This window comes from Echeneis naucrates, chromosome 1, assembly GCF_900963305.1.
Source record: "Echeneis naucrates chromosome 1, fEcheNa1.1, whole genome shotgun sequence".
Taxonomy (NCBI): domain Eukaryota; kingdom Metazoa; phylum Chordata; class Actinopteri; order Carangiformes; family Echeneidae; genus Echeneis; species Echeneis naucrates.
In genome coordinates this window covers 5,868,829-6,154,564 of record NC_042511.1, presented here as the reverse complement: position 1 = coordinate 6,154,564, position 285,736 = coordinate 5,868,829, and the positions used below count along the sequence as shown (strand labels likewise).

General features: G+C 42.8%; 16 protein-coding genes across 25 annotated transcripts; 9 read left to right on the top strand and 7 right to left on the bottom strand.

Moving 5' to 3' along the window:
- Positions 1-103,608: 103,608 nt before the first annotated feature.
- On the bottom strand, positions 103,609-137,064 carry bcl11ab (BCL11 transcription factor A b). Its single transcript, XM_029509560.1, is given in 4 exon segments — positions 103,609-106,166; positions 106,168-107,570; positions 133,349-133,741; positions 136,608-137,064. Coding segments are annotated over 4 exon segments (2,427 nt in total). The 5' UTR covers positions 136,663-137,064; the 3' UTR covers positions 103,609-105,590.
- Positions 137,065-141,688: 4,624 nt separating this feature from the next.
- cep170ab (centrosomal protein 170Ab) lies at positions 141,689-151,641 on the top strand. The gene is made up of 19 exons (XM_029509979.1): positions 141,689-141,793; positions 141,908-141,997; positions 142,540-142,618; positions 142,829-142,887; positions 143,327-143,489; positions 144,009-144,146; positions 144,348-144,809; positions 144,899-145,269; positions 145,375-145,512; positions 145,655-145,787; positions 146,489-147,254; positions 147,288-147,964; positions 148,078-148,306; positions 148,464-148,572; positions 148,758-148,886; positions 149,348-149,436; positions 149,768-149,861; positions 151,178-151,229; positions 151,418-151,641. Exons 1-19 carry the CDS (start codon positions 141,689-141,691, stop codon positions 151,639-151,641), a joined length of 4,107 nt encoding a protein of 1,368 aa, XP_029365839.1.
- An 11,303-nt stretch (positions 151,642-162,944) lies between these two features.
- pld5 (phospholipase D family member 5) lies at positions 162,945-170,496 on the top strand. Its single transcript, XM_029509861.1, has 10 exons — positions 162,945-162,977; positions 164,956-165,092; positions 165,684-165,867; positions 166,086-166,194; positions 166,656-166,783; positions 168,041-168,238; positions 168,839-168,990; positions 169,216-169,381; positions 169,514-169,604; positions 170,234-170,496. Exons 1-10 carry the CDS (start codon positions 162,945-162,947, stop codon positions 170,494-170,496), a joined length of 1,461 nt encoding a protein of 486 aa, XP_029365721.1.
- A 3,103-nt stretch (positions 170,497-173,599) lies between these two features.
- On the top strand, positions 173,600-188,440 carry ccdc88aa (coiled-coil domain containing 88Aa). Its single transcript, XM_029509734.1, has 28 exons — positions 173,600-173,677; positions 173,760-173,851; positions 175,336-175,441; positions 176,337-176,406; positions 176,937-176,995; positions 177,119-177,202; positions 177,288-177,428; positions 177,531-177,706; positions 178,651-178,732; positions 179,096-179,254; positions 179,477-179,623; positions 179,827-179,971; positions 180,219-180,866; positions 180,981-181,186; positions 181,285-181,479; positions 181,778-181,908; positions 182,003-182,144; positions 182,222-182,398; positions 182,561-182,722; positions 182,868-183,145; positions 183,235-183,378; positions 183,529-183,715; positions 183,796-183,941; positions 184,119-184,211; positions 185,044-185,252; positions 186,472-186,834; positions 187,000-187,065; positions 187,350-188,440. The coding sequence occupies exons 1-28, from the start codon at positions 173,615-173,617 to the stop codon at positions 188,438-188,440; spliced, it is 5,562 nt and encodes a 1,853-aa protein (XP_029365594.1). The 5' UTR covers positions 173,600-173,614.
- Positions 188,441-189,156: 716 nt separating this feature from the next.
- On the top strand, positions 189,157-192,104 carry mettl26 (methyltransferase like 26). Of its 2 annotated transcripts, XM_029503502.1 has the most exons (6): positions 189,157-189,468; positions 189,687-189,849; positions 190,668-190,727; positions 190,818-190,885; positions 191,117-191,195; positions 191,292-192,104. In XM_029503502.1, exons 1-6 carry the CDS (start codon positions 189,203-189,205, stop codon positions 191,346-191,348), a joined length of 693 nt encoding a protein of 230 aa, XP_029359362.1. In that variant the 5' UTR covers positions 189,157-189,202; the 3' UTR covers positions 191,349-192,104. The 2 variants fall into 2 exon arrangements, with proteins under 2 accessions (XP_029359362.1, XP_029359371.1); XM_029503511.1 differs by lacking the exons at positions 189,687-189,849; positions 190,668-190,727; positions 190,818-190,885.
- On the bottom strand, positions 191,204-194,535 carry wfikkn1 (WAP, follistatin/kazal, immunoglobulin, kunitz and netrin domain containing 1). Its single transcript, XM_029503464.1, has 2 exons — positions 193,800-194,535; positions 191,204-193,693 (listed from the first exon to the last, which is right to left on the bottom strand). The coding sequence occupies exons 1-2, from the start codon at positions 194,067-194,069 to the stop codon at positions 192,176-192,178; spliced, it is 1,788 nt and encodes a 595-aa protein (XP_029359324.1). The 5' UTR covers positions 194,070-194,535; the 3' UTR covers positions 191,204-192,175.
- LOC115044461 (ras-related protein Rab-40C-like) lies at positions 193,598-199,434 on the bottom strand. Of its 3 annotated transcripts, XR_003840827.1 has the most exons (7): positions 198,721-199,434; positions 198,554-198,614; positions 198,410-198,470; positions 198,255-198,332; positions 197,825-198,047; positions 195,359-197,429; positions 193,598-193,693 (listed from the first exon to the last, which is right to left on the bottom strand). XR_003840827.1 is itself a non-coding variant. In XM_029503489.1 (6 exons), exons 1-6 carry the CDS (start codon positions 198,872-198,874, stop codon positions 197,128-197,130), a joined length of 822 nt encoding a protein of 273 aa, XP_029359349.1. In that variant the 5' UTR covers positions 198,875-199,434; the 3' UTR covers positions 195,219-197,127. The 3 variants fall into 3 exon arrangements, 2 of the variants coding, with proteins under 2 accessions (XP_029359349.1, XP_029359337.1); XM_029503489.1 differs by lacking the exon at positions 193,598-193,693 and having other exon boundaries at positions 195,219-197,429; positions 197,825-197,990; XM_029503477.1 differs by lacking the exon at positions 193,598-193,693 and having other exon boundaries at positions 195,221-197,429.
- A 1,035-nt stretch (positions 199,435-200,469) lies between these two features.
- Positions 200,470-202,903, top strand: zp3c (zona pellucida glycoprotein 3c). The gene is made up of 8 exons (XM_029509291.1): positions 200,470-200,910; positions 200,983-201,089; positions 201,220-201,323; positions 201,910-202,084; positions 202,163-202,289; positions 202,359-202,447; positions 202,556-202,629; positions 202,731-202,903. Exons 1-8 carry the CDS (start codon positions 200,470-200,472, stop codon positions 202,901-202,903), a joined length of 1,290 nt encoding a protein of 429 aa, XP_029365151.1.
- Positions 201,585-205,364, bottom strand: LOC115046003 (inositol 1,4,5-trisphosphate receptor-interacting protein). Of its 2 annotated transcripts, none has more exons than XM_029506061.1 (2): positions 205,338-205,364; positions 201,585-204,941 (listed from the first exon to the last, which is right to left on the bottom strand). In XM_029506061.1, exon 2 carries the CDS (start codon positions 204,927-204,929, stop codon positions 203,049-203,051), a length of 1,881 nt encoding a protein of 626 aa, XP_029361921.1. In that variant the 5' UTR covers positions 204,930-204,941; positions 205,338-205,364; the 3' UTR covers positions 201,585-203,048. The 2 variants fall into 2 exon arrangements, with proteins under 2 accessions (XP_029361921.1, XP_029361912.1); XM_029506052.1 differs by having other exon boundaries at positions 205,276-205,362.
- A 616-nt stretch (positions 205,365-205,980) lies between these two features.
- calhm1b (calcium homeostasis modulator 1b) lies at positions 205,981-209,810 on the top strand. Of its 2 annotated transcripts, XM_029507909.1 has the most exons (3): positions 205,981-206,290; positions 206,956-207,543; positions 208,656-209,809. In XM_029507909.1, the coding sequence occupies exons 2-3, from the start codon at positions 206,998-207,000 to the stop codon at positions 209,163-209,165; spliced, it is 1,056 nt and encodes a 351-aa protein (XP_029363769.1). In that variant the 5' UTR covers positions 205,981-206,290; positions 206,956-206,997; the 3' UTR covers positions 209,166-209,809. The 2 variants fall into 2 exon arrangements, with proteins under 2 accessions (XP_029363769.1, XP_029363778.1); XM_029507918.1 differs by lacking the exon at positions 205,981-206,290 and having other exon boundaries at positions 206,300-207,543; positions 208,656-209,810.
- Positions 209,811-210,999: 1,189 nt separating this feature from the next.
- On the top strand, positions 211,000-217,979 carry LOC115045914 (RING finger protein 122). Of its 2 annotated transcripts, none has more exons than XM_029505890.1 (8): positions 211,000-211,131; positions 211,424-211,673; positions 211,868-212,239; positions 213,716-213,869; positions 214,498-214,540; positions 215,045-215,086; positions 215,771-215,853; positions 217,109-217,979. In XM_029505890.1, exons 3-8 carry the CDS (start codon positions 212,215-212,217, stop codon positions 217,227-217,229), a joined length of 468 nt encoding a protein of 155 aa, XP_029361750.1. In that variant the 5' UTR covers positions 211,000-211,131; positions 211,424-211,673; positions 211,868-212,214; the 3' UTR covers positions 217,230-217,979. The 2 variants fall into 2 exon arrangements, with proteins under 2 accessions (XP_029361750.1, XP_029361758.1); XM_029505898.1 differs by having other exon boundaries at positions 211,038-211,131; positions 211,227-211,673.
- Positions 217,980-217,981: 2 nt separating this feature from the next.
- On the bottom strand, positions 217,982-229,981 carry pdcd11 (programmed cell death 11). 4 transcript variants are annotated; one of them, XM_029505854.1, is made up of 36 exons: positions 229,920-229,981; positions 229,326-229,466; positions 229,005-229,151; positions 228,746-228,910; positions 228,479-228,640; positions 228,273-228,393; positions 227,984-228,159; positions 227,756-227,863; positions 227,307-227,519; positions 227,058-227,182; positions 226,910-226,970; positions 226,658-226,804; positions 226,296-226,547; positions 226,036-226,161; positions 225,725-225,919; positions 225,456-225,626; positions 225,159-225,372; positions 224,855-225,004; positions 224,545-224,657; positions 223,869-224,368; positions 223,696-223,758; positions 223,226-223,322; positions 223,042-223,131; positions 222,784-222,886; positions 222,488-222,665; positions 221,870-221,926; positions 221,675-221,797; positions 221,298-221,420; positions 220,857-221,025; positions 220,380-220,517; positions 220,156-220,302; positions 219,790-220,040; positions 219,273-219,441; positions 218,979-219,132; positions 218,644-218,809; positions 217,982-218,553 (listed from the first exon to the last, which is right to left on the bottom strand). In XM_029505854.1, the coding sequence occupies exons 2-36, from the start codon at positions 229,425-229,427 to the stop codon at positions 218,382-218,384; spliced, it is 5,448 nt and encodes a 1,815-aa protein (XP_029361714.1). In that variant the 5' UTR covers positions 229,428-229,466; positions 229,920-229,981; the 3' UTR covers positions 217,982-218,381. The 4 variants fall into 4 exon arrangements, with proteins under 4 accessions (XP_029361714.1, XP_029361738.1, XP_029361729.1 ...); XM_029505878.1 differs by having other exon boundaries at positions 220,156-220,299; XM_029505869.1 differs by having other exon boundaries at positions 229,326-229,448; positions 229,920-229,980.
- A 169-nt stretch (positions 229,982-230,150) lies between these two features.
- atp5md (ATP synthase membrane subunit k) lies at positions 230,151-231,689 on the top strand. Its single transcript, XM_029501643.1, has 4 exons — positions 230,151-230,232; positions 231,150-231,255; positions 231,374-231,467; positions 231,573-231,689. Exons 2-3 carry the CDS (start codon positions 231,169-231,171, stop codon positions 231,461-231,463), a joined length of 177 nt encoding a protein of 58 aa, XP_029357503.1. The 5' UTR covers positions 230,151-230,232; positions 231,150-231,168; the 3' UTR covers positions 231,464-231,467; positions 231,573-231,689.
- Positions 231,690-231,928: 239 nt separating this feature from the next.
- taf5 (TAF5 RNA polymerase II, TATA box binding protein (TBP)-associated factor) lies at positions 231,929-236,789 on the bottom strand. The gene is made up of 11 exons (XM_029501629.1): positions 236,372-236,789; positions 235,651-235,882; positions 235,234-235,549; positions 234,953-235,116; positions 234,130-234,265; positions 233,921-234,041; positions 233,693-233,822; positions 233,385-233,549; positions 233,120-233,297; positions 232,460-232,637; positions 231,929-232,301 (listed from the first exon to the last, which is right to left on the bottom strand). The coding sequence occupies exons 1-11, from the start codon at positions 236,787-236,789 to the stop codon at positions 232,087-232,089; spliced, it is 2,253 nt and encodes a 750-aa protein (XP_029357489.1). The 3' UTR covers positions 231,929-232,086.
- Positions 236,790-257,261: 20,472 nt separating this feature from the next.
- Positions 257,262-259,369, bottom strand: inab (internexin neuronal intermediate filament protein, alpha b). The gene is made up of 3 exons (XM_029500375.1): positions 258,308-259,369; positions 257,716-257,840; positions 257,262-257,535 (listed from the first exon to the last, which is right to left on the bottom strand). Exons 1-3 carry the CDS (start codon positions 259,352-259,354, stop codon positions 257,262-257,264), a joined length of 1,446 nt encoding a protein of 481 aa, XP_029356235.1. The 5' UTR covers positions 259,355-259,369.
- Positions 259,370-263,360: 3,991 nt separating this feature from the next.
- Positions 263,361-284,271, top strand: nt5c2b (5'-nucleotidase, cytosolic IIb). The gene is made up of 19 exons (XM_029505806.1): positions 263,361-263,373; positions 264,378-264,497; positions 269,529-269,602; positions 274,464-274,581; positions 274,814-274,909; positions 275,029-275,120; positions 275,204-275,261; positions 275,714-275,761; positions 275,876-275,969; positions 276,833-276,886; positions 277,039-277,122; positions 277,328-277,369; positions 277,475-277,582; positions 278,870-278,936; positions 279,013-279,183; positions 279,442-279,493; positions 279,767-279,827; positions 280,173-280,349; positions 280,927-284,271. The coding sequence occupies exons 2-19, from the start codon at positions 264,397-264,399 to the stop codon at positions 281,173-281,175; spliced, it is 1,746 nt and encodes a 581-aa protein (XP_029361666.1). The 5' UTR covers positions 263,361-263,373; positions 264,378-264,396; the 3' UTR covers positions 281,176-284,271.
- Positions 284,272-285,736: the final 1,465 nt, after the last annotated feature.

Below are 285,736 nucleotides of genomic sequence, written 5' to 3'. Positions count from 1 at the left end.
CTCTCCATCTGGGGATGTGCATGATACTCTTGTTCTCTAAGTATCATTTGTTTTATGTTTTATCTCTACTCTATGACCTCCTGTAGCCCTCTGCTGCTTGGATGGAGAGGGATGTTGTCCTTTCCGTCACGACCTCAGCGACCTGCACCCAGCTGGTCCCAACCAATCACAGAAAAGGTTTGGTTTGAGGGACACATCTAGATAGCCTGTCTGCTGCGATCAGGGTCCTGACACTTCACCCAGGCAACCTTGACTCCCCCATCCTCAACCACCTGCCGTAACCAGACCCATCACATGCTATTACCTGCGTACGCACTGAAGAGCATTTGAGGGAAGGTGGTAGAGGTCGTCTTTGGTCAATCTGCAAGGAAAAACGTCTTGATCCTTGCTGTCTTGATAGGACAGTCAGGATAAAGGGTTCAGGTTGGTTATGTGAGGAGAGTGACAAGTGTGTTTTGATGAAAATAAAAAGGAGGAGAAGAAGTAATTTTGCTGTATGTGTGATGCATATTGAAACCTCATTTTCAGTGGATCACTGAATCTCACATGAATGTTAAATAAAGGAAGCAAAGATTCACTTCTATGCAGAAAAATAAGTCAGAGAAAATGAGAAAGTCCTTCGGGGATGCAGTGACTGGATGAAAGACTTAAAACTTGGATGCTACTAGATGCTAGGGCTTCTTATATAAAAACGTAATGCTCCGATGTTCTCAGGGTGAAGGGAGAATCTGGACATGTGTCACTTAGTCTTGCTTCTGAGCCTCTTGTACTTCTCTCTACAGGATAATGGTGTTCCATTAATACAAATGCAGCAGTGACTACCTTTAATAAATCACATATTCACATTAAAACATTTGAATAAAACCCATAATGTCATACCAGAGCCAGACAAATGTGTCTCTTATGAGAAACTTGTGTAATAAACTGCATATTTTCAGAACAAACTGCAGGGTTCAGTGAAAGGAAAAATGTTTTATCCACATGATATGTCACATGTTGTATTGCTCTGGTAGCAACTGTTTATAAAACGCAAATTGCAAATTTAAAGTGAACTGAGAGCTTCAAAGATTTTTCATTTGACTTTCCCTTTTCATTTCTGATCCTCTCCTCCACAAGTTTACGCAAAATTTCATTTTATTCATCAATGAAATGACAAATCTTTTCAGCTCTCAATTATTCTGTCATCACCTGAATGGTTTTAATATGTTAAACCAACATGTCAAGCTCATTGTCATTATGACGCTGCAGTGTTTTCCTCTTCCAGCGGTGAAGTCCGTCTTCTGCCCTTTGTGTTTGAAATATCTTCTCCTCAGCCGCAGCTCACAGCCAGCTCTCATTACAAAATAACACACTCACCACTGGGCTTTGCTCTGACAAAGAGATCACCCTCAGCTAACATTTTACAGCTAAATGCCAAATTTTTTGCCTTTTGATTTGAATGGGAAAGTCTGTTTTCGTTTTTTTTTTTTTTTGTAGCCGTGTTTCTTTTATGAAGGTGGAAAATCTGTCTTAAAAGGCTTGGGTGGAATTCTAAACCATCATCTTTCAAGGCAATTGGCTGCACACGTTGTGGGAACTTTTCATTTTACTTTACTTCACTCCCCAATGACAGGTTTCTTTCACTTCTTTCTTAATATGTGTTTGGTCAGTTCAAGGTGTGGATGAGACTCAGAAATGTGTGGAAAAGGTTAACAACGAGGACCGCTTACTCTTTACTTACATACTTACTTTTCCCCAACATCATCTGTGGTCAGTGAGAAAGAAATAGCAAGAAACAACCATTTTCTGTCCACCCACTGAGCTCAAATCGGACTCTATTGATTTTTGCTCTGGTGGGTGAGAATGAACTCCCACAAAATGAATGACCAATAGAAAGGAATGTTTTTTTTTTTGTTTTTTTTTTTTTTTAGGTGGACGGGAGATTAAGGGTGGGAAAGACCAGCCTTAGTTTTGAGGAGGTGCAGCTCAGTGAGAGCACACTGTCTTGTTGAATTAGAAAATAATCCATAAAGCCCCCCCCCCAAAAAAAAAAAAATAAATAAATAAATAAAATAAAAAAAAAAGTAATTGTGTATTCCCACAATGTTTTATGGACATAAAAAATGATTGTGTGCAGTTCTACTAGATTATGTTTGCATCTCTATGGCAGCACAAATAGAAATGCATTCAAGTGATGGCATCTTGAAGTCATACATGCATTTAAATGAGTTCTTCGGCGCAGTGACAATCCTGAGGAGGAATAAAGGCAACAGTAACCATTAAACATCAAACAGTGACTTATCTCGCTGGTTCCATATACATGCATGGGAAAGCACATTTATCAGCACAATGAACACACACATATCTGGCCATCTATGCCACTCCATATGAACAAAGAAGCCACAATGAGGAAGAAGACAAGAGAGTCACAAATAAAATTCCCTGTTCTGTGAACACGCCTCACGCCTTTACCTTTCCACTCCTATTTATCGCCATTCTCTCTCCTCCTCCAGTCCAGCCATGCAGTCTAAAACTTAAATAGAGGAAACATTGTGCATTCTTCACAGCCGCAACACACCAATCAGTCCTGACACACACACAAAGAATTTCTGTACCCTGCACTCTACCAGCCACCAACACTGCTCAGATGCAAAGTCAAATGTCAGCTTTCTTTTTCCTCAAAGGCAACGTCACTTTGGTGAATGAGGAGGATCCTAAAGCCAGGTAACTGTTTCTGGCAGTCCGTTGTATTTAGTTACTGTATGGAGCCAACCTAACCTGCTGGAAGGTGCACAGACACATGGAAAATAGTGTTATGACCAGAGGTGAACCTGAGGACACAAAGACAACTGACAGACTCAAAGTCGAAACAATGCTTAACTGTGAGAAAACACCAGCTGAGCATTTCCATCCATACAAATAGAGCAGGTGATGAGAGGAGGGAGGACTAGGGTTCAAATGCTGCAATCAGGTTTTCAGGTGAACACGCGAAACGCTCAACACACTCAACTAAAGCTGTTAGGCTATATGCAGTCTTGGCTTTCACAAGCTTGTAAGCTTGAATTGAAGCTGAATTTTAGTTTGTAAAAAAAAAAAAAATTAAACAAACATGTACAACACACTCTCTTCCACTAATTAGCTGATTACAATTCAGAGTAGACAATCTGCTTGCTGTTCCCCCCTGGCTCGCAGATGCTTAGCGTATGTGGACGGTCGTCTATGTACATAGGTGTTGTGTGGACTGAGGTGTCTTTCTAATTTAAAAAATAAAAACAGTGTAGTGTGGGCCAGGGGCGTGCATGCATCATTACAAGTGAAAAAGTGTAACAATGAAATGAATATTAATATTTCTCCACTGATCTGTGCTATTGATGCCATTTCTCTATGATCCCAATTATTTTAAGCATTCTTATGATCAAAATAGGTGAATTTGTGCATTTCCTGCTCAAAGAGAGAGGAGGCACACGAGCTGGGCTGTGACGAGCTGTGCCTCATCTCAGATGGTGCAGTCCCTCACAAACTGGGTTGAAGGCATGTCTGTAGACAATTTTAATTTATTTTATTTTCTTTACATAGAATAAGTCATGCGTTTCATTTAGGTGTATGTGCAGAGCATATTGAGTCTTGCTGATGTGATATAGAACCACGCTGAAAAAGCACAAGGGAAGGCAAACAGTAGCTCTGCCTCAAAGAAGGGGGAACGCAAAAGCCCGTGGGGTGGGGCGTTTGCCACACACTTTAGAGTCAAGTGCACAACAGGAGTCTGTTTATTTTTATATTTTGCTTTGACTGCAAAAATGGATGGACTTCATTTACAATGTAAGGCCCTGCATACACTGCAGTATACTTTTATCTGAACATTATACATTTTTGGGGGGACAAATATGTACCTCGCACCATACCAGTGAAAGCAGACATCAATGTGCAAGTTGCCGGTTGAAAAGTGAATATAAGCTACTCTGTTGCATTATTTGAATGGGCCCAAATAGTTGCACACAAAGGTGTCTTCTCAGAGACATTTCTCATTTAAGGGTCATGCATTAAAGCCGTAGCTAGCCAGTCGGCGTGTGCCAAAAAATCGTCATTCACATTTACTACGATTCAGAATCGATTTTAAATGTTCCAGAATTGATTAAAAAATAATAAAACAAACAGATACAGTCAGAAGGTAAAATTGTGTTCGGATCACTCCCCTTGCTGACCATGAGCTCAAGTTTTGTTCTGCGGGCCTCTTCTGCTGAATACAAATTTCACTGCTAGCCACACCGCGCAGCTCTGTAGCCTACGCCACCCCAACATCACAGTCCGTTGTACGTGCATTATGGCTAAAATGTGCTCTGTTACAAAAAAAACAACAACTTACGAACAATTCAGGATACAAACGGCCTTTTGGAACGTAACTCGTTCTGTGCCTAAAAAAAAAAAAAAAAAAAAAAGCACATCTGCCAAAGATAACACTTGTCATGCATACAGAAAGAACTGTGAGGAAGGCAATCGTCCGACAAATTTTCCCAGTGTTTTTGTTTTGTTTTGTTTTGTCGACAGGAATAATCAGTAATCAGTAAATTCTGATAGAGCACAGTTAGGCTGTCAGGAAAATAGTCAGTATTTGCATATTGTCCTCAGGGTTAGTTTTCTGGGTGAAAACAAATCAGCTTGGATAATAATTTATACTTGTTGATGCGTTAGAATAACTTTATTTTTCCTTGCTATTTCATTGTACTGATTAATTTCAGGTTCATTGAGAATAGCTGCTGCTGCTGCTGCTGCTGAGTTTCTGTCACACGAAATAACTGTATTTTTCTCCTTTTGATAAATGGTTAACTTATTTGAAATTCTGTGCAGAAGAACCGCGGTATTCATTAAAGATTTTTTAGAAGGTGTAAAGCAAAATACACAAAAAAACAAAGCCTCTCTCCATTTTTCCCCCTCCCTTTTTCATTCACAGACACACACACACACACACACGCTCCCACATACGCAGCTCAAACTATGCCAGCATCAAAAGGCCAGCACAGTTATGCACAATTTGCTTCCATCTCACCAATGAGCTGGATTAATGTAATTTTCTCACACAGGCGTGCTCCCCATGTCACATCAAACCATATATCACCTCATCAATTTATCTTCCCCTGCACCACTGCAGACAGGTGATGAAGTTTGGGCTCACTCATAATCTTATTATTGCTGCACTTCCCTGCTCTGGACCAAGGCCAAAACACCTATTACACAAATAAAACAAGAGATGGACAGACTGCGGAGAGGAAGGTGCCTGTACCGCCCTCTGGTTCTCTCCCCTCGCACAGCTCTGTCACTGAATGTCACTGACCGGGATGAAAGATAGTCCTTGACATTTATGTCCAAATCCAGAGGGAGCCAAAGCAGTGCCGACTCAAAATAACAAACCCTGTTAAAACTTCTCAGCTTCAGTAGTTTGGCCTGTGATCAGATTTAAAGCAAAGTTATGAAACATCAAAGTGGATAAAGCCAGCGCCCAGTGCAGAAATGTTATTTGTACAGAGCTAACGTCACTAGTTGGCAGAAGCAGATAATTATTGTATATTTTCCATTGTAAGTGGAAACATTGAAAATATTGTGCATGATTTTCACTGTCCTGTATTCAGCTTGTGGTTATTTTCTCCTTGAAATGGAGGCTAGTTGGTTCGCTACTGTAACAAAACTGAACTCTATTGGTTGATTATTCTTCCAACCTGGGGGAGCAGCCTTCAAATATGTAGCATATACCACAAGACTGAATAATTTATTTACATCGTTTTGAATAATTCAGCAATTGTGGGAAAAGGTTAAATTTGGGGCTAACGTGCTGATTTAGCTGTCTTGGCTGCTGCTATATGTTACTTTATAAAATCTGTCATCAGATTTGATATTTGCTAACCACTGGATTTAGTTTCATGATGTTTTAAAAGCAAAAAAGAATTACATCTGTGCATGTCAATTATTGTATCCAGGGCTCATCCCAGGTGGGAACTATTAAAAACATTAAGTGACAACCCAGACTTCCACAGCTGCGCTTTCTTCCCTCCACATTATTCTACACGCAGCATTTGAACATTGGCATTGGATGCAAATTTTGTGGTACAGAATTGTGAACTCATAGTTCATGTAATATATGACTAATAATAAAACACCCAACAAGGTTTTGGCTCTATTTAAACTGATCACCGTCTAGACTGTTGCATAGCAGAGAGCTTGCATTATACTGCATAACATGCTGCTATCGGGTTGTCTAAATTACACACGACAGAGAATGAGCATAAATAGAGGTTAGGACCGCTGTGCAAGCTGATAATTATAGCAGTGATGTATGAGTGACGTGGATGGAGATCTGACCTCGGGGTGTCATGTACAGTCAGGAAAGGGAAGATATGGAAAAGGGGAAGACAGCGATCCGCGTAATAGCGCCTGACAGAAAGAGAATAAGAGATGGTGGAAAGCCACTCCCTGGGCTAGACTAAGGGTATGATTCTGACAGTGTGTACTTAAAGGGAGACAGACAAACTAATTCATGCAGACGAAGGCGAAAACAGCAATAGTGGCGCAGGTGCTGACACGAGAGTGCAAATAAGAGACAAACACGAGGAAAACCAAACACATGTTGGGCCGTTGCTGAGGCAGAGAGAGAGGAAGAAAGGCACGAGGTGGGGGCGGCAATTTACGGTGGTGTTTACATGTCATCTGCTAAGGTTAGTGTTGCATTGCTGGCAGCAGCAGTCTGCTGGGGTGATCACAGCTCAATCAACCCAGGCTCCAACCAAGGGTCACTGCCAGGAACCAGCCATTCATTATGACCCTCCAAATGGATATCTGGGCCTCATGGCAACAATAAATTACCATTATACGTCCCTCTCCCCTCCTCTCATCCCAGTCATCCGTCATCTTTCCTCCACCTTCCTCTTCCTCTTCCTTTTCCTTTCTGTTCTCTTTACGTCATCCATTTTCTCCAAGCACTAACTCCTGCACTACTTGCTTCTCCTTTTCAGCCTCTTCAGTGTTATCAATCACTATGATTCCAACCAAGTTCTATCATTAGTCCACCTGTCTTTGCCTCTCTCTGGCTTGTCTGAAATAGCGCAGTGTGGTATCCATGGATTCATAGTTCACCGAAGGAACAGAAAATAAAGTCCAAGCATTCACATGTAAAGCCAGTGTCTCTGCACACCTCCCAGGAGGCTCTGCCAAGCAGTCAGTATGTTATAACTGGCCTGTAAGTAGTGAGGCACAGGGATTTCAGAGGCTGCAGGTAAATCACATGAGCTCATCACTCCAGGGAGGACTGTACTGTGTGCTCATCAGAAAAGAATAAAGCCATATCCTTGCTATCGTTGCTCACAGTGGTAATTTTAATGTGTGTGTGTGTGTGTGCGTCTGTCACTGTTCAAACACGTCATTGTAGCAGGATTGCTTAGAGAGTTTTGGAAAGACCATCTCATCAAAGGACCCTTTAACATAACAAATGTGACGGCCACATCATGAAACACACATGTGCTTTGATGTACATATGCGTACACACACACACACACACACACACACACACACACACTCTGGGCACTGCAGGCGCCTCCAGCCATCAGTCAGGTCACACCCAGTTAGACAGACAAACAGACAGACAGACAGGCAGACAGGCAGACAGCTCTGCTCTTTATATAGCTTCTTTATGTCCAGGCGGAGTTCAGTGCCGATAAGAGGGGCATTTGGCAGCATGTCCTTTATTTAGATTCATGTCAAGCTACAGTAGACTGAGTAGGCTTCTCTTCAGAGATTATGTATTGTAAGCTTGTGACGTTCATTTTTAAATTCCTCATTTGCAAATCACATGTTGATTGTGCAGGACATGAAAATAAGTTTTTCTTTTGAAAATTTTTAAATCAATTTTGATTTTTGAGTGGTGATGTGGAACTCAGCAGTTACACCAGCAGGAGTCTCCTAAAAAGTGTCTGCGACAGTATATGGGAACAAAAAGCAATGGCTTTACCAGCCCATGTACTACACAAAGGCAAATGAATCAATGTTTCCACACATGTGAGTCTAGCATAACACGCACGCACAATCCCAAGGTCCTTCTGAATCAGAGTGTCTGTCATGGTGATGGAGGCATTCACATTTTAATGCAGCAAAGCCAGAGTGAGCCCTTAAACAAGTCACGATTACTGGCCCCTGAAGAGGTATTGTTCATTGTGTCTAGTTAGAAAACATCTCTCTGGGGATGCAACCTCAGCTGCTGACAGAGATTCTGACCTTTACATCATATTGTCTGTTAACACATCGCTTACTGCTGGGCAGACTACAACTTTACAGTATTTAACACTCTGTTAAAGGTCACACCAGATACTTTCTGCTTTAGGTGCACAGTCTGCAGGTATGTTGCACAGATGACCTTGTATACAGAACAGGCCCAAGAGTTTGGTGATGAGAGTTAAAATACATTGCCGTTTCCTTCTGTGCTTCGTATTCCTTCTCTCTGCAGCAGACCCTCGCTGAGTTTTCACCCTTATGCATCACCTTGTCATGTGACCTCCTACACAGCTGTTTCCCATCAACTCCTGCGCTCCAGTTCACACATTAGGTGTGGTTGCAAAGAAGGATACATGTGCTGGGTGTCACATTAACATATTCCCACCAACAGGACAAAATCAAGGTAAAATGCATTTTTTTGTAATAAATACACTAAAAGAAATTGAAACACATTTTCAGTTTGGTATAAAATAACTCGATAGTGTCCTGGTTAAAATTTACCCACTCTTTCTTCTCAAAAGTGGCTTGATAGCACCCGAGTGTAGAATTAGCACCACCAGCTGTTTTTCTTTGCCACTACCATTTACTTAACAATTGTGGACAGAAACACACATGTATTTACATTTATTTTCCAATGTGGTTTCAATTCATGCACTTACAATTCAAATGCATATGCTGACACGTTGTGCACCCATAAAAATATACACTGCAGTAATACAGATTCATGTTAAATGACACTGTGTAAGTAAGCAAATACTATTTTCTGGGACAAGGTAAGTCAATTTATTGGCTATAGTTAGTATAGTATAGGTTAAATTTTTTTGTGTTGCAGCACTCGCCTGATTCCATCCACGAGCTGCTTACGTTACACCCTAATGACTGCTTTATAGCCTCGTCTACCACAGTCTGGCTCCTGTCAGAGCAACATTGACTGAATTAGCCGAATAAATCAGCATATTTCAGATTCTGGGAGGGTTCGGCTTTTATTCAGTAACAATACTCAGCTAATTTAAGACCTTGTTTTCCTGCAAACAGGTATTTCACACCTAGCAAGTGCAGAAAATGTCAGCTTCCTAAACCAGATGGAAAACATCCCCTAACAACCCCACCGGCAGCGCTCACAAACAGCTGTTTCTGACACCAGGAATTTTTAAGAGCATTATTTTTCATGGCTACACCACAAAGGTAAATCCTAATACTAAATCACACGCTAAGTCCTGAAATAATGTCAACATTGACAGACTGTTAACAACTGCGCAAGTGTTTTCAAGGGTGGAATGTGTTTTAGGACCACACGCTGCAGTAGCTGGCGGTTTCCTGCTAATGCTGGCCCATTACCATATATCTGCTTGCTGTCTCCCAGTTGCAAATGTAATGCCCTTCAAGTGACAAGCTTGCATGCTGATATAAATCAAGAAATCCACTGCAAAAGGAATCGTTACTCAGAGTCTGACATCTCTCCTCACCCACTCATCCCTGTAGAATAATGGTTTATGTGAATGACGTGGCAGGAAGGTGCTGGGGGGGGGCCTGTGATTGATTGTCAGCTTGGCGTGCTCACCTGTGCAGCCTCCAAAAAGCCTCCTGCAGCCTCCTGGTAGATAAGCATATTCAGGGCTTCTTCGTCTTGACCTTTGCACAGTAATTAAAGGACTGAGCTGGAGAGAGCTGAGCGCACATGTGCTGCTCAGTGCTGCACTGGAGCATTTCCACCTCACAGCTCCAACTCTGGCTTTTAAATTCAGTGTGTGCTGTCAATGGGGCGTGACAGTAGCAAACATGGACTTACTGTTGGGCTACCACGCACATTAAACAAACAATAAGTGGTAGATTCATGTGCTGCTGTTGTTGGAATTCAAATGGGTGAAATGCAGCCTTGTTTGTTAAGATGACACTTCAAAATAATTAATAGTGCCAATGTTTTGACCTCAAACAGAGAAATGGCTTATTTTCCTGGAGAAGAACTTTGTGTTTAACACTCACTTGCCCCCTCACTCCGACCTTATACATGGAACATACCAAAAATTTAAATTGAACCTTTTAAATTGCAATTTGCTTTCAGAGAGATAATATAAGTAGCACTGGTCAAATTGTCATTTTGTGTTACCTACCTCTCCAGAGAAACACAATCTTCTTTTCATTCCTATTGTTATTGTTATTGCTGTCCCACTCTCTGAACTAAATCTTTACTGTGTGCCACAAGCTGCAGAATGATTGGCACATGCTCATGCAAACTGCATTAAATCCAAGTTTATAAAGTATAAAACTTCTCTTAGAAGTGAAAACAGGATTTGTAGAATATACGTTTGCCTGCAAGTAAGAAGGAATGATGTTCAAACCCTCTTTGGATAAAAGTTTCCAAAGGTTTTTGCCAAAAGCTCTTAAATTTCGGCTCCAATAAATCAGTTTTTTTCCAGCAGCCAGACTTTGCCCATCCTCTAAATCCTATCTTAAATTGAACTGTTCTGTTTCTCTACTTTAAAAAGTAACATGACCTCCACTTATTACTTGTCTTACCTCACACTGACCTTTAATAATGACAGAAATAAAGGGTGATGATTCCTCTCATGACGGTTTATGAACCTCAGAAAAGTCTCCTCTGAGAGGCTGAACAAGTGCTGCTGAGTTAAACAAAACTGGTAATTAAAGTAATAATATTAGTGTTAGCTCAATTTCTTTGATTTGCTGAGATAAAATCATTTCCAATTCAAATAAATTACAGCCCTCTGGTGCAGCTTTGATAAAACAGCTACATGGAAAGTATTTTCAAACTAAATAAGGAAAGAAAATCACATTTACTACAAACTAACCTTTAAAAACTCCTGGTAGGTCTGCATCCTGGCTATTACCATTAGGATTGCATGTTAGCAACATTATTCAGACCAAGTCCAGCCCTTCATGGAAACAGCATTCTCTAAAGGCAGTAAGTGCAACATCTCTGTCAAACCACTGTGCTCTCCTTCTGGCTCATTTTTTGAAATGAACAGCTTCCTTTGGGGTGTGAATGTTTTTTAATTTTGTTCTGTGTAAATAATAAAAGGCTCTTAGGTAAAATAAACTGGCATTTTTAAAGTTGATTGTAAAACAAGTTCAGTCAGCTAAGACCTCATGAGACCTTTCTCACGGTGAACATTTTGACTTTGTCGTAGCAGGAGAAGCACAGGTGTAACTACAAACATTAAAGACTGCTGTGCTCCCTTTATGGGTGCTGCTACAGTGCGGCAGAGGGTGCATCATACCAAGCTGCAGGTGTAACTTGATGAAAATGAGCTCAGGCAGACTACCACCGCCTTGTTAAGCAACCTCTTTACTCTGCGTTAAGATGTGTTGGGTGAAGAAATGATGGATGGGTGTGCGGGAAGGGGCTACCATGTGTCTATATCAGTGCTGACATTTACTGTCTGGATAGAAAGAGAGTGGTGTGTATGTACGAGGCAGTCATAGAGTTGGCCCAGACCCAGCACACCCCAACAGATCTACAGCTAGCGGCTTGTTTGTTGAGTGAACCACTGCAGGGCGCGTTGTATATCCTATTTAGTACTGCAAAATACATTACCTGCCCTCATTACGCTTCGTAGTAGCATTTCAGGAAGTTACAACACTGACATGCTCACATAGAGGATACGCTGATATGAATTTGCTGCATTTGTGAAGAGTGCTGAGCTCATCAACTTGCCTTGGGGACACATATCTCTCATGAACTGTTAGTGTTACACAGCCACCAGCAGTATTTACAATTAAATGGCGAGCAGAACTGCACCCTATATACAGAGTTATATTGGTGCAGTATAGCGTATTTGAAGTCAGGACGGGAGATGTGAGGCAGCCTTTTTTTGTTAAATGTTAAATGGGCAATAAAAGTGGAATTATTCATTTAACCACTGCGTATTTAAAGAATCAGGTTTGACTCTGCGGCAGAGAAACATTGTGCAGCCTCGTGAAACAGATCTCCGTCACTGCAGATGTCACAGGAAAGGCAGAGGTGTTGCTAATAACATTAAAGATGGCTCTGCTCCGCTCAAGTGCTCCTGTAAGTCATAAATGTTTGACAGTGAGCCAGCACAGACCATGTACTGTACCGGGCACCTGAAAGTGAAGCAGCAAATCCAAGTGGAATTGAAGCATCGTTAATTACGTGTTTCCACTTGTACCTCTCAATAAGCAGAATATAAAAATATCTATAGTTTCAGAAATCACTCTCTGACCCCCTAAGGCTTTAGTCCTGAACCCACAAAGACTCAATCGATATCACCTAATAAAAGGGATTGAGTGTGAAAGGAAAAATGGTGGTAATGGTGTTACCGTGATACCGTGAAGGCGCTGAAATCTGTTTTTTGATTTTCCACTTTTTATTTTCTCCCCGCACTCTGTGTTTCCAAATACAAAAGTGATGTTGGTCGTCACTGTAGGATCTAATGAAAGAAGACTTTGATGTCAACATCATGTCATCTTAAGTGAAGTAACTACGCAGAGGTGTGGCGGTGAATCACAGAGGGCCGTGTGTTAATATTTACATCTACGTTTCTTCAGTTAAGTTTGGTTTTTCCAGAGGTAGTTAATGATTTATTTACACTTCCAGCCATCCTCTGATAGCGATGATAGCGCTGTGGTCTGATCTCACAGCACGCTGAACATTGGCTCATTTCAGTTTAGCTCTAAACTGACACGTTGGACACTCATCTTGCATCATCACTAAGGTGTTGTGTAGAGCCTTTAAAGTGAAGTGCATTGCATTGTGGGATTGTTCATTTTGTGCGATCCAACCATAAGCATTTTAGGGTTTCCTTCTTCCAACTATTTCGAGAGGCTAATTTGCTAATTTGAGGGGGGCTGATTATTGTTCTGAGAATTTCTCTTTTCATGTCTGTTGTTTGTTTACATCTATGCGACTGTGTGGAAAGTCAAATGTGATAGTCGGCCCGCCCGGGACTGTTGACCTTGGAGGACTACCTTCTGGCAACAGATCTGCCTCCTGCATTGATTTTTATTTTCATGGCTGGGTTATTTGGGTTTCTGCCCTCCAGTCGCAGCTTGGCTGCCACCAAGGTCAGCTGGGGAGATGAGGAATCTCTTCTTGTCTCCATCAGTTTCACACTGTAAGTAGACATGAATGTGCTGTGAATCATCTTGTCTGTCTGCTCCATCTACTGTTTCCTTTGCGCTCCATGCTGCCGTTCTGTCATTTATGCTAACCCTAACCCTAAATCAGGTTTCTCTTTTTTGGAAGATTAGCATGATCCTTGTCCTAATTTATCCTAATGCCAATATAAGTTTAGCTGACCAGGAAGTGAACATGATGTGTGAGGTATAAACCTCAGCAGTTACAAGTTACTTTCCAGTCCAGAATTCTTGGCGTTAGAGTGGTTAGTGCTGTTGTCCCACAATAAGAAGGTTGCTGGTTCGGTCCCCGGCCTGGGGACATCCAGGCTGTACCCCACCCTGGACAGGACATTATTTGAAAAATGGGCCAAACATCACATTTCGCTCCATGTCACCAGGTGAGTTTTAAATTTTAAACTCTGCGGGCGGATGTGCACTGGGAATAAACATCCTGGGCGGAATATCAAGAATGTAAGCAAATGGATTTTATTTCAAGGGTTGAGGCCCCAGATGCTCTGGCCGATCAATACATTGGATTTATTCAAAGTTCCCAGTTGTTTCCCTCAGTAATACACATATTTATAGTATAACGACACCTCGTACCATGCTTTAAAAAAAAAAAAAAAAAAAATATATATATATATATATATATGTATTATCCACATTTGGACATCAGCCATTTTGGTAAGCTGTGTTGTGCTACCCATGATTGCTACCCTGGAAGAAAATGAAACAGCCTGCTTTCATGATCAGCAAATAAAGTGGTATACCTTCTTCAGCGCTGCTCAGAAATTAAACTCACGTGTGACTGTCTCCTCCTTCTTGAATTCCTCTCTAACACGCACACACAACCCGACTGTTGCGAGAAATAATTTTGTATTGTTTGATTTACAATGTGAAGGCCCTCTGTCGACATGAGAATTAGCTTCAGCTGGTGGAGACTCAGAGTCTGCATTTAGAAAAGTGATGGATGAAGAAACAACAGGAGAACATATAACGTGATCCAACACCCGGCACAATGACACTCTGTCTTGGGGATGAATATATACATCCTGGGAATCCAATCAAATCCCAATGATGATGAACTGAAGTCCTCGCCACCATCTCACAAACAGGCGTCATAAATCTCAATAATATCAACTGGGCAGAAACTGACCTACCTTTGACCTACTTCCACCACGAATCACCAACATCAGCCACGTTCCCTTCCCCCCATCCAGCTCCTCTCCCACATGCCCTGTCCTGTTAGGTCTAACCTCCATTTTCCACCTCGAGAAAAGCTGCCCAAGGCACCACTGAACAGGGCTAAGAAAAGAGAAAAGATCATGCTGCTGCAGCATGCAAAGACTGGCCCGCAGAAAACAATACGGAACGATCTGGTCTCTGATTTCTGGTTGTTCGTTTTTCTCAGGCTTTATTATTTCAGTGGACGATGCAGTGAGAACGACTGAAGTTTGACATTTAAAACATCCAAAAGCATAAATTCCAACAACAATCTGTCACTTGTGAGAAAGTGACAAGGTTGGGTGTCACTGCAGATTTTCTCTCTGCTCTCCGGTGTAATCTGTTTGCTGGCCCCTGGTGCATTTGGTTTCAAAAATCACTTATTGATCCATGTTCTCTTTTGTAACAGAATCAGTCAAAACACAGAGTCTGATGGACAAAATCCATAGTTTACAGTGTCTATGGCAAAATTATGTTTCTCATTGACTCACAATCAACCTCGCTGACCAATGGCCCATCTCTTTATTCATCTTCTAACCCGCTTTTCCTGTTCAGGGTGCTGAGGGACTGGACAAGACAGTGGCATCTGTTTTGACAAATTATTGAACGTCATTGTTGATGCTTATGTGTGGGAGGGAGCGAGGGGATAAAGTGACTCAATGCTGACTCAGCTACGACAGCAAATGATGGTGCTTCAATGATTAACAAGGGCCGGAACCTTCAGTACATCACCCCCAAGAGCTCATTTGTAATGTGGCTGTCTTCATGATACCCCCCCCCCTCACACACACACACACACACACACACACACACACACACACACACACACGCTCACTGCTGCCACTTTCACCAACATGCATAGTTGCATATGCTTTTATATAGTCGTGCTGCACATATACAATACTTTATGTTTACACAATACAAACAATTACCCCACAGCACTCCCCACAACGCACTCCCATACACCTACATTACAGGGGACACCGACTGTAACTCATGAGCATGTTAATGTGCGCCCAATGCAGCACAAACACCGCCGTCGTGTTTTTTTAGTGTAACCTTATTTACGATCCACATTTGGGCATTTTATTTTGATTGTTCGATTATATTACAATTTGAATTTATTATATTACTCATTAATATGACTTTATTGTGCCTAATCTATGATCTCATTACCACCTGCATTGCTTCATTATTTTGTCGAGGATATGTAGCTTGGAGGTGTAACATTTAAGCTGCCATAGTGTGGGGCTCTATATTCCTGCCTGCTGTTGTCGTTGGTGTTGAGTCTTTGGTGATGTGTATGAAGTCAGCTAAAAGAAAACTGCCTGAAACCTCAAACCAAGACCGAGTAAGGTTCTGATCTCATATTTGCCAAAACACCAACTGGCAGAGACACAAGTTATCAGACCGTCAATGGCATTTGAGGTCTGTTTTGAGGAGACACTCCAGAGAGACATCAGATGAGCTGGATCAGCTGTCTGAGGCTGTTCAGAGGGACATTAGTCAGTGGCACAGTGGAGATAAACATGCTGCCCTCTAGTGGACGCAGAAGGTTGAATAAGGCGGCCATTTGTAAAGCTGCAGAAATCATTCATTCATTCATCTTCTGCCACTTCTCCATTTCCGGGTAACGGGGGTGGTGCTGGAGCCAATCCCAGCTCACACTGGGTGAGGGCGGGGTCACCCTGGACAGGTCAGCAGTCCATCAGAGGGCCAACACACAGAGACAGACAGAGACCAACAGCCACTCACACTCAGACCTACGGACACTTTAGAGTCACTAGTTAACCCAAACATGATGTCTTTGGACAGAGGGAGGAAACTGGAGTACCCGGAGGAAAGCCACGCAGAGACGGGGGGACAGAAATGCCCCAGGAACCGAACCCACCACTTTCTTTATTGTGGAGTAACACAATAACTACTATGAACAGGGTTCATACACTGTAATACATTTTCTGTTAAAAATCAGATTTCTGTCATTACAATTAGTTTAGTTTGTGCATGTTGTTTTTCATCATTGCGTGATTTAAAAAACTTATTTTGGGGGTTTGATTTGGTATCTGGCTGTTTAATTTTTCAAGACCTTTCTAGTGGAATTTCTCTTAGGAATTAGAATGATTAATTTATGGGGAAATTATTAATGACTTCTATTTAAAACTACAAGCTGACTGACTAATTTTTAAATAAAAAAACACAACATAATGAGTGTTATTTTTACACAGTTGCCCAATGGATGAAGGAAAAGTATCATCGTAACCAAATACACATGCAATATATAATATATGTAATATAAATGATATACGTATGTGCATATATAGATAATGGACAAAATGACAAAATGTGTTTGTCACCATTAGATGGCGCTATAGCTACATCAATCCACCCAGGTCTTTCACTAGCGGTTCAAACTAAAATTGATGTAACTCAGTTAATGTTTTCTTCAGTTCATTGACGTGTAAAGTCTTATTGGACTGATATGGGCTTTAGGAGGTTTCACACATAAAACTTGTACAAGTAAACACTATGTGAGTATTTTTGGACTGCATGCAGTGGAGGAATCACTTTAGGATGAAAACCTTGGATGAAATATTGTAAAGACACCGGCTGGTCTCCATTATTGATCTCCCATAGACCATCCACCTACCTGCAATGGCTCCCCTGAGGCAGATGTCATAATGATGATGTCACCATGATGCCATGCCTTGATGGAGGAGGAGTCTGGCAGACTCTGCAGGTCAGTGTACTGGTTTTATGTCTTGTCAGCACCACCATCAACTATACCTAATGTCGTCCTAAATACATGCACACACAAACACGAATAATATGCACACAAACAAAATGAAGCTGGGGTCGTGTGATGGTTCTATGCTGCTCCTGATCTCTGACGACAGATTAAATGTGGAATTCCAGACATTCCTCTCCTCCAGTTCCTCACGTGGAGTTTATCAATCTGACCTCACTCTCATTAAGAAGGCAGCTAGCAGACTTTCTAAAAGTCCTGTGACTAACTAGATTTCACTGTTTATTAAAGTAAATATTAAAGTAAGTTTTTGAAATGCTTGACCACCTGACACAAATTTAGCCAACTACCATCCATCTTTTTATATAGCCATCATCGCCATTGTTGTTTTCATGATACAGTTATTATTATGTTTTTATAAAAATTGGTGAAACATAAACTTTTGCTTACATGTCTTGGCCACTAGGTGAGTTTTAATTTTTAAGATGTGCTGACAGATGTGCACTGGGAGTAAAAATCCAATGAGGAATATCAAGAATGTAAACAGCTGGATTCTATTTTGAAGCTTGAGGCCCTGAATTCTCTAGCTGATCAATACAATTGATTTGTTCAAAGTTCCCAGTTGCTTTCCTCAGAGATGCATGTTTTTAGGCCTGTGGATGCCACTGTTTATTTAGTTTCATCGATCATAAACCATAAACTGCAGTCAATGTGGCATCAAGCTTCAGATCCTTGAGTTTAGATTTACCAAGGTGGTATGAAGCCACAAAAGACCACACACACACACACAGAGTACAAAATCATCACATTAAATACTAATTTGCACTAATTTAATGCTAAAGAGAGACCCCAATGTTTCATCATGCACATAACTGACAGTATGTACATTAATAATAGAGCTGAGCTTTTAGTTGTTATTCACTGTGATGCTGCCTGCTCATTTAACTCATGCAGCTTGAAACTGTATTTTATGTCCAGACCTAATTTAACCTAAATGTGCTTAGTTCCTGCTCTGGGCTTTTGGTAGTGGGAGGACAGATTTCCTTAGTTCTACATTGTAATATTCATTATTCATCAGCGTCTTTCATTATGAATTAAATGGAGACTAAAGACTGATGGAACTATGTGAGAGTGTCTCCCCCCTGCATTTAACATATGTACGCATTTATGGTTAATGATGGCTATAATAAATCTGATAAGTGCTGACATATCTTTACACCTAAACAACTTCATATCAGTGTCATAATTTGCCAGTTCTTGATACGTACAAGCACGAATACTGAGGAATTTTTATCCTTTCTTTATATTGGGATGTACTTAAAATACTACTACTTGGACTTCTATTTCTCCAGTGCCACTGTAGTGCTTTTCCTTCAGCTTCAGTGTTGTATCAGTGGCTAATAATTACAGTACGGGCTTCTTTAACAATTTAGAACATTTTATTGGCTTTCATAAAAACTCATCTTATTAGCGTGCGGCTGTCCCTCTGTAGCTGAACAAAACCAAAGCTCGTTCTCGGATTTTCAATAACAAGTTCGGCCATGAAGAAGCATGGAAGGATCAACAGTGAGTTTGGTGTCCTCATATGAGGATTGTTAATGTTAACAAAGACTTGTTTTTCGATAACTGTGTTCTGCAATTTCAGCCTGTATGCAGCAGAGGGTGGTAGAACACTATTTAAAGAGCCGTGTACAGACACCATTGCTGGGCTCTAACACTATCACACACACATACTAACCATCTCAATTTGATCAATTTCTGACTTTTGTGGAAAATGTTTAGATTAACTACTGCTATAATATCTAACAGTTTTATGCAACGTTTCCATTTCCATGTTCTAGATATTAAATTTCATCTACACATTTTTTATAGTCACCACAACAGCAGTTTATTGGTGTCCAGTTTTGCACCGTGTATATTCTTGTTTGTGATGATGTACAAGAACAAAAATTCCCAAAACATAAACTGTGTTTCTTTATACCTACCAACAACAAGAACAACCACAATAATGATAATAACATTATAATATGTTCAACCAGTATTCATCCTCTTGGAGTCTGGTCCACCAATGAGAATCAACAACGTGACTCTTTTAACTTCTGTGCAACCGTCAGATCGCATCACATTAACTTTCCAGAAACCAATCCTCAGGCATATATTATATTACACAGACGCATACATACACTTCCAGAGTTCACGTACATACATACGCACACAGACTAACACACACTAATAAAAATTTAAATGTGCACGCAGTAGTGTCACAAATGCTGACACTGGCACACGCCAAAAGAAAAATCTTGGTCTGGCTCATGAAGTAAGAGAACCAACACTCCCAGTGATGTCAACAGGCCAACAGACACATACTCCCTCTCCCTCGCTCTCTCCATCCATCAGTGGAGAATGACTTTCTTTTATTTAATTTGTTTTCCTTCTTACACCCTCCAGCCAGGACACTGAACATGATACCAGTTTAAAGACAAACCTGCTCGGCTTTCAGCAAGAGCCAAAAAACCTGTGCTGCAGATATCACCCAGCAAATATGATCAAGCAGTGGATGCATGTGTCTAATACACAATGACCACTAAAACAGAGGGTGAATGGAAATTGCATCATCCCTACTTGGAGTCATCAATGGTCTATGATGCTCAGGTGTGTGTGTGTGTGTGTGTGTGTCAGGTTGGGGAGGGCAGCGCGGTCACAGGTGACTGTCATGTTTAATAATGATTATCACCACACACCTGCGCCCCCACACTAATTAACTGGACGCATATGCAAATGAGTCAGAGGATTTAAAAAAATAAATAAATAATAAAATAAATAAATAAATAACAGCTCGTACAGTGGCAGTCAGCGGTTGTTCAGCTGCTAGATTTGATTAAGGTAATGAATGGTCAGCGATGGAGGAACCAGTGGTGGTAAAAGGTGGCGAGAAAAAGCAAAAGGAGCATGTTAGGGTGAAAAAGGAAGACGGAAGGAGTATTAGAAAGACAGGCAGAAGGAGGAGGAGAGAGAGCGATATCACCGAGGTAGCATAATGGGAACAGGTGGATGAGTGGCCTGTTGACTGAGGGTATAAGAGGAGGAGTGGAGGAGGGAGCGATGTTGTGTTTGTGTTTTTTAATGCACCTAATTCAGGGCCACAAAGGTCTTTCCGTGTGTAGGAAAGCTGACGCATTAACCGTCAAACCGTTCCTTTTGTTATTGCTGTTTAAGTTTGTGTAATTATGAGTTAAAATTTTTTCGAAGGGATGAAACAGTGCTCTGTGTGAGAATATGTCAGGTGTATTTACACATACTGACAGATTCCTTTCCTCCCATTTTACATGTCAACCCAGCCTGTGCTGCGGTTTCACTTTAACTGAGTAGTGTGAAGAAAAAGAGACAGAAAACAAAGAGAGAGTGCTTTTGAACCTCCTTCATTTATTCCTGTGCATTCAGACCACGCATTCTATATCTCCATACTGCGATCTGGGCCACGCATACATATACACCTACCTCTAACAAAGCAAATTGCAGTTCATCCAACTCGATGGCCCCAATCTCAGTCGGGGGAGGCAGGCTCGTCACTCACACAGATAAGGGTGAATTAGGGTCTCGCTCTGGGTTTTACATTTCAATTTAGCCTCCGGCTTCAGAGCCATTAGGGGCCTAATCTAAAGCTTGGTCCGCAGGGTTCTCTTTCCCTACCAATTGCAATATTGTTTTATTAACTTTCCAGTATGCTGGAATGAAACTCCAAAAGATTCATTACTTTGCATTAAGCTCATATTAAGGTTATTTGTGATAGGAAGACCTCTTATTTAAGAATGTGCAAGTAGCCACTGTGTTTGTTTTACAGTGTTGATGTGTCACCAGCTGGTTTATTTGCGCGAATAGAATGGAGAGTGAGAATAATTACAAGTTTATAATGTGCCTGGACATGCAGAATGACCAAGACAGCTCTTGCCAACAAAGTGTGGAGGAGGGAGGGAACACTGTGCAGGTGCAAAGTCAAAAGGGGACCGTAACTCTTGAAATTACTCTCTGAAGAGCAGGCATGTTGCAGATGGCGGATAACATTTATATACACACACACACACACACACACTTATATATATATTGACAGTAAGTTGTTCTGGGGCTTTGGGCTCCAGTGTATGTAAACAAAGAATATAGCACAAACACAAGAGGACTGAATGTGTAAAGAAATTAAAAAAAGGAACATCTTAATAAAAGGCTGAGAAGGGACTACTCTATGACATGAGCTTTTTACATTTCCGATTTGTAGTACATCACTGATTGTAAGTTATTACAGCATATACATTATTTTGCTAATTACCCTACAACAAAAATAATCAAATACATTATTACTCAGAGGTCAGCACGGTGGCATAGTGTTTACTGCTGTTGCCCCACAATAAGAAGGTTTTGGGTTCGGTTCCTGGCGTGGGGCTTTCTGTGCAGTTTGCATGTTCTCCCCGTGCCTGTGCGGGTTTCCTCCCACAGTCCAAAGACATGTCAGTCGAGGTTAACCGGTGACTCTAAATTGTCAGTAGGTCTGAGTGTGAGTGTGAGTGGTTGTTGGTCTCTGTTGGCCCTGTGATGGATTGGTGACCTGTCCAGGGTGACTCCGCCCTCACCCAGCGTGAGCTGGAACTGGCTCCAATACCCCTCACGACCCTGATACGGATAAGCGATTGAAGATGAATGAATGAACAAATTATTATTTAGATTACCATGGTCCTAGATTGTCAAAGCTTCCTCTGAAATAATCCAAAGCCTCCACAGCGAGTTTGGAGGTATTTACTGATTGTTAACAGCTAGCCTAAAATTAGCCCCTTAATTCCACATACAGTCCTGACAGTGAAGATGTGTTTCTAAAGACCTTAGAATAAAATCCAGGTCATTCCTAAATGTAGTTATCAAGCTGGAATTGTCCCAGCTTCAAACTGGAGGTCCCACGTCCTAACAAATATCTACAAAACACGCACATGTCCCATTTCTCAACCTCCAAGCATATAAACATAAGCACTGCACCGTCCAGCACTGATTGGTCTGTATAGTGTCCACTTGTCACTCAAAACATACTTTTTTCTTCATAGAGGACTCACTAAGGGATAAATACAATCAGCAGCTGATTCACGTCAGACATTGCTTTTTAAGTCACAACATAATAAATTCTATAATTATTACCCGTTGTCGAGTGCATCTGCATCACATGGACCTGAAGCACAATACATTATTTGTTTATGAAACCATGGCAACCAAATAGCTATCCAAAAAAGTGAAGGTTGGCCCCTTCTAAAGCGCTCCAGGGCGATTACTCCTTCCTTCATAAGGTACCCAGAAACCAAAATGTGTTACTAATGGCGCTTATGGTCCAGATCACTAGTTTGAAAATGTGGACACCCTATTTCTGAATACAGCCTGAACAAAACTCAGATAAGAGAAGAATACGTACATTGGACAGAATTGTGATTAGATGTAATTAGATGCAGCTAATGGAAACTCACTGAACACAGAGCCCAAACACAACTCACTCTCATACAAGTGGTAATGGGGTGTTCCTGGAGTGACTGGTGGTGATACTAAATCCCAGAGTCATGTGTTGCAGCCCTGGCATTGTAACTAAGCACAGCACAAGTCCAACCCTCCCAGTGGAGCTGCAGGGTTTTAACACCTTTAACTTTGAAGAAATCCACACGGGCTTACCAGTGTCTAACCATTTTCAAGCCAGCTGATGACATAGCCTCTAAACAACAACACACTAACACCACCAAACTATCAGTTAGTGCAACAAAGGCAGTAGGCCCTACGGTGTTATAATTAGTAAGTGCCACGTAATTACTAAAATTCAATTTGAAACCACTTAAACAACTGCTATTACAAAGATTTCACATTGCTGAAACTCCCAAACCAAGGGGGAGACATTAAGGGCAGCTGACAATATAACCTGTGAAGCTGCTTTATCTACTGTCACTGATACGTAAGTGGAAATGTAAAACTTTCCATGTGAACTAACTGCAGTTTCTTTGCTTTCCTAAACTTCTGAGTGAGAAGGTCTGAAGCTGTTACTACTTATCTGAACTACCATAACTACACACACTTATTTATGTGCAGGTCAACCCACCCCGACGCCCCACGATGCATTTTTTTTCCTACACAGGTTGGGTCAGTTTACCCTGCTCTGGGGTTTTCAGCGAGGCCTGTGTTCCTGAGCCCAGCTAGCAATGGTGGAGGTGGGGGATGCTTGCCAACAACAGAAAGTGTGTGTGTGTGTGTGTGTGTGTGTGTGTGTGTGTGTGTGTGCATGGGAGAAAGAAAGAGAGAGGGGGGGGAACATGTGGTAGTAATCTGGTTGTTTTACTGTCTGGCTCTGGTGGTGAAAGTGTTGGGCAGGGGCTACGAGCGGTCTGGATCGTGTCAGAAGCCGCCGGAGTCATGTTACCCTGACAGACCAGACTGGGAGTGAGTACAGTGGGGGGAAAAAATTGAGAAAAAAGCGGGAGAGAGCGAGAGAGAGAAAGACAGAGAGATGAGCCGTAAACAAGTGAGTGAATGATGGGACTGGAAAATAAGCGAACGAGGTGGTGGACTTACGAGAGCCAACCTTCTGACTTGGTCTGTCCTCCCTCAGGACAGTTTTATTAATCTCAGTGTGTACGTACTTGTGTGTAATACCTCTTTGTGCACGTTTTTGTGTGTGTGTGCATGAACTGGGGCCAGAGAGCTCCAAAAGACGACCACTTGAACTAGCCCCAGCTGAGAAAACAAATGGCCTTGACTCCGTCTCGCCCTTCTCTTCTCTTCTTGTCTCCTCATCCAATTTTCATCTTTTTTCCTCGACGATGGGCATTTAATCAAGTAAGGGAGCTAATCAAACCCAGAGAAAGACTCCTGAACCCTCAGCTATCTCCTCCTTAATCCTAAAGCTCTGCTTCTCATTTGCCATTGACCTAGAGGAGCAGACTTGTCCACTGAACTCCGCCACAGGGACGTAAGGAGGAGCTAGGAAACTGCAGAGTTTAGTGTTTAGTAAGAGGTCATACAACGAGTGTTTGTGTGTGTGTGTGTGTGTGTGTGTGTGTGTGTGTATCTATATAAACCCATATATTGAGGCGTAGCAAAATGAAACGTCAACAACCCTCTCCAACTTTAGCATATAAAACAGGCAGAGGATGAGATGAATAAGGTCCAGGAATGAGGGAGTTGAAAGGGAGAAGTGTAGGAGACAGCAAAGGAGAGGAGCAGGGAGGATGTAGGAGGCACACAGGGTCACGGGGGTTGAGGTGATAAGTCGCTTGCTGGGGAATTAATAGGGAGCAGATGGTGCTACCTTTACTTAATGTAGGGGTGTGGATACAAGGGGAGAGATTTATCAGTCTGTATGAGAATGGAGTCTGCCGATGGCTGGAGGGCTGACTCCCCCACCTGAGGAGGATTTAGCACATTCCTGATTCACTGTTAACTGGGAGGTGTCTGTGGAATGGCAGAAGTTCGCTGTCAGAGAGGGGGATTTCAAATGATAAAATGTGTTGCTTTTCCTTTTTTCCTTGTTAAAAATCACCTTGGGTTCTTTTGGGGCCAAAGGGATTTCTGATTTTTATTATTGTTAGTTTTCTGATAATGAATACTTGAAATAAATAGCTGCAAATAGCATAGTTTTTCTGTAAAATTTGATTGAAGAAGTACGCGTGGTTACTAATTACAACTCAGTTTATAAGCATTCATTACTTTTTTAGTTGTTGTTCTTTTCTCGACCTTTTACTCACATACATAACAACTACATAAACTCAGGTTATTTCTCAGTATGATCCAGATAATTAAAACTGACAACTTTACTTTATCATCATTCTGAGGGAATATTAACTTGATTCTAAAGTAGCAGCATATGAAGTGAAGTATAAGCCATCAGTGTTTTAAGACACACTACAGGTGCCAATCAGGATTTTTCAGTTAAATCACCTCAGCACACTATAATTATAGAAAAAGCTTTGTCCAATTGCTATGGCAACGTCTTACCCGGCCATATTGCCATTTTTGGTCGTAAAGAAATTTATTTTATGACCTGTATGTAATGTCTTCCTCAACTTGACCCAGTCTCAGTTATTTCTATGGTTACTGCAGAGAAACCAGTGCCGGCTGAGTGGGTCTATCACTCTTATCACTTTAGTGATAATAGACACGACATAAAAGATGACACAGTGAACTCCACAAATGCCAGAGTGGCCCAATTAGCCACTATGCATTTCATACAATTTGCAAAGGGCAAATGTTCCCAAGCTGTAATTATGTACTCACATTGCCCACCTTTGGTGACCTGCCAACCAGTCTTGACGTCCGTCCCATGTAGAGGTCGCCATGACAGAACAGGCAAAAGCACAAAGAAAAATGAGCTGCGGGGTCTATCATTGTGTCCATAATTGGTCAAGTTGTGCTTGTTACCTAGTAGCAAATACATAATGGATAGTGCTGATTGCACGACGAGATGGACGGGGAAATATCACTGCGAGGGATGAATGCACTGTTGAATGGGAAGTTGCTGGTTATGCCTGCATATTAACTCTCTTTCATCACTATGAAATACAAAAAAATGTCATTTTAAAAGTGAGAAAAAAAAAATGAACACCTTGGATTTGTTCTTGGGTGCAAAGGTCTGCCAAAACCTGCCCCCTCTTGGCTGACCGCTGCCCTTTGCTTTTTTAGCAGTTCAAGGCGGCCTGGCAGGTGGGTACTGACTCCTTAACAGTGCAGCTCACTGAGCCTCGTTTTCCCCGTCTACTATGATGCTAAAATTATGGATTTGATCTCTACATTGCACTAATCGTCAGCATGAGCCCCTGTGAGGTGGGCACCAGACAGTGATGCTGAATAACTAAAGTGGGTCAGCAGCTGGATAAATGGACCGGTACAAAAAAAACAAAACAAAACAAAAAATGAACTGAAAGATTCTGAAAGACGTTTTATTTTTGGAAAAATGACCGGATACTTCCGCCTGTGCCTCTGGACGCACGTCAAGACGCTCGTCTCGCTCACGTGACACGGTGCATCAGAAATTAAGCCCGCAAACTAGCAAAAATTAGTAAAACACAAACGTCTTTGGAGAGCTTCTTTGGAAAGGGGAAGAAGGCCCAATGAGCAGACAGAAAAAGAAGACGAGCCCACGACTTCAGAGAAAACTGCATTTTTCAGGAGTCCTACTGAAAATACAGAATGACGCCACAGGTGATTCTCACACACCGAGCCGGCATCATGCAGGCAGCAAAACTGCTGTATCAGCGCCGAGGTCACCCTTCGCACATTCAGCCAAAGGGTGAGTTGTATTTTCATGCAATTTGTTTCTATGCCTGTCCGCGAATATATTGTTTTATATGGAACTGCTCCTCGGGGCAAAAGATGCTGAGGGCCGCTGCTGTAAACTACCAAAACCCACATTGAGAGCTCATCTCAGTGTACATATGGAAAGTAGGATTTAGTCAGAGTGGATAAGGCCTCTGTTAATGGCAGCTCCAGACCCTAAACAGTACCTTAAACAGTTCAGTGCGATTACTTGTCTCACTGTGTTCCAGGCTCTTCTGGAGCTGAGGTCCAGCAGTGCTCAGGAGATGCTGCTGTGAGGCAGACCCTCCCTAATCTCTCCATTGCCTGCACCTGACCCCGGTAGCCAGCAGTGGCCAAATTTAGTTTGGAAACGTGCCACCATGGGAGAACCGACAGGCCCATTAATCAGCAGGAGTCTCCCCCAACTCACCCCGCAGGTCAGAGAGGGAGCAGCACACACTCAAGTGAACACACACGGAGATACACAACTACCTTCGTGTGCAAACAATTCAAAATAGCATAAGCATAACACACGGTGACTCCTCTCCTCACCCCCACACTGCCAATCCTAAATCCTCCATCACCTCCTTTGCACAAACACACACACGTACACCTGGTCATGGCCCTGCATCACTCCCAGTCTGATCTTGTCTCGCATCCCAGTTCTCTTCATTCTCTCTGAGCCAGGTTTTCTGGCAGCCTGGGGCCCCGGTCGTAAGGGTTATCCACACACTGCTACCCTTGGCTGACACATACATTGAGGGGGAAGAGGGGAACACAACAGACACAAACCCAGGCGCAAACACTCATAGTGACCCTCAGGACCACAAACATAAAGATAAAAAGCACTTACACACAGAACATCTGCAAAATATGATGGATTGAAGTGGTGGATCAGAGCTGGAGAATCCATAGTTTTTGGAGGACCAGGATGGATGTGAGCTGGAAAAAAAGGCTTTGAATATATGTGGTGCAAGGCCAGGTTGAATGTGACATTTATTATCTTGTCTGAGATGAACTCAAAATGCTCTCGCCTCTGGGAATATGCACAGAAATCAGCAAAGATCTCCAACTTTGTCTGCAGGATTCCTTATTTCACCTGTTTTTGAAATGTGAGAAATGCAGCAGTGTCTTAGAAGCAGAAGTTAATTGACTTGTAATCAGTGTTTACTATCTCCCAATTAACACTCAGAGACATGAGATCGAAGGATGTGGCACAAGCAGAAGGCATTTATTGGGAAATATCCCCGAGGTGCGGGGAAGATGCCAGAAAGTAACCGCAGAGAATGTGTCTAACAACTGGTGAGCATTTATATGCAGTGTCACTGGTGCACTTTTCTTTTCTAATGGGAATCTCTGCAGGGAGATGGATAGCGGGATTGGGCTAGATTAATGAAGGTTACCAAAGTCCCCAGATGTTTCTGTGGTAATTAGAGGCCTTTGTTTATCAGGAAAACAAGTCACATCAAGAGCATAACATTCATTATAATTTTTCATAATCTTAATAATTCAAGTGTAGCTGCTTCATTTTGTTCCCAATTTATCATGCAAATGTTATGAATAAATCTACATAATTTTAGCAGGGCCTATTGGATTGGTGGGAAACAAAGATGGATAAAGCTAAATATCGAATTTATACTTTATCAGTGTAGGATGCATAGACCAAATGTGAAGGTAAAAGTTAAGTAAATGATGTTATAATATATAAATCCATTCAAGCAGTACATTGTTATAACTTTGTTGACTAGCCTAGATATTAATAATTAATCTCACTTGGCGTTCTCGCTTGTAAATTTGTTATATTCAAGGATAGTTTCTTCACAGTAATTAATCTGTCTGTATAGTAGATAAGATGCTCAAAGCAGCATTTAAATGCCCACTTGACTGCTATTATCACATCACTGAGTAGTTGTGCCAAGTACCTTCGTTCTCACGAAACACTGTAAACCAATGAGGGTCCTGACGGAGCTGTTAAACGTCAGCCCACATGATTCCCATTGAAGGGTTGATCTTTATTTGGATTCCTACAAGGTCATTTCGGTGCAGCATGTTCCCTTTGTGCAGACGGACGGGTCCAGCTGGACAGTGCTTGTTGCGTTTTTTCTCGCCCCAATTGTCTTGTCGGAAATCAATTGGAGATCACAACGTGGTTTTGCATCAGGAGGTCAGTCCTCACTACAGTGTAAATATTTCATCCCGGACTCGCGTCAAGGGGCTTTTAAAGATGTGTGCTGGACCATGCTCCCCTCTTGCTGCCCTCTGAAAGTGACAGGGCTTGCATTTTAGTCCACTTCAGGACCAGGTTAAATCAATTAAAATCTATTATTCATATGGCAGTGCAGTGACCCCACTGAAAGCCCCTATAATTTCGCGAATGGAAAGAAGAAAAGGAACTTGCAGTGAACTTTGGTTTTTCGAGTTTTCAAGAGAAAACGGCGCTTGTTTTAGAACTCTTGGCTTTAAAGTAAAATGCTGCTTGAAAATGATGTGCCAGGACAAGACCTGAATCACGTGCCGAGGAATGTTTTTTCCCCTAAGATGCTATTAGCCTTCATGTGCTAGATAAATGAATGCAGAATTGTGTTGCAGGGGTCTATAATGATCTGGACCTCGTGTGCATGTGCAACCAGTCGCCCCATGCCTATTTTAAAGAAAATTGGCTCCACATTTTGGATTGCAGATAAATACAGTCTCACTTAGGCTGGAACATATCATCTTTACCGCCAAGCTTTAAAACCACCCTCACAAGGTCACTCCTAACAGCTGTAGTTGCACTTTCAACCGTGGCAAGCCTTCACCTATTGTCCAACAAAGTGCAACTCTCTTCTTCTTTGTGTAAGGAAGATTTGCAGTGGTATAGGCTCCATATATGACAGTAGGCTGTTTGGTCAGATAATAAGCAGAGAGAGGAGTCAGAAGGAGAGAAGTCATTAAGACCTGCTCACATATAATCATCCCAATGCCATCACCATCTCTCTATCTCTATTTTTTTTCCTCTTCTCCCTTTTGCTCTACTTCTCCCTCTCAGATGAAAGGGTCTTCTGAGGCTCCATGGCGAATGAAAATGATGGAGAGGCTGATAAAAAAGAAAGAAGGCAAAAGATGAAAAGTGGTTTTGAAGTGGTTCGCCACATTAGTCGGCTTCCCCCTTCTGACCTTACAATTTAAGCAAACAATACGTTGACTCGGAGCTCGGGTATTCATGAAGATGGGAGTGCAGCTCACGGAAAATAGCTAGGAATTAGATGGGTGGATGGAGAGAGCTGTGCATAGACAGAAAGATATGGATTATAGTGCTCCTTTACTTATGAAATAATGTTTACGCATTCTTTTGCTTGTTTTTAGGGGGAACCTGGTTGTATCACATTTAATCACACATAATTATTTGGTGTATTGGAGAGTGTATGTTTGGGTGTTTGAGCATGTTTTGACATGGAGGAGAAAAGCTTAAGGCTTAGCATGCTAACCTGTTTGCAATGACAAACCTCACATTGGGGTGAGCTATTAGTTCAGTGGGTGTAATGTTTACCACCTTGCAAACATTTGTTATTTCGCACAATCAACTATTTGTAATTTTTTTCATTTTCCCAATTATGCCAAAAATTATTAATTCAACAATTAATTCAATCTTTATTGGAAATAAATCTTTGAATATCATATCCACAATGGCATTCCCTTTTTCACTTTTTTTTCACTTTTTTCACTTTTTGAGACATTTTCTTACAACTATAAACCCCATAGTAGGAAAAAAAAAACCCAAAAGCTTAGTGGGCATCATGAATATCTACACAAGCTTATCCACCTGCTGGATATTGGGATATTTTTCTGGATAGGGGAAATATATGACATCAGGATTCATCCTTTGGACACTCTGGATATCTACTAAATTTCATGGCAATTCATTCTGAAGCTACTGAAATATTTAAAGCTGATGGACCAACCAACTGACAGACCATGAAGTCACGTTTCCCTGAAGTCTTCATGTAATCTGATGGTTGCCAGTTAGTGCTTATAGGATATTTTTGCATGCATGAGCTAAACCTTTGAACGCGTGCTTTGCTTACATGCAGGTGCCTTTCGCCTTGTACCCCTTCGGGGCAGCATCAGTAGGCGACTGCTGTAAATGGACTCTCACTATTGCTTAAGATGGCGTAACACATCAGCCAATCACAGCATCCTCTCCCCCTCATGTCCTCTGGCCTCGGCTAGTAACATGGCATTATCAAAGGAGCAAAGCAGCCGTTTATACAAAAATTCACACATACTGTACATACACACTCAGATACACACACATGCACCACCTCCCTCATCTATGGCTTCAGGGCCATTCCAGGAATGTCAAAGATGGTTTCACCCTTTGTACGTCTCCTCTTTCACCAACACTGAATGATGGTTGCCTGTGTGGTTTGAGATTGTCATGGCCCAGAAACCCATTCTGAGTGCCTGAAATGTAATAAGGCCATCGAGCCTCTGTGGGTAAAATATGATGCCAGCAGAAAATGGTGGTAAAATTCTACATTGATGGTTGTCACAATGACAGTGTGAATTTTAAGTTGGTACAAACAACTGAAAGATTTGGTGTTATGATGTAAAGTGAGAGAGAAACAGATGTAACATCTTGGCTCAGAAAGTCTCAGATTCACAGTTTCATTTCATTTCAGCCTGGTATTGCAAGGCTTGCTCTACTTAAAAGGTACTATCCACTTACTCCAGTAGAGTAAGCATATTGTTTCTATCTAATTGACACTAAGCTCATGGCTATTACCATGTCAACACTGGATTACTGCTGCCTTTGAGCCTGTGGAGTGGTTGACTTGGCCCACATTCAGGCCTTGTTTTCCTTTCCACTCTGTCGTCTGCTGCTCACACACATATAGTTGCACAAGCGCACATGATCGTCGTGCCACATGCGCACACATGGAGGCACTCTCTCCATCATCTCTCTCTCTTTCACACGCACACACATACCACACTGTCTCTCTTTCTACTCCTGTCTCTCTCCCTCTTACACACACACACACACACACACCCACTTTATGTTTCAGCATTAGACGACTGTTCCAGGGCCAATTTCACCACTGCTGAAAGTCCCTCTCTCCCAGAAGCCCTTTTGGTTCAGAGGCTAGACCAGCCAGTGATTGGCCAGTCAGAGGCTAGACTAGTTGGTGATTGGCCAGCGAAGGCCCCTGGTACACTGTGACAGTAATTAGCACACGCCAACCATTAACAAACACAGATTAGGCATGAACCCGTATGGCATGCTGCCATCACTGCGCTGTGTGAATGTATGCATGTGAAGGGTGGCATTCCCCTGTGTGTGTCTGAGTAGGTCTTATTTTAGTGGTTTGTGTTTGTCTGTATTCAGGACTTGGCATGTGTGAATGTGTTTGTTGCTGGTATATCTTTTCTTTTTTTTTCCCACTTGTGCATTTTTCCAACCTGTCTGTATTCACGAGTGTATGTACATGCACAACAGCGTATCCGTGCAAGTGTGTGTTTGTGTTCAGCCTCATTTCCTCTGTGCCTGCTGGACAATTTTGGCATTTGGAAAGAAAGATGCTGTGCATTCCCCACGGCTCCTTCGCTTCCAGCGCTGAATTAGAGATGGGGGTATGATATGTGGAAATGATTTTTTAAACGCCACCAATCTCTGTTTCCTCCCCTCTCTTCCTTTTACTCACTCTCTCTCTCAGCCCCCCTCCCCTTGGGCTGGTGAATCCGCCCTGCTGTGTGAGCTTAATGAAAGATAAGAAGGGTCCTCTACCACTGACACTGAGCCACGGACCCTCAGAGGACTGCGCTAATCTGCTTGGTTCCTAATGGGGGCCACTTTGTGTCTGCCGAGGATCATTTCATATCAAACAAATTGTGTCCTGTGAAACCCATTACAATTTGGGCCCTTTGGAGATGCTTCGCCCTTAGCTGACACATAGAGGACATCTTCGGCCTGACTTTTGATGCCATAAATATTTGTTGAGACGGTCTTACTTGAGCATCTCTTTTCTCATGAAAGATGGGCTTTGCGCATCATTAAAACCTGTCTACTGTTTCATTAAACAGATGCGGAGGGACAGAGCTCAAACCACGAATGACAAAAGTGGCGAGAAAAAACAACAGAGGGATAAGATTGTGTTCTCATTTTACATGTTTTCAGTAGCGTAATTGTCTCTCTGCATGCGGTCTTGCAGCATCCGCCATCAGAAAATGTTTGACAAATGTTTGAAAACATCTTTATTTACGTTTAACGATGCCCTTGCGATTCTGTTAAGAAAAGGTGCTGACGATGCAGAGTTCAAACAAGAAGAAGTTCGCTGCTTCAACTTGGAATGTAAATGGTGTATTTTAGGCATAAAATACATATGTGCTATGAAATAGAGAACATCAGAAAGTGTGAAAACACCATCACAGACAACATGTTCCTAATACATCTCCGCTCACCCTGCACAGCACATCTGCCACCGTAAGCAGCAGCAGCTGCGACACATGTATAGTAAATTTCTATTTGTATTGACAATAGTGTAATCTGTCGGGACAGTGTTGCCCCTTGTGGAGGTCATCACTCTTAATGTTTATGTTATGTGTCTGTCTGTATGCATGTGTGTGTCTTTGTGCACATTGTCCAGTGTGTTTTTTCTCGTGTGCTTGTGTCTCTTGTGTGTATGCCATCAGTTCCGCAGGGGAGAAAACGGGGAGGGGGGTTAGAAAATGATCCGCGGCCGATACATATGAAACAGGAGGGCTCATACATAAACATAGCTCCAAGGCCCCGGGGCCAGGCAATCTACGAGGCAAATTGCTCACCAGTCAGCCATGGAGGCCGCACTGTTTACTATGCATGAGGTCTTGTGACATGCTTTAAAGCCGCCCCTAAAACAGGGTGACTGGGCCAGTGGTAGTGAAGAGTTGGCTTTTACTATTGCTATGGTATTCTTTCCTGTGAAAAATATGCAGTAAGTGGGGAGCGGATCATCATTTTACTCTGTGGAGCTGTTCTATGGTGTATCATAGATGTTGCATGAAAGGCAAAAATATGGGTGTCAGGGTGTGCCTGCCAGTCTGTGTGTTTATTTGTGTGCAAGTGTGGAGTGAAACCACACTTTTGTACACAATGGACTGACTTAACTGATGCTTGTCAGGTTATATGTTTTCAGAGTATTTTTGGCCGTTTTTGACAGCAGATTGTAAAGATGGCAAATAGAGGAAGAGAAAGACGACATTCAGCAAAGGTTCATGGTCACAATTTGATGGTGGATTTCTCATACCAGCATAACCCATGTAATGCTGTTGTCTGGGATGGAAATTTGAATACCTTCTGCCTGAGTGTCCAAAGCTAGAATATATGTATATATATATATAAGCAGTCAGGTTTCCATCCAAAAGAAACTTGAATTTCTACTACAATTTCAGAAAATTGGCGAAATAAAATGTGCGTTTCCATCCACTAAAAAAAAAAAAAAAAATTTGGACGGATCAAGATAAACATTTGGTAGTGCTAATCCTCCAGGAGGCTGCAATTAAAACGTCCCAAAGGAGGAGCAACCCACAAGATGACAAATTTAAAAGCACGCCTGTCAAACTTAAAAAACTGTCGAGTGTTTTGACGGAAATATCCATTTAAATTTGTTTCATGTTTTTATTTGAGGCTCGTCACCGTCACTTTGTTCCCACAACACAAATCCTTAGGTTTCTTTTCCAGCTCTTTTTTGTTATCTCTGTAGCAGAAGCTTGAATCACTGACAAGTCAAGGTTTTGTGCATGTAATGATTTATTTTATATGCATCACGTCTTGCTCTTTTCATATCCATCCCAGCTGAGCACAAAGACATATTTTGTTTATCTGATCCATAGGTGTAAATGAAATGTGCACAGAAATTGGCAGACAGAAACATGCTGTTTCAGTTGGTGTAAGACTTGATAAAATACTTGTTTTCTTTCGAAAGCACTAAAGAACAAAGTCAAATTTTCTAACTATTTTGACGCAAGTAATGATTTAGAGATGGAAGATAGAAATTTTGAAAAACACATGAAAGACAAGTCTTTGAAGATAAACTTCAAACACCCCGTTATTATGAATAAATACAACTGAGCTGGACGGAATAACAAAACCGAATGGGAAGAGACGTTAGCGTGTAAACAATCTGGAAGTACAGCTGCTCCAGCCTGCATTTACCCGCCCGCTTTCCCAGGGGGAGCCCTCCTCAATTCAATTTCAATCTGCCTGACCCCTGGGGTCCAAGTTCAAGTTCAAAGTCAGGCAACCGTGACACCAACAGGAGAATTGCCCACCCACGAGGCCCAGCCCAGAGTGAACTATTTTAACTATAGATGAGATCTGGACAAAATTCACTACCAGATCTATTCAAATGTCCTTTACAAGAATGTCTTTCCCCCAGTGTGTGTGTGTGTGTGTGTGTGTCCAGAGGGGGGGTGGGGGGGAGACTACTGTCACATTACAAACACCTTTACTGCCTCTCTCTCTTTTTCTCTGTCTATCTGTCTTTCTCCTTCTCTCTCTCTCAGGCTATAATTATGCTAATAGCATGTATATAGCAGTGGCCCCGGAGGCTTGGGGCGTATTGAAGGCTCCCAGGTCTTTCTCTCCTGTAACAGTATTAGGGTGCTATTGAAAAGCGGATGGTGGGTGAGAAGGGAGGCAGGATAGAGAGATAGCGCGGGGTGGCAAATGGGACATGACCACCGTGCTCTCTGTCACGACGCCGCCCATTGTCTGGCCAAAGAAAAGGGCCTCTGCCGCCAGTGGGACAATAATAAAGGAGCAAGAATGGGCTGTGCATATTAAACAACACAACAGACTGTGCAGACCAACCTGCATGGGTACGGTGAAGGGGGAAGAGGAGGAAAAACATGCTGAGAGAGAGATAGAGGAGGACGGGCATTAAAAATAGGGGGGGAGTGGTAGGCAGAAGAGGGAGGACGATATGAAAAAGGCACAAAGGGAGCCTGTAGTAACTGTAAAAACAGAAATGTTGCATTGTGACACCTGCTAATGTCATAGGTCTACTTCAGCTGACATGTCCTGGACAGGACAATGTGACAAAGTCCTGTGGCACTTCTGGACTGGACTGGACTGGAGGCTGCTACGTCTGGCTCTGTTGTCTCTGAAAAGTGAAACAGTGCAGAGCTCGTTTAAACCTGATTTTGTGTTTAGGATCCTAGAGTCCTGGCTTTTGATGCATCTATTGAGAGAAATTGGTACAGACAAAATGTTTTTTACACAGGTTAAGAACCGCTTTTCAATGAGATGAGTTTTGATTTTTCACCTTTATCGGATGCACTTCAATAATTTTTTCTATGATAGGTTTTGATACGGTCAGAAGAAAAGACAACACACACAGCAATAAGAACTGTGTAACAATTAGGAAGTAAAGGCTACTTAGTTCATGAGCTCAGAATAATTTTTTTAAACTCGTGCCAAAACTATTAAAGAATCTGTTAACAATATTTACACCATTCAGGGTTACAAAAATGTAATAACGACATTCTTCATTCATTTTCAAAAATATACAATGTCAAATATTTTCATCCTTCTTCAAAATGATGTGTTATGCCTTTATATGATCAACCATTTTGCTAATTTTACTAAAGCTCCCCCAGCGTATCTCCAGCACCATCTTTCATCATTTTTGGACCGGCCTGTCCTGCTGCTTTTACAGCCATGGACTCATCCTCTTTACCGAGCTGACACATGCTGTTGTAGCTGTGACGTTTCTATTTTAAAACAAAGCACTGGCCTGCACAACACAATGAGTAAGGTAATGTTACAATTTCAGTTTTTACACATGTGGGTGGGCTTTGAAATTGCGCTGTTTTTTCTAGCTGTTGATCAAAACACTGAAATTTCCTGTTTTCGCCGTGACTCCTCATCCACCCATCTCTTCCCCTGTTCTACAAACAGAAATGCCAGACAGCAAATCCTGCAACACCTCAGTTATCCTGTGCACAGTAGCCCCCCTCCACACACACACACACACTCTTCTCGCATTGCCTGAGTATATTGAGAGGTGTCAACAGTAGAGGCGTGGGTGTGGGAGGCTCTACCATGGTTCACGGCTATCGCATGTGCTTTGGTGACTATGCAGCGTGGGTACCATCTGTCCGCATATCACAGATTGAGCTACTCTCTCACTTTGTCACTTTCTCTGTCTCTCTCTCTCTCTGCATATCTTTTGCCCTTCTTTCACTCTCCCATCCCTTAATCCTTTATCTTGCTTCCTGTCCTCTTTTCTCTGTCTCATCTTTGCATCTATGGCTGCTGCTGTGGCATGAAGTTATCAGTTCATTAAAGCGAGAGTCGTGTGTGTATCTGAAACACGGGGCACTTTGGCTGAGAGAGGGAGACCTGGCCACTGCAAACACATGCCAGGCGTTCTCCTTTTTGTCTCGAATAACCTCAAATGATTTAAGATAAATGGAAACCCTAAGCACCACATTCCTGTCAACATAAATATAACTACTTTGTTTCACTTAACTGGTGGTGTACTTTTTTTGTCTGTATGAAGGGGGTGAAAAATGGACAGCTGCAAGGAGTGTGCATGAAACAAGATGTTGTGAGGAGACACAGCAGCACCTCTCACAGGCCAGTGAGTGGCAGTGTGCCACAGTTAGAGCAGACTTTTCTTCAAGGATTATGCAGTGCATATGTAAGTATGGTGAAAGAGTGAACAAGCATGTGTGTGCATCTCCGAAGCTGCTGTTTGTATCTTTTTAAATGTACTGGCACGTGTGTCCGTGAGGAAGATTGCCCAGCATATTGCATCCATGCATGTACTCTGATTTGTGTGCCATTGCCTTTGCGGGTGTGTGTATGTGTGTGTGTGTGTGCGCGCCCATGTGCACCCAGTCTGCAGACAGACAGGCAGAGAGAGCGAAGGCAGTAGCCAACCAACCATAATATTGTCATTAAAGAATTCAGCAGATTAATAGCCTTAAATACCTGGAAATGTCCTAAGATCTAGTGTCTTTAGCTTGTAATTTCCTCCCTGGGTCCTAAGCACTAAACCCGCTGTGTTGTTCTTGGCATTCCTCAGCCGGACCAGAGAACATCGCACGGACACTGATACCCTCCTCTGGGATCCATCCTCCTCTGCATTTGATGGAAACCAAAAAAGGGCCTTTGGCCAGGCAGGTCCCATTATGTCTCAATGACAGAGCTCGGGGGTGAAAAATGCTCTGTTCTTTCCTCAGCGCACCTTTGGGTCTCAGCAAAAAATGACATATGCCCCAATGAACGGAGAATGAGGCGGTTTTCCTGCCAAAGTCAGGTCAAGTTGTTTGTTTCAAGCCTGCACTTTGTTTCACCTCAAAAGTATTTTTCCTAGTTGTGATCAGAGCAGTTTTCTTACCTCCATCACTCACACAGTTTGAAACAATGGGCAATAATCAAAACCTCCTCCAATGGTGCACATTGACACACACACACACAAACATGTTATTTTTTATTAATTGATAGTTTAGCAAGCATCACAATAGGTGCTAATCATATCTGAGTCCAGAGCCCCCTTTGCTCTCTGTCACATTCCCACCTAATGACCTCATGACTGGATGTATGCATTAAACAGATGTGGCTGCCTATGAGGGGCCTGAAACAGGATAGGACAGCCTATAGCCTCTAGGCTGGTCTTCTTTGGCCTTGAAGCCAGGGGCCTCTGGGTCCAGAGGACAGGATAAACAGGATAAATGCGTGCACGCATGTGTGTGTGTGAGTGAGTGAAAGAGAGGCAGAGAGAGAAACCCCTTCCCCACATGCAGCCCATAAATGTTCAGCCTGCCATGTCAGCGTCATGTGAGAACACAGTTGATTTTCAGTATAAGATGCTGAAGCAATTTGCCTGAGCAGCAGTTACATGCTGCAGAAGAGTCATTTATTCACTCAGGACATTTATCCCAAATAACAAACTGTATGCTGGCACTCCGGAACATATACAGTGGTCTACTGAAGTAGCCTTTCGGCGTTCAGGCTCTGCTGTAGACCACAAATGTTGCGGTTATTGGAATGTGCTTTCAAACCACACTGTGCCAATCACTCTAGCTGTACATGAAAATGAACCTGGAAGGACAAGTGTGAATCAGGAAATCCATATCAAATAAGATCACACCACTTTTCTTATATTAGGCAATCATTCATTGATGTTGCAGCTTGTTCCTGTTAGATTTTAGTGCTCCTTTTGACACCATTGACCATTTTCATATTCTATTACGAAGGCTGAAACATGAAATTGGGATCAAACAAACTTCACTAAGATGGTTCAAATCAGACTTATCAGACAAATATGGGTTTGTTCACGTTAACAATGACTCTTCCTCACACACTTTTACTTAATCATGGCGTTCCACAGGGTCCTGTCCTGGGACCACTCCTTAATGTTTATATGCTTCCTTTAGGCAATATCATTTGGAAGCACAGCATCAATTTTCACTTTTATGCAGCTGAATGAAACCAATGAGTGAATTAGACTTCAGGCATGTCTTACAGACATAAAAACCTGGATGACCTGCGACCTCTGAACTCAGACAAAACTGAAATCATTGTAATTGGCCCTAAACACCTTTCAGAAGCATTATCTGATAATGTATTCACTCTGGATGGCATTACCTTGGCCCGCATATGAAACAAGTCTGTCGGACAGCCTTCTTTCACCTATGCAATATTGCAATGAACAGAAAAATCAATGCACAAAAATCTAGTCCATGCATTTAGACTAGAATGGAATATTCTAATTCATTACTATCTGGATGTCCAAACAAATCTCTGAAAAGCCTGCAGTTGATTCAGAACGCTGCCGCACGAATATTAACAGGAGCTAGTAAAAGAGATAAAATTTCTCCTGTGCTAGCTTCTCTTCATTGGCTCCCATTAAAATTAAGAATGGAATTCGAAATCCTTCTCCTCAGGTATAAAGCTCTTCGTGACCAAGCTCCATCATTTTGTTACACTGAGCACCCCTCTCTCCCCGTGCATGTACATTACAGCGTTACATGTCTCTAACTTTGTTTCTTCCCTTAGTATATGTTTGGTCCCTCCTGTTCTCTCCCCTCCCGCCCCCATCCTACAGGTTCTCTCTGTTCCATGTTCCCATTCAGTACCTGCTGCTGCAAGTTGCTACACTACAACTCACTTCCCATTGTAACCTCTTCTCCCGTACTGCTAATATTAACTGGCGAATAGGAGTTCACATTTAGAACTACCTGGTTGGAATCACTGTAGGTTCTGTTTATATTTTCCATGGCATCTTCTCTTCTCCTGATCTTGCTCTCTCTCCATCCCTCTGCAGAGTCCCCCCCTCCTCTCTTCTCCTCTCCTTCATGCTTGCTCTCACTGTGTCTCCCTCTCTCATCTCCCTCTCTCAACCCAACCAGTCGAGGCAGATAGCTGCCCTCCCTGAGCCCAGTTCTGCCTGAGGTTTCTGCCTCTTGAAGGAAGTCTTTTTTTTTTTTTTTTTTTTTTTTTTTTGTCATGGTCGCTAAGTGCTTACTCTTGGAGGGATATATTGGGTCTTTTTAAAAACTCTATAAAGAGTTTTCTAGACTTTATGTGTGAAGTGCCTTGATGTAACTTTGTTAGAATTTGGTGCTATATAAATAAATTAGATTTAATTTGATTTGAAGTTTCCACTGGACATTGGCCTGCTGTATAACATTTTGTTCAAAAAGTCTGCTTCAAACTTTAAAGACGAAAAAGTACAGGGACATAAAGTCAGTCCAAGTAATTACAAGAAAAATCAAGGTTGGGGCTTTCATCTGCATTACCTCTCCACACTTTTGAAGATAAAATTCCGATTCTTTTTCCAGGTTCAATGCAAATTTCTGCCATTTGAGCCCAAGGTGCGGACCACAAAAACCTGCTTCACCTGAATACCTTAATGCAGGATTTTTGAGAGGTCCAGTGTGTGAAAGTGGCAAGTGAGTCTAAGGAACAGTGTGAAAAAGAGACATGCGATCAGATGTAGATCTAAGAAAAACACATAATATTTGATGACAACAGATTTAATCTACCACAAGAAAAGGCCAACAAATGCTATGCTGACAAAGTGATGAATTTTGTTTGTAATCGCCCTTCCCCTGGAGAGAGGCCCAGTGTGGTTCATCGCTCTTGGATCTGCAGAAGACTTTACCCACTCACAACCATTGTCCTCTGCATCCCCTTTAGCAGACATGTCGTCCCTCTGAGTCAAATAAAAGCATTCAACATAATCAACATAGAAGATGGATAATGTCGCACAATGATGGTACGCTGAGCAGTTGCACACGTTTTCTTCCTGCAGGAGGTTCTGTCACTATGCTAGCAAGGAGAGCCGCTATTAGTGAGTCTGTCAGTGACCCAGGCGGCACACACTAACTAGCCCACAGCCTCAAACCCATCTATTCTCAATATGCCACATTTTTATTCATTTTTTTTTTCCCCCAAAACCTGACACGGCAATCTGATGATGAACCAGCCCCATTATTTTCTGTACGCCAGCAGGAAGAGATAGATCCCCGAACGTGGTGCCTTCATAGAACCAACATTATCCCTCTATGTCAGAGGTGGGTAATATCCTGGCGGTCTGGAAGTCCAGAGGTGCATACAGAATGATGTCATTAATCCTCTGGGGCAATCTCTCTCTTTCTCTCTCCTTCTCTCTCTCTCTCTAGCTTTCGGTGGTGATACAAAAACAGAGCCCCATTTGCATGCTGCATATGTTGCCAGGTGGCTCTGTGGGCTGTGGGTACAAATTAGATTTCCTGACAACAAGGTGTAAGAGAGGGAAGAATCGTGGGAGCTAGCAGGTTTGGTTGTTTCCTTTCCTTCTTTCTGTTTTACTGTCTGTTTTTTTTTTTTATTATTATTTCTTTGCTTCTGACAAAGCATCTTGCCTAATTCTTTTATAAATACTGTGTAAATTTCCATTCCAGTATGTCCATTCCTATAAAAGTAACAACACTGATAATGTGTTAATACAAGTGAAATTTACCTTTGGGGCCACAGAAGACTAAAGATAAAAAAAATAAATGAAAGAAAATTAGGTCTGCTGAGATTAGGTCCTGGTGGGTGGATGGGCATGTGGGACATTTGACTTCAACACAGGAAACTGGGAGCTTGGATCCCTTTTTACTATCGGCCAACAGTGATTGAAAAACAAAATCCTCCTCATAGTTCTGATAACAAAGAAATAAATACACAGGTCACCTTTCTGTAAAAGGTGATCTCCTGTTCAGATGATGTAAAAAAGCAGCTCGCCGAAATGAGGGGCCAAGCACACAAACATATAAAAAGGGCGATAGAGAGACAACCAAGGACTTCACCTTGATCCTTGGTAAAGATGGGTGTGGAAGTTGGAAAAAAAAAAGACAACTCTTGAATGGGGGCTTAAACTTTTCAGACTGGACCTGAAAGCTGAAAGCTGTGCGCCTGTCTGGTCTGTTTCTGCCCTGAGGGGGAATGACATCATCTGGGTCAGTCACCCTGGAACTCGCCTGGACGCTCAAAAACGACTTTAGCCACATTGTTTACTACCATCTCCTGAACGGCAGACAGGAAGGCGTGCCCGCTGAGGATGACATTAGCATTCCTTATATTCTTCATGTGGCCAAGGCCTTGATCCCTCAGGAGACGACGAGAAGGGGCATCAAAGCTCAGACTGTGCTCATTTGTGTGTGTCAGCACACTCATGCATGTATGTCTAGTCTCATGTTGTCCAAAAGCATCAAGAAGCAGAGCCTCCCGCCTCGTTTTTCCCAAATTCAACAGTCCACCATCATTGATCCACCCTTTCAATTAGTGGCCAGGTTTGTCCCCAATCAATTCCTATCTTGCCCTCTTTTCTCTGTTCCTCTATCCATCTCTCTCTACATTCCCCTTTCTTCATTTTTCACATTACCCCCTCGTGCCCCTCACTGCTCCCCCTCTCACACACTCCTACCTCACACCCTAAGGTCTCAGGGGTCACTCCCTCCAAGGTGATTCGTAAACAGCAGCTTGTGGAGAAATCAATACTTTATCAACAAGCCACAAGGGGCTTTTGCACTTATCCTATATGATCTTTGTGGTAAAGGCCTCTGAGCATCCATCTCCTGCTCTGGTCTGCTCCCTAAGCTCTGTTGCTAAGACAATCAGAAGAAAAGAGAGAGGGATGTAGACGGGAGGAGGGGCCGAAGGAGGGAAGGAGAGAGGCGAAGGGAGAGGGGATTGTGCGGGGTCTAGAGGCTCTCTGTTAGAGGGGGGATTTGCTGCTCCGCTGCTTTTAGCTTGATCTGCATCTGATTAAGGAGAGAGGGCAGAGTGTTGTCCTTCACCTCCATGCTCCCCTGTCCCACCATTATGTACCCTGGCACTGAGATCCATCATCCACCTACCACAGGCCAGGCTACCATAGCCTGGGGACTTATTAGACCAGCTCTGGTCTGTTCAACACAACCCCACTCTGCATACCGTGGAGGGTAAAAATCCTCTGCTGCTGTAACATACTGTATATTTACCATGCATCCCGATGACTCAGATGAGGTGAAAAGAACATACACAAAAGAAAGTACATTTTTGTTTGTGCTAGGATGGTGATATTTGCTAAATTAATTGGTTCAAAATGTTCTGTTTGGAGCTCTTAAGAACCTGGGGCTTCTTTAACAGTCCATAAATATTACTAAAATATCAATACTTAACGCTTTACTTGGGCACTGATTAATAAATGTACCAGCACTTTGACACTGTTTTGGCTGCGGTCTTCTGTGCTTTAACCCATCGCACATTTTCTTTAGCTTTTGTGTGAGCCAGTGAAGTGTTGGATGCGTCTCTGTGTTTGCAGACTCACTCACAACACATTGGTCCTTGAGGAGTAGGAGAAGTGTTTTGAATTGAATGACCTTTATTTTGAACTGGTGACTCAATTTACCTCTATTTGGAGTCTCAGAGAGTCCCGATTTAAAAAAAATAAATAAATAAGTAAATGAAATTAAAAAAAAAAAAAAAAAACTAAAAATTGAAAGTTGACTTTTGCAGCATCCATAGATCTCTTGGATGGTGATGATGATTTATGCAGATGCAGCTTTCACTCTTTAATCCCAAATATTTGGAGTTAATGGTATACTCATGAAAGATATAAAAGGTGACCTTCCTAGGATTTAATTGACTACAAATATAAGACATTGTCATCATTATGTTTTGGGGCTTTACCTTTTTTTGTCAAATTGAAACAAGTGTGAACACGTAATCAGTTGAAATGAATGTGAATGCAGTGTAAGTGTTTGAGACACGACGTGCTGTGATTGTGGAGCCAGCGATGACCATCTGTCAACGTTAAGAGTATCTTAGCTTCACGTATCGTGTTATTTTCCAATGTGGAGTTGGACAATGGCACAACTGGCAGATTGTGGTGCAATGAAGACTGTTATATTTGGAAGTCCAGCTCTGTCATAGCTCTGGAAACCAACAGGTCACATATCCTTGTATGACAATCTTTACCTTTTATAGGTGTGGGCCTTTTTAGAGGCAACTGCCAAGTGTCCTGAGAGTTAGTGTGGTAACAAGCAGGATGTCAGAAAAGGTTGAAAAGTTGACTCTTATTCACTTGTTTTTGCTGCCTCTGCTGTCACATGGGAGGAAAGCTGGGAGTTATCTTATTTACTGTTGTAGAATTAAACAGCTGCTTTTAACAAAACCAACACTTTATTGATAACTTAGCTGCAAGAGTAATTAACATAGACTAAATTATTGCTCTTTCCACATGCAGCTCAGGTGTCTGAGGCTAATGCAATAATACAAAAACAAGAAATCTATTCAGATACAAAGAAACCATCTATAAGCATATATATATAAATAAAAGTGTACCAAAAGCTCAAAGCAACTTGAAACCATAAAATTGGAAACATTCTCTCTCTTTAATGTGTTTATGCAAATATTAGAATGGTCTATACAAGCACTGAAATAATGTTAAGTTCAGGTTTAATTTGGCTGTAATTCACAAGGTTGTGGAGGATAGTCTCTGTTGTCTGAGCTGTCACACTCCCTGTGGGTCTTGTCCATAAGCCTTCATCAAACCCGTCAGACTGAGAGTGAAAAGTGGAGAAGCACCGCATGTGCAAACATCAATCCTAAATTTCCAGCCTCAATACCATCATGACCTTGGTTTGGAATGACATCTATTTGCTGGCTGGCTGCACACATCTCTTTGCAAATTGTATGGGCCAGGCTAATTTGTTTTTATGCACGTTTAGTCAAGAATGTGATGCCACGTTAGCTTTTGGGAGCACTGCCAATGTGGTGCGGGATTCCAAGTGACAGACAGAAAAAGGGTGATTGAGGATGATTGTTCTGCCGGTTGTGTTGATATATGAAAAGAAAGACTCAGTGAACGCATCCTGAAATGGGTTCATGGCAGATAGCAGTCCTTCTGGGATCACCTAAACTGAATATCATCACCTGTGCATGGAAATAAACAATGACCTTTAAAGCCCAAATCCTAGAGTGAAAACAGTTACTGGGAAGTAGCTTGAAAAATCTTACAGTGATGCGCAATCTACCGTGTCATAAATGCCCTACAAAACATTTCAAAGCATGAATCACCACGAAGTATAGAATATTTATGTACAAAAAGTGTACATGAAAAAGAAAAAGGAAAAAAAAAAAAAACTTGACAAGCCTGTCTGTGGTACTCTCCCTTGACCTGCCAGCAAAACAAATGCTGTACCCTCACTAAACTGAAATGTAAACACAGTTCATGCAGGAAAATATTTGCCTTCCTCATAGCTGAATTGACCTCTCAGCTCTGAGCAGTCAGCCTCAAGCTGATATTTTATTATCTCTTCAGCACAAAATTGAGTGTCAAGTTATGCTACCCTCGTACATGCTGCATACGTTCATATATGCCTTTTTGTTGCGTGTATGTTGCTTGTAATGCAGATAGAAAAATACCTATTCTCAGTGTGCAAAAATACAGATAAAAAAATATTTGATTTGGAAAAAAAAAGAGTAAATTCAGCCAGGGTTTTATCAGCCTGTTAGACGTGAATTTAGCAATGACAAGGAAGGAAAAAGAAATGTAGTTTTTTCTTCTGAAAGCTATAGAGAATCTCATATATATATATATATATATATATACACACTAAATTGCCAGACAGGCACATCTCCCTCCATAATCTAGATCCTGGTTACCCAGAACGATGACAGAAGTTGTCAGGTTTTTTGGCTGTAAATTATTTGCAAAATCAAAGTGTAAAAATCTAGTGGAAAGTAAATGTGCCGCTTCCAAAATTTCCTGTGTATGACAGCATCAAATCCCACCACAGTGCTGCCAAACACTTTTGATCTTGAGTGTTGAAAATAACCTTCTACAGCACAGTGAAGTCTTATTAGCAGGAGTTGAGCACAGAGTGGTCTATTTGAATGGGTTTGAACTCATATGTGTTTTGTCCTTGACTATGATAGTTCAACATGATCTCAGGTTCGCTGATAATAGATGTCCTTTCATGCATGGGAGGCATGATAGTCACACACTGGCCTCACCCTTTGGCTGCCCAAAGGCTGCTCCTCGTCTATATCAAGCAAAAAACGTTTGGCCAGCATTTGATTGAAAGTGGAATGAAGAAATACAAGAGTGTGCGCTATGGCTTCGGGGATGGAGTGCAGTTTCTGCGCAATCTCACAGATGGAGTGCTATCAGAAATATCAGGTATGCCGGTCTAGCCGGAGGTTATTCCATAGGATTAGAAACCAGCATTATCTCTCCGCAGCTTGAATGTGAAAATAGACCACACTGGGTTTAAGTGTGTGTCAGTCAAAGCAAACTCAGGCATGTTGCCCAGCAAAGGCTATCAAAGACACCATTTAGTATTCCAGGAGTCATATGCAAAAAATACATAATCCCTCAACATACAAGTCAATGCTTCAACTTAATCAATATTGTCGATGTATCAGATATATATGTTACATTTTTCGGAGGTTTGGAAAATGAGCAGAAAGGTTGGGGGGGAAAAACCCATCTTCCCTGGTAAACAGCAGGTAACCTCACTGTTTAAGCTCCAGTGCTGATTTACACTTCACAGTGAGCAAAAAGATGTTTCCTCACACAAGATTAAGAACATGGACGCTTACGGAGTTACCTGCATCTGTGTAGTGTGTTCATATGGTGAGGATAAATCCACTCCATATGTTAGCCAAGGACTAAGTCTGCTTCGGCCCTGTAGGGCAAAAGGTCCAAAATCACCAGCTGAATAATCACTCCTTTTATTCTTTACCTTTTTCTCTCACAGCATCCTCTCATATCCAGTTTTTCTAATTTACTTATTCTTTTTTTCTTTTTTGGTGTCTCTCAGTCCCATAATTTCCCGCTCATGTTGACATCTCTCAGGTCACCACTGATTCATGCTCTCCTCCTCTCCGACACACAGCTCCTCCATGCCCGTATCTGTCACTCTGCTGTCCTGAGGCGTGCAGGCAGGAGCTGGGAATGACTGTACAAGAGGACTTAGATGGGTGGCCACTCCCTGATGCCCGCTAATTATGCCCATTTAAGAGGGAAACGGTTGTGTCTGCGCAGTGAAAGGTAAAAGGTTTCAAATGCAGTTCTAATCATGTTAATTGGTAAGGACACATCAGTGAACATTAAACCTGTGCTGCAATGTACAGTATACAGTAACATTGCAGCTTAACCACGTGCCTCTCCCCTCTGGCCTGAAACAATACATAAACACCCATATTTCTACTTTGTCCTTACGAAGGCTTTTTGTTCCCCAAAATGTCATCCGCATGTAAAAATCAGTAGCTCAGTGACTGATGCAGCACCCCAAGGCAGCATCACATAAATATGCATTACAGAAGCATGGCAGCAAAGGAATATTTATATGAGTGTGAAGATACAATGTGTGGCCTCCTTTGTAATGACAGCTTGTTAAAATTATACTGCACTATCTCAATCCTGTTTTTCTTCCTCAGTTAGCTATTATACCGTGTCTTCATCTTCATCAGTGGGAACTCACTACCTGTGAAACCATGTATCTAGATTTTTATCCAGCTACAGGAAGGAAGGAACAGGAAGTATGTGGATAAATGATAAACATCTGATTTATACGCTCCTTCGCATCAAGACACTGACATGCTCTCATTTGCGCTGTAGTTAAGTCTCAGTTTCTGCTTGTTCAGGTTGGATAAACTCTCAGATTATTTGGGACACATTACAAATTAGGTTATGTTTATCTTTGTTAAACATCCAATATTTTTCGGGAAGTTGAGGACATAGCATTCACATATCATCTTAAGCATTTTACGCCTATTAATAGATCCAGAAGTGCAGCACATTCACTCTCTTTGTTTATGTTCTGCTTTTGGTGTCGTCCATCACCGCAGGGTAATAGCTGGCTCTTTAGCTGTGACATGTTCATTCCTAACCATAAATATAGGGGGCACCTAACTAGCAAACCCTACAAACATTAATTTGGACATTGAGCTGGTTATGCAGGTGTCTTTGTACAGTTGCGTGCCAAGCAGTGTAACAATAGGTTAAGATTTAATAGACAGTGACAGTTTCCTAAAAAAGTACAATTGCAAACATCTAACCAACGCGGTGAAATCTGTGCCTTTAAACTCAGCAGAGCTGCAGATTCAGATTTCTTTCTCTCAGTTATATTGTTACATTTTTATTCAGTAAACTATTATAAAGCATGAATATCTATTTTGACTGATCTAAGGTTAAGGAAAGGTAGAAATTTTGGTCATATGTTAAAAAATAAATGAATCTTGTCCCACGCTTGTAGTCAACATGGACCCGGTGCTTTGAATTAACTTAACCAAAAGTCATGAATCCTGCTTTCATGGCATTGAGTAAATTTAGTGTGGAAAATTGTTTGGCAAATCTCTTCAATGTGAACATTTTGCGACGAAAATGTGATCATGGCGGCATTGTGCTTTCTTCAAAACATATTTCTTGCTGCTGAAATGTAGTTACTTCGAAGTTTAATGGAACAACGTTGATATAGAGTCAAGTTACACAAAGCCCCAGCTAATTTATTTTTTAACACAATATGCGTTGATTTTTCCCATTACTGTAAAGTGGCTCCATTCCTCCAAGTATCTGCCGAGTGTTTGCCATTCAGAATGAAATGTTTATATAAATATAAACAACAGCAACTTTTGTAAACTTTTTCAGAAGATGCACAGTTGTGCGGTGAATATTAAGCAGTGATATCAGAAGATTAACTTCAAAATCCATAACCCTAATTTTTATTTAAAGACGTGGAAAGAGGAGATATGGTTGAATAACACTGAATATTTCATCTGCATGTTCCCACATTGGCCCAGCGGTTTTTGTTGTTATTGTGATTTGGGGCAGGCCAGGTCCAAAGTGGAAATTAGTTATTCTAACTTTAATGTCCCTATCCTGTACCATGCTTTATGGATGTCCGTGTTTGCATTGTACGCTGCTTGTAGTTTGTTTTATATTGTCTCTACTGTACTTATTTTACACGTGCCACAGATAAGAAAACAACTGTCCCTGTTAATGAATTGTGCGCGTACATTTCGGTAGGTTGGTGCAGTAAAATACAGATTGAAGGTTTACTGTTGCTTCTTGCACATGTCTTGTCTGTATGCCGATTAGCATTTTAGCCACTGCTGGACACGGTCATCCATGGACCTATAGCTATTAGTCTTTTCTCCATAAACCACAATCGCAGTCTCTCTCTCTCTCTTTCATACACACACACGCACACACATATCTAGGTCAAGGCAGCCAGGAGTAATGGGAAAAGCCTGAGGCGTATCTGCCAGGCAAATGATCTTATGAAATGATTAAAGAGTGGTTTCTCTCACCGAAGCCATGGATAAAACAAGACTAGTCGTGTGTATGCAGGTTTATGTATATGTGTCCATTGTGCATGTGTTTGTGTGTGAACAAGAAGCACTAATCCTGGCTCAACAGTATCCACCCAAAGGCTCCCTGGGAAGAAGTGGTAAAAAGGCAGTTCGGAGGAGCGTGGTGGTGTAGTTTCAATTGACTGCTGTATCCTGAAGCAATTGAGCAAGACAAAAAAATGATAAAACTACCTCCATAAGCACCTTTGTGACACCATAAGACAAAACATTGTGCAATCATTTGCCACTCTGTGTCATCATGTTGCCAAACCACCGTAAAGTATACTGTACTGTGGAAGAATTCACGGAGTGACAATGACATGTTTAATGCAGATTTTGATGCACATAATTTAGGCCATCCTTAGCCTGGGGGAGCCAGTCTCTCTTCTGCATGTGTTTGATCTCCTCATGAAAAAGGAAAAGCCTGGTTAGCAGGCTCTGACTGAAATTGCATAGACAAAAGCAAACTGCATCGCCAAATAACAACAGAGGTAGGAGATAGTATACTGACCCTTTAGAGCTGTAATCCTTAAGATATCAGACGCGCTCTAACATTACAAGTTTCCAATTTTTGCTTGATATTATGTGTTTATTGAGTGTTACGTAATCTCTCTCTCTCTCTAATATATATATATATATATTATATGTGTTTCCTTCCTGTGAATCTCTTCTGCATGTAGTAAAAGCGGCTCTTGAAAGGTGAACTCTGCCACTATTAACACAATAAGGAAAGGTAAAATGGTAAAATGAATGTAAAGGCTGCAACAGTGTAAAAGCAGGTCATCTGTAGTCTCAAAAATTTTGCTTTATGTGGAAATCTGAAGGTATATAGACCGGTTAATATTTTATCATTAAAAGGTCATATCCATGACTTGTGAAGAAAGCTAGCTTCCAAGTATTTGAAGGCTGATATTTTTCTACTTTTGGTGAACTGTACCATTTTGTATTTGCTCAAGAAATCAGTCCTCTTACAAAGTGCTGACATATGCAAACAAGTTGAATATGTGTTAATGACTGGTAGCTTAGTGTGTGAATAGCAAGGTGTTGATTAGTGCTGCTGCAAGCTGCTGGAGCCAAGACAAGCCTGGCCCACTATGGTGAGTTATAGCATGCACCCTCGGCCAACAATAACTAACTCCTGTCTGCAGAAGCAGTCCTGATAGTCACTTCTGCTCTTGTCCTGACAGAGGCAATGCCGTCTCATTGCAGAGCTGAAGTTTGCCCTCTGGCCATGTGGGGGAAAGAGGGGGAGGATAAACGAGACCCTTTTGGACAGTGGTGAGATGACCCACATGTTTTTCTCTGGTCATCTCTCCATCTCTCCTATTGTCCTCTTTTGTTTTGTCCTATTTCCCTATTGGCCATCTTTCTTTCTTTCTGCCTTCTTTTGCCTAGGCACGAATGCCAGCACCGCCATTAGTGTGGCCACAGTGACAGCAGACAGATGTTTGGTGCCACTTTCGGAGAGACGAAACACAAGACAGGAAGTCGAGTCCACACATGCAAATTTATACTCTAACACATCACACTGACAGCTGCACCGTGCTGTGTGTGAGAATCTCTCTGTTGTATGCAAAAGATTTTTCACTCAAACGCACATATGCACCCACACACACACATATATATTTGTATATATATATATATATATATATATATATATATATATATATATATATATATATATATACACGCACACACATGTACGTTTACGGTGACCACATCAGAAGAGTGAGGCTGTGTAGTTGTTCCCGGTGTCACAGAATCACCCTCACCACAGATGACAAACAGATATAATCAGCTCTCCAGAGACCCATCCTGCTGCTGCCACATTCATTACAGCTGGACTAATACATACATCAAACAACCAGGGGCCACTGGCCAACACGCTGCTCCGATGCACACACACTCATATTCAAGCACATAACTTCTACATATTTAACACACATGCAGGCGCGCACACTGAAGTACAGATAATTGCACGCACTGTCAACAGTCATTGTTGTCACATCAACACATATCTCATATCAAAGGAACTGTCCCTTTGACCCTAGATGGCACACAGAGCAGAATAATCGTATAATCTCCAAACTAAGGCACGATATACATATCTAATTGACTGTCTGAGCCGTCCTGTCATTCCATCAGTAAGGATTTGCATGTGTGTGATGTATTTAGTACGTTCTCATGCCTGATCCACCACACCATAATAACGCAGCATGTGAATCAAGCCGAGGCGGACCTGGAGCTAATTTATAGTCTTACCCTGGCTGGAGGCTCTGTCTGGGGTGTTTGAAGCGACATGCATGTGTCTGTGGGAATGAATGGATGCACATGGATATAGATATAGGTGTTTATGCATGGGTCTGTGTGGGTGGGTTGAAGGAATAGATGAGTGTGTGTGTGTCTGGGGGTTCATCTGTCTGATGCATGTCGTCTAGACAACATTTGTGCCCTGCGTCCGAAAGGGGTGATTGTCTTATGCAAATGAGGCCACGCTAGATGTGACATGCCGTCCAGCATGTGGGTCATGTGACGAGAGAGAGCAAAGCAAAGCAGTGACGGTTGATAGCCTGCTTTTTTATTTATTAGCATGGCCATTGTTCACCGTCACCTCACATAGACACTGAAGACACTAGGGAGGCATCCATGCCAAGAAAAGGAAGACAATGTGCATTCTAAATGATGTAGATGGGAATAAAAATAAATCATGAAGTTTAGTTTCTTAAAGAGGATTCACCCACAGATTTACTTCATCCAGTGGTTTCCAGCAGCGCCAGTAGTTTTGGTTTCATGCTGTACTTGGGTTTGAACAGATTTGCCTTGGACATTTCCGATATGGACACCAGCACAATGCAGGTGAATGAAATGTTATGCGTGGTTTTCTCTGCATTTTTTCATTCAAATAAAGCTGGCTAGAAAAATCTCATCATAAAAAGTGTCTAGTTCCGCTCTACTGACCTCATTGTCAATAGCTTTTTACCTCTTCGGTAGAAAGCAAAAAACCAATTGTTCACTGCCTGTTCTGCAGATTTTTCAGAGGAACCACAAGATTCATTTTCTAAAGTAATATAAATGTTTTGAGCGTACCTTTTCAATGCTGTAATTGCCTCAAAGAAATTCTTACTCACAGATAATCAAAACCTGCTAAGCCAAAACCCAAACTTTCAATGAAGCGAACACAAACAAAACAAAAATATGTTGTGAAAAGTGAAAGGTGTGCGCTGAAATTGGACAGTGAAAATGTTGTCTGAGTTGTTTGCTGATTTATTTGATGTGGGATTGTATGAAGTAGGCTACTTATCTGTGGCTTCAGGTTGGCACTATATCAACGGTGAACCATCACAGAAGCTAAGAAATGACTGATTGGAGCAGCATTAAGCCTCATTAAAGAAATGTCCACATAAACCCACAATCATCTTAATTTTGTGCTGGATTTTGGTATTTTTACAGTTTCATCTTTCCCTCTAACAGCTGTGACTCCAACTGTTAATCTGTTGAATTATGTGTGTAATTAAGAAAGTTTGGCAGTGAATGTAGCACCCAAGCCAATGTAAAATAATTCAAATTTCTGTAAGCGTGTCAACTGTAAGCTGTAAATCCATATTTCAGTGGATTGTAAATTACAGAAAGATATGCAGAATGGCCAAGAGAACTGTTCACATTTCACCACTGACACTTTTGACCAACACTACAGTTTTAAAGTTGAATCATGCAAAGTGAGGCGTTTTCACTTCACATCACTTTTACACTGAAACACATCTTGGATAAGGACCATAAACCTGAGTGGAGCAATAAAACAATTTAGCATCAGACTGTTCAGTGGTAATCTGAATGCAGATCTGAATACTTGAGTGTGCTGATCTGTGCTGTCAACATTATACTCAAGGAGAACGTAAGTTACTATACTTTGGATATTGGTCCTGATTTACCAAACAAACATATGACAGAAAATAGTTGTTTCTACGCAGAACTCAGCATTTGTCAATTTGGACATGAGCCAATCAAATCACACATCAAGTTTCAGCTCATGAATGCAAGTTTGAGTCAGCAGGGACGGATTTGGCAGAGGATTTTTATCAGATCATATCCGTCATCACTTGCCAAACAAGACAAGTTCTTTTTTCTTTTTTTTTCCCAGCCACATTCTGCTGCTCCATATCATAAATGTGAGGGGTGAGGCCCCTGAGCAGAGAATATTTAAAGATGTGCTGATTTAAATTATGATGGTTTTCGGCCGCCACATTTATCAACACGTTCATTCTCACACTGAGATTGTTTCATAAATCACACGCGAGCCCCATCACAAGATGATTTTTAGGCACAGATCTGCACTGGTTTCTACATTTGTTTGATAAATGACAGCCATTGTATGCATGTGTGTTTCAAAACATCAGCTTGTTGTGTTCTGTCCATGACAAACAGCATTCTTACAGATAATGATGAGGTCCTATGTTCGGCATCATGGGAAAAAAGCTCATCTTGGTCACTTCATACGCTCTTCGCCCTTCTACAACCATATGTGGCAGCCATTTTCTTGTTGATCCCAGTCAGAATGCTCCCTTTAATTATGGAAAGCCAGAAAGGGCTGCGGTGGAGAAGGCAAACACTGTAAGGGGTGGGATATTGGGAGTGGGGGGCTCTGGGAGCAATATGGACTTGAGAACCCAAGGCATGAATCGTGTAAATGGATTTCAAAACAGATGACCTGCATGCTGATCTCATGATCTGTGCCTTCCAGTCCTTCTTAAATGCAAGCTTTTACTTCTCATCTCTCTCACTGAAGTCGGCCTATTTTTTTTCTCTTTCTCTTGTGGAAATCCCACCCGCCCTCCTCCTCCCCCCAAACCCTTCCTCACATGACACAGCCTGGGGAATTATCATAGGATATGTCCAGAGGTCCATGCTGACCTTTACCCTCGGACTCTGAGATAGAAGGGGGCCCCGTACTCTGCCTGAACATAAAGAGTGGCGGGGCCAGCGGCGGTATTGTTGGCGAGGGCTGCTGACTGACAGGTCATTTTTCACACATTGTTTTTTTTTTTTTTTTCCATACAGCAATTTTATCTTGCAAAGTAACGCCTTGGCAACCATGAAAAGCATAGCTTCAGTGTGCTTGTTATTGTTAGGTGGTGATCCGATGCCATTCAGAACATAAAGGTAGCCAAGGTTTTCCGCAGGGTGAGTTTTATTTTGTTTAGCACTTGCAGTATTTGCCAAATTTATTACTGTCTGATGAGCAGCTTAAAAAACAGAGCAAGACCAAAGATAAAACCAGCTGTGAAACGTTACCGGACATGTTCTTCAGTACCGTACAACTACACCAGAAAATAAACCAAGTGGCCACAACACAACACATTTTTCACGTTTGTTTACTTGAAGTAATTGTGTGTTTATTTGGATGAACACACCAACGTGCACTCGGCTCAGTGTCCGCGGCTCTTCGTCTTCTTTTGCTATCTGGCGCTGTATCGAAGCAAGGGAATGAGACGCGCTCCAAGTTTTAAATTGAATTTCATGCTGGATTAGTGGCACTCCTCTGAAACGCATGTGAGCTTCCCCTAATGACGCGCTCATCTTCACACTCCAGAGACCCTCTGTGTTTGTGTGTGTGTATGCGTTTGTTTGTGTGTGTTTCTCCATCAATTAGTACAAGCAGGCGAGTGGCACATAACAGATATGTTTGCCTTATCAGTGGAAGTAATTGCTTTGCTAGGCTCTGCTGGCAGACTTCATCAAGCTCTGTACATATTATGACAGGGAATGCTTGTTATAATAAACTCATGTTCATTCATTCATTCATCCATTCATCTTCAACCGCTTATACATTTCCGGGTCATGGGGGTTGCTGGAGCCAATCCCTGCTCACACTGGGTGAGGGCAGGGTCACCCTGGACAGGTCAGCAGTCCATCACAGGGCCAACACACAGAGACAGACGGAGACCAACAACCGCTCACACTCGCACACAATTTAGAGTCGGCAGTTAACCTAAACATGGTGTCTTTGGACGGTGAGAGGAAACCCGCGCAGACACGAGGAGAACATGCAAAACGGGGGAAACTGGGGAAAATATAAAATGTTTGCTTTTAACCTGTGCTGGCTGTCTGCAGCACAAAAGGTTGTGAAATGTTTTATCCCAATAGCTGAAATTGTTGTGATAGAAACAAATCAAGAACACATATCCCAACTAACACACAGACATAGTGTTGCTGCTTTTCTGTTGTGTGTTTTGTCCACCCTCCCTTTGTGCCGAGGCAGGTCCGATGGGGTCCAGGCCGCCTTGGGTCTATCTGTCCTTTGCCATGTGTCCTCTTTAGCACTGACCCATGCTGGAGGAGCAGGGACTGCTGAGGTGGGAAGAAGTTTATGTGTGTATGTGTGATGAGGGAGAGAAGGAAGACGGGGTAGGGGGTGGCCTCCGCTAGAGGCAATGGGTGATCAGAGGGCAACAGTGTGGGGGTTGAATGTAAGCCATGCAAGCCTCTCCTTCCCTTCCATCCACGGCTCCACCCCTCCCTCGTGATCCTGGCCTGAATGACATGGATGAATAACAGAGATGTGCAGCAGTACAGGCTGCCCTGCCACTGACCCTGCCTGCTCTGGCCAGGCCAGGGACGATGTGTGTGTGTGTGTGTGTGTGTGTGTGCGAGTGAGTGCGACACCCTGTTTGAACTCCTTTGCATGTCATGTGTAGCTCTTCACTTATGTTCAAAGTCTGTTTTGACCAATATAAAATATCCATGTATGCAAGTTGTTGTATGTGTCCACTCTGCGTATCAATATTTGTCTGTGCTTGTATTAATGTGTGTGAGTGTGTGTGTAAGTGTGTGCATATGTGTGGCCAGCAGGGGAAAATAAACAATGTGCTCTCCTTGTCAAAGGCAAGGCCCCAGGGCTGTGGAATATCTCGGACACAGCTCACAGGAACAAAATCAAGCAAAGGGAAAAAAAATAAGAGGGTTCCCTCCATATGGCACATGGCTGAAGCATGTCACCATTGTGTGTGTGTGTGTGTGTGTGTGTGAGTGAGTGATAGCATGCAGGAGCATGCATGTCTTGGCATGGCTGTGACTGCATGTGTGAAGCCTGTTACCATTCTGTCCTGTTCATGCGTGTGCACATGCAGAGCTCACATCCTCTTCTGGTCCTTTCTTGTAAAAGTTTCGTACAGCTACAGAACACGAACTCCCATCTATCTCTGTGTCTGTGGACCTGTGCTCTCTTTCATCTGCCGATACTGTGCCGGGTCACAATATTGTCCACAGCACTGAGGGATGGGTTTGATACTAAAAAGAAAGAAACCACAGACCCTCCGAAAAAAAGCCTTTGATGCCAACTGATAAATGTCAATGAAGTGAGAAAGCAGAAAGTTGTGAGTCTACGTGGCAAACTATTCACATCATCAGTTTGTGTTTGAAAAAGACCAAAGTGCAGAAAGGCAGCAGATTTATTTCTACATTACACTGAAAACCAAAATTTAACTGCTTTGAAATTAGAGAGATAGATAACGTTTAACCTGCATTAAATTTTAGTTCCAGCCACCATATATTTTACAGCTTGCGTCAGTGGATTTATTTATTTTTTTTTATTTCCTCAAGCTTCTTAGCATCTTAACAAATTGATAATTAAGTTTGCGGCATAATGTTTAGCAAGCTGAAAGAAACCGAAAAACAGATCTCAGGATAAACTGGGTATGAGAAAATGATTTGCACCGAGGCTAATCACAATTATATTTATACTATAATCTGTAATGAGGCGTCACATTTCATAAGATTATCAGAAGATGTATGATGTAAATATGAATCAGTAGATTCTCTCCCTAACTGTCAAACACATTTAGAGACATTTATGGTATAATATTTTTTTATTGCAGTGTGACCATGAAGACCAGTTTTATGTAAGTATAGATATAAATAACTTGAAATGTAATAAGTAAAGTTAGCATTTATGTCTCAAATTTTTTACTTGATGAGTTAATATCAGGCCTAACTTTATAGACTGGCCCAGAGCAGGAACAGCGAAAACACCACATCATCAGTGATTTGAATAACTGTATGGAGTATCATATACTGGTGCCATGAATGAGCACTCAGTGTGCACCTTATTGCAGTTTAAAGGTGCTGAGTGAACTGGTCCTTTTGAATTCATTATTTTATGAACTTTTCATCATCTAAACAGATAACCAGGAAAAGAGCTTTTATCACTTTTTATTTCATCCTGAAGTACTGAAGTCTGGTCTATTTTGTTTACTCACTGTTTCTATCTGTGCTACTGTGCTACATGCTGTACCAGACTGTGTGGTCTGGTGATTAATGGGACAATAAAGATGGACATTTCCGACAACTGCAGTGACACGTGCTGCAGTAACGATGCTATGCAAATTTGTGGCAATCAATCTTGGCACAGAAGTGGTTAAGTTTCTGAGGGAGGTGGAACAAAAAGCCAGCCATATTGGCGGTGCTGTGTGCCAAGTGGTAGTCATGGCCCCTGCCCAGCCCTCCTATTACGAGGTTGGCAATAAGTTGGCCTGCCCGCTGGGGAAAACAGGGAGCTGACACCAGGAACATATGCAGTAACACCTGATTGCTGTGCCACTGCCATGGACCTGGCTGCCAGAGAGCACAAACACAGCACATGTAGATTCAACACACACACACACACAATGTTGCAGGAAGAAGATACTAGAGCTGTAGCTGTATTATAATGATATGTCCATGCACTCAGGCCAAATACCTGCAAAAATGCAAAATATATGTATTTTTAAAAAAACTGTCAGGACTGACTGTATATCTACCCTTATGCATGTATTTGATCATTGTCAGCAATGGTACACCCGAGTTTTACATCCAGTGGAACACACACATGCACAAGCGCATGCTCACTGGCTCACAGCGCAAACCCACTGGGGATTAATTTCCTTATTCAGAGAGTGTGTATGCACGGCTTGGCTGGTGTGCCAGTCGCCCGCGGTGCACCACACGCTGCCATGCTGTGCCAGCAAACAGCACTGATGCCCTCCATTTGTGGTGTCACATATATCAAATGCATGCTGCTATCACTTAGCCCTCAGTAGTCTAAACCCTGCCTGCCTGCCCACCTCGCTGTGCAACTCTGTGCCTGCGTGTTTGTGCTTAGCATCTGGTTTCATCCATTGCTATGCATGCCGATGAATTTGATTGACAACAGTCATTATGCCATGATTGGTTGTGTGAAAATCGGAGTGAATGAAAGTGTTTTCTGGATTATATTTGACCAGACGCTCACCCCGCTCTGCCTCAACACAAACTGACCTTTTTTGGGATTTTATCTCGGGTCATGTTATAGAACTTTATATCATCTTGCAAACCCGTGACCTGCTTAACAATCTTGCACACATACAAACACACCCCCAGCTGCAAAAGCACTGAAGTACGAGTGCACACTTCAAATTGCACACAGATTTTGTACCTCTGTGGCCTGTATATACTACAGTCAGTGCATCATTACAGAGCCATGTGTGGTGGAGGACCAGGAAGGTGGAGGAGTTGTTAGAGACTAGGCCTGCATTGTCTGCTCCCTCTCAAAAGGTCTTACTGTTGTTCATGGTCGCGTTGTGAACTGGATGCGACCCTACAGGTGTCCCTGCTCTCTAAATGTGTTCCCCAGACCCTTCACCAGCCCCCCTCAAGCCGCCCATCTGTGACCCCCTGACCCAGCAGACCCCGGGAAGTATGGGTAATGGCAGGCTTGTCAATAAAGTCCAGGGTCACTAATAGACTAGCTTTGTTGTGAGATGTCAGCTTCCAAAAAGGAAAAGACGAGGGGAGAAAAAAAATCTCCCTCTAACCCACCATCCTAACATATCTGGGTCTATTCAAATTAAAAATGGGTGCTTGTGATTGAAAGCCCACAACCCATCACCTTTCTCTCCCCCTCTCCCGCCCGCCTGCCTCTCCTTATCTTCTTCCGTCTCCTTGCCTGGTTGCTTTCGTCTTTAACTCCAAAGAGGTGCTTGTGCGCTGGGCTAAAAGGTCTTAATGTGTCTGCATTCATGGAAACAGACCATAGAGGGCTGTTTTTAACCCTGTTTACGGCCTTGCATCCATTTGGCCAGGAGTCCTTCACTCCGCGTCCCTCCCCCTCTCCATATTTCCCTCCATTTTTCAACCTCCTTCACTCTCTCCTGCTCTTCTTTCTCTCTTCCACCCACATCCCCATTCTTTTGTGATAGGATATGAATGCACTTTGCTAGTTGATAATTACACTCTCCTTCTCTGCCCTCCTCTCTCTTTCTGACAGTGGGATCCACAGGCAGTCCTTATTCAGCCAGTAATTTGCCTGTCTCCTCATTCATTGAGAAGGTACAAATTATCCCTCACACGGGCACTGGCTATTCTCCCTCTCAGCCAGTGTGATGAGGACTGCACCAAAGAGAAAATAGCCAAGAATATGCACTTTGTATCTGCTTTAAGTGTAATCGAAAAGAATGGATTTGTGTTTCATTGAGAAAGTACAGAATTCTGGTTAATATGGCAGCGAAATAGGAAGAAGAAATAATGAACAGCCATGATTATAAGGTGTTTTATAGTAAAAATAAAATCATGATGATTCGGGCATGCCCATAAAGTGGATTTCAAGCACTTTGTATCAAATGTTTTGATCATATCAAGTACAAAATCTTTATCTTGAGCACAATAATTGCAGTCAACACGGCAGTTAGCCATCTTGAGATAATTCCTGCAGATGATTTATGGCCCTACAGTGTCCAGGCCCAGGCTCATTTGGTCATTTGTTCCTCATCGCCTTCTCATCAATACCCATAGCTGAGGTCTCACCACCGACCTAACTGTGCTTAAGCTTCATCCAAAATAGTCAGAGTGACAAACAGATAGTTAGAGAATGAAAGGATTCCACGACAAATTACTTACAGGACTTACTTACAGTAAGTGTGTCTCCAGCCATTTATATCGCCTTTATGAAAGTATAGTTTTGTGAGGATTTATGGCTGTTGGATATGAATTGTGTACAATATAACTTCCCTTCCAGGCTGGGGTGTTTTGCATCCTCAGACAGGGTGGGTTTATTTCAGCATATCTGTGTGAATTTAATTACAAGAGCTTTGCTCAGTTAAGGCGTACGACAGCACCATGGGCCAATTTGGTAATTTATTTATGGGCTGCATTGGCAGCAGAGAGAAACATCTTCAAGCAGCCAGTGGCGATTACAGGGCGCATGTGACCACTGGACAGACAACAACTGGCCTGTGAAGTCAACAGGAAATACTTTTTTAAAGGCCATAATCATGCTTTGTCAAGTAATTACAGAACCAGAAAGAAAACTCGAAAAAATATGGCAATAATGGGACATTGCATTGATCACAAATTTACAGAGCAACGCCTGATGGCCATAGAGAGACAATGGAGTAAGAACCCATTGTTCTTTGACTCAATGAACTATGGAGCTCGTTAGGTGGAGCTTTCTAAGATTAAAGAGATGGATATGAGTGGAGGAGTCAAGGCCCGAGGTTAGAACTGGGGGCGGAAATCGACACTCTGCCACCGCAGAAATGATCCAGCTCCTGATTCCTTGACCCCACAGCAGGCTACAGTCTTTGATTCCTCTCCTCCTTTTTTTTTTTTTTATCCGCACATCAAGAACACACATTGTTTCATCTCTTTGCATATTATCAGACTCCACCCCGTTCTCCTCATCTGTAATAAGGAGTATCTGTCTTTCCTTCCTTTCCCCCTTTATTTTCTAGTTCTCTTACAACTGTTGTTGCCTTCCTCCCTGTGAGGGGTCCGTAATTGATGGATTTCAATGAAGGGTGTAGGTGTTGTATGTATATCTGCCAAAAGCACTGTGGCATTGATATTCTCCCCGAGGCAAAGGAAAAGAGAGGGAGAGAGGGGGGAGAGAGGGGGGAGAGAGGTGACCCTGCTGGCTGAGTGGCAGTGGCCGTCATGCATAGCATCTCTAAAATGGAGGGATGGGGGGGTGGAGGGAGGGTGAATGTCACTTTCAAGTGTCTCCTCGGCACTCTCCCTTAATGAGAGATGGGTTCTGCTCCACAGACAGTCAAGGGGACCAACGAAGGGCCCACCCCGCCTCCTTCTCATTCCTCTCCTCCACCCCTCAGATCTCCAATCCTCCAAGGAGCTGACAGCTCGAAGATCCGCAAGCGTGCATCTCCTCCACCTGCACAACCTCATTTCCTCATCATAACAACAACAACAAAGGTAGGAGGTTTTCTGTTTACTGCCGCTGTCCCTGCCTTCACGCTGCGCACTTCCTCTGCACATCACTCTTAATCAAAATGACCCTCACTTACATTTTTACAGGACTGGCTCGTTTGTAGCTTACTATCTCAATCTTGTCTTAACTGAGGGACACACTCTAATGCTATTTAGCTAGCCTGGCTAGTGATTCATCCATTCCAGCTGAAGGGAAAGGTGAGAGGAGAGATCTCCCAGGACTCCTTGCAGCCCCCATCTGTCAGACGCACCCGGCCCACTGATTTACATTTACCGCAAGGATTTATAGGATGCCCGCCACAAAACGAGTCGAAGCAGCAAGAATCATGGGGCGAGAGACAGAGCGGGGAAATTATTCAAAGCAGTGATTATTTTGGGACGGCCATTACGCATGCACACCTGATCAGGGGGTGTCACCCATGACTCCCCCCATCCACCATGATGGAGAGGGGCCTCATCCATGCAGCGCTCTTATTTTACCTGGCTTGCATAAAGGAGAATTCTCTTAGGCACCGGGAGAGCCTACCAAGGCTAAATTAGGCCCCCGGACAGGCAGAGGAGAAGGGAGAGAAGAGCGGATGAGGCAGTTATGTATGCACAAGGGATTGAGATGAGGGATACTGGTCAAACTCACGATCAATCTTAAACCTTACACACTATGGCTATACATTCATACAAATGCATATTTGCTACTGTTTTATCTCATCGTCCCTGTGTGAGGTTTTTCCTCGTCATTACCAGGCTGGATTCAGCAGCTTCAAAACACATTACAATGTTTAAATAGAAACTAAGTGCAGAGAACGACCATAAATGTGTGAATTTCAGCAAGTTTAGCAAATGACATTTGCTGGTCCACCTGCGCTCTCTGTAATTCAGAAGCCCAGAAAATGTCACAATGACAGCCCTCCTCTCAACACGGCTCTTAAGGCTCTGTTCACTTGCCACCTTCAGTGAGGATCATCACTTATAGTCATTACTTAGAGCACTTTGCAGTCAGCAGCAGAAAAGGTTAGCGTAGCCAAGTTTGAGCACATGCTTTTCTGCTGTAGCACTACAACTGAGGTCAGCGCGGCAGCAACTCTCGGCCTGCCTCCCTGCTCCTCCTCCCCGCTCCCCGTCTCCTCACCAAGTTCATTACCAGTGGCCCCCAGGAACGACCTGATTTCAATTCTGGCACTTTGTTCAATTGCCCTACATGGGAGAACTTGCCAGAATGGGGCCAGTTGATTATGCTCTACCACCACTATGCTTATTTTATTTAACACCCAAAACAGCAGATAATTTTAAAAATCTAGGCCAACTAATCATGAGATTTTTTTTCCCTTGCTCTTTCATTGGCTGCCTTATGTGTCCATTTCTTTCTCCTGTTTTTTTATACTCTGAGGCAACATGCTGAAAATGTTTCATGGTACACTTAACAAGTGTCTGAGTGGTGTCAGGGAGCAGCTGAGAAGAAGTGGTGATTAGCCGTTAGCAATTAGCTGACCTCCAGATGAAAGGAGCAAGGATACGATCTCAGCTGAAGTGATGAGGTCAAACATAACTGACCTCTCGTGTATCTTTTGACCTCAGAATGATGAAGAGATGACTTCAAATCTATGCTGAATGATAAGCAGCGCTGCTACAATGTAAGTGCCAAGTTAGCAGAGTGGTTGTTATTGAGTCTGCCACAGGCACTTTCCTTCTCCTTTCATGTTCTCCATGTGGGCGACGTGGTCTTCTGAAATTTTGTACGCCTGACGTCTTAAATAAGAGCTGTATTTTGATTTACATTTTTGTAAATTTCCCAATCCTTTAATGTACTCAAAATTTTTAATATTATCATTGCTTTACTCTGATTAAAGACTTTGTATTTTATCCAAAGCTCCAAAACACATTCGCACTAACTCACGTCCAAAAAAAAGAAGATACAAACTGACCCAAGTGCAGCGAGAGTTCAAACAAAGCTTTATTTTATAAAAACTGGAACTAGTCTGACTGAATCATTATGCCTTGCTTTAACAGTGTCTATTTGAAAATATTTTATATTTTATGGTTAACGTCTTTTTTATCCTCCATGCCAGCATGCAGACTGCTGACATTGAAATTGTGTTATGAGGGTTGTGATGTTGAATCTTGAATCCATTTGATGCGTCAGTTGTCAATCTGACATTGAGCAGGGAATATGTTGTTTCTTTTCTTAAGTAACCAAAAACCCAAATTATTCAAAATATCAAGGTAATCCTGGTATATAAAATCGAAAAAATCAATTTGTGAGCAAAACCCCAACTTCCTAATGTCTCCAAAACATGACACGTCTTTAAGCAAAATTTTATGTCCGTCTTTCATTAGTGTCTTTAGAGTTCATTTTATTGATATCCATTGTCTGTACGACTTTTTATATACTATTTACAATTGTCAAACTTTTTAGCTGACCTTAATCAAATGATTCTCATACCTAAACTTTAAAATCCACTTAAGTTTTTTGTTTGTTTGTTTGTTTGCTTTTTTCTTTATCTGATCCTTAAGCTTTACTTGAGTTGCTTTGGGCTTCTTTGCCAAAACCTTTACAGTTAGATACATCCACAAAATGCCTCGAAGGAACCACAGCATTATCGCTAAGAGGAAAACATTTTCTGTAAGACGTCTCTGTGTCAGAAGTATCATTGTGGCTCTCTGGCCAAGGCTATGATCTCCTTACCTTTAAGACACATTTACAGAACAGCATAAAGCTCAATATCAAGCAGTACAATATTTCTGTTTTACTACAGACTCTTTTCCCTACTCATCTACTGCCTGACTGCTATATAAGGGTCTTAACTGAGATGAAAAGCAGACTGAGAGTCACTATTTGAGTTTGATTCAAAGAGTCTTATTCGTTCTATGATAGTCTTTTTCCTGGCAGCGTGTGATCGGCCCACTAAAAACGGTCTGCTCTTTGTGCCAGCTGATCCACAGATGATGACTCGTTTCAGCGGGTCCAAAGGAAAGTTGATTTGCCCCCAAAACACAGAATCTTATTTTGTCTGTTTGAAAGTGGAACACAGAATGAGAAGTGACTGTAGTCCATTCATGCCACACTAAGACTCACAGAGAAAGAGGTGTGAGCAAAGCCTACTTTGGAGCTTAAAGAGGCGAGAGGGAGAAAAGCAGCTTGGACATGGGAAGCGTCGGACTAGGTGGGCAGATTAGTATCACAAGGATTCCTCAGAGGGATGAAGTGATGATGGAAAAGTCTGCTCTGCATTATATGCTCAAACATTGCTGCTGAAAAATCATCACACTGACAGATTAAAACAACATATTGCTTTAACCCCCACACGGAGAGTTGTTACAGTTGTCGAGGACACTGTTCTGGCACCATCCAACCAATGAACAATAACGAATGTAATGGCTATTAATCACAATTAGCATATTCCCCCAGCACCCAGGCCTCTCATACCGTTGTCTTTGTCACAAAATCATAGAAAAATCGGAGGACATGGTGGTGGTGAATATGTGACATAACATATGTGGGAAATATTCGAAGGCTTTTGTGGCCAGACAGAAGAACCACCTAATCTGTGGCAGTAGCTTTGCCTCAGATAGCAGGTCTGAAAGGCCCTTAAGAGAGATAGGACAAAGGAACTCTTAATTTCGAATACGGTTTTGTCGGTTGTCAACCCAATTAACATATCAGGAGGGATTGGTCCGTGACAACTGTCAGAGCACAACCTCAAGACAAAACCTGCATTGTGCCTGAAGGGAACTGACATGCCCTGGCAAGATAGAGGGTTAGAGAATAGGTAAAGCTGAACACGGGGTGAAGAGCTGCAGTGGGCACGTGAGTGTGGGCACGCACGTGTGTGGCTCTGTTCACCATCATCACGTCAGAGATCGCAGAATTGTGTCCGTGGTCGTACAGACATGGATGTGCTCCTGCTCCATTTCTTCACACTCTTTTCATTCAACTCCACAGCAGTAGGTACACACAGTGGACGCCCGCTGCACTGACGGTATTCGTGACGTGTTTGCGGCAGTGTTGAGGCTAAGCGCTGATGACAAAGAGAGATGCCTGGAGGACTCTTCAAATGTCCATCCTCACACAACATGAAGCGGACAATGTTTGGGCTGGGATGCCAGCCTAAACATATGTTAGACGGGGGACAAAGCACGAGGGAGAAACAAGGGGGCAAGGCAGAGACGGGGAAGCAACGGGGTTAATACACAAGGAATGATAAGGGAGATGGACAGACAGGTAGACAGACAGAGGAGTGTGGATGAGAGAAATAAGAAACTGAAAAGTGAAGAGGTGGCAGGGGGTTGATGTTGAAAGAGACAGCGGGACTGAGTATAAAAGGAAGGGGGTAGCGAGGGTGGGGGGGTTGGTGGCGTGAAGGGAGGGAGGGAGAGGTTTGAAGTTAAACTGTTGGGACATGTGTGACATTAGGACATTGGGGCCCTGGCAGGAGTTGTGTCATTGGTCCATATGACTTGTGTGGAGCTTGGATGAAGTAACGCGTTGTAACAGTGGTGGAATGGTCACTGTATGTCACTGCCCTTTCCATCAGATGCCCCGTAATGGCATGTCAAAACATTTAGAGGGGTGGTGCGCCGAGATGTTGCTGATGACTAAATGTCCCTTGGCTGTCAGAAATTGCGGTTTTGGTCAACTGTTTACTTTACAATTTAAATCATAGTAAATTTACCAGAATAAAAGTGTCAAATCCTAGCTCAGCATCTCTTGCAAAAAGGAAGAAGTCTTGTCTCTCCGGGGCTTTTGTGATGAATCTCTGTGTTTTTAGTTGCTGTGGGCTGATGAGGCTGAACAGAGTCCTTCGGCCACGTAAACAAAACCCCTCGGAAAAGAAAATGCCAGGGTACCACAGGGCCCCCTACCAGGAATCAGACTTGACAAGAAACAGACATAGGCTCAAGCCTTGGCCTACAGGCCTTGCTGAATTCTTCACCACTCCACAAACGAGAAAATGCTGCAGAAATGTTTCTTTTTTTTTTTGCTGTATTGCGCCACAAATTAGTGGCACAAATAAAAAAAGGCTAATTTTTAATGAAAACCACACACCACAGAGTTGAAAATGTACTGCAGGTAGGCCTATGTGTTTATTCAGCTTCATCAGTGACAAATTAATTTCACATGCAAATATTTCAAACTAGCAATTAAGGTCTGCAGGAAAACGTATAAACCGCACAGGTGACGATCATTAAACTGCATTTTGTAGGTTTATTATTTTTTTGGCCTAAAGTGTAAATGCCATTATGTAAAAATTACAATGTATCTTACAAATGTAGCTTTCAGGAGACGGGGCTAATTTATGCCAGTACAACATAGCAGTACTAGAAACTAGAAAATCCGCCTGATAGCACTTCAGTGTTGTTAAAGGGGCACTTCACAGATTTTACACATGAAGTTCATTCACTCATCATGGGGAGCACTACTCAGCCTGCGAAAACAGATGTTTAACTTCTAATGGGGCTCTGAAAAGAGCTTCAAAAAAATAACCCTGATGATTTCATCAGGGTTATGTCAGGTTAGGCTCACAGACTAAAATTGTTTCACAGAAAGCCTATGTTATAAATTGGGGAGCAGAAAAAAAAAAAAAATAATAATAAAAATTGCTATGAACATTATGTGAAGTATGGGATTCTCCATGTTTGGAGCTTCAAGAAGCTAAAAGTCAGTTTATTTCTCATTCTTCTGCTTCAGCTTTTTTTTTTTTAAATTATTATTAATATTATATTGTTGTTTTTCCCATTGAAATAACAAGATAATTTCTCCCACTAACCTTGATCTTAACTCATGACTACGTGTGGACTGTAGTTTTTCAGGTGTGGCTTTTAATGCCTTTATCATAAACAATTGAGAGATGACATGAAAGAAATGCAAAAGCCAGAACACTCATCTGTTGATATTAAAACATAAAACACAGAGAGCAAATAATTCCCTCACTTGTATTTGGTTTCATCTGATGGCTTTGCTTCATAAGGACCACATGGATCAATTCATCACAGAGAGACAGACCAAGGTCTTTATTCTCAGAAGCCGTTTTTTTTTTTTTTTTTTAAGGCAAGAAAAATTAATCTGGAAAACTTCACTACTGTGGTTGCAGTAATTTTTTATATGCAAGCAGCATATGTCTGAATGCTGGTCTGGAGAGGACACAGGTTCCTCAACAATCAATACACTAAAGAGAATAACGGTTAATAGTAATATTATCTTATATGTAAAATGTCATGTTTTCCTGTTCAAATAAATGTTAACACAATCACAACTGAATATTGTGAACCAGTAGCCAAAAACCAGGAAAACATAACCATACTAGAGAACTTAAAAACCCTGTGAAAGCAGCTGTCACCTCAAGGAAATCCATAAGAGGAGGCACATAGATTACAACTCTATTGGATGTGCAAAGTAAGGCCAAATGTAGTTTCAGCCCAGCAGTTTAAATAGCTTAATAATAGTAGATACTCAAAAATAAATCAAAGTAATAATTTTTCTGAAATTTTAAAACTAAAAGAAAAAAAAAAAAATGATTGCGTGTCTGGTTGAAAAGATTCTTCTTGCTGTTAACAAAGCCAGAGCGTCCTTCACTGCGCATTGTTCCTGAACCAACGGTAGCTAATAATAGAGCCCGGCCATCCCGGTGTCAGGTAAACAGGACTCCAGTTATGAATTGCAAACTGGCCTTGGGTCACACAGTTGGCTAAACTGGGTATTCTTCTTTGAGGCTTAAATATGAAGGAAAAAAATGAACCGAGAGAATGAGGGAAACAGATGAATGCAGACATTTCTAACTCTAATAACTTAAGGGAGCACTCACTGTGAGCCTTGATAAGGATTAACTCTTTGTTCTCCAATACAGGCTGATCAATAACAAACAGGCCCAGACATCTTTATTCGCAGGCTGCTCAAAAGGAGGAAAAAAGAACAGCCATCCCTATTCTGCTCTCTCTGCATGTTTCAAGACACAGCGATACTCCTGTCTCCCTTCCTTAATCTGTTGGCCTTCTTTATGTGCAAAATTTTTTTGTGTGTGTGCGCACGCACGTGTGTTTTTATGAGCATATGCTGCATCGGGTGAGCGAAGATCATGACACTTAATGGATTAGAGTATCAGCGGCTGTGATGTGTTTTAAAGGGCACACATGAAGCAAAATATTCTCATGCAAATTAAAGACATACTCTTATAAATAACTCATTTTTATTAAGAACAGGTCAGAAATAATTATAACAACCAGTCCGGGTGAAGAGAACATTTGGAAATTGCAGAGGAAGGGTGAGAGTAACAACTGAAGGGTGAACTAAACATGTGTTTGTCTCCCTAATCCTGCAGCTTCCATTGCACATCCTGGCTTCTTAAAGCTAATCCGACTGTAAACAAATAACAATCTTTACAACGCGTCTAATTATTAGCAATATGAAAAGGATAATAGAAACCACATGATGAGGTGGAAAAACAAAACAGTTTTCCTGTTAAAATTTGTGTCCTCATTTCTCCCGCCCCGATGGTGGACTCCCACAGTCCTTGGGCCTTTGTGTCTGTCTTCTCTTTATGAATAGGGGCTTAACCATGGCCTGAAGCAATGCGTCTTCTGCTCCCTCATTGATAGCCAATGCATTATTCATTTATTTTCGTCATATCATCTGATGTGCATAGGCTTCACCCAGTTATTTTGGGGGAACGGCCTTTTCTTTCTTTCTTTTTTGTCCCCATTACTTCTTAGGAACATATTACACACACTATTCAATCATTCATGGCCTCTGAACTTTATCAAGACCCCAGCTGAGATGAAAGCTACTCCTTATTATTGATTATCAGAGGGATTAGCTCCCGGTTAAAGTTTAGGTTGGCTCCCCAGTGCCACTGGTCAATGGGAAAGGGCCGGGGCTTTTTGCCATTAAAATGTAATCTGCACGCTACCCTCTTATGTGTGACTCTTTGTGCTTATGCAAAGACACCAGAATTTGTACCGAAATCATACATGCGTTGTTAATAGTCTTATTTCATCTTTAGGTCATCCAAAGCTCACGTGCTCCAGGCAAGCAATGAAAAAGGTTTTTTTTCCGTCTTCAGCAGACAAAACATGAGCACGGCCAATAGGTAAGATGAGGAACAAAGACTTTGAAACTCTATATCCTGTGTCCACAGCTCTGTGTGTAAGTCAGCGCCCTAGACCAATTATCCATAGCTTTTTCCCCTACCTTTCTTTACTTAGAGTGAAAGACAAACAAAAACCCAAAAGCAGCTGGCTTGCTTGGTGCTTCTGTATGAAAGCACTGCCTCTCTCTCGACCCTCTCTTCATCCAGTGCCCACAAGTCTCCAGCCTTGACCATACATTATCTTTCAGGCTCAATGCTCCTCTTCCTCCTCTCCTTTTTCCTCTTCTCTCCCTTTCTCTACCTCTCCAAGAATAAAGCTCTACTAATGACCGTGGGCTCTCAAGGGCCTGCTGGTGCCCGGGTACTCAAAAGTGCGGCACAGTGGAAAGGGGGGCACCTCCTCCTTCTCTTCCTCCCCTTTTATCACAGGTGAGAATGGAGGGTCAAGAGGGGTTAATGTGCTGCTGTTGCACAGAGGTTTGGGCTATCACCATGGCAGCAAGCATGTCGAATACCAAGGTGTATTTCCTTCCTCCTATAAGAGAGGTTTGTTTGTGACTTGTTTTTTTGGCCTTTGGGTTCAACTTCATTTTCAAATTGTAGGTTGAAAAGGTTCAGCTTTGACACTTTCAAGTTGAGGGTTAAAAGATGACGTTTTAGTAAATGTGAAACTGCTGTTGGACCAGCATTAAGGAAATCTTGTCCAACAGCCCAGTAGAGAGCACTAAATTACTGCAAAGACCCACAAGTTGCTTTTTAACCACCGGTGCATTTGTCCCTCCTGCTGTTGTATGAGACCAACAGCACATGAACAGAAGGTTGCGGGTTCAAAGGTCAGAGTCAGTCGTAGCATTCAAACAAAGATAACCCCTGGCCAGTTGTTGCAGTGCAGCTGTAATGTACATGCATAAGGGCTGTACATGTAGCAAAAAAGGCCTTGACACACGTGGCAGAGAAACTCTTGGCTTTAATTGTGCAAAGTCAAGAAATTGTTTTTGCATGGTGCAGACATGAGAAAATTAGTTGTTAAAGCCCCGCAAGGCTCCATGTGCTAATTTAAATTCCACCTCTACAGTAAATGAGATGGCTACTTTTTTCTTTTCTCCTTCAAACTTGAAACAAATGCAGGCAAATCTAAAATAATTAATTTCAAAGGGTGTGAATTAAAGGAAGGCTCCATTTAGCCATTCCGATGCAATTTGCATTTTGATTTCTGCGATTTCTGCACTTTTTCTTTATTTTCCTCACTCACACATGCTCGCTCTCTCTCCCGCTCTCTCTCTCTCTCAAGGTTCTCACTGTAATATCAGTGTGGATCAAAAGCCTTTCATTAAGGTTTTCTGCACTCCTTCCAGCATTGTTTGGCTCCTAGGATAACAACAAAGTGCTTTCCCCTACTCCAGGGCCAGGTTAGCAGAGAAGAAAGGAACGGTTATTCCTGGGCTAAGTTCACATCAAACACAAGGGGCTCCAAGTGAGAGAAGATGAAAGCACCAGGCCTGACCCGGAAGATTAGACCAACACTGCTGCCAGCTCTGTAGGACCCAGGGGCGATTCTCACTCCGGGATCCTACCCCTCCTCTTCATACAGCACAATGGACTTTAGCGAAGAACAAGCCTCGAAGAAGAAGAGAGTAAAATATGGGGAGAGAAGGAGAATCATGAGAACAAAGATACAAAAGAACAGTGCGCGGCAGACATGGAGGGAGAGATTGAAAAGAGATGATCAGAAAAGAAAAAAAATGTAATATCATTTCAAGAGTGTAAAACTGCAGACTATTCCAACCTACTTTTCCCGCCTCTGCTGCCATGTCTTCTGACAGATAGCAGTGAGGCAAGGAATAATGCTGATTATCATAATTGCTTAAAGTGTTTGTGAATATTCATGATTTCTCCTCATCCTTATTATAGCAACAAATCTCCACCACAATGAATGTAAATGCATTGTGATTATTTTACATAGCACAATGCCCCCGATCCTTCCCCTCCCTTATGTGTGTGTGCGTGGACTGCAGCTGTGGGTGTCAGGGTTGGGTGCGATCTCTAACTGGCCCTCATCAGCTGGCCGAGCTGTTGCCATGCATCACGCACAGCAGAGAGGTTTGAACGTGGTGTGGGAGAAAGGGGTAAGATGGAGACAAGAAGAAAGTGGTAAAAGTGAGGAAGCTATGAGGGGGCAACATTAACAGTGTGGGAAGTGAAAGAGTTATGTGAGAAAGGGGGGGGGGGGGGGTCTGCGCCCAAAACAGGGGTTTCTCATTGTGGTTTGAATGTGAATGAAAGAAAATATAAGTAAGGGTTGACGAGGAGTCGAAATCCCCTATGGGGGGTGTGTGTGGGTGTTAGGGGGGTTGGGGGGGCCACGTACAAGGGACGTAGTGTCATAATATCAAGATACCCCCCAATATATACACACACACCCACAGCACACACACTCACACACACACACAGAGGCCCCCCTCCTGCTCTTGTGCCCATGCATCTGAGGTGCCAGATGGCACAGGACAAACCCTCCTGAGGGGAAACAGCGTGGTGACCCCTCCCTCTCTTACCCATACTTTCTCACACATTGAACACACATGGAAACAGTGGGACATGTGTGTGTGTGTGTGTGTGTGTGTGTGTGTGGAGGAGGAAGGGGAGGTGGTGTTGAGGTTATCAGTGATGCCCATCAAAGCGTACACACACACACATACTCATCCACAAGCTACGCACTGACTAACTCCCAAGATCCAGTGATATCAAGGCATGCCTTGACATACTCTGAGGCAGGTGAAGAATTTGAATAGCTTGACAAAAAAATGTTGCTATCCTGTGGGCCTGTCACGTCGCCTCACGGACATTGCCCGACATCAAAACGCACTCCTGCCTTCACTTTGTCTGCAATCCATGCCCTTCTACCTGAAGATGCTATCTCACCTCCGCCTGCATGGTGAACAGTGACCTGCCTCCAGACCTCTGCCGCCATGCAGCAACAGGACCAGTGAATCCTGTCCAAAAACATCCCTGAGGAGTGGTGGTTATGGGTGAGCTGCTCAGAGACAGAGAGAGAAAGAAAAAGATGAGATAGAAACTTGAGGAATGAATGTGGGTGAAATTAAAAGAGCTGAAGCATAATGTTGATCCTGGCAGTGGTCATATTCATCAAAGCACCTCCATGGCACATGTCATGTAAATGATAGCTGTGAAACTGTTATATGTTTATATGTTGAAAGTGTAAACGTGAAATATATTACAGCATATTTTAATGGCTTTGGCCCCAACCTCTTTCAATAATCAAAGAATTGTACTGGCCAAAGCAGCAGCTGAAACCACAGTGACATCTGAAATGAATAGGCAAGGCAGTGAGAGGAATCATTTAGCCTGAATATATAATCTTTTTTTTTTTTTTTTTTTTTTTTACCAAAACCAAAACTAAATGCAATGTTGGTAATAATCACAGAAAAAACTGTTTGCACAAACAAATATGACAAGTCCAGGAGATGAGTTAATGGCTTGGTCTGGAAAAATTTGCCTTCCAGAAGTTTGGTTGGGTGTTTGACAAAAACTTGTCAGATCTGCTGCTGACTCCTAAAGTTCAAATTCCCAACAGGGCAAACAACCTGCAAAGAACAGAATGCATTGCTACTTTTTCTTTGGTCGTTTATTGGTTAACAGATTTGCTATTATGAATCACAGTAATATTTGGAATTGTAGCAATAATACAGAAGTAAAGTTATTTTCTATTTAAAGATTGTCCAGAGCAAAGAGTTTCATGGTAATATCTCAATGCTTAGATAAAAAGGCACTGCCTACATGGGGTTAGGGTTAGGGTCAGGCTGACAAAGCATGGTATTTAGTGTCCAGCTGAGAGTGACCGTCCAGATTTTCCTCCAATGAACAGAACTATTTTTCACCTGAAAGAGGTCCAGCAAAGTTAGATGAGACCAGCTGACAGGGCCATGGGGACAAATGGATAAAATCTTGGTCAGCCGGTGGATGTGTTTTCACAAGAGTGGGATAAATCCATCATGAATTTCTTTTCCAGTCAGACTCAGTTCAGATCCTGTTTGGCCATCGGAACATCCAAACATCCAGAATATCTTTTTACTTCAGATAAACTCACAGACTGTTCTTTCCCTGTCCAACCCAGGAGACAAGAGTAGTTTTACTGAGATGGGGAACCTTATAAACTGTTAAGGACCGCAGCTTTACTATGGACCCTGGATCGGGTTTTCAGAACTTCATAACCCATAGCAGCTACCATAGCGAGATAATGTTTGCTAACTTAATGTTGTCAGTGTTAGGGTTAGGGTTCGCTCGACAAATCTTCCTATCGGCTGCCTGTCACTGCTGCTGTGTAGTGTCACAGTAGTTTGTTAGCTTTTGTATTGTTTTTTGTTAAAACTTGTCCCTACACAGGATAACCTGTTTGAGTTTGGCTTCTTGTGTGTTTAGTTGCTGCTTTTATTTGTGTCTGTAACATCCTGGTGACTGAGAGCATGAAAAAGGGAGACTGCACCTGAATGGAGGCCTCAGGAGCAGCTGTTAAAGCCTTATGGTCCATGAAACTGGTGGACAAGTGTCACATAACCCCCAACCCTGATCATCACTTAGAAAACCTAAAACCTTTAACTTAAAAAAACAGCAGCAACAACAACACACACACACACACACACACACACACACACACACACACACGTATATATATATATATATATATGTGTGTGTGTGTGTGTGTAAAATGAAGGTTATGACTCTTGCTGGGGTGTGTACCATGTGAACACATTCCCACACATCTGGAGAAAATGATTTGCAGGCTGGAGCGTCTCACAATGCTGAGACACAAAGCACCACAATGCCTCATTTATATTACTGTGTGACACCATCAAAAAAAAAAAAGAAAAAAATGCAGCTGCTGTTGTAAAACTAGTCATAGTCTGAATTACCTACTGTCAAAATTCCCTTCAGCCATTACACATAGTTTCCCAGACCATCGCACTGCCACTAACAGGAATGATGAACAAAATTAAGAAAATAATCATAAATAAGATTCAGCTGTTCCAATCTTTCAAATTCAAATTTCACAAGCAATTTATTTGAAATTTCTTTAACACAATTCGCAGAACCACAGAAATACATTGTTGAGTAGTTTATTTTATAAAGACAAAAAGCGTTTACTATCCAGAACATGCACTTGACAGCATCATACAAATACCTGCCCTTAGTTTAGGATTCATTGTTTTATGTTTGCATACTGAGAAGTGAAATTATAAAGTAAGATTAAGACTGGAACCAATATGTATTTATTTTTTCCCATGTTGCGAAGAAAAAGTGCCGACTGTAATGTCTTGAGAGCTATTGAGTGATTTTTGGACTCTGTAGCATCCAAAATACCTTTGTCTTTCCGTGGCTAAAGAGTGACCTATTTGATATCAGTCCTCTGTCTCCCTCTCTGTGCCGGCTTGGAAGGAAAGCCTGTACTGGGAGGACAAGCCAAGCCGTCCCAATGGGCTCCACCACTTATCACCAGCCTTCTGAGATTCCACCAAGATTCACCCCCATATGAATAATCTCACCCACAGGCACAATGGAGCATTGGAAGACGGAGGAGGGGGGGGGGGGGCAGATTATTTAGAAAGACACAAGGAGGGTTGGGGATAGTTTCAGGGGGAATGAGAAAGAAGAAGAAGAAAAAAAAAAGGGGTGGAAAAGAGGGAGACAAGCAAGAGTGAGAGGGATGTGGGATGGGGAAAATAAAGGACAGAGGGAAGGAGGAGGGTGGGAGGGGACGAAGGGGAGAGGAAGTCTTTTGATGTGTTTCCCTCTCCAGAGCGGGCATCAGGGCGGATGGTGGATCTGAAGCTGGCCCTGCTGCTTGAAGGAACTGACTGGTTTATTAAACGCTCCCACCGCCCCCATGCCTCCAAGCATGATAGGATTAATGCTGGCATAACCCTTTACTTAATTCATTACAGGGGGACGCTGGCTAATTTGATTTGATATTATTTTAATAAAGTTCTGTGATGATTTGGAAGATTGTTTCAGGCTATCAGAAATAATTTTCCAGTTATTACCGCCGTTCAGGCAAGTCCTTTGATAGCAGCAGTCAGTCTTGGTGTGCGCAGAATACATTAGCCGTAAGTGCAAGTACTTTGGCTGCAAAGCTACTGAAGAAATACTAATAATGAGACCACTCTGAATTGCTGAGTGTTGTGAAATGGTGCTCAGATTTGCTGTGGGCAGGCACCATGTAAGACAAACATGACAGAAGAAGAAAAGGAGAACGAGAACAGAGGGAAAAGACAGAGCAGAGGAGAGATATTTTGTATGCATTGAGCTTACACATGTCACCATTGTTAAATCTCCTAGGGATACATGGTTGCCTTTCAGAGGCGCACCAGCGCTTTGTGTTATTCATGTGGTTATTGAAGAGTCTACTGCTAGCGTGGGTGTCTCACTACAAAAAGATGGACCATTTTCTCTTTTCATGGCTGTGGATTTTGTTTGTCAGTGCACAAACGATCAGACCTACAACGTGTTAAATGCTATGATACAGTGTTATTCTTTCAAAAATAGGTTATACTTACCCAGTGGCATTTGGAACATGTCTCTGATTTATTTTGCATATTTTGTTTTGAATTTGTTTGTCTTATTGTTTTTCGCAGAAGTTTTATTGTATAATTAGGTTTGGAATGCATCTTCGTTATATATTGGTGGCTCTGTGTTGGAATAATCCTGTTTTCCACTGAGCCGTTTGTCCACCTCATGTCATGAGCCGCTGCCAGTTGCATATAATCCCACCACTGTCTCCTCACCTATTTACATATTCCTCTAGATAATTGGAGACACTGTAGATGTCTCACACTATTTCCTTAAGCCTGTGTCCTTACCCTGCAAGTTTTGGAAGAGGGGAAAGAAGTGAAGGACCAGGGGTTCTGGGATGGTGAGGTGGGGGCGGGAGGGATGGTTGAACTGTATGCTAGTGACAATGTTTTTGTTTTGCTTTCTCCTTAAACCCCAAATGACACACATTTCCCTCTGAAAAGATAAGCCCTCAGTCAAAGGCCGCGGGAGATGTCTGGGACCCTGTGAAAGAAGTGGGGGAATTACCTACCAGGGGTCTGGCATGAACGGACGGAGGAGGGGCGGGTTGAGGACGGAGAAAGAGCTGGTGGTGGTGGTGGTGGGTTACCCTTATTCATTAGTCCGTCTGGGGTCCAAGGCGGGGTCACACAATGTGACGGTTGTTCTCCAGACCCCCAGACCCCAGCAGACACGTTTAATGGCCACCGTTTCCTCTCCAGACAGAGAGAGAAAGGGGCGGGGGGTTTGGCGTGAAGGTGACAGAGGGGGATGGACTTTGAGAGACTAAAAAGAGAGGGATGAAGAGAGCGGTAAAGAAAAACACTATAACAAGAGAGAAATGAAAACCAAGGTCTCAGAAGGGGAAATGAAAAGGGGAGGATTTTGTTGGACCTGCACTCAGAGCAAGGGATGCATTTTTGGGTCGGTGAGGTTCTCGCTTGGAGTACATTAGTACCTGCCTTGGGAATGAAACAGCAGAGGACATTCCACCTCTGGATGCCTCCTTCTCTGTTTTTTCACAAGCTCAACCAGGCCACAGGTCACAATTTAGAACAATTATTGAGGTCAGAGTGCTGGTTGGTTATCATCGGTAAGTGGAATCACACAAATGTGGAATTTCACAGACCACAACAACTGTTATGAAAAAAAAAAAAAAAAAAACACTTGAAAATTGATGGTTTCCACTTTACATAAATACTTCAACAGCACTTGACTTGGGCAGCAGGAAAAACCAATTAAAACTTTTATGTAATGATTGCGATCAACACCTGCAAAGCAAAAAGAATGATGTGCAGCTCTGCATCACTTATGGAAATGGCATGCAAATAATATGTATATCACGCTGAACTTTTTGTTCCATATGTGCGTTTTAACCAAGGCATTTGATAATGTCAAAGTGTCAGAGGTTTCCGTAATAGCTATGCTTTCTTTAAGTTCATTATATCCGCTGAGATAGGCTGCTCCAGGTTCAGTAACGTGGCCCCGGGCAGAAATCAATGTCCGCAAAAAAGGTTTTCTGATAGCACAGCAAGTAATCAAGGTTATAGAAAAGGGCACGCATTAACACAATTTCACTGAAATATGCAGAGTTCGTGTGCATATGTTCTGAGATTAAATCAAAACTCAAATGTCAAGTGTAAATGCATGCAGATCCAAGCAAATAGGGCAGAGCTGCTGATACCGATACTATCACATAGTATTAGAAGTTCAGTGAAGTATATGAATGTCGCTGATGATCAGTGAATGAAAATGAAAAAATGATTGCTGCATAACATTTAGCTCCTTGAGAATTATTTGTTGTCAATATGTATATTTTATGGAAGGATAATCTGCTGTTATCTGTAGGCCAGAATCATCACAGTCTATAAACTATACATATTCATCAAAATGAATACATGCTTCAACACGTGCTGAATAAAGCTTAATGGATAATGGCACATGATTTTTATCTAATGGACTTTTTTTTCTACCATTTACAATAGGGTTTAAGATGGAATTAAAAGATATAACATTAACTACCTAGGTATCCTTTCCCACATCCATCTCTAGAGATTCGCTCATGGTCCCTAGTGTGAAAGGTAGTAATTTGTCACTTTACGCCGGCTCCAATTAGATTAATTGCATTAGACAGGCTAGTTTAGTGAAACCCCCTCCTCTGGAGCTAAGAGACATGGGCTTTCTGCCTTCTTTTCTTCTCTCTGTCCTTTATAAGCTGTTTCTATCCCCATAAGGTTTCATCATGATCTTGAAAGATTTTGTGATCCATTTATAAACCGTAAATAAAAGCAGCGAGGAAGCTTATTTTTAGAAAAATAGCTCCATCCATTCTGCAAAAAAAATGTTTTGTCTAAGTGGAGTTAGATATCCTTGGCAACAAATGGTTTCCTTGTAATGGATTTTTTTTTTTTTTTTACATTCCTGAAACGGCAACACAACAGCATAAATAGATATCTGTCTCACTCACCAACATGTCTCAAGCATGCTTAGCACACACAAATAAGAGCTTGTTCCCCCATAAAATCCTCCTTGTCTGCACCTTCCTCTTAAAAGTCTAGTGGCCAAAACACGTGTTGGTGCTGCCAACGCCTTAGTTAGCACTGTTCCCCCTGTTGACTAGAGCAAGAAGATTAGGGGTCATGTCAGCTCCAGATTATTGGAGGATTTTACATTTATAAACCTGTGCTGGCTCTAATTTAACTGCACCTTTAGGGACCTTAAAGCGCGGCAGGAATGAGAGAAACAGATGTGGGGCCCTGTTAATGGGGAAATAGCAGCACTGGGATAGCCCCGCAGTCACTTGAAAAGAGCCCAAAAAAAGCCTAGGATACGAAGACAAGGCCAGACAGGCTCATTCATGTTCCCATCTTCTGCTTTTCTGTCTCTTTCCTCCTCTGTTTTTCTTTTGTTCGCTCTATCCTCATTCTCAATCTCATCTCTCCTGCCACTTCCTCTCCCTCTGCCCTCTGTCCCTTGTCTCCCCTTTTCAGGTGCAGCTTTGCAGGGTAGGACTGGGTTTCTTGCCATGTACTGTTCATTGGGTTCCCTGCCAGGCACTCAGACTCCAGGGATACTTGCCTGGCACTGGCGCACTGGACGGGGCCCAGGCCTCTGTAGCTTGTGCTCTGGTCAGCTGGCAGAGCAGTTGAAAGTTAAACACCTTGGTCTTGGACTGTCACCATCATCAAAGGCGTTGCAGTGATTTGACTTGTGCAATCTTTGCAGAATATGAATCACTGCATTGAATGTGAAAAGACAGATGAAATGGAAAGAGGTTAGGGGTTTTGTGAGATATTACTTCCTGCTGCTGCTCCTGCTGTAGGTTTCTGAAAAAGAGATGTTTTAGGCAGAGGATGAAGTTTAATTCTGACCTCTAAGTGCAGGCATACTGTTTATTTGAGGTTTGTGTGGATCTGGCTAACGTTTGTTGGCTGTGTGACTGATAAGGCATTTGAGTGTTGGTGCCTGGGAAACACCAAGAACCAACAAATCTCTAGTTTTTTCATCATCTCAACCCCTCTCCCTCTGTATTTCTTTCTGTCTGTCTGTCTGTTTGGTTTCAAGTCTGAAGTGGGTCAGAGTTCAAAGGGATCTGCCTCCCATTTAAGGGCCCTCAGCCATCACCATGCCCTAATGACAGAGGGGTGCTGGATTCCTCTTTCAAAATCTCAAATCTGGAAGGACAAAGTACCGCAGAGAGTTGTACAGCTACAGATTACAGTGGTACATCCAGTCAAAATAATGAGCAGTAGCCTGTGTTGTGGGCAGCTGAAGCTACCCTGTGGACTTTTCTTGTAAACAAGTTCTGCTGGCATTCAGGATTTCTTACCAAAATGCATCGCATTATCCCAAATCTTGACAAATGCTGAAATGTGTTGAAATCTTAAATTAGCAAAGATTTTTTATTTTTTTTTTGTTTTGAAACCTACCATGTTAGCATCCATATTGTCAGTGTTGCTCACTGTCAGTTGGTGGAATGGTACAAAATCAAGCAATGCCTTTTGCTATAATGAGTATAAACGAAGAGACGAGGTAGGAGTAGGAATAATTTCAGGGCAAAGAGATCGAAATAACAGCACTATTTATTGTTACAGGTGATGCTTCCCAAGTATTGAACATGAGGCCTCTGTCATTTATTCCAAACGCTGGATGAGAACAGTAAGCTCACGGTAAATCTATTCCTGGGTCCAATGGAAAGGAAAAGGAATAATTCTTTGCTACCCTCATTGTAATAGTTACACTCATAAACATTTAACAATGGCATTCTCTTATTCAGAAGGAAATTAAATCTAGTTAATAGATATTAAGGAATCATTTTAATCACATTAGCACAAGCTGAAGAGGTTGCATTCTGTAAAATGTTGTAAATGTACTTATTGTTTATATTTAATTGTGCTTCACTGGGACCATCAGGCTGAGTGAGCATCATATCATGTGTGACTGGCTGTACAAAGTTGATAATCATAAGCTGTCCCTTAAGATCAACTCGCTCATAACAATTTTGGCAAGTCCTCTCTTCCTACTGCAGAACAAAACACTGAACCGTTCTCATCCACATGAAATTACTATCATAATTGGCCCCATAACACGGACACACACATGCAGGGCCATAGCATCCGCTCTTGTGATACAGTCGCATGGTGTGAGAGGGGCAAAGTGGTGCCTTATCAGCGGCCAATCAGTGCTTGTGTTCCATATGGCACAGATCCGGAAGCATCACATGCTTGCCGGTTTCCCAGTCCTACTGCCAGACTGGCCTGTTAATTGGCCGACAAGATCAGAGTCAATATTATAAGCCAATTAAAGCAATCGGGACAGATTGCCAAGTGATGAGCTCCACTGCGTAGTTGAGAGTGTGAAGTGTTTTTCGCCTCTCTCCCTCTCCTTCTCTCTGTATCTGTCTCCTTCTTTCTCCGGGTCCATCTGAATAAGTGATGAGACTGCAGAGGACTGAAACTATTTAGCATATTAGTGATGTTGGTTGAGGCCCCTTCATCATTACTCTTAGAGCAGGACACAGTGGATTTGTGTTAGAGGATTTGCTGCACCGCCACATTTGAGCCGTGGTGAATGGGCCCGTGGCGCTGATGTACCAACATCAGAGCAGACGGCAGACATTATTCAGTGAAACTAAGGCTCTCTCTAGACCCATCCATTCTACGTTTGAGAGATTTGCGGTTCCATGAATCTCTGATTGTTTCATTTCTGACATTCTGTCCTGTGACAATCATATCCTGTGATTTGAGATCAGTTTTGTTATTAGTTTGTTTTGGCTTGTATTTTTCTCTTTGTGTGCGTGTGTTTGTGTGTGTGTGTCTGTGTGTGTGTGAGGGAGACAGACTGATCCATATGACAGGTACTTTAATTTGTTCTGGGAATATTGTTGTACTGGCGCAGTCCACTGGGTAGCACCTGCATGCCAAGTTTGCTTAATCATGCAAAAAGAACAGAAAAATGCATTACAGATGTCAGACTGTGTCCCGATAGAGACAGAGATTTGACAAACACCTTGAACCCTAAGAGAACAGCAGCGCAAAATTCATTTTTGTGCTGTTCAGGTAGATCCCCTTGTCACCACAGAATGAGTTTTGTCCCTGATATTTTGTACACTAGCCATGCATAAAGTAATTAATCATAATCTCTCCCATCCTATTTTGTTTTTTAGGCACAAGGCAGAAGGCCATCATGAAAAGACAAATATGTGCAACAAACTGTGTTACATGTTATGGTAGATTTTAATTCCAGTCTACCTTGTATCACATACATTCTGTTTAATGACATTTAAATGCTGGATACTATTCCGGGAATCCTGCCCCCTCAGACTGAATCATTGAAAAACGACAACACAAGTCAATTAATCTTGTGATATTTTCAAGGAAATATCTTGTTGATTTTGAATTTATTCACTCAACTGTTAAAGTATTCTTAAACAATAAGAGACGGACCAGGAACGCTTGTAACGGTCTTATAATAACCTCTTAAAGAACAAGAGCCAATTCCACCGAGCCCAAATTACAAACCTCAGCCTGGATGAGAACCAAGAGAAAAAGCTTTTTAATACTGGAGTATTGAGCTGTTGTCTCTCTCCTGAGAACTTGTACAGCTGATGAAACGGAGTCGCTGAGATCCATTTTCATACGCTAATGGCAGCAGAGAACATTTAAGCGCCTTGTGATTATCGTCTGACAGTTATGACACTGAAGACTTATCTTTGGCGATAGCTCCATGTCATGTGTGGTTTTGGAGGTAGCTGGTATTTAGCGTAGCTATAAACCAAAGTCTGTGCCCTTTGCTCTCGGCCGCTCTCTCTCCTGCTGTGTCTCTATGTGTGTCGACCACTGTCTGTGTTTCCCTCACATCCCTCCATAATGCCACGGTAGCCCTTTAATGTCCAACGGCTGTGATTATCCAGTCAAGTCAGAGATTTTCTCTGATATTTTCCATCTGATTTTCAAAACTAATGGGGTGTGTTGGTGCGTGTTTGGTGTATGATACACTTTTTAAAGGATGGCAGGGGCTCCTTTTGAGGGCTCGGAGCCATTTCAAATAGCAGCTAATACTAGACTCAACTGGCTTTGTTTGTTTTAAAGAGGAGAGAGTGACATTTAGTGGCTAACCAAGGGGCGAGGGAGAGAACATGAAAGCGAAAGTTTCATTTCTAAAAAGAAAATGCCAGCCTAAGGTTTCTGTTACAGGCAGGTTGTCGTACCACACACACCACACACACCCTCCCAAACCACACACACGCATGCACGAGCGCAGTCCCGAGTGTAACGACCATTTTCTGTTTTCCCTTCAATCTTAAAAGTCCTGCAAGGTGCATCCTCGTCACATTTAAACACACTTCTTTTTAAATGGGCCATAACTTTGAAGGGAGTTGACACCAACTTCCCATTACAAAACAGTTACGACTTTCACAACCTTATTTTATGAGCTTTATTGACAACTCTCCCTTCAACGCTGAGCAACGACAGTTCAATAGTTGAATTGTCCCTCTTTCCTCCTCTCCCTCTGCTCGCACTGCTGATGTTGTTCTAGGGCTACTTGGGGAATAAGAGACCTCACACTATGGGGACTTGTAAAACCACTGTCATGTTGATGGGAGACTCAGCAGTGTGTGTGTGTGTGTGTGTGTGTGTGTGTGCGCGTGTGTTTTTGGTTGTGGATATGAGCACACTGCAGAGACCAGTAAAATTCTGTCTGAATGAAGTCCCAGTGCAGCAGTGGTGAGTAGCGTTTGATGGCCATGTGATTTGTTTGTTCAGCCCCAATGGCCTTTTCTCCTGGCCGAGGGAGAGAAGGAGGGAGGGTGGGGGGGCCAAAGAGAGGGAGGGCTGATCGCTTCACACCTTCTCCCCTCCTAGCCCCACCAATGAGCCATTTAATCCTTCTTCCTACAGCTAAATCAACACCTCTCACACATTCAGACCACCGCTGCCGACTGCTCGCTGCTCCACTCGACTGTCCGTCATGGTGGGAGTTCAGCTCTTAACAGACTGGGTACACAATTTAAAATGAAAAAAATAAAAATAAATAAATAAAAAAAAACTGATGTTGGTATTTGGGAACCTTAATGCCTTCAAGATGCAGAGCTTCGCTGTGAGTCATCAACATCCATTTCATCGTCTTTACAGTATCTTAAGAAATCATCTCATCATGGTGTAGAAAACGGAGTGTGGCGAAGAAGTGAGGAATGGAAGAAGAGTGTGTGAATGATATATACTAATAATGGTGAGAGAAAGACTGAAAGCATCAGAGGAAAAGAGGGTTAGAGAGAGTATGGAAGGCCTTTGATGGAAACTGTAGCTGGTGGGCGGCACACTTAGCCCGGTGTGGTAATTGTGTCTCTGGGGTGAGATCCTTGGACCTGATCCTGGCTGAGATCAGAGAATGAACCAGATCACTACAAAGCAGAAGAAGAAAGAGAGAGACTTAGATGTAAAGATAAAGTGCGAGGAAAGGCTGAATGTCTTGGCTCTCATTCACTATGTAGGTTGATATCATTGTCAAAGTGAATTAATGCATGCAGACGACTCGATCTTTAAGATGATAACACAAACAAGCCTCCAGGTCAGATGAACTCAGTTGGAAGCAAAAGCCGAAACTATTCATCCATCTTCTTCCGCTTATCCATTTCTGACTGAGGTGAGGGCGGGGTCACCCTGGACAGGTCACCTGTCCGTCACAGGGCCAACACACAGAGACAGAGACAGACCACCACTCACACTCACACTCACACCTACGGACACTTTAGAGTCACCAATCCATCCAAACGTTATGTCTTTGGACGGTGGGAGGAAACCGGAGTACCCAGAGGAAAGCCACGCAACCACAGCGAGAACATGCAGACTGGCTGGCCCCAGGCTGTGAATTGAACCCGCAACCTTCTTATTGTGAGGCAACACCGCTAACCACTAAGGTTTAAGTGTGGCCTAAACTAAAACTAATTATGTAATATTTAGATTTTGCACATGTGGTAAGTAGAAATGGGTTGACAAAGATTACCACCCCAGTGTGTCCTTTTTGGTCATGAGTTTTAAAATATTTTCTTTCATTAAAAATAAATAAATAAATAATTTTTTTTTAAATTAGAAGGTATTCACAGCTCTCTATAATGTTGCTGTTTATCCACTACTAGGTCATGCATTGTTGTTAATATTGCATTATTTGTTGCATTACTGGATTCGGACCATTTTTCCCTTAATGTTTAATCTCTGTCTTTGTTGTACTTTCTCCTTACAGGCAAAAAAAAAAGTGCTTAATTTGTGCTATTTCAGTGATGTGATGACAAGCCTGCAGTCAGGGGAACCCATCCTGGAAAAACATGTGAAAGCTGTCAAGTTGAAAAAAAAAAAAAAAAAAACAGAAGCTTTTTCTCATTCTTCCCTTTCTACATTGTGTGAGTGCGAGTTGAGTGCACATGCCAATTATTTTGTAACATTTTACCTTAAATTCATGCACAAATAAACATTTCTGATGCTGAAATGTGTCTCTCACATTATCCCGGTTAGTGTTGATCGCTAATAATAAAATAGATCAGACTGAATACCACCACTCACCGGGCATGTAGATTATACCATGCCATACAATCAACAGATGATCGTAGTCTGTGACTGTAAATTGCTAAATAAACGGCAGTGTGTTCATTGCAGCGCAGCACCACATGTTTAGCACACATGCCCCGCTCAGCTAATGTGTGAAAAGCTGTTCTTGGCTATTTTGTTGCGAGCCAGTGTACAGAGGGGCCACTACTTTGCTCCCTGCTGAAAGACCAACATACTCTTGTGTGAAACACCTCCTTATCTCCCTCTCCCAGAATGACCAGGTTTGTTTCCCTGCAGGCCCACCAAGAGGCGCACACACGTATGCGCTTGGACGTCAATAGACACACACACGCACACACCACCCATGGAGCTTGCAAGACTGTTCACAGACACAAGCTGATGCACACATAAAATGTGTATGCAGTCGGACAAATTCAGATAAACACACGCCGGCCCTCCTCCTCACTCTCCGTGCCTCTCTGTCTGATGACAGCAAGAGAGCGAGGGGAAACGTGAGCGTTGGCGGTCCAAGTGCCTTGGTGTCGACTGACAGATATAATTACAGGAGAGGTCTCTAAAACCTCCCTGCTCCTCCCTCCCCTCCCTCGTCGCTCTCTCCTTACTCCACCCCCACCCACCTCCCTTCACCTCTACTTTTTCCCTTTTGCTACCCCAATGCCACCCCCCCACACCCCCACACCCCCACCCTCCAACGCCACTCTTACCCCCTCAGCCCTAACCATTATTTATTTTAGCAGCTCCAGCCTGCTTCAGAGGGCTCAGCAGCACTCACAGGGCCCCTGCCAAAAAGTGGCTTTCTGACTGAAAGCTTTCCAAACAAGCTCCGCTGGTCCATTTGGCCGAGATCCAACGCTGTGCGGTCTCCCTACTACCGCTCCCTCTCCCTCTCTCCCTAAGAAAAAGAGGGAGCAAGGGGAGTCTGGTTTGCATTAGGATGAATATGTGTGTGTGCGGCCACATGTGCGCCCATACCAAGATTGAGTGTGTGTGTATGTTGCTGGCGATCTGACCCAGACCCAGAGTGATGGTCCCTGGAACCCGAAGCCACACCACGCTGTATAAACAATGAGCAGTGTATTTACACAGGGCTAAGAGAGCAGGAGACTACAGCTCCTCCAGTGCATCACAGCAAAGCCACGTCTATGACACTATGCAGACAACCTGTTTTATGGCCTTTTGTATGTGTGGCTGTGTGACAGGGAGAGACAGGGAGACCCTGCCTGGACCTGGACTCTTCTCTGGTCTACCTCACTCCCAGGTACCTTATCTCTGTTGGTACAGATAGGAGCATATGGAGAAGCTTCTATAATGGCCCCTCAGATAAGTCTGCATACAGGAGAGCGATGTGGCCAGATAACACAAGATTAGATTAAAAAAGTGGTTGGACAATGGAATATAATCTGCTCCACATTTCTGCCTGTCAGCACACTGAAGTATGGCTGGGTATCACTTTAAAGTTTTTGAAAGGAGCAACTTCGTTTAATGGGCAGCACAGTGGCATAGTGGTTAGCGCTGTTGCCCCACAATTAGAGGGTCACAGGTTCGGTCCCGGCTTGGGCGGAGTTTGCATGTTCTCCCTGTGTCTGCGTGGGTTTCCTCCAGGTACTCCGGTTTCCTCCTTCTGTCCAGTGACATCTTGTTTGGGTTAACTGGTGACTCTAAATTGTCTGTAGATGTGAGTGGTTGTTTGTCTGTGTGTTGGCTGTGTGATGGACTGGTGACCTGTCCAGGGTGACCCCGCCCTCACCCAGTGTGAGCTGGGACTGGCTCCAGCACCCTCTGTGACCTGGACACAGATAAGTGGTTGAACTTTATTTGATATTGTTCTATTTTACTACTCAGCTGTTTAGTTTTTTTTTTCTAAAAGTTGTTTTTTGCCCAGAAGGTAGTTCTCTGATGCTGACCAGTAAAGGAGCATTACAAGAACTTTGACGAAATAAAATCTTGAAATGATGAAAAGTTTGTATTTCAATTTGGAACAATGTTATTATAAAGAAAGTTACAAATATGAGCAGCCATTCGACAAACTTTGGAACATCCCGAGAATGTATATCAGTTCAAAAAAGAGCTTTACCTCCATGACAAGTCTTTGGGAAAGACACAGAGAAACAGTCAAAAAGGAAAAGATAACAAGTGTGTGTGTGTGTGTGTGTCTGTGAGTGAGAGTGCTGTTCGTGTATTTCACTGTGTGCACATTTCATGTTGTGGCATTTGTGTGACATGCTGCAGCTGTCCACTCTTCCAAGAATCAGGAACCAGACCTCATCTCACCTGACCTCCCCTGAGCAGTGGAGTGTGACTGAAAACACACACACATATACAGTACATATGTATATACACACACACCCACACACACACGAGCACAAAGGCACAAGCCCCAGAGGAACAGAGCAACAGGACACACACTCTTTCCCCAGGCCAGCAGAGAGGAAGGAAGTAAGGGCTGGTGGTCACACAGCACGCCAACGGTAAACCTGTCTGTCACACACAACGAGTTACCGTCTCCTTTCACTAGTGTAACCTCCAAGCTGAATAGACATCCTGACATCCAATATGTTGCGTTATTTGTGTTTTTATTCCTTCTTTTAATCAAGCTTGAACTATTTCTATTCACCGTCAGTGAAAATATTCACATCAAAAATTTGCTCCTGTTTGGTTTTCTACTTCGGCCTTTTATTCATACACTTTGCTTTCCAAAAGAAATTCTTAGACCATGACTATACAGCTCTCATTGGATTTTTGGAGCGAGTGAACAATTTAGAGTTTGGGGTAAAAGGTAAAAAAAAGTCTCCATACATTGAATAAAAGGAGCACAAGAGAAACTGATGCGTAAAACCTTAAAATCTTTGCTGCTGTGAGTGTGTGATCACGTTCACATGGAGCCTTGTAGTGCTTCATAGCTTTGATGTCATCACTCGAATTGACCCCCCACAAGAATTAGCCAAAATGATTACCTCAAACCACTGTTATAAGAGTTATTTTAAAAGCTGCAGAAAGAAATGACAATTCAATATGTGAATGTGTCAGAAATGTCAAACCTGGAATACGTAAAACCAGACAGACGTTAAAGGCAGCCAAAGTATCTACAGATTGACTTGGATTTCTGTTCTAATCAATACAATCAGTTTGGAGATTTAACAGTAACAGCAACGTTTTCAAGCACTAGCTATAACGCATGTGTGTGAAGTATGACCTTTGTGTATTTGTTATGCAATAACAAATAAAAGTAAATCTTGAATCTTGAACCCTGCAAAGCAAAGTCTTTACTGTTGCAGTGCGCTAGGGTTTCAGGCCATGGTGGAAAATTCATGACATGTAGGTCATGCAAGGAAGTGAACTGAACTAAACTTATTGTCTCATGAAAAACAAATATTTGAAATATTAACACTCTAGTTATGTTCAGCTACACAACCATTCGCTAAAGAAGCAGGTGGCTTTCGGTGTATCCCTGAAGAGAAAATGTCTTGTTTGGCAGTAGACCCAGGAGGAAATTTAAAAACAAAGGACATTTCATAATGAAATGCTCACAATATAAGAGTTTAAGGGATATGCTTTTTAAGTTGATCATTTTTTTCTGCCTGGCTCTCGAGCTGCAAACTTTTTTTTTTTTTTTATATATTTTTAGAGTTTGGGCCACGACAGAGTTCAGTCATTTGTTTCCTACATAATCATGAATGTTCAAGATGCTTTGCTGTGTGACAAATGTTTTACTACAGGAACAGTATTTTTGGTGTCATGTAATTCCTTGTGGGTTCCTTATGACACAATAAATAAAACTAATTATCTCATAATATTAAGTTTCTTGAAAAACTCGGGTACGAGCAGCATATCTTACATTATTTGTCAGGAAACAAGCAACCACAAAACCACAGTCCCCATTTATCACGTTAACCTGTTTATGCATTCGACAGTACACTCTGTTTAATGCCCTTTTTTCTGTTTTTTTATTTTATGGCTGAAAAACCTTCCTAACTGTGTAAATGAGTATACGGCGGAGTGCTCGCAGGGCATTGTCATTGTTTAGTGAACGACAGCTAACAACTGCCATTCGGATGACTTAGTAGTTTTACAGCACCAACAAAAAGTGTGCAACAACAACTGACACAGCTGGTTTTATGTGTTTGAACACAATGTCCATGTTAATAACTGGCGTTTACAGGCACACTGACTGAGCACTGTCACAGAACAGAGAAGTGATTGTTCAGCTAGTTAGTCTGCAGTCGCTGTTTATCAGAGGGGTCAAGGCTGGCGGTTATTGTTTGAGCACAACCACTGGTCCTCTGCTGCACGTACATGGCTGTAATGAGCAAAAGGTTGCCCTTGCTGATAACTGTCAGCGAACCAGGGTGTCACCACGGACATCAATCATTGCTGTGGCTGCTCAATTCACCTCTTTGTGTCTGTTCTTTCTTCCTCTCTTCCTCTGTTTCCTCTCTTTTTTTTTTTCAGTCTTTTTATTACCCGACAATTATAGCTTATCTGCTGTGGTAAACTTGGCCCCTCCACTTCCTTATCTCTTCTGGCTGGGCAGAGCAAGGGTCTCTTGAGTAAGAAGACAGGGAGGACAGAGGGAAGTGGAGGAGAGAGAGTTGAAAAGTTGCAGGGAAGGAGACCTCAAATTAATGAATGGGCAAGTTACTAAAAGGAAGGAGTTTTAGTTATGACTTCCAAATGTATTGTGCCAAACAGCACATTACATTTTCTTTTTATTATCACCTTTTCACACTGTCAGGCCCATAAAGATTATATGGTTTAATTCATTTTTACAGAATAATGCCAGTTTGAGGAACTTTTTTTTTTTTTACTTGGACTTAAAGAAAGGACAGTAGTTTTTTTTATCTACTACAGAGTTAATAGATATCAGCATACTTAAATATTGCCCCATGTTTTTAAATCGTCATTTGTATTCAAACCTTTTCTTTTTCCTGAAACCATCCCCCATCTTTCACTGCCCATCACCCCTCCTCAATGCCTCCTTCTCTGTTGTCCCGGCTGGTCAGTGTGTGTGTGCGTGTGTGTGTGTGCGTAAGTGAGCTCATATGTGTGCATCTGAAGGGCTACTAGGGTGAGAGAGTAAACCTTGGCCTTGTGGTCTGACCCCAGAGAAGAAACTGGTGTCTGGGTCTGAATGCCCTGTCTGACCTCGCTGTCAAAGCCTGTGTGCGTGTTTGGCTGTGTGTGTGTCTGACCATGGATCCATTGTGTGCACACATCTCTGTGTGTTCCATATAATTGTGCATGTGCATGTGTCTTCCTGGGCATGTTTGCATGCACGCACCTTCCTATGCCCATGTGTGCATCTGTGTGGGGCCCATGTTTATACTTAACCATTTGCATGTGTGCACACATCAGTGAGCCTATCTGTGCTCGTGTCTGTCTCCGTGTGTGCGTGTGTGCATCATGAAGTCCTCCCACTGTGTGTTTGGGGGGCAGGGGAGCAGTGCTCCGGCCAGACGAGACAGAAGTGACAGGTATTGATCATCTTTCCAGTCAAGCAAAGACCCTCTCAAGCCTGTATGCTTTGGGGAGAGTCCTGTCTGCATCCCGGGAGAGAGCAGGCGATAGGGACAACCACAATCAATGTCTGATCCTCCTCTCAGAACGGCAGAGTCGCTCTGGATTTACTTGTTCCTGAATGACAGCAGTGAAAAAAAAAAAAAATGTCAGAGCAAAAACATGGACATGCTTTTCCTTGTGCCCTCAGTAAAAAAAAAAGCAAGGTAGAAAGAGAAAAAGGGAATAGAAGACACTAAGGTAGCAAAATGCGGGGAGCTCTGCAAAAAAAAGTTTATTTCAGGTAGCAAGCACGTCGTGCACTAAATTTGCGCTCTTATTTTGGCAACACGTTTTGTCTAAATAATTTGTTCCTCATTTTCAACAAATAAGACACAGAATAAGATAGTGTGACATTGTTTTCAGGAGAGTCTCATACCTCAGGCTTTTCATCATCCTCGGTGCTCCACAGTCCCACCTCCCTGCCCTCACCCCTTCCACAAACAAATTGATTTGCCAGGGTCCGGAGCTGGCGAGCCCTCAGAGCACCACCTTTTTTGCATACAGAGCACCGTGGGGATAGCACAATGGCTGAGTCCAACAAAAGATGAGAGCAGAGAGAGAAGGAGAGAGGGAGGTTTGTAACGGTGATTGGTGTGTGTGTGTGTGTGTGTGTGTGTTGGGGGGGTGGGGTTGGATGCGCCAGTCCAAACTCAGCAGGACAGACCGAACCGCCGAGGTCCACCATATCAACTTACACACACACACACACACACACGAATACAGATATGGAATCAGTCAAACGCACACACACGCACACACACACACACACACACACACACACACACACACACACACACACACACACACACACACACACATGCCCCCAGCCCTCCCTCCTTGTCCCTTTATCCCTGTCTGGTTGGAAAGGTCAGTGCATGTCTGGGAACGGGGGTCCCAGGATCCCCAAACCCCTCCGTTCCACACTCAGACACAGATAAACGTAAAAGCACACAAACATAGATGTACGTGTAACAGCCCAGTCCACTCATGTTTATGGAAATGTGCCACATTTCCTGAGCACTGTACTGTTGTATATTGGTTGAGTTAATGGCAGGACTGGGGGCTTTACGTTCGCTGGTCAGCATCAGCTGAGTGCCACCATCAGACAGTGTAACCCTTACTGCCCCGGCGCCCACTCCTTCCCCCCAACCCTGGTGAAAGAAGAGAGCGAGCACATTCAAATGGAAAACACAGCCCATTGTGACCAGTGTTTTGTCTCCTCATGATGTAAATAGTTCCACTGGCCAGAACACAGAAATGTTTAATAGTAGCAAAGGAAGATAATAACTCAGTCAGTGAGGTCATAATGTCACCTGTCATCTAACTTCTGGATTTATATTTTTTTTGTTCTTTTTTATAACATAATTGCCTTGTTTGTTGTTTGTTTGCTTGTTTTGGCAAAGCTGTGTTGTGTTGTGTGTTTAGTTTTTTTTTTTTTTTTTTTAATGTTCTGGGTGTTTCCTGGCCCAGTTGCTGCCCCACTGTGCTACATATCATCTATAAATATCAAAAAGAGTGAAGCAGGAACATTTTATACACATGTCTGCACAAATACATGTTTGCATGTTTGGTTGTGTAAGGAGATGATTTGCTGTCTGGCTCGCTTCCTTTTCCCGATGCCCCTGAGACACACACACACACACACACACACACACACACATAGGGTCGCAGACACACAGTCTACGATAGTGAGGGAAACCCTCTATATCCTTTATGAACCTCCTGACCTGGAGCTCTATACAGCCTTCCAGGACAGGGAGGGAAAAAGGGATGAAGGGGTTAGAGCACACGGGCCCAGCTGGGGTGTGGGAGGAGAATAACCCCCAGCCCCCCCTCCCTTTTCTCTTTCTCATCTCACCCTCTGCTCTCTGACCTGCTGTGAGGAGGAGGGCCAGCCATGTCTGGCCCACTACAAGGCCTGTGGACGAGTTGTCCAGAAATGAGCTCCAGTGACACTGACATGTGTCTCCAATAGTCCCGACTCTGCTCAGTTACCTGTTCTGCCACTGTCGAGTGTATCCCCAACATTCGATGAGCCAACACTGTGATCTCACGGGGCAGTTACTCAAACCTTACTGGCACTTTGCACACAAATGTAAAAGCCATTTTGAATGTTGAGTGGTCAGAAATTGGTTTCTTTTGTTTAGTTTAAGCAGGCACAGGCATATGTTTTAAGATGGACGTTTGCACTTTTCCCTGTGTTTAGCAGTGCACTATTTAAAGTCACACAGTGATGACAGATTTTTATTAAATTGAAAATACAAGGACATACACTGGTAATGACAACTTTTTTGCCTTTGCCTAGTCTCATTTTCTGCCTCGCTCTTGATAAAGCTGGGGTGTGTCAGAATGCAGACCTTAGTTTTTACCCATCAACCGTTGAGTCTGTGATTCTTTCCCCCTTGTTACACAGTGTATGTTGTCTCCCATTGGCATCAAAATGAAGATAAATTACAGTAATGATCAAGGTGTCAAATTTAAAAGCTCTGATCAGTGATAATATACAAGGAGCAGAAAATTTATATTGCATCATTGTGCTGTGAGGCACATATGATGAAAAACAAACAGGAGATGGTGAAATGGAGGCTGTTGCGTGTCAACTATACATTCACAGAGGAAATGCTAAGAGTGTGGAAAAAAACATAAAATCATCTGGAGTTTTCTTTAAGATAGAAATCAAAAGAAATCAAACGTTGGGGGGTAACAGTGGCTTTCAGGTGATGCACTGGCTCTATGCCAAGTCATCCACTTGCACACTCCATAACATTGCTTTTACTGCACACGACATGCCCTTAAGCACAGCAGGTAACCCGAACCTGCTCGGCCTTAGAAGTGGTGAAGAGCAGAATAGTGTTTCATAAAAGCAAACTTCTAGTTGCAGATGTCATGGCCACTGATGAAAAGCAGTGCACTAAGATGCTTCTCTTGGTTGAATGAAATAATACTGTTGCCGGGGTTTGTGTGCTGGCAGAGACAAAAGCTGCTGGTTGTTGACTTCTTGAAAAGGGCCTTCTCCTTCTCCTGCGTCTTCTTCTTCAGTGTGATCTGTGCTGTAAAAGCGGCTGCCTGGAGGATGAAATGTAAAGACACAACAGTGACATGGACCCGTGTCAAGGAAAAACACGCTGATAAGTCACAAAGACAGAAAGCAAGAGCAGGACAGAAGGTGAAGGCTGTATTGTGTCTGAATCTGCTGTGAATCTGTCTGTGACACCGATGGAGTGCCATCGCTTTGTCTGTGCTTGCGTGAGTGCGCCTCTGTGTAAGAATTTGTATGTTTGCGTGAGTGCGAATGTGTATGAAAGCGTGCTTCTGGCTACATGTTTATAAATCAGTGTTTTTGAAGGATACGACCGGGGGGGGTCATCATTTCTTGGTTCTCCTTTATATTATAGATACAGAGGGAGAGGGAGGCACACATACAAATGCATGCACACACACACACACACACACACAAACCGTGTTTCTGCTGGTCTTGCCCCTGATCTGGGTCAGGGGAGACTCCATTCAGGTCCATTCCATCCCCCCAGAACCCCCTGCTGCTTCTGTGCTCCATCCCCATCCCAGCAGCCTCTCACTCGTCCATGCCAGGGATTGTTTCCAAAGATTAGACTTAATATGAATATCCATAAACAGAATGGGACTCCCAGACTGTGAAAGCTATCAAAGACATATTTGCATCTAATCCTCAAAGAACCCCCCTCCCCACCCCTTACATAGAGCTTGCTACCCCCTTTCGGCCCCCCGAAAAGATCCTACTAAACCTCCCCCGAAAAAAAAAAAAACCTTCAAACCTGCCACCCCCCCCCCCCCCCCCCCACCAGCCCCCCGCGAAAAAAAAACCCTCCCCTCTTGCCCCCCGGACCATCCCATCCATTCCCCAACCGTTGGGCCAGACAAGACCAGACCAATTCTGTTGGGGATTATTTGGCTTAGTGATGAATAATGGATGACCATCTCCCCTCTGGCTCTCCACCACAGCAGCACCTCTCAATTGGCCTTGGCATCGAGCCATTCACTGGTCTGTCTGGATGGCTGTTTGGCCGGCTGGCCGGCAACTCAACCCAAGAGATCTACAGGGTGATTGCAATATTGGGAAAGTATGGGCACCCTATTAGTCATGAATATGCTACAAAATAAGTCCGGTGCGGTAATGTAGCATCATATCTGTAATATGTGGACCACAAATATAATCTTGTGTGATGGCAGCAGTGGTCAATATACAAGAACTAAATTCAAAATATGAGAAATATCTTCTGTGGCTTACTAAAAAAAAACAAACAAAAAAAAAAACTAAACTGTAACTCTGTATGATTTTCAACCAAGATAATTTGTAATTGCCACTTCATACACATTTGAAAAGGTCTCTCTCCCCTTTAAATATTCAGCAGAAAGCTGCCGACTGAACATGAAATTACTGAATGCCTTTCAATAAATTCAAATATAAACTGATGGTCTTGGACACTAAGTAGACCACGGGGGCAGAGAGAGTGCTGTACAGAGCGTGGGAGAAAGACCTGAACATTGTCCTTGCCCTGAAAAGCAAGGAAGCCACTCTTCTTTTATTCCTCCTCTCATCCTTGTTTTGCACTTTATCTCTTTTCATTCGCTCCGCTCTCCGTCTTATTTTCAATTGAGCACTTGGGGCCAAAGAGATGTCAGTTCTGTGGGTACACACACACAAACACACACATGTACATACACACACAAACACACACAAGGACACACCTGGGCATAAGAGCGCCATCTGAAAGGAGACAAGTTCATCCAAAGGGCCTGGCTAACAGCAACACAGGAGGGGCCAAGTCCCTTTGTGCCATTGGTCTGCTCAGAAGCTTCTTACCCCTCACTCTTCCTGAAGACAGACTCCCAAGGTGCAGTTCGACAAGATGGTTTTTGTACACTCATTATTTGTGACCCTTTTTTGTCTTTCATTTTCTTGTTTTACGGCTTTGTTTGTTTGTTTCTTTCAGACCAGGGTAGAGTAGCCCTGAGTCTTTTGACGACAGCTGTGCTGCCGAGCGCTGCATAGAAACAACACAAGTTCAGTACAATGACTGACAAGCGCTTTGTAAGACAGGAGGCCCACAGTGAATGTGTCCACACTAAAGACCACCGGTTGGCCCCATAAAGACCAGAATATTAGAGGCTGCCTGGTCAAAGAGAGTCGACCGCACTCCTGCAACCCCCTGGAGCAGTTTGGACAACTCCAAGCTCTGTCCTGCAGGACAGCTATGTCTGAGCAAATGCTCTAAAACTTAACTGGACAGACTAGGTGGGGACAAGAGACAAGTGAAGGACAGTCAAAAGTTTTATTTTAAATAGCATGTACAGCTGACAGAGATTCGATGAGACACAAAAGAGTAAAACAGAGTAAGCCATGAGAAAGACTGAAATTCTAAATATGAACGGGGATGTGAACATCCTCCAACGCTCCCTCTCTCTGTGAATCAAGCACATTTTCTTTGTTTACTCAAAGGTAAGTTAAAGAACAAATTTCAACAAAATCTATGAACCATATAAGTCTGACTGTAAATACTGCAGGGAGAGGGAAGTACGTGCAGGGTGGAGGTGCAGGTCAAGCATGTGACTGTGGCCCTGCAGCTCCTCCTCCCCCCTATCCTGCTCACTTTGACCCCTGGGCCTCAGGAATGAACCAGGAATGAATCATGAGTGAACCAGGAGTGTCTCTGCAGTTCTCAGAAGCTTCCAGAAACTTCCAGAGCCCTCTCACCCTTCAACCTCGACCAGCCTTAGCCTCTGTCACCCCTGCAACAGCTGGAGTGGCTCAGAGAGCTGTGCTGGCCCTCACAGAGAAGGTCAGTACCACGATATACACCTTCAACAAACACTCATGAAAGGCGCAAGAGATACACGTAATCATGAATTAACTATGTGAACTCAGTTATACAGCACAGGCCAAACGTTTGGACACACTTTCCTATTCATTTGAATGAGAAGGTGTGTCCAAACTTATGTTTCTAAAGTTTTTTGTCCATAGTGTTCAGGGTCAGAGGAACATAGTGGCTAAGGTATTGTTGGGGTCTTGTCATTCAGCGCTATAATTCATTTAAATCCTATTTTAAAATAGAAAAATAAAAAAAAAAAGACTGGAACAGCCGAGGCTGATGGAATCTCAAGTGTAGGTGAATATTCCCGTTCCTGTTTACCTGTCAAACATTCTACACTTTGTGGTGGGAACCACCCTGCCCGCCTTTCCCTTTCATCTCTCTACACACGTACCCAGTGGCTTGAAGGATTTCAACTTGCAGGACAAGTAGGAATAAGACTGGGCGGGAAAAGTGAAAACACAAACAAGCGGCCCCTCCCTCATTAACGAGGCCCTTAACACCACCCGCCCAGTGAAGCTGCTCAGTGCCCACCAGCTCAGCCTGTGGTTGTACTGGGAATCTTCCAGGTGTGCGTGTGACTCCTGTAAGATACAACCAGCGTTGGATCGTACTCTGAGCGCTGAGGTCACAGCTCCAGTGAAACTCCAGCCCACATGTTCAGAAACTATCGATTTGCCACCAATAATGTGTTTTTGTACATTGTTTAATCTAGGCCTATTCATTTTCTACATTGTGCTGTCATGTTCCTCAGTGATGGTGTAGAGGGAGATACAATCAAACACCATTTTAGTTTATTTGAATTACTTTGACTTAAAAACTGTGAACATTTATGGGAAAATTTTGGGAATTAAGAGAGTCATACAACTTCTGTATCTATATGGTAAATTCACAAATGTTGATTTGTGGAAGTAGGGGGTACAGCTATTCTGACAGTTCTAGTACGAGCAGCTCTTCCCAAAGATACAAGAGAGAAATTATCGTAACTTGGTTTACTTATCTATCATTTTGCAGGAAAAAAATCATTCCCCTTTGCATCCTCAGTAGCATCTAAAGTCTTTGACATGAGACTTTAGATGCTACCGACTGGGATAATAATAGCAATATCTGGCAAAAAAAAAAACAAAAAACTGTTCCTACATATTGCAGTCAAGTGTCAGTGAAAGTAAATCGCTCTGAGAATCTCAACTGTCATGTGTGACATAGTTTACAAGCTATAAATGATGAATTTGCTGAGTTAGTGTCCAGCCCTGGCTGACACTGAAATATAGTAGCATAAAGAGGCCAGAGGATGAACTTTGCCTCTTCATTCATAGGACAGTAAACAGGCGCCCTGCTGTCTCCCACTGCGCACACGGCCTACAGCTCTCACACACATGGAGGCACATGCAGGTGCATTGGAAAGCATACATAAGTCAGAGGGTACTGATAATGTGACCCTGGTTTACTGGTCATATAAATCCTGCCTGCGGCGCTGCACCTGGAGAACACACACACTCAGATATGACCACAAGCAAACCCCATGTGGGCGCACACCATCCCTGTGCACAAGTTTATCCGCGTTTGACAGAGCGTGACACGCAGGTGTGAATGTGGAGGAGTGTCCTGTCCAAGGTGGCACACCGTGGCCTTGCACTGTTCGAACTTGGTGCCACTCTGAGTTGCTCAAGGTCAGAACAGTTGGCCTGTGGAATCTCCTGCCCCATGCCTCGCCACGCCTCCCTCACCCCCTGACCCTCCCCAACACTCAAGCTCTGGAATGAGCCCCCCCCCTCCCGCAACATGGCAATGGAAACCCCTTCAGCGACCCCCTTCATAGCCCACCACATACTGATACTGTACAGTGCACATTTCACTTACACAGTGCTGACCCGTACATGGCCAGCCCATGTATTAACACACAAATCTATACAAACACTTGTGACACTGGAGAGTGACTGTGGAGGAATGTCAGTGGTCCAAGGGGTCAGTCATAAAGGCAATACCTTTGGGCTCATATCTGATTGTGCAGCATGAAACCAAAAGAGGCCACTCAATTATGGCCGTCGCTGTATTCAAGACATTCTTTCTCCCCTCACCCCTCAGCCCCTGTCCTTCTTTTTCACTCCAGGGTCAAAGTTTTCACCTTATCTGGAAGCCATCAGCCGTACCAGTCCCACCTCTGTGACTCATTTAGTTGAAACTGTTGCATGTCGTTAAAATCCTCCTCTCTATGTCTGAGAAGTAGGGGGGGAAAAAATCACACACACAGACATTTAAAGCAATACTTCACAAGCGAGGTAATCCAGGTCTCTGCCAAAATTTTCACTGCCAGTTACAGCACATATTGTCTAGCGGGCAGACTACGACTCAGATGTTGTGGAGGGGAAGGAGGAGGAGAAGGAGGGGTTGGATTCTGCTGTGATCCAGTTTACTATTTTGGCTCCAGCTTTCTTCTCGCTGTGTGGTCATGGGGGATATCGGCACAGCCAGCAGGCACTGAGGACACTGGCTGGCCACAGCCTGACACAGAAGCCACATGGTCAAAGAGAGAAAAAGAAGGAGAAAGAGTTAAAGGAGGGAGAGGTGTAAGGAGAAAGGCAGAGTTACAGAGCGAAGCATGTGGTTGAGGTTATTCTGGTTCTCTCCTTCACATTCTCACATATTCTCTGTCTCCTCTACCCAGCCTGAGTGTTTCTTAAAAACTTCCTGCTTTCTCTTGCACTTCAACTTCAGCCGCGTCTGCCTGACCAAACTTCAACTTAAGCCTTGTCCCTCCATCCATCCCTCCGTCCCTCTTTTCTTCCATCCCCTCCCCCGTCTCTCTCCTTCTCCTCAGACAGACACAGCTACCCTCCTGGACGTTTCCTTTCTGCCGGCCTGCCCCAACAAAGGTGCTCAGTCATGTGAAACCTAATCTCCAGCCCCCCAAAACCTGACCCTTGACCCCTTCAGTCTTCACACAGCCAGAGGGGGAGGGGAGCCGGGGCAGGAAAGGGAGGCTTTGGGAAAAGGTCACATTCCCGAAGACACTTTTGTGTACGCATGTGTGTGTCTATGTATGTGAGCGTATGTGTGCATGTGAGCGTGCATGGACCCAATCCATTATGTGGTTTGTGCTCCAGCATCAGCATGTGTGTTTGATTCTATGTGTGCCTACAAATGTGTATGAGGGGCAGTTTGTCTGTATACTCGTGTGCTTAGAGGCCTTTTAGTCTTCATGCATGTGCACACATTCGTGCCTGTTGTACAGTAGAGTACAGAGAGTGCGTATGCATAAGTGTCCGCATCCGTGTGCGAATCCACATGTTTGTGAGAAGGCACTTTGGGCCCTGAAGCGTCACTGCCCATAGACAAAACAAAGACTTTGTTTTCTAGCCAGGCCAGACCTGTAAGTCTTGTCTGGGCAGAGCTCCTCTTCTCCTTCCACCCTTTGCTAACAATCCTTAGATCTTTGTGTGTGTGTGAAACAACACGGTGTGTATATGTGTGAGGCACTGGGTGTCAGCTGTCCTGGGTGATTAGTGCTTTTATATTGTTCCAAGGAGCCCGGACGAGGCCCCCTCTTCACTGCACCACAGCACAGCTGCAGTCAGCCTCTCCATCTCTGCTCTTCAGCTTTCCTCTACTCACTGACACTCATGAGACGGGCTCCGACCCAAGAAAATGTGAGCCTGAAACAGAGGGAAGAAGGAGAAGGAGAGGAATGGACAAAGAAATATAGCAGGACAGAACGTCTGCAATCTTGGGAAGGAAGAAAAAGAGGGACAGGGATGATAAAGACATATGACCGACAGACCGTTGACACGAGGAAGAGACAGTAGCAACAAAGAGGAGGGAAGCAGAGGTGTACAGAGAGAATTGGCACATTAGGGGGATTAGAGAGTCGATTCAATGAGCCGACTCTCTCCTGGACAGGATTTCCCCAGCCATGCCTGGGAGGCCTCCCCTGCTTTAAATGCACAGACAAGTCAGGACAGAGCGAGGTGAAGAAAGGGACGAAGAGAAAAGCAAAAGAAACATAGTGGGAGGGGGGGGGGGTCTTTATCTTTCCAACAATGTTAGTGAACTATTCCTATTTCGCATAATGAGCTAATAAATTTTGCCCTTAAACAGAGAACAAGAGTACCCCCCCCACCAAATTTGCTAGAAATTTGAGTAACAAAGTAACACTTGTCATTTTCTACGACATCTTGTCGTACAAATGGAAAATTAGTTTGATGGAAAGGGATTCAAACTGGACTATGGGGATTATTCCCTAAGAGACAAACTTTTGGGAAACTCTCAGTTTAGTCACAGTCTGCAAGTTACAACTTAAGGACATATGTCTGAACATGGAGGAAGAGGAGGGGGCAGGGGATGGTAGGCAAGGGCCAAGAGTCTGCTATGGGAAAAGTATGTCTGCTATGCATGGGTTGTTTGGTGGCGGGATTTGTGGGCCAGAGCATTGTTGCTCTCTTGACATTGAACTTGGGGTAGATAAGTGGGGCTGGGGGGGACTAACCACCCTCCTAAACATTATAAGTGCATATATGTGCGAGAACACACACAAGCTAATGCATTTCTCACTCGCAACACCGCCCCCCCCCCCCTTCACTTCCTTGCAACTCTGCTTTATCTTAACTGTCAACACCTGGCCTGAGCAGGAACCTCTCTCTATCTGTGAACTTTAATCTGGCCCTGCTAGGCAAACAGCGCCGGGCTCGGACAAGGAGAGCGATTAGTCTGTCACGTTGCCCTCCAGTGCTTCAGGAGAGAAGGAAACTGGGAAAGGAGGGCTCAGAGGAAAAAGAGAGATGCCGGGACGTGGGAGGACATATTAAGTTAGATACAGCATTATTTAAATAAAAAAAAAGAGAGACAAAAGAGGGAAAAGAGATACAAAGACAGAGTAAAGGCTGAGAGGGTGGTGTGATAAAAGGGGGAAAAAAAGCGTACAAGGGCAAGACGGGCGGGGGGAAGAGATGGGTGGGTTGTTTGAGAAATAACACAGACAGTAAGCTGACCTGCCAAGGCCGCAGACCAGAGATATGGTGGTGAACTTCCACCCCTATAACGAGTGACTTAAGATGAGCCGTGCAAACACACCTGGGTGCCATACATTCAAACAAATATGCACCCAATGTGCTTTAGAAAAAAGCTGTATATGCTGAACTGCCTATATGTTTCAATACTGCATGTGTGTGTTCTTTGTGCTTTGAATGGCCTTCTGTAGTTGCATTTCAAATGAGACTGTTGAAGACAATAAAAATAGACAAATAAGAAGAGCATCGAAATCAGATGTGTATGTAATACTTTTTATTTTTTTCCAAGACAAAATGGCCAAGTGAAGAGAATAATGCAGACAACAGCTGAAAATAGAGTGGCATCTCCGTAACTTAAAAATAACAACAGAATCTGTAAATCAAGCAAGAACTCATAAATGTTGGTCAATGACCTTTGGTCATCAAACAGAGAAATTTAGCCGTCAAAATTCGTCAAGAGGGAGAAAACAATGAACTGATTTGTTTTGCAGTGACTCTGTTCTGAACAGAGCATGTGTGTGTATAGTCATAATAAATAACGTCAACCAATGTCAAAGGTCAACTTCAAGTTCAGTTCAGAAAAAAACAGCTTGAGAGTAAATACAGAACACAGGATGTAATCTGGCTGAAGACCTAAATGTACCTCAACACCATCAGCAATGATAACATGTACCAAACCTTCTTCTTTCTGCGGTTTCACTTATATTTAGAATATGCCTTGCATATGACATGTACCATATTTAAATTATAAAGCACCATGGTTCTTTTGGCAATGGCAAAACAAAATTCAAAATAAGGAATAAGGGAAAAAAAAAAACCTGAAGGAAAGAAATTTAAAAAAATGCTTTTCAGATTGATGTTGGATTGATTGCATATGACAAAAGGTGTTTTTCAAAACGGCTGGAATGTTATCAGGTGGTACATGTTCAAGGACAGTAAAAATTTGGCTACCGAGAAAACCCAACAATAGCTTGTATTACTGCATATAAAATGGCAGGAGAGAAAAATATATAAAACAAACTAAAAAGATATGTACAACCACCTGTTTTTACCTCATTGTGGTCACTCCAGCGGGACTGCCTGAAAAGGCCATTATATGACCTCTCACCCTTGGGGAACACCACAACATTTTATTTTTCAAAAACATACTTATTTTCAAGCATACAAATTATTCACACTATATTATCCTGCCAAATTAAGAAAATATACGGTGGCAGCTTGTTGGGATTTTTTTCACTACAGAAAAAAAGGGTACATTGAAACCTTTAAAGAGTACAGGCAAAACAGTTAAAAATACAGGCTCCAACATAAATACTATAAGTGCCTACACTAAGTGAACATTAATTTCAAATACCATTCTAAATACAGGAAAAAAGTAGACCATAAATGTGTTTTGAACATAGGAACTTACATGTACGTGTGCATTTTCCTATGTGTTTTAAGTTCTCTCTATATATTTATATATCATAAATCTCTCCCCAATGCAAATTTTTGTTAAACCTGAAGACTTGCGTATAGTAAAGGCAAAAAAGATGAGAGACATGTTCATCACAATTCATTACATAGTGATCAAGTGCCGGATGTCACCAAGACAGAAAAGAGAAAAAAAACAAACAAAAAAACAGTAAAACAAAATTTAAATAAGGTTCTCCCCAAAAGATATCCATGTGTCACTTTAAAAAAAATCAACAACACAATTTATTATCTTTTAAATCAAATTTGTAGAATTTTTATTTTTCTGTAATGAGCAATATATTTCTATAGTTGGTATGAAGCAGGATATTTCTATGGCGGTTCCTGCATAGATACCCCCGAGAGCCAAAGTGAGAAGACATGGCTGGCGACAGTTTCTAGTTCAACTCTTTTTCTTTTCCTTTTTTTTTTTCCTGGTCTGTTTTTAATGCAAAGCAATGACACCACACTAATCTGTCAGCATAAGAGCAAGTTTTCCCTTGAGCGTCCAACTGTAAACTGGGAAAATTGAACAGTGCACGTAGGTAGTCCCAGACCTGAAATCCGGTCCTCATTTTATACTCAACCACTGTACCTCCGATTAGAGAGACAGATACAGAATCCAAGGCAGAGTGACAAGTGCTATATCATCAACAATGACAGGGGATGGAGATAAAGATACAACTACCACAATGAGGTCTAGAGCATGTTAACACAAAAAAAGAACACAAAGTGTGAACATTTTGTTCTTAAAAACCTCTGTGTGAAGGGTACTTTGTTCAAAGAAAAAGGAGACTTTTCTTTTTTACTAAATTCCGATTCTTGACTGTTGATTTAAGATAATTTCCAATGTGAGTTAATAAAAAAAAAGTTTTCAGATTACTTAAGGGTTTCTACGATCTAATGCAGTAAAGAGAATAAGCGCTATAAGGACATAGATTTGAATTGTAGAGACACCTGTTGAACCCACTACGCTGACCCTCCACCCACCCTTACCCTCATATACCCAGCCGAAACCCCAGCCCCACCCCACCTTATCCCAAAATCTGTCCGGTTTAGGAGAACTAAAGAACTCATGCTGTGGCCTTCAAGTGGCTGCTGGCTACACTGCCCGCCTGGCTGACACCGAAGAAACAGAACTCTGTGCTACTTACAAATAAAAACCTGCAAACTTTTAATTTTCAAAGAAAATAAACACTCTGGAAAATTAAGAGCTTTACGTTGGTTAGAACGACTCGTCAGAGTACCCTCTCAGTACGGTACACATGTACCAGAAAATAAGAAAGACCTAAATACAAACCTCTACTCACCAAACCCTTACTCCTCTTTAGCATGTAACATGCCAGTAAACAGAATCATAATCTGGAGAATAACAATATACATGGGTCAGGCAGATAAATGATTTACCAGAGATACACGTCATCTTTTTTTTTCTTTTTGTATGTTTTTTTTTTTCTTCTTCACGTTTTTGTTTCAGCTGGTTCCTTATGCTCTGCTAAGTCACAAAACAACAGGGTCATACAGGTGCTTGATGCAAGTACCTGCTTATTTCATATGTGCACAAAAATGTCCTGTAATCTTCGACAGCTGAAACTCCGAGCTTATAGCAAAAAGGAGGATTAACTAATGCAGGTAAAATATCCAAGGCACTCTTTGTTGTCATTTCACACCATATTGTTAATTTCATTCTGTTTGTAAAGAAATATTTAATGGCGCCAGTGCCTAGCTTTTCATAGGCAACCCAATTTATTATATATATATCTCTCTTGTCTGAATCATTGCATGGAAAATCTTTCACAAAGATCAGTTTTACGTGTGACCCTGCTTGTCTTGATGTTTTGATAACATGACACTGTCCGACTATGTTCCAACACAAAACTGTACATGATATGTAAAACAGTACTGTACTGTATGCAGCATGGTTTTTCATAACTAACGTTGTTTGCTTTTTTTTTGTTTGTGTTTTTTTTTTTTGTTTTTTGTTTTTTTTTTTTTTATGTTGAAGAAGAAATCAAAAGTATCAACAGCAACACATGTACAACCAAACCCACCAGCCGAGGACGATTTTCTCTCTAAGTAGCCAAAACACACCAAGCATGCTGTCCAGTTACAAAAAATACAAAACGTGGAAATTATTGCACAATAGAAAGGCTCAAAAAGTTTTGCGTTTGATGCAATAGTATAGCCCCACTGATGGATCATGCATTTAGCTTTTTCCAGTCAGGGATCATAACAGGGCTGTACTGTGTACTGGTGTCTAACCCTGTTGTCTTTTCCCCTCGCTTATTGGCTAGGTAGCCAGGGTCGCTTTTTAGCCAGAGGGGGCTGAAAGAGGGAGCATGCTGCTCTCTGCCTACTCAGTCTTAATGTCATTAGCCAGAGGGCGGTCGCTGTGCCACTTCTTCATGTGTTTCTCCAGAGTGCTGTATACACTGAAAGGCATGTGGCAGATTTCACATTTGTACACGTCCTTGCCCATCTGTCCGTGGGTCTTCATGTGGCGGGTGAGCTTTGAGCTCTGGGCGCATGCATAGCTGCACAGCTCACACTTGTAGGGCCGCTCTCCAGTGTGACTGCGTCGGTGCACTGTCAAGTTGCTGCAGTTCTTGAACACCTTGCCACAAAACTCACAAGTGTCACTGCGGCGGCCATCCTTGGAACTCGGCCTGCCGTTCCCGCTGCCGCCGTGGGGGGTGCTGGCCCCGCTGCCAGTACCGCTGCGTCCAGAGGCGGCCCGCTCCCCGTCCAGCTCGCCGGGTGGAGTGGAGAAGCGCAGGCTGCCGTTTTCTGATGAGTGCTCAGATGAGGAGGCGAAGGGCGATTGTCTGGAGTCCCCACCCGTGAAGTTGATGAAGGGGTCCTTGAGTTGTCGTGAGGCTGCGTAGCCAGCTAACCACTGGGAGTAGACGTTCTCTGTGTTTGGGATGGTTGGCGTGGGGGGGGTCAAGATCCTTCTCCACCTTGATGCGCTTGGACAGGGGACTGAGGGAGCCAGGGCTGACGCCTCCTCCAAGTAGCTTCCGGGACAGGTTGTCAGTGGAAAGAGGTCCCAGGCCGTTGATGGTAGTGGTGACTCCATCATCTACCCGGTCTGACTCCATGGCTGAGTCTTCATCACCGGGCTCTCGGGATGAGCTCCGGCGGCGCGGGTGCAGGGCATCGCTGTTCTGGTGGTGGCGTGCCCCTTCTAGCCGCAGGCTGAAACGATAGTCATTCCTTCCCTCTTCTTCTTCCACTCCGGTCTTATTCTCAAGTTCCTCCTCCTCTTCCTCTTCGTCCTCTTCCTCTTCCTCCTCCTCCTCCTCCTCCTCTTCCTCCTCCTCATCTTCCTCCTCCTCTTCTCCATTTTCAGGCATCAAGCCGTTGTTTTCACTCTTGAACTTGGCCACCACTGACTTGAGAGCGTCTGTAGCACTGCCCATGAGCTCGCTCGTGCCAGGTTCAGGTGAGCTGGCGGTTGAGAGGCCGTCATCTGACTTGGCATTAAGCACCGACGACTTGCTCTGACAGTGCGTCTTCATGTGTCGCTTCAGTTTGCTGGCCTGAGTGCAGGCATGGTTACAGAGGTGACACTTGAATGGTTTCTCCCCTGTGTGGCTACGCCGGTGAACGATTAAGTTGCTCTGGAACTTGAAGGTCTTCCCGCAGAACTCACAAGATTTTGCTTTGAGAGGTGTGCTTGGCTGGACTGCATTGGATACAGCATTAGGGGTGGAACGTGACCCAGAAGGTGATTGAGATGTGGAGAGCGGGGGTGTGGCTGAAAATGGAGGCTTAGATCCTGGCTGGAATGGCTGCAGCAGCCGTTGCATAGGGTTGGGCCTGTTTGGGGAGAGAGGCGGAGAAGCCCCGGTGGCGTTCCCAGCAAGCTCACGTAGACGACGGGAGAAGTCCATGGTTGGGGGCGGTTCCAGTGGCACTGAGTTGAGCCTCATCACCCTGTCAAAGGCGCTGGGATGGTGGGTTGCCAGGGCCAGGTCATCAGGGCTAAGGTGGTGGCGTGGTGGCGGGCTGAACAGTGGCGGAGTCCGGGGGTAGCGACCCTCGCGTGGTGTGGATGCTGAATCTCGGCCAGACCCGGAGCCTGGCATCCTCAGAAGACTGTAAGGACTGCCATCAGCTAAGTGGACAGCGTGGAGTGGAGGCTGCGAGGAGGCGCAGTCGCCTCCCATCCCAGGAGCTGCAGCAACGCGGGGGGTGAGGGGGCTGCCAGGCTCGCTCTCCAGATAGATGCGGAAGCCGTGGGTGTTCTGGGCGTGCTGGAGCAGAAACCAGGCACTGGTGAAGGGCTGTTTGCACGTGGTGCAGGTGTAGCTGCTGGGCTCATCTTTCTCTGACAGAAAGAAAGGAAACAAAAAACACAATTTTAGTCAACCTAAAGAGTCAAGCAACAACTTACTGAACAAGGACCAGATCATTGTAGAATCACGTAAAAAAAAACAAAACACAGAAGTGATGACAGCAAGGTTTTAAAAGTCCAATGTGATGATCAAAAAATGAAAGAATGCATAAAATGTCACTGCCAACAATGATGAGAGAGAAACAATCATTTTCTGACGAAATAAAAATGAGTCTTAACTGTGCACAACACTTAAAAAAATGGAATGTAAATTTTGTCGAACATATTATGATCTGTAATATATATGAAATATTAAATATGTAATTTGGAATTTCATCAAACCACCACTAACTTGCAGTGGGTGTACGCGTAACAAAAGAATGAATAGAACAATAGTGAGAGATATCTCAGGCAGCAAATACACAATTTACACAGTTGAGAAGACAGGAATATTTCAAACAATAATTGACTTTCAATAGCACTTGCACGCTGACCTGAGATTTGCCTGACAATGCACGCCTAATCTCGTTAAACACGCTCATCTCCCCTCCAATGCCTTGTTTACAGAATTAGCAAGGCTAAAGTGGGACATGTATCTGATGCTGCATATTAACGCTGAATACAAATAAGAGGTCACATGTTAATAAATTGTACGAGCGTTTATCATAAAAAAACACACATTCACAGCAAAAAGAAGCAAAGGGGGAAATTGTATGTGTGTGTGTTTGTGTGTGGGTAGGGAGGGCTTCTATGAAAATGCATTTCATGCATTACTTTTCTATTTCTGATATTTCATGCTTTATGGATTTATTTAAATCCTCTCAGGTGAATAGAAAAGGAGAAGAAGGGGAAAGCAGAAGTGAGAGATATGCAAAATAAGAAGCATCCGCCACTTGCAAATGTGCTCCCTCTTTCATCTTTTGGCTTTCTTATCCTTTCTTCTATTTTTTTTTTCTTTTTTCACTGGAGGGCATTTTTTCTGAAGTCATTTGCAGACACTGAACCCAAAAACCATGGCCATACTGTGCGGGAGAACAAGGGAGAGGGAGGAAGAAAGATGGGCCCAGTGTGTGTGTGTGTATGTGTGATTGCGACCAGGAGATTTCCTAAGATGGTGGATGGACAGTCTTGCATGTTTTAAGCCTGCTGTGGCTGTGAGACAAAGGGGTGAAGAGGGGGCAGAGAGAGAAAAGAGGGATGTTCTGGAGGAGCGATAGATGGAGCAGATTGGTGTTTTGTGGTTCTTCTCTCTGTCTCGTGTGTCCCCGGCCACTGTGCCCCCTCTGAACAATTTCACTTAAAGACCAGAACACGGCATAAAATGTGCACCCAATCAGACCTACACGCAAACCTTTTTCTCTTGACTGAAAAGAGTTGGAAGGGGGTATACTGGTAAATTATGGATCATTACAATCTGCAAAAATTACAGTTAATTGCTGCCACCTGCAAGGGGCTTTGACCCACTATGGAATTTTTCCATCATAAAAAAGCCATTTGCCCATACATGTTTTTGCTCCCTCTCTCATAAGCACAAATAAAATGTGCCCATTACATTGGTTTGGCTATATGCATGTTTCCTTATTATGTGTGTTTTTACGGCTTTAAATAGAAAGCCCCATATCACTCGTAAAACGGTTGTAATAACCTGGCTTCTCCTTTTCTCTTTCCTTGATTTGCAGCCTGAACACACTTCCTCTCTGCTAATGGGTGAACAGACAGTGTGTATGCATGAGGAGGAAAATGAATTTTCTGCTGTTGTGAAGGATGAGATAGAGAGATTGGGTTTGGGGGGGGGGGGGGTTGTTCGTCTTCTCCTCAGAGACACAGCTCGTGTCCGTCAGAGGAAAGAAAGCACCAAGGGGGAGAAGGAAGGGAGTGAAGGAGGGAGAGAAGTGTGGCGTGAAGGGGACATTCCTAATGACAACCCACCATATTTCTGAAGGACACGTGAGCCACAACACAGCCCTTCAAAGGCAGTCGTCAATTCATTTTCTTATGTATCAAAAACAGCGAGTCTTGTCCTATGCAATCACAGTCGCATCTATTGGCATTTGACAAACAGTGCTCATGCCACAAGCAGCGATGATAATTGTTATGCCCAGGCACACAGTGGACACATTGATGGGCAACAGCGAGCCAGGCCAACACATGCCCAGATTCATAAAAATGACAGGAAAGATACCTAAACAAGGCCACCATTGTCCTTAATAGCTGTCCTCAAATGGACAGAAAGACAGTCATTCAAAAGGAGAAAAGACATTTTGACAAGGCCTTTGATGGCCTTGCAGGCTTTTTTACTCATATAGAAGAGATGGAACTGTAGGAGGGAGGAAGGATGATCTTAAAAACGAGCCTGTCCTCTTAATGGAATAAAGGAGCGCTCCCTCTCTCTCCCTCCGTCTGCTTCTCTCCTTCCAGTAACTCCAAGCCTGTGGCGAGTTAGAGCTGGAGACCAGGAGAGCTGGGGCTAATACTGGATCTCCAGGTCCCTTTGAAATAGGATCAGCAGAGAGGAGAAATCACACTGACAACCCCTTAGCTGCCATTTCATGGCAGGGGCTGAAAGAGGGAACTTTGGGGGAGAGGAGACAGAGAGCGTATAGTGAGAGGGAGCGACGGTATCAGGAGCAGAACAGTGGCAAAACAATAATCAGGAAAAAAGAGGCAGAAGGATACTGTAAGAGCAGTGGAGGCAGAGCACAGAAGATCGTCAAAGGGAGAGAAATGGAGGGGGCTCAAACAACTCCAACTCCAGAGCTGTTTCAGCACATTGCAACACAAAGCAGGGGGAAGCTATCACAGTGTGTAACGGACATAGAGCACTGCTATCAGGAGGGAGACTGTGATCCAGGGCTCATGCAAAATGAACAAGGCCCAGTGACGCAAGGGCAGAGAGGAAGTTTCGACAGCACATATGGCCACCAGTAGGTGCCGACTCGGAATACGCACCAGTGTCTCTCACAACAGCGTTGACCAGACAACAAGTAAACAAAAGGTAAATATGTGAGGATTCGTGTGCACTTTACTTGTCCAGATTGCACTATTGTTAGGAAAAAAAAAAAAAAAAAAACCCACACACTCCAGCTCCCTCAGACAACCCCCATCTCACACACACACTGGCAGTAACCCCGTCTATCCTATCAGCTGAAGCAAAACCACAAACGCAAACAGACAAAACGGAGGCACCACGGTACTGTGATGTGCTAAGAAAAATAAAAAGTGTCATTACTTTTACCTTTCTTTTATCACTCAAACAAACCCGACATCCACCTGCTCTCTCAAACTTTCCATCCACACGCCCAAAAGATAGTAGACTTGGTTTTTTTACGTCCTTGGCCAACCCTGACAGTGGGCACAGGCTGTCCTGGTGTTACCACGCGGCTCTCACTGATATTGGTCATTTAGCTAATGGAGGAATGAGCTAACAGGATTAGCCTGAAGGCCCACCAGAAGGAGGAAGAGGAGGAAGTCAGAGAGCAAGAGACACGAGCGGACACAGTGTTTCACCGCCACTTCCCAAAGTTATCTGTCGCATGGGCTCAGGCGCACTCGCACACACCTGCAAAGTGATTATGCTAATAGCAGGTCTTTGCCAATATTCATAAGTGTTTATAGGTGTTGGAGTGAGTGCCTTGGGAAGACAGAGGGTTGTCAATACAGTACCTCTTAAGAGTGCCTCAGCTGTAACTGGCCGTTAATGTGATTACTACTCTGTTTATGTCATTAGGGTATTCACAGTCAGGGATTGGACAGGGGTGAAGGGTGAAGCAGAAGAGGAGGATGGGAAAGTAGCAAAGGCTCCCATTAGAGCTCTTTTTCAGTTTCTGATTTGATCCTCTTGTACATGACTTTCAGCTGACTTAGCTGGCAAGGCCTTGGTGAAAAAAACTTTGAGACAAACAAACAAACTATAATTATTCATCACCTTTCATATTCGGGTGTTTCGTGGGGTGACTCACCCAGAGATGCCGTGGATCTGTCTGTGGATCCATTTGCATTTGTGAATATACGTGATAGAGCAGCTGGCTGCCATTGACCTTGGTACTTTCTTCTCTATCTCACTTAGAGTGTCTGCGTTTCTCTCCCATAGTCTCACGCACACACCCACACACAGACTCATACACTCATTTCTTTGTCCTGAGCCAGACTTGTTGTGGTGAGCTGAGCCACTGGCCAGAGACAAAAGCCTTGTTTGACCAACAGTTGTCCCTGAGACAAAGCCGGATGCAGGAAATACGGTTTACTAAACAGAAAGCCAGCCAGCCAATAGAACAGGCCCAAATCCCATCCCTTTTCAAGTCCAGTGTGGACTAGGGCCTGCGATGCTGGCTGGTGTTGAAGTCACACATTACGCAATTGGGAGAAGCTAACTAACCACTAACCACTACACACATCACATGCAGAGAGAAAGAAAGAAAAAAAAAAAAAAGGAGTGAGACACAGACCGAGGCAGTGAGAAAAAGAGAGAGCTCCAAGAGCAAAAGATGAAAATCAGAGGTACGCTGGGAGGAGAAAAGCCTCGCTGGCATGGGCGAGCTAGGGGCAACAGATCTCCTGATAAAAATGCCTGGTGGTCTGTGAGGGCCTGTGCCCAGAATAAAGTAATCTGCTGGCTGCGGCTTTGTCACCAATCAGAGTTTCACACTTCTTACCTTTCCTTTCCACCTCTCCTTCTCGTGAAAGTTGATAAGAGCAACAGTGGAAGTGGGCCACTACAGAACGATTATGGACAGATGGTCCGCACACAGAGGCCATTGAATGCATGCAGTGTACACAATAGACAAATGTGCGTTTGTGTGCTTTGGAAGTGAGTGTGTTTTTCATATGCATGCGCTTTTGAGTGTTTCAATAGCCATGTGTGCTCATTGTTAGCAACTATGGTTAGTATGACTGTGTCTGTGTAAGCATACATTTGTGTGTGTGTGTGTGTGGACATTTTGTATTTTACACATTTCTCATTCATTTCAAAATTAGCAGCACTCTCCATTCTCTGACTTCGTGTCACCTTAATCCATTTGATCTTTTCTCGGTTGAACTGAATTTGAACTGACCATCCACCCATCCATCCGTCCGTCCTTCTGCCTGTCTCTCTATCTCTCCTCCTATCCATCCATTCATCCATTCCCACTAAGCCCAGCTGGACGGCTTCGTGCTTGGGTGCTGCTGGGTCCGGCAGACCTTATAATAGGCTGGGCCAGCCGTGTCTCTGATGCAGATCATTATTTGCTCTCTGCTTACCAGTGACGGTGGGAGGCCGCACTCTGTTGTTTCTCATCCGAGCTCTAATGGTACAGTGGAAAGACCTCTGGGCTTCTAAGCTTAACCAGTCTAATTAAATGGACCATTGCTTATGTAACCATCACCAGAGATTATTTATTGAGTTGGGATCCGCTTCACAGGATCAAACTGCCGTCAACAAAAGACAACGCTTAGTAGAGTAGGTATTAAATAAAGGAGTGGAATCAAAGAAACTGCAAACTGCAAAGTGTCAGTTTAAGCACACATATCCAGGTACATAAGAAGACTTAATCAAGCAGGAGTATTTTTGGACTCGGGCAATATCCCAGATGGGCAAGGAGTCTCTTCAGAGGGGAAATGTAAAAAGTGTTCTGTCAAAGAAAAGATATGTCTCAATAAACCGCGGCTTAGGAGGAGGAGAGTAGAGTAAAGTAGGCTAATGAGGAATCTAACAGAATATAATAGAATTCAATGAAATACAAAGCAATAGAGCCAAACTCGTGGATATTTTCCACCATTTTACTTTCACAATGCAGCATTCAGATGAGAGCATCTGCTGTCTGTCCTTACAAGCATCATCCCTGTTTGAAGTGCACAGACAAGATAGCCTCCGTGAGACATGAGGCCAGCAGCCTGAGCTTCACTATCTCTGCATAGCTCAGCTTTTGACAGGCTGGCATCCCTGCAGAAAGGATGGAGGGAGACCAGGGAGGTCGACTAGCTGCACATTTCTGCATAAATCTCCAGATAGATAGCATCAGGAGAGGAGAAACAGGGGAGAGAGGCAGGCAAGCAGCGAGGGATGATAAGGCCCCCAGGGCAGGGCATTCGACACTGTCAAAACTGTTTCGTCTCCGGCTATTGGACGAGTGGAGCGCGTTATGAGTCTGCATACTATTTGCCGGGACGTGATTCAGCTTCACCGGAGCATACAGGGCCCTGTATCTGACCTCCTCACCCCCCCCTCCCCTCCCCTTCAGCCTTCACAGACATGCAGGGAGATGGACAGAGCAGCACAAACACCACATGGAAAAATACTATCAGGACAATGAAGTGGGCATATTACAGGACATCTTAGAAAATACTCTGATTTTCTCTACGATATTAGTGGTGAATATTAGTATCAGACAGCTGATTGGCTTAAAATGCTGTTTCATTCGACAAGCTGTAGAGTTTTAACCAAAATGTATCAAACTCCACAGCAAACAAAAAATAATGTGACCAAAATATTGCAGCTTAAATGCCATAAAATGAAGCTTAAGCACTGACAACAGAGCTGAACCAATGTGCCGGTAGGACAGATGTAAAATCACACAAGGAATGAAGAAAAACTTCATCAGGTGACTTTAACATGCTGACGTACGGCAGGGTGGCACAGGGGGCAAAAACATGGGAACGGCTAAACTGCAGTTCAGTTTTAACCTTGCTGCCGTTTTGTTTGTTTTCACATTCATTCACGTAACTAGAAGAACGATTTCTATGGGTTTGACATTTCTTTAATAAATGTTACTTACTCCTCAAATATATGATTCTCTTCCCCCCAAAGCATCTTTGTTTCAAGTTGAAATTTACTATTTTTCTTTAAGACCGGGAACTTGACAAAAAATATAATAATAATAAATTCAAAAAAATTAATTTGATTTGTCATACAATATTTCACATTCTCAGAAAAGCAAGAAGTTTTCCTTTCTGACAAATTTTCTAATGCGGCTCATAAAACAAATCTAGAAGCTTCTGGTCTCATTCATTTGACATTTACACCCCATGGTGCTTGAGTTCCCGGTAGTTTTTTCCACTTTCCATGTATGTAATTATTTACAGGAAGGTTAACAGCTACAGTGTGAGGCAAACGCAGGACTCGCTCACACTGCTTGCACGCTAGACTTGAGCTTGAGCAACGCAACATGCACATAGACATATATACCAACGAGTACATGCATACATGATAAAAGGTAATTAGAGCTAAACATTATACATTAGTAATGAACTTATTTAAAAAAAGAGAAAAATCGGAGACACAGCCAAGCAAGTTGTAATGAACAACAGTGCTGAAAGAGTTGGGGGTAGTGTGAGAGGGAAGAGAGGAGGAAGAGTGGGCAGTGAGGGTTACACACTTCGCCTGATCTACAGGCACAGACCTGTATGCAGGGTATCTGAGCTGACACACACACACACACACATACAAGCTGGACTGAATAAACACTTCAGTGTCTCGAGGATAGTCATTGCTTCTCCCTCCTGCTCTCTGTCCCTCATGCAGCCTGTATGCTCCTTCGTCACTCCTCCTCACATCATGCCATTTCCTTAACATGCTCTGATGACAGCACTGAGCAGAGTTAAAGTGGGTCTTTCACAATCACGCACACACACATATCCACACATGGAGGCAGTAACTCCTTCATCCTTTTTCTTTTACCTATAAAACACTCTATGCTTGGCTTATAATATACAAAACACATTCCCATAGTTTCCCAAACCATTCTTTTCTGTAGCTCAACAGGCGTACACCTTTGGCCATGAAACACCTGTGTAACAATATACCTCCCATCTTCTCCGCCCACTCATTTAGTGCCAGGCGGATTTCAAAATCCATCCATCAGGCCAGTCTTTTTTTTTTCTCTCTCTCTCTCCTACCTTTTGCCTGGGTTGTAGTGTCACTGTAAAAAATATTAAATGAGATGCGCATAACATGCAAGGGAAAAAGAAGGGATGAGATGGGGAAAGATATTAAATTGTTATCTTAATCTCTGCAGGTGGAGCAATGTGTGCATCTCGGCAGTCCAGGTATGCACAGATCGGTGTTTAAATATCATATTTCCATGCTCTGGTGTTTAAGTGGCTCTTAGAAAACACAAGGTTACCACCGATGTTGACCTTAGTTGTTTGTTCCTGAACACACACACTCTCATTTGCAGTAGGCCCAGAAGCTCTCAAGCACAGGCCATCATTTAGATACCAGTGAACAAGGGCTGTTTTAAACATGCAGTTATTTTTCACCATGTCCTACCACCTCAGGGTGAGAAGACCAGGGCATGTGAGCTTGGGCCAACCATAGCAGCTCGTTATGCATATGAGCCTCAAGGCATTGTGGAGGGACATGGCACTTTAAGACAAGAGGGCCAGTGTGTTGGAGTGTCCCATGGCCTGGAGCTGTGGAGGCTGAGGGTTTAACACGCGTCCCATCTGGTGTGTGTGACTGTGCACACGGTGGTCAAGTGGTTAAAGAAGCATCAATAGCCGGACTCCTTAAATTGAGGACTATCTCAGGTCAGATGTAGCTTGTAAATCTATTTCTTGAAAAGAAATGCACAAGTAGGAAACACAGAGAGTTTTGTGCCGACCACAGAACTGAAGCATGGCTGGAAATTCTTGGAATAACTTTTTTTGATTATGTGCATATCACATATTCTCATTTCACCAAATTATATTCACTGCAGTGTCTAACTCGGGACTCTCAGAACCATGAAGCCGAAGATATGAAGTTCACTGATCATATAACAGGGACACGGCCACTAAGAGTGGGACCTCGATGCTCTGACCGACCACTCTCCACTCTTCCAACCCTCGGTTTCCTGTGCCATTATTAATTCATGGAGGAGAAAACAGTGCTGGGCCACTTCTCAACTCAGACCCTTTCCAAATACTGATTAAAATTGCAAAATGGCCTCCTGTTCTGCCCTATTTCAGCCCCTTCAAGACATCGCGACAGAAGCAGAAAGTATTGCACCAAGTGGTCAGATGCTCAGCTGTCATGTGACCGACTCCTCTGCTGCTCTTGACAATAACACTGCAGCCATTACCTTACATGTTTCTCACCAACAACCCACGCCTTATCTTAGACCAATATGCCACACAAGTGGTTTCCAAATCGCATGAGTCAAGGTTGGATTGCACATTACAGGGCACAGTGTTCTTTCCCAGTGACACATGACTGTACTGTAAATGCCATAGAAAAGACTATAGATTTAGAATGGGTTGAAGGCAGCCAGCTAATACCTACATGTAACGTTTACCATCAATAACAGTCCCTAAGATGGATGGGCCATATGCTCAGCTATGGCAGGCCACGCTCCACACTATTCTTCATCTCCGAGGCTCGCCGTACCAGATTCCTGCTCACTAATTGAAGACATGTGGGCTGATCAGCTACCATCGAAATGCGTGAGTGGTGCGTAAAATGGTGGACAAAAGGACCCAGTGCTGCCCAGAAACTAGTAAAATACAGAATCTGCATTATAGCAGTTTAACTTTATGGCACTGTAAGTCCTTGTAGGAGTCACTGGAAAATGTATTTGACAAAGATACCTGGGTCTTTTCAACTCCATCTTCTGCACACACACACACACACACACACTCACTGGCCTGTTAAAAATAAAACGCACGGACCCTTCCGCTTATTGTCCCTAGAGGTGTGTCAGGAACATGCATAGGTCCAAGCAGTAGTGAGCGTGATATTAATTAAGGTAGCCAACCTGTAGGTTCCTTTGTGCCCAGCTGTAGAGCATAAATCAGGCTTTTAACGAGGCTAGAGCCCTAAGATCTCAAACCGTGCTGGAATGCTACCTGCACAGCCATGCCAAAAATCTGTCTGGGTCTAGGGCTCCTATAGATCACTATGTTTATAAGGGGGGCTATAGCAACTTACCCCGGGAGGGAAAGAGGGAATGGCAGAGCAGAGAAGCAGAAAGGGCGGGCGGCAAAAGGGGGCCATGAGCTATTTCTATTGGGTCGTCAGGTTTAAGTAAACATGTGTGGTGTTGCTGTGGAGGTGTGTAAGTGTATATACATGCTGCACCACAACAAAGTCCTGTTTTTTATGAGGATACTCAAAAAGCAAAGGCAACTATTTGCAAAGGCAAATAATAAAACAGACAGAGCTAATGAGACAGATAAGTACTAGAGACAGGGAGGGAGCGCTGCAGTAACAGGTACAAACTTCTCCAGCAAAGGTCAAAGAATCATCAGCAAAGTATCAAAGAAAGAGAAAGAGTTCCTTTTCTTCTGCTCACATATAGTTGTTGTTACTGATTGAAACTCTGAAGGAAGCCTTAGGACCTGAGAAAGCATTCATGAGCAGGATACACGAAGAAAGCCCGTGTTCTTCTGGTGACAGAAGGATTTATTCACAGACAGCTGCAGGACATGACACACACATGAACAGACTGACGGACTGACGGACTGCCTGACTGACTGACTGGTTAAACAGCAGGCCGAGTCCATCTCCAAGACTGCCTCTTAACAGGAAGGCTCCGTGAATTCAGGCATTCCATAACAGGCAGTGGCAAGAAATTATTCAGCACACACGTAACACCAACACAAACACACACAGGTTTTTAACTCACTCGAACTTAATCACACAATTGCTGCACTTTATTTTCATATGCGTTAAATAAGCACTGCAGCACTCTCTAATGCGAAGCCTACAGTCCTGGAGAGCTTACCAGCTAACCAACCGTGCATAAATAAGTCAGTGTGGAAGTGCGGAAATTTGGATTAATGGCTGATCAGGGGATGGGTAGAGCTGGTTTTCTCAGGCTGCATTTAGCAGCACCACCTGAGATTTATGGGCCAGATGTTTGTGCTATTGCTTCTCTAACGGACTATAAAACTTCATTTATAGAAGGCAACAGTAGATTCTCGATGTAAGGTGCCGCCAACATGTAGAAATGTTGTTGGATCGATGCAAATGTCAGCTCCAAATAATTAAAGTATGTAATTAACAAACAGCTTCCGTTACTGGGAATTCGTGTACACGCCTGCATTTTCTATTTCCCTCTCTCTTTTGCTCTCTCCCTCTCTCTTTCTCGGTCTCTCGCTCATGTGTCACTTCAAGAATGACAGCCCTGACAGGAATGTAACTCCACTCAACTGCCAACATTAACTCAGGTTCTCAAGATCCACCCTGTCAATTTGAGAGGGGCTGACAACCTCAGACTGACGCAGGGGTCGAGGGGTCATTGACCCCACTGGACTGCTTGTGTTGCATTTTGAGAAGTGGACTTTGACAATTTGCACAAGGTCAAACTGTAAAAGTTCCTTATATGCTCATTCCATACATGTCCAGTTGATACAGTGGAGGCTTAGCTGCAGAAAATCCCAGGAGCAGAAAGTGCCTGAGTATGACCCAATCCAGCGGCTATCTGGTGTACCTTTGACACCGCTGTATAGATATAGAAAGGCATAAAAAGATGTTTGTTCTTAAAACGCACAGCCTTTATTCTTCTTGTGGCGTTTCCTCACCTTTGCAGAACAGTGAAGGGTAGCTGATGAAAACAGGAATTAAGGGCAGTCAAAGAGCAAGGATATTATCTGAAGAGGAAGGGGTGTAGTCGCAGGGTGTCAAGAATGGTGTAAAAAGCTGTGGAGAGGAGAAGAAGGGAAAAACAAAAGAGTGGTGGACAGCTTTACACTGCAGCACCCCATTCTAGATTACATTAGTGGCAGCTGCTTCCTTTGTGCGGTTTTATGGCCTGGCCCCAAGAAAAAGCTGCTAAAATTTCATTTAATCTTCTGCAGAAACTCAAGTGTCTGTCAGCCACTCAAACAAGGGGCCTAAAAGCACTACGCTCTCAGATAACGGAGGCGAAAAACACTAATAATATCTCTCTCTATGACCATACAGGCAGACATTTTGTGTAACCAAAGAGGGGTTGCCTGTGCCGCCGGTGCATGGGAAACTGGCCCGCTCTTGTAGACCAGGGGCAGGCCTTTAATGGCCAGTGAGGGAGCCAGACAACGCCCCCCACCCCCCCCCCCCCCCCCCCCCCCCACGCCCACCTCCCCTTTTTATCTCCACCTCCTGTTCATCCTTCCAAGTCATTAGCTTATGTTAATCACTAAAACTACCAAGACTGACCCCCAATTTCATTTAGTATGCCACTACACTTAACAGCAGATGACAACGCAGCTGCTACAACCGATTTATTAAGGTAAAATAACTGTAAGGCCGAGCCTATATTTTGGGCTCATTTGCATTAGATTTACATTCAGTGTGTTATCAGACAGAATCCAATCCTGATTTAATTCCTCATTTTTTTTTTAAGCGCTCAAAACATGCTTTGTTTAACTGCCTGACGAAACCAGCCAGCTGATTTTTGCCAAAAACTTCAATCTATAAAATGGTCCAAAGTCTTAAAGGACCTAAAGCACAAGTTAAAAATGAGCTACAAATGGCCAAGCAATGGACATGTCCACATTATCCCTTCAAAACAAATGCTATATCTCAATTGCCTAGCCGATGTCCAGCTCCCACACAACCAGATACTCAAATGTAAACACAAAAAAATCCTCACAACACTTTGTTGCCGGTGTTAGCTTGACACAGGAATTGAGTCTTGACAGCAGCACTAACTGACAGAAAGCAGCAGCAGACGCGGCGGTTAGGGGCAGCTTCCTTCCTGGGCTTTGGGCTCACAAAGCAACATGTCCACATAAGTCCATATACAATTTGAAGGAGGGGAGAGAAAAGGGTACAGGAAAACGAACTCGGCAGAGACCGAGGCAAAGCAGGTTATAGCAGCCCGTTCGGACAGAACTGCCCTCTTTCTGTTCCAATGGAGCAGATCACAAAAATTCCCACATAGCATTAAAATGAATGTAAAGTATGATACCCTGACCCCGTCTGTTGAGTTAATGACATGTGATTGCAGATTCGACTTTTATTACATGATGTTACTGCTGCACAAAGCCCTGTGGCAGTAAGGGATTGAATATCACCACAAAAGCTTAGCTTCATTTAGGATAAATACTAGAAGCAGTGGAAACAGGTAGCTGGGCTGTTTAAAATTAAAATAAATAAATAAAAATCTGGCACTTCTAGAGGCCACCAATTCACACATTGAATGTTTATGTTTGCTTGTTTATGTTTATTTGATCTGTTCATGAAATAATAATAGAGAAAAATAATAATTAAAATGGAGTCTCCTGGTAGCCTCACTGTGGCAATCAGACTCAGACTCCAGTCTTTCTGCTGCCGGCTGAAGTTTGATATTTAAAGAACAAATATAAAAGTGGTATCATCCCCTTCACCTAACTCACCGAGAAAGCAAATCAGCATTTTTCCCAAAATGTTTAACTATTCCCATAATCTTCACCACCTCCAGTGGCACTCATTTTAATCACAGTGTCATTAGGATGTGGCCTGCAAAGAAATTGAACATCAATGTTTTTTTTTTTCTAATGGTTTAACATATAAGACAATGGATATCTGCCTTCATCCATCCCATGTGAAACAGTGTTTACCAAAAAAAAAAAAAACACACCTAAAAGAAGAAAGAAAGAAAGAAAAGGGCAAAGCAAGAAAGATACACCAATGAGTGCTAATGAAGACATAGCAAGCTAGAGAGGGGAGAAGGCGGAAGAGATGGGCGAGGGCAAATTAACCTTTTTAATTGGAGAGTAGCGGCCCTCTTTGGACCCTGCATTTGGATCCAGAGTGCTGACAGATGATGAGAGGGAAATGGCAGGCCGATTACAGGCAATCTGGCCCTGCAGCTTGGCAGACCACAGCAGTACCAGAGCCTGGGGAGAACAGGGCACGTCCAGCATGGAAAGCATTCCCTGCCAGACCACTTGCTGGCAGGGAAGGGCTTGCCTCAATAAAGGTATAAATAGAGAATAGTTATCTTGGCACTTTGAACTACAGGGTAAAGGGTTGTCATAAGGGAGTCTGGTTTCCCGTCTGATAACAAAACACTACCTGTTCAAGAAAAAGGAGAAGGGCTTTGCTTTAATGAAAGAGAGAGAGAGAACCCGTTTGACAGGTATAAGGGGGGGGGGGCAGGGAGCGAGGCGTGAGGGCGAGGACACGCACACTGAGAAATTCACACATCATTTGGGTTAACATGATATGTACTCATGCGCGCACCCATTTTCAAAACCAACCCATCTGCCCCGGTGTTCAGTGAGGAAAGACATCATAGAGGATGACTTCCTGTCTGTCTCTGTGTCTGGATGTGAGAGCCATGTTTATGTCTGGGGATACAAGAAAAACAAACATCAAGGTCAGAGAAGCTGGATTCTGTCCAAGCGATAGATAGCCATTTCTTAACAGGGCTGCAGGCCTGTTTTAACGCACAGCCCCAGGAGGACACCAGGATTTAGACAGAACCCTTAGGCGGGATATCATGTTGAATATCAGGGCCCTTTACACCCTTGGAGCAGTTTTTCAAGCTGCAGATGTTTTCGCCTGACATCTCAAAGACACTTGTAAGTGAACAGCATGAAAGATGTCACAGTAAAAAAATCTCATCAATCTCATCTGAAATACAACTTACATATGATCACACAATTCTTCTTTTAAATATGCTCCCCGTCGACTTCTTCAGTCTATCCAGAAGACAGTCCATGTAAATATAATCCTGCCACCTACTCTTTAAGTGTGACCCCATTAAACAGATGTGCGTGGAAATTTCAACAGTAGGTCAACTTGACTAAGACAAATAATCAGAGGTCCTTCCACACTTCCTAACCCCCACCCTTCTTCTTTCTCCCTCTGCTCCTTTCCTGTTTCTATATATCTTTGTCCCGTTATCGGCCCTGCATTATGTTTTCTAATGCTACACTAAGACACTGGCAACATGGCAGGACACACTGTGTTGCTTTCATTTGTTAAGCGTTCTTCACTTACACGTATACACAATAACAAACACACGGCATCTTCATCCCTCAACATCCTCTGCCTTCATCTCATGTGAACACACTCACTTGCAAATTTTTCCCTCACTCTCTCTTTCTCTCTCACACATACACACACACACACACACACACACACACCAGACACATGGCCGAAGAGAGCAGACTACCATCTGGGAGTAGTGACCGGCTTTGTCTGGAAAGCGGGGGGGGGGGGGGGGTGAAAACGCCAACACGACCCCCCTTCAACACGCACACTCACACACATAAACTATACGCACAACCCTTGCAATGGCCCCCATCACCCTCCCTATCCAACTGCTCTAAGTGTGAGAGCTCTTCTCATGCAATCTGTGCATATACATATGCAAATTTGCAGGGGGGCATTATAAAAACAGCCATCATCACACACTCACACACACACAGAAGGGAGATATTTAGTTGGCTTAGTTGGCCAAGCAAGAGTTCTGGAAAAAAAAAAAGATAAAAACAAGTTTCTGAGAAATGGAGTAAAAGCTGGGAGGCTGGAAAAATGGAGGGGGGGGACCATCTTTATAAATAACAAATTAATGTGAGCATGTGTGAGATACATGCAAATGAAATTGCATGCATTTACATGGGGACACACATGAACACATACACACACACACAGGCATGCAAACATACATTATCCATGTTTGGCCTGCAGCATGCATGGGATGAATTCATACATAAAAACTCACTCACTCAATTGACACAGGATGTAACACAAGTGTCACAAAACATCCAATGTCGCAGCCGACCAAGCACAGAGCATGGTCCTAGTTCCAGCATACAAACTGAGATGGCTTTTCTACAGTCAGCATACACCTATGCTGAATTTTATAGAATAGTAGAAGCTTAACAATATCAACATAACTGACACAGGATAAATCAAGTTCTATGTGGCTGCACTTGAACTTTAAATCATTTGTCATAATCAGAAGCCAGAAGGCGCTAGGTAAGGCTGGAAAAAAGAGTGATATATATATATATAAACATGAACTGCCAAAGAGGAATGCAATATATATATATATATATATATAAATTGCACTCCTCTTTGGCAGTTCATGTTTGCCTCGGCTACGTTAATATTTTCTGTCCCTTTAGATCTTTTTCAAGGATTTTTATTTGATATTCTTTGCAAAATTGCTCAGTATTAAAGTCAGTCACAGGGAGAGTATAATCAAAATGATAGACAAATGATAGCTGAGCCCTGAAGGAGGACTCAAATTAGTAAATCCTACAGTCATACAGCTATAAACTTGCAGCGCCTTGACTTCCTTAGATGTTCGTGATGTGACTGAGTTTTCCGATCTGCCATCTTGAGACAGGGTTTATGTGCGAGCTGAAAGCATTTGAAGTGCAATCGTGAGCAGCCTGCTCTCAGAACTGAAGGGACACATCCAAGTCGTAATTAGGTGAGGAGCTGCGTACATATTTTATAGTGTTCACAGGCGCAGATGCATTCAAAGAAGTGATTCTGTATGTGTACATATATGAAATATGGATTTATTGATATATATGTTTTATATATATGTATAAAACTATATGCATGTTAGAGTTGACACGGACAGAAGGTGTCTTGTTCGCATGACACAAGAGTCCATTTTCCATTTTGTACAGCTTCCATATCAAATTCTCTCTCCCACTTTTCACCTCTCTCGTGTTTGTTGTAATGTTTTCAGTACACAATAGGTGCGGCGATGTTAAGCTCATGTTGCCCCATCAAGAGGAAAACACCAACAACTACTGAACACTTTTCCCTCCTCTTCCCACCCTGTTTACGGCCAGACCCATTCGTCTCTCACTTTGTTCCCACGCTCCCTCCCTTCTTTATTCTCTCCTCTGCATTGTCCTGCGCCCTCAGGTTAGAGGTTCTGTCTGTTTCCTCCTCTAAAGCCTGGAACTGCAGAGACAGGCCAGAGAGAGAGAGAGAGAGAAGGGAGCAAGAGAAGGGCCAGGCTACAAGGCCTGTCCGTCTGCCTCCTTCGGCCGAGCGGGATAACCGGTCTGAACTGGTTCTGACATAGGTGAACCAGAGACGTGTCTTCTTTCGCCTCTGGACAAAAAAGAACCAGGGTGGCATTCCATCCATGGTCAGCAGGTACCAAGGAAGTATCCATCCGTGTGTGTGTGTGTGTGTGTGTGTGTGTGTGTGTGTGTGTGTGTGTGCGTATGGTGTGCCCGCCTCCTAAGACCTTTGTGGCCTGGACCATTGCCAAGTTCATCTGTTAATGGACAGCTACTCGGAGAGCTGCCCCATCCCCCTCTCTCCCTCCACTCTGTGTCTCCAGCAGTCGACCCCCCCTTAACCTCCCCAACCCCCAGCCAGGCCTGCCCAGATACAAACCCTCACTCTCCCTCCTCCTCCACTCCCTTTCTCCCCCTTCCCCTGAAAGCTATATCATTCCCTTTCTCCTCCTCCTCACTGCCCCCCAACACCCAGTGCTTCTCCTATTCAAGATAAACAGAGTGCTTCAAGTTCAGGGGACACCCTGGGACCCTTTAACAAAGCCATCTATCATGTTGTCTGCCTGAGACTCCTTTGGCCATAGTGGGCTCTACTGCTGCAGCTACATCTCTCTCTCTCTCCCCCTCAGTTGGTGTGTGTGTGTGTGTGAGCGTGAACACACACAGGCTGGACATAGACCAACCAGCCAGCCTGCAAACCATGACTAGCTACTTGCTCTAGCCGATCTGGGGCTGGACAATCTCCCCATTGTGTTTGTGGCCCCCCCTGGCCCCTTCAGGACCAGAGCAAAGACAGACCCACCCCCCTACCCCTAACCCCATCCTCCTCCTCATCTTTTGCCAATGCGACCCCCCCCCCCCCCCGCCCCCCCCCATTTAAAACGAAACAAACTCGAGGCACGAAGGCACGCCACAGCGAAGAACAGCATGCGCACATAGGCCACTTTCTCTCCACACCTCGGAGATGGACTCCGCTGACCCCTCTCCCATTCCCCTCAAGTCAAACTGAGGGACGATTAACCAAACTGTCAACATCTTAATAGTCTGGGAATAAGAGACTGACAGTAGGCCTAGGAGCTGTGTGTGTAAACACAACGGCGATTAAAAACAGGACACAAGAGAGAGGAACAGAGAAAGAGAACGAAAAGGAAGAAGCCCCATTCACACAAAGATGCTGCAACATTTATGGATTCAATTGTCCTGGTAGCAGAGTTTTCGGCATTCAAGCGTAGGGCTAGGTCTTGCTTCCGTACATGGAAATACTCTGCATAACACTGCAGCAGAAAGTGTGAAAATAAGGACTCCAGAGAGGAAGAGCGTCGTGAATTGCCACACAGACTTACTAAATGATTCATGTCAAAACTTACACCCAGCTGAATCAAATACAGAGAGGCATCAATTCAGCTTTATGGTCATGTTGAAGGCTGTGATTTGAAATATGATTTGTTACAGTGGAGGCTGTTTCTAATATTTAGCCCTGTCTGTTTGCATCCATCACAGTATGTTCAGCGTATTTTTGCATAGCTGCAGTTTCTCACAGATTGGGTCTTACTCAAAATTAAGTCTGTGTTGATCTTTTGGCAGGATTTCAGGCATCACAACGCACCTTCTGTATGAAGGTTTGTTGTGCGCTACTTAAGCAAGGGAATATTTCATTGAATTAAACACACTGCAATTTAAATATCTTGTGTGGTTGATGTTGATGACTTTGTACTTTGTACTTTCTGCTGTAAGAAATCACGCTACGCCCCCTTACACGACAAAACGACCCCAGCTCCTGTTTCCACATAACCCTGACAGGGATTATTACACATGGAGCATTTAAAAGTTAAGGTGCAGAAAGGCCAGAGAAAGAGTGAGTGATGATCTGATCAACTGTGGCTGACTAACTCTTGACTCCTGGCATGGGTTATGGACAAGCAATAGGTCACACAAGCATACACTCACAAACACACACACATACATGCACATGTCCACCTCTCTTCCTCCTCTTCCCCTTCACTCCCTCTTTCATGCCACTTTCTGACAAACAGCCAAAGCCACAGCCCCAAAAGTCCAGCAGCTGCTGTCCTCTCTTGCCTTCCATAGAGTGGGAGCAGCCTGCCGGTTTTAGAGCGCTAAATTATCCATTAGATGTTATCAAGTTGTAGCAGGGTGATGCCATTCTGCTAGGAGCCATCAATCTTTCATAAGTCCAAGGCACGGCGTGGATTGGGATGCGCTACCAGTCCCGCAGCGCCGCCCCCCACTCCCTGCACACCACCCACCCTATCCAGCTCAAACGAAATGCACGCAAACCTGGACATGTACACGCAGAGAGGCGGACACAGGAAACAAATACACAGGCTGACGTAAATGCAGCCAGGTACACGCTCTTGCACTCAAGATTTGCAGAAGCACTCTGGATGGAGCTTGTTTAGGGAACATTAAGTTCAACATTTCTTTCCTTGTGTCTTTCTTCCCCTCTTTCCTTCCTAAACACAGCTAACATTTTGAGCCAAGCCTCAAAATTTATGTTACCTAAACTGTGTCTCCATGCCCTCACACTAGTTTCGCTCGCATGCTCTCCCTTTTTTCTTCTCCTTCTCCCCCCTCCCTCCCTCCCTTCGCTTCTTACCGTGGCCTGGCAGGCAGGCAGGGCAGACATGTTCAGAATGTGCTCCGGTAATGGGCTAATCAAAAATGCAAAACAATTGGCAATTACCGCGCAGGGCCCTAATGGTCATTAGAATTTACAACAAGGTAATGAACTGAGAGTCAGCTCAGTCCATGCATATTCATAAAGCAATCAGGCCTTTGAAGATTAAAGAAGCGCTTCAAATTTAAATGAGGGCGCCAGCATGTTATCAGTGAGATTCAGCCTGCAAAAGTAAAGGGTGCCTGGGACAGGAGTATGCATTTATGAGTATGTGTGTGCGTATGATGAGGGTTGGGGGTCAGTTTGGGAGTGGAGGTGTAAGTATGTGTGTGTTTGTGAGTGAGTGGATGTGTGTGTGTGTGTGTGTGTGTGTGTGCGTGTCAGTCTCACTGCTGTGCCAAATCATGCCTGCATGCATTTTGTGCAAAGCAGACTGCTGCACACCGAATCCAGCATTAGGTCTAAAGTGCTTCTAATAACCAAATTAACACTCTTAAAAATGAATGAAGGCCCGATCTTCCAATCATCATTTATAAGACATGGGATTTGAATCTAAGATCAAATATACAGTTAACTTGCGCTATTAGAAGGCAATGAGCTTTTGAATGCAACCCCCCCCCCGAGGAATACAGCAACCTATTAGTAAATTTTTATGAAAATGCTCCGCCGCAGACATGGTTTGCATGCACATGCTAAAGCAGCCTAAGTCTCTCTTACACACACACACAAACAAAGGCTGTGAGTTTTCACAAGTGTAGCGTCAGACACAGGGCCCCTCTCTGTGCCATATCTCTCTGGTGGAGATAAGTCTGGCGAGACACAGCTGTAGACGACCACCCACCAACATACAAAAGGTACAAATACACTTGCACACGCCCACATACAGGCCGAGCCCCGCAACGGGTCCTGCAGTGGGACAGATAGTGGAGGAAGAAACACTTGTGAGACAGATAGTGACCAGGAGCAGTGGGTTCGGGCTAAGATGAGGCCCTAGGCTGTGTGGTTCGCCCATGGCCTCAGCATTATCATCATGGGTGTGAGGAAGACAAAGCAACAGCCCTGCAATACCACATCTATAAACACTACAGTCGTAAAATGAACACAAGAGGTTGAGGTGACATACGAAGTAGTGACACAGGTTGTGATAACAGGATACTGGATAATAAAACTTGGAGCAGTTTCACTCAGTGAGATAGAGCAGGACATAAAGGACAAAATGGAGAAGGTTTTTTTTTAGAGAATGAAAATTAAATAGTTAAAATCTCTCTTCCTATTCTCACCCTAAACTAACCTGCCTTCCTAAAATACCTCTTTTTGCTCTGATCCACCACTTCCTGAGTTACAGCTGTATCAAAGACACCTTTTCTTCTCTGTTTCTGTTCTGTCTAAAAATAAAGTCATTAACCTGCAGGTGGTGAAGCCGGCGGCTGGCGTGACAGGCCCTGACGCTGTCAGATGACCCCTGACCCTGTGATGTGACTGCCTGCCACGCTATTGACAGGACAGAGGCAGGACACGCTTATTTCTGAGGTTACTTTTTTATCCCGCGTGACGCTGGTGTGGACAAACAAGGTTGTTTCTGTTGTATAGCTTTGCTTGACAGTAGGTAGAGGGGATAGAAAGAGGCAGTTTGTGTGTGTGTGTATGTCTCCCGATTTGCTCTTCAGCCAAATCTACGAGAGTGAGAATGAGGTCTAGAGTGGATGCTGGAAGCCTTTAAGAGGTGTAGACACGCTAATGTAGCCAAAACTTAGAGTTTCCAGTCCCTCGAGACAAACTACTGGAGTGATGTGTGGAGAGAAAGTGTGAGTGAGAAAGAGAGAGAGACAGAGATAAAGAGGGGAAAGCGCAGAGTGAGAACTGTAGGGAGGGGGGCGGTTATTGGAGGGGGCCAAAATAAGGATCATATGTTTCTGACAAATCTCATCAACTCACAACACATCATGGGGCCTCTGCCACAACACATTTATTACAGACAAAACTGTTTCACAGGAGGGGGGCTTGCACTGTACGTGTGTGACCGTCTGGACGCGTGTGCGTGTGTGCGCACAGGGTGCGTTGTTGTGTTCGTATAACAGGTGTGTGTACGTTTGTGGGTAATTGCATACATTTGCTTGAATATCTTTTGCTTATGTATGTATGTTAGCGTTTGTGCATGTGTCCACATGTGTGTGTGAGTGTGTGTGTGTATGTGTGCATACTTCAACTAGCCTCCACCTGAATGGCCTGAGGCTGTTGTACTGGGGTTGTTAGAAGACAAACAGAGACACAGGAAGCCCAAGCTAGGAGCCCTGGGGACAGCACACACACACACACACACACACCCAGAAACCCACAGCCTCCTGCATGCCTGCCCTTAAGTACACAGACTCCCGCTGTCAGTCACACACATAGCCACCGTCTCACCGTCCTGCTTCCTAAACCCACAAAACATCATTTTAACGCACAGGTATGCCTCCTCTACCTCCCTCCTGCGCACACATATTGAGGCCCAGCCCGTCCCTCAGGCCCGGAGTTCTGTGCCAAGTCTGCCCTGGCATGGTCCACAGAGGGGTGTCCTCAGGCGAGGCTTGCCAAGTCAAAGACCCTTTCATGTTCAGCCTGCACGCCCAGGGTAGTAAAGCCTTAACAAACAGCCCGATACACTCTTTTTCTCCCACGCACACACACACACACACACACACAGAAAGCTATAAACAGCTTAAGTGGTTAAAACCCACACTCATATACACACATATGCACACATATCCACATACATTAGTTTAACACTGCATCCACACTCGAGATGTAAACATCCGGTAGACCTCAGCACTTGAATGCAGCCAAGGCCACTAACACTCAACCCAGCAACAAAGGCTGATGAATCTCCTCGGACAACATTTGTGGGTGTTTAGAGCTTGGCTTCAGAATACAAAAATGTCCTCTATGAAAAATTCATCCGAAAAAAACATTCCTGTTCACCTTCATTAAAACGTAGTGGAGCCCACAGCCAAAAATAGGACTGATTTTATCAGAGCCCGGAGCAGCTGTAGGATCAAATTAGAGTCAGTTTTTACAGACAATGGAGTTTATGTTGAAAATATTAGCCGGTATCCAATAATTACAACAGCATGCATCTGTGCCTTTTCAGTGTCAATTAAAGTGATCACCGAAACAAAGGCACACGCCACATGTGAACTTGCACAGCGACCCATATGCACGCACGGATATGGTGGACACAGGAAAAAAGACATCACAACCAAAGGAGCCCCGACACACACACACACACACACACACACACTCTTCATGTACAGCCCAGCCCCCCAGTTCTGCCTGACAGATACCCAGTGTGTATATGTGTGCTTATGAAGGGGGAGGTTGGGGAGATGGAGGGGGCTGGTGGTTTGGAGAAAAGTGGCACAGTGCCAATTTTGAGCCTGCTAAATACCTTTGTCTCCATAACACACAGGGACAAACAGGAGAGGCAAGCTGCTGCAAGAAGACGCACTACAGCCACAGAGAGGTGTTACAACAAAATGCCACTCAGATGCAAGAATGTTTTCCCTCTCATAGAGAGAAAAAGAGGGGGAAAGGTGGCTGCCATAATTAACTCAGTATCGATTCAGAGTCCAGGTTACAAAGGAGGCAGAACGCTGGAAAAAGGCAGAAGTGTGAGATGGTGGTCGATTTACACAGCTAGAATGGCCTCATTAGCGCACACAGCGATACAAGCGAGGATGCAAAAGGTGCTAATGCTGAGATGGATAAATACAGGTCACATTAATGCAGAAATAGGAGTATGAGAATGTGATAACACACTCGTAGAGTGTTGCAACAAGGAACAGTTTGTAGATATACTAATTGTTGTGTGTAAGACATAAAGGAGCCTTTTCACAGTAGTGTGATTGTGCATCTTAAATCAGACCAAACAAATATGACAACAGTTGCATTTAGTCTGTGTATAAATAATGGATGTAAATGTAAATAAAAGCCATGAATCTACTACACCGCTGTGCCTCTTTATTGGTAATTATATCCCACGGAATAAATTCACTTTAACACTACACTGCAGTCACATAGTTGGTGTGAGAAACTGTCATCTGCTCTTTTTCTGGGCCATCCATAATCTGGAGACAAGCTACGGTGTCCCTATGCATATCTTAAATTGTTTATCATGCAAATGATGGCACGCAGGCTGCTCTGCCCTCTTGTAACGGCCCACAGCTCCAGACTGCAGACCCCAACCCCAGCTGCAGCCATGAGACTCTCAGACGGCCTCAGCTGTCCTGTAGACGGAGACAGAGAGGCAAAGCTTCATCTCCAGCACTGGGTGTTTTAAAGACAACTGCCCCCCCGCCCCCCCTCACAGTACAACCATCCCGTGTGTCAACTCCCAGTAAATCTAGAAGCGTCTTCCCTATATTGAACCAAAAGCCTCTGCCTGTTTAAGCCCATCGCCATACTGAGATCTATCTGTGTCGAGTGACATTTCAGCAGAAGGGTGAGGAGCAAAGGGGTCACATTCATTTGAGTGTATGCGGCACAGAAGCATACACTAAATCTCATAACATGTAATACACTCCAGTGGAATGAACTGGACATGAAGCCAGTATGGCACAGATACAGCGTGTGTGAGGACAGTATGTATTGAGATGCCTTAGCTCAGTGTCAGCCTCTAACTGAGCATGGTGAGAGAACATGGCAGCTAGCATATGGAGTATGAGGTGGCGCGCTGGCACTGCCAGTCTGGATCCATCAATCAGATGGTGGGGGGGAAATACGGGGGGCTGACTTTCATGCCAATGTGACTGATGTGTGGTCTGTGCCATGCAGTGGCTGTATCATTCTTTGACCCCAAATCTCTTGCTGGTTTATCCTTTTCCTCTTCTGCAGTGCTGACCGCACACACTCACCTCACGCAATCAAATGAGGCGTCACAACAGGAAACGGCCTCGCTCTTCATACTCACCACATTGATCCAGTCATTTGAATCTTGACTGTTACACAATGTGCAGAGACATGGGTCCTATAAATAAAGCTCTGCTCACAATGCTAGTGACCTTATGATATCATGTGAACTCCACTGCACGATCAACTAAATGAGCAAAGAAAAACATGGTCAAACAGCTGACAGGGCCAAGAGGCATGTCGAATGTGTCACATGTGCGTGTGTGCGTGTGTGCACAGATGTTTAACAAACTGCACACTAATGAACAGTGGTCACTCTGTATGGAGGAGGGCTAACTAACTAACAACAGATAACAGCGGTCCCTTTACAATGCCATCTGCAAAGCTGAAGCGCTGATGAATGCAGTACAGTGGTGTCTATTGTTAAGTGCTGCTCTGCATGCGTTTAGGCTGAATTGGCTTCAAATTAAATCACAACTGCCCAGACAATCAGCCCAATCTGATATCATGATACCAGATCTTCTCTAAGAAATGAATAAACATTCAAATAGGCTGGTCAAAATCATTCCCCCACTTTATAAAGCCAGTCATGAGGGACTTATGCTTGTTTGCACAATGACTCGTGTTTTCACTACAGCTTCACTTAGCCCCGGTGGACAGCCACCAACCCGAACAGCTGCCTTAAGAAGTCCTTAATTACTCAAATCAAGAAAAAAACACTGACAATTAGTGGCTGTAGGGTTCCTCAAATAAACGCTTCTGCCTTGATAGATCAGCATAATTACATTCTTTTCTATCTCTTTTTAATTTTAGCATCACAGTGAGCCTTTGCAGGCGCATATTTGAGGGAGAGGGAGATATGACAGTGTAATAAGCCAGGGAGGGATGGAGATACATCTCTCACCACCACATGAGAGAGACTGTGGAGGCCACAGGATCTAAGCACATCTGTGATGCAGCAGCAGACCAAAAAAAATTTCTTTTTTTACCCTTTCTCTCTTTCATAATCTGCATCTTTGTCTGTCTCTGTGTGTGTGTGTCTTTTTCACTGTCCGCAAATGTTTCCATTCCTCACAATCATTTGCTGGGATGGCTTGCCTTTATGTGGCTTCATGGCTCAGCTGAGCAAGATTCACAGCTCCTAAATGCAGCGGCCCATATTTCACACTCTGGTTATGCAGATTGGAGACATCAGACTATCTGAGTTTGGAAATCTGAGAGAACAACGGTAAACTGTTCTTGTTTGAAGAGAAGAAACTCTCTAAGAACCATGGGAGTGTGACCCACTCCTCCCATCTTCAGACCTAAGACTCCCCACATTTTTTTTTCTTGCTCATTTGCTTTCTCTTGCATGACGGCCATTTTAAGCTGCCTGTGTGTTTACCTGTGATATTCTCCAGCTTGGGGATTATTCCTTGCAACGGTGCAGATAAACAATCCTCATCCTGCGGCGACACCTGAACAGCCACCTCCACCGGGTGACACACTCTCCTCAGGTGCTGATGGTGGGTCCGCGAGTGTGAGGAGGAAGTGGAGAGGGGGGATGCAAGAGGGGAGGACGGTGGCCTGTCCAGAGGTTTGTCCATACAGAGGCTCCCGTGGCACTGCCTCCGCTTGTGTTCAATGAACAGCAGGATGTCAGCCAGGGGAAAGCGTGAGTGGCACTGGCCACAGGTCAGCAGGTCCTGGTCCCCTTTTAGGTGATCGCCCTGAGCGTCTCCCAGCCTGGGGGAGTCCTGAGAGTCCTCTTCCGGTAGAGCACCTGACAGTGGCTCAGCTGAATGGAAAGGCAACAAGGAGAATGTGAGACAAGGCACACACAGAGGTAGTGATTCTGCAGTGCTTATAAACGGCAATATTTGTAGAGATGTACAGGAATAAGGAAAGGTCATAAAATATGTATATTATGTTTATAAGAAAGGAAATAAGAAAAAAACAGCTTCGATAAGGACTGACATGTTCAGCTTGCAGGCAGCAGCCAAATGATTAAGTTGCTTGACCCTCTTTATTGTGCTGCCAATCTCGCTTTTTTAATGAACCTAACACCTCTGAGAATCAAAAAATAGATTCTAATTTGAGTTCAAGATGATTGGACCCCATTTCGTTAAAAGTGCTGGGATCTCGTGAACCAAGGTTAGACATTGAGGGGTTGGATGTGGAGTAGGTCCCTGAAGTACCGACAGAGAGAGAGAGAGAGAGAGAGAGAGAGAGAGAGAGAGAGAAAAAAGAGAGAGGGAGAGAGAGAAAGAGAAGAGAGAAAGAGAGCATTTTAAAAGAAGTAATCTAGCCACACGGTAAACGACACTGGGTGCCCCGACTGGGATGTTGAGATAAGATGTGATGAATTCTTGCCGCTGGTTCAACCTTTAATTCCATGTCGGGTCAGACGGGAAGGTGGTGAGGGACTACGCAAGATAGGCCATGTTACTTGCATGTTCAACTGCATTTAAGATGAGCGAATTTGCCCCTATTTTACTGGAGCTTATCTTAACCAGCTTATGCCATGGACATGGGCGAGGTGTGTGAGGGTGGGTTAGGTGGAAAGATTTTCTTCAAACCAAATAATCTCATTTTAATGCCAAGCAAGAGTGACACGCATAACTTTGAAAACTAAAATATAATCTTTTCTTCAGACATCTTACTGTGCCAGAATTTAAAGTAGTTTAGGCCAAGGTTTCCCACTGGGACACGGGGGTAGGTCTGTTCCACAATCAGGAAAATCATTAGGCCCCTTCTTTTGTTTTTTTGGACTATTATAACTTCCCATGGATCAATAATTTCAGCCAACTCAGTCAAAGAAAAGTGGAAAAACTGAGGATTTTTCCTCCTTTCAAATGAATAAAAAAATAAATAAATAAAGGAAGCATCAAGCATGTAAAACACACTAACTGCCTTCCTACGTGTATAAATTTATAAAAGGACGGCACGCTGGCGCAAAAATAAAATGATGTAGCGAGACCACGTAGTCTGAAGTATTCTGCTGTTCAAATTTATAATGTGAATATATCAAATTATAATTATAATAATTATGCCAAACTAAGGGGAAAAAAAAGCTAAATCAGTTTCAGAGGCAAAAACACTGGTTAGTCGAAAAACATTTCCAAGAGTAACAAAAAGGTTGTTTTTTTTTGTTTGTTTGTTTTTTGTTTGGTTTTTTGTTGTTGTTGTTGTTGTTAATGTTTGTTTGTTTGGGTTTTTTTTTTTTTATGACTGATTTTTGGGAAGTGCACCTCTAGAAACAAGCTCACAGCCTCTTGTCTAAAAACACTTTAGATCTGCATAAATAAATAGTGAGAATATAGATGATTATTTTCCCCCCCCAGTTTAAAAGAAAAATACATGAGCATGATTGTGCTACGCTTCTCTCTTCCTACTGAACCGATCTTCTTGGTCAAGCAGCAGTGAGATTAAGTGGATCAAGTTCAAGTTCAGCAGCGGCCCACAGGATCACAAGCACATTGCGCCCCCCACTGGCAGCACTTCTGACAATTGTCCGGCAGATGAAAGGATACATGTCGCCGGAGCATAATTTTTTTTTTCTTTTTGTTTTTACATACAAAGATACATTTCAGACCTAAATAACAGAGGAGACGTGAACAAAACATCTCCGAGTCAAACTTCAATGAAAGCTTGCTGTGTATTTGGAGACGTCTCCTCATTCACTCTGAGCCTGAGTGTGAACTGATGTTCCTGATGCTATCAGACAAATGGGGCGAAATAATCCTTCTGCCAACATAAAGTTACGTTGGAAATAAACAAAAAACAATAAAAAAACAAAACAAAACAAAAAAAAAAACGAAGAAACAAAAAAGCCTTGTCATGCAATCTGAGTCGGTGCCCTGAAATTTTATCACACAGCGCGTAAAAGCACTTTACTGGTTTCCTCCCTGGTGGTCATAAAACAGTGCGACTGGCCGAGAGTCCCGTGGATCTCTGCAACGTGCTACATTTATCTGTTAACAGTCCACAATAACACACTAACACACTGTATATAACACACGAAACGCACACGCACACTGCCCTTCATCGGCGGCTCTACGGGACGGTGTTCCTCCGACGCAACGCGCACACGAGGTCTCTGCGCTGTGGCCAAGTGGGTATGTAAACACCACTTCCCTGTGTCCGAACCTCTGGAAGTGTTCTTAAAATGGTGAAGGAGAGAAAACAAAGGAACGAGCAAAGAGTGGACTGTGGCGGTGGAATAGCTTCACATGCCACCCCTGAAAACTTCTCAGCAGCAGCAGCAGCAGGCGGACTATGGGCTGTCTCCATGCAGGCAAAGGTCTCTGGCCATTAAGCCCATGCATGCCCTTTAATGGCGAAAGAAACCTTGAAGGCAGCGTTATACAACACCTTAACCAACACAAGTTGAAGCTGCCACGCTGTTTCAAAACTTTCCCCCGATGATGCCATAATCTTTCCCCCCCTTTTTTTAAAAAAATAACCACCAGCCTTGGACATGTTCGCCTTGTCTAATTATTTCAGGTCCTTACGTGTCCGTATCCTACCTAATGAACCCCCCCCCCCAACCCCACTCCTCCTCCTCCTAAGGAAGTTGCCCTGAACAGGAAAGAAAGAGGTGGCCCTCTGAGGGGTTTAAAAAAAAAAAATAAATAAATAAAAATAAAAGCATATCCACTTACGCGAAAACTCCCGTTTGCTCAAGTGCTGGGGTTTGCCTTGCTTGCGGCGAGACATGTCGGTTCAGTGGCGGCTTTTCAGCTGAGTTCACATTGGGAAATCCTTTTCTACAAGGTAGACTCCAAACGAAATAGCTTCATTGATGCGTCTGACATCCAGATAGGAAAGGAAAGGGGGGAAAAAAAAACAGACAGACGCGCGCGCACACACACATATACACACACGCATGCATACATGCATACATACATACATACATACACACGCGCGCGCACACACACACGTACATACATACATACGCACACGCGCGCGCACAGCGAGTGAGCTGCGGATCATACAGAGGCTGAGGCGTGGAGCGCTGCGGGCTGTGCGGAGCTCTTCATGACTTTTTCGCAAAAGACGGAGTGATGGGGGTAAGACGAGAGCCCCCCTGAGCTGCAAGTTCAAGTGCGGACGTGACGTTCCGGCGAACTTGAACGTCAGGAGACGGACGGACCGAGACACACAAAACATGGGCAGGGCGAAAGCAGCCAGTGGGAGGGGGGACAGGCCGTAATAAAAACCAATGGACACTCATTATGGACTACCTATGGAAGGAGGGGGTTGGAAGAAGAAAAGAGACACTGAAGACACCAATGGACAGAGGGGATCAAGGGGGCTGGGCTAAGGGAGAAAGAGAGAGAGACATAGAGAGAGAGAGAGAGAGAGAGAGAGGAGTTCAGTTATCCAATGAAGTCGAGTAAAAAGCGCACGGAGCGAAAAGCGCTGTGTAGCAGGGATGTAGTGGAGAAATCCAACATCATAGTTCATTCACGGTGATCAGAGCTCGCTTTCGGGTGAACGCGAACATGCAGTGATGGTGTAAATGTGCAGATTGTGTTTGTACACCAACGACGCGTGTCTCGGTTTTGTCCTAATTATTCGTCGTTAAAAAAAAACAAAACAAAAAAAAAACGTCACTTTTCTGCTGCACTTAGATGACTATGGGTCTTTATTTTTCTCTCATCGTTTCATTTGTTTCATAATTATTTTAAAGCACCTTTCCTAAAGACCAGGTTAAACAAAACACGATGAATAAAGAAACATAAATGCAGGAAAGTGAAATAAAAGGTGGAACCAAAGTAAAATGTGGACTACACTAGCCTTTGGTGTGCGCCTCGGGTTGTAGGCCACCGATTAAGAAAAATAATGTGGAAAAACTTGGCTTGTAGGATTAGATATTTTTCGATCAAGGCTACAACATAATTTGATTTAAACAACGTGTTAAAGCTGATAGACCAATTATATGTGAGAAGAAGGAGCCTGGTTTGTCTCTTTGGTGAAGAAAAAAAAACTATAAAATCAAAAAGGGTGAATTTGTCTTCTCCTCTTATCTTCATGATTTTCTCATTGAGGCAGCTAAAGCAACAGGCTCATGATAACAATACAGCACAACCACAGAAGTCCCTTTAATATTATAAAATTGTAGTTTTAATATTACTTCGAGTTTCGCGTTGTGTCTGCTGAGTTTCTGTTTTAATACTGATGCTGGTCTTGTGTACAGTAGTACAGACACATGAAGCTCCTCCACATGTACAGTCATGTGCAACCAGGAAAATCATTTGATATTTGAAATCGGCAAATAGATAAAAGAAATGAAAAGAAAAGAAAAATAAATGAAAGAATGGAAGAATTAAAGCAAAGTCGTTTGAATAAATTTGAAGGATCACTGCATTTCCCCCTCACTGTCTGGCGGCCTTTTATGTGTTTATGCTCCCTAAAAGCCTGAGTTATAAAAACAAAGAAAAGCTCAGTGTTTCCACTAATGCAGCAGTGAAGTGGCTTTTAAACGATAGTCGCTCTAATGGAGCCTCTGAGGGGGAATCCAGCAAAAACGATGAAGCCCAGTTATGAGGGTAACCTAAAACACAGCTTTCTGTGCCATCTCTGGCCTTCTGTGATAACATCTTATTGTGTGACTCCCATGCATGTCAAAGCTATACCGTCGTATGCGTTCTGATTGGTTTCCCATCACCATCCTGTGACGTTAGAACATGTTGGGACTGTAGACTACAGGCTATAAAAACTTAATTTAGTGCAGATGAAGACCAGCAAGCTGATAATTCACAAAACTCATAAACCTGTGGGCCCAACTGCTCCGTCAACCAGTTCAGTTCATCCTGAACGGGAGAGACGAACTGTGGCTTGGTTTCAGTTCATCTTTAACTGAAGTGCCATTAATTGTGTTGGTGCCATGTAGCTTCACAATTGATCTGGAACGGCAGCTGCAGTGAAGCCATCAGCCACCTCACAGCTCAGTGCTGTGGCGCCATCTAATGTTTCAACTTCAGATTGATTTAAAAAATGGAATAAAACTGGTCTTATAGAGCATCGAGCTGGGCCTGGAGCACTTTTCTATTTACCAGAAACAACGTGCACACCGCTTAAAATGTTCCATTGGAAGTCTTCTCTAAATCGAACATTTGCATTTTTCCAGCTTTTCTTCAAATCAAAACTTTAAGTTGCTGATCTCAGCAATGAAATGGACAAAGACTCTCTTTTAAAAAACATTTTCCGGATCATTTCAAAAGACTAAGCTGCTCTACAACACAGTCCTTCACACAGACTTAACGATTCAAATGTTAACCTTCTAATAAGGGCGTCAGCCTGAGATAGTGTTTCTGATATTGTGGCTAATTGTGACAACTGACTCTGATGTAACACTGCTCCACACACAATGCTAAAGACAACGTTAGCTTGTCCTGGCTAATTATGTGATTGCTCATAACATGGGCGACATTAATACACGATGGTTGGTATATTTCAATCGGTCACCATTAACATTCATATTAAGTCCTTCTCATTGAAACATGACCCCCAAAGTGTAAAGCCTTTAAATCCTACCTGAAGAAAATGAGACTCAGGAACATCAGAGCAACAGGTCTGTACATTAAATACCAAATCTACATTTGGTATAGGCTACTGTAACAAACCATATCAGTACTATTATCATTAGTTTTGCCTTCATTTGCATTTAAATACATTCAATAATTCAACAATCCCAAAACTGCGACATAGTGGGAAAAAAATTATAATCATATTTAGAGTCCAGGATGATGTGCATAATGAGTTTGTTCACTTTGTATCAGTTTAAAGTGTACAAATATGAGCATACATTTGTGACACCACACACTGACAGCCAAATCTGGATACATGTGTAGTTAGAGGAAACTTTAAAACTCCACTTTGACAGACTTATCAGAAGAGTGAGACAAATCTTGTGTCAACATTTGAAAGTATCAACAATACGCAACAATGAATTCAGAATTTTTAAAATGAACAATGAGAATAAAAGTAGCACACCAGATTGCATGTGTATTACTCGGCCTATGTGAACACAACCACACTGTTACATAACCTGCTGTGCTGTTCCTCCGTGGGCACACAGCGCCACCGTGTGCCGGAGGCCGAGCACTGCCGGAGGAGCTGGGCTGGGCAGCAGGAGCCGGCTGTGATCCTCCGCTCATCGGATACTGATCGACCGCAGAAGCTGCTGGTATGTGACATTTATGTCCCTCTGCTGCTGACTGTGTATTCGTAGGCTGTGTGTGTGTGTGTGTGTGTGTGTGTGTTTTATAATCACGCCGGCCCCCGGCGTCTTCCGCCGCCTCCTCTGTTTTAAGGATGGAGACGGAGAGATTGGGCATCGCACGGTGTTTGTGCGACAAACCCCGGAGCCCATATGTCGTCCTCGGCTGCACATCAGCAGGCAGCCGGATTTACAATAACACGTGATAAGGTGTTGCTGTAAATCTGTCTGATTTCGGCTGCGTGTTGGTCTGCTAGGCGTGCGTAAATGCGGGAGGTTGGGGATCAAATGGCTTCAGTGAACAGCATCCCTTGATGCGCTGAGGCTGGACGCGTTGGCATCTCTGCAGCAATGTGCTTATTTTCTTTACAACATTAGGCCGTTCCGGTAAATGAGCCTCTCCACCATGATGTCATTGTGAAATGGCTCCACGGTGAACGATGGACCGAGACGTGGCCTAACCGGGCCAATTTCCAGGCTCTGTCGTTGGCTGGATCCCATCAGCCGCCGCCGCCGCTCGCCTGCCCGGTTGATGCGCTGTCATTAGCAGTTGAGATTCATCTTCGAGACAGGATGGCTTCGCGTCCTAGAGGAAATCTGGGCCACGGAAAAGAGTTAACCCTGTCCATCCCCTGCCTGCTCAGGGCACAGGAAGGAGGCTGTCAGGTCCCATGGACGTTGAGTTGGTGCAGAAATAGGAGCCCCATGCAAGGCGTATGGCTAAGTGTGTGTAATTAAATCTTACAGATTCACCCATGGCTCCCTCAGAGCGTGAGTCAGCAAGGCCTGTTGTGTGTTGCTGATGCTCCAGCAGAGGGAGGACCAACACGGACTGTGTGCCCCACTGAAAAGAGCTGTTGTGCTGTTGTTGGAGCTTGTGAGCCCAGACAACTGCATGGAAATCATATGAGATGTGGGTTTGCTCTCCTTCTGTTCTTCTGACTTCCTACCTCTTTTTGGCCTGTGTGTGTGTGTGTGTGTGTGTCCAACTAAATTAGCTGTCCTAATGCACATTGTTCATTATCTCCCTTTGCTTCTCATTACCCCAAGACATCCTCTCTGCCTCCCTCTTCCTGGATAACATCTGACTCCCTCTCTCTTGTTTTTCAGCGGCGACTCACTGGATTTGGCGACCGGGGCAGCTCGGCTGAGAAATTCAATTTGGGAGTTCATTAGGATGCCTGGAATTCTGTAAGATGTTAATCTATTTCAGCATTTAAGGCTTAATGCTGTTAGATGAACTGCAGCCAGAGATAAGCATGCCATTGTCATCGGGAGGATAGCTGCTAGTGCACACATGACACATATGTCCATATGTTGAAGTAATGTACTGTGATTATGCAAAACTGGAGGCCTCATTCACGCCTGTTAGTCCTGTAAGGACGTACCCCTTTAACCAAACGCTGAACTGAATAAGAAGAAGACGCCGAATAGATGAATAAATAACAGCAAGGTCCTACACTGTGCCTGTTTTCAGCAGGATGTGTTAAAGTTCAAAGGTTGGCTACTGAGGCAGCAATGAGTCTGACTTCCTGGTTCCTGGTGAGCGGCGGGGGGACACGCCACCGTCTCCCCAGGGAGATGATCTTTGTCGGCCGGGATGACTGTGAGCTCATGCTGCAGGTATAACTCCACCGGGCACCCGCTCTTGGCCGGTACTCTCCATCCATCTGGATTGTCTGAAGCACTGCAGATTATCTTGGATTACAGTGATTGACAGGATTTTGTGTGATTTAGTCCCGCAGTGTGGACAAACAACACGCTGTTATCAACTACGAGCCAAACACAGACGAACACAAAGTCAAGGACCTGGGCAGCTTAAATGGGGTGAGCGTGTTAGTCATCTACTGCTTTATCTACTCACGTCTTCTACCTGATCCGCTAATGGAAAAAATACTTCAATAAGATTCTTTATGTGTTTGTACAAATGTCACTGGAGGTAAAAGGATGACAAAATAATTTTAAGAGTAACAACAATCTCACACACCCATTGATATGCACATATAAATAGATATTGGATGCTGACATAATTTCTCCTGGTCTGCCTCCTGGCCAATAATAACAACTGTGAACTGATTGAAGATGCCTACAGACCGGCAAGCGTCAAAATATAATCATCAGCAAGAACTATCCTGATTTGGAAATAAGCAAAAAACTAAAGAAGATAGCCTCCAATAAGCGTTCAAGAGGAAATGAACAGAGCTGATATAATTTCTACACTTTTATCAGTTCAATCTAGAAATAATAAATCAGTTAATGCAGAAAGTAAAGTAGATGAGGGCTCAGATCAAGCATCTGGTCCAGACTACTGGTTTTCAGTATTTGGATGTTTGACGTTGTTGGTAATCTCATTCTGTTTTTCTTTGCAGACGTTTGTGAATGACATCAGGATACAGGAGCAAATCTATGTCACACTGAAAATCAACGACAAATTGAGGTTTGGATACGATATCCTTTGAATATGGGCTTGTATTATTTGTGAAAACCTGTTATTCACAGCACAAGGTCAGTGCACAGGGGCAACACGGTAACTTTATCTGCTCTTGCGTAGCTGTGAATGCTCACGGCTGTCCGCCTGCTGCATAATACATCAGGCTATCAGTGCATGTTTCTCACCCCAGCAAAGAGCTCACTGTCTTTTGCCTTAGCCCGCCTCACATACCAACCTGTTCACTGTGGTTCGAGGAGAGCTGCTTATTCCAGAGGAGGCCCTCAAGGTTAGACACCACTTTGTGCATGTAGTGAGAAAACTTACAGCATGTAGTGAGTTCATATTTTTAACTCAGCGGTTAAATATATCTGTTCAAAGGGAGGAAGCAGGGAGATGCCTTGTATTTTTTCATCAGTTCGCCTTAGTTCAGTTTTTCATCAAAATACCTGAGAGAGGTGGATTTTATTCAAAGAGAGGAAAGAGTTCTGCTGAATTGGAAACATTTCCAGGATTGATTATTCTGCTGTTTCATCTAGCAAACTGTCCAGGTCGCTGAAGAAAAGATACAAGCTCATCTTAATGAGCTGCAAGAACTATCAGCATGAATATCCAGATTGTGTGTTAAAGTTTAGGCTGTGGCTGAGAATAAAAGGGAAAGAATATAATCTTTCAGACGGTTCGTCTCCGTCTGTGTGAAATCGAATTGTATTTGTCTCTTCTATCAGCATGAGAAATTCAGCAGCCAACTTCAGCTGAACCAGAAGAAGGCTCCAGAGGGGCAATCCTCCACATTGGAGGTGAAACCCCTGGAGGCTGCAGCGGCACCAGTGTGTGAGGGAGCTGCCGCCAAGCCCCCAGAGGTCAGCAGGGCTGAGGACAAGAGCGCAGGTCAGTCTGCTTGTCCAGTAATGCAGTGACACTGATGAACTGTTCATCGACAGATCACAGCCGCACAGCTAAGCTTTCAGCTGCCTTGAGATAACAAATTAATATCATCGACAAAGATTGTATAATCATAATAACAATAAATCAAAAGCATTCGGTGGTTTTTGGTGAGCATTTTACAGACTAAACCATAAAGCATCACAAATTAATAAAACCAACAAAGAGACAGAATAAAGAAATTAGGATCAGTTCTAAATTAGATGCAAATGCAACAACCAACAAACCGCAAAGTCGCCTCGTACAATTTTTTTTATTCTTTAAAATTATTTGCTTTGCAGACAGTTGAGTGATGACAAGAAAAATAGATGGCAATTTAGACAGAGAAAAGACCCATGTGTGGATGTGAACTTGGGACATTTCAGTTGGTGGTGTCTCTGTAGTTCCCCTGGCCAAACTTTTTCACTATGGTAAATCTATGTGTATCTTCCCCAGTACAACTATCGCTCTCATTGTTTTTTCCAGGGGATGTTGCAGTTCTCCACAGGGGTACGCCACTTTATGGCCAGCCTGCGTGGTGGGGAGATGGAGAAGCTGATGACCAGCAACCAGGAAGGCCCGAAGAAAAGAGTTCTGACCGGAAGCGTGAAAAACCTGAAACAGGTATTAATTGGATCATGCTGCATAAAGATTACATAAAAGATACTACTTTATGAGAAATGTATGTCAAGGAAGCAGTTAGAGTGAATTATGTAGACAAATACATGTAACATCTTGACAGATTGCCAATTAGCTGTTTTGCATAATAGCTTAAACAAAACTATTCATCAGTTGTCTTTGATATCACTGCAATAATTCTGACAGACGGCAAGAAAAATGCAGAAGTCCCAAAGTCGGCTCAACAAATAACTCCCAATCAGGAGCCGAGTTACTTTGAGATCCCAACCAAGGATACTCGGTCAGGAGTTAAAGGGAGCGGTGAAGTGCAGTCTCGAGAACAAGAGGCTGGTTCAGGTTCTGCTTCTGCTGCTGCAGAGTCCACTCATGGCCACGCTTCCTTCACCATTGAGTTCGACCCTGGAGCAACAGGCAAAGTCACTGTCAAAGATCGGGTGGCAAAGCCAGGACCAGAGACCAGGCCGCGTCCTAAACGACCTGTTGGGGAGGAGCTGAGTCCACTTCAGACAGCCATGGTTGCAGCAGAGGTGAAAGTTGCTGATTGGCTGGCGCAGAATGAGCTGCCATTGGCTCTCAAAGAGACAGTTGCAGAGGATGACGGGGAGAGTGTGAAGAGTGATGTTCCCGTACAGCTGAGGAGTCTTAAAGGTGAGTGTATATGCAGTGGTTCGTACAGCCAACCTAATCCTTGTCTACCATCTGACCCGTCACCTCCCATCCTGCCACTTTCATACCAGGCAGTAAACATGAGGACGGCACACAGAGTGATTCAGAGAATGCACTTGGAGAGCAGCGCAGGGCTGCAGCTCTTGATGAACGCTCATGGGGCCTTTGGGGCGGAGTCGGGATGAAGATTAGAGAGGGCCGTGCCAATGTCCCCGAGGGGCTCTTCGCAGAGGAGGACAGTCCTGCCCGCCGTCGCAAATCTTCAACTTCCAAGGTGGCAGGCGGATTTGCAGAGAGGCGACTTGGCTCAGCGCAGCACCAGCACAACGGACGTGATGAGTGCCATCAACATGGAGATGACTACAGTGACAGAGGCACCTACACTATTGAGCTGGAGAATGGAGATCATGAAGAGGAAGAGGCCAGGAAAATGATCGACAAGGTGGGAAAAGTACCCATCCTCTGAAGTTACTGTGCTTCTGATTTCGCCACAAAACAATTCTCCTGCACGCATCTGTGCTTGTGCTCTTGTTTATGTATGTTTCAGGTGTTTGGTGTGGATGCGCAGGAGGCGGTGTGTATGTCGAGACTGAGTGCTGTTGACCAGAGAGAGAGGCTCACCTCCCAGAGGTCAGGAACAGCAGACAGAGGGAAGCCTGGACGCATGGAGACGGAGGTGCAGAAAGTTAGCGCATGCCTTTTAAATTCAAGTCAAAGAGTCACGTACCATCAGTGACCGTCAGAAAAGCTTCACGCCTTCTGTCAACCGCAAATGGGTTCAAAAATGTTAACGTCTCTCTCATATGTTCCGTGCTGCTTTCTTCCAGGTTCTGTCTGAGGAGCTGGTGGTGGGCGGTCCTCGCTGGGTCTCGCAGTGGGCCACCCTGGCTGCGAGTCACATCAGGACGGACCCTGAGGGCTCAGGAGGGGAGAGCCACATCATGGTCACAGAGGACAGAGGTACATACAGAGAATCCCATCTGAGCAGGAAAGACACAGCATTTTCACCTGGTTAGCTTATTTCTCTCATGTATTGAACTGAGCAAGGATGCCTTTCACTTATGATGAATGAAATATTTTATTCTACATCAATAACGCAATCTTTTTCTCAAGAATGAAAAGCTGAATTTGCCAGAAATAAACGTAATTGTTCAATTCAATACATAAAGGGACTGTGCAAATTCATTGGCCACTATCCCAAAAATATTCAATAATCTCCCTTGCATATAAATCTCTTATTAAAGTGTTGTAGTATGTGTTCTCTGTGGAGCTTTCAGGAGGATTCTTCCTGTTTACCATGGCAGTTCTTGATATTTGGTCTGTTCACTTTCTTTCCTCAGACTTTGTAGCGTACAAACATTCATTTCCTGTTGTACCAAAGTTCCTGAACAAATGAACAGATTCCCATTGCTGCCTTCTGTATATTATCCTCGCTGACATTTTTCAGCTCTAGAAAGTGACGGACTGTTTGACAGTTCATGAGGTTATGAAGAATAAAATAATTTTTTTGTACATCTCGTTCGACAGAGAGTCACTGAATGGGAACTGCAGCACAGGTCGCTGCTAGTGCATAAATTCTTCAACCATAACACCCACAACTCATATCTGATATGTTTATTTGTCAACTCTCTTTACTATTAATAGATTTTCTCTTCTTTCAGCTGAAATAAGTGAATCCAGCCACTCAGCCTCCTTTGCCTCCTCAGGCCTCACAGAACGCAAGAGGAGAGCCCTGCCACAGCCGCCTGGAGAAGAGCTTGTCCTGGGAAGGAGGACCCCAGGTTCAGGCCTACGTGCTGATATGGGGGAGAAACAAGACACGGAGCTTCAGGAGAAGGAGAACCAGGAGGAAAAGATAGCCAGGGGGAAGAATCATCCTGGTGACGGTGCCGGAGGTGTGGGCAGTCACGGTGGAAGCCCTAGTCGCTCCTCACCTGCCAAGTCACAGGACAGTGGTGGCGGGAGATCAGGGCGGTCAGGCATGCCGAGTAAGTTCCCTCCTCGACCACTGACCAGCGGAGAGAAGAGAATGGAGGAGGCACAGAGGAGGAAAAAGGAAGAGGAGAAGGCGAGGGAAAGCAGTGGGAAGCCGTTGTTGAGGCAGGAGAGTTTTACAGTGGAGAAACCAAGCTCCAACGTTCCTATTGAGCTCATACCTCGCATTGATGGGCTCCCGGCCAGCAGAGCTCAGAGCAGGGACGCTGGCATCGACAGCGTCACACTGCAGAAAGACTCGGAAGCCGTGGCAGCCTTTTTAGAGACCACTGTGTCAGACCACGGTGATCCACCGAGCCAGTCCATCGAAGGCTCCATGTCGCCTGAGTCTGATGTGGATACGACGAGCACAGTCAGCCAGGCTGAAGGAGCTAGGAAAGTGGTCCAGAGACGTAGGACCCTGGCGGGACAGCAGAAGGAGAGAACAGTAGTGTGCTCTTCCAGCAAGGGGCCTGTTGGGGGCAGAGAGAGCCAGGACAGGAGACCGAAGACCAGAACATCTGGGCCTCCTCAGCCCAGCCGCCCCTGGGCATCCCTGGACCTCACTGATGACGACATAAACTCCAACTCCCTCCTCTCAGACTCGCAGCACACCTCCACGCAGGACTCCAGAAGTTCACACACCAGAGTCCAAACAGGCACCACCTCTGTGGGGGCAAGCACCAAGTCCAGCCGCGCAAAGGTCACCCAGGCCGCAGCCTCATCCGGACCCAGCAAAACCACCAATGTCCCCAAGCCGAGGCCGACCAGGGCATCCCTGCTGAGGCGAGCCCGGCTGGGGGATTCTTCAGACACTGAACCTGCTGATCTTGACCGCATGTCAGTTGCCTCTGAGGCCTCCACTGCTAGTTCCACGTCCAGGACTGGGATGATAAGAAGGGGAATGTCGAGGATAGAGGCTTTGGCGCAGCCGAGGAGACCTAGGGTGGGGTCCCCATCAGCCCAGAGTGACTCAGAGGCCACCGTGACGAGGAGCAGAGGTCTGGGGGCCCGGAGTGTGGCAGGAGATTATGCCATCAGACAAGGACTGAGAGGATCCAATGCAACCTCAGCATCTGGACCCAGAGCCAGGGCTAACAGCGCCTCCAAGCTGCCCGACAAGAGTAAAGGTACCTCCTCGCATGGACATGCCACATCTGGATGTAAGTATTTTGTTTCTTCACTCAGTGTTCCCACAAACCTGATCCAAAAAAAAAAAAAGGAAAACTTTAAATCCCATTTTAAGCACCATCTTAACTCTTTGTTCGAACCTTAGCCGGCTCTCGATGGCGCCGTGTGCCTGTGGAGTATGCCTCCACCTCGGAGGACGAGTACGGCTCAAACCGCCACATATCCAAGCCATTCCTGTCTGCTCGGTTATCCCAGCTCGGAGGTTCGGCACCCGCCACTCCTAATCCTTCAAGCCTGGCTGCCCTGAAGCAGCACTCCAGGGAACAAGATGAATATGTGAGGGACTGGACCGCACACAGCGAGGAAATAGCCAGGTACATAAAAGATAGAATCAATACTCAGTGCCGCGGGAGAACAACAGTGAGTCATGTTCACAGTATTCAAATATACTTCCTCGGATCGTATTACATGTTAGTGAATTGTTGATTTATTTATTTTGTCAAAAATTAATGGTTTGCATTTGTTCATCAGGATTAGCCAAGACCTTGCCAAAGACCTAGCCATGCTCGCCAGAGAAATTCATGATGTGGCAGGAGAGATTGACTCAGTCAGCCCGGCAGCCACTGATCCCGGAGCTTTGGTACAGTCAATAAGTCACGCACAACCAACCAGACAACAGTAAAACATAATTTGTCGGCTGGATTAGATAATAATAAAATGCATTTCTTCTGATCAACTCAGAAGTTTATGCAAAGGTTCTCCACAAAATTATATAAAATGATATGTAAAAATAACAGCCCTTGACATGTTTTCATCCTGTTTTAGTTGGAGGAGAGAGTGTTTGATGACAGCCTGGACGTAGGCCTTCCCTCCATAGAGCAGTCTGTGGAGCTTCGACCCCGGAGCGGTCAGAGATCTCGCTCCATCCGCCGGCAGACGTGGAACAGAGATGATGTGAGTCTCTGCTCCAATATTGCACACTCTATTAGACACAGCTGTAATCATAATCACAAGAGTATCTTGAAAGTTTAGATGTGTGGAGAGGAACCCTGTGAACATTTCATGCACAATCTAGGTAAGATATGTGCAAAGTAGGCGCGACGGCCTCGGTGATGTCATTCTCTAGCCCTGCACTGTAACTGGTTTATCCTGACAGTCATACAGCGTCAGAAGTTTGCCGAAGAAGTGTAATAATGATCAACATGTCAGTCTGTACCACTAGAGGACACTGCACACATAGTCCTCCACAGAAAAATGGTGCCCCTGAAACCTCAGCGAATGAGAAGAAAATGTAAATATTGTGGGTTTAATTCGGCTATTTTCATTTGAAAGCATTGACTAATTTATCTCTCCAACTCCACAACCAGCATTTCTCAGCTTTGACTAAGAGCGAGTAACTTTTTGTCGTCCATCAGGCCGTGCTTGACAGTTTACTCCTCGCATCTGTGACTCAGCTCTCAACCAGGATACGTCAGTCTGTTGACAAAACTACCTGCAAAATCAGGTGAGCCTCGTGCTGCAGAGCCAAACGGGACAGTCATTGTGGTGTGGTATACATTTTAAAAGAGAGCAAATCGGAATATATTTTCATTTGAAAATTTCCCGTGTTTTATGTTGGATCTAGGCCAACTAGTACAGTGCGAGTGGCACATCACAAAGGTTCACTCTGACAGTCAGCTACAGATCTACTCAAAGCTACTCAAAGGCTCCTTTTCAATCCTACAAATGGCAGACGCCGTCTGAATTCCTTCACTCGCTTCCTTTTCCATCAAGAGTTATATTAAGCATGCTTTGTTGAATGTTACTTTTATCTATTTTTGTAACCTGGCCTTCAGGATCCTCTTCAAGGATAGAGAACGGAAATGGGAAGAGATTGAGAACAAACTGCAGGCGGAGCATGACTCCTTACTTCTCAACAGCTCCAACAAGGTGATGATTATTTTTTATGTTTTATTCTACCACAGATTTGTAAAATAGAGATGATAGTGATATTTTTAGCACAGGTCACCCAAGACAAGTTTGACTGTCATTTTGGGAGGGCAGTTGGTGGGTATAACATCAGTGCAACCTCAAGTATCTCAACTGCTGGACACATTGTAATGTAAGCCTTATATTTGCTGTGGAGGATGAATGGGTCTCCCTCAGTTTTTCTCTGGCATTAAATTGACACAAACAGGATGCAGCTCTGAGCACCTATGTTGTTCAAGTGCAGCTTCGCCTGCTCTTTTAGCCTGGTTTCAAAGGATGCGCAGTGAAAGTTTCACCACAGACTCACAATATTTCATTTGGAGAAAAAAAAAAAGCCACTGTTCATTTTTTTAATGGGGTGTGTAACCATGTGATATTAAACACAGCTGGATGCAGCTTTAAAGTGGTCAAAGGATAAAGAATCAGTGTGTTCATGTGAAAGCGTGGTTGTGTGTGTGTTTCACTGAATGATTGTCTGTATTTTACTACTACTATATATTTGACTAAAATGTGACCAAAGGACAGCAGAAGGTATTGACTGCTAACTCTTGTAATACTAAATCTGCTCAGCCACACTGCGTAAAGTGCACTGTGGTGGAAAATTGGGAGGTGTTTAATAAAGTCATCTGATACTGGGGTTTCAAGAAGTCTAATCAGCATTTTGTTTCTTTTTAGCATTATTGTACAGAAAGCAAGTCTACAGTGACTACATATTTTGCCTATGAATTTATTTCTGTCAGTAATCCATTAGCTTTTCTGTGGATTGGCGTATTGCCACACAGTATCGAGTCCTTCCCTACACCAGACGATATCTGATTACTTTCTGAAGCAATCATAGTGAGTGCTGACAGTATTACAGCTGTCTGGGGAATCAAATCCAAGACTGTAGTCTTGCGCATGCCATTTATTTTACTTCGCAATTCCTGTTTTGGAGAGAGGAGAGAAGAGCACAGCAGAGATGATTATGGAGAAAAAATGATGGAGAAAAAAGACTTACGTGCTGTTGTTCTGGGTGCAAAAAAGTTGAAAGCGCATAAAACTTCTCCCTCTCGAAGGAGCTGGCTCATAAATTTTGCCTTTAACCCAGTCTGGCCTCGTTTGAACCCAGGATGAGCTATGTCTATTCACGGCACAAATCACAGGGCTCTAAAAGCATTACCGGGTGTTCACGGCACAGCTCCAGACTTATTCCTGCCGCAACAAGGAGCTGAAGGAGGTGATTTATTTGGCGTATGAACTTTTTCAGCTTTGATTTTCTGTTTATGTTCTCTTAACAGGAGATTTCAACCATTATTCAAGACCTGAAAAGAGTGGAACGGCAACTGCTGGGTATTTGAAGCTTCTGTTTAGTATTCAAGATCAAAAACAGCCTACTACATAGAACAGTCAACAGACATTTTTACTATACTTCATAGCGTTAAAGTTATTTATGTATATATATATATATATATATATATATATATATATAAAGTCATTTTGAACTCTCTTTGTCTTTGCTTTTTTTCCCGATTTGACAGTGATCGACATGATGGTGGATCCAGATGGCACCCTGGACGCCTTGTCCACCCTGGGGATCAACAGTCCTCTGACTGACCCCAAGATCAGCCCAGGGACTCAGCAGGGAGCATTGCACATTGGTTCCTCAGCACTCTCGGGCTCCAGGCCTGAAGAACTGCCCTCTGAGCCTTGGGGCTCCTCAGACCATGCAGAGGTGTCAGAACGTGACAAAGAGACTCAATAGAGCTAAACCCGATTATTGGCACGCTATGGAAACAATTTAAAAGGTATCACTATTATTTTAGACCCATCTGGATGTCTGGAGCAGACATCAGTATCGGGCTGGCTTTTGTTTTGGGGTTTGTTTTGTTTAGTTTTTTTCATATTTGACTTCAGATGAGATGAAGGAAACTTAGGTGATGGCTCTTTCATTAGAAAGACTGACTGTCCTGTCTCTCAGTCAAACTCAGTAATGTTTGAGTGTACTGCACTCTCAAATAGTAGCTCTTGAGATGTCAAATATACAATATGAAAACAATACGGTATTAATTGATGGGCTTATGAAAAAGCAATGAAATAACATACCCAACTGCATTTTTGTGTTGCAGCTCATTTTATTAACCTTAACAGCATTTCAAAAGATGAAAGGACATAATGCTAAAGGCAAACTTTCCAAGAGATTTTTAGATTCTTTGCCTGTGTTTTGTTCTTAAATCAGTGCATTACTTAACTTTGCCAAATGCAAAACTTTGTGTAATCAGAAACCTTTGAGACTCATAAGCTTCGCAGTCAGCTGTCCTACGGCCACTGCAGAAAGCCAAACTGGAAAGGTGCAATGGTATCAAAAAAAGTTTGAACAGAGGTGTGTGTGCGGAGTGGTGTGTGAGGGTGAAAGGTGGTATTTTATCCTGCCATAAATAACATATAAAAATTATATATATTGTTGGCCTGTTGCACTTCCAATCCCCAAGCCTGTCTCAGTAATGATTTTCCATCAGAGAAGGTCGCAGTGCTTCTCTGCTGGGAAAAGAACTGGGTATGTACAGTATGTACCTGTGTAAATGTCTATAATAGTTCAATTAAAAACTCCCATCCATGCCTTTCTTTTCTCCTGCCGATGTCCTTTGAAATCAGTGTATCAAAGATAGACCCTGCGTGTTCAGATATATACTATGAAAAGAAATGTAGCTCCCCAAAAAAGGTTTTCCTCTTCCAAATGTATTTTGTCACAAGTGCCCTGGACGAAACAATCACTACAGTCAGAGTTAAGAGAAGCTACAAGAAGGTGAAAGGGTGAAATTTGTTCCTTTGCACATTACAAAGCCGATATATGTTAATGCTCATTTCTGAGGGACCAGGACACGACGTGCCCCTCTCAACGTGCCCCAATCATGTTGATGTCCTCGACCAAAAACCAAGCAGGGTTTTAAAGCCAGCTGTCTGTCGGTGAACGCTTTGTCAAATTCCTTTACGCTCGCAAACAAAGTGTCATGTTTGAACCAGCATATAGACAGGGACTACCTCCGAGTCCTGCAGCTGCATTTTATCATGATGCAATGGAAGGAACGGCAGTGTATCGACTGTGGGTTTTCCAATGTCTTGCCTCATACCAATGTTTACACATGAATGTAACCTGATCAGAACTGTTGAAAACATTTTAGCCAAAACAACTTTAATAAAGATTAATAACTGCATTTTGTGCTGAGCGCCTATTGTACTTTGTCTCTAATTCTGTTTGAGCATTTGGAGAATTTCTGTTTGGATGTTTTGTATGAAGTTTGTTTTTGTTTTTGTTTTTGATTTTTCTTAGTAACGTTGACTTGCAATACTTGTGTCTCATTTCCAATAAAAGTGCATGATAATCATGAGAAGTGTTGTACGTTTTTTAATTCCATACATTTTGCTACAGCACAAGTTCAATGTTTTGATTAGATGCCACTGAAATAACTTTCAGAGTAAATATTTCCATTTTATGCCACTTCCAATTCTATGCAACATTTCAGCAGGATAAATTGGGTTTGAGTTTTATTTTTGTTTTTTTGTTTTTTTTGCCTTCACAATATATCTATTTATTTCATTATAGAAACAAGTGATATGAAAGTATATCACATGAATAAAATATAAAGCATTATTAATAGTGCACTATGGGAATTCTATGTAAAGAAAGTTTACGTTTACGTTCACATGCTCATTAAAATGTACTGTTGGTGTCCTGGAGATCTAATAAATATGATGTATAGTGCATTTTCTTTCTCATTAAACATCTGCAAAGGAGATTTTCTCACAAGTTTTCATTGTTTGCATCCATATTTACATGCTAGCAGGCTTCTTCCTTGCTTATGATGACATATTACATGAAGGCAGTATGTTAAAAAGTTTTATATTCAAAAAATTCTACTGCCACAGGTTACTCAGTGGGATTGACGTTGTTGTATTGTGAAATTGTTGGCTGCAATTTGAAATTCACCACACAAATATGCATGGGCATTGCAAACACAACTGGAACCCACACATGAAAACGATTTCTTTGTCAAAGTTGGTGGACCATTTAGCAGCTAAAGAGCCAAATATTTCCTTCCGGAGTTGATAGAAAGCAATAGTTTCTGCCTCCTTCGCTGAAGCCGAGGCCTCCATCAATCAGAAAAATACAAGTACAGTCATAATCCTCTCTCTTTTGAGTTGAATAACGGCTGAGGATATTTCTACGGTATCATGATGTCATAAAATGTTGATGCTTGACCGGGAATGATAAGGTCATGAAATGTTTTGACTTTATAATTCTATTGCATTGACATTTGGGTCCAATTGGGTCAGACAAAGTGAATGAATTATAATGTTGAAGCCAAAAACATGTTTTGAGACCTTTGACACAGCTCATGCAGGTGAATGTTTGTGCCATATTTGGCACAGCAACACTCTGCCTGCGGCCCAGACCGCCTGCATGGAGGCCAGAAGATGACTGAATAACGCACTTGACTTCACTGGTCAGAAACATGACCTCAAATTGCAGCGAGGTTGCTCTTTTTTGTGGCAGTTCTGGGCATACTACAGTAAAGCCAAATACAAAATCATCAGTCTAGCCAGCCATCCCACACACAACTGACTGACTGAACACTCGGCAGAGAGGTGGCCGGAGCAGGGGCCGGAGCAGGGGCCGGAGCAGGGGCAGGTGAGTGGGTGAGGAACAGGAACTTGAAGAGCAGGTTAAGTGGATGCAAAAACAAAACAGGAAACAATAAAAATGAGCAATGATAACAGATCTGAAATAATACAGGTGTTTGGCGGATATTGAAGCGTGTGAATACTGAACCAATGCCGGAGGTGGGAGGGTCTCGGCCTTCCTATTGGCCACCCCTGGCAAAACGTCACAGCTGTCAAAGGTAGCCCGCGTGCGGAGCGGAACCTTCCTGCGCAGGCGCCGCATTTCCGGGCGCGCAGCTCAAAATGTCGCGCTCACCGAGAAGAAGAAGAAGATCTGAGCGATCTGATTCATGCACACAGGCTGACTTTCCCAACGTGAACCAACCGGTGGCTGCAGGTAAGCTGTTGTATCAAAGGGCAAATAGCATTTCGACACTTTTGGACTTCGATGATTTTGTAGATCGTTTTGCTGCAAACCGCGATAATCGCAGAATGCAGGTGCTGTAAGATGAATGTGTGACAAGCGACGTGAGTAAAATGTGCTCACAAAAGTTTTTGCGATGTTTGTTCATGTCTTTTTTGAAATTTAAATTAAATCAGATGTTGATTTAAATGAACCAGTATTTTTTATTCATTTTTTTATTTTTTTTATTATGTATCAGTCTCTGTTTTTCTGATGATACACTGATAGGCGGAGCTGAACATCTGCTCCCAGTAGTGGTAATTATCATTACAGTTGTGTTACAGAAGAGCATTACAGAGTGCTTTATCATCGCAGCTGAAATTCTGTGTAACTTCCCAGTAGCAGGCCCTACATATACAACATATACACAACAGTCAGCAACAATCAATCAACTCAACTCTACACAGAGTTTAAACGCAAGTATGAATATAAAACTAGACTATATAATCTGTTAATTAAAAGAGTCTATATCGCAGTGCATTTGTAAATTTGTATAATGTTAGCATATAGTGCTGTATTTTCAACTTTGTTTATGTTCGTGCAGTAGTGATTTCTACGCCACCCCCAAATTATTTCAGGCTCCATCCTGGCCACCCCACTGAAACTTTTCTGGCTCTGCCACTGGTGGTAACCTCATGATATCACCTCTGCTGTCCCCACTCAGAAATTCCCTTTCTTTTGCATTAATTCTGATAACAGTATGGTGGTGTACAAGTATTTCTGTGGTTCTTCCGCAACAACAGTTTTAATTACATATTAAAAGAAAACGTTAAATACAGTAACAAGTAACATTAGGTCTGGTCACAGGTCAAAACTGATTTCTTTGGCTCTATTAAAAAGCTGATTGCTCAATTTATGTGTCCGTTTCTTCATCTTCATTACCCCCTCATCCAAAACTCGAAAAACGCCCCCTCCCTCTCCACTTGGCCTCTCCCTCGCTTTTTTACATGACCAAATACACAAGACAAATTAGGTTTTAGAGGCCACGCTGTTAGAACCACTGCACTTCTAATTGTATGTCTCCAGATATTCTGCTCCACTTCCTTAATCCTTAAAGCTGTGTCAGGGTTTTTGTCCCTTGCGGGCAGCATTTAATGCAGAGCCCTTCTGGTGCACATCAGTGCTTCTGCAGGTGTTCACCTATGTGGGAGCAGTTTTGGCTGATGTTCTTTTTCTCCCCCCCACTACGTTTTATCAAGTACAGTTTTACACTGTTTGTTGCAACCAGACTAAATATTCATTTACAATCACTTTCCTTTTTTTTTTTTTACTTGGATTTCTGAGTCTGGGTCTCCTTAAAATAAAAACATGCTCGCTTTCTCAAACATTAACATACTGCAGATTAACATGCATATAAAATATTTGCCAGGTGATGCACAGCATATGTTTTATGGGCTACTCTGCAATTTGAGTTGCTGATGATGATTTAGCACCAATGCAGTCAGAGTGTATATGATGTACAACACTACGCTCTGTTGTGTACACAGGAAAACGCCATACCTCTTCATTGATGGACCAGTGTTGTTTATGGAGATGGGGAGAACAAATGGAAAACATGCTCTGTCAGCAAGCTGGGTATTCACGTCCTCTGTAGGGTGGTAAAAACAAGCTGTTCTGGTTTGTACACTGGCCATCTTATTATAAAAATATATACTACCAAAGCAGTAGTTAATCATTCTTATGTCCTCTCTTGAAGAGAGTTAGAAGGTAATATTAACACTGTTCTCATTTCTCTGTGGGACCCACAGACTCAGTTTGCTCAGTATGAACTCTTATGCTATCTCACTGTCAGGCTGCCAACCAACAAGGAGCTGAGATGCTGGCCAGGCTGGCTGTTTCTCCCTGTGTTCAGTCTTTATGCTTGAAGCTATAAACTAGCTGCAGGCTGCAGCCTTACTTTTACCTGCATTGACAATGCACACAGCAAAGGGCAGACCTTGCTTGCATCTTGCTGCAAAACTGTCACACAACTCTTGGTTAAAGCTTACATGAAGCATTTTTATGAAGACAAAAAAGAATATAACTATTTAAACTTTTGTAAACATTGATGGAATATTAATATTGAATATTAGCTCTGATATATTTTTCACAGTTCAGAATGAACTTTCCATGATTCAAAAACCATGACTACAACGTACAATTAATTTAGATTTACCAGCATCTTAAACAAGCAAGATTTATTACTTGAATTATTTGTCATCTTTATGTGTCCATGGATTAAAAGAATTAAATTAGTCGTTTGTAAAGAATATTACAGGTTGTGAATACTGTCATGTAAAATTTGCTGCAACTTTTTTCTTCGCCCTTGAATATTCACGAATCATCATGGATACCACTCTCACGTTGTTGTTGGTGTTCCTTAAAAAACGTTTTCATTCTAATTTTAAAATAGGTCACAATGAACGGAATGAAGGTATGACTATATCGACTCACTCTTCCAGTATTGATACAGTGACCACACCTGCAATTTAAATTTTCTTACATCTGCACCTTTTTGTACTCTTAAAAAAATCTACAGACAGCAACAGCAACAACCTCCAATCAGTGTGTGTGTGTGTGTGTGTGTGTGTGTGTGTGTGTGTGTGTGTGTGTGTGTGTGTGTGTGTGTGTGTGTGTGTGTGTGTGTGTGTGTGTGTGTGTGTGTGTGTGTGTGTGTGTGTGTGTGTGTGTGTGTGTGTGTGTGTGTGTGTGCTCCCTTCACAGCAGGCACACTGACTTCCTCGACTTGCAAAGGTTTCTAAAGGTGAGTAGCTCAGGATGCTCAGCAGCTGCACATTAGTATTCTGTAAGTGAGGTTCAAGTGGAAGAATTAGATTTTGCAGACTTGTATGTGTGATTGTTTACGAGTGTCTTCATGTCTGACAGTCTCCTTGTGCTTTTCTAAATCAGATTAGTCCGCTTCAGTGTCCACTTTTCCCTTTCTCGTCCAGTGTAGAAGATCCTATTGCAACTTTGCCTTGACCTAAAGCCTACAGAAGCTCACCACCCACCCCTCCCATCCCGCCCGGGACACACACACACACACCCTCCCCAACAAGTGTGCAGGAGTGTAACGCACATACTGTCGCTCTGGTCACAGTCAGGGTGCACACTGTGGCTCAGACGGCACAGAGACCAACAGAGGCTGACTCAGTTACTGAATGATAGATAGAATAGAGAAGAGAGAAGACGCAAGTGACAGCAACTCTGCATGTGTGCTTGGCTGTAAAAGTGGCTGTGCTTTTGTGTGCATCAGTCTGTGTCTGTGCACCAGAAGACAGCGGCGCACGGGTCATCAATGCAACTGTCAGATGATCCAAGGTCGAGGGGGCCAGACAACGAAACTCCAGCACTCCTGCCCTGTGTGTCCAAAATGAAAAGCAGCAGCTACAGCACTGTCCAGCAGCAGGGATACTCTGCATCCGTCTTCCTCCAACGCAGAGAGAAACTGGAACAGGTGAGCCAACTGTCTGGTATGTCCCAAAAACTGTGCTATAATTTTATTTAACTCTCGGTCTGCCTTTGAGAGAAGAAGACTTGATGTTAAAATTTGGAGAGGGTCAGCAGCCACTGAACGATCTAGTATTAGATGTTCTGAGGTTGCAAAAATGACTTGCAGTATTAATTTTGTGACTTGAGTTTTGAGGTGCATGTGTCTAAGTGTATACAGCACACTTCACACACAATCCAGCATGCAATATGTCAGACAGGCAGTGAAACCTATTCTTTCTGTATGTCTGTGGGGTGTCAGCTTCAGTGCGACTGAGTGAGTGGCCACTCACTTACTCACAACACAAAAAGGCGCTGAGGTTCTTCTGCATATTTTTATACATCCTGTATGTCAAGATCTATAAACCTCCCCTTTAGTTTAACAGAGCTCGTGCCTCTGAAGTTTACATGCTCACTACTTAGCCCCAGCACATCCCTTTCCAACCTGCAATGATAACATAGCAATCCTCAAGCGGCATATGGTTCATCTCTTGTCTTGTAATTGCAACAATGGCCAAGCTCTTGTCAAGCATCAAATAAACACCCTGCACTCTCAGCTGGAAACACCTGGAGGCAGAGGAAATTTCCAAATAGCCTCTTTTTAGCATAGTCTAAATACTACAGATACCATCAGTGCAGAAAATCTTACTGTTATGGACAAAAATATCTTTGTTACAGATTAACAAAGATATTGATAAACAATTTTCTTGAGTTGTGGACTAAAAGTTGCTTGAAATTAATCAGGATTTGGTCTCTATCACTCAGAAAAAGTGAAGCAGTCAATTGATTCATCTTTTCATATTCTACTGCTGCTTTCCTCTGTCTCAAACAATAGTAAACTGCATGTGTAGGTTTTAGACAAATGAAAAAACCAAAAAAGTATGAATATACTGCATCACCTCAGGGAAACTGTGAATCCTAGTTCAATCGTAAATCAATACTAACTTGGGATGTGATATTAATGAACGGGCCTAAAAATGTTTTAATTGATTTTTGAAATGTCATGCCACTGAGTCTGTGATGAATATGTCAATGAAACTTTCAAAATGTGGCTCATTTTACAGCATTGCACAATCCATTCCTTATTAAAAAAAAAAAAAAAAAAGTTGCCAGACTGGATTCAAGTCTTCTCCAGCAGCTAGAGACACCATCTGCAAAGTAGAATACTTTTAAGTTTTAATTAATTCAGGTAATACAGTTGTGTGACTGTGGGATTAATGAAGATGCATTGGGCTCTTTTTTTCTTTCTTCTCACATATAAATATGCTTTTTATGTAGTGAGTTCGTCGCCCTCCATCCAACTGTCATCCTCACTTGCACCTCTTGGTCAGAAAATTTATATTTTCAGAAATTTCAACCACTGAGTTTGCCCACTTTTTTCATTTGCCAATCCTTCACATTAAACCTAATTAAGTAATAACAGTTGTTATTCCCAGCTTGTGAGAGAGCATAACAAAGAAAGGGAAGGTCCACACAGTGACAAATCGAGGTAGCATAAGATTAATAAAGATAACGGAGCCAGCAGCCAGCAGACCAAAAATGAAGGAACATAAAAAAGGAAAACAGGTATAAAATGGCCTATGGCCATCACACAGTTAATTCTCCCTCTTTTGTAACCATGTGACCTGTTGGTTAAAGAGACTGAACCAGTAGCTCCAATTTTTGATGGAGCTTTCTGAACCAAACAACTTAACGGGATCATTTTCACTGCTGGATCCCCATCTGCATCCAGCCCCACTGGCATGAGGCCCAGCTGTCTCCCATGGCGCTGTGCCCAGTCAGCCTTCACTCAGCACTTATCATCCTAGCGATGGCGTCATGGCAACAGGGGGAAAAAAAAAAAAACACAACAAAAACACCACCTCTTATTCACAAATGAAAACCTGCTTTTGGTGTGAAGGTGAAGCACCCACTGTACATGGAGGCACCCTACATAGGTGGTCACAGAGGTGTGTGTGTTTGTGTGTGTGTGGATGGGAGGAGAGGACGGCATAATTCACATGCATCTAAACGATGATAAATGTGTGTTGGTAAGGATGGTTGGCTAAGCAATGTTGGGTTGCCTCAGTTACATGCAACAACAGTATCGGCAGCATTTCACCACTGAGATTCTGTCAAATACATCTGAAACAATCAAATCCCAGCTACACAAATCTGCATAATTAGTCATAAATAAAACATTAAAATAGTCCTGAGGTTTTTTCAGCACTGAAGATTCATCACATGAACATACACAAACACAGTGCATTCAATTCTACCTGGCACAGGTCTGTTGATTTAAGATTTTTATTTATTTTTTTATTCATTTCTGAGCATTGTATCGATGTGCCGTGCCGTTATGTTCGTATAGATGAGGACTTAATAATTGGTCCCTCCTGTTAAAGGGCTCATGACCTCTGAACTGTTTTCCTGCAGACTGCAAACAGAACAAAGAGCAATTCCGTTTTTAGATCAGGGAACAGACAAAGGACTGGTCAGCATGTCATTAACATGCACTGTTGCCTTATTCCAGCTACTGTGCGGTCAACAAATTGTTTATGTCAACATAACACAGCATGGCCCTCACTCACCCTCAGCCCTGAGGAGCATGCTCATGATACTGCTCAGCTAAAAAAGTGACCTGTGGTGGAGTCCCACCTAAAGGTCTGGGCTCGTGAAGCCCAGGGAAACAATAAAGACCTCGACCTGTAAATAGCTTTGTTTTTCCGTCTGTTTGAAACTGCATTCATTTGACCCCGTATGTGCAGCTTTGGGGACATTCACCTCTCCGGGGAAGTGACTCAAACATTTCTGTCCTGTCTGTTTTGTTTTGTTTTTTTTTCCTCTCCCAGAGAAGGTGACCCGGGGCACCTGCCTCAGACAGACACAGCAGGTTTCACTGCTATGACTTTGTTTCACTGCCACCAGTATCTTTCTGGCACCTCGATGGTGCGCCACAACTTTTAGAATTAAAACTCTGTACTTTCCATGCAGTCATATCAAATCATCAGCTGCTTAAATTATAATTTTCTCAGTTTTTAGAATAGAGCAGGATATTCTAAGACTGGGATTTTTTTATATTGAAAAATAAATCTGCACCATGCTAGTGCAACACTCTTCTATAGCAGTGCTTAAAGCTAAGTGCTGCTGATGGCATCGCAAAGATGCAATGCTAATATACAACATGTCTGGCTGCTAACCCAGTCACACTGACAATGATTTTATGCTCATTATTATCTTAAGAAAAACAAGTATAGTACAAGTGAATATAGGCACCTGATTATGATGATGGTGCTGAAAGAATACAGTAGTTTAGGGAATATATAGATCTTTGTACTGAATTTAATGGCAATCCTTCCAGTAAAGATATTTTACTTTTGCAGGAAAGAGCTTTTTTGTAACGCAATATGGCAGACTGCTCACTGCTATGGTTGTTCCATTTAGCAAGTCCTGCTATCATGGTGTCTGACGCCACCAAAAACGCAGGACCTGCGACCTGCTGGACCTTCCCTCTATCCTTCTCTCATCTATCTCTCATCCCCCATTAGGTTCTTATTACCCCCAATACAGTGCTGCGCTAAGGCAGAGCAGCAGCTTGCCTGCAGTCAGCAGCATATGTTGTCATCTGCTGCTAGGCGTCACTGTATTCATCTGTGCAAAAAGGTTTGAAGTGAATGGAAAGGTGGAAATATTGAAATTAACAATGTATTTGCATATTTCATTAATCATCTGGGCCCAGCTTTAGTTTCGAGATGATGTACACAGGGTGAGTGAAACATAAACCTGAGCCTGTAAATTTAGTGCAATTCTGAAAAGCACATTTATTATGATGATTTAGACTCATGAGGAAGACAGTACTGCTGACTTGCTGAAATTATTTGTGGGAGCTATAAGGACAATTGTTATTCTGCGTGTTTTCTGGGATGAACTGTGTGCTTATATGTGCATACACATGCGTGTGCGTTCATATGCGTGCATATCTGACATAATGAGTTGTGAGCAATTAGAGAATTTTGCGCCACGTCTCTCACACATGCAATGATCAGTGGCATGTTTCAATATCCCTCTCAAATGAAGCCAAGACTGCCAGCTTTCTAGAAGACAAGTTTGTTCATCAAACAAACGAGTAAGATACAGAGGGAATTAAAGAGGAAGAGAGGAGTGAGTAAAAGTGGTGGTGGTGTGGGAGCTCTGTATTGGCCATCTGAACAAGAGGGGCTGGTCTTTCTCCATCTCTCCTACTGAGAAACAGAGCATGAGCTGCACGCACACACAGCTCGCATGGACACAGAACCACATCGGGGAGCTGAGACTCACACACACACACACACACACCTGCCTGCCAGGACAGAGGACCCAGCACAATGAAGACAGAGACAGGCAACGAAGCATCAGAAAGTCCTGCTCGGTAGTGAGGGGCGGGGACGGGCTATAAAGATGTGTGACTGAGCTGCTGTTTCCCAGCTGTCAGAGAAGTTTGAAGGAGTGCAGCTCTCATGGCGGGACCGACCACACAGGAGCCTGTGAAGGTGATGTTTACAACTGCCCTTTCTTCCCTCTGCATAAATTCATTATGATGATGTCCTATTTTTGTCTGTCAGCAAAGTTTGTGTGCACATTTACCAAAGGCTTTCCTTTTTACTGGCTTCAATAACTTGATTGTTTCACTGATTAATTTGAAAGAAGCCTTATGTGTTGTTCTTCTTCTTTCTTCTTGTTGTTCTTCGTTGTCAGTTTCCCACAGGGGACATCTGCAACTTTGTTTAAACACATCGGTTCATAATTTCTTCCTCAATATTCAGTTTGATTTATGACAAAAAAAGGAGGACAATGTAAAATTTTGAGAAAGAAATTGAAAACCATTGAGTGCATTGCATTTTGCTTGATAAATGGATTAGCTTTGGATTTGCTTAGTTAATTTACAATGAATTTTTTCACCCATAAAATGTCTAAATATAATGAAAAACTCACAATTTACCAAAATGCAGGGGACGCCTTAAAATACTTCAGTTTATTCAAACAACTAAAGGAAACCATCAATTCATTTTCTATAAAACAGAAACATTTCACGATATGATAAACTCAAACCAGCTAGTTTGCAATTTTCGCTTGATAAACAACTTGGATTATTCTACTGATTATCCAAACAGTTGCCAAGTAATTTGGCACGCTTTCAAATTGCTTCTTTTGCCCAATCATCAGCTTAAAACCGAAAGACATAAAACAAACAAATGGAGTAACCAGCTAAGGCTTTTAGTCGTATTTTGTTAATCAACTAATCAAATAGCCATTTCAGCGGCAGATAGAGTACTAACTATGTTAGTTTGTGAAATATTGCTTCTTCCTGCATCAGCAGCTCCTGTGCTGTAAGTGGACTGACTGATTTCACTGTCAGCCTTGTTGAGGCTTTATTTCCTCACGGCCATGTAAACGTCCAATAGTCCAGCCTGGTCCTTGACTCACTGGTCTCAGCGGACAGCAGAGGGGTGTGAGGTGCAGCCGACTGGCACCAGTCTTTCAGCCTCATTGCCCAAGACAAGAGTGAAAACAAATATTTTCAACCACTGTTTTTTATATGCTATACTGCTCAGTACAGTTCTTCTTTTATTTAATGGGAAAAATTCCTAGAAGTTGTAGGAGGGAGCCGTCTCCCTGAGAACATGCAAGCAAACTTTACAGCAGGATGCAATTCCTGTTGTTGTCCAATTGATCGAACACAAAATGTTTGTAATTTGATGTTGACGGACCACAAAGCCAAACAGGGCAGAGAAAATCTGTAGTCGTTAGCAAAACAGAAGTGCCTAACTGCACTTTTAAAACAGTGGAAATCAAAACTCCTCAGGCGACATCAGGGCTGCTGCATTATAACCTCTGACCAAACTGTCACTCCACTCTTATTACAACCGGTATACACAATAAACAACACACACACACACACACACATGCACATCAATATAGCCTTTAATATTGCTTCTCATATATGCACCAGTGGGTGTATTTGTCCTGGCACGGAGGTTATAAAATCCCTTTCAGCTGGGATTCACATGAGCAACAAAACAGACGTTACACAAAAAAGCAGAACTTTCCATTATTCCTTATAGTTGGGTATGAATTTGCAGACTGCTGAGGAGCGTTCCACTGCACTTGTCCTCTGCTGTGCAGTGTAAAGAGAGGTTTTGGCTCCAGGGCATTCGATCCTTAAGGAGCCCAGCTGTCAAATTAAAGGTTTCCAATGTGTAAAAAAACACATTCAGCTGTTTTACTGAACATGAATCCCTACCACTAATTAGTGACATCAACTGAGGCAACTGACATCAAAATTTAAGAACCGATCATTTCTTTTTGTACCCGTAGTGCTAACCGCCACGTCGATGTATTTGCTGCAAGCTCTAAAACCCGCAGTACAACATGGGAGGAGAGCTCTGCAATGCTGCTGATTAGCTGTCACTGACAACTACCATGACGTGTCAGTCTTTAATCAGTGTGTGTGTGTGTGTGTGTGTCCAGACCCAGCAGAAGTGCATTGCCATCTTTGCCCTCCTCTGTTGCTTCACCATTCTGGTGGTGCTGATCTTCTCTTCGGTGGACATCTGGGGGGACGACGAGGATGGTATCACAGAGGAAAACTGCAGCAGAGACTGTCGGTAAGATTCAGTGCAAAAGCAGTAAAGGAGTGTATCAAGGCAAGCAAATAGCAGGCCTACTTATAGTTATGTGTTGTGCATTCTGCTTGAAGAGCTCAGAGCGACTGGTGAATATAGCACATCTAAGTGTTCGGTCCTCTGTGATTCCTTAATAACCGCTCATGAGTTTACCTTATCGGAGTTTCATATTTCCAGATGCTGTCAGAAGACAACTTCTAAATTGAAGAAGCTGAGCCAGATATTTTGTCTTTTACCTTCTACTAGCTTTTCAAAGCCTGGTGCCTGCATTTGTCACAAAGCAATATGTTATGAGCTTAGTCAGAGGTTTGAATGTATGTTAGTGGTGGCCAATATATCGTCCGAAGTCTTTAGCCTGAAGTAGAGATTAGGAGCTGGCTGTACACTTTTTTTTTTTTTTTTTTTTTTGCGTCCACCTGAAGCAGATTATTAGTCTTCCTATAACTCTGAAAAGGCTTTCATATAGTTATTTCCCATTTGCTGTAGTAATTAGAGACCTGAAAACAGACGTTGATGTCTAAAGTAGTTTCAGTTTTTAATATGCCTGCACTTACACCGACGTGTTACTCTCAGCATCGTGCTTGTGGAGAATATTCCAGAGTACCTCCTCCTTCCTGTGGATGGCAGACCCCATCTCCCTCTCTCTGTTGGTTTTCACACATTGTTGGACCAGGCAAGGCGCTCAGTCGAGGTGGTGTCACCTGCCTGGGATTTAAACTCTTGGGACATGGAAACACCGCCAAGCGCCGCTAAGCAGGTACAAAATCAGAGCAGACAGTATGAACGTATCTTCAACCAACTCCATTTCCCAGGTGCCCTGGGAAAGGAAATGCAATTATTTTCAAGTAAATCTGTATGTAGTGTCTTAATGAGGTTAACCCTGCTGAGATAAAAGTATGGCTCTTTTAAGAGACATGCAGAAACACTACTCGAATGCTAGACTGCGCTAATGCAGAACATCACTGTCTTCCTCAGGGTCAGCTTTTGTTCCAGAGGCTGCTCAGCCTGAAATCTCGTGGGGTTAAACTGAAGATTGCCAGCAGCCTGACTAACTCTGCTGAGCTGAAGATCCTGGCAGCACACAGTGAGTAGCTGTCAACAGTTTTCATGTTCTTATAGCAGTGTGTTAAACCACTGTAACAAGCCAGGATGAAGACTCATATCTCCCAGTACCATTCCCCCGTCAACATGTCTTTTTCTGCATTTTCTGACAACATTTTTGAATCTCTCAGTTGCTGTTATATGAGAGCAGTCCAGTGATGTACTTATTGCACACAGGGAGGAAAACTACGTGGAATCATTTTACACTCTGCAGCCTCACCCAGCAGCTCCACAGCATGAGTTATACAACCTTCATATGTGCCAAACTACACAATCAAGGTCGAAAAAACATGCAACTTGCAAATGTTACTTATTGGTTTTCACAGCTTCCGTCGCTCTGGCTGCCTGCCCGCTTTACCCATGAAGATGGTCCAAGGCCGTCTTCTGCAGTTCTCTCCATTGTGTTTTGTCGAACTTTTCATACTCACCGCTGTCTGTTTCTAGATGCAGAGGTTCATTTTGTTAATATGACAGCTCTTACCAGAGGAGGACTTCGTTCCTCATTCATCATAGTGGATCGGAAGCACATTTACATCGGGAGCGCTGATATGAACTGGAGGTCACTCTCCAAGGTAACGGCAAGCGTCAAAAACACGTGCGCGCAGAGCAATGTCAGAAACGAGGATAGATCAGCTCCTGCAGTCAGCTGTAGTCAAGTCTGCAGTTCATTTCCAAACTACTGTATCTTTTGGTCTCAGAAATAAAATAAGGACATGCACACATTTAATGAAATGATAACCTCTGCTTCCCATTGGGACGTCGTGAGGAATAGCACATTCTTGATTACTTTCACAGTACCTTTTCATGCCGCAGAAAAATTGCTTTCTGAGGTGACTCGGGGAAAATGAAGTATATTTCACTTTGCATTTCATATGTAATTCACAATGGAGGAGGAACCAGGGAGCATAACCATACTGTAACTTGAAGTAATTACCTGGCAATTTTCATGCTTCAGTGCTGGCTGGAGATAGAGCCACTGTTGAGTGTAATTAAGGAAAAAGCCAGGGGGGGGGGAAGGCACGGACACATACATGAATGTGTGTGTGGTGAACACACATGTAGACATAAAATGACCGACACGCAGGAAAAGAGAGATGAAACTGGAGCAAGGCATCAAACATGGGTTATTAGAGTAGACTGAAACTGTGTTCTTCCTTCGATGACAGAATGAACACAAAACATATTCCTGTCCGTAGCTAATGACCAGAGCAGTATTAATTAAGAACTAATTAATTATCTTTTTTGCTTTTCTTTATGCAGTTTTTTTCCCCAGCTATGCTAGTTGCTAAGTCTGGATCGCCTCACATTTCATTCACCGCCATCAAGTCAATATTAGATTAAATTAGTATTTAAAAAGTAATTATTATTCATATAATCTGTTTAGTTGAAGTTATTACAATGAGTCTCTGGGACCATACACATTTTTTTGCGTAAGTCCTGCATACGCAACTAGAGTCTATAACATTTACCATGATAACCGTATACAACATAGTGTACTCGCTTCGTTCCAGCTTCTTAGCATTGTCACTGTGAGCATGTTAGCGTGCTGTGAAAGCATTTATCTGAGTGCAACAGTGTGTGGTGCAGCCTCACAAAGCTGTGATCCTCAGTCCCCACAGAAAAGATGATCCAATTATAAACTTAAGAGTATCACAACATAAAAAATCTCTGACAGGGTGTTACTTTTCTCACACTTAGCTCAGCATAATATCTGACTTCATCAAACTATCTTGTGTGTGTGTGTGTGTGTGTGTAAAATATGTCTAACAAACTGCAACTTTTTCTGCTGCGTCACCTTTTCCTGTGTGCTCCTGTCTGGTGCCCCACAGAGGAAAGAACTGGGGGTGGTGGTGTACAACTGCAGCTGCCTGGCCCTGGACCTCCACCGAGTCTTTTTGTTTTACTGGCAGCTTCACGAGAGGGACTACATCCCCTCCATCTGGTCAAAGAGAGTTACAGCCCTCTACGGGAAGAATGACGCCTTAGAGCTGCAGCTCAACACTACTGATGCCACGGCTTATGTGTCTGTAAGGAGCGGCTTGTTCCAGCTTCCGCTTCTTACTACCGCATAAATAGCTTCTCTGTAAACAAATACAGCAGATAAAGGGTTATATGTTTGCTACGCCGGTTCCTATTCCTCTTAAGACATCAATATCCAACACCTTTATGAAAGTTTCATTACTAACTAATAACAGACACACAGTGTCTGGTAAATCATCTTAATATCATGCTGAGGAGCATCTTGAGTGTGACTATCTCAGTATCTCAGCTTAATTTGACAGTAATGAATCTTGCTGCCCTCTAAGCAAAATGAAGCTTACCACTTGCTTTGGAGGCATTTATCATTATAGGAATATAGGAATTAATGGGGCCACCCTGTCACTAGCTGCTGGCAACTCCAACCTCCTCCTTCGTCTTATTTCTTCCAGTAATGATACATAACTGTAAAAATGTGTTGTTTTTCTTGCCCTTGTTCAAAACACTTCACAGATATTGTTGAGCAAACTAAAAGCATGCAAACGAAAGCAAATTTTTTGTCCACTGGCAAAACCACGCGGCTTTTCACTTGCTTGTAATCTAATTAATCTAATGGTTAATTTTTGGTGCGTGGTGTATCTTTTCTGCAGACCTCTCCGGAACTCTTCTGCCCAAAAGATCGCACCAGAGATGTAGATGCTATTTATCAAGTTATCCAGAGTGCGAACAGGTTTATCTTCATATCTGTGACCGACTACCTCCCTCTGGTGAGCAGGAGATTCAGAGGGGCCACAGTTACAAGGTACAAAGCCAGTGACATTCAAACAGTCTATGTGTAGGACCTTTGACCTTCTGTGGCGGAGTTAATCATATCATTTGTGTTCAAGTTCACCTGTGGGCCTGTGGCAGAAGGCAATGAAATCTATTATTAGCTACATTTTTGTCCCCCTGACATGAATTTAAGTGACACGTATCAGTCTTTCTGTGCTTTCAGGTTATTAAACACTAATATAGCTTGTATCAAAAGGTATTGGTCGCCTCTTGATGAAGCAATCAGAGAGGCTGTGGTTTTGCGAGGTGTCAGAGTTCGCCTGCTGATAAGCTTCTGGAAGAAGACTCACCCCCTCACCTTTAACTTTGCCACTTCCCTCAAGTCTCTGTGCATGCAGCTGCAGAACTGTTCCCTCGAGGTGGTATGTGAATTTCAACAATAGCTGTAGTTTAGTTTTGGCAGCAAACATCTGGACTTGATTTCTTGGTTCATTCTGAAAATATTCATGATTAAATGGTTTTGTACATACTTGTTTTTTCTTCATTTTCTGCAGAGGTTTTTTAGTCACAGAGAACAAAAAGATGACATTCAACATGGACTCAACCACAACAAGTACATGGTGACTGACAACGCTGTCTACATTGGTAGGCTATGTGTTATGTGTTTGCAATATTTCCATTTGCTCTCATATTTTATTTAATTTGTATTTTTTTTACAGATTTTCAGGATATTTCATAAGGCTTTGAATTTCTTTGTGAATTCTAGTTTTATAAGAATCATTTGACAGTGGAAACAATGCTTAGCCTTCCCACAGAGTGATTGATACTACTCATACACCATCCATTAAATATGAAGCTACACGCAGACATTTGGCTAAGCTTTGCACAAGAGCAGGAGGACACAGCAGGCCAGGCTCTTTCTTAAGGGAAAACTATATGCCAAGTAATACATTTAAAGTTCCCACATTAACATATAATATTGTTTTCTTTTTATTGTTTTATATTCTGTCTGTTATATTTGAATGGAAAAATGAAAACACAACTGTTAAGAATTGCCTGAATAAGAGGTATTCGCAGGTGGCTAATATGGACCTTTGGACTGAACTAAGTTGGCTAACTTTTTCCAAATGATTCAGAGAGCACCAAAGTGCACTTACTGTGAATTTGTGCATGTGAATCAAGAAGAGAGAAATACGCATACTGAATTTTTCTTGAGGTAACACCTGTTGGAAACAGCACATCTGCCTTTTTTTTTTTTTTTTTTCCCCCCACAGGCAACCATGACTGGGTTGGTAGTGACTTTGCCATCAATGCAGGAGTTGGGCTGGTGGTTGAAATGAAAAATAGCCTCAAAGAGGATGGGGAGACAATCTTGGAGCATGTGAAGTCTGCATTTGAAAGAGACTGGAGGTCACGTTATGCTAAAAGCCTTCAAGGAAGCAAAGACCATCAGGGTAAATATAGAAACCTGCAACAAGTGAAAATTCACGAGGAGACCAAAGAGGAGAACAAATGGAACAGCCCTTTGTCATTATAAGCACAGAATGTCTTTTCAATCCTAAAACCTCATGGGCCTAAATACCAGAACTAGATCTTACAAACATGGACACAATATATAGAACTACACTACTGATTTTTAATAGATGGCGTTACAATCAATAACAATACATAATGACTCAGAGTTACAGATATAATATACCCAATTGCTTTATTAATTGTTGACTGTTACATGGGCATGTACTGTTGCATGAATATTGAAAGCAATATTCAAATACAAAAATATATTACTACAAGCAATATAATTATTATAACATCAATATGTATGCATATGAAATCTATTGAAATATTGCATCAAACGCACCAAGACAATTCATACATATGATGTCATGGAGGTTTTTTATTTATTATTTTTTTACTTTTGAAAAGTATTTAGTAGTTTTGATGTTACATTACATTGCCTGCACCTGATGATTTTCTTGAATAACTCACGCACACAGACTTATGCTGTAGCTTTACGAATATAACAGCTGTTCATCATCAAATTGAATGTTTTCATCTGTATTTATAAAATTAAAATGTTTGTATATTTTTTTGTTTCTCTTGTTTTTTAAAATTATCATTAGGATAGGATGCACATCGTGCCCAACCTTTACATGCAAATTCAAACAAAAAAGATTGGGTGCTTGTCAAATGATAAGAAAGATTTTCAAGGAAGTGTTTCTCCTTCTCCACCAATTCCTGCTCCACAGTATTTCATTAGCTTTGACTCAGGCAGTGCTGCTCAACAAGATTTTCCTTTTAAGCCGTTAATTAGTTACTCAGAGTGCCCTTGTATAGAGTGACTCAAATGAAGATGAGAGTTTAAATTTGAAATATAAGGAGATCTCTTGAAACACAAAATCTTGTGCCTAACCCAAATCTCTTGTGGGAGATAGATAAAGAGCTTCACAGTTTTAATGCGATTCCAAGAAAATGTATGCATTCATGTGGACAGGCAGGCAGCTTGGTTGGGTTTTGGTTGAACAACTTTAAGACCTTGGGGAAGAGTCTGCCCATCTTACTTTCCGTTACTTTGTGATGTCACAACACCCAGTCTATTTCAACCCACCAACAGACCTATGTAGTATTTGATTTATTTTGGGTGATTTCAAATCTGATTAATTTCTATTCAATCAAAACAGCCAGCCAGTCAGAGGCTCAGAGTCATCAGCTAAATCAAGACAAAACTGAGACAGGGAACAAGAAATTAAGTTGGAGCATAGCGTCTACCTGGAGTCAGGAGCAATGAGAAAATGTTAAAAACAATGGTTTAACTAGATACACAACTGAATTCAAAGTGTTACTCTTAAAGTGTTAGTGTTAAGGCAATAAATTCGTTAGGCCTTGAGTATATTTGTTAAATGTTCAAAGTACATCTCTGTAAGACTTCCATAGGTTTGTGAGTTCAGCTCTGGTGCCCAGAGTTAAATCAAAATGTCCATCAGTCCTACGCTGGAACCAGCTCCCAATGGTTAGCCAATCTGCCCAAGCTGCAACTGTTTGTAACAGTTTTATTTCCATTAAGCATACTGAGTCACCCTGTGTATGATAATGAGCTATACATTTAAACTTGATTTGCCTGGTCTTTACTGCTGACATCAGATCAGAAAGATCTGATTTCTGACAATCATTGTCATCAATTTAACAAACAACAAAAATGTGAATAATTTGTTTGGATTACTGTTGTAAGACAGTCTATATTGGGGGTTTTTTTTTTTACAAATATGTATGTATGCTTACATCTTAGACATATGTTACATTCATGTATATCTATTGAAAGTTTATGTTGATATCAGCAAGTTCCAAAAGTCTGAGCCCACTTTCCCAGAATGAGCAAAACCGACTAGAAGGTAATAAGATTGGTGGATTTTGTACAGGATGTCTGGACATAAGCTTATACAATTTTACTTTGTTCTATTGAACCTGCGGATCTCTGTCAAATGTGTGTCATTAAAATATGGTCACAGCATGCGATACAATCCAAAGTCATCATAGATATATTTTCATACATATACATATAGACATTTCACCATTGGTGTATTACATATATCAATAACTTCATACATGTAAAATAAGTCACTTTGATATTGGACCATTGAGAATTTAAAAATGCAAGTTACTGTTACTGATACTTACCTACAGTATTTCAGAGCACTCCCTCTTCATTCATAAATGCCCAGAAGAGTCTTTGTCCCAACACAAGGTGGTGGTGTTACACTGTGCAGGTTTTATATTCAGAGGGTACTCCATCTCTTTTATAGATATGGCCCCAAAACAGAGGAAAAATGACTTTAAATCTTATTTTTATTTTTATTAGCATGTTTATGTGGTTAGTACAGATATCTCTGTGGTTGTGACTTTAAGAAGAACAAGTTTAATACATTTAAAATATAAACAAATCAATAAAAGAGACACATCCCGCGCATTACCAGCCATAAATTAAACAAACAGTTGTTTATCGTGTTTGTATAATAATTTCTTCAACAACAAATTGTGTGTGTGTGTGTGTCCTGGGGAGGGGCGAGGGCGCCGTCGTCATGGTAACAGATTAAAGGCAGTTAGTACTTTCTGCTGCAGCGGCTTCAAAATACAATAAAATTCCTTTAATCCCTTTAATTTAAAGTAGAATATTTGTTGGACTAAACCGTCAAATTTGGTGGGTTTTGTTTGTCTTTTTGTTTTATTTCTAAAAAAACAAAACAAAAACAAAAACAGTTTAACATTAGTACTAACTCTTCGGTGACGGGGAGGGGAGGGGGGGGTGAGGAAGAGGAGGAGGAAGAGGAGGACGGCAGATGCCTTTGCAGCAGAGGACCAAGGAGGATGTGAGTGTGTGTGTGTGTGTGTGTGTGTGTGTGTGTGTGTGTGTGTGTGTGTGGACGAATTGCGGTGGGGGTTTTGCTGCTGACCTGTCGCCGTTTTAAACCGGCAGATCTGGCGGACGCGGTGCTGAGGGGGAGCCGCAGTGCTCAGGATGGGATGGATGGACCGGATGGGACGGCCTGCCCGGTGCCAGGAACGCCTCTGAGGGCGCACCAGTCCCCGTGTTGCTGTCGGTGTGAGTCCTGATGGAGGATGCTCGGATCTTCTGTTGAGATTTACCAACCCTGCTAAGGATGGAGAGTGGAGTCTTCCTGCCCAGTCTGGAGCAGTTCATGCTGAGCCCACTTGTCACTTGGGTAAGTGATGCAGAAAGGTTTGATTCCCTGCCAAAAACACCAGGCTGTCACCTAATCGATCTGTCCTCTCTGTGTAACGCAGGTGAAGACATTTGTGGCACACGATGGAGGCATGCAATTTGACTTTTCTGAATTAGTGGATGGAGTCTTTTTGAACGACATAATGACCCAAATGTAAGTCAGTCCTCTTCATGCCAGCTTTGTTCCTGCGGCTCTTGTGTCACTTGTCACGTTTTCTGGTGTTGGTTGTGAACAGCGTCCAGATGGATATTCAGATTGGAAGCCAGTGTTTTGGAGCTAGAGCTGACTTTGACATCGCGTCTCTCATTAATTCATGATTAACAGTGAAGTTTACAGGTAAAAACATGTCCAGGGAATGTCAGCTGTTGTCAGTGGTTCAAATAGGAATCCATCTTTTATTGCTAATTGGGCATCTTGTCCTCATTATACAGTATGAAGTGTCTGCTGGCATTCTTATCCAGTCACCAACAGTACTGGCTTTGTCGCTCTGCAGTAATGAAGAGGATCTTTGTAGTCTGCCTGCAGCAGACTTTAAATGCAACTTCCTCATGACTTACAGGTTAAGCTTTCTCTCGAAATGTTACAATTAGCATACAAGCCATAGAGACATAGTCCACACTGAGGAATGTCCAAGACACGAGGGGCGTCACACATACTGTCAAGATTGCTACTTAAGACATTATGATTTGGTTGCCTTATGTTCTGAGGGAGCTTCCCTCACCTTTGACAAAGTTGCCTAACTCACTGTCACCTGGCAGGTTGCAAACGTGTCCAATATGAGAGCAAAAATAAATGGAGAGGCCCTGATGATACTCCACAAACTGGGATGATAGGCAGTGGTATTCTCACTGAGAATGAAAAGCTGCAAACAACGCTGAAAAAAACTGATGACCCACTGCACTTGTGGATAACACTGTCTAGCCATCCCAAGTCCACAGTATCCATTCATCCCACTTATCCCCCAGGCCACAATAACCAGCCCTAAATGCAAAACTGTGCTGTGCAGAGGGGAGGGGGAGAGGCGGGATAATCTCCTGGATTGGGAGACCCTTTGGGATTAGGGCTCTGGTGCTGCTGTTTTGTGGCACTGGGACACAGATGGGAGGGAGGAGGAGGGATGAAAATAGAACGAGCAGCATAGAGATGGAGACGGGAAGACTGAACATTAGCTGCACAAGATAGCAAGGTAGCATCTCACTGTATCCAGTCATGTATTTCACACACTGCGGTGCTCTTTTCCTAAGCAACATGGTAATGTCTGACCTAAATAACTGCAGTGAGGCCCGTGTATGATAACATCTTAGCTTCAATATGTGACCGGTCAGTGTCAGACTACAGGAGGCTCTAGCCAACAGCTCAAGAATGCAGCTAAAGGATTTCTATGGGGTGGAAAGTCTAATGCCACCCCACTTGGCTTAAAAATCACCCCGCGTGGTGTCTGAAAGGACTAACGTCACACAGCCTGAAGTTAGGAATGAATGAGGTCTCATACATGTTTTTCATGGGGGTCTTTAAGGCAAGACTTTCTTCACCAACGTGCAGCTTCCTCTCTCCCCATTCCAGTGACAGTACATATGTGTGCTCGCAAATAGAGAGAAACGTGGCGTAAAGTGCCTGTATGTTGTCCCCATCCTCAGCAATCCCTCAGCTACACCTCGGAGTGCAAACAAAGTGAACAAGGATCCAGGTCAACGGATCCAGAACCTTAATTATCTGGTCCAACAGATCAAGACATACTATCTGGTGAGTTTTGGGTGTTCCCTCTTGGTTGCTCAGCCATACGTTATGTTATATAATCAATCCAAGCAGCAGGCTGCTAAGATTTATATCTCTCGCTACACCGGATTATGAACATTTGATTTAGATGTTTCAATTCTACCTCTAATGTGCATCACTCACACACTGGATAACACATGCGCACACACTAGGTACTGCAGTTGTTGCCATTTGTGTCCCAGCAGATCAACTAGTTCTTCTTAAGATGCGTGGCCCAAATACCAACCATGTAAACATCTGTGTAATCAGCACAGGAGCGATGTTGAGCAAAGCAGAGAGAAACAGTAAAGCCGCCCACATACAGCCTGCGAGTGACACGTTAAGTTACAGGAATTGTGGGTAGATGCCATGGCTGATAAGTTTTCAGATCTCTTAAGATCACAAGAAAAGAAGATAGAAACGCCAAGCAAGCACAAGCAAGGAGTGACTGTGACAGTGACTTGACTGTGGACAACTCAGTAAAATCTTTCTGACTGACAGAAAATGTGGCTGCTGGTTTAATATAGCTTTACAGCGTTAAAGATAAATGATGACGACAGTTTTAAACCTGCAGTATGCACAGGCTTTGACAACAAAAGCCCCTTGGAGCTTGAAACAGGCCTTCGCCAAACAGTTTCAGTGGCTTTCATTTCCACACCAGGGAGACTGGCCCCGCTCAGAGCCCTCGTCCACTTCTTGGCTGTGTTTCTATACATGTGTTGAAGCAGCTGCTATGTGCTATACATACATACACTCCTTGCTCTTTCAGGCAATTTGGCTCAACCCCAAGAAATCTTTTACTGAGTGCTGTCTGGCCAAATTGTGCTTATCTTCCTCTTTCTCAGCCCATCTCTGTCAACCCTTTTGCTTCTCTTTTTTGCAGGATAATCTGAGACAATTGATCATGATTCCTTTGCCAAATGTGTTGCTGCTTGGCAGGACTCCTTACTGTGGTATGCTCTTTTAAAGAGACTGTGTTGTGTTTATCTGTTGGAGCTGTTCATTTAATGTATGGTTTGTACCCAGATTAGTCTGCCGATACCCCCTTTCCCCGTAATTTGTCAAAAATTAGCAAGCTAAAGTGAAAATGATATAGCCATAATTGGAGAAGTGTGGAAACATTACGGTGGTGGACCAAAAAGCAAACTAGTTTTAAGGTAATTGTTTAGGATAGGGTAAAGAAGAAGTGATTATTTTTATTCCTAAACACAGAACAGTCAGTTCCACAGTTCTTTAAACTGAAAATAGTTTGAATGCGTCTTCACAAAGTGCTTTAGCTCTCAGTGATACAGTTTTAATTCAATTGCACACTATCACATTGACAACCACACTGACTTGTGTTGGCTTTGGCAAATGGTGACCCAAATTCACTTGACAGGGCTGTGGTCAATTTAAATTGTTGCCAGCAGCTCTTAGTGCTTCAATCTGATAAATTTGATTCCAAATAATTGACTTTTTTTTTTTTTTTTGTTACTCCCAACAGAACAAAGTCTAGAAGAGATGAAGAAGCTTTTGCTGTTACTGCTGGGATGTGCAGTTCAGGTGAACACTGACACAAGCTTCTTGTTTGCAGTACACGGTAGTTTGTCGTAGGATAATGTGTGCGCATAGCAGGCTGCATAAGATGATTTACTGAGGATGAAAATATTTCATCTTCATTTTCAGTGTGAAAAGAAAGAGGAGTACATCGAGAGTATCCAGACACTTGACTTTGACACAAAAGCTGCAATAGCAGCACATATTCAGGAGGTATGGGAGTAAATGCAAACACCACAGCACAAGCAGTTTATGTATAGAGACCGACAATCCTGATATCCCCTTCTATGCCCACTAGTTGACCCACAGTCATGAGAACGTGCTGGATCTGCAGTGGTTGGAGTCCAGTGAGATGAACCCAGATGAGGTGGAGGCCATTGCAAGGAACATGGCAGCACACCTCCGCCACGTGCTGGAGCAGAGAGACACCCATCTTGAGGTAGGGATGCAGTTTGACTTGTTGTGCACGTAGAGGAAGTCAGGTGCCGATTTATATATAATCTCTAACCTGTTTAATTTCTTTTTCACTTCTTTCCTGCAGACTATAGCAGAGTTAATGCAGGAGAAGGAAGGTGTGGTTAGCTTGCTCAATAGTCCCAGCAGCCCACAGTCTGGCAGCTACTCTCCCAGTATTCAGCAGCAGACGGGGTCCCAGCAACACCTGGCAGTGGAGCTGGCTGACTCCAAAGCCAAGATCAGACGTCTCAGGCAGGAACTGTGAGTACCGATAAAAATTGACAAGTTGACAAGAAAAAGTGGTGATTTTGGCTATTTAAAAAAAATAAAATACTATTTATTATGAGCGTGAAGGGAAAATAACTCTATCAGCTTATCAGGTAAACATATAGTTTATACAGTAAGGGGAACTAAACAATTTTACTATTTCATTGTTTTTAGTGTTTTAGAAAAGCATCTTACAGCTAATGTGTCAGTGCACAGGAGAACTATCCTGATTGAAGTACAGTTCACATGGCACAGGGTGAAAATCTACACAGTCACTTTAAGAATACTAATTACATGTCAAAATACAAAGTATAAACAGGAAAAGGGCCATTTATCGATGTAGTGAGAGACAGAGACCGAGATAGGAAGAGAGAGAGAGATACTAAAGGATAAGAGAAACCCTGGGGAGGTTGGCCCACATTACTGCTGGCTTGGCAGGTTCCATGGTTGTGCACTAATACTGACCCACATTGGCTTTGCATTGCAGTGAATACCGCATGCACACAGACTAACCCTGATCCGATCAAGATCTCAGATCCATCTTTGCCCTCCATCCCATCTTCTCTGCTGTATTGTCTTCTCATGCTGGAATGATCATATTTGCATTGTCAGCTGTGAGCGAACACCATTAAGCATCTTAAAGCATCAAGTATGGCTTGACTTTACCCTTTTGAATGTGTCTTGCCTGAAACAACTCTTAGATATCTGAATGAGCATCTCAATAGTGTCATCTTTAAAAAATTATGGAGGGTTTCATGGAAAAGCATTACTTTGCAATCCAGTATGTGCAGATATTTGCAATACAATTTTGTGAAAACAATTTTACACATAACAACGTTCTCTTAATCAATATTTGCATTAAAAATATTTTAGTAAGCAGTCCATGGTAACATACTTGCTTGTTTTTGTCTTTGCATCATACTCCTTGATCCCCCCAGAGAGGAAAAGAGTGAACAGATGCTGGATTGCAGACATGAACTGGAAAACATGGAGGCAGAACTGAAGAGGATCCAGCAGGAGGTTTGAAGTTATAGAAGACAAAGAATAAATTGTAGCTCTGACTGATGATGACCACTGTGCCGATTATGCCAATAAATGCACACCATGCTGTGCAGAGCAGGGCTTAATGACAAAATATTTAAACTTAATACAACTAATACAAATGGATTTGTCGTAACAAAAGATCTCAGCTTGCGTTTCAGCTTTGTGTTTTGGGCTTCCTGCAATTTGTAAAGTTTCTCATTCACTAAATACAATGATCCCAAAGACACTAAAACATCTTGTAGGGCTGTTGTACTATGAAGCACAGCTATGTTGAAAAACTTGCCAACAGTGACGGCTGCTCAAGATTAACAATTATCTCTCTGTCTGAACTATCAACAGAACTCCCAGCTGCTTGTGGATGCCCGTGCAGCCCGCACCTATAGAGATGAGCTGGACAGCCTGAGAGAGAGCGCCATCAAGGCAGACAAGCTGGAGAGTGAAGTGGGACGTTACAGAGAGCAACTGCACAAGATGGAGTTCTACAAGAGCAAAGTGGAGGTAAATGAGATGTTTTTAGTGTTTCACCAGTACATTTTGAGACATTAGTGCAACATATTGAGAAATGTTTGAAGACTTTTTGGTTGACACAAGTTTCATTACTTCAGTGTACAAACATTTTTAATTCCCTGCATACATTAAAAGGGGGAGTTTGAAAGAAGGAGACAGCTCTAGTTTGGGAAAGGTAAAAAAAAATCTGAAAGGGGACTTTGTGTATTTCAGGAACTAAAGGATGATAACAGAGTGCTGCAGGAGACCAAAGACGTGTTAGAAGATCAGTTGGAAGGCTGGAGAGCACGATCAGATAAAATCCACCAGCTGGAGAAGCACAGTCTGATGCTGAAGGCACAGATCCATGACATGGAACAGGTCAGACATCCACATAGGGGAAATGTCTTCGTTGTTACATTTACGTAGCCTTTTTTTTAATCCTCTTCCACAATGACTGCATAGATAGGTGGTTATATATTGTAAGTTACAGATGTGTATAACTCAACTTTTGAGCCCTAAGCTTACACTTTGATAAGGGGGGGCAGAATCTGTGTTGATCACTTGTCTTTGCTTTGCTTCAGGAGCGGGAGGCTGATCGTAGACGTATTGAGGAGTTGCAGGAGGAGAACCTGGCTCTGTGTTTGGCCCAAAGGAGAAGCATGGAGGAGTCGCAGCTCCTGGGCTGGGAGTTAGAGCAGCTCTCTAAAACCACTGAGAACTCTCTGGGTAAGACATGGTGTGAAGGTGAGATAATGACACAGCAATGGGATCAGGAGATAGATATTTACATTTTGTAAATGTGTGTGCACGATTGCTTCCATTTATTAGGAACTAAATCTATATAATTAAAAGACTCAAGGACCTGGGTCAGATAGTTTCCTGATAATGTCTTTATATATACAGATTATTATACACACAGGCTTGGTAGCTGGTCTAAGTGTAAATTTACAGAAACGTCATTGTGTTTGTGAAGGCCAACAGACTCTGAGTGAGGAGGTGAGTGAGAGGACACGCAGTCGTATGCTGAAGCTGGAGAAGGAGAACCAAGGTCTCCTGAGAACGATAGAGGAACTCAGAGCAGCCTCTATAAGCAACAGCAAACATATCCAGAACCATGTACATGAAAGTGTCTGCCACGTAGTCTGCAGCGCCAACAACTGGACCTCATCAACAGAAGAGCCTTCAGGGTTACAGACCTCCTGCTTAAATACAGAAAACCCCAGTGATGCATTGCAGATCAGTACAGTTCCGCAGCAGATGCTGAATGGAGATTTGAACTCTGATCAGCGACAGCACACAGAAGAGCTCGAGGCGGTCCAGAGTGAGATCCTCCTCACAGACAATCCAGACCTTCATTTCCAAGAGAAAGGACAACTAGAGGACAGAGACAAACGAGAGCATTTCAAAGAACTGATGTCTGATCTGGAGGTTTTAGAAAATGTTCACAATAGACTCCACTGTTATGTTGAATCATGTGAACACTCCCCTGGCTCCAACAGCATCTTAACAGGTCTGCCAAGACGTTCCTCCTATGCCAGCAAGCACACACATCGGCTTGAGGCCAAATGTAAGGCCCTGGACACGGTGAATCAGCATCTACAAACTTCTCTTGATAACTCTGGTATGAACATAACATCAAATTGAAATTAAAGTTTTAAAAATTCCCTCCCGCAATTACCATTACATTAGTTGTTTGGGTTTTGTTTGTTTTTTTTGCCACCCTCCTACTCTACAGACCGGAAAATTCAACGTCTGGAGGCAGAGGTTCAGGAGCTGGAGGCAGAGAACCAAAGTCTGCAGGCCACATTAGAGGAACTACGGATCTCAGCAAGACGCCTTGAGCAGCTGGAAACAGAGAAGCAGAGTCTGGAGCAAGAGACCACAGTCCTGGAAAGAGACAAAAGGCAGCTAGAGAAGGAGAATCGACGACTCCGCCAACAGGTTCTTTTGTAGGAACAAAGTGTCAGTAGCTAATCTATTTTAGGATGATGCCTGTCAGACCTTATATTTGAATAACCTGACTGCTTCCTCTGTCTCAGGCGGAAATCCAAGAAGCCAATCTAGACAGCAGTAGTGTCTGCATGGCCAGCTTGGAAAGGGAGATGCGTTTTCTTGTAAAGGAGGTGGAGGGGTTAAGAGAGACTGCTGAGAGGGTCAAAGGCTTGGAGAGAGACAACAGGGAACTGAGCAAGCAAGCTGCTATCGACCAAAGGACTCTGGCCACCCTCAGAGAGGTGAGGGAAGGATGTTTGTACCACCATGGTTTTCATGTGTGGCATAGACAAACAAACACCTGTATACTGAGGTCCAGAACAAATATCCAACTGTAAGCGCTGCAGAGAAACATTGATTTAAAAACCAAGTCTGAAGTGAAAATCAAGGTTAAAAAAAAATGTTTATAAAGATAAGTAAAGAAACAAATCAAATTGATTTTGAATAATAATGAGTAAGTGCCATAAATGGTAAAAAAAAAATAAACAAACAAAAAATAAAAACATACTGATAGCAATCTATGCTGTTTTCCATCTTTAGGAGCTGGTGAGTGAGAAACTAAATACACAGCAGAAAGGCAATGAACTGGAGAGGCTGACTCATGAGTTGGAGATGAAAGCCCTGAACCAGGAGAGTACACACCAGGCTGAGCAAGAGGCACCAGACCACTGGTGTGTAGGATTTTTACCTTCCATCCTTCAGCCTTCAGAGGGAACATGATAATAAATGAGGAGCATTATAATATTCTTTATTTCTTCTATGTAGCAGGTTCAAGACGCTGGAGTCAGAGTTTGAGATGTCGCTGAAAAAGTCTCTGCAAATTAAAGAGGACAAGATAGCCGCTCTGGAAGCTCGTCTGCAGGAATCCTCCAACTTGAACCTGCAGCTACGCCAGCAGCTAAAGACTGTGAGTTACAAGTCCATTTGGGGGAAAAAGCATATACATAAAGACCCAAGTGTTTTGACCCTTTTCCAAATGCATAGGTGAAGCTGAGCTATGAGGCTTTGCAGCAGAGACTGGAGGAGGAGGAGAAGACAGTACCAAGCTCCATCCCTCCATCAGATACAGACAACACAATGAGCCAATGGCTGCGAGAAAGCCAGGAGGCCACCAAGGAACTGTTGAAGCTCAAAGACCGTCTAATTGAAGTGGAGAGGAATGTAAGTGGAGGGTCTTTATTAAAGAAACCCAAAGAATGGCCTCAATAGAGCCACAAATTCATAAAATTGTACTGTTGGTTTTAATGACCATGGTGTCCTGTGGGAAAACATGACTCCTCCTCTCCTCTCTCTTGATGTCGCGACTTCTCCCGTCTTACACAGAATGCGACACTGGAGGCAGAGCGCCAGGCTATGCAGGCACAGCTGAAGCAGCTGGAAAGTCAGTATGATAGCCAGCAGGCTCAGATCCTTGCTTTGCAACAGCAGGCTGCCTCACTGCAGGAGAACAACACAGCCCTGCAGACACACAATGCTAACCTGCAGGTACCCTTACAAAGTTTTCCTTATATTACAATTACAACTCAATAGTCCCAAAACGTTTTCTGCAAAAATTCTACTCTGCCCAAAGTACACACAATCCATTTATACTACATGTAATGTGAACCAACATCATCTCCTTTATCTCCAGGTGGAGATATCTACACTGAACTCACAGAGTGCCTCCCTCCTGGCCCAGAATGCTCAGTTGCAGCAGCAGCAATCTGGGACAGAAGGTGAACGTGACAGCGCTTTGCGGGAACGTGAAGAGCTGCGTGGTGTCCAGGAGCAGCTACTACGCGATCATGAGCGACTGGCGGCGCTCCACGAGCGGCAAGCCATGGAGTATGAGGCTCTGATGGGCAAACATGGCTGCCTGAAAAACGCTCACCGCACACTGGAGCTGGAGCACCGCACACTGCAGGACAGGTGGGGGAGAGGACCAACTGTCAACCCATGGGATTATGAGGTTCCTGTACTTCATATGTGTGTTTATGCCTGTATGGTTTTATATTCAGATACAATAGCTTGCTGCAGCAGCGAGCCAAGCTCGAAGACCTGGAGAAAGCCCTGAGGGAGGAGCAGATGAGGATGGCTCTGGAAAAAGAACAACACAAGACAACTGCCGCTGAATGTTGCAGGCTCCGTGATGAGAAGGACTGGTAAGGCAAACTTAAAGCCCCTCATTGGCACGTCCCCCAATTGACTTTGCAAGGCAGGACACACTCACTCACTCTCTCTGTCATCTTTATTGACATTCACCTTCACATTTACAAAAAGCATGTGCATACACTTTACATCTTTTTTCAAAGGCTGAACCAGACTTACCATCAGCTTCTTAATGACAACGAGTCACTGACAGCAGATCACAAGCAACTGAAGAGTCAGCTGAATGAAGCTAAGCTGGAGCACACTTGGCTGGAAGCCGACTTCTCCAAGCTGAAGAAGGATTTTCAGCAGCTGGACATCACCTCCACAAAACTGAACAACCAGTGTGAAGTGAGGACAGCAATATTGCAATATTTGTGTGTCTTTTTTTGAATATCACATTCAGCCATGTTTGTCAATGCAATGTTTAGCTGTTAAGCCAGTTGAAGGGCAATATGGAGGAAGAGAATCGACACCTGCTCAGCCAGATCGAGACCCTGATGCTACAGAACCGAACACTGTTGGAGCAGACTATGGAGAGCAAGGATCTGTTTCATGTTGAAGAGCGACAGTATATGTAAGGAAAAGAGGACTAAGACTGTGACAAGATAATGTACCAGTGAATAGGGTTTGATCTGTTGTTATTATGACTCAAATTCAATTTTTGATACAGACAGACGGCAAAAAGAGAACTACAATGGCACTAAATTTTAAAATTTATGAACTTTTTTTCTCTCTGCACATCTTTTTTCAGTGACAAGCTTAATGACTTGAGGAGGCAGAAAGAGAAGCTGGAAGAAAAGATAATGGACCAGTACAAGTTTTATGAGCCCTCGCCTCCTCGAAGGTAAGTCTGTAATAGCATTAACCAATCTTTTTTCAACATTAATAATGACTATGTCAACAAAATGACTGTGTCAGATTTACCAGCTTCTACCTTTTGTTCAGTGCGTGGCTTAATTAATTCATCACTTAATTCTTATATGATACAGGTCCTACTGCTAATATATTTGGCTTCATAATTCTCCATAGAACTATGGAGCAGGATGTACTAACTGGCTAGCACAGAGTGCATTTTGAAGACACATTATCAAATTATTTTCTTTTTCAAAGCTGCTATAACACGAGTTGATTACTAGACTGAGCAAACCAAGAGCATCATGCCATTCTAGTGTCCCCCCGATAAATGCCTGCCCAGTCATTTACTCTGCTATTAGCTCTATTTCGTTCAACTCCCTGGAGAAATATTTGGCTACTTGGCTCTGCAATGTTAGCCTACCGACTAAATCTCTGCTGTTTGGTGCAGGGCTGGTGGAGTATACTGAGTTTTAGAGCCTTTCACTGCCAACACTTGCCTGTTGCATCTGAAAACAACGCAGAGGAGTGAGGGTGAACCATTAGAGTATAATTGTAACCCTAACCCTAACCCTAACCCTAAAACCAAAGTGGTTAGGTGATAGCAATAATTCTCTGGCATCCACCAATTTCCTGAAGGAAATAAGGGGTCTTTTTCTCTGAAATCGGCTACCTCCTGTGACCACTAATACCATGAGAGCAAAGTAAAACAGTAAAGATGAGGGTTATAAAATCAAAACAATTAGCTCTAAGATGCTAAAACATCCTAAAGCTTGTCTTTCATTGGTTTGACTTGGTTGTCTGCCTGCTTTGTCATCCTTCAGACGTGGAAACTGGATAACTCTGAAACTAAAGAAGCTGATGAAATCCAGCAGCCGTGAGCATGGGTCTGAGAGGCCCCCCACGCCCACACACTCAGGTGTTACTGATCCACATCCGTCCCCTCATCACAACGGTTCCCTCATCAGCTCAGGTGGATCTGGAGGCCAAACCACTTCAGCAGGTGAAGCCGTCTCACCCCAGCGTAACAGCAGTGAGTATAGCTTTCATGAATTCACCAGATCATCTGCCGTGACAGAGCAAACATCACCAGCGTACCAAAGTCCCCCCTGCGCTGCTTCAGCAATAGACCATCAAGTAAGCTCATCTGATGCAGGGCACAGAGATCATCTGGGATTGTGTTTATGTGAGGTCCTGGCCACAGACAGCAGAGAGAGAGACAAAAGGGAACCTATTTTGTCCACGTGTGTAACCTTATTTGAAGGACAAAGATCTTCTCAAAATCAGACAAAACTAACCCCTCTACTGCAGTTTTCAAAGAGACACAAAAATGCAAATAAATCTTAAACCTCCTTCAGAATGTTGTCATGTGTACTAATACCATCATACAGTACTTATTAAGCAAAAGCTGAAAACAACACCTTGTTTGTTTTGTTTTTTTCAACTTAAGTTGGTACTGTAATGTCCCTGGTGAAAATTTCAGGCACTCAAATCACTAAGAGAATCAATGAAGGTATTGCGTTGCTGTCAGTGAGTTAAAATCAAACATATGTTGTGTGTACCATGTCGTCATAATGTGTGTAACCTTTCCTCAACAGTCCTTAATGTTTTCCTTGTCTTTGACCTGTCTTTATGTGTTTCTTCACACCCTCCATACCTCCTGATTCCTTCCCTTTCCTGTCCTCATCCTCCTGTACTTTCCCTTGTCTCTGCTTGCATCAATCACCTCCCTCCCATCCTCTCCATCAACCTGTCATCTGGTCGTACGTCCTCTGAAAAAAGCCACACTGAAAATGTTTCCCCGTATGAGGAACAGGCTGAAGGACAGAGACAAAGTCAAGTCCATCTTTCGTCGATCCATGTGTAAGAATGACAAGAGTCTATAGCCCTTTACCTAACTTCTAACTTCATTTTAATGGACTGTCTATGTTCCTTGTTGTTTTTTCTGGTTGGTTCTTTCTTTGCTTTTTTCTATCATCTATCATTTGCTAATGTAATATTGGTTTAGGTGGAGTTCATCATCAGTAGTCATACATTAGTCAAGGTTCGTCGTCCATCCACGACAACTTTATACCACTCTAATTTACAATATTAAAAGTTTTACAGTAACTCTCTGGCAGAGGGGCTGCATGTGACAACAGTCTGGAGTATTTTATAAGAAATGCTGCATTGCAGGAGGACAGTGATGCTGCAGCTCTGTCCCACCACGGGGCAGCTTTACCATATGAATTTTAAATAACTGTTTTCTGTAGAGGAAGTTAGACATCTACGTGTCCATGCTGTCAACACCATAGGAGTAATAGCTCATAACGTCCATTACTGGTTCACCTTTCCACCACCTCCATCATCCACCCCTCACACTGCCTCCGTTCCCCACTCCAACAATGCAGCCCTGAGCAGCCTGGCCTCTCCAATGATGCAGTGGGCAGACAGCTCAGAGCAGCTGGAGGGGTCTGAGGCTGATGTGGAGGAGGACAGGAAGGACAAACTGACCTCATCCCTCACCACCTCCATCTTGTCCATTCTCCATCTTCATCCCCCCACCACGCTACCATCTGGCCATATCCACCCTGACGCCACAGACTCTGCCCCAGATATTCCGCTCTGGGGGACAGGTAGAGACATCCATACAGCACAATTTTGTTTGATGTCGTCTTCGTTAGTTTGATGCTAGAATAAAGCGTAGAAGAGATGAGCACAAGCTGGATACTCTGGTGTGCTTTTATTGTCTTAAGTCTTTAAAAGAACTGATCAGTGTTTTCACATGTCATGTCCCACAGACAAGGATTCAACTGACAATGCTGTGCCATTCAGCTTTGAGGAAAACAACGAGCTTCAAAATCACGGTAAAGCTCTGGGGATACTCATTTAGAGGATTCAGTAAGCATACAGATGTATTATCAGCTCAGGAATTAGAGTAAATCCATCAAACTGCAATCATGACCTTGTTTTATATTAATCTCTACACTGACCAGAGCAGCCAACAACTGTTGCGAGACTTGACTCTGCTGACGCCTGCTGGACATTAAGAATAGTCAAACAGATGTTTGCATGACAGGTTGAAAATGTATGTGTGCTTCTATTTTGTACTGAAGCTCTTTTTAATAAAATCATAATATTACATTTCCAGCTCTGAATGGCATCCAGAGCCGTGCTCACAGTGAGAGCAGCGGTGAGTTCAGCCTGAGTCTGGAGAATGAGCCGTGGTCAAACGGCAGCAGCCCAATCCAACAGCCCCCATCACGGCGATCGTCCTCCTCCTACCAGCCACCCAGTGATGCCTCCACCCCCCAACACAAGGGGAAAGCTTCTACCATGCCCACCACCAAAAGCCAGAATCCAGATCACCAGTCTGTACACAAACAGAAAGACTTTGGGTTCTCTCAGGACTTCTGGCTCACCAGGGGAAGGAAGAGTATCCGAAGGGGCTCAAGGGGGAAAGTGGCACGTCGCTCCTCAGATTCAGGGGGCACAGTCAAAATGAGCCCAGGGCTCAGTGGGATGAATACAAAATCAAGCTCAAGCAAAGCTGACACTCGCGTAGTCTCAGCTTGCTCACCCATTACGGTGTTGTATGTTCAAGGAAAGTCATCCTCGATGTCTGGCTGCCTCAACTGCTTCTCCACTACTCTGGGGAAAGAGGGGCGACTCAGAGAGCCCAGGTCCCCTAAGAGTCTCCCCCGTGCCAGCAGTGTCATTTCCACAGCAGAGGGTTCATCTCGACGCTGCAGTGTCAACAGCGACTGCAGGGTGACGCTCAAGTCAGACTTAATCCAAGGCCACGTTTCAGAGGACAGCAACAGTCAGGAGGAAACAGGGAGCATGAATCAACAGCTAGAGCCAGACACCGAAAACAGGGAGCCTGAACCACTTCCTCCAATTAAACCTCCCAGAGACCCAGCAGTTGCTGTCCCCACCAATTACACCAAATCCAGCACGCAGGAGGCGTATTGTGGATCATCATTCACCTTCAGCTCTGTCTTCTCAAATACGATCTTCAGCGATTCTGTGGTTACAACCACAGCGACTCTGGATGAGTTTGACAAGAACCAGACCTCAATCAATCTGAATCCATCTCTGGGGCAAAAATACCCAGTTGAGAGCCCGGAGTCCTCTCACAACACGCCGCAGACACAGCTCAATGTGGATAATGAGCAAGGTCAAAACGGAGGGCAAGCAGATGTATTGGAAGAAAAGGACAAACCCCTCACAAATGCATGAAAGCAGCTCTCTCACCATTGAATATTGTGTCATTTAAATCCAGCAAGTGGCTGCAATGCCCATTTTTATGTCATCAATTGAAGCACACAAATAAAGTCCACTGGTTCCATCTGATTATATGGCTATGCTGAAAGTTTTGTGGAGTAACGATGTTCAGATACTTTTGGTTCACACTGCTCTTGTAACATTGCTATCTTTGGTTTTATACGTGATATCCTACTTAGCAGTTCACATCATGTTCATGTTTCTGTTCAGATTTTGCACAGGCTCTTTGATATATGTATAAAATATGACACATTCTGGTTTGCCCATGAAAAATTTGGATTGGTGTTGTGATTCAAGCCTGTTCACCTTCTCCACCACACTGCCAGTCACCGTCATCTGTACTGTGTTTGCTGAAACCTCATATTTATGCCCTTTAATTTATTTTAAGTAGATTCTTTTGATTTCCTTAGATTACAATTTAAGTCTTATGATAATAAACGTCGCGGTCACATGGACGAAAGTGTGTAAACAAACAAAATACCGCCAAAAAAAAAAAAAAAAAAAAGGCTGTGATCCTGAATGCTATTTTCCCTAAAATAAAGAAATCCCCGGTGTAAAGTGTGCATTTGCCTTGTCATCCTTTGAAAACCTCACTGTGCCTTTGTGCCCGCCCACGGCTCCCATTGGACGCGAGGCGAGTCACGTGAGGAAAACGCGGAAGTGGGAGTCTTCTCGGTGGAAAAACAAAAACATTCGTGGGTGTTGTGGAGTTATTCAATGCTCGGTGTGCTGCAGTGGTTGCATAAGCTGTGCACTGTAGCTGGGAGCGTTTTTCCGGGCTTTGGCACGATGCTGAGCGCCGCCGCCGCGGAGAGGAACAAGGAGCCCATCCTGGCGGTGCTGCGGGACAGCGTGAGGACCGGCAGACCCCTGCAGGCTCTGGAGGTCTCCTCCGGGACCGGGCAGCATGTGGTCCACTTCGCTCAGGCCCTGCAGAACATAACCTGGCAGCCCTCAGAGTACGACCACCAGTCTCTGGACAGGTAAGCTCCAAACCGCAGAATGCTACACGGGTATTTACGGTACGGACGATTTCCCGCTGAAGAACGCGGCTTCAGACATTACGGTAGGTCTTTTTTCTACGTGCGCAGCTAAATTCCTGATGTGACCTGAAGCGCTGACGCAGAGCAGACGGATTGTGCTGGTGGATGTATTTTGAAGGCTGCGTTAACAATCATGACTTTTTGTTTCCCCTCCTCAGTATAGAAGCGTACAGAGCTCTCTACCGGCTGCACAATGTGAAGCCAGCCATCCACCTGGATGCTTCTCTGCCCCATCAGTACTGGGGAGGGATCCTGCCAGAGAGCCTGGATCTGGTGGTCAACATCAACATGATCCACATTTCTCCAATTGCTTGTACTGAGGTAGAGCTCCTGTGTGCACAAACTAGTGTGGCTGAGCTTGTCCAGTCCAGGACCTGTTTCCATTAACTGCATGTGTTTGGGTTATAATGATAATCTAAGCTCAAACTGACCTTGTTAAAACCTACATAATTATCTCAGCTCATGAAGCCTGAAAGTACCATGAGATTAATTCTACTTAAATCTTATTTACTTATTTATTGGAGTGTATCTTTTATCTTATAGTTTTCCACATTTCCGCCTGCTAGTGATAGCGCGCTGTCATGTTACTTTTACCTCAGGATGCCACAGTGGGATAACTTATAGCTTTTTTTCCTTAAAGCAACTAACTTTTTCTGAACAGTGTTCACCGTGGCCATAAGTGGCAAGTACAAGTGAAAGGCTAATACAGAAACGAAGACAGGAAATTCAGTGGCGTGTCAGTTTCACAGTAATAACTAACTTATGTGGACCTTTACCCACCATCAACTATCACTCACACCTTTGAGCGGTCAGTGTGTACGTTTTTGCTTACGAAATCAAGTTTTCACTTGTAAGAGCAAAAATGTGCCACGTCGTCTTTTAAAATGTAAATAGTGTATCTTAATGTTTTTCCACTGAATGGCTTTGGTGTTCAGGATCCATAGAATGGAAATACTGTAGATTAGGCCCTTCAGTGTATACCCACTGCAGCTGCTGGATAAAATACTGCTAGTAATGTCCATTTACAGTAGATCCCCTTGGTCTTGAAATCTATAAAAGGTAACAAGAACAAAAAGACCACTCAGCCCCCCCTATATGTGATGTGATGCCAGTGCCTGAAGACATTACTCTTCTTCTAGGGTTTATTCAATGGAGCTGGGGCAGTGTTAAAGCCACAAGGTCTTCTGTTGACATATGGGGTGAGTGAAAAGATATTTTGTGCCATGGAAACACGTGGAAGCATTACAATAGAGGCTACATCACATATTTTGTTGTTGCTCTACCCTCAGCCCTATGCAGTGAATGGTCAGATCACGCCACAGAGCAATGTTGACTTTGACTACAGCCTACGACAGAGGTAAAACACTCTTTTTTTTTTAAATTATCTTTCTTTCCTTCCTGGGATTAAAGTTAATATAAAAAAAAAAAAAAACTGAAAGGAATCAGGTAGTTGTAATGTTTTCCTCTGAAACACAGAAGTGAATTTGCCATCACATCAAGTCTACAGCACCGTCTGCTTGATTCATTGGTTATATAATCATTAAGAATCATTTGTGATTTAAATGTTGTACCTTTTTTAATGTTGCAGGAACCCAAAGTGGGGACTCAGAGATATCTCCCTCCTGAGCTCTTTAGCACAAAGAAATGGATTATTTCTGGAGAAGATAGTGAGTAAATGGCTAATTTAGACATGGGGAGGAACAAAAACACAATGATGGGGTTATTCATTTACTAATGTATGATTTATATATTTTCTTTCCAAGGTGGACATGCCAGCAAACAACAAGTGTCTTCTTTTCAGGAAGGAGAGTTTGGTGTGAAGTATCCTGTTGTTCATTTTTGGGGACGGAGCAGGATGGTCACAGCGCCTTAACTTAGACTTCAAGCTCAGATACATTGCCAAATTTTGTAGAACTGCAAATGAATGACATTTCTCCATATTCTACACTGACTCTAGATGAAATCACTTGATCTGAACTGTGTATGATACACTAAATTGCATACTTAAAATGAAGTAAAATGAATAAGGCTCAGAGCTTCACTGGTTGTGTTCTACATTTAACTTGAGACAGCCACATACTCCTTTTTTAATGTCTTTGGTTTGCAGGGACTTTGAGTGAAATAAGTTAGCAGAAGTGCTTTGCAGTGAGGCTCAACAAAAACCTTAAAACTATACAAACACAAAGAAAACTATATGAAAACACATATTTAAATGACTAATAAACAGAATCCAATACAGAAAAATCATAACACAATAAAAGAGAAAAACACAATATAGATGTAATATACTGTGGGTGTCTACTTCTTTAGCATCACAAGCTAGGTTATATTGTGGGGCTGCTACTTATTTTTCACAATACAAGCACGGAAAATGTACATCAAGAGAAATAATATCCATATTTCAACTTAGAAATCACATTACAGCATTGGTGTAAATGGGCTCACAACACATCTGGAATGTAGTACAACCTGTGTTGTTATGAATATATGTTGTACAAAGAAAACATCTCAATACTTTCTTAACATATTGTTGTGTTTTGATTCAAAGAGTTGTTATTAAATATCAGTTTTTCTTGTTGCAATTCTGATGCTTGTCTTCAGTGGTAAAGGTGACCACAGATACAAACAAGTCCAAGTCTTGGGAGTTTTATGATGCCTCGCAGGCCTTTTTGACCAGAACCTCACGCAGCTTCTTGAGTCTGCGCTCAGTTATGGCTCTGACGTAGCTGTCAGATTGGATGATGGCCATGCCATCCTGCACCACACCCATCACCAGCAAAGGGTTTTCATCCATGGTGATGTTGGGGCAGGGGCAGCTCCAGTCGATCTTGGCGATGGTCACTTCCAGGTGTTTGGTGTTGAAGAAAGTCAGTCCCATCTTTTCATCTCTCAGAACTTCTTCCAAAGTAAAGCGGGCTAACCCAGAGTCCAGCTCCTCCACCAGCTCTGTCAGCCGCCCCACGATGGCAAAGTCGCTGCGGCATAAGCTGGATACCATTTTCCCCTTCACCCGACAGGTCTTGCAAGGTTTCCTTTTGGCTTGTGGGCAATTTGCTTCACACTCCTTTTTGGTGAGGAAGCTGTTGGCGTTTCCATGGCAGCCGCCATAAGCAAAGGCTTGGCACTGTTTCATGATGGAGTTCCAGGCCCACCGTGCCTCCCAGGATTTGCACGGGCCCTGAACTGCAGGCAGGAAGCAGACGCCCATTCCCTCTCTCTGACAGGAGGCCTTGCACTCTTCATAAGTCTCAAATCGATTGCGGCTGTCATCACATCCACCATTGCTGAAGGCTATGCAGGTGCCCAGCTTGCTGTCATAATACCAGTCCACGTGACGCTCTCCACTGCATACTCTCAGGTCCACTTCAGCCAGGCAGTCTGCCGGTGAGAACGGTCTCCCCATGGGCATCTCTGGATCTTCAGAAAAATCATCATCAGCCCTGCGGATGACGGACAGTGGGTAGTCTGCACGGAGGACCCCGGCAGAATTGCGTGCTATGCAGGTGTAGATACCTGTATCCCACACCTGGGCATTGTAAATGACCAGCTGTCCAATGTTGGTGATGACCACGTTGCCATACATCTGGTCAGGCCTCATGACCAGCCTCTCCCGCCGTTCGCTCTGTTTCTCCCATGTTATATCGGGTCTGGGAACTCCAATCACATCACAGTGGAAGTTGACTGTGCCTCCCACATAGATGGACTGATGGTGAGGGTTGGAGTACAGCGTTGGGGGCATGGGGTCCTCCTGGGAGGATGTTGGGGTGGGGTAGGCAGTAGTGTCCTGGGGCAGCGGACTGGTGTGGGGCCCAGCGAGGTAGAAACGGCAGGTGACCACAGTTAAGGTCACCCCACGGATGCAGGCCTCAGCGTCCATGTAGCAGCGGTTGAAATAGGTGAGGCCATCTGAAGCGCAGGTGAAGTTGGGCTCTTTCTCACAGCGGTCCTGGCACTTGCAGATGGGCTGCCCGTTCCAAATGTCGCAGGTGGCTCCCTGCTGGCTGCAGATAAAGCCCTCGCAGGTGGCTGTGGAGGCGGGGGCGTCGTCTCCCTTCCCACCTCCCCGGCCGCCCGGCTGAGCGGGCGTGCCGTCGGAGAAACGCGCAGCCACGCAGCTGTTGAGGCCACACACGTTGGTGCAGCATTTCTCAAAGTCGGCGCAGTCCTGCACACACACACACACACACACAAGATGTGGAGTTAGGCAAAGCTAAATAAGATGCACAAAGTTAACACTTGATCGATCATTTTTCCAACATAAATGACATCACCTCGTCGAAGTTGCATTCCCTCTCGCAGGTGCTTTGCGCATCAACCCAGAGATTGGAATTTAGCTTGTTAGGACAAAGTCCTTCGTGTTCAGCTCCGGATGCAGCCACACTTGCACTGAAAGAAAGCCCAGCAAGCTCACCAACCAGGAGTACCGACAAATACGCGCAAATCCACCGTAACCCAAATTTCTGCGAAGAGGCTGCACCGCGCCACCGTCTATCCTTTATACGCCTGTCCTTCAAGCGCAGTACAGGGATTTTATGCATCATTGCCCTTTTGCATGAGCCGCCCGCCGAGTGAATCCATTCCTCCTTCAGATCTTCTAAAAAGGCGGAAGACTATTGTTGGCTTTCAAAGGTAGTCGTCGATTTTGTGCGTAAATATATAAGCGTCAGTTTGGAGTGCGCAAAGAGAGAAGTTGTAGTTTCCCCGCTGGTTAGAGCGGGTTCCCATGAACCGGACATTTAGGGACCAAAAAAATATATCCCGAGAACAAGCAGAAGAGAAAAGCTACAGGGAAACAGTCGCTTTGAAAGACAAAAGACTTGCAACAAAAGGGCAAAACTCTCATTGAGGTCGATTCCCCAGAGCGGCGGAATAAGCGGAGGAGGACCAGCACAATGAGGGAGAGACGGAACATCAGCCTTTCTCAGGGTGAATGGAGGTGGAGAGGGCAGTCCCTCTGACCGCCCCCACGCTCGGCCACTGTCTCAAACTTTAATGAAGCAGGCACCGTGCGCTAAGCAACTGGACAAACATTGTAAAAAAAAAAAAAAGAAACATCACAGGGACAGGCTGTCCTCAACAGCCCTGCGCACGGAGACAAACACGGCCAGACACAATTTATAGATTCAGCAATAAAGTCACATGCACTTTTCTGTTTTTTGTTTGTTTTTTTTTTCTCCAAGATGGTTTTTGTTGTGTCGTCGTCGTCAGGTATGTGCAGATGTTTCTGAACAATGCGGATTTCTCGCTCAAATCAAAGAGAGAAAGTTGCAGTTGGTCTGCAGCTTCAGGAAACCCAAACAGAGGCGGCGCGCCGTTGACGCCCTCCTCGTCTAGACGTCGGTCAGTTTAGCACCGACCCTCATTCACACGGAGCTCAGAGATGCCGCGGCCAGGTGGGAAGACGTAAAAAAAAAAAAAGGAAAAAAAAAAAAGAGCCCCTCATTTTCAATAGCGTAGAACTCATCTTTGTCCCCGGAGCGGCTCCGAGGCGATGAGAAGCAGCTCCCCTCATCTTTTCATCCGCGGTGACCCCGCAACCTTTGCGTGACTTTTGACCGCGGCTGCATTCATACGCCGCTACGATGTGCCGGTTATCCACGACTGGCCAATACAGAGGGAGCAGCTAATCAATTCAGCCCCCCCCCCCCAACACACACACACACACACACACACACACACGCGGCTTTTATTGCACTTGAGCACCCGCGGGCCCCGGACCGGACAAAAGGAACACAAAATATTCCCACAATTCGCACAATGACCTTGATAAATGCTGTAATGACAAATCGTTGCGACACACACAGCACGCAGAGAGAAGGTGGAGTTTTACCCTTTATTCGGACGGGCGGCTGTTTCCAGTGGAGACATAATGATAAGAAATCCCAAAGCTCGGCTCTCACTCATAGTGCTTTAAATGCTCTTTGCCCACTGAGCTGCTCTCACACCTCACACCACAGAAAACAGGCGCCGCTGGGAAACATGCACCCGTTGACCTCGGCCAGGACACTGGGAATGCTGGAGTGGAAATACAGCACATGTGAACCAGAGGTGGAAACTAAACACACAGAATTTGGATTAGAATAAAAACATTTGTGCCGGTTATTCAGTTACTAAAACAAATCCATCACTGGTTAGCAGGGATTTAAAACGGGTCTTTGAGTTCATGTGACCTTATATTTTTGTATTGTGTCCAGAAAACAAACTACATAGTATTACACACGCATTTTTTAAGAAGTTTGGGAAATAAAAATTTCTGTAAGTAGCAAAAGTACAATTACTCAGGCAAACAGCAACGTTCGATAAAAAAATATGAAATGTGCTCAGTGACTTTCCACCTCTGATTCTTACAGTCCCACATATAACCACATGGCCATAGAAAGGTAGCAGATGAATATTGTCTACATTCATAAATACATAGCATATACATAAAATATCCAAAAAGCAATCCAATTAAAATGTTCCTCAGATCAGTATCCCTTGACGTGAAGAAGCAGAGATGCCACTGCAAAGGATTCTGAAGGGAAAATGCCGTATTTGAGCAAACAAGCTGTACATCTGAGTTTGTACAAAGATTTCCTCATAAGCACCCAGCCATCTTTAAAATTGCCCAAGCGTTTAACAGGCTCAAACTGACCATGCTGTTGATAAGTGAAACCACTTTAAAGCAATAACACAACTCGGGACTATTAGTCTTAGCTGCATTAAGTGGCCTGAGACAGTCAATGGATGTCTGAAGCAACGGCTGATGGAGATGGAGGGGGGAATTTGTTTGGGGTGAAATTTAGTGGCACCTTAAAAAGTCTCAAAAAGACGACTTGGCTCAAAAGCTGCACAGTTTCACAGAAAAAAAATAGTGCTAGACCGGGAGTGTTTTCAGTAGATTCCTCTTCTGAACGTTTCCAACGTGAAGAAATAATGAACCTGGGAAAGTAGCCCTGTATGCACATAACATTCAATCAAAGCCGGTTTTATGTAAAACTGAACTACTCTGAGATTTAAATGTGTACCTCAGTAACCTTGAGGTGTGTAAAGGGAATTTTCTACTGTAGGCAAAGGGCATAAGACATACAAATAAATTGTACATCAAAGCATCAAAGCTCCCAAAACATTCAAGACAAAACAAGCGCAAGAAGCTCCTCCCCAAAAACAATCACAACACGCAGACCAAAACATCACATACAAGTTATTTACATATTCAAGTTACCTTTAAATATCAATAAACAATCCTGATTCACATAAAAGATAGCTAATGTCCCTCCACTCGCTTGTAGTGTTAACAGGTGAGCGATAATCCCTAAAATTCACATCTGTTGATCCCAGGGAACTCTTGTTCTACTTGATCACAGTGAACCTCTGTAGTAAAGAGTACAAGTAAACGGACATCCACAAGACGCCAACAGCAAGCGCAAAGAAAGCAGGTAACAAACCAGCCATCCAAGTCAGTCCACTAAGTTCAACGCAAGACGCCAGTGATGTCAGAATTTACGTTTCTGATCAAGATAGCTGGCAGTTCTCTGTGCTCTTCTCTGGCTATGTGACCTCTCGAAGCAACACCACCTTAAAAATGGGTCCAAGGAAGGCAACCATTAGTCCTCCTCACTACGAAATCTTACAATTCCCCTTGGAAGAAGAGGACGAGTTCTTTGGTGGACTCTGTGGAGGCCTGAAGGATTTTGAGCGTTTGAGGCTGTTGGCTTTGCTTCCACCACTGCTACCGCCGGCCGCTGCACTGTTGGCCACCGAATAGGAACGTCCATGCATCATGACTGCATTCATGCCATTGGCCATAGAGAAAGATTTGAGGTGGGACTTGATGGCGACTGGGAGGGGCAATTTGTCGATGAGGTGTACTGGCGTGCAGGAAACTATTGAACGGCAACATAGATCTTGCAGACTGAAGACTGAAGAAAAAGACAAAATAAGAAAAAGGAATATGGATGTTATTACTTGAGGTTGTGGTAAACACTATGAGATGCTAGAATTAATTTTAATTAAATATTTAAGTTTGTTCTTACACACATCTATATAGAAATCCCACATAAATTCAGACAGAGCAGATACACTTTGCTATATAAAGACTTACATTACACGTTTTAAAGCCATTTCTCAAGTTGTCCAACAACTGAATTGGATGTAGTTTACAAAGCAAAATGTGTAAGACAATAAGGTGTAGATTTTAAAGCTTTTTGAACAACTACGAATTCAGTTTTTATCCCCTTCTCTTTTTTAAAACAGTAGGTAAAACACACACACACATATTTGTTATCTGGTAGGAAAATATTATTAACCAGCTCACCTCTGTTGGGCCTCCAAAATTTCTCCATCCCATGCCTCATTAGCACGATGCGAGAAAGCTCTGTGAAGGACTCAATGACGTTGAAATTGCAGAGTGGACTGACCTCGAAGAAAGTCATGCTGTTCTTCTCTGCATAAGCCCTTGCCTGTTCAGTTGGCACCTGTCGCTTGAAAGCTAGATGAAGTCGGTTTCCAACCAGAATTCGGGGCACACCTGGTGCATGCTGATGGAAGAAAAAATACTCAGTAACAATTTTTATTCATCATGGCTTCAAACAAAAACTATTCAACATTGCCAACTCTGGTTTGGAGACTGAGCAGAGTTAGAAACAGACAATGACCATTTGTTGTTAGAATAAGACAGACACAGGATACGTACAGACGTTCCCAATAGTTCCTTTGCCACCAGAAATGGATTGAAGGTACATTACCTCATCAATCTCCCGAATCCAGCGGTCAATGCCATCAAATGACCAGCCATTTGTGATGTCATACACGAGCAGGATACCCTGTGGGATGAAAGGCAAATATTTTGAAGTGGACAGGATTAAACAATGTGAGGAGAAACAAATATACAAGTCCTCACCTGTGCTCCACGAGAGTAAGATCTGAAGATGGTGCAGAATCTGCCTTGACCTGATGTGTCCCTGTGGAACAAACACATAAGCCTGTAGGCAGAGCAATGTGTTATGGGTTTGTTCACGACTGTTGTGATAATAACAACACTTACCACAGCTCTAATTTCACTCTTCTCCCATCCAGCAAAATTGTGGTTGTCTTGTAATCAATCCCTGAAATTCGACACACCGATCAACACACACACAGTTAATAATGCTCTTGTTGGTCTTCGCTCCTCAACATTGTTCCCAAATTGAATTAAAGCAGAGCTTTGCTCACCACTGCTGTAGGCATAAGGAGACTCCACCGATCCATCTTGCAAACTTTCTAATATCTCCCCCTTTCCGACGTCGCTGTCTCCAACCAGTAGGAATTTCAGAAGATAATCATAACTCTTGACAGGGCTACTCTGGGTCCCCATCATCCCACGCATTGGGTCCGCTTCACAGAGAGCTTTTTCAGCTCGCCACTGGTCCAGTGTTGGTGGGTAAGGGACGACCCAGGCGGTCCCGATGGGAGATAGCGAAGGACAGGTGAGTGCAGTTAACGTCAGGTTTACAGCTAGCCGGCGGGACACTCACGATTTACAGCAACTCTTTGTTTTACTTTGTACTCTCCATGAAAAAGATAATCTCTCCATTCCACCGGATTATCAACGGGGGTAAAAAAAAAATAATAATAAATAAATAAAATCAAACAGCGTTTATGATCTCTGCGCCGCTGAGTCCAGACACGGTCGATGTAACGTTCACGTTAATGACCAAAACAACCTTAGCTGTTAGCTAGCATGCTAGCTAGCCAGCTAACACAAACGACAATGACGCATTAAAAAAAAATCAGGCTATTGAGTAAAAAGCGAGGGTGTTTTGTCAAGCAAAAAAAGACACCCTGTCAATCCTAATGCATGTGTTTCGCTTTGTTTCTAAAGAAAAAAAGCCAACCGGAGATATTCAGCTTCCGAGCACAATGTCTAACCAAGTGAGCTGTGTTGGTACTTCCTCGTACTGACATCATTAACCTACGTCACATCCGGAATTGATAGGAAAAAAACCAACACGTTTTCCTAATCTAAATTATTATCAAATATTTGTTTTTTTTTTATAAATCATAACACATTGCTGTATTTATTATTATTTATATAATTATTTATGTCTTAAAAATAATTTATATTTACAATAAAAATGGAACTGATGTTTGACTCGCTGACTCTTATTCTTTGTATGATACATGTTTCATGAGAAAATCTAATCAAATTGAAATAATGATTCAATTTAAACATAATTTTCCATCCTATACCACAGAACAGGAATGAAGACAAGCATGCACATGGGCACTCGTGTCATTTCTTTAGGCTCGCCTGGCTTTGATGAACAGTCAAATACAACAGTTTTCAAAATGATGTTGATTCAGCAGTAAGACTATTTTAGTGGATGTATTCTGTTGTTGGACTGCACATTGATAAATGTTCTTATTATTGTGTCAGCATCAGTACAACCACCTCTGTGTAATGCAAAATTATTTAAAAGAACCACAAACTGCAGCCTCTTCAATTATGCAACTGAATCAATAACTCTTTTAAATTAAATTTGTCTGTTTGAGGGGTTTAGGTTGTTTTTGTTTTTTGTTATTTGTTATTTGCCAGGTTGTTAGACTTAGTGATGTGGGCCAAAGAAGCTGATAACTGAGTCTTTTCTAAAGCGAAAGTAGTGCAGGACAGATGAGGGAAAAGCCACAGCCTGCCATTGATTAATGTCTCCTCTCTTTGGCTGCCCTTGATTGGCATTTGCAGCAGCTGTGGGAAGTGTTGCTTGATTGTAGTGTACAAAAGCCCAAAGACACCTCACTATCACACTCATCCTGTTCAGGTCAGGACTCAGTTCCAGTCACAGGCAGCTGCTAGAGGGGAAAATGGGGTTGAGTCATGCTGGGCTACTGTTACTGCTGTTTGGTTCTGCCTATAGTTATCAGTTTAGAAGTGGAACTGACTTGATCCCGTTTTTGCAAGATCCTGAATTAGAGTGGTCCAAAATGGAAGAAATACTAAGTGAGGAAGTAGCACCTGCACCGAGGGCCGAACTCTACAAAAGTCACTCAAGTAGTGATCCTGCAGTACCTGAAGCAAAGACATATGCTGAGTATGTGTACGTCTTATCTGGTGACTATCCAAAAGATGTCTTCAAGCCTGAGAAAGGTGTCAGACCCCTTCCTAACTGGGCAAAGCAAATGCTACTTGGTCCCACTGTTGCCCCACCAGCAGCAGCAAAAGCAGCGAAAGCAGCAACCCCAGGGAAGCTGGTTGAACTCCTGTGTCATGTTGATAGAATTTATGTGAGAGTTAAGAGAACGGTTTTTAAGAACAGTGCCGCTTATCAATATCTCAAACTGGGCACCTGTCCTGTTAATGCGGGAACCAAAGAACATTATTACCTTCTATACCTTCTGAAAGCTGACTGTGGATTCAAAAAAGAGGTGGGTAAAGGCAATTCTGTTTCTGTTATCCCCTCTGCTAAACTACAACCAATGGCAATATTTGTTTTCCAGAGTACTGCAGACTTTCTGTTGATCAGCAGTGTGCTCTACTACAAGCCATCTGGTGTTGTGTTAAGAGAAATGCCGTTTGAAGTCTCTCTGCAGTGTAAATACCCCAGGTAAGACTTTGTTTCACATTAGCTATGAGCATTTCTGTAGCAACACTTGACATAACATTGAAACTAAAAGTTTACATAAACCTGGAAAAGTACATTATCATTGCATTAAGTTCATGTGTGGCTGTTGCAGACATTTTCGCTCCTATAAAGTTGGCTTCTATCCCAAACTGCAAGGAGGAACAGTGTACAAAGCACTCCAGCCAAAGAGCAGTATAACCCTTTCTGCTCATGATGGTATGTAATCACTCTTCAGTGCATTGATTCCTTAGTCACATGTGTTCAGTGTGTACAGGCCCTTCTTACAAGCATTTTAGAAATTCACAGGAAAGATTTGTGCTGAAACGGTGAACAAGTAATGTTTGAGTTGCTTAAATAAGAAACCTACAAATGCAGGGAAACCAAAGTCAGGTATGTATCATGATTTCAGAAGAGCAGCAGCTGCAAATGTGACCAAAATGCAAGAAAACTTTAAATTTTAATTTATCAAAGCTTTATTGTGTTTTCACATGCACAGGGTTCTCTGGGTTCATGAAACATTTGTATGAGATGAGGACAAAGGAAAATCTGAGACTGCTTCATTTGCACTTGAACAATGTGGAAAGAAAATTGTTCACTGGAAAAACTGGAGACAATTCCTTTATTTTTGAGTTTCACAGCACTGCAGAGGGGCCTGCTGTGCTCTGTACAAGCATAACATTCAACTGTTTTGAAGTCATTGCCATACTGCTGAGATCATGCTTCAAATTTCTTTAACCTAATTACATTAAATGACATATCTGGTAGCCCTCTTAATGTGGCTTTTTTCCTTTTCTTTCAAAAGCTGCTGGGAATGAACTGACAGGTGACAAAGTCTACACCTTGGGCTTGCCAATGTACTTTGAGGCCAAGTCATCTGCACATTCAGGAAGTGAGAGGATATACATCAACAGGTGCTTCATGACTGCCTACCAAGACCCCTCCTCCACTCCTAAATACACAGTCATTGACAACCAAGGGTAAGACTTAAAAGGGTTCAGAGTTAAAATGGACTTGACTTGGTTCAAGGTCAACATGTGTGTTCTCTCAAATTGCAGCTGTATGGTTGACAGCAAAGTGAGTGTCCAGTCAAAGTTTCTCAGTGGTACGTCGAAGATGGTCCAGAAGTTCTGTGTGGGGGCGCTGGTTTTCAAGGACATGATTTCCCCATCTTCCTCTATACAGGTACTGTGAGTAAACGTGGTGCGGCTCTGTCCAAATTTCAGTCTGAGAACTTTTCTTTTCTTTCCACAGCAACTCTACATGCACTGTGAGCTGTCCAAGGGGCCAGCAACCCCAACACCAGCTGCAAAGGCCTGTACTTTTGAGCCAACAGAAAAAAAGTAAGTTGCCAGTTTCATGTGGATTTGAGTTGGTTTTTAACACTCATATTGTCAATGGTTTGTTAATTAAGCCTGTCATGTCAATTAAATGATAAACTAAATGTTTAGGTGGAAAGAGCTTTATGGTGATGACTCAGTGTGCAGCTGCTGTGACTCAACTTGCCCTTCAGCACAGCCTAAAGGTAAGTTTCAACTGACATTTCAAAAGCCAAGAAGAGCTTTACACATCAAGTATCTTCAAATGACTCAAAGCTTCATGTGATTAATCAAACTGTCTCCACAGCTTCACGCAATCTGATCACAAGTAACTCATGGAAGGTTGACTTGAGTGGCAAAAATGAATACGTGGATGTCAACCCTCAGATGAAATCCCTCAATGCTGACATATTCAATTTGGAAGACCCTGACCTGGCAGAGCATGAGGACTTCTTGAACTACTGGGATAGTGATTACTGAGATGAATCATGTGGAAATGATCAGAATTTTAAATAAAAAGCCTATCTTGTAATGTTATGGCTCATTGGTCTTTATCAAACATAACTCAAGATGCACATGCCAGGCTTAAACTAAGAGCTGCTCAGACTGCTGCCTGGAGCGGTTGTCATTTCACATAATCATGTATCAGCATGTGTGCATTTCTGAGCATTTCCTGGAAATGCATCAGAGCATGTTTGTAGAGGCAGTCCTCTGCCACAAGGGGATGGAAGAGATTCACTGGCTTTGCCTGCTGCACCTCAGTAGGGAGGTGAATAATGTTCTGAATTAAAGGGTTCCCAATGAGGATGTGGGGAAGGAGCTTTTTCTCCAGGCTCCTCTCCATGAAGTCCAGCAGGTCCCACAGCCTACAGGCCACGTATTCTGGCTTCCACTGGGACGGGTCCTTGGTCAGAAGCAGATGCATTAGTGCAGTTTTGAAATGAAAATCTTTGAGTACACTAAAGCCAGAGAGTGCTTTCTGTTTTTTGTGAAGGAAACTTGCAATTTGAAAAGTTGGCATGTGGCAAGCGTTTTCAGGCAGCAGTCTAGAGAGATGCTTTAAAAGTTGATCTTCATAGATGTGCAGGGAAAATGTCCAATAAGTGTCCAAACTGCTTGGAGAGGAGGGGGTAATGTAGAAATGGGCAGCACTGTTGAATTTAACTACAGGGCTCAAGTTGAAGCTAATCTTCTTCCCTGATCTGAATCGAACAAGCAGGGCCCCTGGAGCATCGATGTTACGAATGCTGAGCACAAAGTCGTATTTATATGAAATCAATGCCCATGCTTGTTTGAGTGTGCTCTGAAACCATCTGGTGACCTGCGATTTTGACAGGAAACTTGTGTCCTCCTGGCAGAGCACGTCATCGCAAGCATCAGTACATTTTATCTTTACACTCTCATTGTCACAATGAAGCAGACAAACCATATCATCTGCATTGGACAACTGGCAGGGGCAGTCATTTTGGATTTGGTTTTCTATGACTTTAATCTGACCACAGACGGGCCAATCTGGCATCATGTCCCTTTCCTGGTAACTCCAGAGCAGGCACTGAAAGCTGTATGGCTCGGCTGGAGTTAAGGGAACAATTATATCGCACGCATCCAACATCTGACAGCCCTCAATCAACATACCTCCGTCACAGATGGTTCGCATGGTCTCCACCATGTGATTTGCAAAACCTTCTAAAAATTCAGCTTCCCTCCACTTCTCTTTTGAAGAGACCTGAACACATTGAGAGTAAAAGCTCTGCAGAGTGTCACTATCAGGTAGTGAAACTGCACTAGCGACGCAGGTCCCTTGGAAAGGAGTCCTGGCATCATCATGTTTCATCTGGGGATTGCTTCTGAAGTATTTTCTGAGGAAGCGGATCATAGAAATAGTGGAGAATATATTCCATATGTACCAGAGGTAATCTGCTTCCCAGCTGGCATTTACTGTCTCTGAAGCATCATTTTCTGACACCTTGATATGGACTTCTGACAGAGAAGAGGCTTCCATCTCCTCTGGCTTGTCTTGTTGCCCCAGTGGTCTGATGGTTTCCGACTGAATGTCTCCTCCCTGTCTAAGCCTCATGTCCAAGTCAGTTGGTGAATTCCTCAGAGTCTTTGGTTCATTTCTGGACTTCTGTGGCTGACTCACATCTGCATTTGCTATCAACTGTCCCCCTTCTGATAATTCGTTACCGGCATAGGCTTCCTTTGGAATCCCCTCTTCTGAGACTGATGTCTTTTGGTTGTCAGCACCATGTCGAACAGGCTGAGTTTGTTCTTTGGTGATGTTTTTTAGGGTTTTCTGAGGCCCCTTGTCATCAGTGTGTGTTATTTTATCCCTGTTGGGTGCAACCTCCTGGTGTAGGGCCTGGTCCTTTAACAGCTTCTCTTCAAGCATTTGTATTCTTGCTGTTTGGATATTACCGAATTCCTCCTCCAACTCAGGGTCATCTCTTGGACACATTAGAAGACCCAGAGCCACCAAAAACACTCGCAGCAGAGTATCCTGCATTATCAGCACGAGCTGTGAATAAGTCAAAACAGAGTAAATAATTGCTACAAATCATTTCAGGAGTTTTTGAAAAAATGCACGCGTGATCAATTAAATGTCAAAAAACTAAAAACTGAATAAAGATTGTTGCGATTTTTTTTTTTTTATTTTATTTTATTTTTTTAAGTGTGAGTAAATGCTCTTGCCAGTAAATTTCTCAATGATGCAGAGCTAAGCGATGAGTTACTTCCTTGATGGCCTGGCAGCAGCCACTTTTCCCTAAGATTACATTTTATCCTCCAATTATTGCAGCAAATAACATTAACATTGATGAATGAGAGTACACAGCAATCAAATAATTGCTTACCGGAGTACTGCAACGTTCCAGTAATGTGTGAATAGGTACCAAGGAGGAAGCAAGAGACTAACCTTGCGCAGCCACAGCACACAGCTCTCTTCCTATTTTAGATGTCAGAAGTCTTTCGTAGCGTATTTCCTGCACACCCTGCCCATGTTCTCTGCTGTGAGACTTTCCTGTGCGATACACTGAAGAAAACAGATAGCACTTATTTCCTGTGAGTTTCACTGCATGTCCAGAAAAGCCTAAAATCATTTTTGTCATTGCTAACCACTAAATGGATTGTTTTTAATGGCACAGATGGCATGAGGCCTCAGGCATTAGGCATTATTGTATTTTCCATATAAAAACTTTGTGGAGAAAATGGTTTGTGCCCATGAATAGGAGAGTGAGCCCCAGCATTTTCTCCTCTTGTAGGCTTTCAACTGCATGGTCAAGCTTTGCGTCATTCAGTGGGAGGCAGTTGAGTTCAAATGGCGATGTGAAATAAACATTGGTATTTGATTTATTTGGTTCTGATTAAGTGGAAACAGCTTCACTCCTCACCTCTTAGTCAATAACCACATTTCCCTGCCCAAGCCACGGATATTTGAATCTTTCAAGGCTTGCTTTGCATGTCTGGATCGCTACAGCTGAAAAACTACTGCAGCTGACTTTAGATAACTACATGTTGTGATCGAATTCATAAACAACATTCATTTGGACTGTGACAGAACTGTAAAGAATGTAAGTGTTTCCTGAGATTTAGAGCAGGTGCAGTTTAGCGAAAAGAGCGACTGAATGGGAATCCTTTGCTATATCACATGAAAAACAGGTGCCTGTGAAGGGAGGGGCAAGATGACAGATGATGTGGTCAGCACTGAAAATCACCACAGAGAGTTCAGGAGACTCATTTCAGTCAGTGACAACTTCAATACCTGATAGGAACTGTAAGTTTGTCTATGGACATTGTTATTAGATAAAAAAAAATAATTCCCCTTTCCACTGCTTTCATACACTTGTTCATACACGCTTCAGGAAACAGGTAAGTGTGTTTGTGTTGTACCTTCTTTCATCTCTTTTTAAATTGGATAAAAACATGCATGAAAGATCTCACAACATGCTTATAGTCAACCATGAGTGTGTAATATAAATGAGTATAAATGGAAGTTTATAGTTGGTAAACATCTAAATTGACTTATTAATGGTTAATAAATTGTTTCTGAATGTTTTATCAAACAATTACATGCCATTTGAAAGGGTTTCTGAATTGTTGAGCTGTGAAAAATGATCAAAATAATGTTCAGCATTTTTAATAAAGGGGCAATTAGCATCTGAAACATTCATCTTGATAAAAAAAACTATTTACAACTGCAGACGAAAAGGTTTCTACACAATTTGTATGAATAACATTTGTCACTACAGATGATTAACTAAACTCTGTTTATTAGGCAGAGAGAAAGCCTTCACTTTCAATGACTGGTGAACATGTCTAATCAGATTTATGAACACATATTAATGTTGGTCTGAGTCCTTATCAATCACTGTTATTAGCATATTTCACAATTCTATTGGTTAATAAAAAGATCTACAACATTTTTAAGCCATGGCCATTAATAAAGCAGGCACAGGAATCAGCACTATGGTTGTGGCACCTTTTCTACCACTTTTCACTGAATGACTTGAAGCTTTCTATTGCACTTTTTATAGCTTTAATTCCATCAGAAGTAAAGATCCACCACATCTCCCAAGATGGATAAGTTCCGTATGATGTTCCAGTTCCTTCAGTCCAACCAGGAATCTTTTATGAATGGTATCTGTGGTATTATGGCACTAGCTAGTGCGCAGATGTACTCTGCTTTTGAATTCAGCTGCCCCTGCATGCCAGAGTACAACTACACCTATGGGATCGGATTGCTGTTTATTCCACCTATATGGTTCTTTATGTTGGGTTTCGTACTGAACAACAATGTGTCAGTACTTGCAGAGGAGTGGAAAAGACCCACAGGTAGGCGAAGGAAGGACCCCACAGTCCTTCGCTACATGTTTTGTTCAATAACACAGAGATCCTTGATAGCTCCTGCAGTCTGGGTGTCTGTCACTCTTATGGATGGGAAGAGTTTCCTGTGTGCTTTCAGCATCAACTTGGATATTGACAGATTTGGGAATTACAGTGTTTTGAAGGGGATGTCAGAGACGGAGAAGATTAAACTGCTGGCAAGGATTCCATGCAAGGACCTGTTTGAGCATCAGGAAATAAGAGTGGCAGCATCACGGTACATCAAGTGTATATCACAGGTAGGTGTTTTTTTTTTTTTTTTTTTTGCCTCAATTGCGCTGTAAATGCTTTTAAACCAACAAGTCATTACCAGAAAACCTGTTGAGAGAACTAAAAACAAATAAAACTCAGGCCAGACACCAGTCAAAGGCATACTGGCTACAGCTTAAGCTTAATTAATACCAAAATGTTTTATATTGTTTGGAAATTTTGCCTCAACAAAGCTAGTTAGCAATAACAATGGGGCTCGATTTTATTTTCAGATATAAAAAAAAAGTACTTAATTGTTATAAGTACCACGAGTGAACATTCAACAATGTTCCTATTGTGGAAAGTCACTGCGTAATAAGTGTAAGGAATTAAAACTGGATGGCTGAATTCAAAATGGCTATTTCAGTTGTAGGGCCTTGGAAATGTGTGACTATTGACAAATGTTTTTGACTTTTAGGTCCAAACGAAGAAATGGTGAGAAATTACAACAGTGTGGCTAAAGAGATCAAATATAAAGAGAATATTTTAGAGGGTTCTGTCATGACCTTGGGATCTTTATTTTGACATTTGCATTCTGTATATTTCAGTAGTAGTATATTTTAATTTAAAAAAAGTTAGGGGTACATTTAGGAGGGGAATTTTTCAACTTTCAGCACTATGGCTCAGCAATTTAATTGTCCTTGCTTTATTTCTCAAAGACTGCATTTAATTGAAATCCCCCTGCCAGACTCAAACTCACTTCACATTTTGAGTTTCCCAAAGCTTTCTGGTTCACTTATTGGAGGCCTAGATAAGCTCCTATATTTATATTCAAAGGAACTGGGATCTTTTCCAATCGGCCCAAAATCACCCACACTGTTATTTTGGTCAATTATACAGGCCTAAATGTAACATGCCTCCCAAAAATTATATTGATAAACAGATTCTGTTAATGAGCTATGAAACCTTTTCCATCAAATTTGATTATTTGACCATTACTAAATATTGCCATTATAAAACAGCCAGACTGAAGGAGCCATTGTAAACCCGATTCTGGGTCAAACGCACATTTGCCTATTTGTGTATATTCTGATCACATGGTATTATTGTGAGGGCTCAAAATAGCAATCCCATTAAATTAATGCATGTCTATGTTTCACAGGCATGCGGATGGATGTTTTTGCTCATGATGACCTTCACAGCCTTCCTGATTCGTGCTATTCGACCATGCTTTACGCAGGCCGCTTTCCTCAAGACTAAGTACTGGTCTCACTACATTGACATTGAGCGCAAGCTGTTTGACGAGACCTGTAAAGAGCACGCTAAGAGCTTTGCCAAAGTCTGCATCCACCAGTACTTTGAGAACATCAGTGGGGTGATGCCCAGCTTCCACCGCCAACGTTCCTGCAGTGACGACAGTGACGATGACGAAGACAAGAAGAAAAGCGATGAAGACAAGCTTTTAGGTATCAGGGCCCAGGAAGACATGAATAAAGTTTTGTGGAACTGGCACACCTGTAAGCCTGCGCTGGCTCTGAGAAAAGACCAAATAGGGGGTGAAAACAATGGCCAATTGAATGGAGAAGCCAACGGAGCATTAAATGGATTTGTAAAGGGACACACCCATGATGTACGAAAAAAGGAGTGGGCAGTGTATTACAGTAAGGTCTGAACAGTTCAAAGAGGCAAAGAAAGATCCCATCTTTAGCTTTCAAACTATTCAGAGATCAGTTCAGTAGTGATATTTAGTTTGAAATGTAACACTGTGATATATATGTGTGTGTATATATATATATATATATATATATAAAACATGTGGATGTAGTCTTAAAGTTGTTTGTACAATTGTGTTTTAGGATAAGGTTTGACTTACTAAAGGAAACACTCTGCTGCTGTGCTCTCTGAAAGAAATACGCTTGATGAAAAACCTTGAAGCCTGGAAGTTGTCAGATGCAGAAATAGAGCTGTTGTGTCAGGCCCATAGTAAAGAATCATTACAGCAAACTGGAGGATTTTTGTTGATAGTGACACTCTCAAATGTTTGCTTTGCTCAAAGGCCCGGGGCCACCATAAATATTCCCAGGGCACAAAACAGAAAGTGTTGATGTGGGTCATATGAGTCACTTCAAGTACCTGCTGCTGCTGGAACTTTGGAAAACAGAAATAACAGAATCATCGAAAATAAAAACCTCAATGCATAAGCAATAAAAAAAAAAATACAAAACAAAACTGTTGCTCAAAGTTTAATGCCCTTCAGGCTAATATTTGATCTGTACCGGAGAGCAATTCCTCGAATCAAAACTGCAAATGCTTCCGTTAGGTGCATAAACATTTTATTCTTTACGAACTTTATCTCTAGTGTTAAAACTAGATTACATGACCCTGTGCGACCATATTTCCAGTGAGACAAACATAATGGCTTATGTAAAAAAAAAAAAAAAAAACCCAAACTATTTACATACCACTAAGAAAACAAGGCCACCATTTGCATCTCTCCCTCGCTCGCTTTTGCACTCAGTTTTGTCACTTCCTGGAAATATTTTGGGCCACTGACTTCTTCCATATCTTTCATTTTTACCATAAGTCTTACCATACTTCACAAGAGGGCGTGCTTTTGCCGAAACCGTCAACACAACTATGCAGCAACAATGCACAACATCTTTGAAACCTGTAAACACCCTGCGATGCATGCAGTGCACTAAGCACAGCACTTATGCTTGTGCATCCGCGTAGCCCATCCAGCTGTTCCTCTGGACTCAACAGTAAGCAGGAGGGTAGGAGGAGGAGGGCAGGGTGAATGAAAATGGCATGGATCCCATTGAAGCCTGTCCCTCCCTCCCCCTGGGGATTAGTGGAGCAGCACTCCTCTTGACCGTCTCGCAGCTCGCCCAGTAGCCCAGCAGCTGTTCTCTCTCTCTGTGAATTGGCAGCCAGGGTCTCTGGTGTGGGGGTGGATGTGCATGAAACGTCTATGTCCAAGCTGTGATATTGCTGTCTCCCTCTTTTTCTCTTCAATTTTCCTTCTTACACAAAGATATTATTTGTGAACTCTCTCCAGAGTAGAGTCATGATGTACCCATCCACACACGTATATCCATGAATAGATCAAACAAAGCAAACAAACTGATGGATCTAAAATTACAACCTGCGTATGTGTCAAGGAAGAAGCAGGAAGAAAATGAGATTGCATCATCTTTTCTTTTGCTGACCTCCATTTCACACGAATGGCTTTGTTTTGGTTGTCAGGACATCAGCCATGCGCATGTTACTGACTGGGGCCTCCCTTGACTTTGCTGCAAGTGTCTCTCTTGTCTCCCTCTCACATATACATGAACTGGAGTGTGCGCATACAGACACATACACATCAGCATGCTTGCAGGCGTCCGATTCGTCAGCGCCTGTCTCATTCTGCCTTCCTTCTGCCTACAGATTGGAGGACAGAGGTAGTGAGGGAGGGCTGAGGCAGAGGAGAGTTGCGAGGCAAAACGGCTGGTCACATGAGCAGAGATCTGTTTACAAACCCAAGGCAGAGCAAGAGCAAGGGGAGGAAGGGAAAGGCGAATTGCAGGCTCTCACTGAGCACCATTAGAGACTGAATGAGGAAGAGGGGAAGCCTGCCATGACAAAGCCAGCTGGAGGTGGGAGAGACTGAACACGACACACGCAGAGACACTTGTGTACACACATCGCCTTTGTCTCTTGATTTTTTTTTTTTTTTTTCTTCCAATTGAAGGAGCAGATGGTTAGAGGGAGAGTAGGATCCCCCCCTACGCACACCACACACACACACACACACACACACGCACTGACTGACACACAAACACACTCACCAGCAAAATACCAAACCCAGCTACAGGATTGTTGTTGACTGCATGGAGCTGTCCTCACTTTGTTTGGGCTTTGAGAGAAGTACATCTCTGTGTTCTGTAGTGAGGAGGAAGACCCACTGCAAGATCAGAGCTCTGGAGGAGGAGACAACAGACAAGAAGAGAGGGGGATGAGACTTGTGAAAATCCTCTGTTAAAAAAGCAGCTTTGGGAAGAAGACAAAGCACAGATTAATGCCAGATAATTAGCTTCCCGGGACCGGAACTGTCATTTTGAACAGTGGATGTCACTGAAATTGGTGAAGAAACTGCAGACACAAAGTGGAGTCAAACGGGCCCTTCTCTGTTGGAATTGTGAGTATTTCCTGTTACCAAGCAGCCTGTTGTTTTGCTTATAACAATGTGATTGTGTGAGATTCATCTTTTTCACAATGACTCCTGCATAACACATGATGCGAGGCATCTGAAAAACAATTATTTCTTGTCAACAAGATTTCTTTGTCTCTTCTTCTCTCTCCTGTGATGACATCATTCTCACTGGGATACAGGAGCCCATGAGGTCTCCCATCCTGGTCCAAACTCCAGTCCCAAATCTCCCAATCTTTACACGGACTGGTTAATCCAGATTTGGGAATGCTGGGCAGCACAGACCGCTGAGCCAGCATAACCACACCTCCCAGGGATTTGTGGATTCTGAGCAAATCTGAAAATCTTGATGGCTGTTTTTTTGGAGTAGCTAACACAGCCCAACAAAAGTACGATCCGGCTCCAGGTGACTGAAATCAGGCTCCAAACAGATTCAGTGTCCGGAGCTCCAGCCCACGAGCTTGGCTCTTCTCCAGCCTACTCCTGACAGGGCCTGAATTCACTGCTGCTGGCCGGGGAGTCAAATTTCATGCAACTATTCCAATGGTGTAACGGTAAGTGAGTGGATTTTTCTTCCATCTGCCAAATACATGAGAGCTGGTGGCACATGTATTTATTTGTATCTCATAAACATAGTTGCTCTGTTTCTGAAGCCAGCTAATGGGATCCACACAATGGATGTGGCAAGTCAAGTCAGTGAGAGAGTGGAAGCCTCAGTTTGTGTTTCAGGGAGGGTGGGGAATTTTAAAATCAGTCACATTCAAGGTCATGTTTATTTGACAGGTTTGACGTGAAACAGAAGATATTTCACTCTCTTGGTTTGGTGTATTTGAATGGTTTGTTTCTTCTGAGTCCACACATGCTGGGTTCATAACTGTATCCCTCATTAAAAGCTACCCCACGTCTTCCCTGGACTACAAGCCCCCACTCCATAAATCCCCCAACCCCCTAGCTCCAGCAAATTATCCAACCCATGCACCCCACAGTGTGCAAGCTGTACCCACTCATTCACTCTAAAGAGAGACACATGGACACACAGACGCTGGCAAAGAGCATCCTTGTCGCAAATTAATAGGAACACATGTGGCTTGTGGAAGTGGAGCTTCCTCTGCTATTGTTTTACCAAATGGTCCTTTAGTCCCCAGAGTTCAGTCTGTTTAATATACCCAACCCCCTGCCACCTGCAACATACACACACACACACACACAATCACCTCAATGGATTCTGTGGAGCAGATGGTGGTGTGGCAGAAGCAGAAGTTGCTGTCTGTCCTCCATGTTTGTCTTGTTTGCTGACAAACAGCATATAGTTCTATGAGCGCCTCAGTTGCCACAACAGTGCCCAACAAGGCTCCCTGGACACACCTGTAACCAAAGAAACAGAAACCATTATTTAACTATTATAATGCCTCTGTAAACATATTACGTCAAAAATGTGATGCTTGATTTTGTTGAACCTATTCAGGGGCATACACCCAAAGATGACTGTCAAGGAAACACAAGTCTTAGTTTTATATCTGTACCCACCCTGAGACTCAAGGCTTCATGAAACTGTAGCTCCATGTTCTAGTTAATGATCTACAAATGCAGATCTGAAGAGCTGAAATGCTTTCTAGACTCATAGCAGTGCAATTTCCTGTACAAATGATACTGCCTAATGTTTATGCTCCTGATTTAGCCTGGAACTGTGGCTCTAAAAGGAACGTTAGGACAGGTGATTATCATGAAAAAGTAAACAATGAAGTAGCAAGACAGGCTTCAGCAACACACTATGAAAACGCAGTGTAAAAGCACTGAGGCTGTGAGGGAAATATAGAGAAACCTGTGTTAAAAAAAAAAAAAAAGTTTCCTGTCATAGGCATCCATATGAAGAATGAATGTTACTCCTTAAAAAAACACTAAGAAATGAGACAAGGTTACGACTTGTTGAGTTAGGTTCATCTCACTTGTACCTTGAGACCCCAACATTTTAAAGCAGCTGTTGAATGTGTGTCAAGTATGTAATCTGTGTTGCAAACTCTTCCTGGCAGGATGCCTGTGTGGTTTGGGTTCTCAACGCTCTGAACACTACTGCAGCATGACGTCTGACATCTACCACCTCCCACTCAATGTGTATGTCATTGTGCTGGGCATAGGCCTCTTTGTCTTCATGCTCAGCCTCATCTTCTGCTGCTACCTTTTCAGGTAGGTGCATGGGGGATTGTGAAGATCTGAGTAGATAGCAAGAGACTGGCAGAGGAAATGTGTAAAAGCAGGGGCCAACATTTAGTTAACTAAGAAGGCCTAAATTATTTCAAATCTAAGTCGCAAAGTTGCTATATGTATTCTATGGTTTGTGAAACGGGAAAAAAAAACCACACAAATTCAACAAAATTAACCGTTGGCACACAGATAAACTGCTCACTGACTAATCAGCCAGGTGGTTGAAATGTTAGTCCACGTCAGTATGTGTTTACAGAAACGTCATATATTTCATGTTCTGTCTTTGCGACCAGTTTTTCAACTGGAAAGTGTCCTAATTAGCCCGATCAATATTTTCTATGGACTGTGTACCACACGAATATGTGAAATGTGAAAATGGCTGCAAATATTGATAGTAATATTGAATACTCACCATCTTGAAAGCTCCTGCCCGGCGCCAAGCTGCAGTTAAAGTGAAGTAAACGAATGAGCCGATGTACTAGCTTGTCAAAATGTAAAGCGGACAAAAATAATTACAGTATCTGGTTATGTAGTTAGCAGTTTTTTTCCGTTTATGTATATATATATACTACTACAGATGTTGTTCTCTCTCTCTCTCTCTCTCTCTCAGACTGAAACAACAAGGAACAAGGGAGCAGTTCAGCTACAATGAGGTATGCCTACGAAATTTCTGTCACTCTTGGTTAACATGTAGCACCAGCTTCTGAGGCAGGTCATTAACGCACTGCTATAGCATTTTACACTGTCAGCGTTATTTTGTGAAAGCTAACACTGCTCTTTATAGACGACCTTGTCTCCATTCATGCGCCTTTACCTACACTCTGATATTAAGGTATTAATACGGCTGCAGAGAAAGAAGGCCTGAGACTGATAGACAGGTAGCAGGGAGTGACAGTTGGTGTTGGGGTTTTTTTTTTTTTTTTTGGTTTTTTTTCCAGCTTTGGGGGAGGCTGAGCTGCGATTCAGGATGATTTTTTTTTTTAACTGGGCAACAACAACAAAAAAATAGTACACGCCGCTGTTGAGGATATTTGAAGCTAGATGTATCAGGGTATTGAACCCATCTGAAGTGTTTGGCTGATAACATCATAATTGTGCTGATACATTGTTCACATGACCCAACGCGTCTCTTTTACCTCCCCCTTTCCTCACTGTAGGTGGTGCTGAAGGGAGCAAGCAAGAAACTGAGCCTTCTAGGAGTAAGTCACACTCTCTGACGTGGATATGTATTAAACATGTATGCCCAGATAGCTGCACGCATTTCGTGTTACCCACACGGCTTCTGCCAGCTTCAGGTGATCTTACGCGCTGGGAGGGTTCGGTTGGTTAACTCAATCAATTTCTCCTCTCCAGTGTGATTAACATGCTGAACTCAGTCACTATGGGGATGTTCTGAAAATGTTGTGTACCTCAAATCCAGCTATTTGATAGAGAGATAAATAAATAGATAAATAAAACATTTGAGTGCCTCTCTGCTTGGAGTTAAGGACTCCATTGGAAATCTCCTTCTCTAGTGATTTCTAAAATTACTACTTTATATATATATATATACAGTATATATACAAGGCAGCTGTGGCTTAGGAGCAATTGTGCTTTTTAATTCCGTGTGCAATCTGTTTCTATTAAAAGGAAAGGTGGAAAGGATAGTCTTACTGCTTACTGTTTTGAAACAAAGCTCTAATAATAAAAAACTTTCAAAAATACTGGTTTCTACTTGTCATGCTCTGAATGTAGGTCACATGAATTTAATTTAATTCTTAAATGTGCTCAACTCAGCTACAAATGGTAATTTTATTGGCTGTGGTGCCATACAAGACAATTACTGAATAAAGATGGTAACATACAACAGACACACTAACCCTGTTGCTGTTTTGTTCTTGCAGCAAACCTGTGCAGTTTGTCTGGAAGAGTTCAGGACCAGAGATGAGCTGGGCGTGTGTCCATGCTCACATGCATTTCACAAGAAGTGAGTGTTAATGAACTAAAAATGAAAAGGCTTTCAATGAGGAAGTTTGCAATATATTGGCAGATTTATTTACTTCTGCACTAAGAGGCTCAAGCCTTTCTCCTTTTTTGTTGTTCTTTAGACTTCCTGTTACATCTAAAAGACATTAACATGACCTAGACGGCGGTTTCCTGGCAACCACTATATGTCTTTTATAACTTCACTTTAATGTCAAAAGACATGTAACCCCACATTAAATCTATTTTTTAAGACTTAGCAGTGAATGTTAGTGTATACTGGGGGGTTCAGAGGTAAGGGGAGGTGGGCTTACCTTCCTCAGGGCCAACCAGCTAGCCGGCTGTTAACAAATCTTATTTGATCTTGGGAACAGTTACTCTAGGTGCTTATTAAACTGGTTTTATAATAACTGGTCCAGAGCAGTGTGTGTACGATGGCTGATTTGCATTGTTTAATCTAATTTTACCAGTACAAGGGCCAAGTGTCATGGAAGGCTGAAAGGAAGAGTCTAACAAAAGAAGGCTGGGCAAATTGAATCACCGATAAAGACAAAGTTGTGATGATTTGAAAATAAAAGTGGGAAAGAAACTGGCCAGATTAAAATCTCCATTCTTAGTTCAGTGTCTGAAATTATTTCTCTTTTTAAAAAGTATAAGCAAATGGCTTTTTAGATACTGTTATTTTGTACAGGTAAAATAATCTAGTTCTAAATGTTGTGCGAAATTATGGTTGTTTTTATGACAACCTATTTAATTTGAAATATCAAGTAACTAATTTAGTGACTTTTGTGTCTTACCACATCTGAAAACAAATTTGCTAATTTTTTTGTGTTACTTGAGTCAAAAATTGGTTACTAACGCTACTAGCGCTAATGAAATGCTACTGTTTGACACCTCTCCATAGTCATTGACCTCAAAGTTCATCTGAAAGCTTTGCATTTTCAATGTAATCATACCAAAATCAGTTTTGTTTGGGGCAGATTTGAAAGATTTATAATGGGTTTTATATCAGCTTCCTTGTGATGCATCCAAATTCTTCGTGCTGTTAAGAAATAGCTGTGTTGAACAGATTATATGTCACTCATATCTGAAAAACACAGGAGCCAAACTTACCAGTTGGAGGTCTTCTTGTAAAAAAACAAAGTGATTCCAGCTTTTAAATTTGTTACCAGCTGACAGTATTTCAGATTCTCCCAGTACACCACACTTTCATTATGCTAAATTATTTTTAAGTTGTCCACTGCTTCGTGTCCCATCAGGTGCCTGCTTAAATGGCTGGAGATCCGCAGTGTGTGCCCCATGTGTAACAAACCCATCCTACGGCTCCACACAGACACTCCCCAGGGTGCTGAAGGGCCCATGGACCCAGAGGAGGTGTGAGGGAATCAGGAGACGAGGAAACAAGACTCCCCTTACAGAAAACTCACCATATTAATTACACCAGGGATGACGGACAGTGGTCATATTTAAGACATCTCACAGGAAATGTTGATAATGATCCCAAGTGGCCACCTTGCTGCTGACCTTTGAGCAATATGCCTTGGTGGGAATTGGATATTGATAGTACCAAATTCATTTGGTCAGATCAGTCAGAGAGAGGGTGGATGATTAGGATCTTTTCATAAAAATGCTCCTAGATCTACTTCCATATTGCACTGTTCACCAAAAACATGACAGGAAAAGGAACTGCTTTAGAGAGCAGGATATCATTGCAGCTGTCACTGAATGACTAGTGCAGCACTGCCAGAGATAAACACTACAGGCATTCAGTGGGACATTAGAGTACAGGATCAGAATGGATACCTCTAATATCTCAGGGGTGTTACCAAAACAGCCAGCACAAATCATGTCAGTCACCCTATAACCCTGTGCCACACATGCATCTTCAATACTGCCAGTATAGGTGAAATCCTACAGGTAGCCACGACCTCCGGCTGAAACAACGACCAGCGGGATTACAACCATGACGATTTACGTAGACAATATTGTTACTGTGTCCCCGGCCCTTCCCTTTTAAAAAGAGACTGATAGAAAACTAGTCTTGCTTGTATGTATTGTATGTAAACGTGTCCCTATATATATATTGTTATTTTGTATTTGTTGCTTTTAAATAAAATGTCATGTAATGTATTGCAAAGGCTCTGGATTTATTGATCAACCTCTCAATTTATCAAAAAAATATTCCAAACAGCCTGATAAGGAATTTTTAGATGTTTTTTCAAGTCTATTTTAAAAAAAGTAATAAGTAATATTCATAACATTTACTTTCTTCTTAGCTCACATTCATTTACATACAAAAGGATTAAAATATAAGCTGATGAAGTTTTAGCTATCTATTTTTTTAAGATTTGTATGATTTACAGAGATGCTTTCTGTTCCTTGACTGTTAAAAAAGTTTAATTACAAGCTACAATGGTGATAATTATGATGAGGAAAATGTATGAGCATCTCCAGCCACAAAAACTTTTCTTGTCAAAAAGGTACATAGAGCTGCTGACTGGTGCACTTGGAGTCCATAAATGTTTTTGGCCTTTAGCTTGCAGCCTCGGTGCCTTTAGCCTCCACAAACTCCATGGCTTTCTCTTTGACTGACTGGATGCTCTGCGGGGTGCCATGCTTCTTTTCGTACTCCAGGTAGCGCTTGAAAAAGAATTTGATCTTTTTCACTGAGAGGCTGAGGTGGATCACACGATCAAAGAGCACCCTGAAGGACACAGAAAGTTGAAGATCACCACAAAGTGTCAGAGGTCAGTATGATCACACCCATAGGGTTCGAAAGTGATGCCTTGCTCACCTGACTTCCTTCTGTGACCCGTGTTTGACCATGAGGTCGATAAAAACGGACCAGAGATCGGTACGTTTGGGGTAGCTTGTCAGGACTTTGTCGAACATTGTGCGACCTTTCTCTACATCACCATAACGGAACTCCAGCTGAGCAAACTTGGCGATCACATCCACACCTGAGAGAGAGGGTGACACACATAAAGGTTAAAACCTGTGGAGAGACGCAGCTGGGACAGGAAATCGTACTGTGCGCAGTCACTGCTTCAGTCACAGGGTGTCAAAAAATATAAACTGACATTGCATTCTTTTATGGTATGTCCTGAATTGTCAGAAAGGCTATCTTACTTTCTTTGGCGGGCAGACTCTTTAGTGCTCTCTGCAGAAGAGTACTGGCAGCATCACTCTGACCCTGCTGCAGCAGGAAGGTCCCGTAGCTCAGCCACACAGCCTTATTCTGACGGAAACGCTTCACCATTGTCTTGTACAAGCTCTCCGCCTCCTATGTACAGCCACCACGCACACAACAAAGAGAATACAGAGAGAAACATGCAGATTTTAGAGGGTAGTCTTTGAAAATCAAAAGTGCAGATTCTGAAACTAAGGAGTTTTTGTGCGAGGTAAAGACTCAGCAGACTGCACCTTGGTCTTGTCGGACTTTGTGTAGATGTCAGCCAGCTGCTGGTAGACGAGCATCGGCTCACAGAACTGCAGCGCCCGCTCAAACACTTTCTTTAAGCTCTCCTCTGTGCCATACATATTCTCCAGGTTCAGTAGGGCCACCCAAACATTCAGCTTCTCCTGTTCCTCTCTAAAAAGACACAGGACAGTCATTTCAAACACAAAACAGATTTGGGCACACCAATGAACCGTTACTTTTATTCATTAGGAAGATAGATAAAAACCTTTTTTTGGTACTGTTTTTACATTAGTCTGTAGAGTTTTGCGTGTAGTTTTGGTCTTTGGGTTCTGGTTGATTCTTTGTGAACTTGATATTGTTATCTCAGCCTCTAACTTTGCTTACCTGACTAAAAATTATTCCAATGGTTTTGGTAAGTTTACTTTCATTCGACTTCCTGCTTCCGTCGTGGGGAAAGTTCAAAGACAGAGATATAATAACTCGAGTACAGTGTCAGAAATAAATGAATCTCCAAATCACCTGAAGGAAATGGTTTTGAGAGCCCTTTCGGCCACAGCACGGGCCTGCTCGATCTGTGTGGCCTGCAGATGGTGAGCCATGTACTGGAGCCAAAGCAGAGAGCTGTTGGGGGAGGCGAGGAGCAGGCGTTCGAAGGCGGCTGCGTCTTCGGGGCACAGGTTTGGATCCATGAGCTCAGTTTCCCGCTGTACCAGCGCTTTCTCTGCTGCCTTCTTCTCCTGCTCCACCTCATGACGGGACTTCTTCTGAGGCTGAGGAGAATTTCAATAGATTCAAGACAAAGGATGGAAAAGAAGAAGCTGAAGTAGTAAAAGACAGTGAAGAAGAAATGCTAAATGACGACAGAAGGCTTTATGTTTGTGTCACCTTGTTACTTCTGTCTTGGTCCTCCTCATCACTGGAGGTCCCATCCTGAGCTTCAGAGACAGGCTTCAGAGAGTTCAGTCCCACATCCCAGGAGAAACCTGCTGCCACCTGCAATCTGGCTGGACCTGTTGTCCTGGGGGTCGCCTGCTGGGAGAGAGGAGGGGGGATTTCACTTTCAGGTAACAATATGCCTGCACGTACTGGGAACCATTGTATTCACTTACTTTTGCAGGCTCAGGTTTAGGCTCTTCTTTGTCTTCCTTATCCTCCTCTTCCCTGAAGTACACCTCAATTCCACTGTCATTACCATTTGCCTTGGTTTTCTTAGATTTTTTCTTTGGGACCTTGGACTCTGCTTGTTTCTGGCAAATAAAAACAACATAAAGACAACAATCAAGGATTAGATGAACCGCAACACATGCATACAATTGCTTCAGTGGCCATCTGGTTGTAATTAAAGCTGCAAATGCAGAGCAACTGTGGCCAATATCAATGCAGCAATTATTACTGCCAGAAGGATAATGAGTGCAAGACAGATGAAGATGTGGCGTGATTCCCCATACTGGGCACAGTTTAGTCTCAAACACATTAGCTACTCAAAAGGCAGAGTAGATAGTCATGAACAATTGGGTTTGAGATTTTCTTGGGAAGCAGGATGAGAGGAGGGAAGCAACGTCTGATGGGATTTGGGGGTTTGTTACCTGTTCGCTCTGCGCCAGTGTGCGTTTCTTTTTCATCTTAGAATCATGTGTCTTCTTCTCCTCACCAATCAGACGCAGGGGCAAATTGAGACACTCTGGAAGGACGTCTGGCTTCCCAGTGTCCTCAGGGAGCAGAGAGACGTTGATAAACTCCTCCTCTTTGTCAATACTGAGGACAAGAATAGGGAGAGCTGCTGACTGAAAATGGCATGATGACAGTATTGATCGTGTTATCAAAGCTGCACTGAGCAGGAGCTCATGTAAAGACACACTATCCACATAATGTTGTTCTTCCTGTTTGTCCAAATCAGTTTCCGATGACTTCCTCTATTCTTTCACTCTACCTTCATACGTCACAAAGCAGAGTCTAACCACATTAGTGATAATAAAGTTACAGAGGAAAGAGGCCGCGGTGAAGTGTGCGTGTTTTTTTTTTTTTACCTGAGGATCTTGGTGGTGAGGAGGCTGTTGGCAGGCAGGTGATCAGACAAGACCTTGAAGTTGTTAACAAAGTACTTGGTGGACTGCTGAATTTGGGCCCTTCCAGTTATATCTCGAGACAACCTGGAAAACAAGTTTGTGGAAAAAGGCAAAGACACGAAACAGTAAGATGAAACAATGAAAGCACACAAACTGAAATGACAACAATGAAACAGAAAACAAGACGACTGTTGCTCCCATCAGAAGTTCACACGTTTCTGTGGAGTTTAAGGCATTTGTGGAGGCTAAAGAGTTTACTGATCTGCCCTTTTTGAAACAAAAGAAAGTTAAAGCTAAATTAGTGTTAAATTTCAGCGTTGGATGAATTTTTCAGTTACCTGATGAAGATGCCCTGTTCACAGACAGACTTGACATAGCCTCTGATGATCTGGCCTACCCTCAGTTCGCCAAATGACAAAACCTCTGGGTCCTTTGCCGGCTTGGCCTGCTGTGGGTTCAGCCTGAGGGAGAAGGGTTTGAGTTATTGTTGTCTTAAGACTGCAACCTAATTTATCTAACAATAACACTCATACCTTGATGGGCGTAGAGACAACTGCCATTTGTTGTTTTCACACTCTAGGAGGTAACACCTGAGGTAAAAAAGGAAAATAAAACTCTTAATCTATAAATCAAGATGATCAAGATTGATGATTATAAAATCATTTTTAGTGTGCAACTGCTGGAACTTAATATTCTATCCAAGCAATTTCCCATAAATGTATTCTGGGCAGAGGAAAAAATGAACACTTATGACCATGACCATGAAGCCACAATAGTTCCAGCAGTTAATCTTGTTTTCTCTAAATTATGGCCATTAAGTTAACTTTTATTCCATTTTCGTTCGTGCAGGAAAAAAGGAAAAAAAAATACAAATTTGTAGATGAAATCAAACTTTGCAAGGCTAAAAAAAAAAAAAAAAAATCAGCCTGGCATATCTAACAGTCTTCTTGCTGCATGATGAATATTTTCCTGGAGAGGAAATATAAGCCTAAATCCCTGCTTTCAGGTGATGTCATGTGTCCCCCTGCTTCATGACCGCTTGCTTTTTACTTTGTCTTTCAGCGCGGCTACTCAGAAACAACAAAACTTTGAATACATACAACACATACTCAAAGGATGTTTCCACAAATGTTGTACTTGAACCTGCTTACCTGATTAGCTGATCCTTACTATAACCATCCAGGGGTTTTGGTCTGTATGCATCAGCCAGGTCAGTGAGAGCAACAGCCCCCATGGCACCAAAAGGCAACTTGACCAGGAGGCCGAGTTGAGGGTGAGTGTTGGTCACCATTCCCAAGGTAATGCTGCCTTTCTCCAATTTATGGACCCCTGAAAGAAACAGGGAACCTGGGAATAAATTTCTGTTTTGAACTGAAATCGACACAGAAAAGTGGCAGAGAATAAAAGCCAAACACCCAATAAAAAAAAAAAAAAAAAAAGGTCCTACCTGTGAGTGAAAGAGCAAAACGATAAGGTTTGGAGCTCACTTCAACTACTTTAGCGCAGATTGCTTGGCCCAGCTTGTACTTTTTCTCTGGGTGGATGATATCCTGAAAATAAACCCAATTTTACTGAGGTTTGACAGATGCTGCACTAGTAAAAGCTTTGAGCACCTTAGCACTTAAATGTTAAAACGATCAGAAATGTGCTGTTCCAGTGGGGATAAGGGAGATGAGAAAGTGCAGATGCATAACATGACACTTACTTTAGGATCAGTGAGCATGGCCAAGAGCTCAACTGTCCCAGTAACAGAGGGATCAGTAGTGACCTCCAAGCACTTCTTGTCTGGGTTAAACTGGGGGCAGAGCACAGGAAGACTAAAAACCTGTCTGCTTTGTCAACTTTTTTCAAAATGTAATATTTGTAAAATTAATTAAGTAAAAACGTACCTTTGTTACAAAGCATGTTACTTGTTCTCCAACCTTGTAGCTATTAAGTTTTTCTTTTGCTGTAACTGCTTTCAAATTCACGCTCTCTTCCAGTTTGCTGCACAAAGAAAAGAATCAAAAAGCATTTACCAGCTACATATATACCTTAAAATACATATGAACAGATTTGATAAAACAACAGGTTGTATCTTATTGTAATTAGTGTTTTATTAAAGCACTAGAATTAGTTCCTTGTAGTTGTCTGCTTCTGCCATTGGATAAATGCCCCTGCTTAGTGATGGCTGAAAGTGTTTAGTAGGGTCACATTTGACTTTTCACAACAAAAATTTCATCAACTCAAAATTTTACAAGATCAGAGAGTCCTCAAGAAAGAGTGGCTAAAACAGCATGCCCCAAACTCTGGCCTAACAATCATGTTAGTACAGTATATTGTGTAAATAACTGCACAGTGAACTGTAATATACAATTACCTTGGTATTAGCGTGAGCTCAGGAATGGTGTATGTAAATCTGGGATGAGAAATCGGCAAGAATCTGAAAAAAGACTTTGAGTTGAATACACTTTAAAAAGTAAAGAAAATCATCACAGTTGCCTTGATAAGTTCACTCCAACATGTATAATGAGGAACTTTGACAATATTTACCTGTTAGTGGAGGCTTCTCGTCCTCCAATGACCCTGACAGTGACCGCACTGCCCGGTTTCACTGAGGATGTTGGGAAGGATCCCAGAGTCAAGTTTTTGACATCCACCACCTCAGACACGTGCACGCTGCCCGTGCTTCCATCCTCTAATGTCACCTGAATGCAGGTCGGCTTCACTGTCCGTACTTTCCCCTGCAAGATCTCACCAAAGCGGTGACCGTTGGCAACCTGCTGGTTTTCTGAGACTGTGCGTTGTCGTTTTGGTGCAGTGCGATGCCACGACACAAGAGGGAGCCCTTGTAGGTCCTGACAGTTGCGTTCTGTCACCTCAACAGCCAAAGTCATCCCAACCCTCAGCTTCTCTGACTCAAAGAGCAACACCTCATTCAGGTGGCTCCGGGTTGGTATCACAGTCAACTGTGCCGTACTATCCAATGAGATGACGGCAAAGTCTTTGTCAACATACTGCACCGTGGCTGTGTATTTTGATCCTTCATTCAACTGTAAAAATGAAAAGAGAAGCGGCGCAGTCACAGCAGTGAATTATTTATGTGTCAGCTCATGTCCCACACAATAATTTCCATATAGCCCCTTACACAAACAGCTTCGATGATATTGTCACTGGCCATGCAAGCAGGTCAACAAATACCACTAAGACTAGGAGGAATGATACTCACAGATTTCTTATTTCCCACAAGCTTGGGAAGGACAGACACATGCACAAAGGCGGACAGGACGTCAACATGAAGGATGACTGCAGTAACTTTCTGTCCTGGGGTCAAGTTAACACCTGTAATCATACAACAGACAACACTAAGAGTAGCCCAGAACCTTTCTGCTGCAGTATCCCCACAGTGCCCGTTCATAACATTGTGTTTGCACTGCTTTTTTGTTTACCACATCATTTTATTATATATTACATTATTACATATATATTTTTTTATTATTGATACTATTCTAAATCTTTGTAAGTGTATAAATACATACCCATCACATGGTTCTTGGTGGCCTGTATGGTACCGCCAACCAAATCATCAGATGTAAATGTCGCACCGCTGTCGTTCTGAATGTCCAGGGTCAGCTTTAGCTTCTGACCAACAGACAGAGAGGCCAGCTGCTCGCGAAGATCACTGTTTTCTGAGATTTATGACAAACAAAACCAGAGCTTAAATATTTTAATGCTACACTTTAACTGATGGAATCCGAAAATACCTGATTCCTATTGGTTTACTACAGTTTACTGTTGGTTTATATCAGCCCCTAAACTGAGACAGCAAGGACATATTTTTACCTCTTGTAGCCAGCATTTCGGCCACAGCTCTTCTTTCCTGCTGACCATTAATGAGTCTGGTTTGGGCTTCCCCCACTGGAGATATAATATCTGAAATCTTCAGCGTGATGAGGAAACGCCGCTTTTCCTCATCCAAGTTGGTCACCTTAGCTGCGACTGTCTGGCCAACCTCAAAGGCAGCTGTCAGGTCCTTGACAAATTTCTCACTCAAGGCCTGTGAAGAAGAGCAGGGTGAATTTTGGCAAAAAATAAACAACATACCAACAAATATTTTCAGGTTTTTAGCCTTTTACTTACCGACTTTGGTGCTAGACCGACTAGCCCATATGGGAACTCTACAAAGACACCATAGGGCATGATGTTCTTCACCCAGCCAATCAGCTGCATGCCAACTGTGATCTCTGAGAAATCCTTGGCAACCAGTCCCTCCTCCACTGACCATCTCACCAATGGTTTCTTGGTTAAAGTCTTTAAAAGAGCAACAGTTTAGGAAAACACTCTGGGTTTTCATATTTCGGTAATGTGAGCATTATCTTAAGTCTACAGACAAATTAAAGGCAGGATACAATATTCTGTTTGTTCTTGTTGAAGCACATAAGGTTTGAGATTTTGTCTCCCTCCTGAAGGCTTTCCCACAGCATAGGGCAGTTAGACATGTGATCGGAGAGGTGCATGGTGGGTAGTATGGCTTGAATCTCCTCAGGCAGGATCGCCACCTCAAGACAGTTGACCTGCTTTTTCACCACCTTGGCCTCCAGTATCTGCAGCACAACACAGTACAGAGGTTCAATTAGTGAAATGTCAAGATCATGCATAGGCCCATTAAAATAAAGAGGAAAAAAATAGAAAAGAAAAGCATAAAAGGTCTTTAACTCACCTTCCCCAACTCATAATCAAACTGTGGCTTTGAAGCTTCCTGAGTTTCTCCCTCCACTGCAGCCTTAAATGACAGCACCATCTTTTCCTTGTCGGGGTCACACTGAAGAACTTTAGCCTTTAAGACCTGGACCATCAGGCAAAAGAAACAACTTACCAAATGTCAAACCAAAAGCTGGTGATGGATCTCAAAAATATGGAACAAAGGCAACAAAACCTTCAACCAGATAACACCAGGTTCCAGTATCCATGGTAATTCACCTGTCCAACATAGAAGACCTCCCCAGGGCTGATGACGGGTTCAGAGCTGAGCTCGCTGAGTGGCACTAGACCCTTGACGTTATTGTAGAAACGAACAATGCAGCCAAAGTTTTTAATGCAAACGATGTATCCGTGGGACACGCAGCCGGGACGAGCATCACTGTAGCTGAGGAACAACGGCAGGGAACTTTCAATCACTGCCTTTTTTCTGGTCAGGTACAGTTTCTTATTGTCTGGATCTACTGACAACACCTGAGGGAAACAAACACAGGAATAGTACAATTGGAACGTGAAGGTGAATGTTTCTGATTGCACCCTTGTGTTCTTGGTGGCTAAAAACAAAAATATAGAACTGCACTGACCCGACATTTGACTTTCATGCCCTCTATGTACTTCTTCTCTGGGTTTTTGAGGACAATGTCAGAAAGGTGGTTCCGAGGCACCAGCCCTTTAATGTGGTCAGACAGATGCACCACCATCCCATGCTTGATCAGAACTGACACTGTCCCCTTGGAAGAAAGGACACATTGGAGAAAGATGATACGAGAAATTAAAAACACTGGAGGAGAGACAGAAATTTTAGAGGAGCCGAGTAATGCAAAGTATACAATTACCTCTACAATTTTCCCAGCCTGAAGATCATGATATCTATAAAAGGGCTTTGCAATTATACTCCTGGAAATAAGACAGCAAATTAGTCAGAATTTCAAGGTGGAATCATGAGTTCACTCTGCACTATCAGGTTCCTTTGGGGCAACGCACCTGCGCAAACTAACAAAATGAATTTGTTCCATGGGGCTGAAGTCCATTATCCTGCAGGTATGCTCAGGATTTGCCAGCACTCTGTTCTCATTGGCTGTTTCATTTGGTTCTTTCAGATGGTTCCTCTGTGATAAAAGACAGTAATATTGCTTTAATTAAAGGCTGCGTTGTCAGCTTATCTTCAGACAGCATCTCTTCTTGATTACGCTTCAAACTGGTTCAAGCTTGCACAGCATCACGCTGACTCACATGTACGAATGCCAGTATATTGCCTGGCATTTCCAGCATGGCTCCTGACATGTGGTGCACTGTGGTCATCCTGCAGCCCTTCACCACTTCACCGATGCGGTCACCATCAGCAGGGATGGGCTCAACTGTTTCCCCAGACTGAACGAGGAAGCGGCGCAGAGTCAAACCCACCAGACGCTCTGACGGCTCTACGTATAGCACACGAGCTTGCACCTAGGCAGACAGATGGAAACACACAAAACAGGGTGTGGTTGCCAACTTTATAATCAGGTAAGAATGCTTGAGAAAGAGACATGAAGTGGCAATGGAACAATTTCATGTTCAACCATTGTAACTGAATGAATTTTGATCAAAAACATCAATAACAGTGAACATCTAATGTTTTAGAAAGCTGGAAACAGACGACATGGATGCCAAAAGGATCCCTGAGATAAGTCTTTAGTCCTTACCTCAGCTCCCTCAGTGTAGTTTGATGCTTGTTCTGCCTCCAAGTGGAGAAAGTCCACCTGGCCACTAAAGGAGGACAAGAAGTCCAGGATCAAACCATGTTTGGTTACCTGCAATAAAGAAAATTTTAAATGATAAAAAAACCTAATTATTTCTATGAATAAACTGCAGACAATGAACTCATTATAACGACACAAAATTGTCAGTGTCACTGGAAATATTTCCTCTACCTTTTTGATTGTACAGTTGACCAGAAGACCAGGCAGGAGGTTAGTCAGGTTCCAGCCCTGTGTTGCTTGCACACAGGCCTCAGAGAAGGTTGTGGGGTTGATAAATAGCTGGACCACACGTCCTTCGTTCTTCACTTCAGACACTTGAGTGGTCACATACTGACCCACTTTCGGCTCTGCACACATGAAAACGTACAATAGGACATAAATGCCTGAAATTATTTCTATTATTTTCCCCAAGTTAACTTCCTCAGTGAAGTAAAAGCTATTCTAAAATGCTGTCAAATACCTTCTAGGTTGTTGTGTTTGTCTTTTATCGCTTTCTTAGGCAGGAAGGCTTTGGACCCGCTGATGCCAATGTCAATTATGCAGCCATAATCCTCAACACTTTCCACACATCCACTCAAGACCTAAATCAAAACAAAGCATATTGAGATTTCTTTTGATTTAAAACAAATCTAACTGGATATTTGGTTGGCTGCACTGATCACTCACCATGCCAGCTTTCAGAGAACTTGAAGTGAGACTCTTGTTGACCAGCTTTGGGTTGACTGACAGCCTGATGCTTATAGAGCCTCCTTTAGATATGTCCAACCTGGCAACCACACACCTTATCAGCATGCCGGGGGAGAAGAGATGCGGAAGAGAGCAGATTTCCTGTGAAGAGCAGGAACCAGATATTAGAAATATGTCATTTAATATCTTGGTGTTCTGTTTTTGCTCCTTCAACAGTGGGTTCAAACCACTACTCCACAGGCCCACCTCTGTGTCAGCTGAATCCAGCTGCTCACTGAGCAGCTTGGTGTACGAGTCACTGATGTTCTTGACACTGAGGAAGCCTTTCAGACCGCAGGGCAGACCGACCGTCACCTCAAAGTCTGCAACCTCCCTCACACAGCCCAGCATCAGCATACCTTCCTTCACATTCTGGGGAAAAGAAATCAAATCAGACCCGAATACGTAGCAGGGTCACACTAAATACTATTTAAAGAGAAAGAAAGTGACACACTGAACAAATTACCTTGGTATGGAGGATTTCAACACACTTTGCTGCTGCATTGAGAGTCAGACCATCGCCTTTTTCTTTGCTTGCCTTTTGCTTCTTGGGCTTCTTGGCATCATCCTTTGCTGCTCCTTTTCGCTTCTTAGTCTCTATTTTTTCATTTGACTGCAAGATAAACACAAGTCACCATTAGCTGCGGAAGAGACAGCATATGAAGTCCACAATCTGCATTAATCTCCATATTTTGTTGTTTAAAAAAAATAAAACAAAACAAAACACCAAAGGGATATGAAGGGAGAATGGGCATACAATGCGGGGGGAAAAGACTTGAGGCTCTACCTGGAAAAGGTTGTCCACTTCGGCCCGCTGCACTGATATTTGACTCCCCGTGGGCTTCTTTGCTGTCCCTCCCCGAGGGAAGTCTTCCTCCACTGTTGCCATGTTTGCTGTCTAATCCGACGTCTGAGAAAATTTCAGTTACTGTAAACAAACAGGTTATTTCATAACCTTTAAAGAGCTGACGACAAGTCAACTAGCGTGTGCGTGCAGGCTCCGGAGCAAGCCTGGAGTCTGTAAAGTAGCTGCTGTTCTTTTACACCTGATCCATTCACACATCAACTTCAACGTGACCAGTCTCGAGTGTAAAAACGCCGATTACATCGGAGTTTGGGGGTTTTTAACCACGTAGAGTACGATTCCTTCAACACATATGTAAACATTTAGGAAGAAGCAGCATGGAGCCTAGTGAGTGTGTAGCATTCAGGTCTACCCTCCATTTAAACATGCATGAGCTCTTTGCTAGCTGAGGTGAATTGCATTTTTTGGGGGTTTTCGTGAAAATAAACTCCACACAAAAAAGCTTTTAAACTAAACACAGACTGTAGCACAGGCATGGCATGCCTAATACATTAATAAGTGCATATATTTCCTTACATTAAATCTCCGGCTTGTGGAAATCCAAACTCACATGTTATTCAGGAACACGCCATGATCCCAACCCGGAAGAAAAACTCATCCAGGCGGTTCATTCTTTGTCCAATCACGGTGCAGGAGTAATGATTGACGTTGTGTTTAGCCATTCACTGATCGCTTAGGAGTTCTAAAGTTGAATGACACCATTCTAGACCAATAGTAACACAGTATGAGACTGTTCGGGGTGGGCGGGACTTCCTTGCGGCTTTAGCTTTGCGGCCTCTGCTGAAGGGCACCTGTCTTGTTCCGTTTGCACAGGGGTCGTGTGAGAAAGGTAAGATACAACACACCCTATGAGCTAATGAACACGTCCACCTTGGCTTGAAAAATGTTTAGTAGCTGATGTTTATTTTTTTTAAATGCACCTCTGACGATTCGTCACTTAATAAAAATCGTATAAGTCAAGTTAGCCGACAGGCTAAAGTAGCAGGCTACGCTAACTTTGACTTGGTCTGCTAGCTAACGAACTTCGCAGTTAAACCACCCAATGGCAGTCAGTCTGCATGAAATCCACGTCAAACATACAGGCGACGAGTTTTATAAATCTAAGCAGGCAAAATTAAATGCTGTTGTGAGGTATTGCTCAGCTTTTTGTAAGATTTCGTCTAAGTAGCAAGAGATAACGACCACCGGTTATACCACAGAAGGTATAAACCAAGTTTGTATAATCAAGCTGCAAACTGCAGTTGTGACTTTACAGCATCAAAAACATTTTTGTTTAAATATATGTATATAAGTGTCCACTACGTTACTGTAACGTGGGCTTTTATACAGCCCTTACTATTGGAACAGTCGACATTATCACGCAAAAATAATGTTGACAAATGCCGGCTGACACCCGCAGCAGATAGTATTGGAGATCAGTTACCTACAATGTCCATCACACACCCTATCACAGTCTATCAATTGTCAGAAAATGTAATCCAGTGGTTGCTGCAACCCCAAGGTTATTCCGTCCAGGCCCAAGCAAGTAAATGGAGATTCAGACAGATTAAAATAGTGATAAAAGCTTTTGAATGACTTGAATTAAATTCAGCAACACCATCAACATCAGGAATCATTCCGTCTAATTTTCTGAAAGATTGATGTTTGAGATTGTTACACACGTGTTTCAATGTCCGAAATGCATTTTTTTTTCCTCATTTACTACAACATGAACTACTCATCCAGCAATTATTCTCTTCATTTTAGGACCATCAACTTATCCATCATGGGAGGACATGATGCTGGAGCCCAGCACCAGTTCACTGGCTTCGCCAAATACTTCAATGCATACACAATTGTAGGAAGAAGGAATGTGAGTTGAGCTGCTCTCTTACAATCAACGTTTCACAACTGATGGTTACATTTTCATATAGCCTAATCTCTAACTGATATTTTACAGCTGACTTTGTCATCACTTTTTGTTTCTTCAGTGTGTATTGGCCACATATGCCAGCCTATTAGCCATTGGCCTTTTCTTCAAATTGAAGCCCAAGAAAAAAGCTGCTGTCACAGAAAAGTGATAATGTAAGTACCTTTAGAGCTTACCATCCTATTAATTTCCAAATACCCTTTACCTTTAGTAAAAGTATTGATCTACTCAATTCATTCAAGGTCCTCATCTCCCTACAGGTCTCCCTTTGACCATCAATTCTAGCAGCTGGGAGTGGAGAGAGAAGCTGTATATGCTTGTAATAAAATATTACTGTTCGATTTCCCTTTGTTAACAATAAAGAACATTTAAACATACCAAACATAAAAACACTTTGTTTTATTTACAGTGCACACCAATATAAAAGACTATGATACAGAAAGGTCAGCAATGTTTAGCTGTACTCATGGCAGTGATTTTAAGAAACAGCCCTCAATCAACAATGGCACTTTTCTCTGGCAAAGGAATATCTGCAATATATATGAGCTTGATTTGGACCCTAGATCTTTGAGACTGGGGCCAGGACTGAAGTGGGCTAACCTAATTTTAATCCTGATTCACAGCTAGATTTTTACCAGAGGGAACTGAAAGTACAATTTTGGGTTGTTTTTTTTTCCCCACCTCTCCACAGACCTCACTTTAAGGACCTCAGGAGTCAAGCCTTTGCATCATTTCAAGCTTCCACTGATTATTTTCTCATAACTCAGTAATGTCTCATGGATTATAGGCCCCTGCAGCCAGCAGCAGGTTTCTCCGGGTGAAGTGAAGGTGTATCACAGGTGTGGATTTAGTCATGTAAGTGCCCAGCAGTAGCTCCTGGGAGTTATCTTGTAGATGAATGTGTCCTGTGGCTGCTGTGAAGTCATCAGTTTCTAAATCATCAAACGCCTTTGTAGCATCCCACAGACGAACTGTGTTGTCCATGGAGCCTAAAGGAAGGAGCGTACTGTAAATGTTGGTTCGCAGTAGAAACAAGGTCACTGTAAAAACTCAAAAGGAAAGGAAATACACCACAGAGCTCTCCGACTTCATTTAACCATTAAATATGGTCGATTTAAAAAGTATTGGGAAGTTGAAGAACACCCACCAGATGCAAGGATTTCACCATCCCTGCTGAACCTGAGAGAATAGATGGTATCTGTGTGACCTTTGAGCTCGCCAACCATTAGTCCATGACCGATGTCCCACAGGAGAACTCGGCCATCGGTGGCTCCAGAAGCCAAGAACTTCCCATTTGGAGAAAAAGCCAGTGCATGGATAGGACCCTGGGACATGGAATTGAAAGACTGACTCAGCAGCTGTCTCTACACTAAACTCTCCCTTTTATGCTGCAGCATACAGGTATAAATATTCAGCAACTTTCATCAGGAGATGTAAATGTGAAATTCACACAGCATCCATCACCAACTAAGAAGGAATTGCTCAATCAAACAAACACTGATTCATGCGTGTCTCATTGCCTCAACTCTTGATTTAGGGTACAGTGCTGTTGGAATAGTATGACAGCTCAGATTTTGTCCCTTGCTCAATACTGAAACCATACATCAGCTACCACTGTGGGACAGGCCAATATACTAATGACAGTATTGACTAGTAAAATCTTAAACCCCTAAACTAGACAGTAATGCATTAGACGTTTAGTTATGCCATGTTTAGAAATATACCACAACAGACCTGGCTGTCATGATCTTAAACCACAAGTTCTTCTTAATGGTTTTTGTTAAACTGCTCTGGGGACTCATCTGACCTTATGACCAGTGAAAATGCGGACACAGTTTCCATTCAGGACGTCCCAGAGGCGGATAGTGCGGTCAGACGACCCCGTGGCCACATAGTTGGAGTTGGGGTGGAAGCGGGTGCAAGTGACATCAGCGAGATGACCGGAAAACATCCGTAGAGGCTGATAGTGATCTGTTGCCCACAGACTGTTTGAGAGACAGACCAATGAAAGATTTTTGTAAAAAGCACTTCGGTGTGACTGGTGTATTCTTCACCAACCTGCAGTTTCTTACCGGGCAACTCTGTCATGTCCCCCAGAAACAAAGTAGTAGCCATGAGGAGAAAACTGGGTGTCCCACACAGGGTAGTTATGGCCTTTGTACCCAACTAAACACGTAAATGTTTGGAGACTCCAGAGTCTGACTGTACCATCTTCAGAGCTTGACAGCAGGTAGTTTCTGTAAGACAGAGCAGGAAGTGTTCATATTGTTTTCAACTCTTTAATCAAAAGTTTTATGTAGATAACCTAGTTAAGGTTATCTGTAGTTTCATTATTGAAGGTGTGACTGTTTTAACACCACATGCATCACAGGTGCTTCACCTGTCTGGGCTGAAGCTGATGCCATACACCGGGCCACTGTGTCCACAGAGGATCTTTGATTCACTGGCCGTCTTCTCATCCATGATCCTCTCCAGCACGTCATCTGACTCTTTGTCAATTAGATTCAAGTCTTAAAGAAAATGGGAAAGCGGAATAAAAACAGTCAGTTTTGGATCTTCATTATTTTATAACCAAAAGCAGGAATGATACCTTTATGCAGTGTCATACCTGCTGCAGATTTGACCTTCCGGAGTTTTTTCGGTGTGACGCTCCAAACCCGTACTGTTGAGTCAGCAAAGCCTCCAGCAATGAGGCTGGAGTCATCTGTGAAGTCCACTGCAGTCAAACCCTGCAAAGGAAAAGGTGATCATACTTAGAAATGATTTATGCAGTGCTTAGAATTAGAAGTTACCTGTTCAGTGGTCATGATGTTTTACCTGGTACGCATTTAGAAAAGAGTAGAAGCAGATGGAGGGAAGGTTATCTGGTCCCAGGCGGATTCTCTTGGTGGCTTCCTTCATGTACATGATCTTGTCCAGCTTGTCGGAATCTTTAAGTTCTGGCAAAGGTATCCTAAGAGATAAAGTGGCAAGAAAGAACAGAACAATCATTTTTGCAGTCTTCTCTCATTCCTCTCATTTCAGAGCTTTGTTTACTGTATGTTGGGCCTCGACTGACAAATCAAACTTTAAAATGCTGTTTAGTGACAGCATTGCTTATACACAATGCATGTATCATTTGAAAAAAGGGAAAAACATAAGAGAAATGTAACATCATATACTACAATAATGTATTGCACAATATCACCAAAATTATCAGTCACTGACTTGAGAATATATGAGCTGCTTATTTAGTTTCTTTCTATCTATTATTGCCACATGTTGAATCTTGCATTTTGGGCAAGTGCAACAAACTGATGATGGGGTTGATGTCTGAGGTCCATGTATGGCCAGACTATATTGGTTAACATTTACTAATTAACCTACGTGCAGGTGTCTGGGTGAATAATTTCTTTCAAATTTAAAGTTTTCATAAACTTTGAATTTTTAAAGTGAAATGTGAAATAGTGGTGCATGGCTGTAAGCCATAAAAGTCTTCACAAAGAACGTGCTCTACGCTTTTACAACATAAATGAGAAATCCCAGTGCTTCAGCCAAGATTCACTTGATTATGAATTTATTTTTTATATTGCTAAATTGGTTGATGAAACAATATCAGTGAGTTGTAGAAAAAACATTAGTGTGACAAACAAATGTCTACCGATTCTGAGAAGGCGCATTAGGATCCTGTTTCTTGCTCTTGGAGCCCAAGCTGTCCTTTTTAGGTTTTTTCTTCTTCGGTTTACCCTCCTCATTTTCTGCCTCCTCATCCTCATCATCGAGAGGCAGCTCAATTTCCGGCTCCTTCAGCAATCCGTAGTAAACCTACAGCAGGTTGAAAGACATTGAAACAATAAAATGCCATAAATGCTCCAACACTGTAATAAGCTTCTTAGAAAGATGGTTTAGAAAGACAAAGAAAACAGGAATCATAAATCCAACCTTAGCTTTATTGGCTTCTCTCTTGGCCTCTCCAGCCAAGCTGCCGGACATGGCATCTATCTGGCTCTTGCTGCGTGGCATGCCATCAAAGATGTCAATATAGAGGTGCTCTTGGATGATGTTCCAGATCTGGTTGTTCTGACGCTCCTGTAGATGTCTCTTCAACAACTGGTAAGAGTCACGTGAGATGCGCAGGACAAACTTGCTGGTGCGAAAGTCGAGGAGGGTCTCATTACCTCTCATATGTTCTTTCTTTGTCAGGCTGGACAAGACACGCAAGTCGTCTTCATAGTAGCACTCCTGGTCCCCACTAAACCTGGGATGGAGGAACAGAAGAAACGGGAGGATTTTAGAAAGACTGTTGCCGAGATGGAAGCAAAGTAAGCCATGTTTTCATTTTGGAAAAAGAGAACTCACTTCTCAAAGAAAGCCTTGGCTTCACTTTCGTGATTGTTGTACACCAACTCCAGATACATGTGGACAAACAGCGGGTAGAAGACCTGGGACAGTTCTGCTCTGTGACAGTCCAAAACGGATTCGATGAACCTCTTCAGGCCGCTGTAGTACACCTCATACAGAGCTGGGTCTCCCTGCTGGCTGTAGGCTGACAGCACCACATTCACATCTGGCTGATCCTCCCCAGCTGCTACTGAAACAGGCAACCAAGTGAGACAAGCAGTTACACCTTCAATCTGAAGTTCGTCAAAAATAATCAGATTTACCATATCACCTGTTAATTAAGCTACCCAGTAAACACAATGTGGCCTTTTCACACAACGTGAGGTTCCCTCATGAAGACCATGCATGTTGAAAAGCTTAGTAAAGACCTGGGAATTAGGAGCGTTTTGTCCAACTGCCACGACAGATATGACATGGTGTTAAATGAAAAACAAAACGACCGAAGAAATAGTCCAAGAGGCGGAAGCATACATGTAAACTTGGTGAAGCAGTGTGTTAACTTGGCTGTCGGACAGGACGCGCTGTGATGTGAGAGTTTGTCTGTGAGCCACTGAACTACAGCGTCTCTGTTTTCATGAGTGCCCGTTAGCAGTGGAAGGACACACTTGTGTTGGTGTTAACAGGAAGCGGTTGTGTGCTCAGTGCAACGGGGCTTCAGCAGCCGCTGACTGGATCGGACCTTTTGTTGGCGCCTGAGCTCCGGCGGTGGATGAGGCGGTCACCCGGCTGAGAAGAGAGCTCGCATCCCCGCCTTCCAGGTCCACGCCGCCCGATGCACCTCCCGAGCCCGCCCCGGAGGACTCAGCCCCCTTCGGCTCCAGGGAGTCCTCCGGTAATCCCGCTTCGCGGCGCAAAATTTCGACGGACTCGGTCAGTTTGTTCTTTCTGAGGAATTGCAGGACCGCCAGCAGCGTCTGCTGCTCCTCCGAGGCTCCCGCCGCGCTTTTGTTGCTCCCGGCCGAAGCGCTGGAGCCGGGAGACGGAGAGAGGAGCCTGCCGTCGTTTGCATTGTTATTTCCCCAGGAATCGTTCGATGCTTCTGTCTTTATGTCTTTATCTTCATCGGCGTCGACCAGACCACCCTGTACGGCCGCCATTTTAAAAATGAAACACGCATGTGCGAAGGGGAAAAAAAGGAAAACACGAACGATGCAAGATCCGGTCACCTGATTGGTGCTTACTCACGTAGCGTCATCCGGGACTGCGCGAAAGCCCCGCCCCCTCAATCAAGCGTGTTGCTGCATTTACACCATTTCATTTCTATCCATCATTTATTATGACCAATAGATTACATTTTGCTCCAAAGCGTGAAATATAAATCACGATTATGTTCTCTATTAAACCTCAAAGTGTTTTGTCTCATGGAGAACAAAGACAATGAAACAATATTTTATAGAACCGTAAAAAGTGTCTTATATGCTTTGTGTTGATTGACCAACAGTCGCAAACCCAAAGAAACTGTGTGTATTGTCCACTATGACCAAGAAAAGAGCTAATACTTCAGATTTGAAAAAGCGTAAATAGCACGAGTTTGACATTTTTGCCTGGAAAAATAATTTTTGCCAATGAAACGTGGTCATAAAATGTTGCCATAGTGGTTGTGGATCAACCAACCAAGTTAATCAGTAAGCTTTAACTGTTATCTCAAAGAAATAAGAGGACTTCCACTTCTTCAAATCCTTCTGTGTATATTAAACTTAATTACCTCTGCTGTCATTCAAAATGAGGCATGTACCATTTTGTACCAGGCGGTGGCACTTTGCTCCCACACAATCCTACCCCGTCTTGAGTGTCCTAACAATAAACTGTATGGACAATAGGTTTTGTTACAAACTATTGTCAATATTAATGAATCCTCTGATAATTTTCTCAATTAATTGTTTGCTGTGAAAAATAGCCACAGGGAATAACCAATCCTGTTTCCAGAGGCAGCAGGGACAGCTGCGGTTGTCGTTTGTCCAAACTCAAAGATGTTCGGTGAGGAAAAAGATTCAGCTAATTAAATAAGCATTCATAAAAATCAACAGAGTACTGCCTCATCTGCATACTGCTGACAAAGATTTTTAGATATTCGGGATCTTAAACGCATTGACAGCGAAATATGTGGCACTTTAGGGGGACAAAACTAAGTACTTCACTGGAGCTGAAACCATGATGGTAAGCTGAGTTCACAATAGAGACAAACATTTGCTAGAGATAAAGTTATCTCAATAATGCTATTCATGACGCACACACACACACACACACACCATTATTTTGGTATGCTAATACTTCACATCAGATATGTGTGATACAATAAGGTAAGGAGCATATGGATTTTAATCAGCATTGTGGTTGTAGTAATTAAATGATGCATTGATTAAATGTCATACATTTTTTATGCAACTCATAGCAGGGTGGATAAAAATATAAGTGACAGAAACGACTTACTACAATCAGCATTTCCCACTTTACATTCTGCTGAGGCTGGATTTCTGCCTATACACAAGACCTGCCCTTCTTCCCCCTCTGAGCACCCTGAACTCTGTCAGAGACACTCACATACCACTGAGTCTGCATCTTTCAGGTCAGAACAACATCTGTTTTTATTTATAGGACACTGTCAGTAGAAGATAAGATCTTAATAGTAATTTATAGCAAGAAGCCATGTTTACTGTGCTGTCATTTGTCATGAATATCCCATACACAGTATCTTGGTCCCTCACTGCACTATCGCACCAGATTGCTATGTCAGTTCAATAATATTAACAATGAATTTAGACAATTCAGAACTCAACATCTGCCTTTTTTTTTTCCACAAAATGTATACATCCACTTGTAGAAGTTTATCTTCTCTCCTGACCTAGTCAACCCTTCTGAACATCTGTAGGATGGCATCTGATTTAACATAGAGACTAAGGACAACAGCAAGGGGTGGGAAGAAAGACAGGTTCACAGCAAAAGCAGCAGGGCGTTGTATAACATTGCGGCTGTGATGCTCCGTGTGGAGGAGAGATGGGGGTGGGGTTGGCTGGTGGATGTGTGGAAGTGGATAGAGGAGACAAACATGTTAACACCAGCAGCTCAGGGCGTGGTCATCTGCGCAGGTTCATTGTATAGCTGCTAATTAGGCTGCCTTTCATCTGTTCCCCACTGAGTGACAGTGCCAATGTGGTGTGGAGAATACTACAGCCAAGAAAATACACCACGTGTGGTCGATTTATCTCTTGTTGTGTTCCCCTTCTCTTTGACATAATATGCAGGTGATCAGTTATAAGATCTTTAAGGGTTCCCTTCAAATAGCACTTCATAGCCACCTGCTGTGCAGCCCCAAATGACTGCAATGTCCAGCAGCTGCTCCACCATGGCAGCATCTGGCTCTAGAATTTCTTATAATCCCTTCGCTTCAATATTGTGCTGTTGATTTTGAAATGAGATAAAAATTAGAGATAAAAAAAACTTTCTTCTACAGCTGTCTGGAACATTTCTTTCACTAATTTGACTGACCAATTGCACTTTCTACTCCACGTCTGATGGTCGTGGCTGCTATACCAGTAAGTAGAACTGAATTGAATAACCTAATATTATTATATTGCTCACGCAATAAAGTAGAAACACAGCAGCCAACCAGCTCAAAATAAATATCTCCTTTTCTTTTTTTGAAATCTTTACTTCTCCCCCTCTCTGCCCCACCCTAATTCACACACTGCTACACTGCCTCTCTATCTAGGTTGTGTCACTTGAGTCTTTTGTTAACTTTTCCTAGATGCTTGACGGGGATTCAAACTGACCACCTGTACTACATAATAAAACCTCAGCTGTAACCTTTTGTTCCTCAGGAATAAAGAAACGGGGACTGATGTGCATTCATTCGTACCCTATTTCCCCACTTCACTGATGACTTTGCTCAGTTCCTCGCTGCGCTGTGTGTCTTTCTCCATTTCTCTTGCGCTGTGTGTCAGGAGACAGCAGGGTGTGGCTTCACCAAACAGAAACAGCCTCATAGGAGCACACACATACAGACCTCATAGAAAAATAAACTATTTTATACCTGAATGCCTGAAATTCAAGTCCAGTGGAATAGTGTACAACAAAAGCAATTTTTGTACTGTACAATGTACATGCTTATGCCTTGCTTGCTTCAGTTTTCTGTTCTTTTAATAAGAGCTAACATTTATATGACACTAGCCGGTGGAGTGCTGATACCACTGATACGCATTACTGGTTTAAATTAAAAGGCTAGTGCACTGTTTAGATGGCTGATGCATATCAGGCAAAGATGTAATGTTATGGATTTTTTTCTCTTCAAGCTGTTATGCTTATGTGCCAGTAAAAATGTCCTCTGATGAGCCTGCTGGGGAGGTTTATGGCAAATGTTTTAATTGGCATGAGTGGCACCACCCCAAATCTGTTCCTTGGCACTGTGAAGCACTCATCCAGATGAACGTTTCTGAGAGGCTGCACTCATATAAAGCTGATGTTCCTCGTACCTTTGAATTAAAAACCTGACAATGGAGTAGAATATTTAAGGCTAAGGCTGTTATGAAAAGGAGATTCACTTTGCATCAAAATGTGCGCATTCATGTTTGTGTGTGAGGCAGCAGAGAGTCATGTAGTCCTAGGGGTGCAGACTGGGGCGTGGCATTTCGCCCACAATGTTGCCCACAATGTTTTTCATGCTTGCATGTCTAAGGACGCTGCAGGAGGAGGGTTTCTTCTATTTCACGACCAAATATCCCGAAAAATAATTACATAAATAAAAGGACATTATTAGTGATGCACTATGTCAAAAATACCTTCTTTGGCTTGCTATGTCAGTTTGTCATGATGTTGCTACTGTTTGCTATCCATACAGGGACAGTTGGCCACAGAGGGACTGTGAAGAAGGTGATCTGGTATACTGACCTTCACGTGTACAGAGACAGATTTTTTTTCTCTTGGAAAACACTGCATGTCTGTTTTTGAGCTGCAAACGCTGTAAATATCCCGCTGAGATGCACAAGTAAATAATTAATGAAGTATGACTCTCAGAGAAGGTAGAAAATGCCCTAAGAGGAGGAAAAGCGAGAAGGAGAGTGAGCAGTAGGACACGGAAAAGAGGAAGAGGGAAAGCAGCACAAGCTGGGGGGGTTGGTTGGACGGGGATTTGGTGGGGGGTGTGCACAGGGAGCAGCAACAAGACAGAAAGGGTGGTACCTTGTACCCTGTCTGGCTGGCTGTGAGAGAAGCAAAATGAAAAGCTTAAACGAGCTCGTGAAAGCGAGAGGTGACATGAGTTGTGGAGAGGCAGGTGCAAAGGAAGGCGTGAAACAGCAAATGAAGAGAGCAAACAGTGAAGCAGATTTCTTACAGTGATGTAAGCAGTGAGAGTGGTCGATGATGATTTTTCTCACAGTAGCTATTAGCAACAGAGCAGAGTTACATCTTCATCAGGTCAAATCACTGAGGTGAGGCAATAAAAAAGCTGCAGTCGTTCGGAGGATGTCATGAAAGGCTAACTACTGTAGCTCTTTCTCCAGTAGACTCTTAAATGCCTTCACCTTTGAGGTTTAGCGTTCCATTAAACTAATGCCAAAAGCAACAATGCAAAGTTTTAGGGTATATTAACATGGGAAGATTGATACAGTGATGTCACCATTTGCCCTAAAATCCACCTTTGTGTTGCCGTAACTAACTTACGTTATTTCTACCTAATTCCTGTCTTGTCATTCCCATTCCTACAAAAGCTACTATTATTTCCCTCAGCCAATTTGAGGCAGTGCCAGAGCATGTTCCTTGGTGTGTGTGTGTGTGTGTGTGTGTGTGTGTGTGTGTGTGCGTGTGTGTGTGCATGAATGAGTCTCAGAGCCTTTTTGCCATCCAAGTGGAATGATGGGTGTGAAATGTGGGGAGCCTGCATTATTCAGTACTGACCTAACTGGAGAGCTGGATCCTGCACGCAGTTGTCAGTTCTGCTGGCCTTCTGCTGGTGGCAGCTGCACAAAGGCAAGTTTGTTCAAACCCTCACAATAGTTGGATAAAATCCAGGGTGAAAAAATTAAATGTACTTTTCAGCTTATTATGGTGCTCTTAAGCAAAGTATTTGAAGATACTGAGAGTGTGTGTGAATGAAAAGTAACATGGCAGTCTATAGATTCACTTCAGCTCAAAATCTACCAAGCAAACAGTGAAAGTCCAGCTGGCCAAAGAGGAATTTGGGGAGGCTTTAAGGAAAAGATAGGACCAACACTGTCCAGTCTTTCAAGCCATGGAGGAACCTTGTAACATAACCTTTGTCGAACCGTTAGGGTTAGGGCCATTGTTGAAGAGTCAAATATAGTCTCAAATATCAAACTGTACAATTTTAAATACCTTATCTATCAACACATAACAAGGGTTTTCTATATTTTTCATGTGTAACCTTTAATGTTTGTTTGAAGGCTCCGCTACAGAACCAATCAGCACAAGGTTGTGGTGGTTTTCACTAAAACCACTATATATAAATATATTGATTGTAACTTAATCTGCAGGATGCAAACAAAGTATTTTTTTGTGTACTGGGATGTGTGTGCATGTGTGTGAGCCCTGGAGATTGTGTGATGCAAGAGTTAAGTGTACTCTACATATCTAGACTGTATGAACATACGTAGATGTGTTGTCTGTCACACGGTAGGAACCCTCTGATTATCTGGAAATACACTATATTGCCAAAAAGCATTAGCTCACCTGCCCTGACTCGCATATGAACTTACATACCATACATCGTATGGTAAATGGTATGGTATGGTGGCGTACCGAGAGATTTTGGACAATGTCATGCTCCCAACTTTGTGGGAACAGTTTGGTGATGGCCCCTTCCTGTTCCAACATGACTGTGCACCAGTGCACAAAGCAAGGTCCATAAAGACATAGATGAGAGAGTTTGGTGTGGATGAACTTGACTGGCCTGTGCAGAGTCCCGACCTCAACCCGATAGAACACCTTTTGGATGAATTAGAGTGGAGACGGAGAGCCAGGCCTTCTCGTTCAACATCAGTGTGCGACCTCACAAATGCGCTTATAGAAGAATGGTCAAAAGTTCCTATGAACACACTCCTGAAGCTTGTGGAAAGCCTTCCCAGAAGAGTTGAAGCTGTTATAGCTGTAAAGGGTGGACAGACAGTCATATTGAACCCTGTGGATTAAGAATGGGATGTCACTTAAGTTCATATGCAAGTCAAGGCAGGTGAGGCAACACAGTGTATGTCCATGTGTTACCTTAGCATGTGTGCCTGATCGTAATAATGCTATTTTAGGGTTAAAGTTATTTCATTTGAAGAAGTTGTTTATACGTTCAGTGCTGCCTCTCCTTCCCCTCTCTCTCTGCTCACTGTTTCTGTCTGTTCCCTCCCACGCACTCTGTCAGCGAAGGAACAACTAGGCACTTAAGCAGCCTTTCCCACTGCAGGTCCCTCGCAACAAAATGTTGTGTAGGACATTTTCTTTATCACTATAAATAATGCAGACCCCATCTAAAACTAATAAGGTAGCACAGCACTGACAGGGCTGAGGAAACAACCTCAAACCTGGAAGCACGCAACCGCGATTGGAGTATTTCAGATGTCATGCCCTTACTGTTGCTGTCATAATAATTCATTGTTGTTTGTTTTTGGACCCCATGTTGTTATTACACAGTAAAGCTTTATTTAAGAGACAACTCACCAATTGATTGGCCTTTGTCCCCTGCAATCCAAACCTCTTTAGGTAGCTCGTTTACCAAATTAGCCCTCACTGCGGTCCACTGAGCATGTCTAAAGATTATCACACACACTAACACTCTGACTGGCAGCTGCTGTGAGGGTCAGATAAAGGAGGCGACTTCCAATTTTCTTAAAGGTCATAAGGCAGACATTAAAAATCCATCTTGAAGACAATCCTGAATCATTCATTGGTAACCATTGGCAACATTCATAGATGCAAATATTTGATATAATCATATGATTTATGTGGCATCTGCAGCCATCTACATGTGTATGTAATTTTCTGCAGTTTTACTGTAAAAATACAGCAACGCTCAGTCACTTTCTTTTCCAATCAAATCAATTCATAATCAAAAAAAGACTTGATGTGAGAGAAGTGGTTGTGTTGCAAGCAGGAGAAATACAGTGTCCCTTCATGAGTTAGAATAAATTATAACGAATATCACAGCTTTCTCACCTAGTGGGTGTCACATTGGCTGGAAATCTTCACCTAGGACACTCAGGACAATAGACTGGCTGACAAATATCGCCCTCTCACACACATCTAAAGACCAGAGAAGGATCGATGGGACCTTAACTAAATCCTAATCAGTTCCAAAAGCCCCACTGTTCAGAAGCACCTCGTCTTTGTGTGTGTCTGAGACCCAAAATGGAGGAGGGCGGGGGAGTGGACCAGGCTTTCCTTTGTTTCCATCATTTGATGTCACCCAGGGGGAGGGTGGACAGGATGATGGGAATGTCCTTGGGGATGACCGACCTGTGCAAAAAGAACAACAGACGGACATGTGGCAACGCACACACAAGGGCACACGCACAAACACACAGAAATGCACAGATTTTTCACATGAATATGCAGATACTTCATACGTGTAGAAAATGAAACAATGTCCAATGGAGTGCAGGGAGACAGTTCAGATTTAGCCAGCAAATTGTTCAGTGTAATTAACATGACATTTCCATCTGCCTGAGTTATTATGGGGTTTCATCACCCTCACAGAGACTTTAATTACAGTATTTGATGAAAAAAGATGAGCTGCGTGCACACCAGTTTAAAAGTCAATTAGATAATAGTCTCATCTCTGCATATTCTCCATCTGTGTAGGATGCATTGAGACTTGTGTGCTTATTTGTCTGCTTCACTCTGCGATGACACACACAGTGAAAAGGAGATCCCGCTGGAGGTGGTGCTAAAAAATGCAGAGCAACAACCAACAATGCCAGAAATGACCGCAACAGAGAAAAGAGAAAGGAGGAGGTTGTGTGGACGACAATTTAACAGGCTGGAGCAAGAAGCACGGGCAGATCACACTAGGCGTGGTCTGCATTGCCACATTGGATGGTTACATTTCAGCCTATGCCACAGGGTGCGCACAGACCATGGCCACTTCTCCGATGCCATAAATACACCATTTGGCTCACAAATGCTCACAGAGCTTAAAAAAGACACGTAAACACTAACCAACAGACTAACCTCTGGACAGGGCTACAGGGATTCACACACAGGCAAGTGATATATAACTCTGGTCAAAGGCCGGCTGTACAAGCCTTTTAAGAGCTTTTTAATTAATAGCTGATTCTTCTCAATCGATCCACTCTCTAATTATGGCACCTTAGCTTGCTATTGAGCAGCTTCCTTTGTTATAGTCATATTACCACACAATCATATTCACAAATGCCTCCGTATCTCTGGATATCTCTGGATGGCTGGATGTTGCCGTATCGTCGTCACTCTGAGAGGCCGTTTCAATAGTCTGCCATTCAGAAACGTTGCCTGAGTGAGTCTTAGGGCTGAAATCCCACAGGCTCAGAATGTTGACATGTTTAATCACGTCTTCGCCAAGATAATGAAATGCTTTTGGCATTTTCTATCCGATCAATAGCTGTTTATGTGTGTATGGTTACACAGTATATCAGCCTCTGGGCGGGCTGCCAGCAGATGGGGAATGGCTTCACTTACCAGTGAGGGAGATGGAAAAGGTTGTGAGGAAGGAAAAAGACACCCACATGCATTGTGTGGTCCTGTAGACGGGCCATGTTGGGATTGTGTGTGCACGGTGTGGTGATGCGCAGTGCAGGAGGAGCCACAAGATGCACGAAGGAATTTAAAAGCCGTCTCAGATGGGTCTGCAAACTGCAAGAGAAGAAGCCATCAATTGTCAGGCTTTATCTGCCCACTCCTGGTTTCTCATAAAGAAACTCATGGTTCTTGAATGATGTGTGTTCAAAGCCTCCAGCATACACAGTGCACATAGTTTGTCGAGCAATAGTGCGATGCCGTTCAATAACTGTCTTCGCATTTATAACGCCATTATCTTCGGACGCCCGTTTCCTCTCCATGGGATGAGGTAGGAAATCAAATGGCCATTCATTCATTGCTTGCTGCCCTAATATTTTGAATGTTTTGTAATTACTTTTAGGGGAGCACTCTCCGAACAGCCCGCCCCTTCCCTTTGACTTAATCCCACAAGTTTTAGGGCCGAAACAGACATTGCTACTGAAAGGGGCCCATGGGAGTAAGGTGATGATGGCTCTGCAGAATATTTTAGCACCACCCACCTACCCATGCGCCACACATCACTTACATTATCACTTCCAGTGGGTGGAAGCTGAAAGAGCATGCGCAGCAGGAAGGATGCAATAAAGTCTGTGTTCCAACGATTGGCAGGAGTTTTTTGATGCCTTTGAAAAGAGCGGGGCTAGCTTTTTCCCCTGTTTCAAGTCTTGATGCTAAGCTATGTTTAGTAGCCTTTGATAACGGTTGCGCTGCAGTACTCATCCAACAGATGACTATTATACGAAAACCCTAAATAAAACAACATGCAAGTCAGTGTTTTTATAAATCTGTGAGTGAATCATTCCATATAAAAAGGCGTTCTTTTCTTTAAACCCTCCCCCCCAAAGATCTAAAGTGATGGGCTGTTTTGTGTCATTTGCATTTCCCATGAGGAACACACAAGGATCCCCTCCTCTCTAAAGGTCCTTGGATGATATAAGGTTATTTTTCTCTTTTGAAACCATACCCACAGCACAGGACAGCATAGTGTGTACGTACCATGCGGTATAATTCCTAAAGCAATTTTCTATTTTTTTTATTCCTTTGCCAAGAGAAAACTTTCAAACATGACATTCAAGCCTTTCACAGCAGCAAGCATGCTTCACATTTTGACAGAATGCCGGGAGATGTTCCAATTTCAGATTGATGCAGAGTATGAACAAAAGAAATTATTGAAAAAATAAGCTGCTCTGTGCAAAATGTAAGTCTATAAAACGCTCCCAGCGATTGGAAATCACTTGTATATTGTATATTTTATGTCTCATTTGGTACACGTGCCGCTTTTGTTCCAGGATGGATGGGCGAAAGACAGAGGAGGCGGGGGGGCTATGGACGACCCCTCTGGTTTGAACCCCCCAGCCTCCCTGTACGCATCTGGATGTTTGAAGACTATACTGAGCAGAGCAAGAGCGATTTGTCAATATGTTGGCCTCTAGAGGCAAGAGTACTTTTTTTTTCCTCCAGCATGACAGGCTGCAGCGCTTTGTGTGGGCAAGGGAGTGTCCCTCTGTGTCCTTTTCTCGATATTACATCCTCTGCTGCACAAGAGTAAGGAACCTGGAGATGAATGGAAGGATGAATGTGAATCTCGTACCATCATCTCACTCCCAGTACGAAACTGGCCAAGGGGACACCTCTAAATTTGACACTATTTGTGATATGGAATTTATCCAGGCTTTGATAAGGAAACACTGGTTGTTCTACTTAAAAAAAAAAAAAAAAAAAAACACAGTACGTGTTGTAGATTATGGGTTACACCTGCAAACCAACAGTTTAATAAGAAACAGTCTGCAGGAAAACAATTATAACAACGAAGATACTCAAAATAAACTCAATGTAATGAGGGGTTTTCCAATAGTCGGCACTAATCCTCTCAGGTTCACATCAGCAGGGGGAAAGCCTGGATGACTTTTTAAAGCTGCTGTAATCAATGTTTTATATTAACATGGGTCAATTGACTGGAGGTGTAACCTGTAATAAATCATTGCCCAGGGAATAATCCTCCGCCCTTTTTTTGCTTCTCTCAGCTATGTTGAGAACCAGCTCGTTTGTAAATAAAGTCGACTACATAAGAGCGAAAAGGCCCATTTAGTGTGTTTTCTCTGTGGCCAAAAGTGCTGTTTTGCTGGGAGGAGCTGGTGATAATTGCTGCTTTAAAAGAGCTTTGCTTCGTTTCGTTTACAAGACAAGATGTTATAATGTCTTCTAACCAGCACGATAAAGCACGATACGTGACAAGGCGGGACCTGCTGCTTAGAGTGCTAAAGACAAGAAGTTCACAGCTGTTTTGCTTTTCACTACTGGAAACTGAAGCTGTTGTCAACAATGAAATTAAGCTTCATGCTGAGCTCGCAATGTTTCTTCTTGTAATGCTAATGTTATCTATCACGGGGGAACTGCACAGGCAAAATTACAAAAGACTGAAGCAAAGACAGTGACTCAAATAAGGGAGGCAAAGGTGACATTAACCAGGAGATTAATCATTGATTAATCATTAATCAGGATGGGGCAGATAATTACTAGCGGTACACTGCTATTTTGTGAAAATGCTCATTCCCTGTCTTAAAGAAAGTTCAATAAAAAGATAAACTGTGCAGCTCAACATGTAGATGCAGCCAGCAGCACATTATCCTGTGGCCCAAAGACTGGACGCAGCTTCGTGAAAATAATGCAGTACGGTAATTTCCTTTGTCTTTGTGGTGCTGGTGGGCCGAGAAAAGCTGTTGTAATAATGGTATTCACAAACGACTGTCATCTCTCTTCTGATTTACAGATCATGTGACCAGATCACTGCGGATCTATGCATGTCCATATGAAAAATCAGGTGAAATGCAATTATATGAAAATTCTTTTCAACCTTTTGATGCTTAGACAGTATAAACGCTTGATGAATGACCAATAAGTCAGACAGAATTTCTTTTGGCTCGTGCAGGCTTGGACTCAACAACATCATCTACCTGCACAGATACATACAGTGCTGGCTACTTCTTATTAAGATGTTAAAATTACTCTGTAATTGATGACTGACAGCATGATATGATGTGATGTAATGACGATGATAGAACCATTAGTGTGTTTCTAAAGAGGTTCTGCCTACATTCATATCCTCCCAGCCTGAAGATTAATGAGGGGAGAAATAGCTCTGTCTGACCTTCCCCAACTTCACACCTGTTCAGCTGCAAAGAAAATGAATGCTCACCGATGTGACCTAATTATGTGAAACAAAACCCATCAATAAATCATTAAATTTTTGGGTTTGTAGTTTTGTTTTTTATTTTCTGGTGTAGATGAAAAAATACAAAATATATTCTGCAAATCCCTCACCACCTTGCCAGCAGCTGACATGAATTTGCAAGATTGTAAAGTATTTTGAATATTTTATCACTGGGGAGCATGAACAAAAAAAAAAAAAAAGCTTTGAATGAATTCCTTATTACAAAGCATCGTAGTTCATATAATCTTTTTATTTATCAGGCTCGCCCGAACATAAGGAAAGAGATCATTGAAACAGAATCATCAAAAACTGACGAGAGGCTTCACCCTCTCTCTCATCTCTGAGCTACTGAATGCTAACTATTCCATTTGATACCCTCATTACTCCGTCCATCCTTTCTGTTGCTTAACTTCATGGTTAGAATTCCACTTCATGCCTTGAGAAAGTCTTTTTTCAACAGTTTCCCTTTGGTCTCTCTCAAAATGCTGTGTCATAGTGTGCAGGCTAGCACGAATAAGAAGCCCTGGATGGGCGCAGCTGCTCCATTATGGATTAGACAGTGGCAGCACACACTGCTCATTCCCTTATGAGTTGAAGGAACATTTGAGAGTGCGACGGTACACTGTGGTCTTTATCCATATGCATTTTGGGAAAAAAATGGTCAAATTGAAAATGAACCTCTGCATTATCCATTTCCATATAAATCATGGTTTGAAACGATAAGAGCTTATAAAGTTGTAAATTATTATGTTTTTTGTTTTTTGTTTTTTTTACTTAGTGCCCTTTTCTCAAAGATTATGATGTCATAAGCAGGCACCGCCACTCTAAAGAATATTTTTGGAATCAACATGCTTAATAAGTGCATGTCTTTATTGTAGGCTTACAAAACTGAATATCATTATCCAAATGGAGGCTTTAATGTGAGTTGATTTCAAATTGCATCTGTTAATACGATCAGTGACAGCACACTGAAGCACAAAAGGACTTTATGGGCATATCCCTGTAGGCTGGACTTGTTTTCCTGCACTCCTGCACCCTCCCTGATCTCCTCCAAAATAATTAGTCCCATCAGTATAAGTTCCAGCAGTTCATATTCTCTAAGTCTGCACTGTCTGTACTTCAGCAAAAGTTATAGAGTTATAGAGTTCAGCAGAAATAAAAGGTTCTTCTGGTAATATCTTGTAATATGAACTAGTATAAATTAATAATGTCCTGTAGCTCGTCGCATTTAAGCGAATGCTTTGTACCCAATAATCATAATGAAGCAAGCTTTTTTTCTTTTGTATTCAACATTGTAAATGCTCATAAAATGTCCTCATATTAAAGCTGCATCATAAATTATTCCAGTTCAAGGCCTCAAGAAAAATGTTATCAAAGATTTTCCAAAATATTCCAAAGGGCATATTCATTTTTAGCCAGGTTTCTCCCCACAGTGACTGTGTGCCTCCAGTGCATGAAGTGAAGCAGCAACAGCAGCCAACAGAGTTTTCTGTTCTGCAAGGTGCACGTCAGTCTCCTCCTCCACCTTTTCCTATCTTTCTGAAACCTAAAAATACCTTCCTTTTAACACATTTTCCTTTATGACAGTGGGTTTAATCACTGGAGAAAGCGATGAATCACACTTTTTTCACATGTGCAGAAGGAATAAGATTTCACCCCCAGTTGAAAAATAGTCTGGTGTGATGTGTTTTAAATATAGTGTGTCTGAATCTGGCTCTATGCTAATTGTGTTGTGAAACCCTGCAGGTAAAACTGTTCATGTACTTTTTTATTTTTGAAATGTAGTTGTGAATCGTGCTTTTGTATTTTTCTTTGAAAATATCAAAATCTTAAGCAGTTTGCAGTGTTTTTGTAGATTTTGTGTTTTGTGACTTTTGTCAATGCACAACTTCCCATGACAATGAGTAGCACAATGTAGCAGTTTGCCTACATTTACAACTATAAGCACAGATATACCAGCAGAACTGGGTGTATATAAATGTTCTCTGAGAGTACATGTTTAAAATAATACTCTGGTGTGCAGCTGTATGCTCACTAAACAGACAGATGTTCTTGACAGAAGGATGCAAACCCTCTTTTTCTAGTCTTCAAAAGATTTGGCTCTTCTTTCAAACTGTTTACTAAATCAGCCAACGTTTCAGGACTCTGCCAAAATTTAAACATGAATTGTAAAATTTAATGTTGATCAAGTGTCATGTCTAGTTCAGCTGATCCTTGAGGAGTCAAGAAGAACAAGTTAAAGTTAAAGTTAAATTAAAGTTAAGTTAAAGTTAAAAGGAAAGCATGTGCCACATTTTTCCGAAACCAAATCAGTCAAACATTGCTCTATAAATAATGTTTATACAAAATCATATAAACAAATATTATCAGAGAAAGAGAGACCATTGCCCCCTTGATTTTCTGATTATTGAGATGATGCAGTTGTGTTTATCGGGATGAATATCCCAAAAAACACAACATTCCCCCCCAGAAAAGGTCAAACGCTGGTCAAAAAGAAGGATGCAACCTTCCTCTTTGTTCAAAGAAAGACACCCCTCATCAGTCCGCCTGTCTGCCTGTCTGGATCTGCTGGCTGTGTCTGAGCTATTATTAGAAGCAAGAAAAAAACTGGATTGGCTTTGTTAACAGGGAGATGGCTACGTCATATGTGGGGCCTACCTCAAAGTGATTCAGCACTTATTACCAGGCAAGGAATCGGTTTGAAGGACTAATATGACGGCTGATGATTCTTTAAATACATTGCGATTCTTTAAATACAGTACGATTTCTGTAACCAAATAATTTTTAGTTGCTTCTGCCACAGGTTTTACTCAAATCCAATCCAATTAGCACTATCATATTAAACTGTCTATAACTGATGTATTTATTCTATATTCTTACAGTCTAGCACCTCTGTATCCGTTGACACACTTCTCCTCAGACCTCTTTAACGTCTGTCTGGATGAGAGCAAAGCCCGTGTCTCTGAGTGGTCATTCCCAGAGGCTGCTGCAGCACAGCAGGATGCTAGCAACTGATTCCAAGGCAACAGCGGCAGCAACTGAAATTAACACATTGGTGCCTGGCACAGGAAAGACGGAGATATGTGAAACCACCTCTCATAGAAAATGTCGCCTTCTGCTTCGGTTCTTTTGATTTGCGATCACTTCCAAAACAACTATTGTACATGATCTACCGTCTGAAATGTGTAGAGTAAAAAAACAAAAATCAAGATGCTGTTTTGATGAGCTGTTTCTGACCCAGCAACAATACGGGCTGTATGTCAGTTGCTCCCTTCACACTTGACTTTTCCCACCTACAGAGGAAACCCACATTAATTATTGGATGTACTGTTTGCGTGCTTGCTGCCGAGAAACTTAAAACACTTAAGAAAATCATTCTGAAATTTCAGGAAAGTGGTGTTTTGTTTGGTTTTTTTTGAGCTTACATTAGATGCTAGCTGTTTCCTTCTTGTCCCATGGTGTGTACTCAGCTATTGGCCTCACATGCCATCGACAGACAGGGATTTCTTGTTCAATTGTGAGAAACAAATAAAAGTACCCAAATGTGCCACAGTGGACTTAAAAGGAGTCTTCAGACAGAAAACAAAGTAATTTTGTCCTCTCATTAATCCCATTACCACCTGAAATTGTCCAACAGACAGTGTCTGTGTTCAGCTCGGGGTCTCCTGGCACCCCAGTTTTTCCTGTAATTTCCTCCAGTCTCTTCCTTTCCCCCCGCATCGCTGCATATTGATGAAGTTATTTAATAAAAGCGATTAGCACCGGTATTTACACTTGATCTGAAGCAATCTCTTTGCTTAGCAGGTGCTTCCTGAGCTGTAGAAATTGTATACGTTTGTGTCGGTTTCATTGACTTTATATGCCATCATGCTTCGGCTAGAAATTCTAAAATATATAATAACTGTCCTTATCCAGGGAATGACATCTTCATGACTTTTCCAGTGTTTTCTTTGGGGGGGGGGCAGGGTTATACAATATGTTTCTCTGTGTGTGTAAGGTTACATGCATTGACACTTTAATATGTATGCTGAGCCAACACCTCGGCCCTGTTATTTAGGAAGACTGGCTTTGATCTGCAGACGCTGACAAACAGCTGAAATTTATAGCCTCATCCTGCTCACTTTGCAGCCTAATCCTCATTTCTGCCACCACAGCCGCATGCAGATGCTTATCACCGGGTAGAACATAAAACAAGCCCCTAACGCAGCACAGTTTCCTGCGTCCATGTAGAGAGTAGAGAGCCCTAAAGAAAAAAGATTGCCCTGATCGAGCAATCATTTCAAAATACCGCTCTGCATGCAGATACCGGTGAAACGGATGAGAGCAATCAGAGTTATTTTAGCTACGAGAGAGCTCCACATAGCCAAAGACACCAACAGTTCATTTTAAATGTGATTAAATTTTTATAAAGCAGGAAACATGTAGAATATTTCCCTTTGATGCGTGCCCATCCACAACATGGATTGAATATTTCCCTCAGTTAATGTTTCAGATCTTACATGAGTGACCAAAGAGTTAAAACACAACATAACGTGTCCAACCGTCAAGCTACATCAGGGGAAAGCTGATTTCTGTCTGTCAGTTTCAAGGCAGCTTGTTCTGTGTTCTTGCTATTGCTGCAGTTTAAACACAACGCTGCGTGTTGGGTGTAAAAATGATGGAACAACACGCTGGAGAAGTCATCCAGCTGTATTGTACATTGATTACACTGGGACTGAAGGCGAAACCCACTCTGATAGCTATAAATTTCAAATGAATCTCAGATTGAACAGAGTTTCCAACATGATTTTATACTTGATGGTTGTCATGTCTTTATAGCCCTGTAATACCGCACATCTTTCTGGAGTTATGAATGAGGGACAGGGGGGCCTCGATGAGACTCAAAATAGAAAGTTGAAGCACTCAAGTTCGAAGCCAGAGCATGGAGGGCAGTTTCGTAAGAGGGCTTTGACGGGGGCATTTGACTGAACGGCTCCCACCACACCTTCAACTCAGCAGCAATGCAGGGATATAAATCTTTGAAGAACTGCAACCTGCGTCACGCACACACACCCAACAACGAGGCTGCCCAACCCAGGTAGTGTCCAAGGGATGGGCTAAATTGAGACAATCCAAGGTCTCGAGCTCTGGATCTGTGCATGTGTTTGCTCAAGGGTGTGCAGCAGCAGCATGGGTGCAAAGGTTAACGTACAGAACAGTGGCAAGTAATCCATCATATCTCAGTAAGGTTCTGCACCGTGACCCCGAAGAGCAAAAATAATATCTCCAAGGAAAATGTCAAGGTGACATTGGTTCACGCCGTACTTGTCAAAGCAATATTTACTTCAAGAGATGGGCCCAAACAAAAACATTTTCCTCATCTTATGTCTGAAAACATGAAATAATGGAGCTTAGCATTGAGCCTCACAGATGACCGGATGAGACAGCTTTTCTGTCAGTAGAAAGAAAACTCTGGACTTCATCACACCACACCGCCACAGAACTGTGATGCATGTCAAAATCAGTAAATATGACTGAATTTATCCAAATCCAATAAACTGATCGACAGTCGGTAGGATCAATCAGAGGTGGAAAGAAAAATTGCAATGCCAAAGTTGTACATGTCAATATTTTACAAAAATTCAAAAAGTACACATGGAAATATAATATACCATGTGTCAGATGCATGTCTGTGGATGGTGGGGGGGGTCGCACAGAAAGGCCCCAGGATGGGAACTGAACCCGCAGCCTTTTTATTGTGGGGCAACATATATACCATTCCATATTCAGAATTATGTATTATATATTTTTGATCATAATCACGTGTGTGTGTGTGTGTGTGTGTGTGTGTGTGTGTGTGGACATCTTTATGGTTGTGTGCGTTACTGGGTGACTTATGAACTTATCACCAATCAAACCAGTGTTATCGGATCTCAGCTGATAACAAAATAAAAAATATGTTAGTTGATGCCATTTTGTTTTAATCTTAATTTGAGATTTAAGGCCATAAAATCCAGCGGTGTGAAGTAAAATAGTTGCCTCAGTGGTTTTATGCCCAGTTACAGTGACAGTTTCCTAAAAAAACAAAGCAGCGATGAATATAAGAACAAAAAACATACAATGAAATGATGTGCACCTCTGTAATGCCAAATCTTTATTGATATAGTGTCATACAACAATACATAAGTAATAATAACAATAAAGAGAGTTAGCATGTCATCTACATTCAATCCCTATGCTTTTGTAGTCATGGCATCTCTAATAAACGCTAATAAAGAGATATTAATGATTAAACACCCCACTTAACAGAATCGCACACATCACACGCATGGCCAGAAAAAGCTGCTGGTGTTTTAAGGCATTTAAATCCTACAGTATTTGCTGTATAGCTAAATCTTGCGTCTGGGTTTGGGATGGGTGACATACTGTACTGTATATTCATAAACTGCTTGCTTTTGCATGACATGGTGCTGCATGTGTGCTTAGAAAAGTTTGGCAGTGCATTAAAAGTAGTTGTGACTTTTTTCTTCTTTTTTTTTTTTTTCCAACATCCATGAAATCTTTTGGTTTACATTGGAAAGATAAAGGCTTGACGTTTGCAACCATGAACCATCCAACCGTTGTAACAGCAGTTTACTGCAAAATGCTTCTTTTGTTCAGAAGTTATTGTACTTTTGAGATTTGTATTCTGCTTGACACTGAAACTCGGTAGTTCAAAAAACAAAACACCCAACTTTCAGATGTGCTGCCCCAACCCCCCCGCCCAAAAAAAATTGCAGGTGTGATAGGCCACTGTATATAGATACAAACACATTTACTAAAGTACTAAGATACTTGTCACTAGCCTCAGGTAAAACAGTAGGAACCCAATCCACAACAGTCTCACACACTTTCAGTGGGGTTTTTTGTTGTTGTTTTCCTAATGTGTGTGCAGTTTGTCAGGGCGTAGCTCACCCTGATCAACAGCAAGAGAATAAGATAGCTGTGTTCGAGTTGGCAGTGTGCAAGCAGACAAAACAAACTACAAGTCTTTCATACTGAGGGATTTCTACTGGTGAGGTCGTACTACAACAGACGTTTTATCCAGTCATGGCCACAGTTACAAAGAAAGAGGTCAAGTTGTTTCAAACATATTGTGGTCTGGCAGGTACTCACAGAACTCTGCCGTGTTTTGTTTTGTTTTTTTTCAGGCTGAGTGATATGGTATGGATTCTGGGGCTTCAGTTAGCTTCAAGCATCATCAGTGGCACATAGGAAATGGCATTACGTATGAATCCAATTCATCACAACGAGATGAGATGTATCGTACAGAATCTCATGCATTTGTGCCTCAGCACAATTGACAGTTCAGTCTCTAACTGACTGGACTGCATCAGGAGAAAAACGCTCACTCTTTCTTATCATATTAGCAGTATTTTGCCTCCTTCACGGTATATTTGCTGAATTTCTCTGTATCGTTGTGCAAACTCTTAATCATTTCCAAACGTTTAATTTGATTCCTACGTATTTGTGTTTTAAATAGGATTTCCTCCTTAATGTCACAGCCTCAACAGCAGAGACCTGTGGTCCATCTCACTACTAAGATTTGTAAGAGTACTCTCAAATCTGGCCTACAGACTATAGCAAGCACACGTCCAGGACAGCTATTAATGGGTTTGCATGATGATGCTCAACATGGTCAATGATGACGAGGAAGGCACTGGCCAACCTTTGAACTTCTAACGATGGTTTGATGGACTCCATGCAAGCATGACATCTACACACACCATGCAAATTAGGCTCGATTACTAAATTTGTTTACATGTTCGCTTCAAATCGTCGTGTCTTTTAAAATAGTCATCCACTTTCGTTCGGTAAGCTTCATTGGTCAGTGCTGGCCTGAGGATCTTCATCCTCTGTTGTGCTCTTGTCATGCAGAGCTGAACGGCACCACTGATGCACTGGCTGTGAATAGGATTATTGTGCAAGAAGCGATCTAAACAAACACTTGTGCTTTCACTGCACTAAACCGTCATCACCATGTAAGAAGAATTTCATTTGTGTCGTATAAGTGGATGTAGACTAACAACCAATACCAGCTGAGGTGTTTTTGAACGTTATTAGTGCACACAGGAACACTTGCACACACACACACATGCTTCCATTGGAATGTGTTGACAGTATCTCACAGCTTGTGGTAGTTGTAGTAGTCGTAGTAGTTGTAGAGCATGGCCAGAGCTATTATCAACCATGTGTTGGAATTATTGTTGCTGCTACCAAAGTGCTTTTTTATCGTCTGATGTTGAGTTGGTGAAAGAGAACAAGAGAGAACAGATGTATTGTGGGTTTGTATAGAGTGATGGTTATAGTAGAGTTATAATGGATTTCCTTTGGGGAACAAATGTGGAAGGGAAGAAGGTACAGGGAAGGAATTAAACCAACATAAAACAAACCTGTAAACCCTGCACTGTATTTCACATTTCAGCAGCCTTGAAGATCTTATGATGCTACACAAAGCAAGGCTGCTATCCAAGATACTCATTAATGCCTCGAGTGTTAAGGCTCAGGGTTTGTTTTAGGGTGGTAGGAGAGGACTTGTGGGATACATGTAAGGTTTAGGGGTCAGGATTAGGCTTACAGAACGCACTTAGTTTTTCTGATTGGTGGGAACATCATTGGACTCGTGCTGCTTCTCCATCTTCTTCGTGGTGACCACTGTCTCCTCATACACTTCACGCTGGGACGTCTTGCCTCCAGATTTGCTCTGCTGTTGCTGCTGGTCCTCATCCTTGCCCTCCTTCTTGGCGGCCTTGCCAGAGCTGGTGTAGATGCGGGTTTGGTAGTTGTACCCTTGCCCAATGGAGGGGCTGGGGTAGCCGATCCCTGTCCCGATGCGGGTCTCCTCTCCTTCCAGGAGTTTCCTGCAAAGAGGATGTTGAGGGGATAAAATAAAAAGGAAGGGTCAAGTCATTTAATGAGGGATAGAGTGATTATTTGCAGAAATGTGTATATTAGTATTTTAAATCAAGTTTGTTCATTTCCACGTTATAGTTGTATCACAATCAGAACTACACAACTCGTCTTTGAACAAAATATACTACCTGTAAGCTGCAATTTCAATATCAAGTGCCATCTTGACATTCAGCAGATCCTGGTACTCCCTCAGATGACGAGCCATCTCACTCTTCGTGGTCCTGAGCTCATTCTCCAGCTCTGCCATGTTTTCCTATGGACAGTCGGTTAGAGGTCATTTCCTAACAAGGGTTCAGCTTATTTACAGACGCAAAGGGTATAAAAAGGCCAGCCAGTCTACGGTGCCAGGAAAAAATTCAGCACGACATACATATATCTCCATTTATCAATCTGTGAAGCTGCTAAGCTGTGATGATTAGAGTTGTTTATTGTTTATGGTTAAAAAAAAAAAAAGAAAAGAAAAGAAAAGAAGAGGTAAATAGAGAACCAGAGGCAGTGTTTGAATGCTTGCACTCGGTGAGAGCTGACTGACTCAGAGGGCGTTGTCAGATGCAGCTGCTGGCCGGGCTGTCCCAGGGGAACCCGTTTCAGCACCGCGGACAGAGCTAGAACCGATTCTCTTCTCGGAAAAGCTCCGGGGGCTACACCCCATTCTCATCTGTTCAAATACACGTTCGTGCCACGCTGTAATCTTTGAATAAGTACTTAGAATATGATTACCTGGTAGTTTCCGATTTCCACATTGTGCCTGTCCTCCATCTCCCGGAGCTGCTTTTCCAGGGAGTCGTTGGTTCCCCTCAGACTCTCGATCTCGATGGTCTTGGACTGTAGCTGTCTCCTGAACTCGTTCATCTCCTCCCTGCTGGCGCGGATGGCCTCGTTACTCCTGTTGGCCTGCTCAGACAGGTCCGCGAACTTGGTCTTGTACCACTCCTCGGCGGACTGCAGGTTCTTGGATGCCATGGACTCGTACTGGCCGCGGATCTCTTTGAGGGCGGAGGTGAGATCCGGCTTGGACACCTCCATCTCCACAGACACCTGCGCGGCCTGGATCATGTCCGTCAGCTCGGCCACCTCCTCTTCGTGCACCTTCCTGAGGAAGTTGATCTCATCCAGGAGAGATTCCACCTTCTTCTCCAGGTCCAGGCGCACCATGGTCGCATCATCCACGTCCTTCTTGAAAGCCTTGAGGGTGGCCTCCGCCTCCTCCCGGGCTCGGAACTCCTCTTCGTATTTCCCCCTGACTTTCTGCAGGTCGTCTTCGATGTTGTCCCTCTCTATGATCAGCTGGGACTTCTCTCCGTTCAGCTCGTCGAGCTGGGAGCGCAGTTCGCGGATCTCCTGCTGGTAAAGCTCGGCCAGGCGGGACGGCTCAGTCTGCTTCTGGCGCAGCGTGATCAACTCCGTCTCCAGCACTTTGTTGTGCTGCTCCAAGTTGCGCACCTTCTCGATGAACATGGCAAAGCGGTCATTGAGCCCTTGCATTTGCTCCTTTTCGTTGGTGCGGATGATTTTGAACTCATTGTTGAGGACGCTGCTCTGGGTCAGGTCGAAGGTCTCCAAAGGCATGGGGGAGAAGGAGCGGCCGGACTTTCTGCTGTACGAGCCCAGGGAGGAAATGTTGCTCCGGGACAGAGAGGAGGACCGGTAACCCCCCCTCGATGACACATTCATCTGTGTCCTCGATGGAGAGGACGCATATCGGGGAGAATCGCCAAAAATCCTCCGGTAGGAGGAAGAGGAAAAGACATCGGATCCGTAGCTCATCTTGGCTTGAAAGGAGACAGAGCAGAGCAGTGGGCGCGCCCCCCTTTTATAGCGGGACCAACCCAATCACTATTTAATGCCCACCGGCAACATCCGGACCGATCCGCTCCAGATGGGTCATGCGGGAATACCATCGATTATTTATCGTCCTAGAGATGGAATTTAGTCGGTAACAGTTAGTCCACATCAATCCCGACATTAATCGGGACGCCCGGACCTGGCACCGGTCTTTGTGTGGAGCAGATGGAACTGTCCTTTTTGGCGCAGTGGTGATGCGTCAATGTTTGGTCGCTTGTTGCACATATAGCTCCATGTAAAGTAAAATTAAAAAATAATTTAATAAAGAAACAGCAGCTTTGCATATATATGGAGACTCAGATTCAGTGTTTCTACTGCTGAACACGAGATGCTCTCTCTAAAAAGCTGGTATGGAAGTGATTTTTCGAAGAATGATGATGCACCTTACACGGACACCTGCAGCTGTTTGGTACCGTTGAGCTTGCTGTTATTATCATTACGTCCTCTCTAAAACAACGAAGCATCCAGACTATTTGTATTTGTGCCGTTTTTATAATGATAAATTAACTTTAAACTTCAAGTCGTGCACTGATGAATGAGGCTCTGCAGTAAATCATTTACAGATATGAGCAGATTTAGAGTTGGAGTTTAACCATCATGAAGAAAAAGTGAGACGGGAATAACAAAGTTACTTTCAATGGTCGACTGTAGTTTGTGTTGCTCATTGTGTGGTTGTTGGTCTTTTAGTGACAGGGAGTCCCACCGACAAGCCTCTGCTGCCCTCTGTTGCCAGACCAATGCACTCTGCAGCCAAACATGGAGCTCCTGTTGGCCTCTGGGTGCTTTGTCGCTGAGGGACAAGAAATCCCCTACTGCACATGTTATTGCCATATTTATCATAGAAAGGCTAAAGGAGAAAAGCTGAACACTTTTTCCCAAAATTAAAAACATTTCTACCATTTGCTTTGTTTGAAAAGGTTGAAAGCCCAACTAGCCCAACATGCCAAAGGTAAAGAAAGGCAAACAAAGAAATTCCACAATCTCCAACACAAGACAAATAACTCAAATAAAACAGGAACCTCCAAATGGTGACAGGAAACAGACCAATGCAAAAGATCAGACAGATGGGTGCAGAACGAATGTTGTAACGGGATCCTTCCAGTGGTTAAAAAAGGAAGGTCATTGAATGCCTCCAAAAACTACAACAAGATGGAACCCTTGATGGGCCACAGTATCTCTGTCTCTATCCCCAAGACACCATCCCATGCTTATAAGGACTCCCTGAGATCCATAAAGAAGGGGTACCATTCAGACCCATTGTAAGCAGCATAAAGTCGGTAACCTACAATGTAGCTAAGCATGTAGCCAACATCTTAGCCCCCCTGGTTGGGAACACACCACATCACATCCAAAACTCGCTAGACTTTGTGAACAAAGTCATGGTGTCATACGACGTGACCTCCTGATTCACCTGTATTCCAAAAGCACGGCTGTGCCATGGGCTCACCGGTGTCCCCCACTGTGGCCAGTTCATACATGGAAATGGTCGAGCACAAGGCCCTAAACTCATATAAAGGAACACCTCCAGGCCTTTGGTTTAGGTATATGGATGACACTTGGGTGAAGATCAAAACCCAAGATTTACAAACCTTTACTGAACACATCAACTCAGTGGACAAAAACGTCAAGTTCACAAGGGAAGATGTCAAAGACAACCACTTACCGTTTCTGGATTGTGATGTTCACTTTGATGAGGACAGGAGTCTCCACGTTGGGGTATACAGGAAACCCACACACACAGACCAATACTGTACACTGACTCACACCATCCACTGGAGCACAAACTGGGAGTTATCAGAACCTTGCAACACAGGGCCGATAATGTACCAACCTCTACTCGGGCCCAAGCAGAGGAACATAAACATCTGAAGGGAGCCCTGAAAACGTGTGGCTATCCGAGTTGGACATTTGGCAAGACAGCAGCACGGTCCAGAAAGAATACAAACACGGATGATGCTGAGAAAACGAAAGACAAACACGAAAAACATTGTCGTTCCGTACATGTCTGGGTTCTCAGAGAAACTCGGGAGGGTTTTTAACAAACAAAACAGCAACCTGGTATATGCTGTCCAATGCAGAGAGGGATGCAAGGACGTACATACTGGGGAGACTAAACAACCTTTAAACAAACGCATGGCCCAACACAGAAGGGCAAACTCCTCAGGTCCAGTCTCAGCTGTCTAATCCCATCTAAAGGAAAAGGCACACTCCCTTAAAGACAGCAATGTCAAGATCCTGGACAGAGAGGACAGATTAAGACGGATTAAGGTGGATAAGAGGCGAAATGTCTTCATAGACTTTGTTGCCCACGAATCAAAGAGAACGGGCCTTCTTATTCCATACCATCAACATGACAATCACAGTTTATTTTAGGACCTTCAAATGAAAACACCCTTGTAATTAAACCCATCATGATCATGTTCGGGCTGAGTTTCACTTTCAAAATCTATTATGATTCCAAGAAAGCTTGTGAAGTTTGTGAAACAACAATAACTAAAACAAGTGAATAGGAGGTACGTAGTTTTATAAGACCATTGTCAGTAAGAAGGAGTGTTACTCAAACCTGTCAGGAGAAATACATTTTTGACTTTGAATGTTGTCAACTCTGTTCCTTCCTTCCATCCTTCCTTGCTCTACAATGTTCTTCTCAGAGGTTGTTTTTGGGCAAAGCTTAATAAAAATGGGACATTTCATTTTGGGTGAATTAAACCTGGGAAACTTTGTACTAACTCAATGTATGAATGAATGAATGTAATGAAAGTGATGTCAATAAAGTAATGAAATGAATGTAAGTCAAACACATTCAGGCTTTTTAAAGCATATCCGCTGTCTTTTTGAACAGTGGTACATTTTCATCAGCTTTAGCACGCTACTTCAGCAGATCATGTGTGAAATGAAATGTGCCGCCTTTCAGGATGTCTGAGGATGTCTGAGGTTATTGAAGTGTACAACCCCCCTCAATTTCAAAAAGTATAGAAGGACAACAGCTTTCCCTGCAGGCAGAAAACCCTGTTATAAGTCAAGTTATACTTTTTCTTTCAGCTGCTGTTCGGAGGGCAATGACTGACTGAAAACTGCCTCAAATGAAAAGTCAAAGTAACCACATTAACTTCAAAGTCACTGGGTCAGTCCAAACGTCCAAAAAAAAACAAAAAACCATTGTGTCTTTGTCCAAACACTCACTTTGTTTGAAGTGCACTTGCTTAAATGGCTGATTGTTTACAGTTTAATAACCAGTGGTGGAAAAATTCCACATCACGCAAAAGCAGATTACCTCAAAAGAAAGTCTTAGAATTATTAAGACACCTTGAAAAATCCAGCATCTAAATATGATCCAGTTTCATTTTCGAGGTCTTCTCTCAGTCCGTGTGCACTGAACTTCTGAAGCTTCAACATTACACCTGATCCACCGTGGAGAGATCTGCACTATTTGCAAATGTGACTAAACCACCTAGTCTGTTTTAACCTACAGGAGCTCTGCAAAACGTCTCCCTCAGCAGGCAAAGGACTAACTTTGTGCAAGTGCCCATTTTCCCCACATTATTCTGAGCTTCACCATGAAGAAAATGAATGCCACTCGTTGAGCAGAGCCTTTTTTTTTTTTGTTACCGGAGCCTGGTGTCATTGTGGCAGCAAAAAAAAAAAAGAAAAAACAAACAGCTCCTGCAGCACAGTAAGAAGACAGATGGGCGGGATGTGCAACCGCACTGAAGTGCAGATCTGCGTCACGTGTGTGTGCCACGAAGACAAATAGCCCCGCCCCATGAACGCCTCATAACAACAGCTGGCGCGCGGAGACGGAGGCAGAGACGGTGACGCTGTGCTGCTGCTCGGAGGTTCCGTGAACACATCACCTCCATCAGAATCCCCAGACTTTCTCCGCGGCCCACGGCGCATGCTCAGACGGAGGGACGGTGCAGTTGTCGGACTCGGACTCGGAGGTGAGTGCAGAAATGTCACAGTCAAATCTGCCTCATCTGTTTGTGTCTGCCTCTGTTTATTTATTTATTTATTTGTTTTGGGGGTGCATCGGGAGCAGCTAACACACCGGCTGTTTGAGGCCGGGCCATTTCGGGATGTGTCCAACACAAAAGACAGGAAGTAGGCTTTTATTCTAGCGGACTGTTAGCTAACCTTTACAGTCCGGCTCATAACAGGACAGTGTTTGTCTGCGGAACACACCACTTCTAGCTTGCAAACACACTCCTTACATTATCTTATGCTAATCCCGAGAAGCCCGTTATATTTACACAACCGAAGACAGGAATCAAAACACAATGTCGCGTTTTGCTGCAACAAACGTCAACCTGAGCCGAGGAAAGACAACACAACACCGCTGAGAGTTGTGTTGCACTTTTTTTTTTTTTTTCCCTCCTGCGGGTTTGTGTTTGCAGAGCAGTTGTGTCCAGACGGGTTTCCTGACTGTTTGCCTCTGGCTCTTTCCAAACCACAGCCCTCAGACTACACCAGACCTGCTTCACCCACTCCAGGGCCAAGGTGCCAAGAAAAGCTAAAAAAAAAATAAATAAAAAAAAAAACAACAAAACAAAACAGAAATTAGAAAAATAAAAGCAGAGCTGTGGCAGAGACGTTTGTTTTTCTGTCTGTGCAGACGGAGGGTTTCACCAGGCTGTGCTGACATAAAAGCTATTCATCAGACAGCCAAAGGCGGATCTGAATAACTAGACAAGACAAACTACACAACTAGACTAAACTACAGCTGTTGTATAGACCCCTGTGCCTCAGCCTGACCCAGGACGACTGTTGTAACAGCACATATGTTGGGCCCAACGCTGACGTTCAGGTTATGAGGCTGTTGAAGTTCATACGCGTTGAAAGTTGTTTTGTCATCCAGTTATTCTTGTTCCACTACATGGAGCCCTTTCTCTTTTTTGAAACTCTTGTTTATTGAGACACTCCATGTGTTTCTTCCTCTTTTCCACAGACATCAAAATTCCCTAAAGATGACCACTTCATGGAGTGATAGGCTGCAGAACTATGCAGACTTGCCTGCCAACATGGACGGTCTGGCGATGAAGAAATACAGGAGAGAACCCTACCACAGGTAAGAAACACACATGGAGCCGATCCTTTTGGTCCTTTTGATAGTATTCTGTTCACTGTGAAGCTCAGAAACACAACAAAAACTAACCTTTGGATTTTTTGCTCTTTCTGGTTACACCATATCAGATTGGGGTATGTTTTTCACTGGATTACCACATTCAGGCTGTCTCTCTTTGAGGTTGCCTGTTCCCAGTGTGGAAAGTTAGCATTGAAGCTCATATCTTGACTAACTGGCTAGAATACCACCCAAGTACCATCATTCAGCAACTCACGAACAATTGGGATGAGAACCTCTTGTTGCAGGGGTAACAGAGACTGAGGGGCTTGCCCCTGTCACTGTGGAAAAAAGATTTCGAGCAAAGACACACACCAGATTAGTTCGAGCTGCTTAGGGCTGGAACGTGCCCAGCAGGCGGTCAGTGTTTCTGGCTCCTGCCAGCCCTGTGAAGGGCTCACCTTTGAACATCTCTGCAGACCATTGGGAGAACACTGGGAACTGCTGGGAAATTGTATATATCTCAGGAAACACAAATTCAGGTTGCTCACTCATGCATCCCTAATGCACCTAGTACAACAAAACAATTGGTTCACCTCTGTTGGTCTCAAAGAACCGTATTTCCAGTTGTCAGGAGAGTCGTAACAATTACCCCGTTCTTCCCTTTGGTCTGTTTTTAATCCAAATCCTATTTGTACACTGCATGGAGGTGGCTGTTGCCCCCATCAGGTGCCAGGGCATCTGCATAGCAATGAATCTAGACAACTGGCTCCTATCGGCAAAATTCCAGCAAGAGGGCACACATGCATTCTCACATCACCTACTCAATTTAGGTTAGTTAAAAGAGCCCACTTTCTCTTGCCGAAAGCGTAATCTTTCTGGGATTCCCTCTGGACTCACCCCAGACAGAGTAAAGACTTTCAGAGTATTTTTTATTTTTTTTGCACCTTTTCATTGACGCGTATCAGTTCAATTCAGATTGTACTTTCAACTGCTGGGCTATCCTTGTAATCTGTTTTAGCTGTCTCAACATGACTGAATTCCAGCACTGATTGATTTCCCTCTGGCTGCATCGTCTACATCATGATACACAGAATTTGATCAGATCAGACCGCAGAGCCATGCATATTGCATTTAGTCCAGAGGTACACCTGTGCACAAGGAATGGAGTTGGCAGCTGGAAATCACTTTCTTACTCACTAGTCTTGCTCTGGCCCTGATACCGCCCATGCTGTCCAGGGTGACTGAGCACTGCACCAGTCTGATAACCTGATATCGCTGTGATGCCCTGGTTAGCAGAGATTTAACAGATGCTAAGCACTTAGCCTCGGCCAGACCCGCAGTGCAGAAACATTCTGGTGAAGGGATGTAAGATGGTGCCACACCTACACCCAGAGCGCCTGACGCTATCAAGGACAGACACATTCACCAGCTAATCAAGACTGGGGTAATGGGATAAGAGCCTCCAAGGGTTGGTGTGAGGCTTGATCCCACAGTTAGATATCTCATGTATACTACTCAAAGACCTGGAGGTACAATAAGGTTCTGTCTTCCACTCACTGTTAAACCAGTTAATGTTGCACTGATTAAGTCAGATCTAACACCTACTTTGTTTTGGTTTTTTTTTATTTATTTATTTATTTATTTATTTTTTTGGGGTTGTTGTTGTTGCCCTCCCCCAACCACTAATCTAATCATCACTGGGCAATTAAACACAAGAAAATGATGTTTCTCTTTATTTCACCCATTTAGAACTGAGTAATATAGTTACATTCAAGTTTAATCTTCCCATATTTCAAGTGTCAATGTTGCTGCTGTCCTGCAACATTTAACCCAAACTGGGGCCAAATGTGGCCCTTTACATTTTCCACTCTGTCTCATTTCCCATAATAATGTCATTATAGCATGATTAAATGTCACCAACCGATCTGATAACTCATCTGAAATAGACTGTAGGTTTGTCTTTTACTAGCTATTACTTAACACTTGATTATCATTAATTATTAGGGAGATTTGTCAGGGTTAGTTAATGTAGTTACTGCTTTACCCTTATGAATTCTGAGTGACACAACACACTCAACAGGTCATTTCTTGTGTTTACCTAAACCTGAGTTATAAATGTAGGTTTTGCACATGCAGTTAATTGTTTTGGGTGTGGTTTTCTGGCTGATGTGCAAACCTCCTCTCAGTCTCATGGCAAAATAACATCACATTGTTAAAGTGGGTGAGCACTTGAACTCAAGACCTGTTAAACTTTAATATTTGCATAAAAGTCATGCAATGCTGATTCAGCTTCTTTTGTAAGCTGGTAAACTGACTGAAGACTCACTGTAGGCATTCTGGCTGATGAAAAGGTGGATTTATTGGAGTCGTAACGTGTGCTGTTCAATGTTTAGCTCACTTGTCACGTGTTGAACATATACTGCTGTTCTTCCGCACCATTACACAATATGAGTATGATAACTCAATTTGTGTTTGAAACTGTCATTCAAATGTTCACCCTGTGTGTTGTGCACTGTGACGTCAGCAACAGATGCAAATCCTTAAATGTGTGGCGATAACAAAGATACAGAGATAGCGTTGACGTCTCTCTAACACTAGATCTGTGATAGCAGCTTAAATCCCGTCATGGCCCTTGGTCTGTTTTTTTTTTTTTTTTCTTTAATGTAAGGGAACGTTTTGTTCCTCTCACAGACACGACTGTTCCCTCAATATCAGCTGAGGCACTGCAGCCTGATGGAGAGGTCTGATAGGGAAGATGACTCTGCCCAGCAGAGATAAACTTTGAATCACAGAGAGTCAAGTCACTGTCCACATGAGATTAGAGTGCAGTGGAAAAAATCTGGCAGATTATGGCACAGCTGCACTTTAAAGGAGTAAAAGGGATTCTCCAGGGTGTGGCATAGCCCACATGAGCTATTTGTGGCAATACTGTTATCAGTAGGACTAAAGTAGAGGCTGACTAAAAGCAATCCCCACCCACCCACACCCATTGTCAGTGCGGATGATCTTAGCAGAAGCACAATCTTACTTGTTTTACTATGGCTGTCCTATTCCAACAGCAGCAACAGGCATGAGTCCAAGGTCACATATTAAATGACAACATCACAACAAAATAGAAAACATGTAGAGTGGAAACAGCTGATATTGGGTCAGTGCGCCTGTTTGGTTGCTCAGGAACACCCCAGCTTCAAACAAGTTTCTATTCTATGGAAGTGAAATTAGGAATGCTTTGAAATTTGGAAGCATCGGATATGAACATTTATAATCTGACCTGAGTGCTGTTGAAATTTAAATTTAATTGGAATGATGGCAATTAAGTATTCACAAGTAAACTTTTCTTCATTAGCTCATGTCACAATATTTCAATCAATATATTAAATGATCCTTTTTAGTGTTCATAAAAGATATCAGTGTCAAATTAAACGTAAAATTAGACAATCTGCTGCGCTATTAAAGTAATCCCCTAATTGAAAATGAAAATAATCATTAGTTGCAGCCCTATTAATAGTTTTGAGTGATAGGAACAGCTGTTGCTGCTTGATTCTACCTGACTTGTGATTGTTCTGGATGTCTTTGAGGGCCCACAAACATCACACTGTACAACAACAGCCCTGACTGACAGCACACAACAACAACAGAGAATGACGCAGAATGGCCACAATCATTTTTGCAACAAGTCAGAAAATTTCTGAATAGCAAGAAAGCAAAGAGAGAGGGGGAGGGGGCGCGTTGTGTGTGTGGGCCAGAGCTACCCTGTGTTGCTGGAGCAGATCGGACCAACGGAGAGTCAAACTAAAGTTTAATTTTGCACAGAATGCATCGCCAGTCGTCTGCTGGACAAAGATCTAAATGGGAGCTTGTTCACTACGGATCTGCTGCCAGGTATTTCACAACTGATGTGGAGATCGGTAAAGATGAGCCTTGCAGAGTCAGTCAGTGTCAGAAATTAGATTTCTGATCTTTGTGAACCAGATTATTGTGATAGTTGCAGGTGATGTAACTCACTGTGACATGTTTCATCTGTCTTTATCTGATTTCTTATTCTGAGTTATCACGACTTAATGATGACTTGTGTGAAAGTATATCAGAGCTTGGCCACACGTTCAGCTCAGTCACAGATACTGAAGATAAATTACTTAGGTCCGTGCCAGCAGCTGAAGTTAAGCTAGCAGTGTATGTGTATGTTTTTTCCGTGGAAGCCGTGTCAGTCAGGGTATGTAAACACTGTCTATCACTGTGGCCACTCTGGACCCGCAGTCTCCTGACAGATTTATGAGGACAGTGGAGCTGTTTGAGAGAGATTGTCACGCTTAGGTTAAGTTTGCAGGGTTTCACCATCCCCCAGCTTAAAGCTTTGTTAATTCCCTGTGGTTTTACCCAGCACCAGACTCTACGGCTTGGGTTTTAAAATACATAACAATTTTCCATTCTCGTTGCCGAGGTTCATTGTAAAGACGCACAATTGTCCAAGCAGTCACTCACATTTACTGATACAGCATAACGTTCCAATAATTTATTCAGAAACTTTTTAGGACTACACGTTGGTGCTTAATACAAAACAAGCAACCCAAAACTAAAAACTACACTTACGTTTTCCCTATTGAGTTCGTAGGAGTTCAACTCATTAACACAGTTTGCAGTCAATCATTGACATGCTTTTGGATTTTCACAGAAAACTGACATGCTCAAGCAAATCAATGAAAGCTCAAAGTTTCAACTTTGAAATGCAAATTTATAAGCGCAAGTGACACAGCTGAGGGCTACTTCAATGTTTCGAGGCTTTTGTAAATCTTCTTAGTTAATTTGAAAGCAAAAAGCATGAACAAAGTTTGTTTTTGTCAAAGTTGGTAACAATTTGGGTTTATGTTCACATTGCGAATTTGTCGTCTGTTATAACAGTAAATGGGCCTGATATACCAAAGTCAGTTATATTTGTCCTAATCATTATGTGAAACAGCTCAAGTTGATTTGGTTCTGCTATACAAATGCTAATCAAATTGTTGTAGCTTAACATTTCCTTCTTGTTCTCTTCAGAGTGTTTGTCAACAGAAGCTTGGCGATGGAGAAGATTAAGTGCTTTGGCTTTGACATGGATTACACTTTAGCAGGTAAAATCATCTGACATATCAACACCAACACTTCTTAATCACTGAATGTCTTTGGGCTCCAATTTCTGAGAGAAAGACATCGCTTCGGACCCTGCCAGGGTCCAGAAGACATGACGGTGTTTTTAACATTTAATAGGCAAATCAAATTGTCTATTTAAAAGGCGCCATCTGCGCTGAAGCGTCTTTGTTAGCAGGTTAACTTGAGTAGAAAATGATAAGAAATAGAAATACGTTCATTCATCTACAACCACTTATCCATTTCTGGGTCGCGGGGGTGCTGGAGCCAAACCCAGCTCACACTGGGTGAGCAGTCCATCACAGGGCCAACACACAGAGACAGACAGAAACAAGCAACCACTCACATTCAGACCATCTACGTGTTTGAGTTGGAAATCATAGATGCAATAATTGGAATAAGCAGAAAAGAAAACCTTTTAAATGGCATGGTAAATGAAGACATTGAGCTCAATACATTTTCTGTCTTTATCACATTTTGTAATCTGAATAACTAAACATTAGTTGTTTTGTGTGACCTTTCATGTAGACGTTAAATTTATATTCCTTCTTATCAGCTCTATATTTGGTTAACCACTGCCCCCAGCGGAGATCTACAGCTTGTTGTACATGAAGTAATTCTATGTAGGTCAATACTGGCCCCATACTGATTACACTATAACATGATAAAATGTTTAGGCTTAGTTTGCCACTACACATGCTCGGTTGCACATAGCTCTTCTTTTTCCTACTGACCGATAAGCAGGCCAAAAATATTCAAATTTTTCATGCCATTTTGTTCTTTGACTCAGCTCTGGTTTTTGGTCCAGCCGTCCCTATAAATAAATCTACCCTCACTGTGAAAAGCAGGTCATGCTTGTTTGCTGAGTTCACCAGTGATGGCTCTCTTGAGAACATGGATCACTCTTACTCCCTCTCTGACTCTGTACCCCTATCCTTGTTCATGGGGCAGGAAGTTTTAGAGACCCTCAGCTGTTGACATAGCTCTCTTTATTGGCACTCATAACCGAGTGTCAACGTTTGCTAGAAGTGTGGCTATCATGTATCTTGGAGGGTGTTCAGCTTTTTACCACAGAAATGCTACATCAACTCCAGGGAGCTGGACGAGTCACAGAATGGCTGCTGCTTGACCATCATCGTATCTTTGTTCATGGAGGTTCTTAAAAACAAGTGTGCAATGTGAATAATGCATGTGCCTTTCAAAAATGTGTTTTGCTTACACTTAACTTCTGGACTAACACTGGTAAAACTACACTATAGGTTCAAACTGTTTGGCAGGAGTCCACTCAAGTCATATATCATGACATAGTCCCTGTCAACACTCAGTCAATACTAATAGCTCACACTGTGCCAGCGTTCATACACAGCATGCAGAGGTTTAAATAATGTTCAGGCCAGTGCATGACAAAAGGAAGAACATGACCCAAGTCTTGTTGTCAAGGTTCAACATAAAAAAAAAATCCATTGAAATTCCTCTGTGCTTAAAAACTTGACATATTTGACTTTAGTGTGTTAAAATAAAATTTTTACATTCTGAAAAGGAATTGGTGAGATTTTGTAACATAGATCAACATTGCATGAGACAACATTGCCTCATCTGGTCTTTGTATTTCTTCTGGGAACACATAATCACCAGTAGAAAATGTTGCTTCAACACACATCTAGGCCTATATCGCAATGAGAGCAACACACGGTTTTGTCCTAGTTTTCCAACAGACTTTTGGCTGGAATGTAGGGCCCTCGGGCTGTCTTTGCAGTTTTCCATAAAATGCGTGATGGCATAATAAATTAGTGACAGAAGCCTATATTTGCATGTTAGTGGCCACAGACTAATTAAACGTATTAAATTTGACATGGTTTGGGTAAGCTGTCCTTGGGAGAAGAAGGGGAAGGGTTGTTTACCTTGTTTGTCAGGGGTGTATGTAACTCATAGGCCTGAAGTGACCTGGCCTATAAACTCTGGAGAGACACTTTACACCTCAGCAATTGGAGCAGTGGGAGTATAATTATCTATCAACAATCTCATTAGGGACACGAGGCAACTTGTGTATTAAGCTAAGACTGTAACTTGCATCAGGTGTGTGTGTGTGTGTGTGTGTGTGTGTGTGTGTGTGTGTGTGTGTGTGTGTCAGTGTGTGTGTGTGTGTGTGTGTGTGTGTGTGTGTGTGTGTGTGTGTGTGTGTGTGTGTGTGTGTGTGTGTGTGTGTCAGTGTGTGTGTCAGTGTGTGTGTCAGTGTGTGTGTCTGTCTGCATGTACATCCACATACTGACAGCATGCGAAATTTGAGGAGCAGGAGAGTCAAGGACACAGTAAGCAACAAAACAACTTCTGACTTGCACACAAATGTTGAAAGCACATGTTTTCCCCAACATCTGTTGACAATAATTAATTTGATGACTTATTTACCCCATAAACGTGAGGCCCTGCATGACTGTAGCCCCCATTGTGTCTCATGGAAAAACAAATCTACAAATCACTCCAGATATTGGAGATCGTGTGGGACATCTAGATTTGCTTGTGAAAGAGATACACTGTAGACCCTGGTGTCATGTGTCTGTGTGGAATTATTTACGGGGGGATTGATTTTAAAGTCAACAAATCAAGTGATTTCAGTTTCCTGTCTGAAAGAAAATAAAATGTAATTAATAAATTGCCATTATGGGATGTGCAGTTTCCGTATTTTTCAAGGCCTGTCCGTGTAACTAGTGAAGTTGTTTCAAATGATTAAATTATGCATATTTTGAAGAAGGTTTAGTTCACTTCTGCAACAAATACCATCAAAATATTGTGGGTGGTTTTATATTAAAATATAAAAAAAAAAACTCTCAACGAGCAATAAATTTTTTCCAGGGCTCATTCTTATATTTTTCTTTGGATGATATCAAGTCTGAGACACATTTAAGGTTATAGTGAAACAGTTTGAACTGTTTTTGTAGTCAAGCAAAGTTTCTATCTTTGCTTTGGCCAATAAAGCCTAATAATAGTCTTTTGTAATCATAATGTAGCAGAACAACTTCACCTTTTATGTAAGATCTATGATTTTTCATGTTTAAAAACTGCATATTTCGGTGGTTGCACCTCAACAGGGTCTCAAGCTTGCAAAAATTCCACCAGGAAAAATAACGAACGAGAGAGTGATGACAGTAAATGTGACAGAGGGGGGAAACCAGCTCCTAAAATAGGTTTCTTTGCAGCACCTCAAAACTTTGAGATAATATGACAAGTGAGCGAGGAGAAGGAATGGTAATTCAGTTGCTGTATGCTACTGCTCTGGGCAGAGGGCCCAAACTGTCAGTTTGCTGGGAGACCACAGCCGTAGAGGTGTGAGGTCGGGGTTTGGGGCGAGGTGACGCAATTATAATGCAAAAAGAAGCTGAGTCCTACAGCGTGGGGGTGTCAACAAAAGCACGAAGCTTGACTGAACCCAAGGTTCTCCTAAAATTCAGTGCATACTCATTATCCTCCGGTGAATAAACCAGTATTCAACCAACAACTGAGTCAGTGCTAGGACACAGATGTTTTCCTGTTTGTCCTGCAGTACTGTTCCCTCACTAACTGTCCTCTAACCAGGCATCATTAGCCAATTTTTCTTCCCCTCTGGGGGCCTCCTACCACCCCACTGGGAGTGTGGAAAGCAGGGAACAACACAAGCACATTCTCTGTTCTGTATTTATAACATCTGACATATTCTTTTCCCAGTGTCAAGTAGCATTTTAATCCCCTACCAGCCTTTTCTTATCCGAGCATCAGTCTATTTTTTAATGACAGAGCACACCCTTGTCTTGGTTTTGGTATATATCTGGCACTGACTGGGGGGGTGGTGGTGGGTGTGAGGGTCAGTCAGTGCCACCAAGGCTCATTAGAGCCGCTGCCGAAAGTTGAAGGAGTTTTCGTTTTCACACCTGATCTTATTTCTTTGTGGATTTGCGTGCAGAACATAGAGGCCCTTGTTGATAGCGAGGACAGAGAAGGGCAACGTGTGCGTGTGCATGTGTGTGCACGTGTGTGCACATGCTGCTGTCAAAGTGAGACAGCAACACAGAGTCTGAACTGGATGAGATTGTTAAGAAAAGCCACGTGTTTGTGTTGTGCAACATGAGTAAGGTCCAACGAGGTCAGATGTGTCATCACACAGAGGTCGTGTTCTTTTACTGTATACGTGTTTATTTAAATTTGACATAAATGTAACACGTACTGAAATGTTAACACTCATATGTACTCTGTCAGGCAGCTGTGTATTAAGTTGCTTGATCATGTTTACATAGAAATTCAACTGCGTTCCGAAGTTGCATATTAAAATGATTGGTGATTGGTGATTGGTGTTGTAATCAATCCAAAGCTCAAGGTTTTCACTCATATTTATTTTTCTTATCAGTTAACAGTTTTCTCATGAGATGTTTCAGTTCATTGTTTTGTCTGTACGATGATTCCAAAATAGTGGAACTTGTCCATCATGTCAGAGCCAAGGATGAGGTCCGACCAACCATCTAAAAGCCAAAGATGAGCACAAAAAGGAAGAAATTTAACTTTTTAGATGTTTTCGTTTGATAAAAAGCTGCACAATTATTTACTAATCAAAAATGTTGTACACAATCAACCAATTGTTAGTTTAGCTTGACTAATGAAAAACAGCCGCCAGAGTTATTTTTCCTTATTTTGCTGCCAATCGATGAATAAATTCTTTGTTTAATCCCTTCTGCTGTGTAATAGCTCAACGATGAACATTAACGTGCTGTTTGTCTTTGCCAGGACGAAAACAACTGCACAGTTGTGTGTCCACTGTTGCACCATGTGTTTTTATATTGAGGTATAATTCAGAACTGTGTATCTTTGTTTCATGTCCAGTTTACAAGTCACCGGAGTACGAGTCACTCGGCTTTGAGCTCACAGTGGAACGTCTGGTTTCTATCGGTTACCCCCAGGAGCTGCTCAGCTTCGTATACGACCCTTCTTTTCCCACCAGGTACAGATCAAACGTGCCCGAGCATGGGGGCGCCATGATGGCTGCGAGAAGTAAACGACTGTTTCTGTTGCAGAATCTCATCCCATTTTTGGCTAAATCTATTTTCAATAGATGTAACATATATGAGTGACCGTAATCACTGCTGCGACAAATGAAGGCAGTTAAAAGGATCGACAGTGAAGTTGGAAAAGTCATTTGAATTGCATTTTGTTGACTGACCTCTTATTTTCAGAGGCCTTGTGTTTGACACCATGTATGGAAACCTGTTGAAGGTTGATGCCTATGGCAATATCCTGGTCTGTGTGCGTGGATTCAACTTCCTTCGAGGGTGAGCGCTAATAAGCAGTAGTAAACAGTAAATGCTACTTTTTTACTTTCAACTAAGTAGTCTGACATTTTCAGCAGAAGATGCCAATCTTGTTTTTTTTTTCCCATCTCTTCTTTCAGCCCTGAAATCCGAGAAAGGTACCCAAACAAGTTCATCCAGAGAGATGATACAGAGCGTTTTTATATCCTTAACACACTCTTCAACCTGCCAGGTAAGGTGCTGAACACTGAGGAGAAAACCATAAATGAAACCACAAGCTTGCTTACAGCAGCTTTGTTTTGTTTTGCTTCACAGAGACCTACCTCTTTGCTTGCCTAGTGGATTTCTTCTCCAACTGTGACAGATACACAAGGTAAAGTCTTTAAGTTGTGTTATCTGTCATGCAACAACTTTCTGGACTCCGCATGGTGACACAAAGACAGTTGGAAGCCAAACTGGGCTAAGTTTGAGCCCTACAGCATGGGAGGGTGCAGGCGTCTCAGCTGCTAATCTCAGCTAAACCTTTTTTTTTTTTTTTTTTTTTTTTTTTTTTTTAATGGCAGTTCAGTCGGAGAACCTGTCTCCGACTGAACTGCTTTTTTTTCTGTACCAATGATCAATTAATCTCTACCTCTACTAATTATAGAAAAGCATGGATTCTTATTTACAAGAATTTACAGAGAATGAAATCATGATATAACGAAGAGATAATTTTTTTAATGTAAGCGTAAGGTGAAATAATAATGGCCTATAAATTAGTTGAGGATGTAATCTGGAATGGTTGCATGTCCTTTGTCCTCTGAAACCTGGTTGTTGGTCTTTTAGGGGGAGAATGCTTTCCTGTTTGGCTGGGGACCCCTCCAACAAGGGAAGGCTATCCCATTTAAAAGCAAACAAAAAACAAATGTCATGGTTTTGAAAACCTTCTGTAAAGATGTGGCCTGTGCGACGGCTCTGTACGTGTGTGTCTCTTCTCCTCTCCTCCAGCTGTGAAACTGGCTTCAAAGATGGTGACCTCTTCATGTCCTATAAGAGCATGTTCCAGGATGTCCGCGACGCTGTGGACTGGGTCCATTTCAAAGTGAGACCCTTAAGATGACTGGGATTTTGACCTCAGTGTGTCAGCTGCTTAACCGATGTAACATGTGCTTCACATTCATGACCTGGTGTTACTCTGTGTAATCGCAGTCTGCAGCTGGACATGTTCAGGCTTTGGACTAACGATTTGATTGTTAGTGTTAAAAGTAAAGACTACAACAGACTCTCCATTTTTATAAATAGTGATGCACACCCGGTTAATATTATGAGCAGAGAATCTGATGCTTGCTTCTAGATTTCATTCATCATTTAACCTTTTATGTAGGAAAATACACAATAATAATAATAATAATAATAATAATAATAAAAGGTCAACACGCCTTCTCTTCACCCCTGTTTCACTTTGTTGTCCATCAGTAAAATCTTACTAATGAGTCACAGTGAAAAAGAAATTTCCACCTTACAATAATTGTAGCCTTCAGATCAGGATATCACTTTCTGAAAACTTAACAATCGAATTTGAATATTGTTTGCAAAACTAAAAACATGCCGAAGCAAAATGGAAACATTTTTAGTTTGCACCAGTTTGATTGAAACTTTTCGCGTGATCATAAACAAACTCAAAGTAATGGACAAATTGACCAGAGTTCAAAGGAAACAAATGAAACAGAAAGCACACAAAGATTTATCTCCTTGGAAAACGGGTCACTAAGTATGAACAAGTGAATAACTTGTTTAATGATAAACAAAATAAACAGGTGTGGCCCATATATGTACAAAACAGTTTTTCTCTTTAAATTTAGCGGGTGCGGCTTATATTCAGGTGTGCTCTATAGTCCGGAAATTACAATATGTACATAAAATATTTTTAAGTGTTTAGTCTGACTCCTGTTTTTCCCACTGCAGGGCACTCTGAAGGAGAAAACAGTGGAGAACTTGGAGAAGTATGTCGTGAAAGATGTAAGTCTTTAGTATTCAGAAAGACTGCCCCAAGTCTACAGTGTTTCTCACACACACACATTCCGTATCGCACATTCTTGCGCTCTCTGAAAAGGCTTGGTTTGAAAAGATGCCTTGAGCCTCAGTCTTTTCTTCGTCTCTCTTCCCACCAGGGGAAGCTGCCTCTTCTCCTCAGCCGAATGAATGAAGTAGCCAAGGTTTTCTTGGCAACCAACAGTGACTACAAATACACTGATGTGAGTATACAGTATGTGTGCAGTTGTGGTAGAAACTTCACAGTTTGGGGAAAACAGTAATTCCGTGATTTAGAAAGTGCTTTGGTAAGACAGTGAGCAGGAATTCGCCCTCAGGGCCATTTTGTAGAATTTCACAGCAGTATCAACTATCTAAAGCCTCTCTGTGTTCAAACTGACTGTTAGCCTGTGTGTTATGTTCACTCAGAAAATCATGACCTACCTGTTCGACTTCCCCCATGGCCCCAAGGTAAAGAATCATTTTTCCCTTCCTCACTGATCCCAATGTCAAATATGCTTGATGTGCAGATGAAACAACTTTCTGTTTGTGTGTCTTTGTTTTCGCCCACCGCAGCCTGGCACCTCCCACCGGCCCTGGAAGTCATACTTTGACCTAATCCTGGTGGATGCTCGGAAGCCGTTGTTCTTCGGGGAGGGTACGGTGCTCAGACAAGTCGACACGGTGAGCAGACACAGAATGAGCAGCCGAGACGGAGGAGGCATCACAAATAGCTACATTTCACGCAGACGCTGATGTCTGACGTATCCAGACATGCTGCATCACAGTTGTGTAATTGCTTTTGACCTCGATGACTCCATCTGAGAAAAGATCAGGAAAAGAAAATTCAGTTGACTGCAGGTGACAAACAGGTGACTCATTTGGCAATGTCTGATGAGGATTGGCCTATAACTCCAGATGACTCCAACATGACCGTTACTTTTTTCTCCCTATGCTTTTATGTTTTGACACATTTTATACTGAATTGATTCTTTTACTGTAATAGCAGCTACAGTGATTGCAGCAATACAAATTGAGGATGTCCACTCTGTTAATTCAACCTCTGCATGAGTTCAGAGTGGGAACATTTGCATTTACTCATTTGACTTTTATCCAAAGTGACTTACAAATGAAGAGCATTAAAGCTACAGTACAGAAGGAGACCTTGGTGTTGGCACAACATGTATTCAAAATGTGTGAGAGAAGTAAGTATACAAATCTGAGTGCATAGCAAGGGCTTTGTCCTATTCAGACTTGGCATGAACACACACCCTTGGTGATCTGATCAGTGGTCAGTTCTTAGTACAACCATCCAGTAATCTCACACTTCCCTCCTTCATATGCAAAATGTGGCAAATGGATCTTTTGGGTGTCTCTCTGTTTCTGTTCGTGTAAAAGGCTGTGGTGGAATCCACGGCTCGACAGTGCAATAAAGTTTAATTAACTTGAAATGGTAAAATATTTTAATTCATTCACAAAACTTTAGTCAGACTTGTTAGATTGCTGATGTGCACGAGGGCGGGGGCATTTGCTTACACACTGCAAAGAGAATGTGGACACATGTGGTCCTGACCAGCTCTGGATATGGTCTGAGTCACAGGATCTCAAGTGCATTCTGAATTCATCCTTCCAGAGACTGACGTTCATCTAGGCCTAAACAGAACTTTAGACATGTGAGGGTTATTAAGATGGACACGCCTGCTCTGATTTGATCTGATTGAAGCTGGAAGCTTGTTCCACCATCAGGGAACAATCCTCCTCTTCATGCTGTCTGTGGACACGTCCACTGCCAAATTCATTTAACTGTAAGTGATAGGAGACAAAACTCACACGCCACGCTTGACTGTTTAACTTAGAAAGATGAACAGAGCTTATTGTTTAAAGGCATCTTGTGATAATATGTTCTGGCATGTTCAGTGGCTTTTGCTGAGAATCATTTCACTAATTTCACGTACAATTTGTTCATTTCAGACAACAGGACGTCTAAAGATCGGGACCTACACCGGACCTCTGCAGCATGGCATTGTCTACTCTGGAGGTGAGATACATTTTGTCTCACTGACCCATTCTGGCATAATCATCAGATGTCTTCAGCAGTTGTAATTGTTGTTTAGGTTCGTCAGACATTGTGTGCGACCTACTGGGGGCTAAAGGGAAGGACATAGTGTACATCGGAGACCATATCTTTGGAGACATCCTCAAGTCCAAGAAACGTCAAGGCTGGAGGACCTTTCTGGTCATACCTGAACTGGCCCAGGAGCTGCACGTGTGGACCGACAAGAGCTGTGAGTAAAGTGCTGCGTTGGATTAGAAAACAGTCTGAATTAGAACAGCAGTTTCACTAACAAATGTGTGTCGCTCCTGATAAAGTGATCTTTAAATTTAGCTTGTGTGCAGAGTCTGAACCTGCTCACTCTGCACACATTCAATGAATCGTGCATTTGTACTGAGTATACTAAAGATGGAAGACTACTGGGACTGCCAATCTTGAATGCAAGTAGTAGTTGTAGTAATAAGCCTAATCCTCCTCTCATGTTTTCCAGCATTATTTGAAGAACTGCAGGGTTTGGACATTTTCTTGGCTGAACTTTACAAGTGAGTGCTGTGACCTCTAGCCTCTTTTTTTTTTTTTTTTCTCCCCCCCCTTTCCCAAATCCCACCCCCTTAGTCGTCAGCATCTCTTGCAGCAGTTCTTCTGCTCTTTGCTCTCTGCTGTAACAGCACGTGTTTGACAGGAGGACCCTCACAGGCCACCTGATCAGCAGATTCACTCACACCGCGCTGTTGCATCACCGCTTTGACACGTTACCTTTCAGCTTTGTTACCCTCCCCCACTCTCACCGTCTTTCTCCCCCTGTCCTTCCTCAGACATCTGGACAGCAGCAGCAATGAGAGGCCAGACATCAGCACTATTCAGAGAAGAGTCAAGGTACGGTTTTAATCACCACTGTTTCTATGACGACAGGAGATCTGACTCTTATGAGAGCTCAGGTCTGCATTGTGTTTACTGAAGTATAATCAACAGTTCTGTCATGTTGTACTGTCAGTGCTCCCTCAGTGGTGACTTCCTTCACCTTCCTAAGAGAAACTACACTGTTTAGGTTATTCATTCATTCATTCATTCATCTTCACGTGCTTCCAGGTGGGGGTTGCTGGGAGAAACAGCGCTAACCACTATGTTGCCGTGCTGCCCCTCTTTAGGTTAAAGCAGGCCAATTCTTTTAAAAAGAGGGTGAACCTGCTGATACATCATCTCCTTCTTCTCACCATTTAGAAAGTGACCCACGACATGGACATGTGCTACGGCATGATGGGTAGCCTTTTCCGCAGCGGCTCCAGGCAGACCCTGTTTGCCTCCCAAGTGATGCGTTACGCTGATCTGTATGCAGCCTCCTTCATCAACCTGCTGTACTATCCCTTCAGCTACCTCTTCAGAGCTGCACACGTACTGGTGAGTGCCTGCGTGTTTAATAATCCACACACCCTCAAAGGGATCTGTGAACACTTCACTTTGCGGCTACAGATATTGTTTTGTCTCAGTCCAACTAAGATTTAAAATCTTGACAGGATTTGTTGAGATTTTCTCAAATTTTTGGCCCTAAAACTATTTTGTTTAATCCATGTCTTTGCCAGAGTAATTCACCAGTGAAGTTTCATTTTGGATAATAAAAACTCTCATGCATCACTTAGGATGCTTTAATAGAAAATTAGTACATACTAACACAAAGAGATAAAGATGAGAGATAAAAAGCAGTTTTAGATGGAGAGGGATAATCATTCCCAGAAAAGACACAGTCTGTAGGTCTTAAGGTCATTCCTTTTGTTTGGAGTAGTATTTTGTGATTTGAGACTGTCTGTCTTGTCTGTCTTTAGTTTTCCTGGATAAATGACAAAGTTGTACATGCAGGATCTGCCTCTACCTGTTCTCCACCGAGATGTTCTGCTGAAATGAAAAGCAGACATTTCCAGTAAGTCCTCTAACATTGCCCAGGTTTTTGAATGAAATCTATTTTATCTTTTTCCTGCAGATGCCCCATGAGTCGACTGTAGAACATGCCCACGTGGACATCGATGCAGAGTCGCCACTGGCGACGCGCAACCGCACCCAGTGCAGCGACTGCAAAGACCTGGAGTGTAAACGCAACCAGCTGACTCGCTCCTTCAGTGAGATCAAACCTCCCAACCTGTTCCCCCAGACTCCCCAGGAGATCACTCACTGCCACGATGAGGACGATGATGAAGAGGAGGAGGAGGAGGAGGAGGAGGAGGAGGAGTAAAAAGAAGGACGTGGTGATGAGAGCCATGTCCCTGCTCCTGCATTCTTATTTTCCTGGTGAGGGATGGGAAGGGATTTCTAAATGTGAGGCAGGGAGGAAAAACATCTCCAGTGTGTATTTGTGTGCACGTGTATACACACAGACACACACTTATATATACATATAAATAGACTGGACAGGAAATTTCAAAGGACCAGTAGAGAGAATGAGCTGTGAGACTGTCAGAAGACAGTCGGTCCTCAAAATCCAACCGTTCCTAGCCTCATTATAGAAAAAAAAAAAAACACACACACTCACGGTTTTAATTCAATTGATTTCTGTATTATTTTTTGTAATTTTTTTTTTAACCATCAAACACTCTAGTGAATATCACACACTAATTTCATCATGGTAATACCATAAGGTGACTTTAAGACCTGCTAGTAGAGTTACCAGAGTAACACTTTAATCTATCAGATATGGTCAGTGGACTGTAGTCTTTAACATTAACACACTAGCCTTGCTGACACAGTATGCACATTGTAATGAAGGGACAAAACAGATTTCAGTTGTGTTGTCAAAATAAGATGCACATCCTGTATTAAAAAGAGTTTTTTTTTGTTTTTTTTTTATGCAACATAGAAACAACATTCAGTATTTCATCTGTTTTGTTTCTTTTTGTTCATTTTCTCATCATTAGAGAGAGATTGTTTGTTCTCACTTTCATGAAAGGGCGTGTGTATGTGTGTGTGTGTCCGTCCATCTGTATCTGACAAAGTGAACTCACTCTGACCGTAGCATCCTGAGTAAAGTAAAACGAGGATCCACTATACTGAACTGAAGCACAAGCAGGCGTTGCAGTGATCAATAACCTTTTTTGTTTAAGGTTTGTTTTAGAGTACATGTGGCTGTCGTTACCAGGCAACAATGACGACGAGTACTATAACCATGTGTTATGCTGATAATCTCTATGGCAACACTGAGCTCCAGAGGTGTTTCTGTAAATAGCTGTCAGGTCACAGTTTTTTTTGTTTTTTTTTTTTTTTTTTGGTGCGATGCAGTTTTCATGTTTTGAGCCGCGAGCAGCCAACATGGATGTTGCAGCTCGGAGGAGTTGTGTTTGACTGTTTGAAAGGAAGACACACAGCTTGAGACGGTTGTTCCAGCAACTTAAAGATGTGTGAAGCGATTTATTAGTCAGATGTGTAGCGGAGCGGTGAAAGTGTCCGCTGTATGCAGGAAGGTGATGCAGTACGAGGCTCAGTTCAGTCGGCCAGCCTGGTTCACACATAGTTTGCTTTGTCTCTTTGGTTTTGGGGGTTTGTTGGGTGTTTCTTTTTTATTATTATTACCAGCATTTGTATGTTTTTTTTTTTTTTTTTTTTTTTATTCCTGCTGGCCTCTCAGAATTGCTTCTCCCAGTCACAGGGTGGGAGGCAGTTTGAGTTTAAACTGTATTGCATTTTCTTTACACTACAACATCTGACAAGCTGAGCTCATTAAACTTAAAGCCTCTTAAAAATTACTTCAATTCCTAAGTATTTCTTTGTATCATCAAACATTGATACGTTAAAATAACTAAAATATCAGGCTTTTTATAAAGAGTTTAAGCCCTGAATTGTCTAAATTAAGGAGATGAAATAAAGGATTTTCCCCATTTGCACTGTGTGGAAATTAGAGATAAATATGGTTTATTTTGTGACCAAAGGACCCACCAGCTGCCACCAGATTTAGATCCAAACGATGCTAAATCCCAGGTTCCCAAGGGACCTGCAGGTCATTTGATGACTCGAGATTGTGTAAACGGTTGTGTGTCTCAGCCCTGTGATAGTGTCTGCAGGGATTGGCTCCAGCCTCCTGTTGACGCTGATAGAATTTGTACAGATGATAGATGGATTTCAATAAATCCTAAACCCAGTGCAGGAAAGAAACAGAAACTCAAACTGAAAACAGTGTTTTTCATATAAAATAACCAACAGCGTGTTCATGTTGAAGCTCATGGATCATGTCCGTGACATGTCCATGTGTCCAGAGTTGGTGTTTCAACCATTATAACTGATCTTTTTTTTTTTTTTTTTTTTTTTTTTAAGATCCTGAGAATACAGAATATCTGCAAATTGACCTTTCCTCACCTTTCATATCAGTTCATGACACGTTGTCTCAGCCTTGTAGATCAGTCGGTTGGTTGAGGCATCCTGTCTACTTTTTGGCTTGGCTTGATGTGGAGTGCTGGGAGATCAATGTGTTTAGCTGCAACTTTATATAAACAGTAGATAAACCTAGTAGGTCATTAAAATAACCTATTACAGCTGTTAATTCATTTTTTTCCATTTTTTTTATGTACAAATGAAATATCTGTATTCTCTTTTTTGATCTTTTCTTGAAGATATAAATGAATATGCTATATGGGGCAGCTGCATCGCTGAGAAGACGTAGTTGACAGTCATTTCTTTGCATAAATTGAATATGCATGTTACAATGAGATGCGTATCCGTTCTGATACAGTGGTTATTGTAGCATTTGTTTTACTACTATGGTTTTAAGGAAAGCTTTTTTGATATTTGTCATTGTTGTTTTACGCAGGTAGAAAACAACTTGAAGCCTGTATAAAATACAGTGAGGGGAAATGTGAATAGCATGTTGAGCACCGTACATAAAATCTTTTAATCAGCACCATGGGGTTATTTTTATTTTTCTAAGCTAATGTTTTTAAATGGTCTTGGTTTACAGATCTGTAAATAGGCCTTTCCATTTCCTTTTCTGACCATTTTTTTTCCAAATAACTTTTTTGTTGTTTGTTTGTTTTGTTTTTTTTTTTTTGTTAATTTTTATACCGTACCACAGGAGGCTGTTGCTCAGACTTTAAACTAACTACATCCTTTTGAACAGTTAGAGTGCTTTAGACGATTTTTAGCCATAGTTGTGATGCCCAAAATGCATCGGCATTAACAGCAGGTGCCAAAACGGTCACCTTTCAGTTTCTAATACGAACTAATCTTCTGTTTTTATGCATATCGATTTGTTCAGTTTGTTTCTTTGTTTCCAGAAATTACCCTGCAGACTGTACATTGAGGTAAAATACATATAAAAATGTAGAATAAAGATAGTTTTTCATAATTTTCTTGGTGTTCGGCCTTCTTTTTGCTTTGGAGTATGTGTGACTTGCTGAGCATCCTGGCGAGAGGCCATGCATATTTTCCAAAGCTGTTTTTTATCTGATTATTTATTTATTTATTTATTTATTTATTTAGTGTCCTGACTCACGTTGAAAAATCACCATAACTCATCGGTGGGCAAGTTGTACATTGTTTCCTCTATCAATAATTACTTTAATAGTGAACCTTTATCAACCGAGTTTTTTTAATTTATTTTTATTTTTTTAAATCGAATGATTTTTATTAATTTCCGTTGGTCTTAAGAAGCAGAATTTATTTCTTTAAAGTTACAGTACAACAGGTTGAGTCCAACACTGGCTGGATTTTTAGAAAGTTAAGTAAATATGTAGCAATAGTCAGGACACATTAGCATACAGACAGGAAATACTGTAACAGGCTGTCTCACTCCAAAGTTTTATCTGAAATATAATTTTAAGAAGTCATCACAATTGGTAGAGAAATAGTTCAGCAGTTAGCCAACTTGTACACTGAATTTGCGTGAAATAAACAAAGATGCTTATTCATGCACGTGCAAAACCAATAAGTTGTTGCTTATGTTATGGACTTTCAAAATAAAAGGAAAGTTGATTTGTAATTCAAGAGCCTCCAGAGCTCAGAGCTCAAACTTGTTACGTACAGCATCTGTAATATGTTTTTGTTAGTCATGCCAAAGGAGCTCTCGTAAGCTGGTGAATGTGTTGCAGAAATATTTCCCAAATCAGTATTTTAGCTGTTTCCTGTTTTAAAAACAACAGAAAAAATTTGGTGGATTGAATCAGTATCATTATGCAATGAAAACACAAAATATTTTATTCAGAAAGTGCCATTTATGGGAAGACATTGTGTAACGGTTGCACGAGTAGAGTCCAAAAGTCACAGTAACATTAGTAACCATTAGCTGCTGATCAAACCAGACTAAGTACCACTGCAGCAGCACGACCCCTGAGTGTCCTGACTATTTTTCTGTTATTTCTCTCAGCTTTAAATACGCAATAGGAAGATTGTGTTATTTCCCCATTTAGAAGTTGCACAGTGTGCCTTTAATCACTGCAGTTATTATCTGTGTGTTTTCATTGCTGAAGCAACCCAAAGCACAGCGAAGCATTCAGGCAGAGCTGCTTTGGATGGAGAACACTGAGCCACCACCTGTCTGTTAATCATTCACTCTTTTATTAAACCACCAGCTGGAGGAGGCAACAAAAAATGTCATCTTCAGGTCGAAGAAGAGTTATGGACAGCACAGGGGTACAGTAGCAGCATCAGACCAACAACAGAGACACGCAAAGCAGTCACATCATTGAGAGAGAGTGTGTGACCGTGTGTGTGTATGAGAGAGAGAGAGAGAAAGTGTGTTTGTGTGCGTTCTGTCTCATTGTGTGTTAAAGCAGTTCAGTCACAGCTGATGCTTCCCTCAGTGTTGTCTATTG

What these genes read in the sequence shown, in the direction of transcription:
- inab (XM_029500375.1), bottom strand. Translation starts at nt 259,354, where the DNA reads ATGAGCTACGGATCCGATGTCTTTTCCTCTTCCTCCTACCGGAGGATT. An exon ending in TGGAAATCGGAAACTACCAG is followed by an intron (nt 257,841 to 258,307) that starts GTAATCATATTC and finishes GACTGTCCATAG; the next exon opens with GAAAACATGGCAGAGCTGGA. An exon ending in ATTGAAATTGCAGCTTACAG is followed by an intron (nt 257,536 to 257,715) that starts GTAGTATATTTT and finishes TCCTCTTTGCAG; the next exon opens with GAAACTCCTGGAAGGAGAGG.
- calhm1b (XM_029507918.1), top strand. Translation starts at nt 206,998, where the DNA reads ATGGATAAGTTCCGTATGATGTTCCAGTTCCTTCAGTCCAACCAGGAA. An exon ending in ACATCAAGTGTATATCACAG is followed by an intron (nt 207,544 to 208,655) that starts GTAGGTGTTTTT and finishes TATGTTTCACAG; the next exon opens with GCATGCGGATGGATGTTTTT.
- ccdc88aa (XM_029509734.1), top strand. Translation starts at nt 173,615, where the DNA reads ATGGAGAGTGGAGTCTTCCTGCCCAGTCTGGAGCAGTTCATGCTGAGC. An exon ending in AGATCCATGACATGGAACAG is followed by an intron (nt 179,624 to 179,826) that starts GTCAGACATCCA and finishes GCTTTGCTTCAG; the next exon opens with GAGCGGGAGGCTGATCGTAG. An exon ending in CTCTGGCCACCCTCAGAGAG is followed by an intron (nt 181,480 to 181,777) that starts GTGAGGGAAGGA and finishes TTCCATCTTTAG; the next exon opens with GAGCTGGTGAGTGAGAAACT.
- nt5c2b (XM_029505806.1), top strand. Translation starts at nt 264,397, where the DNA reads ATGACCACTTCATGGAGTGATAGGCTGCAGAACTATGCAGACTTGCCT. An exon ending in GACCCTTCTTTTCCCACCAG is followed by an intron (nt 274,582 to 274,813) that starts GTACAGATCAAA and finishes TCTTATTTTCAG; the next exon opens with AGGCCTTGTGTTTGACACCA. An exon ending in TGGCATTGTCTACTCTGGAG is followed by an intron (nt 278,937 to 279,012) that starts GTGAGATACATT and finishes ATTGTTGTTTAG; the next exon opens with GTTCGTCAGACATTGTGTGC.
- LOC115045914 (XM_029505890.1), top strand. Translation starts at nt 212,215, where the DNA reads ATGCAACTATTCCAATGGTGTAACG. An exon ending in ACTATTCCAATGGTGTAACG is followed by an intron (nt 212,240 to 213,715) that starts GTAAGTGAGTGG and finishes TCTTCCTGGCAG; the next exon opens with GATGCCTGTGTGGTTTGGGT. An exon ending in TCACATGCATTTCACAAGAA is followed by an intron (nt 215,854 to 217,108) that starts GTGAGTGTTAAT and finishes GTGTCCCATCAG; the next exon opens with GTGCCTGCTTAAATGGCTGG.
- zp3c (XM_029509291.1), top strand. Translation starts at nt 200,470, where the DNA reads ATGGAAGAAATACTAAGTGAGGAAGTAGCACCTGCACCGAGGGCCGAA. An exon ending in ACAGTCATTGACAACCAAGG is followed by an intron (nt 202,085 to 202,162) that starts GTAAGACTTAAA and finishes CTCAAATTGCAG; the next exon opens with CTGTATGGTTGACAGCAAAG. An exon ending in TTTGAGCCAACAGAAAAAAA is followed by an intron (nt 202,448 to 202,555) that starts GTAAGTTGCCAG and finishes CTAAATGTTTAG; the next exon opens with GTGGAAAGAGCTTTATGGTG.
- mettl26 (XM_029503502.1), top strand. Translation starts at nt 189,203, where the DNA reads ATGCTCGGTGTGCTGCAGTGGTTGCATAAGCTGTGCACTGTAGCTGGG. An exon ending in GACCACCAGTCTCTGGACAG is followed by an intron (nt 189,469 to 189,686) that starts GTAAGCTCCAAA and finishes TCCCCTCCTCAG; the next exon opens with TATAGAAGCGTACAGAGCTC. An exon ending in CTCCAATTGCTTGTACTGAG is followed by an intron (nt 189,850 to 190,667) that starts GTAGAGCTCCTG and finishes CTCTTCTTCTAG; the next exon opens with GGTTTATTCAATGGAGCTGG.
- pld5 (XM_029509861.1), top strand. Translation starts at nt 162,945, where the DNA reads ATGGCGGGACCGACCACACAGGAGCCTGTGAAG. An exon ending in AACTGCAGCAGAGACTGTCG is followed by an intron (nt 165,093 to 165,683) that starts GTAAGATTCAGT and finishes TGTTACTCTCAG; the next exon opens with CATCGTGCTTGTGGAGAATA. An exon ending in GAAGATCCTGGCAGCACACA is followed by an intron (nt 166,195 to 166,655) that starts GTGAGTAGCTGT and finishes GTCTGTTTCTAG; the next exon opens with ATGCAGAGGTTCATTTTGTT.
- taf5 (XM_029501629.1), bottom strand. Translation starts at nt 236,789, where the DNA reads ATGGCGGCCGTACAGGGTGGTCTGGTCGACGCCGATGAAGATAAAGAC. An exon ending in GAGAAGCCAATAAAGCTAAG is followed by an intron (nt 235,117 to 235,233) that starts GTTGGATTTATG and finishes AACCTGCTGTAG; the next exon opens with GTTTACTACGGATTGCTGAA. An exon ending in GAAGGTCAAATCTGCAGCAG is followed by an intron (nt 233,823 to 233,920) that starts GTATGACACTGC and finishes ATTTTCTTTAAG; the next exon opens with ACTTGAATCTAATTGACAAA.
- LOC115044461 (XM_029503477.1), bottom strand. Translation starts at nt 198,874, where the DNA reads ATGCGTGGGATGATGGGGACCCAGAGTAGCCCTGTCAAGAGTTATGAT. An exon ending in AGAGTGAAATTAGAGCTGTG is followed by an intron (nt 198,471 to 198,553) that starts GTAAGTGTTGTT and finishes TTTGTTCCACAG; the next exon opens with GGACACATCAGGTCAAGGCA. An exon ending in ATTTTGGAGGCCCAACAGAG is followed by an intron (nt 197,430 to 197,824) that starts GTGAGCTGGTTA and finishes CTTTTTCTTCAG; the next exon opens with TCTTCAGTCTGCAAGATCTA.
- cep170ab (XM_029509979.1), top strand. Translation starts at nt 141,689, where the DNA reads ATGAGTCTGACTTCCTGGTTCCTGGTGAGCGGCGGGGGGACACGCCAC. An exon ending in TGGACATGCCACATCTGGAT is followed by an intron (nt 147,965 to 148,077) that starts GTAAGTATTTTG and finishes TTCGAACCTTAG; the next exon opens with CCGGCTCTCGATGGCGCCGT. An exon ending in CCACTGATCCCGGAGCTTTG is followed by an intron (nt 148,573 to 148,757) that starts GTACAGTCAATA and finishes ATCCTGTTTTAG; the next exon opens with TTGGAGGAGAGAGTGTTTGA.
- LOC115046003 (XM_029506061.1), bottom strand. Translation starts at nt 204,929, where the DNA reads ATGCAGGATACTCTGCTGCGAGTGTTTTTGGTGGCTCTGGGTCTTCTA.
- atp5md (XM_029501643.1), top strand. Translation starts at nt 231,169, where the DNA reads ATGGGAGGACATGATGCTGGAGCCCAGCACCAGTTCACTGGCTTCGCC. An exon ending in CAATTGTAGGAAGAAGGAAT is followed by an intron (nt 231,256 to 231,373) that starts GTGAGTTGAGCT and finishes TTGTTTCTTCAG; the next exon opens with TGTGTATTGGCCACATATGC.
- pdcd11 (XM_029505854.1), bottom strand. Translation starts at nt 229,427, where the DNA reads ATGGCAACAGTGGAGGAAGACTTCCCTCGGGGAGGGACAGCAAAGAAG. An exon ending in GCATGAAAGTCAAATGTCGG is followed by an intron (nt 226,548 to 226,657) that starts GTCAGTGCAGTT and finishes TGTTTCCCTCAG; the next exon opens with GTGTTGTCAGTAGATCCAGA. An exon ending in TTGATTATGAGTTGGGGAAG is followed by an intron (nt 225,920 to 226,035) that starts GTGAGTTAAAGA and finishes GTTGTGCTGCAG; the next exon opens with ATACTGGAGGCCAAGGTGGT.
- wfikkn1 (XM_029503464.1), bottom strand. Translation starts at nt 194,069, where the DNA reads ATGATGCATAAAATCCCTGTACTGCGCTTGAAGGACAGGCGTATAAAG. An exon ending in GGGAATGCAACTTCGACGAG is followed by an intron (nt 193,694 to 193,799) that starts GTGATGTCATTT and finishes GTGTGTGTGCAG; the next exon opens with GACTGCGCCGACTTTGAGAA.